This window comes from Chroicocephalus ridibundus, chromosome 2 (assembly GCF_963924245.1).
Source record: "Chroicocephalus ridibundus chromosome 2, bChrRid1.1, whole genome shotgun sequence".
NCBI classification, from domain to species: domain Eukaryota; kingdom Metazoa; phylum Chordata; class Aves; order Charadriiformes; family Laridae; genus Chroicocephalus; species Chroicocephalus ridibundus.
The window spans coordinates 42,009,178-42,252,970 of NC_086285.1; the positions used below are offsets into that span (position 1 = coordinate 42,009,178).

A 243,793-nucleotide genomic window follows, 5' to 3' on the forward strand; every position below is an offset into this window, starting at 1 on the left:
TAACTCCTCTTGTATCCGCAAACTACAATCTGAATTAGTTTTCTCCTTTAACAAAAACTCCTGCTGTGTTGGAGAATCTCTTAATTACTTTTCAAGCTTCTCCTGTTATTGTGGAACTCTATGAAAATCTGATTACAGTGCTAATAAAATGAGTGAATAACATTTTTTTTCCGTTTCATCTGAAGGCTTCAAAATACAGAGATACGCAAAATCACAAAGCAAGATTGCATTAATATAAATATATGAATAGTGCCAAATGAGAACCTTATGTCACGAAAATGTAACTGTGGGAACTATTCAATCACATCCGATAACGTGAAGTACTAAGGAACAAAATTTGACAATTTAGGTGTTCAGAATTCTTTATCAAGATAGTTTATAAGACTGAAGTTTTGCTCCCTCTGAGAGGCAAGAAAATACAGTGCACTTCCCACAACCTTTAGCCAAAAAAAAAAAGGGGAGGTGGGGAGAAATCTTAGGTCCAAGAACCCCCAACCAGTTTGAATTTCTACAGCTGATAGTGGTGCTTCAAAGGCCACCAGCGGCTTCCAGTCTGCCACCAGACATAAAGATTCTGAACACACAGTCAGTGTTGCTTCAGCGGGAGCTGCTGTCTTTTTGATAGCAAATACAGACCTAAAACTCTGCCCAGCCAAAATTATATAGTACAAGGCCGAAAAGGAAAACAGAGCTCTACGGCAGGGAATTGCAAATCTGTTATGGTTTAGCGGGTGCTCAAATAAATCTTCATCTCTTCGGTATTAGACATCTTTATTCCAAGCTAAAAATTTCTATATCGCATACCCATGGCAAAGAAATTCACAAGCCTCCAAACCACAGCCAAGGTAACCTGACTTGAACACAGTGGGCCAGGACAGAAGTGTTTCTTTTTTTAAAGACACTGATATGTCTGGGTGGGGGGGGTTGAAGAAAGCTCCTGCAGGAGCAGCCCCAGATGACGAGACCCATCATCACCCCACCGGTTTTCTCTGTGAGGAAGCTCCTTCTCCATTACTTTCTTTTCAAATTCTGCCTCCTCAAGCCATTTTGCTATGTGCATTCCTCCAACATTTCTTCCTTCCACGATAATTTATTCTTTGTGGTGAGTAGCTGGATATACAGGAAGACTTATGCTAGACAATATTGGAAATCAGTGAGGAAAGTACAGAAAGTCTCACCTGAAAAATATGATGTGCCCAATCATCATAAAATGTGTAAAAGCGAAAGGGTGGTGTACCAGATTTTGAAATCGATGATGCTGACATAAAACTAGAAAAACGTGGCTGAATTCCATAGGGTTTTCACTTCATTTTTAGAGAAAGTAAAGTAAAGGGATGGAGCTTCAACAGGGCTAGGGTTCTGGACCTACATGGTGACTGTCAGACGAGGCTGCTCTGCATCGCCTGCAGGAATTCAGCAGGAGCTGAAGCCATTGCCTTGTTGGGAGCAGCTGATCAGCTGCATCCTGCCTCCGGGCTGAGCTCCTGCAGGCACTTTTTCAGAAGCCGGACGTCTGTCTTCAAAGATGGCACTTTGGTGTTATTCAAAATTAAGCAATGAAGACAAGGCGTACCCCTTTCTTCAGGCGTTGGGCATCTGCACAGATATGATGCCTGCAGCCTCACACTAGTCCCATGAGTTTGATGCCAGCATTCAGTCACTGCTCCCCTGGTATTGAGAGACATCTAGGTGCAGAGGCTGCTACATGCAAATTATTACTGCTTGGAGGAGCAGTACCTTCCTGTGCCTCCCCATGGAGACCTGGGCAGCTTTTCAGGGGCACTATACTGACTTTGGCTTCACGGAGCCCTTCTCTGCTCGTAAGCCCCAGGTACAAGGAGCCATTGTTGTCACACAGTGTCACATCATACCCCTCTCTCCTGCCACATGGCACTCTTTTATATAAAAGTGACTTGTGATCTGGCTCTGCCGTCCTCAGCACACAAGCCAAGGCAGCAAGGGGCTCCCGGTTATTGTTGTTTAGTTCTGAAGATGAAGTGGAAAACACGTGTAAACACTAGTGTTTTGTTAACATTTAAATCTGTCTGCTAAAGCTAATGTGCCAGAGGAGGGGAAAAAAAACAAAAACAGTAAGACAAAGGCTGGTTGCTGTGCTGGCTGTTTGTCCTCAGGAGACTGATTTCCTGACGTCACCGGCACCAGCATGGGCAGAGCCCAGCCTTCCTCTTTTGGTTCTTTTGCTGCCGCTCAGATCGGCAGTTCACTGCTCGAGACCCTGCTGCAACAAATGGGAGGCAGAGTGCTTTTTTTATTTTTTTTTTCCTCCTGCAAATTCAGAGTAAATTAGATTTGGTGCTCCGCCAAGAACAAAATACTGTCTACTATTGTAAGGATTGTTATGGGCCAGATCTTCAAATCTTTACTACTGGCAAAGCGTGTTTGTCCAACTATTGAGTTAGTAAAGATATCTGATTTGGCCCAGTATCTTTTACATCTATGCCTTTAACTCTCTTTCCTCCCAGAACATGCAAGTGAATGCACTCGAGAAAAAAATGGGTCCACTTAAATAAGCAGTTCAGGATTCCCTGCTATAACTATACCTGCCCTGGCTGATTAGTGATCTTTGTTTTAAACAGTGCAATTAATTTCTATAGTATACAAGTATGAGCTCTGATGATCCCAACATTATTTGCATGGGTAGAATAAAACAAATCCAATGTGAGCACCCAAGAGGGGATGGAGGTCTAAATAATGCAGTATCTAGCAGCCACAATAATAACCGCCTTGTGGAAAGTTGGAAATGACTTCTGTTTTCCTTGCTGCTTTTTCTAATGCTTGTAATTTTTCGGCTCCAAAGGATTGTAGAATCAGAATAACAGAACAGTTATGACAGTTGTTAAAACTTCAAAGTGGATCTGTCCACAACTCTTTCATATTGGCTTTCTGTAAACACCGTGCGTTTCTAGCCAAAATCTCCCCTTTCACACTTCACAAAGGGGATAGAGCAGACAGCTTCATCTAATCCCAAAAGTGCAAATTTCAGACTAATTTATTTTTTGATGAGTCTCACAAAGAATTTTTTATAATTCCAAAATAGCTTATACATGTGTGATATATGTCCAGACTTTAAAATCCAACAAGAAGCATTCAGTAAACAAAAGTTTCATTATAATTGATTTGCCTATCTCTGTCTCGCAAAATTTTCCCAGCATTGTCTGGATGCAATGATGGCTGCTGTCATGAATACGAATTACATGGTTTAATATCTTCTCTTTGCTGTGAAAAAGTGATTAAAATAGAATTTTAAATGGAATTGGTTTATAAAAAGGTTACAAGTTATTAAAGAAAATGTATTTTTACTGTAGAATTATTTTTAAATGACAGGACATGGGATGGAGAGGCATTCTAGAAGTACCAGAGAGTAGTGGAGGAATTCCATTGTTTTCATGTGAAAAACCCGGTACTTTAGTAATAGTCTTCTTTGATAATGAGATCTGGTTTAATTAATAGTCTGTTTAACATGTGCATTCCATTACCAGGAATTATTGTGCTTCAGAGACCTCTCAGTGGAAGTAAAGACACAGTGGAGAGTGGTGTAAAGATGTTTGAGGTAGAGGGAGCCACACTGGTTCTGCAGCTGGGAGGAACAGATTCATATTATCATGGTGCTGTGAACGGCGACTTCTGCCAGGGAGCGGTTTAGCTTGGAGGTACGAGTCTCTACACCAGTGGGATCACCCATGCCAGGCAAACATTACCCACCATAAGATATGGAGAAACCCATTTTCTACTAGAATAGAAAATAGTTTGGAATCATGTTGCACAGTAATATAGACAACCAAATACACCATGGCCACATCAAACTGGGTAGCAGTTAAGAGTAAAAGGTTGTTGAATTGTTTCTTTGTATAAAAGGGATAGAAAATAAATATTACTCTCTACTTTTTCATACCCTTTCCACTCTTACTGCTTCCGTAACTGACCTCACAAAATAGTCAGACCAGACACTAGTTTGCAGCCATTTCTGATGTCTTAATATGTTCTCAAGAGACTTGAGATAAGAAAAGGGCAAAAAAGCTAAGACTTAACCTACATGAAGGAATAAATATTGGTAACTGATGCCCACTGGAAGTGAAGCTGAGTGCTTCACCCTGGCAGAGGATACGCCAAAATCACTCTGCTATTTTCTTTACTGAGAGTACCATCCTGGTGTTAATTATGATGACGGGTATCTCAAGGAGTCAGCTAAATTAATCTGGATTTCCACTGGTGTAATCAATTGCTATATTCTGCTAGCCTTGCTGATGCTGAGATGTGTATTACTTTCCCAGGCCCAGATGCCCCCAGCAAAAGCGTTTAAGATGTGTCCTTGTCCCCACTTTGTACTACTGTTAATTACAGGGGTATGAACTGTCCCTGAGTGATCATGCTAATTTCCTTCAGTAAGTGGATGTAGAGGAGTGCTCAGCCTACTGAAGGTAATGTCAATCCCATCTGAGTTTACTGAGTTTATGTGTTAAATCACTTTGTGACTGCAGAGTATTGACTATAAAAAGATTGAGACTCTTCTGGGTGCTCACCATCTGGGATTGCTGATCTGAGACAAGGGTGTGAAAGCATGCAGTCTGCGTGAATTGTCTGTATCCTCCCAGTTGCTGCTGCTCTGCGTCATTCTTTGAAGTATTCCCCGAGGAATGGCATACTACCCAGCTGAATCAAGCATGGTTAAGGCTTGCCATAATATCACATTTCCAAAATTGGTCTATTATAGCTTGAAATGAGTTACATGCCCTTTGTTTGTATATTCCATTTCTAAGCCTAAATATATTTCTTTTACAGAACAGAAAGAAACCCCCCGTGAAAGTGTGCTGAAGGAGATGTGATAAATCAATTAGCAATAAGATACTTAGGGCTAGCCTGTTCAAACAATTCTCCTCTTGACCTATGCTTGCTCTGTGAGTCTTGCTGAAATTTAATTAAAGAATATTCCAAAACACTGATTCTGGAAATATGTTTGGGGTTTTGTGTTTAATCAAACAGATTGGTTTTGTTCTGCCTGTAAACTGACTTTAAGAAATCACTTTATTATGGCTCTAAGTTAAAAGAAACTCTTTCTCAGTATTTCACAATGTCTTCCTCCTTAGTAAGACTGATTTATCAAAGCGTCCCAGTTCAGCACTTAAACAGTGTCTTGGACCAAAGCATTTGTGCTAAACTGTAAAATTACAGCCTGGGTCATGGCAGAACACACAGGTATTGCTCAAAGAGCAGCAGAGAAAAAGACCCAGAGAGCCAAGTGTCCTCATTATTTTCACTGCTCTAATACTGCTGACCTGTTCAGTTTGCTGACCAGGACATTGAAGGCAGTAGAGAGTCTCCTAAGAGCTGAGACTCTTCTTGTCTTGGGCAATGCCCAATAAAGTAATGAGAAGGTAAGGCAGTTACCTTTGCTTTGGCCCTTCAGATCCACACAGCTCCGATTTAATGTATATTTTATGTCAGGCCCATTAACCATATAACCCCATAATTAGTTACAAAAGATCCTCTTCTGACAGTACTACTCCTATTTTAATCAAACTCTCCCCCTTAGACTACTTCTAATACCTTTGGGAGTTGCTGCTAATCTAGTAATGTTTTCCACTTCTGAAATCAGTCATTAATGAGACTGCTACTACTGTACATTAGAATCCCACCTATAGATTTCCAGATATGTTAAAACTATGAACCGAGGCCACCATGAGGTCTTCACACTAAAAAGGAAGACCGCCTAGTCATAAATGCCATATTTTGGAGGGGAGGGGGGGTTTATATCACAAGATTCTTATATGCCCCAATATAGAGAGGGCTGCAATTTCAACTACTGCTTTGGATTTTTAGGAACTGTGGCTTTCAGTGTGGATGGCATCTTAGCAGAGTTCATGCAGGGAGAATAAATATCTGCTCTTACTCGCAACTCCATAGCCCTGTACCCTCATGATGTTATAACAACATCTAGTTATGCAGGAAATAAACTAGATAGGTATTGGATGTGCTTTGTCTTTGAAAGTAGTTTTGATGCTCAATATCTGGAAAACAACAGTTCTGTCTGATTAACAGCCTCCCAATTCGTCATCAACCAGCGGTCTGTGAGTTACAGTTTGTGAAGTGAGGGACTAAGGCACTTACACATCTGGAAGGAAAAAATGCACAACAGATTGGATTGGGGGAGGGAAGATCATCCAGGGACAAAGTCAAGAAAAAGAATGTGTGCAAAGAGACGATGGGGGAAAATAGAGTGGCTGGAAAAGGAAGACGGGAGGGAGAAAAATAAAAGGCGGTTCAGGTACATAAGTCGTATTCAAAGAAAAACAGGGAAAAAGTAGAAGGTAAAAGTGACAAAAAGGGTGAAATGAAAGCAAAGAAAAAGGGAACAGAAATGTGTGACAAGACAATGGGAGGCTTGCTCAAACAGAATTAGACTATGAGATGCCCTAATTACTCACCATAGCTTTTTTCTCCCTAGTACAACTCTTCTCCACTTGCTGTAGGGGCCTTTTTTTTTTTTTTTTGCTTTAGTTTTGTGGGGTTTTAAAGCTTAAAATACTCAGCTCCATCAGTTTTCTCAAGGTAGTTAATGAAAGAGAACTTCCAGATGCCAAAATCTGTTTGCTACTAAATAAATAAATGAATAAGGCCATAAGCTGACAGACAAGTCAAATTTATAATACATTATCATCTGTTCACTGAAGGGATAGAAGGGATAAAATAGCTTATTCGTGCAAAGACACATTTTGCCTTGGCTCACAACCTTTTAAAGCAACACCATGTGGAAAGCAGGCATTACACCAAGCTGCCATAACAGTCACATTGCCTGCAGGTGGCCAGCTACGAAAGCAATCCCTGTCTTCAAGCAATGAAGTGCGAAGCGTCGCAAGGAAGCACAGGGGAGTGAAACAGGGCTCTGGCTTTGCTACTGGGGTAACTATGTGGAGAGTCCTCTGAAGCAGGCGACAGGCTACCTGGTGCTTTGTGTACCTGGAAAATCTAAAAGAGACTGTGAGCAAAGGAAGAGGAAGGTTTTGCAAAGGCATGTGCCCTCCCAGGGTGCTCTTGGTACCGGGAGGCTCTACAATAGCATGCGGCTTTAGAACATGAACTGTAGCAAAAGTGAGGTTTGGACGCAGAGAATTTCAAGAACCATTGTATTGATACAAAAGAGTGGCAATCAAAAGAAAACAGAAATAAGCTTCATCTGAAACACCGAGGTATTCATGAAGGACAAAGGTGACAGATGTGTACATGGGATCTGACAGGCACTCATGCAGAAGGGCAGTATCTCACAAGCGAAACGTGTTTGCAGACTGATTATTGTTTTGAAAAACATCTTTTCTATAATCATTTTTTCCATCAGGAAATAGTAAAGTTGGTTGGTTGGTGATTAATTCCACCTTTGCCCCTGAGATTCAAAGCCACATGCTGATCTAAACTGAGACCCCCTGGGATCACACATCGGGGCATGCAGCCATAAATCTTTGCTATGACCAGCGGGGAACACAGGTCCTAATCTTGATCCCACCTAAAGGGCTATGATAGCTAAAGATCTAGAGCTTGTGGTAAATAGTGGGAAACTAAACTGAAGGGACTGAAGTGTTGGCTGCTCTTCTCTTAGGAATCCTTACAGAGGTTACCAGACTTCTCCCAGAGGTTGCCACCTCCTAACAAGGGGGAGCTGAACAGCTTGCGAATCAGCTCTAAACCACCACAGCTTACAGCGTGGCCTATTAAGGTAAACCAACATTGATTTTGGTTTATGCTAAACTGTAAGGTTCAGGAGTTGATTCACGAGCCATTCAGCCACCCCTGCCACAGGGCAGATGCCTCTGGAAGACAGCAGGGTTGGGGGCATTAATTGCTTCGGCCACTGCATTTTAAACTGCCATTAGCTGTGTGCCAATATGTTTATGGGGAGTTCCCTGTGGAGAAGACCACAAAAAAACCCAGCGAAACAGAAAGTTACAGCTTAGGCTGAAACTGTGATAATAATCATTTGTAGCTTACTTGGGATCCCTGTCTTCTCATACCATTTTTAAAACTGTACATTATTTTTGCTACCAAGAATACAGCTGCAATCTGAGATCTCGGATGTATGTTTCCTTCTATTCCTGGCATGAAAAATGGTATCACAATTCACCTTTACAGCTAAGCTGTGGAAAATGAAAGCTCTTGCAGTATTCACTGATGCTTTCAAGAGTTATATTAATATTTTGCATCTCCACCTGAAGGACTCATAAATCTATACAAATATCAGGGGGTCCAAGCTTTTTGACATCCATGTGACTATTATATATATTTTGTGAAAGGGAAACTGAGGAAAAGTTACTCAGTTTGTGTAGCTACACAAGTCATCTTAGCTTTTCTCACCTTAGATCCTAATTTTTACCAGAAAAGACCACCCTTCCTCCGAGACACTCCTATCAAAATCTGAAATCACATGAAACTAGGCTAATTTAGAGTTTCAGTGTAAGTTTAAAACTTAGTCCATTTTTAGAAAAAGCCTTACTAAAACATTCATGAACTTTTGAATTAATCTAGATACTGTTTTGAGCAAACTCGTCTATAGATCTGGTTTGGTGACCAAACTATGTAAAGCACATGAAACCAGATCACCCAAGCTTTGATGCTTCTTAGTCACTTTTGGTTTGCATTTTCAGTTTCAGACCAAAGCCGTAGTTAAGGGAAAGAACTGTTATGAATCAGAATAAAGAAAATACTTATGTCAGGTTCTCCCTAAAGAAACCCACAGACTTATGCACAGTTCTCTATTTTCCCTATGAAATTAAACAGTGCTTTAAGCCTTCCCTCAGAAATAAAGTAAAACTAAATTCTCCTGTCAGAGGGGTTACCCTTGTTAGAGTTCCAAAAAAGATATCCATTTTAAGGAGCACGCTCCCTATGGTACATTCAGGACCGCTTTATTAAAATACATACATGGCAAATAATGTATGGCATCAATAAAAAGGTTTTATAGTGGCAATTAGGATTTGATCCAAAGTCCATTAATGTCAATGGGAATGTTTCCATCGATTTCAAAGGAGTTTGAGGTAGGTTCCACATGAAAAAAGATGAACAACCACTTCTAGGCCTATCCTAGCCTACCCAGGTGAGAGGAAACCCGTGTATCTTTCACATGTCTCCTTTACCTTCTGGGCTCTCACCAATGGATTTTTAATTACCAGTAATGGCCAGACCATTATATTTCAATTGCCAGCTAATTTCTGGTCCATTGTTTCAGATCTGTGGGCTCTGCAAGCAGATGCCGAGGCAGCTGTGTCGCCCGCAGCCTCCGTGGCATCTCACCCCACGGGAGATGCAGCACAGCGAAACATTTAGCTGGCGTCCCCCGCAACCAGGAGCTCCAGTCCGGCAACACAGTGCAATCCAAGCTGCCGGAGCACAGGAGCGAAAAAGCTATCGTTGAAACTCTTCCAAAACCAAATTATATCTTCCATTGTCTCAAAGGAATAATAAAGCCTGGCTGGCTGATTGTGGAATATAATAATCATCTAGCTGAATTAGTGGGCATTCCTGGGAGTGACTGATTTCTGCTTTTCCCAAACAGCTTTTTTTTCCCAAGGTAATAGATCTTCTTACCTGAGAAATAGGATTTCTCTATACATAACTATATGAAAAATAGAGTTAAGGAATTTAGAAACGGTGATATTCAGAATTATACTCCTTGTGTTCACAGCCAAAATAAAACGCTCTTTAGCAAAAATATATGGCTGTTGAAAGTGGTTTCTAGTGATATAGTGTCAGGGCCCTGAGGGCGCTCCCCAGCCCGGCTCTCCCTGTCCGGTCTGGGGATCCCCTGGGGATTCCCCTACCCTGCCCAGGGCCCCGGGCTCCATGTCAGCCCCTGCCCCAGCCAGGCCACAGCAGGGCCTGTGTCCAGCTCCCTGCAGCCATGCCATGACATGCCAACCCACAGGCCCACAGCATTGTCCTGTCCCCATCCCCAGGGAGGGCCTGAACCCCAGGGCAGGGCAGCACAAGGTACTGCAAGAGCTTCTGAGCAAAGATCTCTTCTCTGAGGCTGATCATTCAACTGCCATGTCAGGTCTCAGTCCCGCTCTGAGAGGGACGCTTGAAAATCTCAGTACTGCATCAGCACACAGTCGCACAGCCTGCTTGAATCTGTAACATGTGTTTTGTTACTTTAATGTGTTTTTCCAGGTAATGGTGAATTGTGGTGTTTTCTGTTTTTAAGTCGTGTCTTTGATCTTGATGGCATCGAGCAATTTAACACCTATTTGTGATCCTGACAATGATGATTCACAAGCTAAGGATCCTGCTCTCGCGCCTGTGGATGTTGTTGGCCTGGCAGAGCAAGCACTCCCACCTTCACCAAAGCAGAAGCACTTCATGGAAATGTCAAGCAATTAGACCTTTCACCAAGGATGTCAGAGACATGGGCACAAACCACCTGTTTTCCTGAAGCGACATGTTATCTTGGGTTGCTGCCTGGAAAACAGGCAATGGCACGGGAAGGAGACAGGGGACTTCTTAATCTCTCTTGCTAATGCTGTTCCATTTTGAATGGGATCATTAAATATTAAAACAGCGAGAGATCAAAAGATAGAGAATGACTTTTAGCCTGTTTGTTAGGCCTCTCACGTTTGCAGTTCCAATCCAGTGTAGATGTAGGTATTTTTTAGAGAGAGGAGATGCAATGAGGGAGAACAAATAAGCCAAGCTCCAAAATGCTGTAGTGGTTAGGACACGCTTCTGGGAGTTAGCAACTGTCTGGTTTTGTCCTTTCACTCAGCAGACAGAATTAGATTTCCATTTCCCACATTCTCAGTGATGCCTCCATCACCAGAAGATTGAACAGGCAAGGGTCTTCTGCTAGATCCAGGAGATGGACCTAGGAACCCCGTAGCTAGAAGCCCCAACCAGAGATAGGTACTTATATTTGTGGAAGACACTGTGCCAACATTCTCTCTCTCCTTGCCACTTCCTAATAACTAGATTAACTGGCTCACTACTCAGCCAAATATTTGTGGATGTCCACTGTCTAAATATCTACCTCTGCTAAGACACTTCAACGTGAAATGTATGGCCTTCCCTGAGAATTGTGAACTTCACTAGCCAATATAGCATTAATAGCTAGAAATTACAAGAGAGATACCAAATTGTCTTTGTGGGCTTAGTCCTCAGCTATGCCATGGGCTGCAGTATGAAGAACTCTGCCAAACACAGGAAATTGAGACAAACATTTCAAAGAGAAACTGTGCGCTGGATTCTCTAATTTCCACTTTTCCAAATTAACTGTAAAAGGCAAAAAACATCTACTTTGCAGAGGCAGAAATGGCTATGCAAGATGCAAAGCTGATCAAAATAAGGGTCTACCTGGATTAAAACACAGTAATAAATACAGCTAGGTAGGCTTTGAACTTAGTTACAAGGTTAAGAACAGTTCCTTAAAACACTCATTATGGCAAGATTAAGATGTCCAAGAGCCCACTTGTGCTGCTCAGGGCTCTGAACTCTGGCAAGGATACTCAGGAAAAAAGTCTGCTTGCTTAGGAAGTAGACGTGTTCCTGTGTTGTGCCTTGCAGCTTTTTTAAATGAAGTGCGTGCCTCACCTGTGTCCTTCCCACTGCCTCCCGATGACTTTGCAGCCTCAGGAATGGTTCCAGTGTGATTAAGAGTGCCTGTCCCTTCCCTGAAGTTGCTGCTTCCACTGCTTGCCTGCTTCATTTTGGGTAGGTAAAGAAGATGAGCGCTAGCTGTGCTGTTTCCTGCACCCTGAGGTTCTGCAGAAGGAGCTTAGAGAAGAGCAGACAGGAGTTTGTCAGGCTCTGCCTCGACCTATAGGCAAAAGATGTCATTTATTTCCTACAACAGTTACCACCAAGGACGAGACAAAAGACATTTGGGGTTTTTTCTGCCTCCGTTTGTCCTTGGACTTAGCCACTGGCAGCTGCTGTATTGGCACTAGTTGGGTATAAGATTCCATAAAAGCAGAAGGGATAATTTAGGTTTATCAACCTGCAGACATTCCCCTTTATCCCTTCCAAGTACAGCTCAAATCAGGCTCTTTGGCCAGGATCTTCAGGAAAGAAGTGCAAAACATGACTAGTCTGACTTATTCCTGCAGGGGACTTCCATTTCACTGGGGGAATCCCCTGCAGAGAGCATGTGGGTAATTTCCACTTTGCACAAGGCAGACAATCTGCTTCAGACTGACTGTGGTCCCTTGGGTTCCTGAAATATATTTGGTCATTCATATTGAAAGGACTGAACGAGCCTGCTGTATGGGGTTTGGTTTGCTGCGGTGGGTGCACCAGCCTACTCCTTAAGCATGCATTAATCATGCATTAACCATAGAGGACATTAGCCCACATTTTTCTGGAACCTTAACATTATTAAAAGGGAACATGAGTGCCCACGGCTTCTCTTTCTGTGTAAAGATGTAACTTTCCCTACACAACCACAAGAGATCCTCAGAATTTTACCCATCTTTAATCAGAAAAAGCAAGCTCTGATCCTGTGAATTAAGATGTTATGAAACCAACAGAAAATAATAGGAATGCGGAGGTGCTGAAGAGCGTGTGGAAATAACACCTAAAAAACCCCAATTTTCTTTTCTAACCTATCTTCACTTTTCAACATTCTCTCCCACGTATGGTGATGAATTAAGACAGGCAATGCAGGGAAGGGAATTCTTCCAGTTACAGGTCACTGCATTACAATAGCTTTGGAAATAAAGATTTTTCCCACCAGTACATACAAGATGAGATTTTTAAAGCAGTGGCTTAGTCTAGGATTCAGTCGTTAACGATTTCTGTCTAGAAACTATCAGAGAATTATCCTGTGCAATTATCTTAAGTTGGGCTCTAAACCAGCAGATAGCAACAAACCTCTATTCCGGACACTAAGCAGCGATTTATTCCCTATCTTAAAGAAAAAGCCAGGCTTTCATTAAGGACACGGAAGCAAGTTATTACCTCGCTCCCACCCATCCCTAATATGTTTTATCTTTATTCTTTACAATCCTGGACAGCAAAAGCGGCTGAGAGCCATCGGGATCTCTGATGCCACATGGTTATTGTTCCAGTTGTTTCTTCTGGTTCCAGCTGAATGATAGTGGGAGCTGTTCTGCTTCTGAGCAAAGGGGAGGAGGAGGATCTGCAAATTCTTAGGTTTTTTTAGGTTAGAGTGAGCGATCTTAAAAGTTGTTTGCCTCACAACTTATAACTCTCTTCATATTTAATGGCTTGAAAAGATTAGGGTGAATAAATTCTAATGATCTGGGGGTTTACACTCTTGTAGAGCAAATAAAGAAGTCAGGCTAGTAATAACTTGTCTCTGTGCCCACACAATGATTTTTTTCAAAATGCCATGAAAATACTTTAAACAGATTTCTGTCAAGACACTTACCTGTGTTCAGGATAATAGGCTTAGCTGGTATTCAGGATTCAATCATGTTTTCCTTGATATAGGATGTCATTTTTTAAGGGATAAGGACATACACAATTAACTGAAAACTTGCTACTCCACTTTGTTCTACATGCTGATAGCAGGAAAACAAAATGAACGTGAAGAATCCTGATCTCTGAATCACTCAAATGCTGTCTTTTCAGACACAGCTGGTGCTTCAGAGATCAGGGTACCTGTGAATTTCAGTTTACATTTGCCAACATACAGTGTGGGATTAATCCAAGCGGCAACAAAAGCAAAGCAAGATTGTAGGAAAAAAAAAAAACTAGATGCAGTGTGAGAATAAACCATCTACAAATGGGAGCAAGAGAATTATCGGAGAGGGAAAAAGAATAGAAAACAGGCCAGATCCTCTGGATTATCCTTATGGCTTTGTGCCATCACAGCAGAATAAGGAAAGCCAGCTACGGGAGGGGAATCCCATAACAGCATAAAGCTACCACAGGGACTCATGCCATTCTGTGCCTGTGCCTCAGCTCAGGGCGGAGGACAAGACTGGGAAAGAGAGGGCCTGCTGCTGAGAGCTGCCTGCTATCTGCTCTCCAAACAGCCCCACACAGGGCCCGAGACTCATCAAATACACCCAGCAGCAGGGAAGAAATGGGGGGAGTGACACAGGCTGGGATAACTCCCACAGAGCTGAAAAGTGGAATCAGGTAAAGAATGAATAAAGGCAACTTTGTCCCCATTCCTCCAATCCTTGGCTAATAATAGTTCAGATGATGGATTAAATGATCTGGTTCATTAGGATTTGGTTGAATGGGACTGACAGTACAACAGGGCACACTATGGTGTGTATGTGTGTATGTGACAACTGAATATTTCCATCTCACTCTTTAAAATAAAATATTAAAGTTTTGAAAGTGAGATACGCTATCACAAGACACATACTGTTATGTTTTCAGCTGTATCACAGTTGAGAATTCCTCGTCTTTTCTCTACCTCAGAAAACCAATCACTTTTTATCAGGGATAAATTATGAACACAACAGTCATTTAACAACTTAAATAGCAATATTAAAATGACATGTCCTTTTAAAAGGGGATGAACAATAATTCATAAATAGAAATGCAGAAGAAATCTCAAAGTTGCATTTTCCTAGTTCTTATTTTGATGTGTAACAATAACTTAATTTCCCCGTTTTTTTAGATGAACAGAAATGGATAAAACTTGCCAGAAATGACATCTCAGTACAGCTAAGTAAGTCTAAACATCTAAATTGGTCCAATACTTCTTTAAATGACACACTTTTAAATGGAAACTTGGCTCAAGTTTCTCCAACTTCATGAATTTTGATTGGCATATCTGTCCTTAGACACTCTAAATCAAGAGGCCTTAACAGAAGTGTCCTTAACTGTAACAGTCTTAAAGTGTGACTGTCTGTAACAGGTGAGCTGAACTCTGGTGTGTCTCTCTGAGGAAGCTGCGAGCTTCTGTGAGAGTAAAGAACTCAGGTTGTTTTGGAGGCATCCGCTGTTGTAAATAGCGTCAGCTTTTAGAAACCACATTAAACTAAGCAGGAAGAAGAAAAGGAAAAAAAAGTGTAATGTGTGCCTTAGCACTCCAGCATGGGTGAAATCTAACACTGGAGTATTGCTACTCACTTCAAAAGGGCCAGGATTTCAGCCTATATGATCCAAACTTACAAAAGTCTTCCAAAGGATTTTGAATTATACAATATTATGCAACCTTTAACATCCGAGGGCCAAACATGTTATTTTGAAAGGTCAAAAGGACAAAACTGGGAGCAGTTGACTACCCTGCCCTATTCTCTTTACACTGCGTAGGTAGGGCTCATTCAAAACGTCCACTTTTAAAATCACAGGGCACACCTCAGTGTGCATGTTCTATTCATGAAGCAGTACAAACCTTCTCCCTAGTTTAGTCTTCCTTAATTTAAGCCCTACCACTTAGGGCTTTGGGCCAGAGGTTACACACCAAAAGAAAAATCACGGCCTGCCTCTTGATGACTCAAACCCTTCACTTGGTGCTGGAACACTTCAGCGCTCTCTTGATTTTTTTGGCACCGGGAATTTATGACCCAGATTCTGGGACACTGTATGGCCCCATCCTACCCCTGTCTGAATTAGGCCATTCACTGAGCTTCTCTCCCTGTGCTTCCTGTGGATCCTAGGAGAAAAGGAGGACTATAATGAAGCACACCGGATTGTCACTGAAGTGAAATTCTGACACGGGCTGTGGAGTTTCAATAGACAGGGTATTAGAACAGGAAAATTTATGCCTCCGTTAAGGCACCTTTAAGCAATCAGAGCAACATTAAGGAAATACGGTAGAAGACTCATTTAGAAGTGAATTTTATCACTTCCTGGATGGTTTTCAGGAGGTTTGTTTTGGGATGACTGAAAGGAGAAGGCATGACTTAAGTGATTTCAGAAAAGGGGACCCTGATGTCAAGAGTGTGCAATGCAGCCAGCAGGCTTTCAGCACCAAGAGAAGCATTACTTGCAGAAGATCTGCATTCTTTAAAGGATTTTAACGCATCCTATTCTGTTAATTACAAAGTAATTAGTCCTTGTGAGAAGTCAATGCATGCTAGCACATAGCTGACATTAGGAGCTTTTCTCCATGAGTTCACCAGAAGCAGGACGATATCTTGTACACGAAATAGGAAGAACTAGCTGACTGCAATATTTTTAAGTTTAGGTGAAAATGTCACTGGGATTATTTAACACAGAAATAGGAAGAGACAATAAACCAAGTAATTTCAAAACAATTACTCAACAAAGAAAAAGATTCATTGTATGTACAGGGAAACTGAAAAAAAATCACTTCTGTTGTCTGGATATAACACGAGAGCAGTTGCCAATAATTCTTCTAATCCTTAAATATCTCAGCAGTGCTTCAAGTTCTCAATTTCTGTATGTTTGGTGGCACGGACTCCACCTACACCGTAACCATGAGTCAGAAAAAGTACAATACTTCACAGCTCAAGCAGGGAGAAACTTTTCCTTGTGCATGTGGAATGGTGAAAATAAAATTTTTAAACTCCTTTTCGTTGTTAAAAGGGGGAAAATATTTTGACTTCCCATTACTCCTTTACCCTTGGCTGGTGTTATTTCCCTGTTAGACGAAGGCAAGTTTGAGGTGGTAAAAGTTTACGTAACGTAGCTAAGCATAAACTGCACGTTATGTAAAGATGAAAGCAGCAGGATCAGCGCAGGGACACAAGTCTCCCAGTTAGGCCAGCGCAGCCGGTTACCTGACAGCCAGCTCTGTCAGAGGTTTGGTTTGTTCCAGGTTAATGTCATCCGTGCTAAACACGCAACGTTTCAGCGTAGCTCTGCCTCGGCCTCTCCCGTTCCTCATTGCGATGCTTGCCACGGAGGGAACGCCGACTCGCGTGGGAGGCCAGACCCATTTACCCGCCTGCCATCACGCTACAGCACCCATCTCCAACTGGGATGCTGCACGTCACCATCCCATCTCGTTAGCGGCCGGGGAGGGGGAAGGGGGGGGCTGTTTGTCCCGCCACCCCCTGCTATCGCGACGCGGTGGCCCTTGCGGCCCAAACTGCCACGACAAACACCCAAGTCCGACAAACACGAAGCGCCGGCCCCGGCCCCTCTTTCCGTGCTGGGGGAAGCGCCGTGTGCCCCCCGCACCGACCCTTCACCAGGTATCTCCTCCTTCCCCCCCTCAACCTCCCCGCCCGGACCCTTCGCTCCCCGGGGGGGCACCGGCCCTGCCCCCGGCTGCTCCCTCAGGCTGGGAGACGCGGTGGCTGCGCGGAGACAAAGGCGGCGGGGAGGTGCGGGCCGGCGGGGGGGAACAAAGAACCCGAAAAAGACGAGAAGAGCCAAGAAAGTTGATACCGGCCCCCGCGCCCCCCTGCCCGGTCTCGGCCTGCCCGGCCGCCCCCTCCCGGGGACCTTCGCGGCGAGGGCGGGGGGAACCCGCGGTGACCCGTCCGCGGGAGGGGAGCGGGCCGGGTACCCTGACCCCCACCATCCCCTCACGCCTCCTTCCTGCTCGGCCCCGTTCACCCTGCCCAGCGCCCCCCCCCGGGGCTTCCCTTTAACGCGCGCTCCCGACGGCGGCTCTTCTCTTCCCCCCACCCCACCCCCCCCCCCGGCCCGGCGGCGCGCGGCCTCCAACGGCCCCCGCGGGCGCGCGCCCCATCCCCGCCCGCCTGTCACTTTCCCCCTCCCTGTCTCCTCCCCCCTCCGCCCGCCCCCTCGCCGAAAGCGCGCGCGCGCCCCCGCCCACTCACCCCCCCCCCCCCCCCCGTGCCCCTCCCTCGGAGGACCAGCGAGCGCCCGGGCTAATTGGCTGGCGGCGGGGACGCGCGCGCGCGCGGCGCTGGCCGGGCGGGCGGGGGCGCGCGCGCGGCGGAGGCGGGGGCGCGCGTGCGCGCGCGTCGGCGGCGGCTTCACTTCTCTTCGGGCAGTGGGGGCAGCGAGTGGCGGCGGCGGGAGGAGCAGCGGCCGCCGCTGCTGCTGAGCCGGGAGGGGAAGGAAGGAGCGGGCGAGGAGCGGAGCGGGCTGATGACTCAGTGAGCGGCTGCAGCTCCTTCTCAGCCCCGCGCCTGGCCAGAGTCGGGGCGACCCGCGGCGGATCGTCCCGCAGCCTGTGCCCGGCACCAGCGAGAGAGAGAGAGACAGACCGACCTGCGCTCGCCTGCAGGTAGCAGCGGTGTCCCCGTGTCCCCCCCCTCCGCCCGCCCCGTCCCTCCCGAGGAGCACCTCTGCCCCCCCCTCCTGTCTGCCTCCCTTTTCCCCCGCCCCCCCCCGTCCCTCGCCATCCCTCCCTCACGGTAGCCACCCCCTGTCGTCCCTCCGCTCCCCCTCCCCCCCCCGTTTAACCCTCGCTCTCTATCTTTATCCTTCATCTCCCTTCCACCCCCCGCACCCCCCCGGCGCTGCCTGGTACCCCCTCCCCCTTCCCGCCCCCCTACCTTGTCATCCCCGGCCGTGCCCTTTCTTAACAACAGTCCCGGCCGCCCCCCGCCACCTCGGCATCTCTGCCGCCGATTCATCACCCCCCTCCCACCCCCCCCCCACCCCCCCCGGCTCCATCCATCCATCCGCTCATCGCTCCAGCCTCCATTGCTCCTCAGCACCCCCACACCCCTTCGACAACTCTTCCGTGTCCATTTGTCCTGCTTGCCCCGCTGCGGGCGGCAGCAGCGGCCACCCCCGCTTCTCCCCGCCTCTACCCCTCCCCGGACGATCGCCCGGTCCCCGCGGCACTCACTGCGCCCTTAGGTCGCCCCCTCGCTGGGGTACCCCCTGTCGGCCCCCCCGGGGTGCACCATCCCCATACCCCCCACCCGCCGGAGCGGTGGGCGTCCCGTCCCGGAGCCCCTCGGGGGGTTTTCCCCCTTCCCCCCCGCCACCTCCCCGAGCGCCCCGGGGAGCCCCGCAGCCCAGCCCCCTCCCTTCCCTCATGTGCCCCCGACGTCTTCCTCTCGCAGTCTCCTCTTCCTCCTCCTCCTCCCCCCGGCTGGCTCCTACTTCTCACCCCGGCCCGGTTAGGGGGGTGCGTGTAGTGTTTGTGGGTGCCCATGTGTCCCCCCCGGTACGGCCCGATGCCGCACGCCGGGTCTTCACGACAGGCGGGTCGCCTGTGTGCCCACCCGCGGCGGCAGGGCCGTGGGAGCCCGGGGGTGCCCTCCCCTCCCTCCGGGTGCCCCTCGCAGAGGCGGACCCTTCCCGGCTCCTCCTGCATCTCCTCCGGTGATGTTTTGGTCCTTTTGCCCTTTACGGTTTCTAATGAAGATGAAGTAAGGCGGCTGCTGCTGTTGCTGCTCTTCGTGGACCCTGCAGAAATATTCAATTTATCTTGGCTTATAGGAAATTAAGACCGCTTTAGAAAGACATCATCGCTAGCTCTGCCGCCCTTGGGACCCGTCTGCACGTTGCCAGGATCTCTCTGTCCCTGACTGCTGGATTTTTTTATTTTTTTGGGGGTAGTGGTGTTTGGTTTTTTTTGTCGTGGTTTGGGTTTTTTTCCTTTTGAGGAGGGAGGGGAAGGTGCCAGTGGATATATACGACAGAAGCAAGATCTTTTGAACACTCTTCACTTAGAATTGATAGTTGTAGTTACACTTGTAATCTGTGTCTCTGCTGAATCATCTCACGTTAAGGGAGAGACTTTTAAGTCTCCTTTTGCTCCCTCCCTTGTCCCCTCTGCTCATTTTTCTCAGCAGAACGGCAGGGAGGTTAGCAGCCCTCGTCTGAATGTAGAATAGCCTGGCAGCCAGGGACCTGGACATCGTGTGTCTTTCCTCTCACTCCGTGTGACAGTTGCAAACACACTCATGGCTGTCCAGTTTCAAGGAGTATCTTGTATTTCTTTCTCTGTGTTTGTGGCAGTGAAATGTTTTCCTGACAGTGTCATCTCCTCAATTCATTATTTTTTTTTCTTCCATTCTCTTATTTGTTCGTGTGTTTGTTTGTCTTTTAAGTTTGGCCACGTTTGAAGTGTCTGACTTCAGGCCCTTTAAAACACACTTTTACTGCAATATTGAGCACCCCTTGAACTATGCAAAATTCCTAAAATTGCAGGTATCTTGAGGAGAGGGCAGGGAAAAAAACTGCCTGCATGTCAGAAAGGGGAGCAGAGAAAGAATCGGAGAGGAAAAAAACCCAAGAAACTAGCCAGACATCAAATGACAGATTTAAGCATTTTCCTGTTGTAAATGCTGGCGTTACATGTTACAGTAATTATATGCTCTGGGCTACTGTTACAGTGTTTGTCTGCTGGATAGTAACCTGAACTTATGAAGTGAATACTGTTGTTTTTGGATAATAGTAATATTTATAGCCAAGATTATTCACAGCAGATGTCCTATGCGCATAGCTTTATTAAATATGCTTTTAACTTTCTGGCTTGCAGTATTAAAGCCTATGGTCATTGTGAAAAGAATTTTTCTCTTTAAAATTAGATGTATTAAGCAAAGATCAGAACTAAAATCTAAATAAAGGCCATCAAAAGTGTTATAAAAAAAGATTAGATTGTATTCTAGCTATATGTAGAAGCAAAGAAAATGTCTTTTATAAAAGACTTATAAAATAGTCAAAAAATTATCAAAATAGCATTATAGTTATTAAATACATATTTTGACTTGTCAGAATACAATACTTCCGTGTTTCAATACCTCTAAATCTTCTGTTGCTTTTATCTTAACATCTGACAACCAGATGTAAACATCTAAACATTAACCTGTGTAAATATATGGATTATGTTAAATATAATGTTGCAGCTGTTCCGTAGGAAAAATTGTTCTCTAAGAATGAACAATTTTTGTACTTTAATTTTGGGATGCAAACTACACGTTATTTCAATTACTTCAATGAGCAGGCTAGGTGTTGTGTTTTTATATAAATTTATATATTCTTTTCCATAATAAAATCCGAAATGTAGCTTAAGCCGATTAAGGTAAACCTAGTCACATATCCATCACCTGCTATTACTTGCTATTTCTTTATTTCTTTTGGCATTTAAACATTTTGAAGCGATGCCATACTTCCGGATTTCTCTTTCAGTGTAGCTTCACAAATTAGACAGAAAAGATCTAATTCCTCCTGAAGTTAGCTGCATTGTATCAATAATGCCTGAAAAGATTAGCTCTTCCATTCCACGGTATGTACTATTTGGTAGAATTAGATCTTGGTAAGGCTTTTGCAGAAGAGGACTAAATTTATTTTCTTACATGCAGCTGTAATTAAAACACAGCCTTTTTAAAAAGCATCCTTTTTGACATAACTGACATAACCCTGTTGGCATTGATGTTATTTTACTTTTCCTTTGCTGTCTCTTTCCATAAATACGTGCAGGGAGATGAACTTCGTTTAATCCACTGAATGAGCGTGGTTGAATCTGAGCCTGCAATCTCAGTATTCCCCCCTGTGAGAGTAATAAGACATATAATAGTCAAGGTGAATAGTTTTGTTCTTAATTGTGATGGTGTCTGTACGTAGGTAAGGGGAAAAGCAAGTCAAAGTTCAGAGCAATTTAAAACTCTTTGTGTATGAAAGAGAAATTCTTGATTCAGACAGATTCGATCAGAAAACCACCCAGATATATGGGGATTGCGTGGGTGTAAGCAAGTAACGTTTGGGCCTGTGTGCTTTGAAGGTCGTTCTTTTATTAAAATCTCTAGAGGAGGATATCTAAAATATGTATATAAACTACAGGTTTGGAGTTAAAGGAAAAAAACCTTCTGGGTTTTGTTGTTGTGGGTTTTTTTTGTAAAATTTTCTAACAGTCATTGCCACCACATATGCTAATTCAGTAAGAGTTTTTCATGGACATCTGCCCTTCATTAGAACAGTTTGAGAAGTCATGACAGCTGTAGCAGTGGGCTTGTAATTCCTCATCTGTCGGCATATTGTTATACTATTTAAAATGAAGGAAGAAATGAAAATAGCTAACTAGTATCAGAAGTGGGCAAATAAAGCATTAACTTGACTTCTGAAACATACTGAGATTTCTTGTGGCTTGTGTTCTCTGACAGCTTTGTTGCCTCATGTTGCCTGAAGAGAATTTGTTGGGGAAAAAACTTCCTTATATCCTCTTGGTAACTTACCGCTCAAGAATCGTACCGTTTTAGTAAATACAAACAGTCCTGTGTTTAGTGCCTTTTGGTCCTGTGAGTGTTTCCATCGAGCATGCCAAGATGTGGATTTTGTAATGTGGAAACCCACATTATAGACTTGGAATGAGCCCACAGATTTATTTCGTATGGGATAACAGTTTTTAACGAACTATGCTAGATTTGAACCAGTGGCATAGTGATGAGATAGCGAACTCATGATATTGCCAAGTGGTTAAAAAATACCATTCACAGGGAATGGTATTATACTTGCAGAATTACGTTTCCTGCTTAGCTACAATAACATGCTTTACATATATATAAGGGTTTATTATTTATTTGGTGTGGGGTTTAAAATGACCAACTCCTGTATTATTGTTAAGATGCTTATGGCAAAACTCCTCAGTACTAAGATTACTGAAGTACTGTAACACAGGCATTATGTGTTAAGATGAAGACGTGAATCTCGTGTGTTATTTCCTTAAGGCATGTAAGAAATACGATTGGACAGTTTCTTCCGAAAAAGCTAACTTTTGTTGTTTTGTTTTTTATTCAGTGCATCATCTGCCATGTCTACAGAGGGGCAGAGAGTTGATGATAGTCCGAGCACTAGCGGAGGCAGCTCTGATGGAGATCAGCGTGAAGGTGTTCAGCAGGAACAAGAAAGGGAGCAAGTTCAACCCAAGAAAAAAGAGGGCAAAATATCAAGCAAAACGGCTGCTAAGCTGTCAACTAGTGCTAAAAGGTACGGTGTTCTTTCTGGCTGTTTATTTTCCTTTCTCTTTTTTTCAGCTGGCCATCAGATGTATGTATTGACTGAGTGTATTAATTTTCTTATTGTTTTATTATAACACTACTATGTCAGTGTAATAGCCTTTTGAGACTGGTCACAATAATGAGACCTGTATACTTTTTTCCTTTCTTTGACAGATTGGTTCTTTCACATGGTTTTAATAGTAGCTTGCATGATAAAAGCTGACATTTTTTTATTGCTAGTAAAACTCAGACAGTTTTGTAGCCTTATAAAATATATCTCTGTATGTGTATATATGACTGATGTTGAAACTTGTCAGTGTAACTTACAGTTAATTAACCATAAACATTTCAGACAGTTCAGTAACTCAGCATGTTAGGACTACCGTAATACCTATTGCTGTAAAGTACTGCGTTTCCTTTTCCCAGATGGTCAGGTCAGAAATATTTGAGTGAACAACAAATACATGCTGGTTTCATTACTTTAAACGGTGGTCTGGTTTAATACCCATTTCTTTTCCTTCTCTTTTTGTGCTTGAGAGGAAAGGTGGGTTTGTAGAATAGCTATTTAAATTATTCTATGCTATCATGTCAATCTCCACATAACGATTGTCTTGCTTGGACCTGACAACAGGAATTTACAGCTTAGTGTTGCTCCATTAGTACACGTAGGGGTGTTAGTCTAGGCAACAGAATTCAAATAGGATTATAGTGATTGAAGTTAAAAAACACTTCTAAAATAATCTGACAAGAGACCAATTCTGCAGGCTGTCTTGATGCAGAATTACCAAATCCTGTTTCTTTGCTAATTCAAGGCCATGCAAAGTACAAGAAAAAACATTAGAGTTGTGCCACTATGGTGCGGTGGTAAAGGAGAAGCATCAAGGCCCTATTGCCATAATTTATAACATATGCATGTAGTAGTAGTCCCTAGATACCAGTATATAAACCTGTGTGTACATCTCTTCAGGATCCAAGTCTTTTTCTTGGCTTAATCTGTCCCTTACCATTTACATACTTTTCTGAACTGAAGTCTATTATGTCTTTCCAGTGAGGTATTGTCATGTTTTTCTTCTGCCATAGACACCTTCCTTACAGCTAGCCTGCCTTCCTTTTTGTTTCTTCCCCGGTGAAATGTTGTGAATTGTGAAGACCCATTCCTACTATGACGCTATTAGGAGATTACCGAGTCATATCATTTACAGGATGGTCAGCAAAGCCTGTCCATGTTTTCTTTTATGACTAAAAGGAAAAAAATAAATAGCTTTCATTTCAGACCATGATGTTATTCATGTAGTTAATCCTCACAGCCGTTATGGTTTCTGGCCTTCTTCTCTTTTGTCTCCTTCCTGCTATTGTTCTTTTTTAAATATTAGGAATATGGGACTAGCTGTGACTTCTAAGGTCATAAAAACCTAGTTTTTAACATCTTTAGAAAAGAGTCTGTGTGTCCTGAACTTTGTACTATGCCTAATGTAATGATGCCACAATTCTGACAAGGGCCTGCGGACGCTATCCAATTAAAAAATTAATAACGATATGTCAGAAATTGGTCTATTAATCTTAGCTTTGTATCTTCAAAGCTTAGAGCTTTTATCAACATGCGTTTCACAGTGATAAAAATTACTTCAACCTTTTAAAGTTTAATCATGTCTGCTTATGGTTCTGCTGAAACTAATTATGCCAGTTGCTGACATCAGTACGTTTGCCAGTTAGACTCTAAAGCCAGTTTCACATGTGTACTAATATTGAAGGAAAGCCTTTGATTATGCATTTTAAAAGCTGAGATGATTTATAAGAGTTCTGTAGATATGTGCACAATAAGTAATTTTTTTGGAAAAAAGATGTATTTTAGGAGTGCTGATTGTCATAGCACTTTGTGGAAGGATCACAACAACAGTTTTTATAGTAAGAGTATTTTAATAGTATCATGTTTTTTTTAATTCTTTTTTTTTTTTGTATTCAGTATTTTGTCACTGGGATTACATTTCTACAAACATTCTTAATCTGGCCAGGTTTTCATATTACAGGTTTTGTTTCTTTGCTTTTTAATTAAAATTAAGAAATTTTAAAAATTTAATCAAAATCAGCAATGCCTCAAGAAAGGAAAATCAGAAATTAAAGTAGAGGGGGGAAAAAAAGGAAAGCAGTAACATGAAGGCAGGAAAATGGCAGAGTCCTCAATACGTGATAAGTATTACAGAAACTGTCTGCATAAAGTATCGTCATAGTAATATTATTATTTTTGTTCTTTACAAGTGAAAAATAGTGCAGGAATAAGGCTATACTCCTTCAGGGGTAAATTTATTCTTGACCATGTTAAAAAAATGATCTTTTAAAAATTGAAATAAATTGAAGTAATTTAGCTGTCCTGGCGAAAAAAGACTGAATATATGCTTAGCAACTCTTTCATTTTCTAGCTTTTGAATTCTGTGGGTTTGTGTGGCATTACTCTAAAGTCACAATAATCTTCACTTAAGTGTTTCACTATGCGATTCCCTCTAACAACTCCATTATAGTTAAAGGATTTAACTCTGCTAAAATCAGTAAAAACCCCAAACAACGGAGTGCACCATAGTTGCGGCTTTGGTCACGATTCCTTAATTCCTGTTTAAAGCCGAGAACACCAGCAAGTTAACGTAGCACTGAAGCTGAAGCCGCAGACTGCAGACTTGATTCTAACCTGAGTTTGGAAGTCATGTTTTCTCACTTGGAAAGCTTTTTCATGCATATGGAATTGTAGTCACAGTACTTTTGGATTACATTATGATACCTATGGTATATCTTGGATTAGAATGAAGATTTGTGTATCTGTATTTGGAATACTTCTGGTTTTTATTTGTATGTTTATGTAGTCAATTAGATTTAAAGAATTTTCAGTAGCATTAGGTTTTATATAAAACAAGATTTAGCAGTATGCTGACTTCTGCTTGTGTAAAAGTAAACTGCTACCATGTCTTATGTATGCATATATTACTACTGCTTTCTGAAACGATCTGATTATGGAGGCTATATGAAACCGCTTGAATTCATATTTGAGTAAGATTTTTAAGATAGGGAGTTTCTTCTGTTAGCATTGCATGAAGAAGGCAGAATGCCATCACACGCTGTCCTTCTCTGTTAATACTTTTAGGACTAGCTGCTATACAGGGGTAATAGCTTACAGCATATGTCATACAGTGCACTGGTCCTTCAGTTTTTTTTCACCCGGAGGGCATCACCTTAAATAGCAACCTTTCTTACCTAACATGTCAAGATTGAGAAACTCACTGCATATCACAATTACAGTTCAGACACGGAATTGAATTGCTGTCCTTGAAAACAGCAGGCATCTTGTTACCTCTTAAGTAGCAAATCTTAGCATGACCTTTGAATTGAGAGAAGTGTAACCATTCTTGGCTGACAGTAGCTCAACAAATAAATGTATTGTTTTGCTTGGCTCCTGAAGTTGATAGTTGAAAATCTGTCAACGTCTGTGTCCAGTCTTGGATTTTTTTTTTATAACTATCTGTGCCTACAATGAATTGTGAACTTTAAAACTTTAGTTGTAACCTTTGCCTTTCTTTATTGAAAGAAGTTACAACCTTAAGGAGTAGCAAATAGGTAATGGATTAAATTTATTGTAAATTCAACAAAATAAAAATTAGCTTTTTTCCCCCCTTCTCTTTTTCTCAGAGAAGTTTATCACAGCACTATTTTCAAGGAATCTGGGAATTATATTCAGCATGTTGAATATGACGGCAAAATATGGAGTGCTGCTTCTTATAAGAAATATCCTTGTCATTTATTGTGCATCTAGCATGGAGGCGAGAATATTTCTTTTCCTCCAACATGAATCTAAACATCTTTAGATCAGTTTCCTGCTCAGTCACAGTTTATATAAGATTGAAATACATAACAGTGGTTGCATTTCTTAGTATTTTCTAAATAGCATATTCTTCAGAATGGTCTATTTGTTCACCAGGCTTTTATGGGTAAAGAGGCATGTATTTTAGAAAAGTAGACATGATAAAAATACCTCATTGTCATATAGTCCTTTATTTTGCCTCTTTTCCTATTAATCATATTGGGAAATTCTCTGACATGTTCAGTTCTCTCTTAGCTTTAGAGAACTTTTAACTGTTTCATGAAGGAAACAACACTCAGTCCCCCTAGGCTTGGAACAGTAGTAAATATGTGTCTGTGAGAATTAATAATATTTGAAATCCACAATGTACTTTCATGCTTCTGAATTTATGGGTAGATTAACCTTTGCACTATAACTGGAAGGCAGCTATGTTTGTTCTTTTCTGTTAGTAAAATGGAGGGGTAAAATATTTTTATGTGTTTGTGTATATATATATATGAGAGACAGAGAGGTCAAATGACTTCTCTGAGACCAAACAAAGATTATCAGATCTGACATTGCAAATTAAACGTCCTATGTGTACAGCCCAGGGCTTTGATTACTAGCAAGGGCTTTTCCCCCTGCCATCACCCCACTCCCCACTATATAGTAAACCGGTATGTCATTAGTTTAAATATAAACCAGATATATATAATGATTTTAATTTGGCCTCTCTGACATAGCTAAACATAACTAGTGGGGCAGAAGATCCAAAGAAAGAGATGCCAGAAAGGACCCTGCAAAAAATGTTTTGTTGCCAGAGGCCACATGTTCTTGCGGTGAACCCTCTGTGGTCAGTGAAGGAAATGAGGCACATCCTCTCCTATGCCAGATTCTGAGGGCAACTCAATGGAGATATGAAACAAGTGCCAGGGCAGTGGAATAACTCGTGCAGACAAAGGCCAGCTTGCACATTGGAGGTCTCTATCAGTGCAAGGCGCTCTGGGACGTTGTCTGACGATTTAATTGTAACTTTGAATGCTGTGCCATGTGAACAAGCTATGGCGTCTCAGCTGCTCTACAGAAGCTGGTTATGAACGTGCTCTCAGCATGAATGCAAGGTAAATTAAGGTTGCAACAAAAGGGGTGTAAGGTATACATTAATTTTAGTTTGGGATGCCACAGAGCAGGAGGATAAACACAGACAACTTGCTGCAGAACAACTGATGGACAGTATCGTATTGGTATGTTGTATCTTGTATGTATAAAAATAATCATGAATGAAACATCTCTTTATCTTAGATGCTTGCAAAAGCAATTAGGACTTTTGAACATAAATAGAAAGTACCATCTGATCAATTTTTATCGCTCAAAGTTGAAAGGTATTTTGTTCTTCTTTGCTCAATCACAGAAAAGCTTGAAAAAGGACCATTTTAGTGCTCTCGGCATTGGAAGGTAGAAATTTTGGGTTGAACTAGAATAGAAGGGGAGAAGGAGAGAGCTCTGTACACCCTTTTGTTTTCAGAATGGAAGGGACATGGGCTAGGATTTAGGAGGAAGAATATAAGGTTTTTGATCTAGGACTTAAGCTGCACTTGTCAATCCATTCTTGATGCGTCTCGGACTCATCGTAGTGCAGTGAAATATTAGCTGCTCTTACTGATATTTGTAAAGCAAAGGAGTAATCTCTGTCTCTATAGAAGTTCAATGCCATCATTCTGTAACTTCCCAAAAGGCAGAAAAAGCAAAACAACACATTAAACATGAAATTGAAGATTCCATGCTATGTAGGTTTTCTATTATTCGAATTTGTGATAGAATACTTTTCAAAAACACAGTAGAAATTTGTCATATACAGAAGAAATATTTTAAGCAGCTCCCACACTTGCAAGATCTCCCTTCTAAAAGGTGTGAACTGTTAGGCTTTTTTAAATGGAGTAACTTTTTAAAAGCAACATGTTCATTGTGTTTAGGCTTCACCGATTGGATTTTCCCTTTTAAAAAATGTGGTGGATTTTCAGCGTTACTACAATGACTTGCTGCAAATATTGATTAAGCAGCCCGTGCCTGTATTTTTAAAAGAAAGGAATGATATTTATTGGGGAAATTGGATGTACTGGAGATGCAAATATTTCAATGAGTAGAAAAAGCAAATAAACATTGAATTTCTCCCCCTCTACAGAAGTAACTAGTGTGTGTGTGTATGTATGGAGTGCATAGAGGTTAAAAGAAAAGCTAAGCATCTGAAAGAGTGTTTTTATCTTTTCAGTGATGTCGGTGGTCTAATAAATGATTATTACCTCTACCTATAAATCTTGCCCACGTGTGTCCTAATTATTTCAGACTGTGAATGATAAAGGATTAGGGTTTCTCTACTTCCTTTGGTTCATTTATTCATTATAGCCATAAAATCAACTCATAGTGGCATAAGGGGAATTTTGATAGTGGCTGTGAGACTCCTTAGCATTTAAGATTGTGTTTGGATCTTAACATATAGAGAATCAGACTGCTCATTTTTATGTTATATATGCCAATGTAACTGAATGTTTATTTTGATAAACCATTTTCTTTGCTTGTGTGCAAAATGGGTGGCAGTCATTTTTAACAAGATATGTGTGTACTTCAGGTCAGGCCTGAAATTTTGGGTTGTGGCTTTAGCATGCATCTCAGGAATTTCAGTGGTATTATTGTGCAGGTTTTCTTTCTTAGTGTACGGAATAACAGGAATAGCAGTTTGCTCCTGTACGTGAAATCCCATGAAGGAGATGGGAAGAAGAAAATACTGAGGGTACATTTAACTGTTTTTCTTTTCCTTCCTCCTTCTAAATGTTAATGTTTTTGCACTGAAGTAGACTTTGGAAAAGCCCTGGGTATAGTTCATAGGTAAGGTGGCCATTGCAGTCCTGCTTATGGCATCATACTCTGGCAAGTCTTTGGGAACTGTAACCTCCTACAAGTTCCTTTGGGAACTCTGTAAACTCCTACTCTGCATGTTTAAATTTCTTCAGAGGCAGATATACTGGTTCTCATGTAGACACTGGTATAACGGAAAAGAGCCTGTATTGCCAGATGTGGCATAGATCAGGAAATCAAGTACTTGGCATGGGATCATCAGCCTGGGAATACCCAGAAATCCTTAACAACAAAATTGCTCTGCCTGGAAGAAGACCTCCAGCAGGATGCCTGTAACGAGTTCAGTACTGCTGGGATCTGTGCTGGAGACCTGCCCAGCTTCACGTCTTCATCGGTGACCTGGAGGATATGGCAGAGCGCGCTCTCAAGTTTGCAGATGACAGCAAGTTGGGGGGGAGCAGTTGGTACACACAGGGGCAGGGCCACTGCTTGGAGAGACCTCCAAGCAAGAGTTGAAAGGGAACTTGTGAAATTCAACAAGGAGAAACGTAACATCATGCATGTGGGAAGGACTAATCCCACATAATGATGCAGGCTGGGGGGCAGCTCTGCCGAGAAGGACGTGGGGGCCCTGGCAGATAGCAACCTCGAGGTGAGGCAGCGACGAAGACTGACTGCCTTCTGGGCTGTATTAACAGGAGCATAGTCAGTAGGTAACGTGATTTATCTCCCTTTGCTCAGCCCTCATTAGATTGCATCTGGAATAATGTGTACCCGATTTTGGGCCCCCCAGTGCAAAGATGACACATGTTGGAGCAGGTCCAGCGGCAGGTCCCCAGCCTGACCAGGGAGCTGGAACAATTCCCTTTGAGGACAGGCTTTGGAGGGACGTGTTAGCAGCCCCTCGATACTCAGGAGGAGGTTATGGAGAAGACTGGGATGGGCTATTTCCAGGAAGCTGAGACAACTATTCTCTGAAGCTGGCTTTTTTGCCCTGCCAGTACAGAATACCTTAAGAAGTTAAGTATTCTGGTGAGCAAGAGCTATGAGGATGTCGTATTTAACCTTAGCTGGCAACTAAACACCACGCAGCCGCTCGCTCACTCCCCCCAGTTGCAATGGGGGAGAGAATCAGAACAGTAAAAGTGAGGAAAAACTTGTGGGTTGAGTTAAAGACAGTTTAATAGGTAAAGCAAAAGCTGTGCATGCAAGCAAAGCAAAACAAGGCATGCATTCACTACTGCCCGCTGGCAGGCAGGTGTTCAGCCATCTCCAGGATATCAGGGCTGCATCACATGTAATGGTTACTTGGGAAGAGGAACACCATAACTCTGAACGTTCCCCCTTCCTTCTTCCCCCAGCTTTCTATACTAAGCATGACATCATATGGTATGGAATAGCCCTTTGGTCAGTTGGGGTCAGCTGTCCCAGCTGTGTCTCCTCCCAACTTCTTGTGCATCCCCAGCCTACTCGCGGGTGGGGCGGTGAGAGGAGCAGAAAAGGCCTTGATTTTGTGTAAGCACAACACAAATACCTCTGCATTATTAATACTGTTTCCAGCACAAATCCAAAACATAGCCCTATACTAGGTACTATGAAGAAAATTAACTCTCCTGCAGCCAAAACCAGCACAGAGGCGTGGAGGCAGAGGGGAAATAGAGAAGGAGGGTATATGAGACATTTAATTGTTGTGTGAGCAAAGGCACTGAGAGCCCCGACTTACAGAAAAGTGGGATTTTTGATTTGCCTGCTCATGGTGTAATTTGTCCCAAATTGGAGGCTTGTTTTTCAGAAGAGATTTGATTTTTAGTTCAATGTTTTCTTGAGCAGTTTCATGAAACCTTATAGCATCAGCTTTCCATCATAAATGGTAAGAATTATATTTTATTATTATTGATTGCTATAGAAATGTTCATAAAGTTGAAAGAAATATATTGCAAAAAAGTTCTGATAATATTTTTTTTTCTCTTAAGAATTCAGAAAGAACTTGCAGAAATTACATTAGACCCTCCTCCAAACTGTAGGTAAGTTCACCTGGATTTTATTAATTTGGAATATGGAAATGGAATATATAGAATTATGGAAATTGCATAGGGGACTGGAGTAAATTTTATCTATTCCTTTGTGCTGATTACTTAGTAATTTTGGAATAAAAGCTGATAGAGTTTGCTTACATACAAGGAATTGATATGACATTCTTCCTGGTAACAAAAATAATGGTAAAAACTGATGAACTCTATGATGTGTTAATAGATACAGGGTAAAAATCAAATCACCCTTCATTTGAGGTATTAAATCAATAGCATTTTGTTTGATTCTGTAAAATGTAATCTTGGTGGCAGTTGCTGGTATGTTTGATTCCTTTTTCTTGCAAATTGTTAACAGACTGTGAATATAATGGAGAAGGAAAAATGTTATAGGCATGAACTATTGTTAATCTTCCGACTGTGTTTCTGGTGATCGATTACGATATTCAGTGGAAACTTCCTGAAATAGAGTATATTGTCGCATAGCCTTTCTAACAATGACTTTGTGCTTGTGTTTTGGTGCTTTTTTTTTTTTTTTGGTCAGGTATGGTTTACTTTCGGTGTGTTTAAAATTGGCTTTGAAATGAGTAATGAGGTAGGCCTAGAAACCCTGGCTCTGCCTGGTGGCCGGGGCCGGTATATAGTTGTTTTCAGATGGCTGTCTCCGGCTTCTTATCTGTCAGCTTGACATATGGGCAGTGCTGGAGCTGGGCCAGGGCTGCACAGCGCTGCTTAAAGGAGCCCCTGCCACCCCATCTCTCGCGCCGAGAGGTCGGGCTCGGTGCAGAGGAATCGCTTCCATCCAGTCCTGCCAACCCCTTTCAACTGATGTGGTTAGTAGGATTCATTCTATTAGTGCAGTAAAAAAGAAAGATTGATAGAAATGGCTGATTGCATGCAGCTTTTATAATGAATCCCAGTACGTTTCAGTATCGAATTAACTAAGCAACTGGTAGTAAAAATGACAGTCAGCTTTATTGTTTTGGTCTCTTGACAAAAGTATGTGTGAGAAAATATTCTAACAAGATTTGATGTGGTTGCGCAGGATCTCAAGATATAAGTCAAGTGGCTATGTACTAAAGCGCTGCGTGGTGAAGTAGCCTTGCAATAATAGCGTTCAAAGAGTATTTCAGTCAATTAGGATGAACAGTTCTTTGCTAGATAAAACATTTTAATAGCTAAGCTGTTCTGTCATACTTACGACTGTGTGCGAGTGTTCCATCACATCAAAGCTGTTTCAAATGGCAGATCTTTACTTAGGTGTTGATGACTGATGCCTATTAGTGGATTGATTTGCTGGGATGAATATAAAACTTCAGTCTGTTGTAGAAGAATGCATAAGTCTTTGAACTGAGTCTAAAAGGCTTATAGTTTTTACAGCAGTGTCATTTGTTCTAGTTTTCTGAATCCTTCCCTTTGTAACAAAGCAGTTGTTTCAGTATACAAGATAGTGTTATTTGATTTTCTTTTGCTAGCAAGTGTAAAGTGAGCATTGGCTGTCTTAGTGGAAAGCCCATTGGTGACTTGCAATTTTGAAAAAAAACCAAAAACCAACCGAAAGTGTACTGGAGATTTCCTGTTTGTGTGTGTGTGTTTGTTTGTTTTTTTAATTATTTACACTAATGGTAAAATAGCAATAATGTGCACTGCATGATGATGTCTTGCAAAATCAAAAAATTACATCTAACTTGGTGTGTCTGCTGCTTTAACACAGTTCTTAAGATTCAGAATTATTTCATGTTGTGATCTTGATAGATAACCATTAGTAGCTTTACTATTAGCAAATATGTTTTTATAGTCAATACGGAATCACTTCATTTAGTTTTATGCTCTGTTGACATAGTCTAAACAGTGTTTTCATTTGAACTTCATCTATTTTCTATTATAGTTAAACATTACAAAATAAATACATCAGCCAGACATGACTCTTCAGCATAATGAGGAAAGACAAGCTATAGTACAGTATTTCTTACCCTAAAGTATTCATATGTCCTTTCTTGGTGTTAGTGAAATTTACATCATTGTTATAACGGGTGTTAGATTTTCTATTTAAAAAGCATATTTCATAAAGATAAGTTCCTTACAGACGTAGGCTACTTGAAATGGTTGTGATTCCAGATAATCTTCACTATGTGTCCTCTTTTATACATAAAATAAATCATGATCGGGCAATAGGAATGTGATAAATCTCAAAACTACATGTCACAGAAGACATGAAGGAAAGCTGTATTATTCGAGAATACTCTCTAAGTAGTTATTTAGGAAACTTCTGATAGGCAGGATATTGAGCTGAATTGGAACTTAGGTGGAATATTGCAAGGTATGTTGCAGGACTTTCCGTTAACTACAGCAGGCCAAAGCTTCAGGTTTGTCTCATTCAGGAAAAAACCCCAAATGGAACAGTATCTGTAGTACAGTAGCATCCCTTGATGGCATGCTAGGCTACACAGTCGGTACAAGCTCCGAGGGAGTTGCAGCCTCCACTTCTGCAGCAGCTGCAATCTTAACGCTTCCCCTGCCTCATCCCCATGAAGAGAATAGGCTGTATAATCTTCTTGTTTGTCTGGAAGACAAAAAAAGTCTTGCTCACACGTGTGCCTTGTAATTGGCAGATTATCGCTGCTGCGACTTGCAGCATCTTTCCAAAACTGTGGTAAGCTGTGGATTTCAGAGTTCCTATAAAATCTGTCACATTTGGTTTTAAAAGAAGTTTTAATGTTAAAAGAAATCTGAGTCGCCTCCCTCCAAATATTCTGTAGTTTGGGTTCTGGGCAATGGAAAGTCCTCTCGACTCCCCAAACTTTGGATCATTCCTTAGGACTGAGAATGTATAGTGTTCTAAGTGTCAAAAAGTTAAGCCGGGGGACGTGTGGGAGTTAAGCAGTGGAGTCATTGCTATTTTTGGAGGAAGGCATGTCATAAAAAAGCCTGTTATACTTCATATTTAACAGAAAGAACTGGATGTTTTTTGGTATGTGTTGTGTCCCATCCCTCCCCCTCCCCCTTTACTTTTGTAAAGAGCTGTATTTACTGTCAGAGTCCTGAATGCTAAGCAGGTACATTTGTGTTTTAAATCTGCAGCATTGTGAAATTTTAGTTTGTCAGGAGACAGTATACCTCAATTGTAGACGTTTGCCATGCTTCTCTTCTTTTTCCTCCTCATTGAAACACTGAATCTTGATTGCTAGAAATGTTGCATGTATTGTACCTCTCAGTAGTGCAGAATATACCTTTTCTCATGGGCGATAAAGCGCTCATCTTTAAGTATCATTTTCATACATTGCCTTACTGGAAGAGGAACATCGTGGGGAATTCTTTTAGCTAAAATACCGCCTTTTCAGACTTTCCCATATTTTGGACTGCATCTTGTCTAAGACAATAGATTTCATAGAATACAACTTCTATTGTCAGCATTGTATACTATTTCCCTTCTCACTGGCAAGAGAACAACATCTCTGTGGCAACTTATACCAATTGCTTACATGGGAAAATAATATTTGGAAAGTATTTAATGTATTTTTAGCTTCTTTCAATGTGAACTTAGCAGCTGGAAACAACGAGAGCCAGCACAAAGCGAATAGCAGCTCTCTGTGGACACCACTTGGAGCAATCAAAATTTTCCTATTAAGTCACTGTTGTTCCCCATCTTCCTTCTTCGTGTTTTCTTTTGATGTTCTCTAGCATATTTGTCACCATTCTTCTCTTTTTTGTGTATTTACTCAAAATTCCTTTTATGTGTATGCATTTTACTTCTTTTTCCCCTGTAGAAATGTGTGTGATGCTTGAGGCTCAGAAATATAAAGGACTGTGCAGCTTAGTGGGCAAATTGTCTGGTTCCCATTGCAAAACAATCAATTGAAAACCCTGCATGTAGTCTTATCTCTTCCATTAGTTTGGAATCATTGCATTAATTCCTGCTTTCCTTTCTGCAAAATCGAGAAACAACCAACATATCTGATCCTAGTATTTTGCGAGTGAAACTAATCACATTGAAAAGACTTAAAACACGTTTTTGCAGGGGCGGGGGGTGATGCAGAGAAGAGCCAAGTGTAATGGCAAATTACTCATCTTGGCTTGGGGAGAGAGGTCAGTGTGCCTCATGGATGTCTCTTGTGCTGTTAATGACTGTATGGAGTCCGACGTTCCTGTTCAATATTGCTCTGGCTCGGTTTTTGCTGAAATGGTGGGGTCGTGATCTTTACAGCTCTAAAGGATTATGTGAATTCCATCAATTTAAGTTATTGTTCTTGGGGCCATTTGTTTAAACTCTTGTCTAGTGCTGCTTTAAAGCTAAGGAGATGGCAAAAGCATCAGGAGCAGAAAAAAGATGTTAGCACAATTTCATGGGAAGACCGTGAGGGAGAAGATTGTCAGCCTTGCTCTAAGATGGAGAGAGATAGAGGTGTAGGGACTGAGAGCAGCCGGTACAGCAAGTATCTGTTGTGTTGCCCTGGCCTGCTCGAGTCTCCTTCCCTCTCACTCGAGGAATGTGTTAAGGGAATCTTCCCCTCTTCCCTATGTGTGTGTGCGCACACACACAAGCACGCGGGGCACTCACATAGCTTTCCAACGTGAGCAAAGAGATGCTTTACAGTTTTTCAGACTGTACGCTCACAATGCCAGTTTTACTTGGGGGGGTGTGTGTCTGAATAATCCTGGTTATATATGTTTCTTTAAAATATTTGAATAAATGTGAAAACATTTGGAGAAAGCAGAATAATACTTTTTCCAAATGCAGAATGCAAAACTGATTCCTCTTGGGTGCTGGAATGATTCTGTTTTTAACACAATTTGCTTAACCTAAATTTGCTTCTCATTGGTTAGTCTCCTTAGGCTTGCACAGAGAGTTTACTTAATGATTTTAGTAGCATTAAGTACTTGCTCAGTAACACTGCATCTGCTTAGGTAGGGTCCACTACCTGTTTCACTACCATTAGATTGCCTGTTGAGCTCTTTTTAACTCTTGTGCAGACTGCACAGGCTACTTCAGTGAGGTGCCTCTTTGCTCTGTAACAAAAGAAGAAATTTTAGGGTAGCATAGGCACAGAACAGTGTGGCTTTATTTGCTGGTTCCTTCATAAAACTCTGGAAGCACAAAGGGTGATCAGCACCATATGCATGGTTGTCATATCGCTTAGAAGGAGTATGGGAGTATAGTGGCTCCTCTGGCTAAGGAAAGGCTTAATCCTGTTTCTTCTGATGGGGGTTTCCCCGAAGGAGGACGTAGGCACAAAATTCAAGTGGAAAAAACCCCTAAGATCTAGCAGTTTAGATTTTTATTTTAAAAGGAACTGTAATCAGTGATTTTGATTGTTTGAGTTAGGGATGCATCGGTCTGTTGCCATAGGCACATGACTGCCATGCATGTGATGCTAATGTGCGAGCGGGATGAAAACCAGAATACAGAATGCTTCCTTTGAATGTTTTACCTTGCAAACATTTCCAGCCTCCTTGGTATGAATCTCATGTCTCTTCCTGTTCGTTACATTACGTTACCCATGAAGTTTACCTTCTACCTGTATAGGTTTACTTTGATGTGCTGCTAGTTTTCTATAACCTTCCGGAGAAAATGTGACACAGAAAATTGTATATGACTTTGCATGGCTAGGCTTCTTAAGAATTTACACCAAATAGCAAAACTTAATCAAAAAGATATGCATAGAAGCAGTTGATATTAAAGTGCAGAATCCTGTTGTTTTTAAATCTATGATGTATCAACATTCATTTGAGGATAAGAATTAATGTAAAATGTATTTGAGTGCTCATTGCAACTGCTTTATTTTTTAATTTTTATTCCCTTTCTGCTTCAAAAGCAACAAGAAACATGTCCCAAAAACATGCGAGTTAACGATCGCACTGGGATTATATTTTATAATAGCAACTACACTATATTTTATCACTTGAGTTAGCTTGCCTGTTTTTTATAACTGGTGGGTTTTTAAAATTTATTACCTTGGTACCTTGAAGTACCTCAGATAAAAAGTGTCAGGTTACTTTTTAATATGTAATCTTTTAATTCCTTCAGCTGTTTTCTTTTAAGACAGTGCAGGACAATGTCACTTGTGCTTTAAGGTCTGAAGCATGTAACTATACTAAACCATTTTTAAAAAATATCTGTTTGTTTTCACTCTAAAAGTGACTCTAGACCTTTCAATGTCATGTTGTTCACAAAGCATCTGTTTTTAAAAAATAACACACAGATGTTTCTTTTCATGGGTCTTCCATGTGTCAAGATGCAGTGCACTTGGAAGGCTATGTAAAACATAGCTGATGTTTCTTTAGTGATCTGATATCTTCGCGAATGTATGTTTGATATGAAAAATTATTAGACAGCACTGAGCTTGCTTTTTTTTTTATCGAATAAACTGAATTATGAATATCTACTTGATTCCTTTTCTGCTTGTGGTTGTGGGCTGATATTAGGATTGATTAGATGCAGCACTCAAAAGCTTTAGGATGCATTGCGGGCATTGGTGGCCACAAACCTTGGGTACTTTCATGAAGATGGGAGGGGAAAAAGAATAAAAAAAAAAAAAAGGGCAAAAAAAAAAAGCAGTAAAAGGAGCCTGCCTCTGGCTGCTTGCCACAACCGGCAGCTTCACTCACTGATGATGACGTAAGGAACTGGCTGACAACACCCATTAATACCCCCTAGCACAACGATACTTCCCCGTGATTTCTGCCAGTTCTCCCAGTTGTCAAATGATGACAGCTCCTCTCTCTGGAGGACTAGAAAAGAGAAAATAGTATTAGAGAAGTATAAGACCACTTCAGTGAGCACTGCGTGTGTGCAGATTTGGAAGGTCGAAGGATGCCAGAGAGCATCCCCAAGGGGCAGCTGAAGCAGAGAAATGTGTGGAGATCGGGGCGTAAGGAGGGGTTGTGATGATCATTTGCCCCTTTCTTGAAGCAGGAAAGGGCAGAAAAGTGCCCAAAAAGGAGCCTGTGATGGACACGGAAGGGATATTTGCAGTCTGCTTAGTGTAGAACATTAGTAAAGCTCCAGTTTAAATTGCAAGTGTGGGGAAGGTGGAGTGGAGGATTGTAACAAGGGTAAAGAGAAACCCTTTGATGCTTTTAGCATGGGGAATTCTGAAGAAAGACATTTTCTTCCAGTGTTTTCACATCGAGTTGCAGCTGGTCTTTGTAAGTCAGTCTCCTAGGAAGTACAAGGGCAGTCCCCAATGCTTTCAGCTCCAGAATTTTTCAGACTACCTTCCATAGACATTTCTTTTGCCCTCTCCTACATAGCTACACAAAATTGTTGGCTTGTTTTTTTTTTTTCCCCTCCTAGGAGCCTGAATTTGGTTTATAACATTAAACTGATATTATATATGCATGTTTTTGTAATCGCCTCAATACAGTCCTCATAAAACACCAAACCAACCCCCCACCATCACCCCCCCCCCCCCCCCGAAACCCTAAAAGAAGTGTGTTAAATAAACAGTGATTGCCCGCAAGGGAGACAAAACCACGTTGGCCGAGGCTTTGCATCATTTTTAAGAGACTTTGCAAAGAAATATCTAAATGTGTTGCTTTCAAATTTAGTTAGCTATTTCTGTGGGGCTTGTTCCCGATTTTTTTTTTCTTTTTTTTCCCGAAATGTAGACTAATGTCTTGTGTAAAAACTACATAAGGATAAATTTCTTTACAGAAATTGATAGAGCAGAGTTATTTGAAATTGTGACTGTAGTAGGTACTACTGCACCGAACAAGCAGTCACTGCCATTTCATGGTAATCATGTAAGAAACATGCTTTTATTAGCAACTCATTACCCTTTAGTAAATTACTCATTATTGAATAAATGGGGGAAATGGAAGGTACTTTGTCTGTTGGTTGGGATTGACGGTATTACTGATAATGAAGTATTTGTTTCCTTAAATAAATGGCGCAATCTCAGAAGTGCCTAATGCTGTTGTCTTCAGTACATCCACAGTTGATGAGAATTTAAACTCTGATCTTCCATGTAATACTTAAAAATCGTTTCCTTTTTAAGAAAACTTTTAAAAAGCATCTGACAAATTCATGTTATTTCCTGAATTCTATGTGTACCTCTTATTCCTTCCAAAGAAAAAATAGTGTTTTCCTCTCTGCTTGGAAATCTATTAAAAAAAAATAAAAAGATCAATCTTTCCAAGTTCCAATACCATAATTCTACAGCTTTTTAACAGCTGTTAACTTACACACTTTATTATTTTGGGTTTTTTTTTTGTTTTGTTTTGGCTTTTTTATTGTTGCTGTTTTTGTTTTGTTGCTACATAGGCATGACAGTTTAAGGCAATGCTGTAATTTATCTTTTATTCTTGGTATCCACACAATGTGTACAGATTTACAATTAATAGTCTGAATTTAATGAAATTGTTTTCCAAAATCTCCTGGCAGAAAAGCTGCAGTTTAAGACTAAAAGCCCATGAACTAGTAACAGAGCATACTTTACAGTGTTTCGGAAACAAACTATGAAATTGATCTGGGTGCTGTTTTCTTGTTGTGCAATAAAACTTATTTATGCTGTAGTTACACATTTGCAGCTTTGTTACAAGCTTTTTGGGGTATCTAATTGGCTGCAGCTTTGAATCATATCATAACACATGCCAAATGTTGCTAATTACAATTAAGTTATCTACTTGAAATAATCTTTGTTTTCATTTTCACTGACAATTTATTTTTTTCACTTATTTACATGCCTTTAATTTTTCATTTTAACAGTTCTTGCAGCACTTTAATTTATTTTTGTTTCAAAGCTGTGGAATTGGATTAAACAGGGTTTTTTAAACACTTCCATGTTGCTTGGAAAGAAGCCAGTTACTGTGTGTCGGCTTAATAGAAACCATGCTTAGCAGTGCCTCACATATGGCAGCTCGTGTTTGTGTGGTAAGGCATTATGTATTTTAAATATTACCTTTTATACGATAGTCAAATTTATGCCAGAATCTGAAGTTTCCTCTGATTAATGTTAACAAAAATAGCAAAGAGCCAACTGTTTCTGTTTTTTAGGGAGAAATATGTAATTAAATACATAAATTACTGTCTGCTCTGCACAAAAGCCATATTTATGTGGCCTTTATTAACTTGAGATGCATACTGTGCCCAGAGAAGGCTGTAGGTGAGTGATAATATGCTTTCTTGACACTTTAGCCTTTTAATGTTGTAAATATTGTGGAGGCCAAGATGGTGACTCTGTAGCTAAGACTGGAATATAAGGGTTTGCACTTAATTTAGGAGATTGAGTTACATTTGAAGAGTAAGTGGTACACAGTTACAGCAATTACTCTTTCAGTAACACTTGACACAGCTGACAACTTAAAGCTTAAATTTCTCAAGTTTTTTTTTGGATTTGGATGTTGTTTGTTGGTTGGTTTTTTATTTTATTTAAAAGTTAGTATAACCTTAATGAAGTTTGGAGCCTTTAAAAGCGTTTGTTCTGGATTGTCTATAGACATTTCATAATGAAAATTCTTTATCAGAAAATACTATTTTCAGTGGAGAAATAGTGAATAATTTTATTCTTTCAAAATGATTGTCTCATTTTCAGTACAGGTTGTTTTTCTGGGGAGAAGGGCTTTTTATTTCTGCAAGATTTGCTGAAGTTCAGTTTAACTTCTGTTTGGTAGGAAATGACAGTAATGACAACTGAAAATATACATCATCAATCTAGTAGAGATTATTATCTTTCTTATTATAACTTTAAAATTGCCAAAGTAAATTCTTTTCTTTCTATGACACCAGTGCAGTATCTTCTGCATCAATCATAATTATATGGGTAATGCATATAAACCTGTAGTAACAAATTGGATTTATTTTACATTTTAAGGTGTTCTAATTCTAAAATGACAAATAAGTGTTTTATTACACTAATTTATTAGTCTGTTTACACATAAGAAGGTAGCACTTAGGACTTCATACTGAAGCTAAATAGAAAAAAAAATTTTTTTTGAGATAAATACAATATGCTTAGAATAACTATATGGTATCGACTGTAAGGTCATAGGTGTTATCCAGAGAATTTTAAAATTCTGTATACTCTCGCTATTTGATATCTTAGGTAGCCTAAATAGGATAAATATATATATTAACTCTAAAATTAGGCATGTTGTAACCCTTCAGAAGAAGATGGTTGTAACGCATTTAATTTTCAGAGGAGTTTATGATTGAAAAATTAATTGTCTGCCTAGCCTGCAATTTCAGATTTCTTGATATAAATAATTGATTGCTAAGCTCATAGCTGTGGCATTTTGACTAGGGTTGCAGACTGCGGGGGGAAGTTTCAAACATGGGGCTTGCAGCCAGGGTGGGTTCACAGGAAGCTGGTTTCAGAACCGCTATGGTCAATGCAGTGCTACCTTTTGCAGTACCATAAAGTAACCGTGGATGGGATTCGTTAAGTGTTCTGGGTTAAACTGTTGGCTGGAGTTAACTGGGCTTGAACGTTGCACAGGAATTTTGACTGAGTTTCTAGAGTGAAAATGAACCCTTCCCCTTATTTCGGATTTTGTTGGATAGCTTAAAAAGAATGGCATTCTTGACTGGATTTATTATGGGAGAGTGTCTGGCTTTTGATTACTGGGTAAGTGTTAGTCTTAATCCATGTTATACTGGAGTAAGTTCATTTTTCTGCACCAGGCATCATAGAAAACAGTCTGGTTTGCTAATTCAGAACACTTTGTGGGTGTGCACTTTTTGGCACGGCACCTCTTCCATCCCGGAGGACTGATTTTGCTGTCTGGGTGAGATGCACAGCAGTGGCTTCTTGTGTCTCCTGCATACAATCTGCCACGTTGCCTGCCGAAAACAATCCTCTGGAGTCACTTTGTGCTTAGGGTACAGAGAGCAGGTTCTTCATCTTGCCGCTCCCTCTCCTGAGGTACTTGTGTAAGATCTGCTGTAGTCTGGCTCAGAGAAAGTAGCCAGCTCTAGTGATGGGGAGAAACATCAACACCCAATGCGTCCCTCTGTAATTAGCTGTTTGTCTTATTTGTGTTCTGTTACAGATAAGATAAGATCCATCAGTCTATAAAAATATTTCTGAAAGAGGGCTTGCTTTGCTGCCGTGTCCTACTCGCAGCAATGTCCTGTCGGTAGCAGCAACAACAGTAAAGCACTTTGACACACAGTGTGTACATTACAAAAATGAAGTGTCATATCAAAACCAGCTGTAAACATTTTCACAGTCACTTGTCATTGCACGTTTGAAGGTGGGAAGTTTTTAGAGACGACGACTCAATTTTCTTCCTTCCCTCCACAGCTGGGCTGCCTAGAAGGGAAGAAGCATCTAGTTAATATGGCATTTTGATGGGCTGTTGTGGGCACTACTACTAGAATCCTGTTTGTCCGAGTATGTTCCTCAACAGTCCATCATCACAGTGATTAGGCATCAGTGCAAGAGGACTATTTTGAATTTTGATCCAGTGTTAACTGAATTGTCATTTTGGGTTTTTTGTTTGTTTTTGGTTTGTGTTTGTTTGTTGTTTTTTTTTAATTAGTAAACTGTAGTCCTTGAAGAATAATATCAGGTGACCACAAATATCATTGGGTCTGTCTAGCTGATAGGCATCACATAATCAACTCAAAAATCTCATTTGAGCCTGGAATTACTGTAGCGTAAATCAGATTTAAATTCAAGATTCAAGTATAATGACCTCCTCCATTACAAACATCCCTGAGAGATATTTAATTAATAATGTATATTAACTGTGAGTGTTTTGGCATATATGTGTGGCATACATTTTTAGGTAGCCACAAATACAGCCTCAGAAGCCCATAATGTGATGGCTGTAGGATGACGCATTTTTAAGATGTTCTGCAACAACCTGCTTTGCTCCTTCCTGAATACAAATAGCTGAGGGATGACAGCCATCTCGGTTTCAGTAGAATCTTTATGATTTATATGATAATGATAATTTTATTCTGATGCCAGTACAGAGCACTTTGCAGACTGATATCAAGGTTAATTGTCACTTTGAGAAGAAGTGAAGCACAGTCTGCCAACCTGATGCTCTGCTCAGCTGAGAGATAATTGTTATTCAAGTAGTATTTAAATGAGCCCAAATGCTGATAAATACACAACCAAAATATTTTTTTTTAATTCTCGTGTTCATTCACTGTGCTAGAGAATGAGGTCATCACTGTGTATAAATATCACTGATGGACGCTGTAGTAAAAACATGCTGAGTATTTACAGAACTACAAGGAACGGGTTTCCCCCAGTGTGGGTTGTGGGGAAATACTTTAAACTTGAGTTCCTCTTGTCAACACATCCTAATTCTTTTATGTCTGTGGTTGCTTTTAGCAGTTGTGCTGTTACCTTACATGTGACTCCTTATGCACTGTGACCCGACCTTGTGCATCTGAGACGTTTACAATTTGTACGATGCTTTGCAAGTTCTTGGAGTTACTCCACGCTCCACGTATCTCACATTGATTCTAAAGATAACTTTCATTTTTTTCCCTCTAGATTTGGTGAATTGTAAGCAGGCCCGTGGCCAGAAAAATAATGCACAAGCACGCAAATATTACTATAAATCAGTAGGTTGGGGGGTTTTCTTGTATCCCTGGTAGCTGAGCAGCTTTTTAAGGGAGCTGGTCAGCTGTATGCAATAGCGTAGTCCTATATCGCAGAGAGCCACGAGCCTGTCCCAAAATCTGGGACTGGCTTTGTTTAATTTACAATCCCCCTTTCAATTTAGAGTCTTCAAAATTAGGATTTTACTGTGTAGCTTTTCCTCTTTTTGAAATATTTTAATTGAATAGAATCCATGTACTTTTTTCTACCTGCCGCTCCCCTAGAGGATTTTTGTTTTCTTGTGCTGTTTAAAAATTATTAGCTACAGGGGTCTTTTAGCCTTGAGAATTGTTAATTTATTTTGGTGCAGCAGTAGCTGTATCTACATACTTGTACTGCTGTTCTTTTCTGTGCTGCCATACTGACTTTTTCCTTATTCACATGAAAACTTCAGGGTTTATGTTCAGTGATTTGTTTGTTGCTAATATTTCAGTGAAGTGGGTTCTGTTTGTTTGGTGGTTTTTTTTTTATTTTATTTAGAATGTTAATTTGATGCACTTTTTGGACTAAATTAATAACTGATGTAACTCTACTAGACAGATTATGTTGTAAATATGTCTCAACTTTGCACAAAGCACAGTAAAATTATAGAATAGTTACTTTCAAGGCTTCAAGAAGTAAAGATAAAATAAACTTACCTTAGTTTTTTATGTAAAGGGAATGGTTTTTGCCATGACCATCCATAAATTCCTGGCTAAGGTATTTGCATATTGCTTTTGTAGGAGGACGGTTCATTACTTACTGGTAAGAGACCACTTTCCTGTTAATTCTGTTATTTAATATGCATTATAGTCCCGTGGCTAAGAAACATAAATTCTTAAATGGATTGTTTTCACTCCTAAACACTTCCATACGTTTTTGTAACGTTTTTAGATTCTGTATGGCTTAGTAGCTTTCCAGATGACTAATGAAGATTTTAACAAACAAAATGGAAGAGGGCCAACTTGTAATTGTTAGTGCAGTAGCATAATCAGCCATACACGGTTTGTTTGTTATAGCTCAGCAACAGAACAATGTTTCAAAGAGAAAACATGCAGAGATGATTAGTAAGTACCACAGTGATGTGAGACTGTCCAACTACAGCAGCAGTCTAGCTGGGTTATTCATACGAATACTTCGAGTGTATGCTTACATTTTTCTTATCATGAGGGGCACCGATAATGTCTAATTTTAGCAACCATTTGTACGGAGTTACTAAGAAAAAATAGAGGAAAGATGTTTTTTTTTGTTTTTTCTTCTTGGTTAAATGCATGTGTTGTAGAAGCACAGCAAGTGCCACATGTTGTACAAACTACCAAACCAATTACAGCTTACTTTATGCAAATATGAAAAGGTGAAAAATACCTGGCAGGAAGACCGTTACTTTTAAAGAATAAAATGTTTATCAGATGTTTATCAAAGGTATAGATAAGTAACTTCAGGATTTATATTGTAGTAATTAAAAAGGCTACAAAATGAGCATCATTTCAGACTCTATTGATTGAAATGAAGAAATGGAATCGGAAATATAATGCAGTGTGATAAGTAATGGAGAGACGACTCGATTGCATGATAGTTGTTGTTACTGCTTTTCAATCTATTTTGCTGAATTTGTTGCAAGCAAGCTTTAAAAGAAAAAAGCAAAACCTAAAACACGGCCAGGAAGAAAAAAACAAAGCAAACCCCCAAACTGTTACTGAGTTTACACAAGAATCTGAAGATATTTGATTCATAAAGCTATGCTGTTGCTTGGTCAGTTGAATAAATACAAAACTTCTCATATTTCATATTCAAAATTTTCATTGTGCCTGACTATTTCAGATATCATTCTGTGTCCTTCTGTGGCAAGTTTGAAGATGATAGCATTCCACTGTGAATTTTTCTTGGCATCATCTCAGTCCTAGAAAGTGGTCATTCTCTTGAGAATTCAGTACCGAATACAGAATGGTTGTATAGTGAATAGAAAAGGTTAAATTTGTTGCTTATCTGTGGAGAGACAATATATTAGTGTCTATTTCTGAAGAGTAAATGCCACTCGGTCCTAAAATATCCATTGAGTTTACAGATTAATTTTGCTCACCATTTCACTCGCCCTTTAGCAAAACAATTGGCTTACAAGCCTTATGCTGTTTTCTTCCAGCTTCTGCTATGTCTTCTTTCATCCCCTTGATACAGTGACTTGAATCATCAGCTTTATCTAAATATGCAGGCTACAAAAGCTGATGAATTGGTTGAATTAGTTTTAAACAGATTTTAATTAAAAAGTGTCCAGATAAATTTTTGAATTCTTTAGTTTCTGTCTTATTTAGGGTTATATTGTCTATTGATTTTAAACTGAATCAATGTAAACCTTGTTTCTAAATGTTCCTGCAGCTTTTTGACTGGTTTAGCTAAAAATAGTCTTAAATCAGGTGTTTTTCTTGAGCAGTGCAAGTTTTAAGCATAGGCAAGCCTTCAGCTAGGGGTCCATTTTGCTTCTTTCTTCTTTAGTTCTTCCTGAAGAAAAAACAGAGTCCAGGAACTAAGTGGTGTATTTGGAGAAATGTCAACTAACCGTCATTAACTTCTTTAGCTTTGCAAATTTTATTGGTTTCAATTATTTTACTTGGTAGGAGCCTTATTATTAAGCCATCCAGAGGGACCTGGACAAGCTTGAGAAGTAGGCCCATGTGAACCTCATGAGGTTCAACAAGGCCATGTGCAGGGTCCAGCACCTGGGTTGGAGCAACTTCTGATATCGATACAGTCTGGGAGATGAAAGGATTGAGAGCAGCCCTGCCGAGAAGGACTTGGGGGTATTGGTGGACGGTACAGCTGCATCCTGGGCTGCATCAAAAGAAGTGCGGCCAACAGGTCAAAGGAGGTGATTCTACCCCTCTACTCTGCTCTGGTGAGACCCCACCTGGAGCACTGCATCCAGCTCTGGAGTCCTCAGCACAGGAAAGGCATGGACCTGTCAGAGCGGCTCCGGAGGAGGGCCACAAAAATGATCAGAAGGCTAGAACACCATTGCTGTGAAGACAGGCTGAGAGAGTTGGGGTTGTTCAGCCTGGAGAAGAGAAGGCTCTGGAGAGACCTCATTGCAGCCTTCCAGTACTTCAAGGGGGCGTACAGGAAAGATAAGGACAAACATTTTTAGCAGGACTTGTTGTGATAGGGCAAGGGGTAATGGTTTCAAGCTAAAAGAGGGTAGATTTAGACTAGATATTAGAAAGAAATTCTTTACAACGAGGGTGGTGAAACACTGGAACGGGCCGTTCAGAGAGGCGGCAGCTGCCCCATTCCTTGAAACGTTCAAGACCAGGTTGGATGAGGCTCTGAGCAACCTGATCAGGTTGAAGATGTCCCTGCTTATTGCGTGGGGGTTGGACTAGATGACCTTTAAAGGTCCCTTCCAGCCCAAACTATTCTATGATTCTATAATTAATTCGACACAAAAGATACTTCTTGGAGGCAGGGTCAACGTATGTCATACAACATCATTTTGCTGTACAGTTTCTGATAAAATGAAATTCTATAGGGAAGAGAAGGCTCAGAGGTATCTCATCAAAGTATATAAATACCTAGAGGGTGTAAAGAAGGTGGAGCCAGGCTCGTTTCAGTGGTGCCCAGTGTCAGGACAAGAGGCAATGGGCGCAAACCGCAACACAGGAGGCTCCATATCTGAACATCAGAAAACACTTTTTCACTGGGCAGGTGACAGAGCACTGACACAGGTTTCCCAGGGAGGTTGTGGAGTCTCTATCCTTGGAGATATTCAAAAGCCGTACGGACACAGTCCTGTGCAACCAGCTGTAGGTGGTCCTGCTTGAGCATGGCAGTTGGACCAGATATCTCCAGAGGTCCTTACCAACCTAAGCTGTTATGTGATTCTGTGATAATTACAATGTTCAGGTTTTTTCTTGGTGAAAAGCTTGAATATTCCAGCATTTTTGAGTTGACAGGTCATTAAAAACCTAAGGGTCAGTTTATATACTTTTGTTTTTACTGAAACAGTGATGGTGAGATGCAGTTTAAAAATAGACCGTGTGTGGTGGTTGGCTCACATTCTGCGAGTTTAGCTTTATTTCATATATAAACATGTTCATTGCCTTTGTTGTACTGCAAGAAATCATGGGCAGTGTTTCTTGTTAGAGCTGAGTGTAGCTTGTGTTTGCAGATAACGGATTGAAACTAAAGGATGAACTTAGAGGAGGCATGGCGTGGATGTGTGAAACTTTTGCCCTTTTTGAATTGACTGTTAATTTTTGTCCTGACATTTAAATTCACTAATTAAATCTTTGATTGAAAATTTAGCAGAACTATTCTGTTTGAGCAACATGCAACTACTTTGCTCACCAGGATTGTACTACTTTATATTTAGACTTCTAATAAATTAAAATGGCTGACTGTTGTCTTTTAACAGTGAAGTTTAATGCTGCTAAGTGCTTTCACTTGCTTATTTCAGTGAAGTATATATATACAACCATAAAGAACTCTGTTCTTTATCCTGAACAATTTTTTTTTTTCCCCACACTTGAAATTTACTGGACTCCTTCGCATTTATTGCATTTCCTTTTGAATCAAAAACAAAGAGCCAGCCAATTCCTAAAGGCTTTCTGAATCCACGCGGCTGAAATCCCTCTTAAACATGTAACCCGTTTCATGTACTCAGACACATCTAACCCCAGACACAGGAAGAGAGCAATCAAAGACTAGCCTCAGAGCAATCCTGCAGAATTGCCAACCCCCTGTTACCAGTAGTGGTGTGGCTCCTGGCCTGCATCATGGGGGATCCCTGCCTGCCCCAGCACTCTCTCCCACGCCAGAGTGGTAGTAAGTGGTTTAAAAAAACCCCACCCATATTACTCAAAATGCTCTTTTATATCAGAGCAGTAAATATTCTAGTCCTTTTATTTGCTTCTAAAAGCAGTGACTAAATTGCTCAGCAAAAAGGGAGGGAATGATATGCTTAAACTTTAATTGCCTTACAGTGGTATTCAATCAGCAAAAAAAGGCCTTGCTGATGAGACATTGCGCATCTTGTAGGTTAGATGAAGAACTGGCATTGAATAAGCAAATAAAAAGTCTAGACCTGTACTGGCTCTGTACAGAGTCATGTCACATGCCACTGTACTAAGTTTCTGAAGATGATTCTTAAGAGGCAGGAGTGTCATTCCTGAGATAGAGAAAAGAAGCATCTTCCCCCAAAGATGGGGAAGGAGAAATGATGTGAGGGGTGTGTGGAACACTACTGATTTTATAGGGAGAGATTCACCTTCTAAAAAGGCTGGGAGACACTACTTTAGCGTACAGACTACATTTAAAAAATGTAGTTATGCAATGATTTTTTGACAAATAATATGCATACATAGACTGTTTCAAATGAATATGATATACATGTAATTTGGCGTTGAAATTAATGTGGAAGTTTACAAAGTTTAAGAATAAAGTTTAAAAAATTACAGACACCTATTTTTTCAAAAACAATGTTTCTTCTGTTTAAGCACTTTTTATTTAAAAAAAACACAGACAACTCCAAACTCAAACCCCAAATCTTTTCAAGAGTCCCTTTGAAGGGCTGGACATAAGGCTAGGTACATTGATCAATCTGGAATGCAGTTTTTGTATCATTTTGGCGTTGTGTTTTGTTTTTTTTTTTTCTTCCTTCAATTTAATTTAACCAAATGAAATAAAAAAAATCAGTTGTTCCTTGCAGTCCATTAACTTTATAAACCACTTGGATTTAATTTGTGGACAACTTGGTCCAGTCTTGTTACTGCAAAGCTTTGGTTCTCTAATTTTCAAGGCTTATCACTTAGTGCTTGTGATCGTCATGCTCCCAGTAATTTTTTTATTAAAGTTGAAATTTTATTATTTAATTACAGTTTACTGGAGAGCAGACAGAGTAACTTCAACATTATTTTAGGTAAGGGTAACACTGGGAGAGGGATGTCCTGTTGCCAGCAGTCTTAAGTACTGCTTAAATACTTTCCTGAGCTAACCCTGGCTAAAGAGCCACATGATTCCTCACGTAAGAAGTAAAAATTCCTTTAAAAGCTTTTGAAAATAGCTTTTAAATTGCTATCCAATTTGAAGTAACCGATCCAGAGGATAAATTTAACAAGCGTACCTTTGCTGCCAATTTATTCTTATATAAGCATTCATATTGTAAATAGTCATATGTTTAAGCAAGAACTCTATTTAGACCTTGTGGTTAGTGAACCTGTTCATCATTAAAAATGCCAGTAATAGAGCATGTGACATAGCAGTGGCCTTTTTGTACCACAGAAACTAAAAGAAACAATATTAACCAAGTAATGTTGAAATTAGGGGGAAAACTGAATGTATTCATTGGGACATCACTGGGTACTATAAAAATGACAAGAATTTATATCTAGATCAACCGCTGAATAGTGGTTGCCTTTAGAATGTAGATCGTCTGCAGCAGATTTGGGGAAAAAAACCTCCTTGCAATGGTAATTCCCTAAAATACCAATGGCATTAAGACAAATAAAAAATATCTTGGCTTCCTGAAGCTGAGAGCATCTTTCTTACTCTGATAGTTTCCCTTCTTCCTAAGTACTTGGAAAACTAGCTATTTAATGCTTTTGGTAACAAAGTGTCCATCCCTTGTGGCGTATTAGGATTTATCCTAGCCACTTCAGTTACCTCCCTTTGTTTACTTATTTATGTTCTGCTACTTCTTGTTACAAAGGGGAGATGAGCCCTCTGGCCTTGCCACTTAGGTCTATGTGGGTAAAATGAACAATACCAGAGTTCCTTCTTGGACTGTAAAACTCAGTTGTTTATATTACTTAGTTATTAGAACAATCTGGCAAAGCTTTAGATAGCATCAGCCAGTATTCCCTTGAACAAATCCTGAGCATGGCTAGGGAGAAGGAAGGCTGAAAGACCTTCCCGTCTGGCAGTGGCATACTTTGAAGGGTGAGGGAGTACGGATGCGGGCTGTTCTGTGCCAGCTGGCCTTAGTGCCAGCAGACACTCCTGGCATGTTTAATTTACTGTTATAGGCACAGTCTTTGTCTTATACACCATCACAAACAGAAACCATGCGAATCTGGGCACCTTTCCATGCTGAGGGCATATATATGAGGGGTTATATATCATTTGTCTATTAGATTGCTTCCAGGTTTCCCCCTTACTGCTGGGTGCTGTTGAAAGAGTAACTTTCATAGCTGTGATTGGACTGTATTTACTCAGGGCCAGGGCCACCAGGTGACACTGGGAAATACCTTGGTAACCCGTGGTTTTGCATAATTGTCTAGACAGGATGTTTTGGGAATGTAACCTTCTCTTCTGAATGCAATGTTGTGTTAATATTTTGGTATTGCTATGCAGCAATAATATAGTTATTCATGTCTCTTAACACGTGAACCTAGTAACACTGATGTTAAAAGGTGATAGAAGTTTCATGAAAATCGTCTGTGAATTAAAAAGGATCCCATGTGCCGAAAGAGAACAAGGCAACTGCGTGCCTGGCTTGTACTGAGGTCAGAAGTTTGGCGTGTGAGTCCAGCTGGCTGCCAAGAAATATCACCCATACCTTACTTCATTATTTGGGGCTGTTGGCATTGATGATGGTCACTGTTGCTGGCCTTGCAATATGGAAAGACTGTTCAAAGGCTGCCACTCTAGATACGTCTCTGTAGGCTTTTCAGATTATGTCAAAAGATGATGTGGGGGGTGGGGGGGAGAGTATTGTTATCACACTTTCAGCTTTTGTTGGCCAGAAATATGAGACTCCGCTTTGCAGTGGCGGAAAATTATGCTTTTGCAAGTTTAACTTCTCAGATGTAAAATGTCTGAGAAGAGCTTCCAGTCTCTCCCAAAGCGGAGCGGTTGTTAACCTGGTCAGAAGTTACCAAAATGTGCATTCTAATTCTTTAAATGGCTGCTCAGTGACTTTTTACATGGGAGCGTAATTGATGGTGTCAGTTTTAATAAATAATTCAGTAGTTCTTTCTCTTTGATTGTATAGCAGGATTTGTGGATAATAGAGGTCTGAGGACTAAGTGTGACTGATGAGAATAGATGGCATATTGCTATCAGTCTTGTCACTTTTTACCACATGTAAAAATTGAATTTGAGTTATTGACCATCCCACACCATATTTGTCCTCTCACTGTGTGTGGACCAAAAACATGCTCAGAAGGTGATTATTAAACTTTGTGTGCCTGAAATAACCAATGCTAGTTACATAGCTCCAATGTTGGCTTTGCTGATTTTATTTATTTTTTAATTTGATACATGGAGAATGTGAAACTCACTTGTTTAATTCTGAATTTCATTGAGTTTAATTTCCTTGTAGTTTAGCTTTTTTTTTTTTTACACTTGTATTTACCATTCTGAGGTCAAACTGTATTTAACCAATGTGTTGAAAAAGAGCTTATTTGACTGATAATTATGATGAATACTTTGTAGTAAAATGACACGGTCAATAAATTAAGTTGTTATAGCAGCATTTGTTCTGTGTGTCTTTGCTTGACATAAGGATAACTATGGCTAAATTTGGCTGAATCTCCCTGCCTTTTTTTTTTTCCTTTCTCTGTTTTTTGCCTGAGTTGTAGTTCATGATTCATTAGCTTGGAGTCTCTTCTGCTCCCTGTCCATCTTCAGTCTTAATAGGAATTCTGATTGGCTGTCCTTGATTCCTAGACATACCTTTGTCTATGGCTCCAGCAAGCAGAATATTGTTGGATGTTTCTTTATTTCGGTGTGTGCAAGAAGAGCAAGAGACCATTTCTATCCACTGTATTTCTTCTTTGTTTTTCTTCTGAGATTTTTTTTTTTGTTTGTATCACTTTCCTTTCAGGGTTCACTGAGCCCTGAATATGGTTGGAGCATGGTGAATATTATCTCTGCCCTACTAGCCTTTCCCCTAACCTAAAATAGATCAGTCAATGATAATATCATGTAATTGCAAGTTGAACAACCTTTTTCTCCTTTGAGAGAGAGAATATATTATTACCACTTTTGGGAACTGATTTGATCAGGGTGTATAGCAGAAGCTTAACATCCTTTTAGGTATTTTCCTAGAAAGAAAAGAGAAGCTATGCCTGAAGATGTGGACTGGAAAGCTTTGCTTCTTCCACATTCCAAATGGAAATGGAATGGATTGCCCCCCAACCCCCGTCTCCTCTTCCTGTATCAATTCTATTCAGTCCAAAAGTTCTCCCTCAAAATAAACCTGAACTCTTCCCTACACCAGTTATTCCACTGTGCTGTCTGCCTGTAGCCCAAGGGATAGTGCTAGGAACGCTCCAGAGCATGCAGCTCTGTGCTTTGAGCCCCAAGCTTCAGTCTAACTCCTAAATCTTGCTCCCAGATCTCTCCCAGCCCTTCCTCTGTTGTCGATACTTTTAGGAGCCATGGGGACTAGTTCCCCCCAAATGCTCCCTGGGATACTACACAGATGCCAAGTCAGGTCTGCTACTTTGGTGCCTAGAAGGCTGGTCACCATATGGTCTTCCCTGGATCATTGAACTAGCTGTGTGTTTGATAATTAACCCCCTGTCCGCTTTCCTTTCCACTGCAGGACCTTTTTTCTCCTGAGCATCAGCAATAGGCAATAATACCCTGGACATCAGTTGCTCTGTGCTGTCCCTGTAACCCTCTTGTTGATGTATCTCTCTCTGTGTCTTTGTGTGTTTGGTTTTGGGGAGGTTTGGGGTTTTGGTTTGGGTTTTGTTTGTTTGTTTGTTTGGTGGTTTTTTTTCCATGTGGCCAAACTGTCTTCGAAGGATAGTATTTTTATCCCTGGCATCTATAAGCTGCCTGCAACAGGTGCATAGATGTTATACATGTTACGCATCATACATTAACTGAGAAATCTTCAATTGCCAAGTTGGCCTTAAATGATTGTATAATGCCACAGCATGCTTCAGAACTTATTCCTGTTCATAGCTTTAAACTTGTTGTGCTTATGCGTGTTCCAGCAGAGGCCAGAAGGTTAGTGCTCAGGTAGTACATAAATTTTTGTAGTCTGAATGGGTCGATGGCTTGATTACCTCCCTTCACCGTGAAGGACGCAAAGTACTAGGGCATATTGCAAAACTTCTGTAAAGCCAAAATAAGCTCGACTTTAGGATTTGGCTTTGGTTTTTATTATTGAGAAATCTGTGGAGTTGAACTTCACCTTTTGATGGGGAGCAGGGTGGGAAGGCATTTTGGTAGACAATTGAAGGTCCATTAAAATAATTAAGAACACTGGCACAGATGAGTAGACAAGAGGAAATGGCCTCAAATTGCGGCAGGGGAGGTTTAGATTAGATATTAGGAAAAAATTTTACACTGAAAGGGTTATTAAGCATTGGAACAGGCTGCCCAGGGAAGTGGTGGAATCATCATCCCTGGACGTATTTAAAAGATGGGTAGACGTAATGCTTAGCAATATGGCTTAGTGATGGGTTTTGTCAGTGTTAGGTTGATGGTTGGACTAGATGATCTGAAAGGTCCCTTCCAACCTAGGCAATTCTATGATTCTATGAATATTGTTGACTGTTACATGATGAAACTTTTTCAACTAAATTAAATGCCAAGCGTGTGCTGTTTGCATCAGTGGGTAAGGAACTGTGTCCTGTTTAAAACAAACAACCTCCCCCCTGACCTGTCTGTACTCATTCAGCTTTGTCTACAATCCCGATTTACAGTTTATATCCTCTCCAGACTGAGTATCAATAAAGCATAAATATCTCGAATAGATGTAGTCATAATACATTTGAAATAGATTCATTTCTAATGTGACTATCTGGAGTCTAGAAGCATTTCATCAGGTATAGACCTCAATACTGTATTATTTTACTTGATGTATTATTTCATTCACAAAACAGCATTTGTATTATTTGAAGACATCCTAGCATAATATTGGGTTTCTCAAAATAGCTAAATAGCAAATAAGATTATGTTTTTGTATGTCGGTCATATATACTCTGTACTATTCTGTGGAAGGATAATGGAATACTACTCTGTGGCTTAAACTGGCTTAGCTTCTGAACTCTATTTTAAACCTTCATGTCAGTAAGCTTGTATGCTGTAATATATGCTCATTTCTGTAATGCTAAGTTTACAGTTATTAAAGCTCCAGCTTCCAGTAAATATCCCTGTTTGTGAAAGCATCTCCTATAACTTCTCCTTCTTGCCTTTCTGAAGAACAGAAATATAGTTTTTATGTTCTTTTTGTTTACTTTTTAATCTGTTTTTCAATGCAAAAGATTATACAATCAGAGTGTTGTTTCCGAAGTTTTTGGAGAGGAAGCTCAGTGGCTAATTTCAACCAATTTGACAGGAAAGTAGGAGTCTAAAAAATGCTAAATTCCTACAATAAGCCTACACACCATATGGCCCAGAGCCCACATGTAATCCTTGCAGCTATTGCTTTCCTGTGCCAGTGGCCAGGGGGCAACATGTTCCCTTTCGTCACATATTCAACAGATCGTCTGGAAAACAAGAGAGCTGATTTCTTCCAACAGCTCAAAGAAGCTCAGAAGCAACACAAAGGGTCGAAATGCGCTTCTTGACTTTCTGTGGATAGGCAGAAGTTCCTGTTTAGGGACGTGTTTAATATTAAGAGGGAACTGGGTTTTGGAAATACTTCCATCTGTGCTCACCACGCATAATATTAAGAGGGATCTGCTGTTCTGGAGAGAGTTTAGAGCAGACAGTTTTCCCGGTACCTTCTCTCTCTTTCTCTGTGCCTCAGGCTGCCAAATACCAGGTATTGTGGGAGGACAGTGAGCTGACTGGCATTCCTTTGGTGTTACGAAGTCCTTCTTTGAACTTCAGCCTTCAGAGGTATGATAGTGCTGTTATTATGCAGGCAATAATTTTAAGAAAAGGTGTTCTTTTGCAAGGGACTGTAGTCTCCAGGCTGGTTTCTGCTCAGGCACTTGTCTGTCAGTGAAATGCCTGATTCAGGTGAGATTCATGATTCCTTTGGTCAAAAAGGATGGGAAGATATTTAATCCTGCAGAACTGTCATCATTCTGTAAGTTCTATAACTATTTTTTTGACAAAAAGACTTTACACTCTCTTTCTGGATATACCTTTTGGTATGCTGTAGACCATGAGGTAGAGGTGCCCTTCATCACAATTTTCATACTTCCCCAAAAGCTTGATTGGCGTTAATAGCGTACTCTCCCTGTATTTGAGTGTATGTCCAAAGCCACATCTGTTACTAATTTATCTGTCAAGTGTGGGGAATGAATATTCACCTTCCAAGTCACACAGCTATATCACTTTAGCATAGACCACCTTTAATGGTAGAACAGAGAATCAAAAAAAAAAATTGTACTATGTTGTAGTGGTTGGTGCATTCTGGAGAAGGAAGAAGAGCCAGCAAGATGCTTGTTATTATTAAGGAAATTGGAATTTCAGAATATGCTTCCTAGTTAGTCTATCTACTGTGAGTGGAACAGTTTTATTGCTGTTAAACTAAGGAAGCCCTAAATTCTGGTTTTCTCTTCTTACCTTTGGTGTGTATAGAGGTGTGAATTTTTAATGTCTTGCTCAGATGACGTGATTTTGGGTAAGTGTTCTTGTGAAATGCAACTTATGCACTTAGTTTGCCTACATATCCCTGTCAATCCTGTCAGCTGCTCCTTTCTTCTCAGCACTGTCCCCTCCCCCACTCACTGGCCAAATTTCAACCAAAGTTGACAGAGGGAAAGAGGTTTCAGGTATATTAAATTCGTATGAGATTCCTGAAAACAAGGTGACTGATAAAGAAGAGACTTTTGCCTTGTGGGATTATCAATATGCAAATACAACCCATATTAGACATCAGAGAATCTGCATGGGGACTCAGCCCTGAGGCACAAACCCATGATAAACTGTTGCTTACTGGCACTATCTTGCTTATTTCCTATTTTCACCAGTTGACCTCCAGTTTGTATTTTTTGTGAGGGCAGGGGAGAAAAATAAGGAAAAGAGGATGCTCTGCAAAAATAAAAAAGGGTTTCACTTCTGTTTCTTTTAAAATTGTAGCAAGTTTTGAAAATGTTGTTGCTGTTCTTTAAAGAACTGTTGTTGGCTAAATCTGCCTTTTCTTCTGAAAGGTAGTATGATATGGATTGGATGTCCATGATTAAACATAGGTTGCGATATTTTCTTTGAAAAATCTTATGCTTTAACCTTTATCTGACAGTTGTAACTGGAAATACCTGTTGCATCTCAGTTCTTGAACTAGAGTTAATTCGGCAGTTAAGCAGCATTGTGATTTCTCTTTTATTCTTAAACGGGGGAAGAAACCCTAAAAATACTCCATTTAAAGTGCAGCTGAATATTAGGAAACAAACATGGGGCAAAAAAGTCTTCTTAAAGAGAAATGGTGGAAAAAGAAATATTATGCTGCTGAATTTTGTTTGTGATTTGCAGTTATGTAAAGTGCTGGTTATATCTGTATAAACATATGGATCTATTTCAGACGGTAATGATTATTTTGCCCTGCACCAAAACTGGGAGCTTCTTCCTAGTCAAGGCATTGACTTATGCAGGGATCTTGAATCTGCCAAAGACACATACCACTGTATGTACATTACACAGCACTATTTAAATCACTTCTGCTTCTAGAGGAGCATAGAAAGATGCTGTATAAAATTTCTACCAAACCATATATACTCCGTCTTCAAGACTGATGCAATAGTCGGTTCCCTGTCCCCCTCCCCCCAAAAAATAACAATTTAGACAGCCTGTTTCTTGACTAGAAGATCTAGGTCTGGCCTACATTTATGATTCTCAGGTGTAGGTGTCCTGCAAACTACTGAACATTTAACTCTGGATTGAACATTGATAGGGGATATCAATAAAATAGATAGCCATATTAAAGGGCTAATTGATGTTACAGTGCTGAAACAAGTCAGGAACAGCTGAATAAATTTCATTACAGGTTATTATCCGGGACTCTAGCACTTCATCTGGATACCCAGTAAATTGTCTATAGGTAGAACAGGGATTAGCCTCCAACTTTTCTTGGATCGTCAGTCACTACAGGAATTGCCTTTCCACCAGTTCCAGGAGATGACTTTGTCTCAACCTGTGTTTTATGCTAGATATCATTACTGAATCCTTAAAGTTGCAACTTGTGTTTCATTGGCCATTTTTTTTTGCCCTTATTTCCCCCCACACTCCCTTTGCATGTATGCTGTCTGTTGTTCTGAAATAACACGGTGTGTCCTTCTGTCTTCTGCAATTTTTCACACATTTTGCAAAGGAACTATATCGGGTCAGGTGTTAGAAAGCCTTCGTCTGTTGAGGAGCTGATTATCATTAGAGCTAATGATATTTTTGCTGATAGTGCTGAAATCCAAAGACTAAATGCAGCTCAGTGTAAATAGATATGACTTTGCTTTTTAATATAACATAAACAGAAAAGAAGCAGCTCCCTTTGAAAATGCAAATTATTTCAGTATTAGGATGTATTAGTGAAACGGTAGCGTAGAAGCAATGTCTGATGACTTCTGAGTAGGTCAAGTAGTATATAAGTGTTTTGAAGACCTGTGTTTTTTGAGTATGACTCAAACTGAGACAGCTTCTGTAAAAAGAAATTATTCTAAACCAAAAAATCTTTCTTATTTAGAAACAAGTTTGCATTGATTGGAATGTTGTAAAGTGTTCTTAAGCTGCACTTTGTTGTTCTAAAATTTTAAATTCTTTTGTTTTTTCCCAAACACCTAAGATAAATGAAGGTATCTTGTATTAAATAGCTGTATTTTAGCAGGCATTAGCATATAAATGTTTGAGACTGAAAGTTTATAATGCCTTTTATCCTTTTTATGCTTATCTATTTTAAGTAGCTTCAGTGCTCTGTGAAGACAAAGGCACTGGTGTACATGCCACTGATAATAGACAGTGTGACCGTATCATGTATGCTTCCTTAATAATGTCTGACATTATCAGATTGATTAACTCGGCAGGGGGCCTTAATCAGATTTAACTACTGTTGGCAGCTGTACACTGGCAGAATAGTAATACATCAGGGAGTAATATTGAACTTCTTTTATAAGCTGTATTAAACATGAAACTCAAAAATGTACCATAAAAATTATCATTATTTCTAGTACTAATGTAATGAGGAGTGAAACTTGCACATTGCTCACACAATCTCAGATCTCTTTTGGATTGTGCTTTCCCAAATTTTCTGTTGTCATCAGTTCCAAATACTGATCTGCTTCAGATTCTCCTTTGGTAGTTAATGGGAGTGTATTTTAAATATAGCTATTTCTTTTAAGATTCAAAGACCAATAAATCATTTGGGACTCAATGACTTAAACAGAAAAATAATAAAAACATTTTGTAGCTGCAGATTTAAGCATGTGTGTATGTGACAAAGTAATGGCAGTTGGGTTTTCTGCTTTGTCCTTTTCAAGTCAAATGCCATATTGTGATACATTGCTTTAGTTTCATTTGATGCAGAATACTCACAGTATTAATAAATAAAATGCAGGCCTCAAAGATGTTAATGTAACATTCATTCATAGATCAATAGGTCAGGAGGGACAACTGTGATCATCAAGTGTGACCTTCTGCCTATCGTGTGACATTAATACTTTTCTGAGTTCATTCTTGTTTGAACTAAAACATATCTTCTTGAAAAGATTGACTCTTGGTTGAAACAAATTAATGAGGGGGGCAACCCCACTCCTTTTGTCTCAGTGATCAGTTATCCTTTAGGTAAATTGCAGTGTGGATTTGTTTAACTTCCAGATACTACATTTCATTCTATCTTCCTATTGGAGTTAAAATACAGTAGAAATATGCTACTGTTATTTTACAGTTAATTTAAAGGTTTTTTTTTTAATAGTTTAATTATAGTTAAATGCTGATTCTGCTGTTGGTACTTAGTGTTTTCCATTAATGTTCCATGCTTTGTGTTTCTGCATTAACGTTCTCTTTGAAAGTAAAATAATTCAAGTTCCTCGAGGGTTCTTGTTCTCAAGTAAGCATTTTAGTTTTTAACTATTATCATGTAAGGTGCTTGTGTTCAGCTAGTGGTTATGGCACATTTAGGAGTCTTCCTTCCCAAATCAGATTTTCTTGTTATTCTGAAAGTATAGCCTGCATTTTTGTATCTTCCATGTAAGACTGTGTTTCTTCGTATCCCGAGTCCTGCTATTTGCTTGTACTTATCTTATCAAGAAGTTCAGGTTGCTTTACCTAGGCAATTCAGTGTTTTCCATTTCCTCCATCTCTGTTGAAACTGTAATTGTTATCAGTGATGATTTAGTTTACTTCAGGTCATGAATATAAATGTGAAACCGCAGAGCACCAAGACCTGATCTTACCAGTTGCTCCTAGACGGTTTCAATTCCTCCTTTTCTGCCTGAGCAAAAAGCCCTGCCATCTTATTTTCTGCATTTCTTGTGTTGCAAGAGGATTCGAAGAGTATGGCCTTCTCTCTCTTCCTTCCTCTCCTCATAACATCATCCAGATTGCAGGTCTAGATTATTGACATCCCCTAGCTGATACACCAGACTGAGCTGCCCTTAAAGAATCATTTCCTCGTTAGAATCTTTTTTCCAAATTTTGTGGAGAATTATTTATAAGTAGCCTTCATGTTGCTAAATACATAATTGGAAGAATAAGTTAGTCTCTGATTTGTGGAGTCTTTAGCGTCCTGTCTGTTTTTTTGTTTCTGTCTCAGATTCTATGTAATAGGTGCTCCACGAGTGAGCCTTACAGAAGAAGGAATGAGGCAGTTGACTGTTGACTGGACAAATCCTTATTTATGTTTCCATGGTCTGGCAGATCTTCAAATTCAGAGAGGTTCATGTCTACCTATACTATCATTGCTGAAACAAAACAAAATCATTGGCTTTAAGTTAGGAGAGGAAATTATTAAAAGTGCTCATAAATAACAAAATTGTAATGAAATATGTGAATTACTTTAGAGAAATCTAATTTAGTTTTTTTTTCCAGAATACTGAACTTCTTGCTCCAAATGGTAGTGATGATTGCTGAAGTGATATTACAACTATTGCAATGACACTGAGGCTTTGCTAGTTTCATAATTGAAGCGTCTCAGGCAATGACAACTGCGTGTCCTTCATTATATATCACAGAGAAATTCCATTTATATAGTGTAAGCAAGCAAAGAGAAATTGTTTTGAATATATTTGTAATTACACAGGAAAGCGCTGTCAGAGACCTATGAAATGGATGAGCATTGATCACTATAACAGAGGTAAAGGAGAATCGATATTAACATACGTTCAAACAAATCAAACTTGCATTTGAGCCATTCAAAAATATTGTCATTTCAATAAGATGCAGAAAGAACCATCAAAAGTTCTGATAGTTCTCCAGTATTTCTGCATAGTTGAGGTGGAGGGAGGTGGGAGAGGTAGTAAGTTGATGAGTATGTCAGGTACAAAGAGGAAATGCTTCTGAGAACAAGCAAACGCTTAAGCAGAATGTTACTAACATTGCAGTAGACGTTGGCATCTGTCAGTCAGGTAATTTATGACAATGTATATTTAAGTAGTAATTGCCCAGGAAGGCAACAGAATATAAAAACATGCATAAACTTTTTTTTACTATTATTATTATTCTTTTTGTGCTTTTGTTGTTATGGGTTTTTTCATTTCACATCCATCCTTGTTTGCCAGTTTAGTACCTCTGGGGCTGCATTGCAGATCATGAAGGTGTCTTGAAACTGCTTTTGGATGACATCGTTTTATGGATTACTTTCCTTGCATGTGACAGAAAAATATAGTTCCATGGCACTCTTATGATAGATAAAATTGTTACCAATCTGATGTTCTGGGAGCCATATGGTGAGTGCTTATATGTATTTACTGTGAACTAGAGAAAGTGTATTATTTACAATTCTCATTTGTTGTTTCATGTCTTAATTCTCTGTTTTACTTAATGCCTAATTAAATTGGTTTGTGGATCAAACTGAGTCCCCAAATTAGAAAAAAAAAGGTAATACAAATAGCAGTGGCGACTCACACAAACCTTTTACAGACGTACATTTCACATAGTGTTATGTGATTGCTATACCTAAATCGGTATTTCCAGTTTTTGTAGTTACTATTTTGACTTGTTCAGGATAGACTTGAATAGCCCTGATTGTTTAGGGTCTCTTCAGTAGTTTCTGTATGGTAGTTTTATCACGTTGAATTTACTTAATTTGGCACAGGAAGCTACATTGAAGGGGTTCAGATAATGCAATGTGGTGTAGCGTGGATTCAGGGTTCGTCAGTAAGGCAGAAGAAAGAATAGATTCTGTTGAAGGATAGAGAAGATTAACTCGCTACTTCATAAAGTAAAGTATGGGATGCAAATATTGATTAGTCAACTCTGCTTGCTAGTAGGTGTTTAGCACCATGTCCCCATGAATATCACCTGCTCTGGAGAGAATAAAATAAATTGCATTACCAGGATAAATTAAAAAACCAAGTCAGTAATAAAACAGCAAATACAGTTATTGCAAAAAGAACTTTATGTATGCATCAGACCAGACAAATAACTAACCAGCCTACTTAAAATTACTAAAAGATAATGTATAATCTGTAGTAATAAGAGATTTTAGGGAAATGCCTGGTTAGAGACTTTCTCACTGCTTAGATTGTTCTAAAGGATTTTTGCCTTTCGTATCAGTCTCTGAATACAAAGTATCTTATGAATTTGAAGGTCCACTTGCCTCTAGCAGCTGGAAGGAACAGGCTGTCCAAAGTATTTTGGAGCCTGTGAGGCTGAATGCTGGGATTAGATCGTTTGCTTCTTTTGCAGCCTGCCTGCTGTTGCTTTAAAAGGGGATTTTTAAAGTCTTTCACACAGTTCCCCAGGGTTATCTGGGTTATCCTGAGTTATCTCTCTTTCCAATGAGTCATTGCAACTGCTCATGATAAGTTGTGTGGGCTTTTTTCATTGGTAGAGTGCAATTCACATACTTATTGCTAGTTTGATTTTGGCATATGACTGAAGAAAAGAATCACTAAAAAAAAAAAAAAAAAGGAAAGTTCATTTTCATTCTTCTGTGTGCAGCCAGATAGAATTTTCTTTAGGCTTGGGAATACAGCCTTACTGGTTTACAGTTGGTTATTAAGTTCATAATTGGAAAATTACATTTTTACCCTAGAAAGAGAGGAAGCTATTTTTGCTGCAAAATGTAATTATTTTTCATAAAAACAATTATTGAGTTAGATGACAAAGTGGTTATAAACCATTTTCCACTTGTCACTACTATTCAGAAGAGTGGGTTTTTACAGCCCTGTTGCCATGGACCATCAAATTTTGTTCTAGGCAGTTGAGTTGGGACTCAAAGATAGGGCAAATAAATCCTGGAAATGTAATCCCTAATAAAAGATCATACACTTTCTAGTAGGATGAAGGGCTCAATTTATTTAGTGTCTTAAAAATAGCAGAACTTTATATCTGATGACAAAGCTTGTAATTGTCAGGGAAAGCAACACTAGTCTCTTGTACAAGATCCGGGGAAAAAATAACTGAATATGAAAGGACAAAGAATGAGAGCAAACAGCTCTCATCAATAGATGTGTTATAGTGAACTCAGCATGCTGGTAGATGTGAAGAATAGATCATCGTTCCTCTAAAGAAAGTGGCATTTTCATTCCAATATTGAAGCGAATACAATAAGAGATACATTGACAATCTACTTCTTGTGGGAGTAGGTCTTGCGTCAAAAGAAAAGATTTTCCTCTTGCTATGAACTATATCTCTAAAATAACTGGAAATAATTGTAATAGTTTGGGTCAGATCATTGCAGTGGAATTATTAATTTTGACATTATTTTAGAAATAATTTAATTCATATTGAAGTTGTGAAAGAATGGAGCAACCGTTACTGTGTCAAACGTTGTTCCTTAAGTTTGGTCATTGAACAAAAGTGAAAACAGTTTCTGCTGTTTGGAGGGGGAGGGGATTACTTTTATTTTAGTAGTGTGGCAGTCTTGAAGCTAAAATGCTAATTTTTATTTGGAATAAGGAAGCTGTTAATTGGTTTGTAGAATACCATTGAAAATCCATTAATGTGTGGGAGTGCAAAATCGATTATGCATCTGTGCACATGTTTACTGATCCTTGGGAAGAATGTCACCACACATTAGAAGATTTCTGTCGTGGGATCTAAAAAAATCTGTATTCTTCAAGCTTTATTAAAAAAAGGAGAGAGAAAATGGCTTGCAGTGTCAGTCAAGGCACACTATATCCATTAACTTTGCAAGAAGGACATTGGAATTATGTTGTATTATTATATTGCTCCTCTCTTGGGAAAACATATCAAGAATTTGGTGGCATTTTACCTCAACTAAATAATTGATTCCTCCCTTCAGTGGCTAGGAAGCTTACTCGTTTAGCTGGCTCTAAGCGATGGTAAGCTGATCTGATCTCAGCATTGTACAGAATTATGTGTTTGAAAGATTGCAACTGTGGCATAATAAACAGCTAATGCGAGAACTGTGTGGGCGAGAAGATGATTGCAAATGCTTAGGGAGACAGGTAGACATTGAGGACTTCTCTTTACGTGTTTTTATTAACAGTTTGGACTTTTTGAGAGTTCTCATAGAACTAAAAACTGTGTCCATCCAGGACACAGTCACCATTTTAATGTAAAATGATGGAGCTAGACAAGGATTCAGAGAGAGGTAGGCATGGGTTGCTGATTACCACATTGATATCAGTTGCTCCAAATTTACGCGAATAAAAATGCTTTAAGAGAATGAAAACCATAGTATGAAATGAAAACTGCAGTAGCATGTCTAATACGTGCCTCACTTCTTGTTGGTTTGTTTTGGTTTTTTTTGTGTATCCCTTTTTAATTAAAATCTCGGCTGGCTTCCCTGCAGCTCTGAGAACTTTCAGGTCAGAGTTCTAGAATTCTTGATTGGGATTGTATGTTAATCAGCCATTTATCTTAAATGAGGGTATTCAATCATAGACAATTCTAAGTCGCTTACTATATGTAACATAGCTATTATGCAATTTTTATATTGCAGCGATATATTTAACTTTCAAAGCTACAGTGCTTGGCTTTTATATGCTGTTATTTTAAATACTGAAGAAAATAAAGATTTAAATAATCATCTGAAAATGTTAATAAATAGAGTTTTTTCATACACTGAAAGACACGCTAATAAAACCAAAAAGTAACATCTACAGATGCAGGTCAAAGTAGCTTAAACAGTTTCAAGTATTTACAGCTCTTAAAAATACATTGTAGCCAAATTCATGTAATTCTTCCAATTAAACATTCTGAGTACCGATACTGTATTGTTTGAGGCTTTGAACATTAAGTCTCTTATCAATCACATCATTACTCTTTTTTTTTTTTTAAACTCAAATCATTGGCGGTATAGAGGGTTGCCAAGACGCCTTTTGGGACAAATTCATGTTTCATTGACACCACTTTATTTACAAGTCTTGTAAATAAGCATCTCAATAATAAGGAGGACATTTTCAATCATCACAAGTTTCTCTCTATTTAATTCTTTTCCACAGAGTTGTTCTTTGACTTTCTAGGCTAATGTGCCAATCCTAAAAATTGTTATTCTGCTCAGTACCGAGGATTGCCCAGGTCGCTCTGGGTCAACATGAAAATTCACGAACAGATTCATTAAGAGGGCAGGTTGCATCCCCTGCTGCATTTAGCCTCTCTGTTCAGATAAAAACTGCAGGACAGTGTCAGGATAAATTTTTGTGATGAATACTGTTACTAAGCTTTGGGGGAGGGTGGAGCTGCTTCAGTTGAGTTTTTAAACTTTGATCCTGTTTCAGATGGAATATCAGTGGACAAAAGGATGTCAATTATCTTGTACAAATCAACTTTTCAAGGTTCATCCCCAGGGAGAAGTAACAAAAGCCAGTATTGATTGCTCAGTTAGGCTAGTCAGGGGACTCAGCTACGAAAATAGATCTTGGAAGAAACAGGAGGCAGAAAAAGCATGGACAAAAGAAAGGAACAAATAGGAATGTTTTCTTTGCAGATGAGTGCTTGTAATTGCATAACAAATCACAACAAAAACTGGCAGCCGAGAAGAGAGGGGGAGAGAAAAAGCGATGTGTATAGACTGGGATCCTGTTTTCTGAACCTTAAAATTATTCAATTAGGAAATAGTGAAACCTGCAGGGAAGTGGTGAAGTGGGTGTTTCAGTGCTTTGTCTGGAGCTGTGCGTATCCTGTACAGCTTAAAATCCAGGCAGAATGATTTCCAGAGGGCTCCATATAGTGCCCAAAATGTCCATTTGCTTAACTTTTGCGTGTGAGCATCTCAAGAGAGATGAGCTATAAATGCAGTGTCCACAAGGATGAAGCTCTGGGAAAGTGTGATTAGACTGCTGAAGCATCTGTGAGCCAGCACCTAAGGTTGGCTTTTCTTGAAGGATTCTCAGGTGGAGCTTGTGTCTCCAGGAAGCTTGCCAGAGAGGATGAATCAATACTGTAGGCTAGAGCGCACAGTCCCACCTGCAGGCAAAGAAGTTTGATCAGGGCTATGGGAAGCACACTATTTATGCTTTTCTCAGAGTATCCTTAGCACCCCTACATTTTTCTGCCAACGACCACAATATCAGAGGAATGTCAAACCATGCCTGGATCCCTAAGGTAACATTCAACCTCCAGCAAAAGCCTGCACAGCTCCTCCTCTAGTCAGCTTTTTACAGGCTGTGGTTGAGCCAGTGGTTCATATTGTTCTTGAATGGCTCACTTTGAGAAGCTTAATTATCTCTTACATTTACTCCAGATAAAGAGAGTATGCTGTATGCCTTGTGCACCAGCTCATACAAGATTTTACCCAATTTTCACCATACCAGGATGTCTTGAGAGTATAATAATTAACATAGGCATTATAGTTGAAGGCAACAAATTAATCTATTTGTCTAGTGATGCAGCAGTGCCTTCAGATGGAAGAAGTTCCTCCTTACTGCATTAACTTCTCTTTCATACACTAGGCACACTAAAATCAGTTGTTTCAGAAATGAAATGTTAAGTTTGATCTTAGTGCAAGTCATACTGCTGATGATTCAACTGCATTTCAAGACAGCAAAACAGCAATGGCATTGTAGTTATTGCGCTAAACATGCCATTTTAAAAAGCTGTGTTCTTGCAATCAATAATTGGAGTTATTCCATTGAGTATATAATTTCTCACTTCTTCTTAAGCTTAGACTCAGGTAGGGGTTTAAGCACCCTTGTAAAGTAGCATTCATTTTATGACTCCATCTTGAATTAAGTGTATCGCAAAAATAAAATGAGGTATAGAGGACAAATGTAGATATTAAAATTACAGTGCCAGTTTTGCAAAGGATTGTTCAAACTCTGAATATGCAGTTACATGTTGTCAAAAGTAGCATTTATGCACTTAGTTTCAAAATTGATGCAGCAATTGCATGTTTTGTGTTGCAGTCTTTATGCCTGAACTCAACCTATACGTATGTATATTCTCTAAAGGAATGGATTGAGAAACGACTGCCTAAACAAACAGGGGTTACAGAATTAGTGCTTTTGAGAGAAGTGATGTAGCCAAAGGACTGAAGCCCCCGCTCCCATACTTGGGTAACTGGATTCAGTCATACTTTGTGAGACACTATAACAAGCATAACTGACTACTTATAATAGCACTTAGATTTCATTTGGTAAGAACTGATTCAGAGCAGCAGGAATGTAATTTCGAAATACCCAGTAGTACTACATGTTACTACTATATAACAAAAATGGAAAAATATATGTAGGTATGGGCTGCATCAAAAGAAGCGTGACCAGCAGGTTGAGGGAGGTGATTTTGCCCCTCTACTCTGCTCTGGTGAGACCCCACCTGGAGCACTGCCTCTAGCTCTGGAGCCCTCAGAATGGGAAAGATATGGACCTCTTGGAGCAGGTCCAGAGGAGGACCATGAAGATGATCAGAGGGATGGAACACCATTGCTGTGAAGACAGGCTGAGAGAGTTGGGGTTGTTCAGCCTGGGGAAGAGAAGGCTTCAGAAGACCTTATTATGGCCCTCCAGTGCTTAAAGGAGGCTCATAAAAAAGATGAGGACAAACGTTTTTGCAGGGCCTGTTGTGATAGGACAAGGGTGTCGTGAGGCTCTGGAACAGGCTGCCCAGAGAAGCTGTGGATGCCCCATCCCTGGAGGTGTTCAAGGCCAGGCTGGATGGGGCTTTGAACAACCCGGTCTAGTGGGAGGTGTCCCTGCCCAGGGCAGAGGGGCTGGAACTAGATGATCTTTAAGGTCCCTTCCAACTGTAATCATCCTATGATTCTATAAAAGAGAGTAGGTTTAGACTAGACAGAAGAAAGAAATTCTTTACAATAAGGGCGGTGAAACACTGGACAGGTTGCCCAGAGAGGTGGTAGATGCCCCATCCCTGGAAACATTCAAGGTCAGGTTGGACAGGTCCTGAGCAACCTGATGGAGTTGAAGAAGTCCCTGCTCATTGCAGGGGGGTTGGACTAGCTAACCTTTAAAGGTCCCTTCCAACCCAATCTATTCTATGATTTTATATAGGTGGATTTTTTTTTTTTAATCTCCGACAGAACCCACATTCCTTAAATCTACCATGTTGATCAAATCTTATCATATTTATTTTTAAAATAGTAACTAATACATAGTATTGTACACTTTTACTGCATTTTCACACTGGCTTGCAGTTCAGCTGTTCACCTTGCTTCAGGCTGGGTTAAAAATGCATAAATCCTTCTTTAATTTTGGTTTTTTTTTTTGGTACTGTGATTAAAAAGCATACATGATATTTTATATATTGATATTGTGAATCTACCCTGTTTAGTATCTCCAGGAAAGTAACACAGAAAAGAAATATCCTATTTTCAAAAATGACTCTGCAAATTCTCTCTAAGGACTTTTTGTAACAAAATTACTTACCGTATTCCAAGAGTTTAAAAAAGGCTTTGGTATTGTATAAATAAAGTATATAGTTAGAGTAAACAAACAAGGTTAGCTGTGGTTAACTGGCCCAATAAAACACCTTTCATGAACTCTAAACAAGTATTTACGGGGCCTTTTATTCTTCTTTTGTAAATAAAAACTGAAAAATTGAACACAACTAGTGTGAATTAAGAATAAACTTTTAAACACTGCTTATTTCCAGTCTGCATGAATATTTTCCTCAAAGTACTTTGCCCTGTGAGAGGAAATAGGAATTGTGTCTTTCACGCATGGATTTCATGGGCAAACACTTGGATCTGTAATATCACCCATTCTCCTGGAGAGTATTTTGGCTTTATACTGCTAACTGTGATGTCGTGGACTTGCCTAACACCTGGGAGGAAGCCCATTAGCAGCCTTCAAGCATAGAAGATGGGAAGCATCAGCTCCTTGTGGTGGGTTTTCCCTCCTTGTGGAGCAGGTACAGCAATGGCTGCTGTCACGAAAATTCACAACTGGGCGGTGCCAACCGAGGAGAGAGGTTAGGGCACAAAGTAGAAAAATTTAAGGGTAGATATTTATTCATGTGCATGAGGTGTCCCAGTCAAACTGGGGCACCCCAAATGTGGTTTTACACATCTGAATGTTGAGGTAAAACACGATTTGACTAAGCTCTAGCACTCACACTAGTGATTACTAAGTAAAACTTTGCAAAGCAACTCTATTTCTGCAGCATTCTTGCTGTTTGTCTATGGATTCAGACATCCCGGGTGTCAGTCTTGGTGGAGTTACTTATCTATGACGCCAGATGATGCTTGGAGGGTTTCAAAGATATGTTAGGGGGGCTGGGATGGTGGCATTATCTTGGTTGTATCCTTTATCCTTCATGGACAGCTCTAAGCTTCCAAGAAGCAAAGTCCTCATTTCCAGGACCAGGCTTAGTTTGTTTCACTTTAGCGTGAACAATACCAAAGCCTCCAGTAAAATTCCACTACTTCATTACACGACAGTGTATAATATGAATTAGTATATATATTAACAAAGTTAATACACTTTCATACTACAAAGACTCCTTGATATAACAGGAAAGGGAATTTTCCTATCACTAGTGTGAAGTAGTTCTCCTTTCTTACCTGAAGGAAGCTTGCATGCGCAAGAGCATCCTGAGTCCGGTGGCAGCTTGTGTCACCCCTTCTCACAGAGCCTACGGCTTTCACAAGACCAGGCTGAAATGTGGAAGCAGTTGATCTAAATGAAGGCCAGCAAAGCAGAGGAGTACCGCAGTCCAGGAGAGCCTCCAGCAGCGCATCCAGCCTGCTGTTGTAGTTGTCTGTGCTCTCTCCCTCATTCCCTCATGAAACTGTCTAGCTCTCCGGAGTGACTATTTGGATAGTTATCTCTCTTCTGAATTTGTTGCAATTTTTTGGCTTATTGCACCTCTCAAGATGATTAAGCAGGCCTTTCCAACTTCACCTGTACTTCACAAGCAAAATTGGAGTTGGATTGGACTGTAAATATAAAAGAGATGGCTCACCTGATAAAACATGTGTTCTCTCAGTTTCTGTGTGACACTGTTTGGTATTCCAGGCTGCTGGCCTTTTGCTTAACTAAGCTGTAATGATTTTACTTTTTTTAATACCAGTCACAAATGTCAGATAATGCACCGAATTTTGACTCTGATTTGAATCACTTCTCAAGTAACAAACAACAAATGACTGCACATGAAGTTATGTTTGCATAATTTCTCAGTACAGGCAACTCCACCACTACTATTTCTACTATACTGATATATATGCATAGTTCTGCAGTAGTGTGTCTGTATAAGTCTGGGTTTGTAGCCATTCTTCAATCCCAAAAGTAATGAATTAAAAAAAAACAAACAAAACTGTGCCTTTTGCTTTAAGCCTTCAAATACACTTTACACATTCTACACTGGAGCTTTCTTGGTTTTATCATTTTCCAGTCCTGACATTTATTTTTCTTCCTATTAAGTTTTGGGGTTTTTTTTTTAATAATTTAAGGCAAGATTATTGCCTCTGACAGACAAGGCAGACTGGTTTGTTTTGGCTGGCTGCAAATTCTGCCTACCCCGTTAGAGGAAGAAAACTTCATATCAACTATAAAGCTGCTCCCCGACCCTATGGTCCCTGTGGTGGAAATGTATCTATAGGGCTTTTGACCTCTGATTTTAGCTGCCTGGTACAAAAAGAAGGGTGGGAAGAAATGGGTAGGGGCTTGTCAGAAGAGTTTGCAGGCATGTTTTTTGGTCTGGAGAGATGTAGAATAAAGAAGGTACTGCTCCAATCTGTGTGCTACTACTCTGCTACCCTGAGCAGGTGCATTAGAGAGCCTGTACGCTGGTGAATGCCATCAGTCCTGGGTGGTATTAAAGGCATTAATCGGAGTAAGGATCCAGGAATCACAAGCTCCCTTTCAGTCATCCATTCTGGTGATAACTGCATGCATGTGTATATGTGTACACATATGCACGTGTATCTCAGCAGCTTGTTTGCGGATGTATTTGTTGTAAATAGGTAATAAAAGCATTAGCTACAGTTAGTATATTAGTTAACTCTCGCTTTGCTAATTCACCTCTGCATTAATCCACTCTGTTGCAAGTTTCAGGCTTATTTTGTTTGGCTTTGTGTTACAAAATTGTAGTTGGCAGCTTTATTAAATCAACCAACCTAATTTCTTATCAGTTGTCAAGTATTTGTTCAGTTACCTGCTCTGCGCAATCATCTTTGAAGATGCTATTTGTACAGTAGGCGCCCTTTGGCAAATAAAAACACAACCATGTGAAGTGGTGTAATTTAGAAATGATGTATTTTTGCCAGACCTGTGACCAGTTATTCATTCTCTTCCTCCTGTTTGTCATGAAGGCATTAGGGCTACAAAACCAGGGAACCTTTTTGTTTATGTATCAAGTTGGGCTAGTGAAACACACTTCCTGAATCTCTAATGTGTAAATTCAAGTGATTCAAGGGTATGGATTTACAGGGTAAATGGTTTCAAAAAAAGACAGCTAGAGTAGAAGTAATTTATTTTCTCTTCTGTTTATCTTTGCTTACGTAGGTATAACCAGAATAGAGCTTGTGAATGTTCTTTATAATTTAAAGCGTGCTTTACAAAATTTGCATTTAAAATGCTGTAATATTAATTTACTGTTCTATTTGTGATAAGAAAGCAAATCTATCCTACTTGCCCAGTAGCGTGATAAACGATCATTCTGAATCTGAAGTGGACATCCTCTGATTTCTGACAATAAATCTGCTATAATCCCTTTGCTTTTCTCAGAGAATTCTTAACAGGTGTTGATTTAAAAAAAATTAATGCATGCAATCCATCAGAAGAAGAGACCATTTATGGAGATTTCGACTTTAGTTCCTCTGAAATATTCACACCTTTACACTACATTTTCATAAATCTGTGTTCAAGGGACTTTGAGATGGTGTTTTAGACAGTTTGGTGGAGTGTTAGAAGGTGGTGGTAGGTGTTTGCAGGCTGATCCTGTTCACTCTGTGCTCCTCGGGCAGCTCTGGTCCGGCTGCCTGCCCCACTGCCTGCTCTGCTGCCTGCGCCTCTGCCTGCGCCTCTGCCTGCGCTTCTGCCTGCCCCTGGGTTTGTCCCCCTTCCCCGGCTGCTGCCCCTGCTGCTCCGGAGCACTGTGGCAGCGACGGGGAGGAGGTACCCTGCTGCTGGGCCGCAGGCTGCTGCCGGCTGGTCCCCTAAAACAAGCTCTGCTTCATGAAAAGTAATTAAAATAGTTCTGAGGGAAGAGATGAGTGACCTATTATGTATTGCATTAGTTTACCTTTTCTATTTTAGCAGTGGAGGTAGAAAGCTGTCTGAGAGAAGCCCTTTTACTGGGACCGAATCTTTAACTTTTGCTTTTAGTTACAACTGATGTTGAAAGCCAAGAGGTTGAGGGGGGGAAAACAGCCTTGAAAAGGATGCTGCATCCCTCAGGCCCATGGAATTGTACATATCTCATCTGACCCCCATCTGGAGAGACGATAGCAGCTTCCCACTGCCTCCGGACTCTGAGAAATGAGTTGTCGCAGATTGTAGTGCAACAGCTTAAGGTGTTACCATCCCCAGATGCTTCTGATCTCTCTGCTGGCACTTACTACCTGGGAGAGGGCTGCCCTTTGATAAAAATGATTTTTTCGCCATGATGCCGTGCTGTAAAATGCAGGAGTCAGTATGTAGACACATGCCCTGTTTTCCTCTGGAATTGGTAGGCGCGCAGAGGGCTGTGGATGAGCTTGTCTCAAACTCTTCCTGCTAAATATACCCAGGCTCATTTGTTAACAGATATGCAGCTAGACCTTCACTAGGAATTTACCTTTGGTCTTCTCTTAGAAGTGGGCACTTACTTGACAGCCCTCCTGACCTATCTAATTTTCTGGCATTTAGACATTTTGTATCATTAGTCCAAAGTCCAAACTTTGTATTTGCAGAAAAATAAATATAAGTTAGGAAATGCATGCGTCTTTGCTGGAATACTGACTTTTTCCAAGAACAGAAAATATATTCAAGTAAAGAGAATATCCGTATCCCTCAGAGATGATAGAAGCGTTCTGGTTCACAATAAGCGTGGCAGAAGGTTGCTAATCAAAGTAGGAAAAAGAAGGAAGTGGATAGATTGCATAGTTCCAGTCATTTCATTTGCTCTGAAAATTTTGCTGTCGTATCGTGGCATTGATGTATGTCCAGGCATACATTTTCTCAACTTCATTACTCCTGGTTGGCTGCATCATAGCACTGACCCTTCATCTATAATGATGAACACGCAACCAAATTTGGGAAACTACTAATGCAAGGCTAGTATGGTTCAGGCAGCCCTACTACTGCTTTATAGGCAACTGGCTTTCTCATTTTTCCCCTGATGGGGAAGTGCCTCATTTCTCTCCTACGTTCAGTTCTTGTTCCCTTGCTACACTTGATAGGGTGCTTGCAGCCAAGCCAACATGTCATCAGATCATCTGCTGTCATAAAGTGCTATTAGTTTTTTTTAATAAAACTTAATTCACAATTGATTGCTTTAATACATAAGATACTCCAGTAGAGTAGTATTTAGTAGATATGCTAGTATTTTTTTTCTAATATACATACTCTTCTGCATATGTGAGTAAGTGTCTAGAAGACAGAGGCTGTTGTGGAGTGTACAGCAAGAAAATACATGAACATTTCAAAGCCTAGTTTCAAGAAAGGCACTTTTGAGTTGGAACTACTGCTTATCATGTTAAAGTATAAATGGTATTATTAAAATAAGCGCAGAACATTATACTTAACTTTGTAGCGGTTTCCCCCCAACACAGACAGGATGAAAAGATAAACTGAAGTGATTAATGCTTCATCTGCAGCCTCTTCTGTTTTTCTGTTGCATAATTGCCAAGAAGGTTGCTGTTGATCACCTTTACAGCAATGGCACATTAAGGTCTACTGAATTAGCCAATTAAGCAATTTATATTTATGTAAAGAATGCAAGTGGATATATAAAATATAATCAACTGATGTGTGCTGCTTGTCTCTTTGCTTTCTTAATAATTAGGCAACATCCATGCTTTCAGTGCAAAGTGAATAAATAATTGAATAAGGTAAATAGTGAAGCCATTATGCTATTACTCACGGTTTGGGTATATTCTCATTTTTTCACAAGACTAGTCACCTGCTGGCTTCTGTCTACACTATTATTAACCCAATATATTCTTTTTTTATGTCAGTCTACAGATTTAAAACTTTGCTTCATGTTTTTCATATTCATCAGACAGAGAAATATATCTGGTTTACTGTGTATTTTGAGAAGTTTTCAAGATTTTAGTTTGTCTTGGGTTATAGCTTGCATGAAAAAAATTTCATCAAAGTGCTACTCATTTTTAACAGATCCACATGACTCAAGAGAAGCGAAATGATTTGTTTATATTAATATTTGGGTTTGTAAGGCCATTTGAAGTGGGTTTCATAATTGGGACTGTGGTTAGAACTGAAAAAGCTTGTTATCCTCTGTCCTCCAGAATTAATTTAAAGAGACAGGCTGCCACACTAACTTGTGAAATAGCAACAATAACTATTGTATTTGATTTTATTGTTGGTGCAAGAATAATGAAACTGAAAGAAATAATGAAAGTATCATTTAGCTTCAGTTCTGTTTCATACACCAAGAAAATTAACACCCCCTTACTCACCATTTTTTGTGTAGTACAGAATTATATTTTAATCATGTTAAGAGATTTCTGTGATGCCACGTCCAATAACTTGCATTGCTATGAATAACCCTCACCCATTTTGGAGTTCAGTTTAATTTCTTTGGCACTAATACAAATTTGACTTGATTCTTTGGAGGATTTAAGAGATTCAAAATTTTGAACATACCAACTGTTAAAATACGTCTTTTAACTATTACTTTAAACTTCATGTTTCTAGCTGTGCAGATACTAAAGTGAATATGTGCTGTCATGTTTATGCATTAAGGTTAGATTCCTAAGTTCTCCTAATGTATTCTGGAAAAGTACAGAACAGTTCCCCCCAATTAAACAAAACCTAATAAGTGTGAAATAAGGACTACCAAAGAGCTGATATGTGTAAAATCACACGTTTCATAAGGAGGTAGTAGTTCTCCCCATTTTCAGATACGGGGATTAACAAGCATCAAATTAAATTAGCTGCTGATTCATTTATGGGTGGTTTCACCGAATACCTATTTAAGCTAGGGAGGGCCTTTCTGACAGTTGCTGTGGATGCTAAAACTTCACATGGAATCGAGGAGAGACTGCAACAGTGCCCAGAAGAGAAATTCTTGCTACGTCCATGGTGCACATAGAAGCCGCATTTGCCTCAGCTGTAGAAGGTGCCTCGATTGCAGAGCCGGAAGCACTGGACAATGTATTTTATATAGTGACCCTGCTGTGATCTCTTCTGTGCACATCCCTGTTGGCCACTGTCAGAGACAAGATCCTGACGTAGGCTGGTTGCATTTATGCTCATAGGTAGAGATGAGAGTATATTCAATATTGCTTTGCTCACATTAACACCAGTGGAAGTTCTGTGGATTAACTGGGAAATAAAGGACACTACTGACCACAGTAGTATCTACAACTTGAGAGCCATGTTCCATTTTTTAATGCATTTGGTAGATTGCTTTTTGCTAGAAAATACTAACTTTGGTGGATGAAACCAAACCCATAGTTCTGGGGTTTTTTTGATTCACTTTTTTGGGGTAGGAAGTTTTTAAGCTTATCCTCTAAGGTTTCTAACAACATGGCAAACCTTTATTGTGTTATCTTGCACAGCGGCATGTCATCTGTCATTTAACGTGGAACAAATTGTTAACTTAGGAGATGTAGTTAAAATGGGAGTTGTAGAAAGTATTTGCTTAATTGAGGCCTAAGTCTTGCCTTCTGTTGGCACAAGTGGGAGTAGAGCAAAATCCTGACAGTCCTCGCGAAGTATCCTATTTAAATCCCAGTGACACACCAAGTGCTAAAATTGACCAGGAGGCATTATGTGCATAGCGTGTTTAGACTGTCTCATACAGCACTTAACGTTGGAGTTTTCCTTCTCTTTGCCTTATTTCTGGAGGTTTGCAAACTCCCTTTTTAAGCGCCTGCAAACAGCCACGGCAGCTGAAGCAGGTTTGCATCATCCAAGTGGAATGACCTGGTGCTGTGCAGAGCTCTTCACAACTGCGGTTACCAATAGTGCCAGCTTCCAGACATGTGTATGGATACCCCAGAGGGGTATCTTTTTAGTCTTGCTTTTCATTATTTTTGAGAAGCGAGCTTGGTTTAACTGCCAAAAGAAAGAATATTCTGTAAGGAAGTTAGTGTAGAAAAATTGACAAAAGAAAGGGTAAGTAAAACACAGAAAGTAGCTCATACCTTAAGCTTGCTTTGACCATTTGAATTACTTTTCTATTATAATTTATTGCCATCAAATTTTGAATGTTTTAATGTAACGTCTTGGATTAGTGGCACAAAGCACAGCATAGTCCGCAAACTCTCAAAAAGCCTAGTGGCAAAGTTAACGTCAGGTTGATAGCAGTAATAAAATTTAACATCAAGCACACTTAGGAGGATTAATTTAAAATCTGCTGTCATGAAATATCAGAGTACAGAGAGGTACTTGATAGCCTGCCTGAGCTACTGATAGGGTGTGCAAACATTTTCCCTTAACCACAAAAAATAACCACTGAGGAAGTCCAACTCCACCACCTCTAGTATCAGCAACCACTATTATTTGATGCATTCTAGGAAGACCAGCTTTATTTTGGTGATAATCATCGCAAGTTATTCCATAGTATTATCATTCACAAAGCTTAGCATGTGATTTTATATTAATTCATTGTTTGGCTTCACTTTTGTGGTATCTTGCCTGGTTTCTAGTATCTATTTTTACTTGTTCTGTTTTTAAATAAGCACAGAATTTGGCTAGGTTTACAGAATCTGTTGCAAAAATGAAAAGTAGATGATTTTGCAATTTTTGAAAGTTAAATTCTTCTTTTGATGTGTTGCTTTTTTTTGCCTTCCTTTTCCTCTCTACCCCCACCTTCTCAAAAGAAAAGCTTTACTGAAATTAGAGCAGGCAACAGTAATCAGAAGGGAGAAAATTTTCTGAGAGTTCGGAGTTTTCATCTTGCCCCCTGCTTTCTGCTTCTCAGTTACATTAGATTACATTAGCACCAGAACACCACCTTCTACATATACCATAGATTTTTATCTTCTCCTCTGCTCTGTAAGGCAACATTTCTTTTTCACATGACGTGTCTCTCCACTTGCCACTTTACATTTACTTTAGGTGGAGTTTTGTATTTAAAGAACACCAAGAATTTCCAACGAAATGCAGTTTTAACAGTGTATGTTCCCAATTAAATTCATCTTGGTGATATGATATTTTCACAGTCAGGGGAAAAATGTTTGCATGTATGGATCTGGTATGATTTTGGCAGAGAAAAGGCCACCAAACATGAGAAGTCTGAATGAAGAGAAGGGTTCGCTGTCTGAAGTGAATCATTTTTTGGTTTTCAAAAGGAGCAGAGAAAGTGCTTCAGCAATACCACGGGAACAATTCTAGACTTGCCACAGTGACAGCATTATAAGCTGTTTTGTGTCATTCACCTTGAAAACTGTTCAGTTTTGGGCCCCTCGCTACAAAAAAAGACATTGAGGTGCTGGAGCTTATCCAGAGAAGGGCAACAAAACTGGTGAAGGATCTAGAGCTCAAGTTTTATGAGGAGTGGCTGAGGGAACTGGGGATGTTTAGCCTGGAGAAAAGGAGGCTGAGGGGAGACCTTATTGCTCTCTACAACTGCCTGAAAGGAGGTTGTAGCGAGGTGGGAGTTGGTCTCATCTCCCACGTAAAAAGCAATAGGATAAGAGGAAACGGCCTCAGTTTGCACAAGGGGAGGTTTAGATTGTATATAGGGAAAAATTTCTTCACGGAAAGGGTTGTCAAGCATGGAACAGGCTGCCCAGGGGAGTGGTTGAGTCACCATCCCTGGAGGTATTTAAAAGACATGTAGATGCGGTGCTGAGGGACATGGTTTAGTGGTGGACTTGGCAGTTAGGTTAGCAGTTGGACTTGATGATCTTAAAGGTCTCTTCCAACCTAAATGATTCTGTGATTTAAAAAAAACCATCAGAGTGTCAGCAAGCAATCATCAGCATTGGTGAGGCCACACCTTGAGTATTGTGTCCAGTTTTGGGCACCTCAATATGAGAGAGATATTGAGGTGCTGGAGCAAGTGCAGAGGAGGGCAACGAAGCTGGTGAAGAGCCTGCAGAATAAATCTTATGAGGAGCGACTGAAGGAGCTGGGACTGTTTAGTTTGAGGAAGAGGAGGCTGAGGGGAGACCTCATCACTCTCTACAACTACCTGAAAGGACATTGTAGAGACACTGGTGCTGGTCTCTTCTCACAGGTGATAGAACAAGAGGGAATGGCTTCAAGCTGCAACAGGGTAGGTTTAGACTGGACATTAGGAAAAAATTCTTCACAGAAAGAGGGGTCAGACACTGGAATAGGCTGTCCAGGGAGGTGGTGGAGTCACCATTCCTGAATGTGTTTAAGAGTCGTTTAGATGTGGTGTTAGGGGATATGGTGTAGGGGAGAACTTTGTAGAATGGGGTTGGTGGTTGGACTCAGTGATCCCAAGGGTCTTTTCCAACCTAAATGATTCTATGATTCTACGATTACCAGAGTCTCTCTCATTCCATCTTGTGAAATGAGTTGCTTTGGCCTGGACCTTTCTTTTGAGGGCTTCGTTTCTTCTTCCAGCCAAGCTGCCTTGGCTCCTGCCTCCCATGGGATGCAGAGGGCCTCCTTTGCAAGGCCACTTAATGCATCGAAAGCCGGGCTCTGGAACAGGTACTTCCAAAACTGTAAATATAAATGGTAGTGTACCAGGCCACAAAAAGTCGTGTTTTCTTCTCCCACATTTATTCTGTATTCTGTTTGTAGATACCATAACTGGCTCGATTTTCCATTTACTGGCATTTATAACTAGCAGATGCTTATTCCAAGGTCTATGTTGCCTTTTCCGAGGAAATTCCAAATCTTTCCTACTTTTTGTCTTTTTGTCTCTCCTGTCTCATCAGTTTATTCCCTGTGTTGTTCTTTATTATATGTATTTTATATATGTATATGCATTTTTTATATATATATACACGTATATATATGTATGTATGTATTATGTATTATATATACTTTCTACTTCTGTTGCCAAAATCCCACTCTGAACTGGATCTTGCTCTCAACAAACGCTTTCTTCAGGACTTTCAGTTTCCTCCAGGGCTCCAGGGAGACCTTTGAGTACTTAAAGGGGGCCTGCAGGAAAGGTGGGGAGGGACTTTTTATCAGGGAGTGTAGCGATAGGACAAGGGGTAATGGTTTTAAACTGAAAGAGGGGAGATTTAGATTAGATATTAGGAAGAAATTCTTTGCTGTGACGGTGGTGAGGCACGGGAACAGGTTGCCCAGAGAAGTTGTGGATACCCCATCCCTGAAAGTGTTCAAGGCCAGGTTGGATGGGGCTTTGATCAACGTAGTCTAGTGGTAGATGTCCCTGCCCATGGCAGGGGGATTGGAGCTAGTAGATCTTCAGGGTCCCTTCCAACCCAAACAATTCTGTGATTCTATGATATAGGAGAACAATGCTTATCTCATAGTCGGGAGAATTGTAGGTACTCCACTACCAAGCTCCGCTGGCATACGGCTTGTCAGGTGGAAAAAAAGAAGACTAGAAAATGAAAGAAGATGCACAGGGCTATGGTGTTATCTTATTGCTGTTATGGCCATTCTACATTGTTGCAGAATGAATGCCTATCAATAGTCTTCATCAAAGAAATATTTTTATTTAAAAAATTAGTGTAATGGAAATGTAGTTAGCCAATATGATTATATTATTTATGATGTATATCAAGGAAAGAGGGGAAAAAAAAGGTCAAGTTGATTCTAACAGACACAAAATTATTTGGTGAGGCTTGAAATTACTGACGCGTGGAACCTGTAGTGAATAATCTATAGAAAATATTCATGCAGTCTCTAATCTAGTGCAACTTCTGTACTGTAAATGTGTTTATCATGACAAATAGAAAGGGAATATTGCATCAAATGCAGATGAGTTTTCTTCAGCTCATTGATACAAGGAAAGCTTTATAGATCCTGATATTATTTCCCATTTTTCATAGAAGAGAAGAGAGATTAAGTACCATATTAAAAGGCACACATAGCTGAAAAAGGACTGTAATTATGTGTAATTTCTTAAGAAAATATTTTTACAAATCCTGTATTTCATATTTTATGCTCATCCTAATTAGTTCAATAGAGAAATATTAAATACTAATTTTGCCATGCCTGCCAAGATACCTGAAGGGTTATTTTAAAATATATTATTAATGGGACTGGATACAATGTGTGTGGTTCCTTAATGATAATTAATTCACTCAGGAGACAGTCCTAATAAGCAGATGTGAAACCAGAATTTGAGACAAAAACATTCTGTTTGGTTGTAAAGTTCACCTGCTTTCTAGTGTAAGTTTGCTTGGTAGATAAGTAATTCCAATCAAACTGCTTTGTGTACCTATCAAAAAGTGGTTTATTGGTATGCCTTGAACCGTAGGTGAAATTTTATCATGAAAAATTACACATATACTTCATAAATATTCCCAAGATTAAAGCTAATTTTGCTAGGCCTGCTGGTATGATCACAGTTCATTTACTTTGATTGCACTTATTTTTTGTTGCTTTGCACCCAACTATTTCACTGTTACGTCAGGTAGGTAATATTGATTTCTCACTGCAACAGTACTTAAAAGCTTTTGTGAAAATTAAATGAGTTTTTATACACAGCTGCCAATTTCATTTAGACTATTTTTAAGTGTCTACTAGAGTAATAGGAGATAACTTTTATTTCACTGAAAATGTTAATTTGGTTTTATTAAAGTTTAGCAGTTCGACAAAAAAGAAGCCCAGAGAGTATTGCGTTAAATATTAATAGGTTTTTCTGCCAGGGTATTGAGGGGTTTGTTTTGTTTTTAAGAAATACCAGATCTGTTTAGACTGCTAAATCATTCTTATGACGCTGTTATTTTGTTCTCAGTTGAAGTATAAATTGAAAGTATCTGTTCTCATTGGCTGATGTTACATGATTTCAATAATGATTTCTTTTGTACTTCTGTTTTACCTCCAAAGAAAAGTGTAGGTATACAAAATAAAAATAACTGTTTCTGAAAAACAGGCCTATTAAATAACAATAGCGTTAAATATGTATTTACTGAAAAATATTTACAGTAATTTTTTTAATGGTTTATAAAAGGGGTAAAAAAGCTCAGTCATACTTGCTGCACTTGTTATGCCCCAAATTGTAAAGCTGAGAAATCTCTGATTCATTCTGTAGAGAGCTGCCAGCTTCTCCTACTTAAGAAAAGGCAGGAAATTATCCTTGTTTGCTGTAGCACTGTTAAATCAGCTAGGTGCATCCAAGTCTTAGTCTGAAATAAGGTCATACATGAGTTGTCTTTTAGAGCATCTCAGCTGTCATGTGCTCTCTTGTTTATGCCCAAATACGCTATTAACTCCCCTGCCCCTGACAAAAACAACAAAAGGATGTGAACAGAAATGATTAATCCACGTGGTATTCTTTGGCTATGGGATAAATAAGTATCTTGATTAAAATTTTTGCCCTCGTTTTTAATGAAAACAAACACAGATTTCTGAGTCAGGCAAAATCGGCCCTGGTGAAGAAGATAAAATCTTGCGGTGATGATTTCAGAGCTGCTGGCCCTGGAGCCCATAGCAGCTTCTCTTCCACCATGATAGCTGTTTGCCAGCAGGCAGCATCAAATCCCTTAAAGTACCTTCTGGGCTGCTTTCATACTGCGGTTTAAGTAGTTTTGGAATACCAGCAGGTTTTCTCATGGAATGGTGCTTTTTCCCAATTCTGAATGTCTTTTTGATGTATTTTTTGTAAGTAAAAGTTAAATAGGGTTCTCTTTTGTATAATTTCTTCATAATGTTAGGAAAGCTGTAGCCTGAGGAGCAATTTTCTGTTATGTTTTAAAACTAATGAGGCATTTTTAATCTGGTTCGATTTGCAAGTTTATTCCAGACTCCCTCCACTGTGGATGTCTTCACTTCTGTCCCATGTTTTGTGCCAGTTTTCTTAGTTGTATTTGCTGGAAAAGACACATGCTTTGTTCTTATAGAAGTAAATATCTTTGTAGGTAGTGTCAGGTCCACTGAAGGCTTTGAAAGTAAGGACACTTGGACTGTGATTTGGCAAATGAAAACCAGTAGCGTCTAATGGAAGATACATAGTTCTGGATTGTTATAAAGAAAGATGGTCTGGAAAAGTGCTCGTATTTGGAACTCAGTATTCACTCTTAAATAAGGTGAATATTTCACAGAATCACAGGCTTGCTGAGTTTGGATGGCACCTCTAGAGATCATCTAGCCCACCCTTTCTGCTCAAAGCAGGATCAGCTAGAGCAGGTTGCCCAGCACTGTGTCCAGTTAGATGAATGTCTCCAGCGATGGAGACTCTACAACATCTCTGTACAACTTGTTGCAGTGTTTGACCACCCTCAGAGTAAAGCAAGTGTTTTCTTGTGTTCAGATGGAATGAAGGTGAGGCTGACCTGCTTGTAGTTCCCTAGATCCTCCTTCCTGCCCTTCTTGAAGATAGGAGTGCGGTTTGCTTTCTTCCAGTTGTCAGGATCCTCTCCCAATTGCTGTAACCTTTTAAAGAAAACTTTAAGAGTGGCCTTGCAGCGACACCAGCCAGCCCCCTCAGCACTCTTTGTTGCATCCTATCTGGTCCCATGGACTTGTGCGTGTCTGGTTTAAGTGTTCCTAAAACCAGTCATTCTCCACTGAGAGAAAGTCTTCACTGATCCACACTTTCCCCCTGGTTGCAGGAGCTTCAGATTACTGACGGCAGGTCTTACCTTCTTTACTGAGGCAAAGAAATCACTGAGTACCTCAGCCTTTTCCATATCCTTTTTGATCAGGGCCTGCCTGTGTCCATTCAGCCAGCAGGCCCACATTCTCCCTCGTCTTCCTTTATGCAAAGATGTAAGTTTGAGTAGGGATTATAAAGGAGAAAGTAAGTTAAGATTGAAAGAAGAAGGGATTTTGAAATATTGCTGCAGGCAGTGGAGTATGTTATGAAAATCTTTAAAAATATTTCAAAATAATTGAGTACAGATACACTGACAGTTGTAAACATAACCCTTTAGAAGGTTATAGAGTGTTATGTACGAGATTTAAAAGTGGTTTAAAATATTTGCTGTGATTTATAGTGTGACTTTCAAATTCTTAAGTGAAAATAGCTTATCTTTATTTCAGTTGAAAAGGCTTCATAACAAAAGCAACCAGTGTTGAGGTGGGTGAATGGGTAAGATATACTGAACCCACCCTCAGGTAAGCGCAGGCTGGCACCTAACCAAATACAGCACACCTGCCTATGATGCAAAAGAAAATGGGAAGGTTTAGATGATCCGTCATGATTGCCAACAGTGGTTGGAATACCAGATTTAAAAAAGAAGAGTAGGGCATATTTGCCAGGAAATGGGCAAGGAACAGTCAATTTGACTTTTGGTTTTTATTAGGTTGAGATTTATTCTACTACATCTGCATTGCAATCCTCAATGAATGCCATAGAATTAACATTATTAATTTTACCACAGTACTGGGTCAGTGTAAGCATGGACCAGCACCCTAGACAACAGCATGTAGGAATTTTACAAGTGAATGACGGAGGGAAGTAATATTGGCCAGCTGGAGGTAAGAGCTGATAAAATGAGAGGTGGTCAAGTGGAAAGAGGGCATGAAGTGAAGACAAATAGTTGGTATTTAGTAAGACGGAGGAGCAGGTATTAGTGGGAGGAACTTGTAAAGAGGGTTACATGGTGATTCAAAGAGCTTAGGAAATCGATCCTTGCAGGTGCGCTCTGGGCAGTTTTGAATGTGGTAAACTGTATTTGCTAAAGAAATGAGAAAGATAAAGGCCAGAGAAATAGAAGGTGCAATGAAGAAATGTGACATAATCAGATCCCAAATGGGAATATGCTTGGTGAAGGGCGGAAAAATGTAAATCATGGGTCAGTGACAAAGAAAGCATTTAGATGTGATCCGAATACAAAGAACTAGGAGACCCAAATAAAAAAAATCAGCTTGCTTATTAGCGGTATGAGGATAGTGCTTGGTGAGATGAAGGCAGGAGACAAGGCTGGTGGCTAGATATGAGCTGGCATAGAGATGGAGGTATATTTTGATTTGGTCAAGAGAAGGCAGGGTGTAATGGCAGATGTCTGAGTGGTCTTTGAGAAGCGGTAGTTGAGTTTGGTGATGGCTTTATCTGGAGATAATGTGCAGAGAGTGAAGGAAATTAATTAGAAAGGATGTGTAGAAGGTGTCCTCCTTACCTGAAGGGAGGCTTCGGTTTTTGAGTCCAGATGAAGAAGCTCTTCCTAAGGACATGCTTGAACAATTGATTAGAGAAGTAGGAAATCAGGAGATGTGACAGCTTATGTCATGTGTCACCTACACTATTGGGCTGTGATCTCATTTTACATCAGTTCAAAGGACCAAAATGGAAAAGGAGATGAAAGTATTAATATTTCAACAGCCAATCAATCATTTTTGACACTGGTGGAGTCTTGAGGTGATGAAAGGCAGAAGGCAAATCTAGACTGTAAGAGGGGCAGGAAGATTCCTTACTTGTAAAACTCGTCATTTGTCAGTCTATCATTGTGGAGGAGAGTATTCTGAGGGACAAGTGGATGTGGAAAGGTAAGTTTCTTTCTGTACTACTTAATGAAAAATGCATGACATTTATTTTGTAAGAGAAACAAAGATTAGAAGATGGAGAGAGAGACTGGGAGGGTGTAGAAAAGGAGGAAAGTGTGAAAGGGTGGATATACACTTTCTTCATACTCATCTGTCCATCTTCCCCATCCCTGTTATCTCGAAAACCTTTCTTTTCACCATAAATTGGTCTGATAGAGAAAATGGTGAGGTACCAGGAAGATGTAAGTGTATAATTGTCCATGTGTATAAAATAAATGAGAAGGCTGAAGAAGAAAGAGATTGTATTTGAGAGTATATTTTACATAAAAAGAACAGGACCGTGAAGTATTTCATTAGTAATTGTCAGGAAAATCAGCAGCTAAAAGAAATATGCAATCCTTTTAAATGGATTTCTCTAGCTTTCTCCTCTTCCCTTCCCCAGCTACAATAAAAAATGATGCATAGGGAGAATGTTATCACATATATCAGTGAAGCATATATTACAGTGATGCTCATGGTTTGCAGCCTGAGAGTTGAACAGACTCCTCTTACTGAAAGGCTTAGAGACCACAAAGTGTATTTTGACATACTGTCTCTACCGTGTTTTGTCTTACTTTTTTTGTATAAAATATAAAAGGAGTGCGAGTTACACCGAAGACGCCAGCAAGGGTAGCTAACCCAGCAGTGTGGAGCCAACACTGCTGAAACCCAGAAGCAGGCAGAACCCTGGGTGCTGTGGGAGGAGGACGTCTCTGTTTTTATCCACAGCTCTCTGATGATCTAAGGTAGAATAATTTCTTCTGTGGCCTGCCTGGGAGGGAAGAGGGAGCGATGCTTTTTGCTTCCCAGATTCTGCACTGGCCTTCTGCTAGGCTGGCTATGTGGGTGAAGTAAGAAACAACTCATTGCAGGGAAGCACGTGCGAAAGTGAGGAGTGATTTCCAGCAGCGGTCCAGGCGCTCTGGGAGGCAGTGGAGCAGCTGGGCTCCTTCGCTCCGCTGTTGAGAACCTGTTGAGCAGATGCCTTCAGGACAAGGCAGCAGTGCTCAGATGGGTCAGCCCAGACCCACTGCATTGTGTACAACATAAGACATCTTTGATGCAAGTAATTCTACTTTAGGTAGTGATTTTACATTGCTTCCAGCTGTAGAGCTGAGTTTAAATTATGAGAAATACTCCGGTGCATTTGAAACTTGACGTTTTGTCCTAAATATTTAGGCATAGCAACTAATTTTGGATAATAAAGTTCACATTCTTTGGGCTTACTTTAGATAAACTACTCAGAAGATGTGACATAAGGTATTGAGCTTTACAATGTCATCAAACAAAATTGACAGCGTTCTGAGTCATCGGATTCTCAGCTGATGGTATCACTAGCTCAGGCATTCGGAAAACATATCATTGTTTAGGAGTTTGTTGTTCTAACAAACCAAGACATAGTTACTATTTTTGTACTGGTTCAAAACTTTGTCATCTGTTGTAATCAACAAAAGCTTAAAACTGAACTATTTCCCTGTTTTTCTTCTTCCCCTATATTGCCTATATAAGGATTTGTTGCATCTAGATCAAGCATGAGAGTTTGGCTGCTGATGTATTGGTATTTCTTTTAGAGAAAACAGTTGAAATATTTTACATTAAGAAACAAGGAAAAAACCATGAACACGGTCTTTTTCAGATGGATACACTCTAAGGAGGGAAAGTAATAAAATGATGGTGAATTTATCTTATTTTTCTTCAGTGCTACAAAACATAAATCGCCAGCATGCACAGCCCATAAAAATAAGGACAACTTAAATCAATTAATGAGTTTCTAAGAATTTGGAAATTTTAAGAAAGAATTAAAATAATCTAAGTCATTTAGGTTTCTTTTGAGCTTACGGGGGGTGTGTGTGTGGTGTGTGTATGTTACTAGGTGACAGAGCTCTGTAAATGACAGAATTTCCAAAACCGGGTGATTTACTGAGGAAAATCTGCAGGTTAATCCCTGCTACCTGGCATTGCCGCATCCTAAAAAAACTCTTCAGAATGCAATGGGCTTGTAGTACTTTCTCTAAATCGCTCCATTTTCTTTGTAACACTGAGATTATAGTTTGGACTTTTTCTGTTAGGTGCAAATTAAGCATTTGATGTGGTTAAATAACTCTGAACTAAGTTTTTGAAGTTTTGTATAAATCCTATGTCACTGAATTAAAATGGGAGTCTCTTGCTTTGTTCAGAATCCAAGGCAGCAGAACATCAGTGGTAGGATTTTTAGGTCCTTCTTTTTTCTTACTACTGCTTGGCAATAACTTGGTCTGATGATAGAGAAAAGCCATAGAAAACATAGTGGAAAGGGAGGACAGTGAGTGAATGAGAGTATACTCCTCAAATTGCATTTTCTCCCAGCTTTTATGATCAGGCTCTGGCCTACTTCCATCGTTATATGGATCCCTTAGGCTTATTTCCCTATGGAATGAGTGTATGCAGGTTAAATTCAAGGTATATGGTGAGCTACTCTCCCACTGCTGCTTCACAGCGCAATGAAGGTTGTCCAGCATCATCCTTTGGATAAGTTTGCCCTGTCACATTTTGTAAATGTAATAAATACACAGCCAAAGATTTCTTCTTTTCTTCAGAATTCTAGTGCTCTTAGCTGGATAAGGTAATCATATAGAGAAATGAAAAAATAATATTTTGAGGATAGTTAGATGTGAAATTATCTTTTCATTTTGGGAGTATTAGAGTCATTTAGTGATATTTCAGAGCAGGACATCCCACAGAGCTCTGCTTCTTTGGTTGTCTGAATTCTAAAGGACTTGGAGCCACCAGCTGCTGCACAGGAAACACGGGTTTTGACCAGAGTAACTTACAGGTACAGTACCTCCAGTAGGGCATAAAATACTAATCAAAAATTACCACTAATATAATGCAGAGTTCAAAATATTTTTTAACCAAACAAACCAAAAAGCAGCATAGGGAATGATCTGTGTTGGATTTGTAGGTCTTCATTGTAAACAAAAAAGATAAATAGATAGATCCATCGTCATGGTCTCTGTTGGGGCTCAGTGACCTTTTCAGGCTGAGCATTCTGTGTCTCCCTCTACTCTGAAGTTTGTAGAAAGGCTTGATTATCTTTTTGTCATTCAGTCCTGATCAGCAGTTACACTAGCATCTGTTAGTGCCCATCCTATAACACCTCTGATGCTCATGGCCATCGTTTCCTTCTGAAGAAACACCATTGTTTTTCTAAAGCAGCAGCAACTTGTAGGATCCCATCTTGTGCTGGTATTTTTGCTTTGCCTTTTCTGTGGTGTGTTTATTTGCAACCTTTCAGTGACTGGAACATCCATTTCTAATTTAGAATTAATTAATTGTTGTTTTCAGTTTTTGAGAATAAAACAGCAGCAGGTGACAATCTGTACTTCATTGCTGCCACTCCATATTTTAACAGCATTGGATTTGCATCAGAGCTGGCCTTTTTTCAGTGAGCTCTTTGTTCTTTTGACACTTCTTGCCATTTACTATTTTAGGGAGAATAGGAAATAGCAGCAACAGTTTTGAACCCAAATTTCATGGCAAACTGTCTAAAACTTATGCACACTGGATCTGTGGATATTTCTTTTCCTTAGTCTTCATTTATGGATTTAGACAGATAAACAAATAGGGAACACAAGTTGATCTGTTCGCATATGTGCTGTTAACCAGTGGCAAAAGCAAGGTCTTTTGAGATAATGAAATACGAGTAAACTGATTTGAATTATCTCAATTTTTCTCAAAGTATGGATTGGAGAGAAAAAAAAAATTGAAATTTTGGTTGGGATACAAGTTTGTTTGTTTTCAAAATTAGTTGTTTTCTTTAAAGACTGTAATTATAAATATTTAGATTATTTTTTTACAAGGAGAACATATGGTTCCTTCTCTAAATCGTACTAATTTATATTATTTTCAGCTTTTAAGCTAAGTGAATATAATACTGCTGATATAGAAATACAATCTCAGTTGATTAAAATAGCCATGCTTTCTTCTAAATAGATAGTGGAAGTTCCGTGTGAATGATAACTTACTTTACCTGGGACCATCTGGATTCTTGCCAGGAATGCAAGACTGTTGTCAAGAGCTTTCTTCCAATTATTTGGTATAAAATTAATCTAGGATTAAACTGTCTCTTTTAGCAGCACCTAACTGTGATATCAGGAGAATTGGTTCAGCCATTCACGCTGTTAGATTCTGTAATTTTGCCCACTTGACAGTAAGCCTCTTTGTATGCTTCCTACTCTTTAGCATCTGTTAAACTAGGTATATTTGGAGTTTCAAAGGTCATAATTTTAATTCGTGTTTTCTTGAGAGCTCAGTTACTGATAACTTATTTATGATTTAATAATCAAATCCATCTTCCTTCTGGTTGATGGGATATGCGTGTAGGGAACCCTCGTGGTCTACTCCATCCCCAGTGAATTTGCTGAGACAGTTTTTTCTGACAATGATTCAGGAGAGTTCTCAGGTTCTGTTTCCACAATGTGCCACAAATGTATCTTTATATATTTTTTCCTTAATCTCTTTAGCCTTGATCTGGAGAGTTTTAAAATGTTATGTGTATTTTTATGTTGTACTACCCATAGCTTATACTCAGATCACTGGGAGTGGGGGTGGGGATAGGAGGGGTAGGAGGTGGATGTTACCACATGTTTGGGCAGTTATACCAGAGCCTTAAGTCTTCACCAAGCAGGTAAAAAAGGAGCCCTGGGACTGCGGGGATGAAGTACGGATAGGTGGTAGAATGAGAAAATCTCCAGATGTTAAAAAGACCTGTTATATTTGTGTTAGTGACCACAAAGGTGCTGTAAATTTAATCCGGTTGCAATGCAATAAGTTTAATTTCGTTACTGTTCTTGTGTGTTCACATACAAGACTGGTGTAATTAAGACCATTAATGCCAGTGTGCCAGGAATAAATATTTTTTGTTAATAGTTGTGGCAGAAGTTGCATGAAAGGGGTTTCAAATTGCAGTAAAGATATCAGAGCCTGACTGCTTGCTGTTGATGAGAAGTGTTGCCAGTCTACGGGTCAATTTTATGCTAAGGTCCAGTAGAGACTCCCACTTTATGAATTTGAAATTCTTTCCCAAGTATGAATAAATTAATTCTCACAGTATCTGGAAAAGTAAACAAATATTACCCCATTTAAATTGTGGGAAAAGCAATTTAGGCAGATGAAATGATTTGTCACATAAAGAAAAGCTGTATCAGAGCCAGAAATCGAAGCCAGATTTCCTTATGGCATGTCCTGCTTTATTAAACTTCCCTCCCATGGCTGACATATGTCACCACATGCTATTGTCCCTCAGTATTTCCACTTTGGATGTTATGAACATTGAAATAAGTTATCGGAATACAATGTCTCCCTGAAGGTGACCCTTCAGTCCACCCACTCTAATGCTCGAGCTAAAGGAGTGAAACCACAAAGTACAGAAGTGAATTATCAACTATCAGATCAGCCGCAGAAGTAGGACACAACACACTCTTTGCCAGTGTCTTATTTACTTTTCAAAACAGTTGTTTTCATAAACAGTTTGTGATGCTTGTGTATACAGAATAAAAGAGTTCTTTTCAAAGAGTGGATGTATTAAAAATTCATTTATTCAGAATTCATATTTACCTACTTTAATGTATTTGTACAGCGGGGAACCCTTTGTACCTTTTTAATTGTTATTTTCTCTAGATGTTTAAGTCAATTACTGCTGAGCAGTTACACTCTGGTAGCTTTTGTTAAGTTTGGAAAGGAAGAATTATGGAACTCAAAGTAAAGCAAGCAGCTTGATCCCTCAGAATTAAACTCCCTTTTCTTATGATGACAGAAGAATGTTCTGATGTCAAAGCTGATCACTTTAAAAATAACTGTTTAAAAATAAACCCTTAAATGATTTTTCTTTTTAAAGCTTTTTTTGGTTGTTATTTCTGAATAGATGAGCATTTATTTTTGGATGCTGATGCTTAACATTTAAAGCTTGTTTACAAAGCTCTCACTACTTCTCCATAAAAGCAAGGAGCTGTAAAAGTCAAGTTCTTAGCTGATGTGGTGTTGGGTTCTGTTAGACACTGTCTCATCCGCTGTCGTCAGAATTCAGAAAGAGAGGTGCTTTCACGAGACAGGGTGTCAAAGATTATAACATAGCTACAATATTTCAAGTCAGGTATAGAAAAATAAAATTCAAGTGAAAAAAAAAGAATTGTTTATCTTACTTTATTGCTGGAGTCATGGTTTTCTATATGGCTACTGCTGATATTGAATTTCCTTTGAAACAATAATAATGGCCAGACTATTTCATTGAGAGTTATCGTTATTATAACACTGACTGTGGTAGTTGTAGAATCAGCAATATCTACGCTTTAAAAGTGAACTGATAAATATAGATTTCTTTTTTTCTTTTCTGATTTTAGACTAGGGACAAGTCCAAGTTATGTGCTTCTAAAAATTGAATTAATAGTATTGTTACGCTTAAAATAAAAGGACAACACACAGCGTGAAAACCTCTTTTCTATTCATACATATAAAGTTGGTTCTTCTGGCCATCACATGCTGCATCACCAGCAGCTTGACTCCTTACTCATTTTGAATTGGAATTACTCCACTTTGAATTGGCCTCTGACTGATTTTGTTATAGAAATTATAGCTCTTTTACAGCATGATGCTGATGGACTCCTCCAACTTTAAATTTTCCTGAGTAGCTTCCAAACCCACAAGGGCCACCAGAGTAGTTACAGATACCAATGATTCTGAGTTATTCTCTGGTCCTCCCATGAATCATAGTACCATGTGCCCGTGTGTATTTGTCCCCAAAACACAGTGTTGTTATTTGTTAGTTATAAAACAACAATAAGATGTTAAGTTGTTACAGCAAATATATTGACTAGTAGAAAAAACCACCTAAAACATTTGGAATGCAAAAGGTACCTAAAAAGGTACATATCCTAAATACCAATCTACAACCACCTATAATATTTGCACATAGTGAATCAGTTTTTCAATGAAATCTGCATCTCCTCAGTTATAACTTGTTCTTGCATTTTATCATCAGTTTCCCTGTGAGTGTTTTTAAAACTAAACTAAACTAAATATTTCCTGAACAGATTATATTTTCACCTTCTTAAATGCTTCTGAATGTTAAAAGGACTGAATTATCCACTTCTATTAACTTTTGATTTATACAACTACACTGAAATTCTAAAGCAGATTCTATCGTCCTTTTTATATAGATATGTTAAGGTGCAGGTTTTGGAAATACCGCTCTATGGTGAAAAATACATTAATGGTATACTTGGACCTGCCTGTTTTGGGATTCAGTTTGCATGTTTGTAGCCACCTAAGCCAGGGCTATTTGTTGTAGGCTAAACCCTAGTGTGCAAAATAGGACTCGCTCCAGCTTGTGTCGCACAGTCTCAGTGGGGGCTAAATTTTACAGGTGCGAACTGCCTGCTCCTCTTTCCCAAACCTTATCATATAATGGTTGCAGGTAGCGAACACTGAAGCAGATGCATTTGAAGTTCAAATTATTAATTAAGCTCTGAGAGTATAACTACAAATTACCTAGTCATTGTCACCAATGCTTTTTAAGTATACTTCTCTAATTATAATTCATCACCTGTGCTGATCAAGCAGTAGGTTCTGCAAATTCTCACTTTTAATTATTGGTATTGGAGCATAGAATCACTAATATAGTCTGGGATTTCATATGCTCTTGTGACAGATTTTCATACTTGGGTTCTACTTGTGCTTCCGTATGAGAAAGTTAAGATATCCATAATCCACTCCGATAGCTTCTGGTAACCTTTGCAAAAGAAACTTGTGTACAGCCTCACCATTAGACAGGAGTGTCCATATCAGAGAAAATATCCTATGCCCAGCACTGTTGGAATATCTGCCAGTAATTGTTGGAATATCTTTCATATTCAAGAATTGGAATAATTTTTTAATTCATTTTTTGCATAAATGTTGTTTTAGTCCTTTTTGTTACTTAAACTATTTTCAAAAGCATTTATTCATTGTTTCCTTAATTATTGAGGATGTTTATTGGGATTCAGTGCTACCTTTTGTTTTTTAATATGCAAGACTAAGTGCATGGTTAGCAAGGTACAGCAGAAAATCCTATTGCAGATTTTTATGAACTGTTAAAATATTCAGTGACATTTCCTAAATATTCCATATTATTTAGACGGTATTTTTACTGTACTATACTGTATTTTTTGCCAATGCATTGAGAGGAAATTGCTTAAAAGCATTCCTAGTGAAATTTAAATCTATGACAAAAATATTTTGCACAAAATATTTTTAGAAGGCTAACAAAAAACCTCCCTCTGGCATGTGTCTTGGCTAAATACATTTAACTATGCTCTGCCTGACTTTAAAAGTCTGGTGTGAATTTGCAGAAAGAAACTGTTGGTTAGGTCTCTTTAATTAGATTTAATAGTTGCACCCCTAAACTTTATCCATATATTTTATTGACTAATTTCTTTACAATAGAGGAGTTATCCATTGGAACAGCATGATACTTAATGAATATACATTTCAGTTATTTAAAGAGATTTGGTAGCTTATTCTAGAATAATTTCATTTTCAGGCTTAATATATCCATCCAGGGATAATCCTATATTTAGCAACTCTAGGTAGACTTAATGTGTTGTATATAGGCAACAAAATAATAAACATGTTTTACTGTCATAATTAAGGTAAACCAACAAAAGGATCTCCGTAGAATTTGTGTTATTTTTCATAGCACAACTAAGATACGCTCTGCTTTACAAAAAAACCCAAGCATTTTATTTTTGCAAATTAAAATTGAGGCAACGAATGCTAGCAATTGTGTTCATTTCCAGACTGCTGAAGAAAAAGGTATTTAATATTAAACCTATACTACTTTGCTTCAGAATAAATCCTGATCTTTTAAATTTGCGTGTTTGCAAGTCACAGCCATGCCGTGCAGGTTTCTCAACAAGTACGCCTGCTGCACAGCCCAGTGACTGGGAGACGTGTTGCATTTGACACTGGGGTATTTAGGACTGGTAGCTTTTATTGCTCTTTTGTTGATTTTAATCAAATAATACTTAGTGCTTCATCTTAATCACACAAAGTGTCAACCAGCATTTTATGTCTGGGTAATAAAAAACACTGTTGAAATTCAAATTTCACACCAATTATTAATTGTAACACATCCTCGGGGCTTCAGCAAACATGGCATCTGAGGGTTAATAAAAATGATTTTCTAAGAATGCCGTGCAGAAGCTCGCCTCTATAAATAGCCTTTGTGAGTTACAGTACATACATTAGCAGCTCTGGAAAGTGTTAAGAAACTACAAACTTAATTCTCTTGTTTGTTTTTTGTTAAAGTATTTATAAAATAAGTTATAGGCACATTGATCTTACACTCTTGCTTGTGATGGTGAATGTGTAGAATAATTGACTTTCTGTCCCATTTATAAAGTATTCTGTCATTATCCAAGTGAATAATGTAATACTGATGTTTAAAGGGCTTTCACAGGAGGAAAAAGTGGCGTGGCTCAGTTTACTGCATTGCCTGTCAGCATTTTATTTGTCTACAGAAGCATATGCCACAGCATTTCAGTTTTACTAAAGAAGCACTGTGTGTTCTTCAGCTATGAGGAAAGCTATAATAGGAAGTAGGTCAGTGTTTGAATGCAAGTCTCCCTCGTTGTTCCTGGAGCTTTGCTGATATTTTGAGTCTGCGAACAGTTTTCCTCCTGAAGATGTTGCTTTATTTAAAAGAAAAGAGAAACCAAGCATGTTTTCCACCTTGTCTGTTAAGCTTTTGGGGGGTAAAATGAAAATACCAAAGTTTTGCACTCAAGGTCTGGTCAGCAAAGGAGTGTAGATGAACTGTGAATATTAATCAACATCTTTACTAAATTGCAACCTAGTTATTCCAACAGACCAAAAGGTCCATTAAGCTGACTCTAAGGTGTGTGTCTATATGAAAAGAGATGTCCTGTATCATTGTTGCATCTTCTAAAAATTCTGAGGGAAGGGGGACCAGTGAAAATGCTGGAGGAAGGGGGATGCTGTGTCCATTGTTGCATTCACTTGCTCTGGTCAGAAACTCAGTTTCTCATACATCGCTTCAAATGTGGTTTTCGTAGTAACTGAGTATTTTTCCAGTATGTTTCTACCTGACAAGAGGGGCAGAGGGGCAGCACGTGCTAAGATGCAATGGCTGTTGCCCCTGTTCTAGCAGAGATGAGATGCACCTTTCTAGCAAACAAGTTATGGAATCCAAGAATTCCTTGATCCAGCACTGATGCAGAAATGCCTCTTACAAAAATGTTATGCCTAAGCAGTTTTACAGATAAGCACAACTGTCCTGCATGTGTTATGAAAAGAAATGGTTTTAGGAATAAGTAAGTGTGGTGATTATGTTTGCATTTGGCTTGTGCACTTTTTTCTCTTCAATAGATCTTTCTGTTGCACTTTACCATGATTCAAAGTAAACCTTCAGATTTGTAATGCTTATAATCCCACTCATGCAGAGCTTCTTAAAAAGTCTTTTTTATTCATTTGTTCTTCAGCAAAATGCCAGCTTTGTTCTTTTGGCTTTTGTCTTTAGTGAAGCAATAGCTTCATATTCATAAACCTCAAAAAAAGTTTCCCTCTTTTGCTATAAATTTGCGATCCACAGAAGACCTTCCATGGTATTGGAAATGCAAGGCATGATACTCAGTCTTGGAGCTAACTAATGGGAACAGATACCTTCATGTGTGACACATACACGTGGGGGAATAGCCGGGTAGTGATGTTACTAAAAGAAAGGCCGTAGTGCTACTCTGCTGCCTTGTCGTTGTGGATATCCAGTTTACCATTTTCCTTTCTGAACCCATGCACTGAATCTGCTGGATTAGCAAATTACGCATCTGTATGTCTCCTGTTCTCAAGAGGGGAAAAAAATGCAGTTCTACCCATAAAAACGTGGGGTTCAAAGCATTAGCATTAGGAAGCGTCCATCTGATCTTTTTGTCCTGCTATCCATTCTTATGACAGGGGAGTGCTCACTGGGCCCACGATGGACTAATAAGTCTAAGGTCCAATCAGAAGCAAAAGAACAGTCCTTATATTAAAAAGCTTTAAAGTATGAAGAAACAGAGGCAAAGAGACGAAATTGTTCAGTCTGGCAGTGTCAGTACGCTGACACTAGTGAGCTTCATATACATATCACGACAAAGTCTTCATGCCTCCGAAGAATGAACTTCAGGTCTGTGGATGCAGCCGAAACTGGAATTCCTTCTCTGGTTTCTGTTGCTGAGTCTTGCCTGGCAGCTGCTGCGTGGTAGAGGGTACGAAGAGAAGGCAGAAGAATCTGCGCAACAAATTGCAATACTCTGAGGGTCACAACTGATCTCTTCTGTCCTCTTTGTCCTCTCTTCTGTAAAATGCAAAGTAGGAGGTTGAAGGATGGGACAAAAGGGAATGAAAGGTTTGTGTGCAATTTTAAGAACTAAAAATGTAGGTTGCCACAGCAGCTGTCTGGCAGTTGATGTCTTTTCTGTGGTGCCCTGTTCTGAACATCTAACCATGTTCTGCAGTTTCTGCATGAGCAGCAGGGGGAAATTCAAGTCAACATTTATGAAGGATTTTGTGTTGAAAGGCTGTGTCCATGGCTCCTCTTTTTCATCAGTCTGCATGTGTCTTTCTCCAGGCAAATTGCAGATCTGGGTTCTTGCTCTATAATCTCTGAATTATAGTTTTATTTAGAATAAGGCATCAAATACCAAAAAAGAAGGTATATAAATTCTGTCTTGCAAAGTACCCGTGTCACACCGCTACAGCTCTTTATCCTGCTTTTCTTTAAATTGCAAGCACTCTTGGTCAGAAAATCAGATAACCCAGTAATTTCAGTCTCAAAGGGTGGTTCTGAAAAGGTTTTCATAATAAGCCAGGAACTCTTAGGATGAAGTATGAAATGCTGTTTATTTTTGTTCCCTAACTTGCTGCATTCATACTTGACTTCTCTAATTGCAAAACCTTGTGGAAACTAGATTTCAGACAGGGCCTGTTGCCCAACTCTCTTAAGAAAAACAGGCAAACTACAGTTTCCATGGTTTCAGACACTGCTGCTCATCCTCTCAAGGCTGTTCTACTCTTGGTCGGAGAAATTCAAGCAGTGAGAATGTGTGAAAGGCTAAAAGTGAGATTGTTTGTTTCGGGGTTATTTTTTTTTTTATTTCATCTTGTGCTTACTGTAACAGCTAAAGTTTTCCCAGATTGTTGAAGCTGAAGAAATATTTTTCCCGACCCAAGAAAGATTTCTTAATGATGTTATGAGTTCTCTTTCTCAAACAAGGCTGTCTGATGAAGTTTTTCTGAAAATGTTAGATATTTCAGTGTTCACATTAGGAGTGTTTCTCTTGGTTTCGGGGATGGGACATCAGTAGGCAGTTGTTTATTTATCTGTAAATATGGTTATTTCAACCAAAATGGCTTGGGTTCATTAGCCATAGGCTTCTGTTTCTAAAGGAGTAGTCTCCAGTTCTGGTAGATTATCCCAGTTATTTAAAGGAAATTGCATTTCCTGGGAAAGGGGAGAGGGAGAGGGAGAACACAGGAGAGGAGGGGAAGGGAGGGCAGAGAGAGCGCTTGTCTCTCTTTTTTGCCTGCCATTCTTTGCCTTTTCCAACACAAAACCAGTTAAATGGTTTTCAAATGTTTAGTCACCTCTGAAATGGATGAATGTAGTTCTCAAGGAATGACCATTGCTTGCAAACTAACCTCCCACTCTTTTCTTTTCTTTTTTTTTTTTTTAAATTAATTATTTGTATGACTCCCTGGTAAGAATCTGTGAGGGAGAGGATTTCTTGATTTTCAAAACTTTTAATGTAGTACGAAACCCACTTGTGCTTTGCTTAAGCTCCCTTGTGTGAAATGAGATCATAGGGGACTGAACAGTTCCAGTTGGCAACTGGGTCCTCCTGACGGTTGTAGAAGGAAGGAACTTGAGGTATCAGAAGTCCTGGCCCTCCTTGGGAGCTGTTGCACATGTAGCTGGCTTGCAGGGGTCTACGCACAGCCAGAAGTGGTAGGTCAGCTAAAGAGGACCCAGTCTGAGTCTCATTATCTAGGGTGAGCTTTCCTGGCTCAGCTATCTACATCAGATTTGCTTGGTTAGTGTAATTGAAAAAACTCTATGCTACTTTAGATTTTATCCTTGACATTTTTTGAGAAGATAATAAGTGAAAACAGTCAGTATAGAATAAAACTGATCTTTCTCCCCTCCCAGTCCTTCTGGGTCTAGAAGAGAAACTGCTCAGAAGAGACATACGTAACCACTAGTCTGTAAGACAGGCTGTGAAAGCAGCCACTTCTAGTGAAAAATCTTATTCTTAAACCATTGGTGCTGATTAATTAATAGTGAAACTAATGCAGTATTTGGCGCATCACTTAGTTCAGTGTTCTGGTATGTTATTTGCCTTCCATGAGAGTAGAAGCCCTTTGGCTTTTCAAGGCAGGAGATGACAACAATGCTCATGAGAAAAGGGACTCCTCCCTGCAGACTCTTAAACACTACTGTGCTAAATGTAAAAATAATAAAGCTGAGGAATACATACTGTTTTTTTCTCCTATTAGTTTGCATGTAATTTTATTACCTAAAACCTAATAACTGTGTGAAAAAACATGTTTTTCCAAAATCTCTCTCTCCTTTTCATTAAATATTAGACTGGGCTTTGTTATGAGAAAACTGCATTGCTGGCACATAAATTATGTAAAAGTAAACTCCTACTTAGAAGAAAAGTGTTCAGTGGCCCACAAATTTGAAAAAAACTTCCTGTGCTTTAGCAGAACCTTAGTGTTATTGTAATACTGCTTTGATCCAGTTGCCTATTATTTACGCAAAGGCAAATTAATTCCTTTAAGTATCTTATTGTACTTTTCCTTCTCAGCTTGTCACCAAATGTCATCTCCCCCGAACCTCTATTTAACTGCCACTTCCCAGCACCATCCCATGAGCTGTTAGAAGGAGTGAACAGCTGCTTTCCCCCCTGCCAAGTGCCACTACTTGGATAGTTAGTAAAAGATGCTGATTTATGAAGTGATCGGTTTCCTCTGTCCCAGTGGCTGGATGAGTCACTCTGGAAGGAGCCTTGTGCTCATTGTCTCTGCATCTGAGCTCATACTTCCCCTGCCTTCATGTTTCCCACTGCTAGTACAATGAGCCGTTCCCCAGGGAACTCCTTTGCAGGGGGCAACCGTACCCTTTCCAGCACAGCTTAAGAGCCTAAACTGAGAATTTTCTCCTACGCTTCTCTGCTGACGGCACTGCTCACCTCTTCAGAGTTCCCCAACTACGATTCATTCCCCATTCGCCACTAACCCTTTGAAGGGTCTTTATCATTTACAGATGCAAATAAAGTTTTCTGGGGTATATCAGCTCTATGGCAAGAAGAAAAGGAAAATAAACCCACTTTGGAGATTGGGGGATGCTTGCGCTGGAAATGACTGAAAAGAAAGCAAATTGAGGAAGGATTGTGGTACAGGGGAGGGAGACCCAGAACTAACAAGCAGAAGGGTGGCAAGTCTGGCTATTTTAATTAATTTCAAGAGGCAGTTGCCACTTTGAATTGATAACTGAGCAGTTTTCTGCGTTTGATTTTGACTTATTTATTATTGTTGGGGCGGGGGGGGGTGAGTCTGCGTAGGAAGCAGTGGGGGAGGGAGCACGCAGGCATTGGAAAGTGTGTCAGTGCTCTGACTCAACCTGGTAAAGTGTTTCCATTCGCTTTGCTGAAAAGTAATAGTCATCGTCTTTGTTCCTCTTTCACCAGTCTCTGTCCTGACAGGCAGATCTTCTCGGGTTAGGGACTTTCCCCTCATGAGTGCATCCATCTCATGTGGCAGGGACGTGAAGCTGAACAGCAAAAGTGAAGTGTGGTACAAAGTGAAAATGTTTTTTCTCGCTGTTTCTCTACCACAACCACTTTCACTAGGCTTTTTAATACTAATGTTCCTCCTCTGAACATTCCCGACCTCAACTAAATGACATTTTCTCTGTGTAAGAAGTATGTGTCACTGATCTGCTTATTTACCCTGTAGAACCTCAATAAAATACAGAGGTACTTAACTTTTTTTCCTGGCATCAGGATCAGCATCAACTGTAACTCATTTACCTCCCCCAAATACACCAAAAGGTTTTGCTTAGTGCTTTCATCCGTAGCAGTGCAGCTCTTCAGAGGGCGAATGTCACAGAAGGCAAAAGTCCTTCTGCTCTGGGTTTTTAACTCTTGAGAGACTACTGCCTCATTTTCTGTGCCATCACGTGAAAAGCAGTAAATGAGCATGGAAGTCTGAAAGACAGAATTATGGAATAACAAGGAGTTAATCAGGTCATCACACCAATCTGCAGCCATGTGATGAAATGAATACCTACACAGGAGAACTGGTGAAAATGAACCCCCTGAATTATCCCCAAATGTTGAACTGACCAGAGAACCCCCGGTTTGGGGAGTATGAGAATCATGGTGCCTTCTCTGGAAACAACAGTGCTACCAGCCTTATCCTAAACCTGAACTTTGAGTGAATGTTCATGCTGCACTAGGAACCTGCACTTGAGTTTGGGCTCGAAGTGCTCAGACGGTGTTATCTGTAGTGTCTTTGTGCCTTTAGTTATTAGATACCAGCCCATATTTTAGGTATGTTAGATAAATGCTGCTATTACCATATGTTCTGAAAAATCCATTGCTCCCCCTCTCAGAAGAACTTTGGTTTTAGAGCTTTCCAAGACTAAACACTTTAAAACAATAGAAATTTGGTATTTTAACAACTGTTTATTAGTGAGAAGCAGTGGTTTCATATTTAGAACTGTTTAGAATATGTTGAAAGCTGATTTAGTGGACAACAAGAAATACAAGTAATTTGTTACTGGTTTTCTGCTGCTAATTAGCCGAGATGCATTGTGATCTGATTTGTGATGAGATTATAATTTTCCAGTATTTTGACTGTCTCATTAGCTTAATGCTTAAGCTTCAGATAATGTATTTAATGTTTCAGTGTTTATTTCTGTTCAAATATATGAAGGAAATAATTTTTCTATGTGTTCATTAGGTGCTGTGATGATATATTGAAAATTATTACTATAAACATATAAACAGCCAAACCTTTCAGTCTGATGAAAATGTGAATGTATATTCAGAGGCCCCTTGTAAGTTTTCACAAATCTATAGTTATTAAATTAGATGGATTTTACTCCAGAGCTGTGCAACAAGCTGCTTGATACTCATTCCATTATCTGAGAAGAATTTAGTTACATAGTTTAGAGATTGCTTCTGCAAACCTTTTTTTCAGGTAAATGGTTTATACTTAAGTTTGTCCTTCTTAGTGGAAGCAGAGACTACTTAGTACAAAATGGGGTTGAAAGATTTACAATATCAATTTAAAGTTGTAACAGTTTGTTTTCTTCCAAATGACCTTTTTTTTTAAAAAAAAAAAAAAAAAAAAAAAAGGAATTGTTTTATTTAAGTTGGGGGCAGTCACGCTTGAGTTTCATGTAGGAACTCCAGGACTGCTTGGGCATCTCAGATTCTGCCCAGGCAAACCAGAGAGATGTGGAATCACATCTGGATTAGCCTTTGTTTCTGTATTTGCCAGTAAAATACTGATTTCAGATTTGTACTCATTTTGATATGGCTCATTTGTAATTATATGGTTTTTTACTAGTAGGTAGAACAGTTTGTGCAAAAATGCATCATTTTCTTTATAGCAGAAATAGGCGAGGTTTTGTTGCAACCCTGTAAAGCAAACAAGTTCAAAGTCACTTAGCCGAGTCTCTTAATTTTTTTTCAGACTTAGAGAGTTTGGGGTTGGACAGGGCTGGATGCATCTACGATGCAGATGGGAAATTGCCTCGAGCACATGGGCTGTACTGTACTCCCCTCAGCCTCCCCGTCAAATCTGCCCTTGTTTGGAGGACAACCCTTGATGTTTAATTCTGAAGGAAAGCATTAATTTGTGAACAGATAGCCTTTATCATCCTGCACACAACGGCATTTTCTTAATAGAATTCTTTACTTCAAAATATGAAATGATTGCTGTTGATTAGTTATAAATTGAACAAATGAGACTATTGCTGTTATCAAACAGGAACTTACAGTATTATTACAAGAATATGGAATGATTGTCAGTTTTTCTCTCCACAAAGCAATCCGCTTATACTGTTAATGGTAAATAGCCTGGGAATTTCTGTTTTGATGAGCTAATAATAATTAGCTGAAATAATATTCAGTTGTCGCTCTGTCTCTCTCTGTCTTTAAAAAAAATATTTCTCATGTTTATGGTGTGATAAAGAGGAACATCACAGACATCACATTATAGTGAATCTAATCTGGTGAAGGCCAAAACTGAGCTTGTAGTAACCCTTTAGTCCTTAGAAATAAGCAAACCACACTTAATGTAGTAATAAAGTTCTGATCCTACAAAAACTTAGGCACCTGGTTAACTTTACCAGCTCTCCTTAGTCCTCTTCTCTTTTCACAGTGTATACAAGTTTTCAAAACCAGAGTCTAATACCAACTTGTAGTGTGAAGAGTATCTTCTCTCAGTCCTTACACCATTCGCAACAAGTACCAAGCTCTCTGATGGGAACTATTCTAGCTTTTTATACCCATTTCAACATTGCTGTAAATAAAGTATGAAGGAACAGCAGAAGGACATAGTCAGATTGAGTAGCAGGAACTCAAGGTATTACAGGATAGATGGTGCAATATGGGAGACATAATTTTGCTAAAATTCAACTTTTGTTGTTCCCTGTTTTGATCCCTCAAATTAAAAAACAATCCGTCTTTTTTAATTGTATAAAGTTAAATATAATGCTGTCGTTATTTCTGTTAGAACATAATTATAAAATAGTCTTTCCAGAATTTTTTACTCCATGGTTAATAATTTTATTAGGACTTCCTGTATGGAAGGAAAGAGATGCTCAGAAAATAAATAAATAGCAACCAGGGCAGGAGGGAAGGGAAAAGAGGAGAGGAGCTGAGAGAATTTATTTTTAACGGAAACATTTCTTTCCCATTAGTCTGAAGTGGTGTTTTCAGATACATTTGGTTGAAAACATCAGGCAGTGGTAAGTTGGTTCTTTTTTAGTCTAGTGTTACTAACGATCTTTTTGCACTCTTAAGTCTTAAAAAAAATGTTTAGTCATCATTCTTTTTGTTCAGGAAGACATACAATTTAGTGAAGTTGTAATGCTTTGAAGACATTTTGGAGCATAACTGTAATAACCAGAAGATCCTTTCAATATTAATAGGTAGCTGAAAGCAGCACTTTGACCTGCTTTTTAAATTAAATAAACTGAAATGGTGGCTTAGATTCATTCAGCCAGTCTAAGTCTAGCCAAATATAACTTTACATCTAGTATATCCTCTTTTCCATGAAAAGACTCTGAATGAAGGAGGACAATCTGCTCACATTCATTATAATCATATCCTTGTAAGTATTTTCTTTATCTTCTGTTTAACACAACTAGGCCTAATTATTTTTCCTGTGCAGAGGAGTTTCTAGATAATGTGTGTTTTGCATACAAGGCTGATTTGAAGGCAGTCTTAAGTTTCTTCAAGGTGTTACCTTACTATTCTACAGATTTGTTCAAGAACCTGCACCTGGGTCCTCTCTTCCATGTCCTGGGTGCAACCAAGGCATAAGTGGGAATTGTACACGTCAGAATGCGGAGAATTAAAATACAGCGTAGGGACAGTACTTGCCTTGGGTTGCTTCCAACATGAATCTTGATTTAGAAACCATATTCGTAAAGGCAGGGAAATAAGATTCAGGACTGAGCATTAACAAGGTTGACAAAGAAAATGCATTGTATTCACTTTAAATGAGTAACTGCACATGTGAGTTTTGGTCAGTTGAAGTTGCTCCACATTAGCAAACTTCTAATGTTAATGCCTTAGGAGCGTTCTGCAAGTTCACGGACAGGGAGACCAGTCAGCCTAGAACTGAAACTCTTGAAGCCAGACCTTAGAGGTGTTTCTGCTTCCATGGGAAGCTGTTGTTCTCCCTCTTTCCCCTTTACTCCTCCTCCATCTTCTTTCTGTCCTCCCTCTACAAACAATTCCCTGCACCATTTTGGCAAATGCAGCATCAAAAATTAGTTTGATAGCAACGACCAAAATCTTGTCGTGTCTTCCGTGTGTGAGGCATGATGTAAGCTCCTGAAGAAATGGGGGAACTAGTTCATAATTGAAAGCCAACATTCAGAAGTCTTTAGTCCAGCAAGCTCTTATTTAGGAAAAAGTCCCCCTTTTTTTAGTTTAGCTGAAATCCAATATTTACTCTTGTCTGTAAGCAATATTTAACGTTAACAAAAATTACTGATGTGATTATAGCCTGTCCTTGACAGCATTCCTAGGTGTAGTAATGGAAAGGCTGATGTAGGTCTCCATTGATACAGAAATAAAGGAGAGAGGTGTAACATACACCAATCAATATTTGTTTAACTGCATATCCATCATTATTAGATTAAAACTTTGGCTGATGAAAGCTAATATTGTTACTATAAGATATACAGAATTCTGTAAGGCTTGACACAGTACTGTCTAACATTTTTATTTAAAATAATGATACAAGATCAATCTGGCATTCTAACTGGTTTAGAAATTGGCAAACGAAGGGATGTCAATACACCGTTTTCTGCTGGGATCTTGCTGGAATCGGTTCTTCATTCTGTATTGTGTAACATTTTAGTCAATAGGCTGGTAGAAATAAAACTACTTGCACTGTTTGATTCACACAAGTGATTGGGGGAGTGGTGATGAACAACATGGCTTATTCTTACAAAACAACATAGATAACTGGTAAACTGGATGTGAGCAAGTGAAATATTTACATACAGTGCGTCATTTTTGAGGAAAAGCAAAGGACATCATCTGAACTTGAACTCCCAATTCAATCATTTAGAAACGCTAACATCCTCATTTTGATTATTATATGGTCAGTTTGTAAGTTTGATTCACAGTTGAGATAGTTTTGGTTGGCCTTACTTGTAGGTTTGGGTAATTGTTGGGGATGGGTTAAGTTGGTGGGGAGAAATCGTTGAAGAACTGTTAAATCTCAAAAACACATCAGGAATACATTCTGTGTGAGAGATGATTCCTACAGTTGAACCTTTTAATATACTCTTCAGTTAGGCTGGTTGCTATTTATCTCCAGAAAAAGAAGCAATTAGGCTTGTATGATGTGAGTGCTAGTGTGTGATTTGGAAGACAAAAGTTCAGTTCAACATTCTTTCATAACATGGCATGTTTCTTAGTCCGGGTTTGTTTTAATTGCCTATGTGCAAAATGGGAATAATGAGTTTTCCTATCTTGCAGGGTGGTTGTAAAGATAAATTTCCTGAAATTTTTCATACGCAGTGATGCTAGAACATTGGAAGCCATATAAATGCATTATCTTCCAATAATATTTCATATTAAAACCATTTTCAAATACTCCTCATCTGCTTTTTAAAGCTTAGATAACAATTATACCCTCACAGATTTGAGGTTTTTTGTTTGCTGCTTTTAAGAAGAAAGTTGCCAAGCAAACAAAACAGCAACTGAAATATTTTATAAGAATACTTAACAGCAGACTTCAGCGGTCACTACTACATGCAATGTGCAGAAAAATTCCACTACAACTGAAATATGCGCTCAATAGAATTCAGTTTCAATTAAAATAATTTAATAGGCTGATGTAATGCAAAATATAGAAAAAGGATTTTGAAATTTTGAAGGTGTTGGGGCTGAAAAATCAAATGCAATGGTAGGAACTTAAAATGACTGAGAAAGCTTTTTTCCCTTGTTTCTCACTTTTCTTCTTGTGCATCTGTTTTGCTGTGATCTTGTGTGTAGGACACATCTGAAAAGGAACATTCATATTATGTAACTGAATGACAAAAGTGTCTTGAACATATGAGAGCCTAATTAGTACAAGCAACTCCTCACTGTGGAAAGCTGTGTTCCCTATTTAAACCACATGTACTTAATAACCATATCTGAGCTGACGTAAACTTTGTCAAGAGAGCAGCGATGTAACTGTATGCTGTGTGCCCACGTACGTTACAGAGCTAAACATGCTGAACTCTAAGGTTAAACCATACTTGTTATCTGGCCCAACTTTATCTTGTGTTCTTAGCGCCCAGAAAATCTGTAAATACCCTGGTTTATTGTGAAACTAAATTAAAGTCATTGGTTATTTAACCCTTTGGTAGCGCAGTGAGGAACTTGCAAAACATTTTAACTGAGTTCCTGGCAGATGTATTTGATGGAATAATGCAAGATAGAACAACCTGAAGCACTGAATCATAGAATGGTTTAGGTTGGAAGGGACCTTGAAGATCATCTAGTTCCAACCCCCCTACCATGGGCAGGGACACCTCCCACTACACCAGGCTGCTCAAAGCCCCATCCAGCCTGGCCTTGGACACTTCCAGGGATGGGGCATCCACAACCTCCCTGGGCAACCGGTTCTGATGGAATTTTAAAACTTAAAGGAAAAGGTAAGAAATGAAACTAGAATTAAGAAGCGCCAATTATCCAATGTTTGCTGAAGTAATATGATTTAAATATATGCCTCAAGAAGGAATGTATGCTAGCTGATGCAAAACATGCTCATTACTAACACAGTGGTAAACGCTATAGACTTGTGCTTCTAAGCGCATGAGGCTTGACTCACCAAGGCCTGAAGCTACTCCAGGAAAGACATAAGCAAACCCAGTGCTCTTTTCCCTCAAGATTCATCAAAGGGTGAGTCATCTGTTAAAAACAGAGTAATCATCAGGCTATTCTGCTTTTCTGCTGACTATTACTATTAGAACAAAGCCTTCAAGCAAGAAAAAAAAAAAGAGAGAGAGAAAAAAAAAAAGACGTGGCTTTGATCTCATTCACAGGACTCAGTCGGGTTTATGCTTTCAAGTTCTGCCATCATGACCGTTTCAGCCATAAGGTGGAAAATACTCTGCCACCACCAGGCATAGCTCCAGTGGCAAAACCTCTTGGTTGAGATGCAGTTAAGACTGTGTGAAAGCAGCTCCCTCTCTGATGAAGTGCTGTATCCCGTCCAAGGCACTGGTGTAAGCTCCAGGGCAAGGAAACACTTTCCTTTCTCTCCTTACAGCTTTCTCTCCTTAAAGCCGTAGTCTCTCAAGCATGGATATACTTTATTTCAGATGGGGGCTTTAATAAAGCGATAAACAGTGAAATAATTAGATTATACTTGGACAATACCCAAGCCAAAGCGTGCGAGAAGTGGGGATGAAGACCCTCTGCCAACGCAGTTTCCATCCGAAATAAACATGCCTGAGTAATTACATGAAGCCAGAGTCTAAACAGCCTTAGGAAACTTATGCAAAACTTTCTTGTCAAAAAAGCTTCATTTCACAGAAAAGGCAGTGTTCTTAACAGGGGTCCCCCCCACCTCAGACCCTTATCCACAAGAAATACTCCTGTCTGTCTAACAGGCAAAGGAGGGAATTCATAAGAACAGTTTTCGGTTAGTATTTCTGTTACAAAAAGGAGAGAAATGTGAGGTAAAGTTTTGTGAAGTCCGCTAAGGATTTTTAACACGAGGTATTTCATGACATCAGATACTAAAACTAAGTAATACCATCAAGTTTTCAAATAAAAATTCCATCATTATGAATGAAGATATTTCACACAACTCTCATTGAATAGGGCTTAGAAAGTCTTTTATGATTGCTGGTGATTTTTCAAATCCTATAAGCAATTTGATAACCCAGATTAGTATTTCTTTGTGTATACACTTACAAGGGCTTTGGCATTGTGCATAATCCATTTACATTTAAATTTGAAGCATAGATTTCAAAAATAGAAATAGGTGAATGTAACACAGTGAATGTACTTCTGAAAATGGTATTTATTTAGGTGCTATACCTTAATTGTTGTTTAATGCTTTATTCCTAGTATCTGTATCTGGTATTATAGACATTGAGATTACCCTCAGTTTTACAAAAATAAACCTTGCAGAAAATGGTAATATACCAGACCATTTTCCCATCTGGTTTCTGAGTGACAGCCGTAGGCTGCCTCTTTGTTAAGTTATAATTTCTCCAACAAGCTTGTCTCTTTTTCCCTTCGTATTATAATCTTTTGGGTACAAGGAGAGAGAGCTAAAATTGTTGTGTTGATCCTGTGCTCTGCTGTTCTAGGTGGGATGGCAGGACTACCATTGCCATAGAGTGGTAAATTCGAGTGCCATCTCCCTAAGCCTGTGTGCTGCCTTTCATCAAATGAACAAGTGCTCCCTTCCTTCTAAAAAGTATTTTTATTATGTTTAGCACAGTTGATTTTACTGCCTTCTTATTATGTTCTTTGCTATGGGAATGTAGAATTTGACATGTCATTTAGAGTCAAAACTGTCTGCTTTGGGGGAAGATAGAAGATATCTTAAAGTGGGAAACATAAGATAAATTTCCCTTAGTGACATCACATACAAATTTGTAACAAATTATCGGTTACATAGGCAGTTAACAAAGTACGTAATGTGATTTCTTTCTTTTATATACGGTACAGGTTATCATCAAAGCCTGTACCAATAATGTAAACTAAGTATACAGTGATACAAAACTTCACATACAGGTAAAGCAGCACTGTAGTGGCCTGAAGCTTGGCTTTCTCCCCAAAGAGCAACTTTAATTGAAGCTTAATTGTGAAATGAAAATTAAATTCATGTCCGAAATACTTTCTTATTATTCAGTCTTCTCAGCTGTTATCTTGGCAGCACAATTTATTCCAGCCCTTGAAATGCTATACGCGGAAGGATGCCAACTCTGCAAGTTCCAAAGCTGTTCTCATTTTAATCTAACCTAGCGAGCATATAAAATAGCCGATCGAGTTGTATAGTTTAGCAGATTAGTTAGTCAGTGGATGTTCATTGAGGCAGGAAGGAAGGTGAAAAGTCCATGGAAGCATTGTAATGTCTCTTTCTTTGTACTGAGCGCAATCGAGAGTCATCACCAGTCTTGCACTTGGGCAGCATTAGCCCCTGAGCTGCTGGGGGACCAGGACTCACGTTTCAATACTCTCTCCTGAGAAAATGCACTTGTTTGCACCTGCTTTAATTCTTATTTGCACTTTGCCTCACAAACAAGATGGTTTCACAATAGAAGTATTTATTTGACTGAAGGTGTATTTTGCTAAAAATGGTGCAAATTTCAAAATAGCTTTTACCAAATGAAACTCTTCCTTTTATTCGGTTCCTGATAACAGTAAGGGAGGAAAAGAGAAAATGTTTGTCCTTTGGAGTTACTTATGATGAGACGGGATTTCACAGTGTTTCTGTATTTGGGAAAAAGAAGGGTTACAAGAAAAATTCAGTTACCATGTGTCTATTAAAACAGAATTAATGTAGGCCTAATTGTTTAGCAGAACACTAATTATTTATGTATATGTCTATCCACCTGTCTATCTCTAGGCAGTTTTGTTGGCTTTTTCCAGCTTGGCTCTAGATTCCTAATTTATTCTTTAGATGAAATGTGGAAAATGCAATATATTTCTTGGGATTTAAAACAACAAACCACTTTTTTTCATCTTGTATCTAGATATCGTAAAGGTGGGAAACCTTCCAGTGCCAAAATCTAGTCTAGTTATTTTCCTGAGGTCAAGGACTTTATAGTATTCAATGTTCACTGTATGTTTTCAGAAATAAACACAGGCATATATTCAGCCTCTGCTTATGATGGTTTTAATAGAGTCAATTATTTGTTTTAGTGGATGTTTGTTTGTTTTAATAGATGAATTGTCTTACTATAGCAAAAAAAAAAAAATAAAAAAAATAATCAGTATTCCAGCTATTAATAATGCCAGGAAAGCGTAAGGATTTCTGAAATTTTTCAGGCACTACGGTAATATTTAACTGCATGGCTAATAGAGTGTTACACCAGAAGATACTGAGAGCTAGCTAGCATTCTGCACATGAAAATTATGTTGGTCCTATTAAAAACCATTTTTATCTCATTTTCATTTAAAATGTTCTGCCTAGGTTTAAAATAAGCCAACGCTTCAAAATTTTAAATGTGATGTAACACATTAGTCTTCACTAAAACTTCAGTCATTGGTATTTGAATAGTTGTTTAGTTCTTGTTCTACAGAGTTGAATTTTTGCTGCTTACTGTAGAGCAGGATCTGCACCATGATTGTACATTCCTAAAGTAAACTGGTATTTTCTTACTAATTAGAATAAAAGTGAACTCATTATTTCACTGAGACACACCATTTTGTATAAGAATGCCAGGGATTTGTATTTTTATCAGTAACTGTTCTGTCAATATAGATTTAATTTTTGATTTAAAAACAGGCCATCATGAGCCAATTTATATGGGCAATATCTTTTCTGGTTTTATGCCTTGCCATTCAAGTATCTGATTAACAGGTACAATATAAAGGAACATCTCAATATGCATTAGCTAACAGAGTGGTTTCTCTGCTGTTTCATGGTAATTTATAAGCATATATTTGTCAGCTGTTTCACAGTAGTTGATGTTGTTCAAAGGCCTGCCCACCATCAGAATGTTAAGGAATGCCTCCTAGATTTCAGATTTACATCAAAAAAAAAGCAAGGTTAATTTAGAATAGAGTAGATTCAGTTATGTTAAGGAAAGAAGGCATTAGACCATTTGTGTAACATCTGCGCTAAGAAGTCTTTTGGGTTTGTTTTTAATCATGGATTGAAGTTTATTTAAACCTGCACATGAGGGGTTGTAATTGCTTCTTGAAATTGTTTCTTCCTTTTAGCCTTCAGCATTAAACAAGACAGATACATTATTTTTTTTACAGCAAAAATGCAATGGTTTATATTACATCACTGTTGGGAAATAGATCTTACACGTTTACTCTCCTTCTGTCCCCAGTTCAGGAGTCCTTTCTCAAAAAGGGTCCTACGCAGTTGTTCAGGTCCCTGTTCACAGCACACCAGATGAATTTAAGAGTTTTTCCTAAACTGGGAGGGAAGACAATTGTGAATTCTCCTCAGATAGATAGCCTATTGCTTATCTTCCATGTAATATATACAATTAATAGTGTTTGGTTGTTTTTTTTTAAAAAAGGCTTAGTATTTTGGCTCTCTAGTGTTGTCCTTTTTCTTTGCAGAATTCAATGGCAGTTCTCTGGAGTAATGGCATCGGAATGCCTAAGAATCTATGAAATTATCTATGATATTTTTATAGGTACAAATGCTGTTATTTTAAAACTGTGAGACGTAAAATCTACAAAAGCCCTTGTTCAGAAAAGATGAAAATCACCCATTTATTAAGCTCCCGAGCTGCATTTTGAAGTCAGGATACTTCAGGGGGGTATTAAACATTTATTCAGTTGTCTAGTTTCAGGCGTGCGGACTGTGATAATGGGAACCTTGTAGGTAGTGGAATGCTCCTGCGTTTCGTGCCAGAGAGCTCAAGCCTCAGTCCACGTTATCATACCTGGTGCTTCTGGTACTGGGGCAAGCACAGGTCCCTGCCTGCGGGACTGGCGTGTGCACTATGACAAGTTTTGAGAGAGAAATCTTGAAAGCTTTGAAAGTATTCTCCCCTTTTTATAAAAAAATCCGTGTCTGCAGAAAAAACAAAATGAAACGGTGTTCATGCTCCAGGCTGGCTATTATAAATGCACACTTCACTAATTAGCAGCACTATACATGCAAGGTGAAAACAAAATTTGGTATTTAACTGATCCTTAGATAGATAGTTGCATTATTCTCCATCTCCACCTTGTCTCTTCTCCACCTCATTGCCTCAGCTGCACAAGGACTTTCCCTAATTGTTTTCCTTCTAAAGACACAGGCAAATACTAAGTGGCATTGAAGTGTGAAGCTATAGCATTGTAAGTTTGAATGTAAGTTAGGACAACTAAACAAATGTGGGTTAGCTGCTATATAGATTATCATGAAATATTGCAATTTTTCTTTTTTTATTATTCATCTGTCATTATTCATCCACAAAGGGGTGGCATGGAGACTTTCACTGCCAATTTCCTTTTTGTGTTTACAGGTGGCTCTTGAAAACATCATAGTTTCATACAATTTCTGCTAAGTTACAGGTACTCAGATATTCTGATGATGCTGAACCGCCAAATGACGCAGCAAAGGGGAGGTCGTGGCATATTCCTTTAAATACATATGTATTAAGGGCTTGCAAGCAGATCTCAGGCGTTTGTATTTGTCAGTCCCATCCTAACCACAGAGAGTGCTCTATCTGAGGCACAAGGGTAGGGTGAAGAGAATTGTGGTGAAGGTGATAAAGAAAACAGCTTTTTTATCGCCCCTCTAGTCAGAGGGGGTCATAATGTAATCATGCCCAGGACAGAGATAGGAGCGTCCCTTCTGCAGGGACTAGCACCTGAGCACACCGGTGTGGGGCACCAGAGGTCTGTACGAACTGCTGGTGACTTATTCCAAAGCTGCTGGCACTGCAGGTACCTAAACTGTGGAGTCCTAAGAGACACAGCCCGTTAGCTTCAGTGAGGCACCAAGCTGATGTTCCCTGTGCTGCCCCTTGATCTAAGTTGGGGTCTGTTGTACTTGGCAGACCCTCGCTAGGTCAAAGGAGTGTCTGAATGTCCTGTGTGAACATTCCTCGTTGGTTTAGTACTATATCTTGTGGATCTCTTCACCACATCTCATTGTCTGAAGCAGACAGGCTTATCTCTCAATTGAACTCTGTGAACATAAATCAGTGTTGGCATTTCATTTCCCTTACCCCTTACTACAATAAAAACCCACCACCAAACCACATTTGCTTACATGGCTCCTCATATGGGAGGCATTAATTTAGCCCAGGGTAAGCAGTGGTGTTCCTGATGTTTCCCACCCAACAATCTGAAAGCCTGTAAAAGCAGCCACCAAGACGATGAAGAAAGGGAGTAGCGCTGAACTGAGAAAACCGAGTTGACAAGTTACAGAAATAATGCTGCCTGAGGTTGAGCCATTAATGAGCAAAAGAAAACAAACCTCATCTAGAAGACCGCCTGTCACTTTGAATGTTATGCTATGAATATTTAAATGAAAACACAAAAAGAGACACACCGTTTTTCGCTTCTGAAAATCAGAAACTAATAAATTGTGCTGTATATAAACTATGTAAAAATGTGCCATGGTTTTAGAGAAGGTGATGTGTCGCTAATCTGAAGGAAAGAAGGACCAAGTGTAGTTGGTACAGAACTTTGGGGATGGCGCAGGAACCCTGGGACAATGAGAAGAACAGCAGTCTCACAGACTTAATTTTTATTCTTTTCCATAAAGTTGGAGAAGAAAGAAGTGTTGTTGCTGGCTGCTCTAGGGAAGCTTTTCTTGCCCCAATTTTTCCCCCTTTATATGTCTCGCTAGAAATTAATTAACATTAGACGGCCGTCTCTGTCTCTCACAAAATAAAAAATGAAAACATAAAACAAAGACATCTCTGACAATGTGCTGAACAATTTTGGCAGCTGAAGCTGTGTTTAATCTATAAACAGGTTAGTAATATTTAATACTTCAATTTGTATGCTGTGAGATTTTCTTTTGTTCCTGACAATTCTATATTTAAGATTACCAGGGCTTCAGGCAGAACTGTTTGGGTAGTAAAGTGATAAACTGACACCAGAATACTGAGCAGAAAAAAACCCATTACGCTAACAGCAGCCAACAGCAGTTAATGGTTTTCAGCTGTTGCAGATCTAATTGATCTTGTTGCTATAACAGAAAGCAGTTCTCTGTGATTCATATGCTTTCTTACTGGAACATATTCTACTCCCTTGCTGTTTTTAAGCCTCACTAACTCTGGTTTTTCCCTTTTCTTAAATGCCATTGCTAACAACACGTTCTATTTAAAGTTAATATTAGTCAAATAAAAATTCTGTTAGTTTGCTGAGCCTTAAATTTTCTCTCTTCATTAAAAAGAAAGGCCAAACTACTTAAATTCAGTTGTGCATTTCTTGTACTTATTAATCCCCTTCTTTGTAGCGTCACACCCAGCACTCATTATCCTTGATTTATACCTACCTTGAAATCCGTCTTTGCCATGAGTGTATCATATGTGACTAAAATGACGTAAACATTTGCCATCAGCTGCAGTCTGATGCCAAAATCTCTTCTCAGTTCTTCATGTGGAGCTTCCGTTGATGTCAGTAGCATCCAATGTGTTTTCTTCAGGACTTGGTTTGACTAGTACAACTGATAATGCTCCCTGTACCATTTGGATTCTGCATACAAGTGCTTTGCTTTTTTTTGCTTTTATATTTTTTTCTTCACAGCATTCAGAAACTCCTGATGTATTATTTAATTTTTACAGAAGGATTAATTTGAATTATTTCACTGGGATTTTAGTGTTAGTCATTATATTGGGGGGTGTTGTCTTGATGAGATTTAATTTTTTGTCAAAAAGAAACTGGAAAAAATAGGAATTGTGTGAAAATCAATAGAAACGTCCATTCATAGTTGTAATTCTAACTCATCAAAGAAGAGAGTTTGTTTTCTTATTATAAATATGAGTGCATATCAAAGAGGAATTTCCAGTAAAAGCATTAGGAATCTCAATGGAAATGCACACTCTCTATTTTGATATTGTTCAGATTTCATCTTCACTTCGAGAACTGCCTATATGCGTAAGCGGGCAGACTGCTCCACAGAATCACTTTACCTGCCAGTTTTATGTGAAAAGGCTCTTGGCTCTCAGCATGTGCTGTAGCTGCATTGCTCCCTGTATTATTTAAGTTAAATACCATGCATTAAGAAACTTGAATCATCTTTCTCTGGGAAAAAAAAATAATTTGTAACTGTTTAAGTGTTGGAAAGTCCGATTATACCTCCTGTTCATTTCCTTTTGTTCTTGTAAGGGCATCCATTGCTGCAGTAGAAGATAAAGTAACATTTGCAGACAGGAAAGAAATGGGGAATTTTTCCTTTTTTCCTTTCTTGTTTCTGTTGCTGCGTTGTTCTGATTTGGTTTTTTAAAGGTTGACACAGAGCCCCCTGAGAATTTTTAACATGTGAGAGTAGATAACCTTGTTCTTTTGTTCACTCATCCCTGCCCTGTTCTGATTGCCTGGGGCTGTTTTCTGAATATTCCATTTCATATCCGTTTAACGCTTTCTCCATTCTTCTTTCTGCCTTCATTCATCAGTTCAGAATAATGTTACATCCAATGTATCAGGAGGAAGCATAACAAAGACCTTCAGACATAATCTCATCATTGCCTCATTGAAGGAAGAGTCGCTAAGAACAAACCAAGGTTGTATAAACGCAGAGAAGCCCATTGCAGGAAAATGCGCGGATTCGAATTTAGCATTTCCTTTAGTCCTTCTGCTTATCAGAGGCTTGACACTTCTTAAGAGATTCTGCTGCTTTCACCTATGATGAGAAGCTCTTAACTCCACATGCTGCCCTCTCTGGTGTCCAACACATTTCTCGCAGAACCAGAAATCATCCTGCGGGGAAGTATGGCAACATACAGCTCACAGTAAATCCTGGGCTATAAAAAGGCTGCGAAACTCTAATACGCACAGATCAGCATCAGAAAGAGTCTTCCGCTTACTTACACAGCCATCTCCCTTTTTGACCAAAAGAACAGCAGCATCTTGTCATCATGGTTAAAAAGAAGAACTTTTAATGAAAAGCTTATAAAGGAACATCTTGGCTTATGTGAAGAATGAGCAAAGCCTCAGAAAATTAATTGGCACAAATTTCTGAAGTCGCTCCTAACTGTGGAATAAGCGCAGGCTTAAGAAACACCTTTTTCTGAAGAGAATATTTAATTTTTCCTTTCAAATACTTCCACAAAGGGGTGTGAATTCAATGGTTACAGTGTGAGGCAGGGCAGGGCAGAGTACCGAGGAAAAGCAATGCAAGCATGTAAATGAAAATGCCCCATTTTCGTGAAAAATACACATATAGGATTAGGAAAGGCATGTACACTTTAAAAATCAGGCTACTTTTAGAGTCACATTTTAGACACGAGCTTAGGAAAGTAACATATTACATTTTAACTTTCAATATTAAAACTTTATTGGTAGCGTAAAATTCTTCTGTTTCTGAGAGGGAAAACCGAAGTACTTACAAGAAATTAACAGTAAAATAAAATAATACACAAATTCATCTTCTTTACATTTTAGAAAGAGACCAGAAGACAATAATAAAATATGAGTTTCAGGAGACATGAAACTTTAACTAAAAACGGTAAAACTTACCCTGCAAATGACACAACGGCAAATAGAGTGTACACTAGAAACCAAAGCCATCTGGCATATTAAGTGAAAATTAATGATTAAAGAAAATCTCATTGTGTTTGTAGTGTATTTTCATCCATCTGTGCCCAATTATAAAAGAGTTGTCAAAGAAAGCAAGCCACCGGTGGTTAATTCCAAACTAATCCAGAAAGCCTGAAAACGTCCATCAATGCTTTTCTTACACTTTCTAATCTCTGCAGGTTTCTGATAAGAGCAGCATTAAACTATGGTGTCATGAATCTTGGCTCTCACGTTTGAAACTAACAGAGATGTACTACCTGTGATCATTTTAGATTAAGGAAATACCATCTTTCAAAAGCACACTACAGCTAGAATTTATAAAAGGAAAAAATCTATGTTCCGATCCATTTCTGTCATGCTCAGCAATTGTGGTTAACGATATCTAGACTCTAAAACCGTCAGCTGTGACCCAAGTAGATAGGGCTGAAGTGCTGTGTGACTCTGACGGAGCAGGCGGTGTTGGAGAAACGATGCGCCTTGCCCCAGCTCCGTGGCACGTTGGGTTCACGGGGCTGTGGGGCCCAGGAACAGCAGTTGAGGTTGTCAATTTGCAAATTTCCTGACACTTCCCATCCTACTGTGCTGCCATTTCACACCTTTAGCTCATTGCACAACCACCCATATGGACTTGCTCGGCGTCCTACACTTCACAGAACAGCCATACATTGTTCTCTCGGCAGAGAAGAGGCTGTTTTCTATTTGAAGGGGAAGGAGCCTGTGATTCCTTTACTGTTAGTTTGGGCCCCAAGATTATTTGGAAGTGCTGTGACTGCTGAGCTGTTGGGACTTCTGACTACACTTGCTCCATAATGGAGTGCATGGTGATACGGTGATGGGTAGAACCAGTGGATAGCCTTCCTTGGGTAGGTTGGCCTTTGGTCTTTCTCTAAAGTGAGCAAAGAGATATATCCAAAAGGCAATTTGTGAGAGATGGTGCCCAAATTAGTTGTTCTCTTGAGGACCTTAACCACTAATTGAAAAGGGAAACTAGTCTCCATACGCTAAAGTTAACCTTTATGGAACTCCTCCATAATGCAATTTAGACCCAACAGTAGGTGCACACCAGAAGAATTAGTGAGGAACAAGCATGGAGAAGAGCAAGTAATTCCCTTTGTGTTCTGTATTTCCAGATGAGGATTTGATGTCAGAGAAGTGAGTGAAAGACATCAGGTAGCAACATTAACCAACTCTCTTCTTTGTGTGGATTCTTTAGTAACTGGCAGTAGGGCATGAGCTTGTTTTCGTGCTTTTTTTGAGTTAGTTTAGTAAAGGGTCACTTTTCTACCCTGGTTTCTTTCCCACAAAAGATGTAGGAGAGCAGTTTGGAGCTGTGACCAAGAAAAAAAGGCCAAAAGCATTGGGAGAAGTGTTATGCTTCTCCAGTGCTACACTGTTCACTGTCAGCCTCCTACTATTGTCTCTGAAGGCTGGTCATTTTATTCATTCTTAAAGTCTTTGTACAAGTCCTTGCTGCTGGGGTTCTTCTGGCATATATTAGAACTCAGCCAGACTTGAAAAGTTCATTTATATGAAACATTTACAGCTGTAAAACTTCCAAAACCCAGTGACGTCTGCTTTCTCAAATGGGCCCATACGAAGCTGTTGTGCCCACCCCCTTTAAATAATACACTTGAATTAACCCCTTACACACTTGTGACAGCAGACAACATAAATCAGTATTATCAGCTAGCTATGTAATCATAACATTTACAGACCTCTCAACATCCTTTACATCTAGTACATTAAAATTGTCTGCTCAAACGTAGACCATAGTTTGACATGTAATTGGTTTTGGCTGCAGTTCAGGTTTATACAGCCCTTGTAGCTCCTTGGTTGTGTTGGTAGAAGTATTTGTGCAGCCATGCAGTGAACCAGATCAGGGACCTGAGCCAAGTTACAGGGAAAAAAAAAAAAAAAGGAAAAAAAAAAGAATAATAAAAAAAAGAAGAAAAAAAAAAAAGGTTATTTTTGAGCTAGATCAGTTCCCTGTACTGGCAAACTGGAGGCAGCAACAAAATAGCAGGGGAAAAATGGGAACGAATGCCAGCATACCATTGGAACGGAGGCATGTCAGGCCATGTTTTCAATGTAAACTTCCAGTGCAGTGTAAAAGATTGCACCACCTAAATATCAACATTAAATGGTAATTCAGGAAAGCTATTTGTTATTGTTAAAGTAGAAATTGCCATCTTGACAAATTGATCTAGAATGCAAAACCCATTTTTTAAACTTGGACTGTCTAATTCTTTGGTAAACATTATTTTTGGATTAAGGGGTGGTAAATTTATTGTTATGTTTCATAAATGACTGATAATGCTATTTTAATGCTGCAAAATAGATTCTGCTTCAAATGAAAAACCTAAACATAGCTACAGGGGGCTAGATTATGCCTCAGTTGTACCTGTATATTCCCATTTACTTCAATGATGCTGACTAAAAAGTAATTTAGGGCAAAATTTTGTCCAAAAAGTTTGTTTAGTCCATACATAAAAAGCATTCATTATTGCCTATCTTTTAATATAATCTGCCCCATCTATGGCTTCGTGTATGTACTTTATTTTCAAGCCCTATAGGGATTTGTGTTCCGCATCATCACATCCAGTATTTCCATAACATATGCGGTAGTAAAAGAGGAAATCCTGATATGGTGGTTTAGAAGTTCTGATATATGATTTCCTTTCCACTTTTTTTCTCTTACGTAGAAGAGAAAAGAGCTTCTGTAGACCAGCCCGTTTTGAATGTCGTAGTGAGTTTTGTGTGCAGCATATGTGCACACAAAAATTACCCAGTTACAACTCATACAACATCATATACATGAAGTGAAACTTGATTTTGCCTCAAAAAATTAGGAAGTACTAATATTAGACTTACCCACTGTGCCATAATATTTTGCCTGTCTTGTCTGAAGGTTCAGCAAACAGCACGTGGCATTTTGTTGGGATGAAGCATTCACAGTGCTGGGGAAATATTGTGGGATTTTAATAATCAGCCTGTAGTAAGCCCTGCTCAGACAAACGCTTGGTCAGAAGCTGCAGCTCTAAAATGATTTAAAGTTGAGGGCAGTTTAGATTGGAGGCCCTGGAGTCAGCGAGGTGTCTTCTACAAATTCATTTTTCTTTTTCCAATTGAGAATCTTAATAGTGTTAGAGCTCTTAAGAAAACCCCGTTTTGGTAAAATAGGGAAAATATTTCAATGATGGCTTAAATATTCCTTAAAGACAAGCTTTTCTAAAATAAAGTAATTCTGTCAGGTTTGGCATGGTAGTTTCCCGTTAGCACACTCTCGGTTTCCAACTTGATGTTGCTAGCCTCAGAAAGTAGAGAGCTGCAGCATTTCCAAAATAATGCTCACCGATATGATGTTACAAAGAGTGTTGCCTGGTGGAAATGCATCTCTTCTCAAAGATGTTCCTTCCAAACCTGTGTGGTGGAAAGGGCTACCAAACACTATTTCATAATGAAATTACCATCCTTTTAAGACTTGTTTTGAAAATGAGGAAAAATGTTTAAAGTTTTGGGTTTCTGTAAAAATGATACAGATATGAAAAAGCTAATGTTCTGTGAAGAAACCCAACACCTGGAAACAGCAGCAACACTTGGCATGGATTCTTTGTGTCATCTCCTTAGTTCATTGATACAGAAATACAAGTGTATATATATTCTGTTGATTGTAGGATTATATATTTTTATGTATATACACACACACACATATATACATGTGAAGAGGTTTATCTTGCATTTCTTTTTCTTTTCGGAGGGAGGGGAAGCTAGAACAGACTAGTGCTTCCTGAAAAATAAAATAAATAAGAAATTGCTAAAGCAGTCACGGTAAAATCAAGCCACAGGCAAACTTGTATCTTGTACAGTAACACGATATTCTGGTTGTATGCCTATTTAATATCTTTTAAGCCACCCTTGGGCAGGACCCCACTATAAACAAGCTGTCGCGTTTGACTTGGAACATCCTTTTAAAAATAACACTAATAAATAAACATTCTGTCTTCACACATTTTGCTGCCAGGGATTCTCCATTTCTGAACTTCTGAGTGTAATGATTTGTAAAGGTTTTGCGTATTAACTGCAATTTTCTTTTTTTTCGTTAACACGAATTCTTCATTTTCCATTTGTTTAATGTTTTAGAATTAAAACTTCAATTTTATTTTATAATTATATACTGTCATTTTAATAAAAGCTTCTATTGAAATCAGCTCCGTGTGTTAAATTCTCTGCCTGGCAGTGCATATATAAATCAATAATAGTAATATTAGGTAATAATAGGAGAGGAATATGAGTCTCAGATTATTAAGAGCTGAAGTTAAAAGCCGCACAGAGGAAATCACTTGCTGTGTACAGCAAGATCCATTGATTCAACCAAAGCCAGTGAGACGCGTAGCCTTGAATTCCTTCTGTTATACTTTATCTGTGAGCCATTTATCTAAATATATCCTTTAGCTCTTCTCTTTGCTACTCTGATCCCCTTGTAGCTGCTCACTCTTCCCTGCACACTTTCACTTGCTCCAGCATTTGCTGTCCCAAATGGGGCTGTGCAGGAGGTTTGGGATCCCTCCGGATTCCTTGCAGTCTCGTGAAGAGGAATCTGCAATAAAGAGGTCAAAAATAAAAGGCTTTTGGAGCTGATGAGTGGCACTCCTTGTTCCCCTGAAAGGGCAAATGGAGTGTCCCACGTTGTGTTTTCACCAGTGGCCACATCTTGCCTCCGCTCACGGGTGCTTCCATGCAAACAGAGCTCTGTCTGGGCTCCTTCCGTTTTTGTGAGCTCCATGCGCAGCTGAAACAGGAATTCTGAATGGGATATTTCACCAGAGCTGACTCTGAATTAAAAACATATTTTCTCATCAGCAAGTCCAAAGAGTGTGTTCAATTAGATGAATTTGTGAACAACCTGAAACTCTGTTGCCGCAGCGTTTGAGAGGAAGCACAGTTTGCTAGACTTCAGAAGTGACAACATTTCACTCCACGTTATTTGACACTTACATTGTTATTGAGTTCATGTTGTTTGCTACAACCCCTCACCTTTTTCTTTTTCTTTTTTTTAACTTTCTTTTTAAGCTCTGCTACTATTTCGCTGCATTATATGCTTTCCCTTGGGAGGGGATGTATGCGTGTATGCACAATATTGACAAATCTTTCCATTTCATTGGGACTCTCATACATCTTGTGCGTGTGCATGCACGTGCAGTGCTTTAGGAGATTTGTAGGCACATTAAAAACTCAACCTTTATTTAAGAAGAATAAGATGTCTAATTCTTACGGTTGTGGAGAAAACCAAAAGAATGTCTGGCTTAAAGTAGAGTAATGAAGTTAAGTAAGAGGAATTTTGAATAAAGGTTATAATTTTATCATTTTTGCCAACTTGGAGTTGGCAGTGCTGGGCTGAACATTGTTTGTGTGTTTAAGACTTCTACAAAGTGAGAATAAATGTATTTTAAAAACCACGGAACAACTAGCTATGTCTTTCTCACAGTAGCATAGATGACGCTGCTGTCAAAATCAATGAAAACTGCGGAAGAATTCAGTGAGTTCTGTGTTGCTGTCACTTCACATAAGTATTACTAGCTCCATAATGCTGTTATTTCTTACCAGGTCACAAAAGACCATGGTAGCATGTAAGATACTCTGCGTATGAATGGTACAATGACTACAGAGTAGTTTCATTGAAAGACCTTTCAGTCCTGCTGCTGGAACTTTAAAAGAATTTCGTTAGTAGTAGCTGGAGGTTCTTCAATGAACACTGTTTCCAAGCTTTCACTGGTTCATTTTGAAAGATACAAAAATAGTTTTTCAGAATTAATGTTCTCTGCTGTGTTTCTCTGCGTGTTGGATGCAAATGCCAACTCAGCGTTGAGTATTACGGTGTTTCTGAAGGATACTCAGCACATGGGATGTGCTTTGTGCATACATTGTATGTTTGACAGTGGGATTTTTGTGACAGGCTGTGGAACCATGAGATGAATTTTATTTACGATGTGTGTTTGACTGCCTCACCTTCATTCTCATCAATTTTCATTTTGATTTGGACTCGGTGTTACGCGAAAGTATCACCCTGTAAAATAGAAACATTTATTTTCCCCTGCACCATATGCATTTTGAAAAAAAAATCTAAAATGCTTTTGTGTTATTTTGCCTTACTCAGTGATCTGAGAGCCAGTATTTTGTGAGCCATTAAAAGCTTAATCAATAGATCTGAAAATTCTGTTTTCTGGTATCGCAAGACATTCTTTTCAATTCTTGGTAGGTTCTGAGTTATCGGATGTTAAAACCGTAGTACCATGACTTACAGGGAATATATTTTAATAATTTTCATAGGTTATTGAAATATATTCATTATCATTTTATTCTCCCTTTAAGGCCTATAAAGTTGAACTCATGATAATAAAATCAAGTGGCTTTACATGTAGATAGATAAGAAATATTATCAATAAAAAAGTAGATCTCTCTAACACAGGTCTAAAATAGATTGTCTGCAAAATATGTGTTACAACTATGATAAATGGTGGTGCAAAACAGAAGTATTATGAGCACTCTCTTAGGATGATCCACATTAAAATAAGGCAGTATCTCTGGGCTCACAGATGGTAACATCTTAGCTGTACAATTCATTGAGGGGAGCGTAACAATTTATAGCCACGAGGGTGTGTTACAGTCACATATGTGTAACTAACTTTTGTTGTGTAACAGACAGACTTCGTTTTCATTCAAGATCTGTTCTATCTTTAGTCTTCACCACAGCTGCATCAAGCATATTAAGCATTTGTTTTACTTTGTTTCTGGCGAAAATCACAGGTGTTGCAACAATTTCGTGTTGTTTGGATATAAAATTTGATGTCCGGTTTGAATTGAGTTACTGTTTTTTGAAGAATCGTTGTGCCCTTAGTTCAGTTGTTTAATCTTTGCTCAAGCTGTGTTCAGTTGCTTAAAGGCACTCCATTGGAATTTGACATTAACAACAGTCGGGTGGTAGTGATGTCATAAGAAACTCGTGTGCATCACATTTGACTTCTAGGTAATTGCTTGAAGATTTTGATTTTCGTATTCTGAAGCGCCATTTCCACCTCCTTACCTCGGCTTCTGCATTTTACATAAAGTCTGACTTCAGTCCTTAGAATATTAAAAGTATGTATTAATAAACCATGCACCTTTGAAAAGAGTTACAGAATATATTCCCTGAGGGTCGGTGATAACCTTGTGGTTCATGGTCCGCAGATTATTTAAATCCCTCAAGTTTAATAGGTGCTTTCATTCAAAGAGTTAGGTAGCCAGGCTTCTGAATTCATACATAGCTGCCTAAACAAGTGGTTACACCTCCATTTTTCTCCTCCATGGTGTAATTTATGTATGTTCCTGGATCCACTAGTGGGAATGGGTAGCTTTGTGGCTTTGTAGCTTTATGGCTGCTTCATTCTAGAGATTCATGGACCGTTTTTATGTTGTTTTTTATAGGGAGGAAGGGAATTCATGTATGTCCATCCAGATGAAAGATGTTAGAAAAAGTTAAAAGGCAGGAAAAGAAAGTAACAGAGAATGAATGGCTGGGTTTTGAAGAAGGCTGGTTCAGATGGAGGCTGAATATGGAAAATCCTCAATAGCATGGAAGGTACAAGTGCTGATCAAAACTAAGCTCGAGGAGGAAGAGAGAAGCAGAAATGAAAGACTTCACAAATGGAGAGAAGTCTCACAGAAAAACTAAGTTTCCTAAAGCACTCGATAGCTCACGCTCTGTAAGTAGGAGTGGAAACAGAGAAACCTGATGGCTGAGCTCAAGCTGAAGAGGCAGACATAGAAGTAGAAAAGGAACCCCAGCACTCTGGGGTAAAGGGAGAGAACAAGTTGACAGTATAGACTGCAGAAAAGACAAAAGAGTGTAGATGGAGTGAAAAGGCAAGCAGAATTAAAGCTTTAATTTGGAGACAGCAGCCATAAGAGTCTCAGAATAGGTAATGATACAGAGTTTTGCAAGATTGAGGCGATAGTGCTGCATCAGATAAGGTAAATTGAGTAGAGAAGAGGATGGAGGTGGAGAAAAAGACATATAGTGGAGTGCCCATCTAGAGAAGATGTGAAAATTCAAAGCCTGCCTCTTTCCTCAGGTGTAAAGGCATGGAAAAGAAAACATGAAAGAAGAGAAAACAGCACTTTTGTCAAGTTCAAGGGATGCTGAGACGTCACCAAAGTTTGGGTTTGTTGCTCTAAGGAAGCGTAGCATTAATCTGTACATGAGACCACTTCTTACAGCGGTAAGAACAGGACATCCAGGTAGTTCTGCTTCACCAGGGGAGAATGGGAAATCTGGGTTATGGACCTTGCTGACTTAATGATGAATGCTTTTACTAAAACTATTCGATTCAAACCAGTTTCCCACTGTATTCATTGTTCCATCTACATATGCTTTAATATTAACGGGTAATAAAAACTTACTCAAGTAACAAATAAAGTACGCAAGTCACCGCAATTAATTAATTAGCTGGTTTGTTTGTGGTTTTTGCTTATTTGCCCAATGGTTTAAATAGGCATCCTTAGTTTAGTGAGCACACTAAATACACGGGTACAGAGTAGAAAAGTGAAAACAAGCTTCAGTAAGAAAACAAAATTTACTTTATGATTTAACACTAATCAACCATTGCTAATGTGCTATAAAATACTACTTAAGGTAGATACTGATTTCCATTATTAAAGTTAATGGTCTTAGTTGCCTCATCTGCCTTATTCCAATATATTAAGCATGCAGACCCTATAATTTAATTATCACCTGTTAATATTGGTTCTAAATTCATTTTTGTGCTTTTGGGCTGAAGCTGCAATGATGAGCCAATTAAAAACCATTATCTGACTGCTCAAAGCATCACATTTGTAGTTATGCTCAATAGTACATGATTCTGCAGGGACTTTCAAGATGGAACATGCTGCCCTAATGCCTTTAGGGATTAGCTAAACAAAAGAAAAAATGTAAAGGAAATTTTAAATATTTTCTCTCCTGCAGGATTTTAATTTTCAGATCTCTTCCTTTGCTGTACATCACAGTTTTCCTTGAAGCTAATTTGCATAGCTGTAAAAATGTAGCGTGTAGCTGAATTACAAGAGAGACTCAAATGAGACCCTGGGTTTTCTTTGAATCCCAGAGGAGGAATTTGGTTCAAGAATGTACATAAGGTACTAATTGCAAGGATCGTGTTAGATAGCTACTATTTGAATGAGCCTGCTGAACTAATAAAATACAGCATATCATAACCTCAGAGATTTGATAATGAAAAAAGGAGCATTTAATTTATGTAGATGTTCTCAAAGCAACTTGAAAGGACAATAGCCACACATTGTATCAGTTACATTACATTGTTTATTAACACGAAAGACTCCTTTCCTCTTATGTTATCAGCTTGCTGCTGACAGGGAATTTCAAGTGCAGGTGTTTCAACTTGATCTAAATTTGTGCTTTTCTAATGGCTGACTGAGAAATGGCTGATGTAGACGATGCACTGTAAAATTTGTTACCAGAATAGATGCATTTCACATGGAAACACGTATCTGCGTTTTGTTCGTCAGTCTGTAATACTGCAATATAAACTTCCCAGCTCTTTGTGTGTTGTAGATGTATAGTAATCGAGTGGCAGAATGTAGGAACTAGATGATTTGATCTACTGTAGCTATATGGTACTACATAAACACAGCAGAGAATCCTCTCTTCTAGAGCACAGCTGACCTAGAAGCTCTTTTAGGGGCCTGTTTGGCTGGGGTATAATGGGGGAGTGAGTATCCCTTAGCCTCTTTTCATTTCTTTGGGGCACCACAGTGTTGGGGACTTGAACTTGATTCTTCTGGGACCAGTTCCTCAAGTGAATCAAAAGTCGTGCCTTGAGCCGATGCAGAGATGCCAGGCATCTGTACGGAGACATCCTGTTATTAGCCACTTAAAACTAACAGAAAGTGGAATTACTGCTGAATTCCACTAACAGAAAGTGGAATTACTCAGCCAGGATTTAAATGAGGTTGGAGCTTTTCAGGGGAAGAGAAAGCTGCCAAAGAAAAAGCTAGCAGCAGCTGAAGTCGATGAGAATTCCCCAGCTGATACGTGTGCGTGTTTGGGTGCTGGTTTGCTTTGGTTTGGTTGCTTTCTGCTTATAATTTTTTCACTATTGTATTATGGGCATGTGTTCTTTTGTCAGTGAAAGCTATCAGGAACAGAGCAGGAACCCTGCTGTGCCTTAAAATTAAAACAGGGAAAAAAAGCTCAAGCATGAGAAGAAAAAAATGAGCACAGAGAAGAAATAAATGTAAATTAAGTTATCGAGGTTAAGTAATTTTGACCACAAACGGCAATATAAATACTGCATACCGTTCTTAGTAAATCTTCTTTGAGTTGGTATGGACAATTTTAAATCGTATAGTTTATTTTTCTTATTAAATGAAATGCACACTATTTTCCTGCCTCTCTCTACTTTCATTTGTCTCTTTTACAAGTTTCATCAGAAGCAACAGTTCAGCAGAGCTGCTGAGGAGCTTTTCTCACCACTTCTCCCCCCATTCTTCTGCCTGGGGAAGGTCTGCGGCATAAACTTGAGAAATTCAAGTTAATTTGGCCCACATGCAATATTGAGCCAATCTGCGCACATGCAGATACTCCTGCGCAAAATTATTTGGAAGAAAATGGAAAAAAGCTGACAAGTGTAAGCTGGGTGGGTTGAGGAGGAGTGGGGAGATCCTGACAGTATTGTATTGAAGCAGAGAGCAGTTGTGAAGGACACCTGGCAGGACATTAGAGTATTGTGGCAACAGTTTTGGAGGATGTAAGAGATATCAGGAAGGGGCAAGTTTTCTTTATATCTTCTGTTCACATAATAACTCGGTTTTTTGGTAGTCTTTATATTTAAAGGGATCCCTTAATGTAAATTGTCAACTGTAAAATAACATTGTGCTAACTCAGTTTCATAAAATTCAACTTGCCTGAAGTGCGAGAGTAATTATTTTTTTTATAAATAAGCAGAATACCGTTAGTATTTTCATCAGTCATTGACAAGTGAATGTATTTTATGTCTTTATTAGTAAGTTGCCAAGACAGTTTGGCAAAACTGTAATGATCATAGAGGTAGCACTCAACCCTTGTAATTGCAAAGTAATTTGGAGTTTAGGGTGAACCTCTGCTACTGTCAGCTCATGGTTTAATTCTATATAGACAAGCATGTATTTGATGTGATCCCTAACTTCAAATCTAGTGAAGTTAATTGTACTTTTTCCAATGTAACAATTTGATCTCATTATTTAAAAGTAAACCCGATTCTTCAGAATCACAGCCATCTACACATCCCTGTGTGTATTATGAAGTTTCACCATAAATACAGATTTTTTAATATATAAAAATGTTTGTCTTGGGCACTAGGTTGTGTACAAAAATTAGCTGATATGATTTGTCTCCTTTTTTAAGAGACACATGCCCTTAGTTCAGATAGTCCTTGAAGACTTAGTCTATCAATAAATTATATATTATTTAACTATATTTTTAATGTTGGTTTAGCAGTTTAGTATTTTAAAATGTTTTACTGTGTTCTGATGTATGGAAACATTAGCCTCCCCAATAAGACACTCACAGACTGTGTATACACAGTTCTGGTTTAGGTAGAGCTCCAAATGTGCCTTCAAAGCATATTCCGAAGCTGTGTGACGTGACTTTGCATTCTGGAGGTACCGACTGGCTTTGACTGAATAGCTTTACTTTAAACTTAGAACAGAATCAGTGCTGTATGAAAAATGCTGTATCTTCTTCTAACAAAGAGGAATTACTCTTTGAGTAGAAAAGAATTTTGCTGAAAATTTACATCTGGATTAATATTAGGAACTCTAGCTTTTGTGTCATTATTCAATTTATTCTGGCAGGCCTTAATAATGGGATGACAAGCTCTTTCCACGAGTTAAAATCAGAGTGTTTCCAACGAGCTATTTTAGAAGGAATTATATTGTTGTTGAACTAAATTATTGAGTGCTTATCTTCTCCCGTCGTGTTTATGTAAGTGTTGTACAGACAGCACAACAGTTCAAACAACTCTTTAGTAGAGCCCTGCGTCTTGAGAAATTACTTAGGTTGCCATGAGTTTTCTTCTACCTGAGGAGGGAGTTCTCCAATGGCCTCTGGATTTGAACACTGACTAATGTTCAAATGACTGATGCCTTTAAAACATTGTGATATTAACTGATCACATCTTTAAATACTTAGAAGGTTCAGTCAACATTATGGAAATGCTCATTTAGAAATCTTAATATTACAGGAGGTGGTGAAGTTTCTTTCTCCCATATTATAACTCATAACTGAGCAAATGACTCCATCTAACAGTTGTGTGAAAATATTTCTATCTTATCTTGAGATATCATATTTTATCTGGAAGAGCTTTTATATAGCAGAAACATAGAAAATCACATGTTGGTGAGACAAAAAAGGAGTAGTACTGGAAATTGGCATTCATCAAATTTTAGTTACGTATAGATTGCTTAGCTTGGATTATGAGAGCCTGTAAGCACACCTGCTGTAATTGGTTAAGCAAGAGGAGATTGATGATAATTATTTACTGTGGAATTCTTGTTAATTGTATATCATGCTTGTGAGAGTTTCTTTTTTCTCTCACTTTTGGTTTATTTAGAAGCTTTATTTAGTAAACAGTTTATTAAATAGAGAATAAATACCCAGAAGTCATTATCCTAGCTATTAGCATTCTCCCTTTTACAGGTTAAGATGACTTCTCTTTTATGGTCTTAATTTTTCCTGAAATGGGCTGGCTGCTTCAAACAAGATATCAGATTTAAAAGCCAAACATACTGCCTAGATGCAGAGCGCTTCCAACTTGTGCGCTTTAGGTGTAGATAGCTTGTGATGCTGAGTCTGATCTGGAACTGCATGACCGTGATGCTGCTGGGGGTACTAAAAGTATGACTGAGCAATTGTGCCTCATTAAGGTTTTACAAATGGCTATTTTGAATAGTTCAGAATGAAAAAGGCTGTTTAAAATAAATTTATTCACTGTTTGGGCTGTGGTGGCTGTGGTGCTTGTATCTGCAAACAGCGCTTTAGAGACATGAGGGCTTTCAGCTAAGCCAATAGAAACAGTGGATTTTAAGGGAGTCTAGACGTCACCAAATCTAGTCCACTGCCATGGCATGCAACATTATACGGTCTTCTTCACAAACTGGTTAGGTTCCACCTATTAGATTTTCCTTCCCCAGTCACTCCTTTTGGAAGGTTGTTGTAGGATCACACTCCTGTAATGATGATTGCAAGCCTTCTTCCAGTTGCTGTCCTTAATTTATTCCTTACCAGTTTCTACCCATTTGTTCTAACGCCAGCATTCTCTCATTGATTTAACAAATCTTTTGCCCCCGGTGCATTTGCTGCAAGCAATCATCTTTCTTCCTGGACTTCATTTTTCAGCATAAAAAAACCAAGTCCCTTCAGTCTCCTCCCATAAGATAGGTTTATGTTCGATCTCTGTAATAGTCCTGTTCAGCGCCTGTTCAAATTTGAATTAATCTTTTTTTTTTAACATGTGTAACTGGAATTATACAAAATACTTCAGATGAGGTCTTGGTACAGGCTATATAATCTTTTTTTTTTAACATGTGTAACTGGAATTATACAAAATACTTCAGATGAGGTCTTGGTACAGGCTATACAATGGTATGAATACTCCCCCTTCTTTATGAAAATACCTTGCCTTGCCCTTCTCATGGTCAGATTCAATTAAGTGGCTCATAGTCATCCTATGACTGACTAAAATAGGCTGCTATTTCCAACTAATGAGCTCCCCATATATATCAGGAATTCTTGTTATTAGTCCCATGTGCCCTTGGGACTATTACATTCAACCCAGTTCTGTTTCTGGGGTCTTCAAGATCATGCGTTTCCCGCCACAGGACAATCAAATCCTCCTCCTCTAGGAAGGCTCTACCTCCTGACTTTGTTTGCTCAACAAAATGCATTAGTGAATCTTTATTTTCATCCCAAGGTCATTAACTAAAGTATGAAATAAAATGGGTCCAAAACTACAAACCCAGTATTTTTGGAAGAGATTAACCACCTTCATGAGGTAATGATAATAATGGCTCCTAAATGACCAATGAGATTATTTTTTTTAATATCATATGCATCACTGTGAATTGATTTTACACGTTCCCTCAGAGTTCAGTATTTTATACCCAGATATTCAGTACTTGAAATTTAAACCCGATGTTGCAGAAATTGCAAGGTCACGTCTGAATACAAAGGCAGTCTTCTCTAAGGGCGTAGCAATCTGTCCAGATTTTCACCAAACACCATGCAGGTTAGATAAATGGGCCTCTGTGGATGCAGCATTTGGCAGATTAGATGCCTGTTATCTGTTCTCTCCACCCGCTAACATATTGCTAATTAGGTTTGAGAGTGAGGTGAAATGATTCATTTTAGCAGAACTCTGAGTGTCTTTAGTAAATCCTTACTCCAGTTCCAATCCACTTGAGAGAGAAAAGAAAATAGAAAGTGAGAGAAATGCTTCTGAGATTGTGCATGTATTTTTTACATTTGTTTCTTTCCTATCCTTATCTCTGAAAGTCCTTAGATTATCATTAAATTGGTGAATATGAGACAGTCATGTCAATTAGTAGTAAATGCAGAATAAATTCAGTGGAACCGATAACCGTACACTGAAAACGTGAACAAAGTACTTGAGGTAATTCTTCTGTGTGTTTGTGTAAACAAAGTGGCAAGATGGGTGGGTTATCTTTGTGTAGGACAGAAGGCGACTGCACAATGAGTAGAAAAAACATGCACGCAGACAACCATAAATCTGACATTCTCAAACTTTCAAGTATTTAACTTTTTAACTGAAATAGGATTCTTTGAGCACTGGGTGTTCTTTTTTGTTTACTTTTGCCTACATATGATACTGTATGACTGAGTTCTTTCTGTAGCATCTCCTGTGACTGTTCCTCTTCCCTCATTTTCTTCTCAGCCATTATGGTGATGAGTATGTCGTATCTAATGATCTGCAGTACTCCAGCTCCTTTCCCCCGGGATAATCTGGCAGATGATCTTCCCATACATGTCCTGCAGTTTATGTTAAGAATGGTTCCCCCAACTATGCTATATGTACCTGTTCCAAGGCTGGTGTTTATAAATGCCTATACAATACCATTCATTGTATGTGATACCATTCTGCTATAAGACACTGCAGAGCAAAATTGACAAAGTAAGTAATTACAATATTTGTCTGAAATATGAATGGTTGGATTATACAGATGCTATGTTTATATTCAACCAGGAGAAGAGTGAGATTGATATATTGTTCCTCACTTGCATAATACAGTATGTGCTATAACATTTAAAAACACTCTGTAATTGCTTTAGTCCTTTGTTTATATATAAATGGCATATTTGTATGCATCTTTGTAAATGCCTCATAGAATTTAACAAGTTGAAGAAATGCATGACTAAACGAGCAACGTGAATCTTTGCACGGAAAAAAGTCTGTCTGCTGTGGGGATGTATAACCTCTGATATTTATTGTTGCAGAGGATAAGTAGTTAGATAAGTGTCCCTTGATCTGAAGCTTCACTGGTTAAGTATTTTCTGAATATTAACCTGCCAGGTTGTGGTTGTCTCTTGTTGAGAAAAACAGCAATGTTCTTGCTGTCAGCAGTGGGTTTGAGCTGTGTGGATCCAGCTGATGATTTTTCTTCATTCAGCTCTGTCCAAGGAGGAGAAGATGTATCTCACTCTCCTCTGGTTTGATAAGGCGAGGAGGAGAGGTCTGTGAGCTTTTTCTTATTTGAGCAACTATTGCAGAGACTGGGGAGAGGGAAGGTGATTCTCTCCATGCTTTGTGTCCTTGCAACACAAAGAGAGAGCTGCTTCAGAGGTTGAGAGTGGTTCCTCCTGAAATTGCACTTTGCTGTGGGAATTTCAGTCCAGCAATACTGAGACGGTTGGCATCACAAGACCGAGTGACGGGTATCTCCGTGAAGCTACTTAGATTAATTTGAGGAGAGTGACACTACCAGCTGCCACCTTTTCAAAGAGACTTCTGAAGGTGCGGAAGGGGATTGGAAGAGCTTTCTCAGATCTTTTGGATCACAAAGGTAAAGGAAGCGGTGAGGGGAATCGGGGTTAATTAAGGCAGCCTTAAGACCAGCCGTAGCTTCATGGCTCTGTTAATCGTGCGAGAGCCGCTGTGAGACTTGATGTCGAAGGCAGGGGCAGTGGGGAGGGATGTCTTTGCATCTGATAGACCAATAGTCTGCTCTCCTTGGAAAAAGCACATTTCCTTAAGCAGGTACGTCTGCAAAGGAAACCCTCTGAATGCTAACTTAGCAGTTGAAATGTATCTCCAGCGATAGGTAGTAGGTTTTTTTGTACTTAATCTCCTGGCACGTGTACGGCCCCCAGCTTGTGCTCTAGCGGGATTCCCTAGAGCATTGATTGGGCTTTGGAATTAACATCCAGAAAGCTGTCATCTTGGACTTTTTGTAGATTGTGTGAATGTAAATGCATGAAGTACAGCTTCCTTGGAAATGAGAGCCAAAATCGGTCATTTAAATGAAAAATAAAGTTCTAAACTTCAACTCTAAAGCCGTGAGCCTTTGGATGAGGCTTATCGTGTTTGTGCTCTGCTCTGACGTGCAGGGAATGCAACTACTCAAAAATGTTTGATACAAAAGTTAGTATAGTGGTAAATCTCGTTGGGATTCTGTAATTTCACACTTGAACCAAAATATGAGCGTGAGAGAGAGTTTGGGAAGCCAGAGAGGGAGAAACTTGAAATTAAAGTTTTCAGATTCTTTAGGTTGTCTTTTGATTTCCTTTCATTTTTTTCTTTAAAAAGAAATTCAAATATTTTCAAAACTGCCCTTATGAATTTGTAAGAAAAACAAAAAATGAAGGATTATATGTATAAAAGTGGAAGAAAGAGAACTGATGTTATCTCCACCCCTTAAGAGGGAGAAATGCATCCAGATGCAGGGAAGCCTTGCACAGTTTCCTTTATGGCCTGAGTAGACTTGAATCTGCACTTTCCTTTTCCTGTGAAGATGTCTGTGGCATATTCCAGGGAGGTGCACTCTTGCTGTATCCCCGGGGTGCTGCTTGGAATTATGTAAATAATCACGCCTTGACTGGAGCAGGAAACGGTGCTTGGGCATTTCTTTGATTTTGTGTGTGTGTGAATTGACCTGGGGGGGAAGAACAGTTGTTCTCTCCCTCTTTCCTCTATCAGACACCAGAAACTTTATAACCTCAGAGGAATTTCTGTTTCTTCATTCTCATTGCCATACAGGGAGCTCAAGAAGAAGATTCTGGGAAGTCAGATTATAACCTGAATACGGGTCTCGGTTAACGGTTCATCACAAATTTACGGCGGTTCATAGAATCGCTGTCCAAATCTTTGTCACAGCACCGTGTTGATAAAGAAAGTAGAAATTCTCAAATAATAAATACAAAACATATGAAAGATGTTATTAGCCGTTTAGCACATTATGTTAATCTCCTGCTAGCTAATATTATGATCAAGGCTATGTCTGGAGAGAGCAATAGCAAGGATCTTACGAATAGAAATAATGTCTTTTTAACATCCAAAAGAGGATTCAGAGAGCTAGTTGATTGTTATGAAAACTACTACTCTTAGTGAGCATATTAAATTGGCAGAGTATTAATCTGATGAGATGTAAGACGATGTCCCTTAAGAATGTAATTTACAATGTAGAAAGATCAATTAAATATATTTTAAAAAGCCATGAAAATGGGCAGCATTTTTACAGATTAATTATTCCAGTGCATTTGATAGTAAAATTTAATATCTATAAATACATCATGTTATACACTGAATTTGTGAAGTATGAAAGTAACATTTAAATTATAAAATCCAGTACATCTGTATTTATTAGGCTTAAAGTATCAGATATTAATTATGATTCTATATTATTTTTCAAATCTTTTAAATAGTATGTTTTATCTCTTCATGGTAAAAAAAGGTAGAAATTCTGCAGAAAGTAGTCCTGGTTAACAACAGGACTCCAAAGCCTGAATCCTGTAAAGCTGTAGAAACATCCTTAAATACTTTTAAAAGCTTCAGGTTATGTTATCGTCTGTTATCGTCTTCCTTTCTGTGCAGTTCTGTGCAGCATTTTCTATTTTTTCCTTCCTGAACAAAACCTAACGTTAATGTGCCTTCTCCCGTCTGCTGCTTGGTGTCCACAAGATGTTGGTTAATGGACTAGAAATTTTGAAAATCTTTCTGTTATTAAAGGAATGACAGAGTCAGCAGTGGGAGGGTATAAAATGGACGTGCACTTCTTAGGGGTTAATTGCCGCTTTGTTCCCCTTCTACAAATTCTCTCCAAGGTCAAGCTTAGTTTTATCTGATGTTTTCATGGAGAGGATAAGAAATTTTTCAGGACATCTCTGTTTAAATGGATGGAGAAACCTAAAACTTAGGGAGTTAGATATAAATGTAATGCTGGCGTAACAATACTGATTTCACTTGACTTAATCAGAGACTTAGTTGGCCTTGGTGGTTTTACAGAAAGCTGTTTGTTAACCACACTGTATGTAGTACATGCACTGCAGCTTGTCGGCAGTTTGCTTCATCTGTTTGTGTGGTCGGGGGTGCTTAAAACAGCACTTGAAGGACGACGTGCTTAAAAATTAGTATTCAGCAGTTTTGCAGAGAGGCACCGTGAGCATAGCAAGGTCAGGTGCATAAGCAAAGCAGGATTTCCAGTTGCCACTTTGTAAATTAAAACATCAAATTCGCCCTTGGTTGGTTTTGTTTATATAATGTTGTGCGACTAAAAACATCAACACGTTCACATGGAGATTAATTTTAAGTATCGTTAATGACCTGCTTCGTAGTGATAGATGCCCCCAAATTCAAAGTATAGCCTGGAACCATCTTTTAATTCCCTGAAATCCATGTGGTTTTAAGGGATCTTATGATAGTTCCAAGCCTCAACATCCTAAATTCTTGTTTTCTGTTATTTGAACCAAACCCTTATGGGTATTTTACAGCATTTTTCTGGTGCTTTGTGGTTGTTATTTAAGTTCTACTGACATACTTAACCGTATATTTATACTGCATGTGTTTTAAGTAACATATCAGTTGTAAAACATATCTGTCGCATGACTTATATGTATGCGACTCATGGAGATGAGTCCTAATTCAGCAAAAATTGCCCGTGTAACATTTCAGAGGTCAGAGATCCTTCCGATTTTGACTTTAATGTAGTAGGAGCCAGTAATGGGGTTATACTCAGAACCTTCAAGTTTACAAGCCAAGACATTAGATGCCTTTGTTTGCTGCTGTCTTGCAAATACTTGTGTACACCTGGAGCCTGTGATTTAGCCTTGGCTGGTGCACAAGTCACTGTTGCAGATGTTCTCCCACTATGACCGTACTTACCCAGGTCTTTCTTCAACAGCAGCTCCAGCCTGTATCTACTAATTTCACCTTTAATGTCATTGCCATTATTGTTCCTTACTGTTTTGTAGCTGTATCAGCTCATCATATAGCTCTATCAGGCAGTTACACTGGCATAGATAAGGAGACTACCAAACCCGGGGCTGTAGAGGGTGAGGAATGCTGCCTCTGAAAGTGTAACCAAGGCTTGATTTTTCCCAAATCGGCAGAGAAAGAGGAGGTATGTGATTCGGATAGGAACTTTCGGACTGAAATACTCTGGGTGGTCCACATGAAGGGTGGAAAAGAGAGTGCGGAGTGTGTGGAGTTGCTGTAAGGAGCTTGGAGCAATGATTGAGTTTAGATTTGGGAATATTTTATTTGAAAGGGCTTTGTATTTAATATTGGTATATGCTCTACTTCTACATTTTATCCGCATTTGGTTAATGGGAGCGGTTTCTTTACGAGTACACGCCAGGTTGAAAGAAGCAGGCGGGAGATTGTGTCTAAGTGCAGGTCAAGCTGCAGATCCTGTCCAAGTGTCAGCAGGGTCTGTCCACGTTAGACCCCAGTGTCTTTTCCGAAAGCCCCAGCTCCCCTCTCAGGTAGTGCTTGCAATAGGCTGGGTACCCTAAAACACTGATAATTACGTACCCAGCCTCTGAGCATCAGTCTGACTCTTTCACAGACCAGCCTTTCACAGCCTGTGTACAAGGTGAGCCTAATCCCTGATTATTTCTGACTTCACAAAACCTGCTCCTAACCTGCGTATTATTCCTGGTAAACACAATCACTTTAAGTATGTTCATAGTGTCTAATTCAATGGGCTTGTCACCTTGTCTGGGTATAGTTGAAACCCTGCATCAAACAGACACATTTTGAAAAAACTTCCAGAAAAGTACAGTCCAAAGATAAGTAACACAATTCCTTTGGGTTTTTTTTAACAATCTTTTCAACTCATTTGTGATTCTTGAACTTTCTTACTTCTCCATACAGAAGTATTGGGCATGAATGCAATACACATAAAAAGATACTTATAATTCTTAAGAGCATCAGTATTAGTATTATTACTTTAAGTAACAGCTACCTTCTATGCGGTTAAGTCAACTTCTTTTTGAAGGATAAAAATATGTCACGTAAAAAGATCTTAACTTCTGGAATATTTTTTTGACCCAGCTACTTGTATATATTCACTCATGCTTCAAACTTATTTTTGAATAGCTGATCTTTGATGATTTTTTTTATTCAATTTTATCTTCCGAAATCCCACAAAAGTAATGGTTTCTACTCACGTTTCCATTTTTTGTACTTCAGGAAGACAGCTCTGGGAGCGGATAGTCTCATGATTCTGATCTTGTTAAGAATCACACTATTAAAAATAAAAAGAGCTCGATATATCAAGAGATTTTTACATATGTGTAGAACAGAAGTTTGTGCTTTGGTGCGTATACTTAATGTGGTCAGTTTTTAAGAACTGAGAATAAACTTCATGAAAAAGTTGCCTAATGGAAGACGACATTGAAAATCCCCAAAAGTATTTAAAAATTTTAAGCATTGCAACTTTTCTCTGCATTTCTCAGGCGTTACTGCTCTTTTCTTCCAGACTCCCCAGAGCATATCCCACACAATTTATTTTGTGAAGTACTGGGTGACTTGAAGCAATGAGGAAGATACGTTTTTAGATCGTTATATAATTTAGAAACAAATTCTCGCCACGTTTGGCAAGAATCAACGGCTGTGCAGCTGTCTGTTGAAGGAGTAGGTGGGTACTCAGTGGGGAAGGTCAGAGGAGGTGGTGGGCTGCCCGAAGGGGGACAAGGATTACGTGAGGGCACGCGTCTTCCAGTCAGATGGACAGTCCTAAACAAAGAAACAGATGACCAGAGCCTACAATAAAGATGGAATTATTTTAATTACCATGCTGAGGTCAGCCCGCTCCCTTGAAGCATATGAGAAATCTGTCTATAACTTCTGTTTGATGGTCAGTGTAAGGCACTATACACATGAGGAAACAGATTCAAAACTGTAGCGCAATTATAGCTGGAGTTTGTGGCTCCCAAGGGCATCCTGCTCAGAGTTAACTAAAAATAATGAAAGCAAAACAGTTTATAGTAAAAGATCAGTTACCAAGATGTATTTGCACAGGCAGCGTAAAGTGATGCAATTTTTTTCACATAGCTACAGTTGTTTATTACAGAAGTTTTACCAAAGTTATGGATAGTTAGTGTTCACATACTCCATAGGTATCCCCCCACCTTTTCCTCTCTAATAGTATTTATGCACATAAAAAGAACAATGTAAAAAGAGGATCATTCCCAGAAAGGTAGAGAATTTTTACAGGAATTCATGAAGAGACAGATTTGGTGTTTTGATGCAGCATGTACCAGGGGGATCTCAGGCTCTGCTGTATATTATCTGCAGAAATTGTTTAGTTGTGTGTAATGTTTTCTAAGGACTTGTACAACATTCATTTCAAAAGAGTTGTAATTACAGATATGTCTTTTGAGAGAATTTCTTTTCCTCAAAGCCAAGCGTTTCTTCAGGTAGTAAATGTAATCACAGCATTACTGCTCAGGTCATACTTTTATGCATGTGTTAAGCAATTATTTTCTGTTATCGTTTTTCATATTTCATCTTGAAAGATTTTTCCTATGATTTGTAGCTACACAAATAAGTCTCCGAGGATAAAGGAGGATGAGTTTTTGTGCCATTTACAGTCTGAGGAATTTCAGTTCCAAATTTCCAGTTTCATCTCAAGACAGTTTACTCTTATTTGTGAAGCTTTCCATTTCTTGTATTCAGACTGTGCAAAAAAGACTGCAGGAGTCATTTGAAGGTTAGAATAAAGGAGCCGAATAAATCAAACTCAGAGATCTTAGTTACATCTAGAAAGTGGAAAGCCCTCTTATCACAGTTATCCCTAATAAAAAAGATTTTTATTAAGAAAACTTCCCTTTGAATGAGACCTTCACTTGCTTAAAAAACAAAACACACACAAAACAAAACAATTTCTTACAGCAGGTGCACCCTTGTCTGCATTTTGTCACATCTCGGATGAAGTCGTCCCTTTGATCCCCAGTTTGAACCTCTCCTTTCTGCCAGCCTGCGTAAGCCTGAGAAGCGCAGAGCCAGTCCCTGTGCCTGTGCTATGCCATTTGAGTACTGCAGGCTTAAAAAGGATATAATTTTCTTTTCATTACTGTGTTTCTCTGACTTTGGTAGGCGTAGTAAATTAATGCAGACTTTGATAGAGCTTCACCTACTCTGAAACAGCCAGTGAGGAAAGAGTCCAACAAGGTTCAAAAGTTCCAGCAGCAGAACCTAATCTAGCCCATTATTTAGGATTTATTTTGTTTTTCTCGGTTTTCAGTGTTACTTACACTGACTTTAATTGCTCAAATGTGTTCATGGCAATGAAGCTCACTTTCCGTAGTGGCATAGACAAAAGGGTTCATTGTAGCTGCCCTTGCAGATGAGTTAAAGCAATCTGAAATGGGTGTTGGAAGGTGGGCTGGAGTAGCACACAACCTGAGAGCACGGGAGGAGGCAAGAAGAGAGATGGGATGGGTTTTTCTTTTCTTAAACTGGTCGGTTACGTGACCCTAGAGAAGGCAGAGCACCCTGTACTGCTTTGGTTGCCCTCTGCATAACAGTAAGGCACCTCTCAAAAAGCATGGGATCCTTGTTTAAAAAAATATGGAAAACATTACTTGATGAAGAATGGCAGAGACCCAGATCTTTGTTGTCCTTGCTGTTCCAGCTGTGCTCTTACTGATTAGGCTAGCACTCGAATTTTATTTGTATGCCAACTGGATTCTATTTTTAATTCTTAAGACATCTTTAAAGATTTTTAAATGCTTGGGGTTTTCCCATCCCATTTTAGCCATCGTCCACAGCATAGCATACTTTATTTCATGCAACTCGTTTGTTTTGTTTGAAGGAAAAATAGATATTATTTTGGTTTAGGCAGTGACTATTTTGACACCTTTTTCTTGCAGTCATTCCTCAAATCACAGAGTAACACTTTCTTTGTACACGCACAAACATATTACAAAGGAAAAAATAAAAGACTGGTTATTCCATTACTATTGGATTTTTTCACTGTAGATGTTACTTGCTCACCTACTGTTTAAATTAAGCCACTGTAAAATTGATAAAAATATGGTGTGAAATTGCCCTAATGTACATTCAGTTTGAGTTTTCTCTATGCCATTTACGAAAAATAAACAAAGCTACTTCAGTATTCAAAAATACTAACTGCTATTCTTGAATGTTTTTGAAGCAAAGGATGCGTATTAAATTTACCTGAAATGTTTAAATAAAAAAAATTATACAGTCAACTTCATAGGAAGGTTCATTTTAATCTTCAAGTTGAACTTGGTTAGGCATAAAAGATTTGTATGCTTTGAGAAGTCCAAACTTTCAAAAAATGCTCTCTTTTTTTTATATATGGGGGTTTGATTTTTTTTCCTTGAAATCTGGAACACTTTGTTTTAATCAAGAGATCAATTACTGTGCTGAAAATGCAGCTTGACATATTAGCCAGCTTGTAGAGAATGGAAACTTAAACTATCTTCTCTCCCACCATCAGCCAGATGTTCAGATCTTCACCTTTTGATCCCCTGGGCAAGGGTTCAGGAATCCTGAGCTCTCTGCCAAACTGCAGTGCAGTGTGCTGACTCGGTAGTAGTAATTTATATGTACTCTTAGTATGGCTATACTGTAGCTGTCTTTAGACCCTTCTGTTAATACCCTCATCTTTACTTTTTAAATTTTTAAATAGAAATTAATCTCTTCAGGATATTGCCTTTTATTTATATGGAAAGATAATTCTCCAAAACTCTCATTTATGTATACCATTACTTCAAAACATAATAATACTAAAATACTAGAAAGAAAATATCCTCAAGTTTTTTCTTCCCTTTATAATACTTCTCCGTCCCTGTGCACAGGGATCAGTGCCCATCCTCAGGCTCACTGCAAGGGATTCTTGCTCCGCAAATTTAAAGATGACAGAACAGAGCAACTGGTTGTGCTCCTCAGCCCGGTCCCTTTTTTCCTCCATTGCCAAAGGGGGAGAGAGCAGTACAAATGCATGCAGTTCTGTGGAGGTGCCTGGAATTTGGATCTCTCTGCCACCCCCAGGCAGGGGGAGTCTTGAGCCTGATGCATAAATTAAGTCTATAGTTGTTCAACATATGGTTGAGGACCTGCTTATCTGCAAGCATATGTTGTGAGTACCTTGCTGAAGGGGCACCTACTCTAAGTAAAACGATCCACAGTCCCAGTGTGAACGTGCTCTGTGCCCAGTCTGCTTGTTCTGAGGCACAGTTACATGTAAGAACAGAATTACTTTTATAAAATTTACAAAACTAGAATGGTGGAGCATTTAATTGAGTGAGATAACTCTGAACAGTGCTGCTTTATCTCTTCACTGCAAAATGTGTATGTGAGTTATTTGGCTCTGTGGTTCCAGGGTAGCCTGCTTAGGTCTTATGTCGAGTCTGACTTAAACTAGCAATGTACTTAGTATGTCCATAATAAATATATATATAAACTTACAACCAAAAGAACCCATGTAGGAAAAGCCATTCCCAGTTCTGTGGGTAAGAAACTGTAACTTGCAGATGGTTGCAACATATATGTAAAATAGGAGACAGAAAGAACCTTGCTGAAGAAACACGATGCAACTAGACCACGCCGCCACCACCATGAGACACACTACACCAGTGAATGGCACTGGGGCTTTTGATGTATCCTTAGCACCCCTGTTATCCGTGTCCACTGACATCTTTCATCCCATTGAAATTGCACAGTTAGAAAAACTTTTGGCTTTAAGGTGCGCAGGTTGTATGGTTTGGAATAAAAATCTTCTGCAGCCCTGCCTGCTCTGCACGGAGCAGTTATCTGGAACACCTGGTCTCATGTGTGCGTGTAATGCCAAGCTGGAGAGCCTGTGGCTCAGGACTTGTATGAAGTTGAGAGCTTGGGAATAATTAAAAGGCTAGGACGAAGGGATGGTGTTACAAGTTATATTAATCTCTTGCTGTTTTCCTTGCAAAAGGATTTGTGCGTAGTGAAGAGGTATGATTTGCCATGTGTTAATGTTACTGCACTTTGGTTTAAGTTTGATACCTGTCAAAATTCCTTATTTTTACAGTTTTTGTCTGTATTTTCCTTAAGAGACCAGAACTCTTTGAAAGTGTGAGAAATACAGTTAAGTGTGTCATGAAGGGACTGAAGGGAAATCCTAAAGCAGTTCTGTTTCATCAAAATGCTTTCACGTATTATTTCTACAAAAGCCTCTGAATCAGTGCTGTTTCAAGTACTCAAATTGAATCCTAGAAATATAACTCTCAGGGGTGCAATATTTTTGTAAACATTAATATATAATAGAAGGAGAAATAGGATCAAATTTGTCTAAGTAGAAAAATGCAATATTGAAGACGTTGGTAAAGCTACTGAAACTAAATATATTTCGCAGTATGGGATATAAAATTAAAACATTCATGAAATAAAATGTCAGTTACAAAACAACATTATTTATATTTAGAGATTTTTAATCTTATTGCTCAAATGTTTTGCCTTCTAAGTGGTCCATTGCATTGGTGTAATACTATGGACACTGTTTAAATTCTTTTCTCACTTTTTTGTTAAAAATTTGAAATTATAATGAAGTTTATTATTTTCAGAGTAAATATCCACATAGCATATTATAATATCCAGAAATTCAGTGTTCTCTTAGTTTATGAAACCTTCCTGGCTGGCACTTGACTTGAGAATCATATTCTTTACTACTACACAGCGGAACAATTTTAATTGCTCCCTTGAACATTACAATACTTCCAAGCATGAAGAAATGGCATAACTGCTATGAGAGTAAGTCTGCGCTATTTTAGTCACTTTTCCCATTTGACAGTGAAAATCAGATGTTTAAAAAAAGAGAAGCTGCAGTCATGTAAAAATAATTTTTAAAAGCTACTGCTGACGTATTATGGAATGGAAGTAAAGGAATTCCTGTGAGGATATGATCTACTTTGTACTGCAGAAAGAGAAAAATACTAGGCAAAACATCTCAATTAGGAAATCATCCAATAAACTTTTAAAACCTATCCCTTGAATATCAGGGAGTGCATCAGTTACACCAAGTACCAAAGTATATTCAATAGAACAGGCAGAGTGTTATCATCAAAATCACCTAAATGACAATTAAACAATGCATTGTATTCTGATTAAGAGTGTTTTAGGACAAAAATACACAATAAAATTAAGGAAGATAATAAAAAGAAATAAATCCTAAACTGTTGAGGATAATTTAAGATTAGGATTAGGATAATTTAGGATTTAGGTAAATAGTTGTTTTTACATTGTCTATTACTCCTGCTGGAAATAAGAACATTGAAGAAGGGCCTGTCTTGTCCTAATATTGATTCTTAATAAAAAAGTCACAGCTTTCCTATTCCTCTTTATTGCAATGATACATTTCTTGATGAAATGAGTGTTCTTTTAATGCCTGGGTGCAGGAGCTAAATGGTGAGTGTCCTTTAAGGTACAAATATTGACTTCTCAGTCTGAAGCACGTAGAGAGAGGTATTTCTCCAGCAACTTTGTGCCCCAGAGAAGTTATCCAGGAAAGTGAGGCACAGTTTCTCAATGAACAGAGATTCTCACTACATTCCTTTTCTAAGACTGAAAAAAAACTAAAATGAAATTAACAATATATTGCTTAGCAATACACAGAGAACTGCAGCAGTGGCAGATTCAAGTTCATTATGTTGTGTAGATCTCCAAGCTGTTACAAACTAATAGTCCTTGAAGTCATTCTTTGTGCATGTATAGACATCAAGAAGGCATATGTTACTAAAAAGCAGTCTTAATATCTCTTACTCAATGTCTTGACCATTCATCCAAATAGAGAAGCTTCAAAGAGCGAAGAATGAAACATGTGCCTGATAATATACCTGTCTGTTTCCTTCTCATAGAGATAAGCACCTTATCAGCCCTCTTCCTGCTAATGCCCCATCTACTCCCCAAATACTGTATTCCATTCATTTTGGGTGCTCTGACTGATCAATAGAATAAATGGGGTTGGAAGGGACCTTTGAAGGTCATCTAGTCCAACCCTCCTGCAATGAGCAGGGACAATCTTCAACTAGATCAGGTTGCTCAGAGCCCCATCCAACCTGACCTTGAATGTTTCCAGAGATTACGTGTCTACCACCTCTCTGGGCATCAGTTCCAGTGTTTCACCACCAATATGTCGAGTTAGAATAGCTGTCCCTAACGTGTATTTCATTTTGAAGATGGCTGCTTCTAATTCAGAACTGAAAAAGGCGCTAAGTGACTGGAAACTTGTCTTTTTTCTCCAGATACATCAGTTGATCTAATAAAAGACAGTATCTGTCTTCATTGACCTTCCACTTTGCATGGCTGAAAAAGAAAAACATTTAGAGGAATCTCATGAATCAACTCTTAAATGTTAATTTCATGTATTTTACGCCAGGGTGATGGTGGTGTGTGTGGCAAGGTTGTATATGCTTAAATCTGGTTATCGCGATGGGGTCCTGATGTTGATGACTACACGTGGAAATTCTTTCTCGATTCCTCTATGGACGTGTTTCACCCAGATGAGGGCCTGAAAGTCCAGTTTAAAGCTGCTTTACCTAAAAATAATGCAAGTTCCTGCTCTTCCTTTGTCACTCAGAAAATTGTTGTGGTTGAAGGTGCATGACTGACTGTACCTGACACTGTAAAAGACACATGCCGTGTTTTGGCCATCACTGGTGAATGCTGGACTCCAAATGAAACAAAGAATCAGCAATGCCAGTATTCTCTCTGCTTGGTTTTTCAGTAACTTTTTAGGAGGTTTTTGGGCAGTGAGGAGTGCCAGGCTTTTGGTCATGACTCCGTAGGCTGGATTCAAAGTTCATTGTACTCAACAGGAAAGAGTCTGATGAACTTCAGTGAGCTTTAGATCTGTGTTAGGAAAGTCACTTGAAAATATGGATGTACTATCTAAGCGAAAGACTTGGCCCCAAATCTGTTGAAGTCAGTCCATTTTTTTCCTTTACAAAAGCACTTTAATGGAAGAAGTTATTCAGTGTTATGCTAGTCAGAAAATAATCCACATGAGTTTCATAAACGTGTTGTGGGTTTTTTTCTTTTTAAAAAGTTAAATTTATTTTTTAAGTCCTGAAGTGAGTATGAAAATCCATCCCTCTTCCAATAAAAAAGTAACGTGTAAATTTTTGGCATGTTATTCTGCTGCTTTCGGTTACAGATAAAGTGCTTTTAGGAGAACATCAACATTTCTGATATGCAAATCAGAGTGCATACCTTTAGGGTGAGGTACATGCACTGATCATCTCACTGTGAATATAAGTATAATTATAATGGCTGTTCCAGCAGCTCAGTACAGAGCTTAATGTCCTTGTGGGAAGAAATGAAACCGTTGTTTCGGTACAGCTCTCAGTTCCACCTACTGCTTTGTCTGGCCGATGGTGTCACGGTGCAGTGGCAGCCCCAGTACCCTCCACTGGCTTGGTCAAAATGGCATCCTGCATCTGAAGACCACTGTGCAGTGATATCTCTCCTGCTAATCGGTATGGAAGAACAGTGGTAAAACTGATGGTCAAAAAAGACACGCATGAGATGATGACTTTACAAGACTCATTAATGTGACCGAATTTCTAATGATCATTTACTTGGTACAGGCATATGGAACAACACTAGTCATTAGATACAAATCAGAAGAATATTTTTCTAAAAAGGCCTTTCTATAATGTGATATCCACAACAACTTTATCTGAGGTGGCAAACAGACAGGCCTTTCACACAGCGTGCCTAAATAGCACTCTTAATCATATTTCATTTCCTCTCTCACCTCCCGTGTGACATTGCCTACAGATTTTCCGTGTAATTACTGACCTCTGGCTATCAGTGGAAAAAATATCTCACTGCTGTATCTGCCCATTCTTCCTTTCTCTCATTGTGAGTACTTGTTTACCAGTTCTTAGGCAACCTTCACAATGTTATACACCACTCTGAAATAATTCCCTGGCTCAGTGACCAGTTTGAAGTCATGTTCTTTTTCCTGATCTTGGAAGCAAATTCTGTATATGGTAGTTTCACTGCATCAATGATAGGTCTCAAAATCCTCTGAATTTGCCTCCAGTTACCTAAAAACATCAGCCCTAAGTTTCATATCTCTTCCCATTTTATCAGACTTTACAATTGTTTGTAGAATGTATTCTCAGTGAAAACACAGAAGCCAGCTTGTTACTTTTAGAAGCTGTAGTTACCAATTTTAGAGCCGAACTTCATTTTCTTTTTGTGAGCCTGTTCTATTGATCGATTTCTCTCCAGAGGGAAAATGGGATTGATACCTTAAACTATAACTATTAAATGAAAGGATACAGGAGAATTTTATGCTGTTGTTACCTGCTTTTCACTTTTTTAGATTCACAGGGTTTAGTACAGAGGAGACTAAGGGCCAGGTTAACCTCCTATTTATCACAATGAAGACAGATTATATAAAAACACGGTAAAAAAAAATTTACCTTTGTCACAGGATTGATTTCACACTTGGTCCTTCAGAAAGAGATCTTCTCATGGTTGGAAGACATCAAAAGAACCTGCGGTTTCCCTTGTCAGTTTATTCCAGTCAATTATCACTTTCACTACTAAAAATTCATGTTTTATTTCCAGTTTGAATTAATCTGGCTTCAGCTTTCGCATACATATTGCACTTCGTTTTGCTAAATAAGCTTTCTTTGGAGTCCAGTATTCAGCAGTTTATCTTTCACAATAAGGCATTTTTTTTCAGACCTTGACTATGTTTCTTTTCCTTACGCTCACCAGATTTTCCAGTATCTCTTGAAAATACGAATGCTATGTGGTATTCCAACACCGTCTATATAAGTAAAGTTATTTCTCTATTGACTGTATGTCCTTTTTGCCACTGCACAGCACTGAATATTGATGCGACATTGCTTATCCAGTGTGATTTTTTTGGAACCACGACTTCACAGTTCCCTGTTTTGAAGACCTGGTCTGCACAATGTGTCCCTAAAATGTTGTAAAACACACTTTGCGTGATAGGGTTCTGTTTATGATACAAACTACATTGTTCTGCAGTCATTTCTACACCAGACATCCAGATACTGTGTCTGCATTAGACAACCCCAAGCTGGAGTCCCCATGAGCCACCTCAATCTAAAAGCTGCATTGCTGAGTCAACATCAGCGTATTATGCCACCCCAAGATCTGAGCTGTTGAGTCCTCACCCCACTGCAATCATGGAATCATAGAATCACAGAACGGTTCGCGTTGGAAGGAACCTTAACGATCATCTCGTTCCAACCCCCCTGCCCTGGGCAGGGACACCTCCCGCTAGACCAGGCTGCTCAATGTGCTAGGAGTATTTACCGATTCCCCTTAAGTTTTCCTGAGCTTTGGGTTCCTCTCTCACTGTCACTGCACCTTGTGGACAAGCCCTGCACGACTGCAATTTCCTCTTACCATTTCACTTTTCACCAATCTTTGTGGGACTCTCTGGTTTTATGAGAAAACGTCATTCAGATCGCTGATGAAAATGATTGAATAGTCTGGATTCTACTACGGATTCCTGAAAAAGGGTACGAGAAGCATCATGAGCTATTTCTCATTCGTGGCCATTATGTGAACACAGAACCTTCAGTGGATGTTTTGGGATGCAGTTAAATTAACAACTGAACCAGAAGTTTACACAGACGTAGGACTCTACCTTTAGCTCATTTATTCAAGTGTTCTGTTTCAGTGCACTTTCCCGTCAATTCCACCCCAAGCCTTGTCTATTGATGATCTAGAAACTGTCTTGTGCCTTTTGGGGGAGTAAATCTCCTTTTCTCATAAAGGTTTATGAATGTATGATTTATTCTGGTTTTGCAAACTGCTGTCCCTGAAGTTCTCCACAGAATTTGTAACAGTTTGTACAGAATGCAACTGTATCCAATATCGGTTTGAATATACACATTTTTAAATGGTTCTTACAGGTATTAACTACTTAAACCAAAAATAAGGCATAGTATTTCATTAGACTGTTAAAGTTCGGAACAAGTTTCTACTACACGCAGACCATTTTCATTATCAGTTCTGTGGGGCAGTGCTTTGGGCATGTAAATTGTATATAGTAAATCACAGAAGGAGAAATAAACTGAAAATGTGAAAATACATACAAGTTACAAGTAAACTGAAAATGTGAAAATAATGGCAGGAGGATGTTATTGCCAGCAGATGATACGAAAAATTCTAAAACAATCTCTATTGATAAGTAGAACGAGTATTATTTCTGTGTTCTGGATTGCAGACATTGTGTGGTGTATATTGCAATTTCTCTGATGGAAGAAGCGGTTTATAATGAAATATTAATGCTTGTGACATTTTGCCGTGCTGAGGGGAGGAGAATGTCATTTGAAAGCAGCCTGCATTAACACAAACACCAGTATTTTTTAAAAATATTGACTTTGACATTCTTGCAATAAATTAAGATTCAGTGCCAGGATTATGAGCTTCTTCCTTCTTACGGTTTCTGCTATATGATACCCATTTATCAAACTTAAGTGGCCAAATCAATAGAGTGTTTCCGTAGCAGGTAGTAATTGCTTTAGACTTATTACCTGTACTAACAGACTTTGAGTTCTCACCATCATTCTTCACTGGGCATCCCAAGTTGCCTTTTACGAAAAGGGCTGGGATACCACCCAGGATTTTTTTTTTTTCCCCCGTAATACTTGTTAAGTATGTAAGATGGCTCTAGAAGAACTGATGAACTGGTGGGTTCTTTAAACCAACTGTTCCACAATGTATGTACGTATGCGGTAGCTGCAGTCTCCAGTTTTTTATGTTCAGTCAATACTGTGATCTCTGTTGCAGTTAATTTTACATTTTTGTTCATTAGAAGAAAAATTGTGCTAGATAATACTTTTGTTGTGCTTACCTTTAACAAGCACTGCGCATTTTCAGGTTAACTGAAAAGTTTATTGGTGCTAGTATTGTACAAATTTAGCTTTTATGGCCAGTAAAATGTGTCTTTTTCTCTCCTGAGATAATGACTTGTACACCTGGCACTTTTATGGCATACAATGGATTTTATTTTTAAAGAGCTTTAATTAAGCTTCTGATATCACACGACACAAGCAAGCAATGGGTTTTTTTTCCTTGTCTCACAAATCAACATATTAGAACGGATTAATTAATAGGTAACTATGGCCTTGAGATCTTATTAGTAGACTAAATATTTCATAGTTAGCAATTGGATTATAGGATGCTGTAAACGGCAGATATTACAGCACCTTTAAGTACATTGAGTTCAGCTGATGCTTTCACGGGTCTTTGGCTAACTTTTTTTTTACAGCTATATACATAAATTGCCCTTTCGTTTACAGGCGTATGCCTCATAGACGTGTTTTTGATTGGTGCTGCTGCAGGAAAGCAAAGAGGAAGATCCATCCTGCCGGGGTAGGCAGGTCATCTGAAAACCAAAAAGCTGGATGGCTGCTTTACTGACATGTTCCTTATTCCTCTCACTTCCTTATTGCTGTCACTTTGCAGAGGGAGAAATCCCAGGGTGACCTTGTCTGAACTGTACTGTACAGCAACAGCAACAAAATGTTGGGGGGGGCGGTTTGTTTTGCTTTTTTTTTGAGAAAGTCTTACTCTGCTCAACAAAAGTAGTATTATTCATTCCCAGCTTCCTATCCAAATTTATTTAAGATCATCTGCCACAAGGGACAGAGGGAAATATAAGTGAAGGAAAGAAAATCACATGTAGATATGCAATATTCATAAGGACTACCAGAACATAATGCTTTGTGCCCAAACTGTTGGGAGAAAATGTGTATAGTTCTTAACCCTGAGGATAAAAGCTAAAGCCTTAAAAGTCCAATCAAGTAATAAACAAAATGTTTAAATAATATAGCAATGACAGTAAATATTACGGAGGAATGTTTTCATTTTCGTAGCTGTTGAAATTTTAATGCCTATTTCATTTGAGCTGCTACTTTTTTCATCAGGAGCAGAAAGGCCATCCATTAATGTCAGATTGCAACCATAAACTCCCTGGAAGAGGAAGCAATTCATCCTGTCTGTGTGCAGAGCATCTGCCACAGTGGATTTCCAAGTCAATCTGCAGATATTATCCCGTAGTGAAAAACTGAGTGAAAATAATGCAGATTCGTGAACTTGGGGAGCCCCTTGCTATCACAGTAGTATTTAAAATCTTTAAGGGCACTTAATTCTGGCTATCTAATCCTGCTGCATATTTAGAACGCTTATAAGCAGCCATACTGAGAGGCCAGTGCTTTGCATTGAAAGATGCTTGAAAAAAGGCACAAGAAGACAAACAAAGACAAATAAGATTTCCCTTCCTCTCTATGCATCTACTTTTTTAAGCTTGTGAAGCATTAGACTTCCATGATCTCTGAAAAACTGAGCTCTGTAAGTTAATTCTTGTGTAAAAAATAAATGTGTCATTTATCTACCATTTTTTATGTTGTCATTTCTCATTAAATTGAGTGTTCTTATGTTATTTATAGAACTTCAGCTTTAAAAGCTTAACGTGCAGCCTGAACAGTTGCCAGATTTACGCTACCAGTCTGTCTCAGTGACGGCCAAAAGAGAGAGAAAGACATCTGAAGATAGCCTAATAAAATAAAGTTTGAAAAGGCAGGAAAGGGGGAGCGTATGTGTATTGTCATCCTAGTTAGCATTTAAAAGCAGACCACTGACCTGTCAGCATATTAGATTGGGAGTCCAAGGAGGAGAAAAACTGATGAAAAATACTGCAAATGAAATTTAAGATACCTTTAGAAAATGAATAAACATGAATGGAAATAGTTTAGTATTGTTTAGTCTGCTCCGAATTACCCACGGTCAATTTAATAGAAGTGGCATATTTTGAAAAGTACTACCAAAAAAGCTGAGCGATCTCTTTCCACAAAACATTTATTAATAGTGTGAAAAAAAACACCAAAAAAAGCCGTGACATTCTGTGAGTATGTCAGTTTTGCAGCGGTGGTTGTAAATGTAAAAAAAACACTCTTCTAAAAATTCAGAATGACCAACTTTTACTTATTTAGGAAATAGCGTAGTCAGTTGATAGACAAAAAAGCTATTCTTATATTTTACTACACCCTTCCTGTGGAGATTCTCATTTCATCTTAAGCGCTTCTGTGGGATGTAGCCGAGAAGATAATAACACTTAAAAGCACTCTCCTCACCTTCATGTTTCCTAGTTCAAAGACATATTGGGGGATGGTTGCCACCTACTTGTTAAAATGTGAGGTGATAATAGTTACTGCTCCCTGTCTCTCACGCCTGTGCTGATGCTGCAGTACCAGTGAATACAGCGCCGTAAAAAGATTGTAGTTTTGCTGCAAAACTCAACAGATTGTGAACTCCTTCAGAGAGTAAATCTGCTGAGAAAAAATATTGCTCTTTTTACTTAGTCATCTTTCCAGCCACAGTTGTATCTGAACAGCTATCTTCTTTTTGCTGGTTAACAGTTGCTTCATTAAGCAGGTTGAGAAATACTTTCATAGCTTCGTAGTCTCATAAAAACATGACTTGCGATACGTGTTTGTGTCTAATCAAACTCCACCAACATGGTTATGGGAAATCACAAAAAGTTCAATTTCTTTAAAATTTGGGAAAGAAAAGGGCCGACGCCTATGATCCTGAATTTCAGTTATATATTAGGAAAAGGAAATCATAATTATATCAGATGTGATAGTTTCAATTAAAGTAGCAAATGAACACTCTGGTGTTTCATCTGTTCGCCAAGATCTGTCGCCTCTTTACCCAAGGAAAGAAATTATCATAATGAGAGCCTTCGAGGCACTGGAGTAACTATTGTTCATGAGGAATACAATATGGTCAGAATAAACTAGTCCCTTTGATATGTGTATCATTGTGTTTCCTCTACGGATGTTGTGTGTAGTGGATATGACCTCTTAAAGATTGTCAGAGCAGACCTGTAACCTCTTAATGTGCCACCTCTTTCGTTTTAATGGGCATGTGTAAGACAGTGCTTGAAATGCATTTGATATAGATTCTGTAATCAAAAACCAACTTCATTGGCCTGAAATGTGCTCTGCCCTGAGCAACTGAATGGCAGCCCTGTGCAGAAGGAGAGCTCTGAGCTCTCATGGTCACCCGCTTTCCCCACTGGCTGACTTCCTACGCTGCCCTGCTCCATCTGTCCGGACTCTGTAGAGCAGATCCCTGATAAATTACGATTGCCTTGCCCTGTGGTGAGTGTGTGTGTGTGTGTGTAGATTAAAGAAGAGCGTGTCTGTCTAAAAGCACGCTTTTTCTCTCCACCTGCATCAGTTGATCAAATGAAAGAAACTCGTTCTTCCTTGAAAATGTGTTTGCCTATGTGTACACTGGCTTCTTTGAATTAGTTTACATTAAGATTTCTTCAGATTAGTATGATTCACTACTCCTTTCTCCTTTGTTTAGAAAAATACTGTGTTACCTTTTTGGTCTGGGACCGTGTTTTCATTAAATGCAATGACTGTATTACCTAAAGGGACCTTTGATTTGGACCTCTTGTCATTGCTATATGAAAAATAATAAGCAGCTCTTGTGGATTTGGTGAGATCAGTGTGTTTAGCCCTAGTTACTGGACAGATGAGGTACTAAACCTATTTGACTACCCTGTGATAAGTCGGTGTTAGCAAAAGGATATATGTCGTCTAAATATTTAGAGCTAGAATTGCGAAGATGTCAGTCAAGTCTACTTAGTAGGATGCTTAAGAAAAAAAACATTCTCAGTAGCATAGGTTTGGAAACTGAGGTGATCTAAGCTTCTGGCTACATAATAACTATAAAGACATCGCCTATCTCTGTAGCTTTGTGTGCTTACCCACAGTATGCAAGCAAATTACATAACCAAATAGCGATTACTACTTCCATAATATCTGCGTTAATTAAGAATTATTAAAAAAAAAAAGAAAATTATCAAGGGGACAGGGAAGCATAGGCACTGAATCAAGGCATCTTAAACACAATTCTTTCCTCCAATGTATGTGCATGCAGGAGTTTTCTTCTCTGTCTTGTTTTGTTGCGGATAGACAATTTCTTAGCCGTATCGTCTGAACTGTTTTTTTCAGATATTGTAATCCCTTCTCTGAAGTAAGCCATCATGTTTTTAAAGTATTTAGTCCTGCTTTTTTTGAGCCGTGCTAACTTTTAACACAGAATTTTAGCAGTGAAGGTTTGTGACGTTCAGTGAGGTTAGGCTTGTGTCATTTTTTACATCTTTTTCATTTCTGCATGTGTCATTTTTGAAAACAGAACTTTGTTACTGAAATTATCTTGGCCATCAATGCCTGAATATCTTTAAAAATCCAGACCTAAGAACCCTCTTGCTTTCATAGCCTGAAAACTGAGCTCTGCAGGCTCTGCTTCAATTGCAACTGCTATTAAAAGCTTTAGGAAGCTATTGGCTTCATCGGTAGAATGTGAACTATCTAAATCTCACAGAGTTTAAGTTTCTGGCAAAATGGTACCTTGAAGCAATTTCTTTTAATAAAGCTCCTTTTTGCAGGAAAATTTTCAGTATAGCTGTTTACGCTTACTCATGAGAATCACTATGTGAAGAAGTTTCTGAGTATCAGGAGAGTAAAGAAGATGTGTTTACAGGATCAAGCAGGAAATACGTAGAGAATGTCTGAAATAAATCATTTTACAAGAGAATAAACTGATATTGAGCTCTGCATTTCTGACCTGTTTAATCAAATGTGTTTACCCATTAGTGCTTAATGCAATAAGAAACATATACCTAGAACTCTGTATTTTGTTCTTTGGACAGTCACTCCTTTGGTTTCTCACTCCAGAAGTATTTCAGTTGTCGCAGTAAGATATTACATAAAAAAATGTAAATTTCTTAAATGTATTTATTTACTCTGTTTGATGTTTCTCATCATTACAGAGAAAGATAAAGACCATTTCCCAAGATATTTAATAAAATCCAGTCTTCAAAATTACTGCCCAATTAAGTTCAAACAAAATAAAAGTTAATATGGCTTTGACTTCAGCTGTCAATAATTTTGACATATTTCAATCTTTATGTTGATTTAATATTTTGAAGACTGTAACTGCCATTTGGGGAAACACTCTGAATATCTTTAGCGTAACATTGCGTGGGTTAAATATTCAGCTTTGTTATTTATGTTTTGAGTTCTTTGACCGTGTCTGACAGAGATGTAGTCAAGGACCTACCCAGGGACGGTGCACGCTTAGGTACTGACTGATGCACTAAGAAAGGCTTTCTGAGCACTGGATCATTTAGTCCCCGCTATAGTGAAGATCAAGCTTCTGCTAATGTAGGGTTTCTATGAATTTTTAAAGCAAACAAGAGCTTGTACGATATTATAATGACTGTGTTAATGTCTCCAAGTGCCGAATTTGGCCATATTCAAATCAATACTTGGCATTACTTTACAAACAATACTTTAATTCTTAAAATACGTTTAGCAATATACAAGCGAGATTAAAGAGTTAGCACCTGTCTAAACGCAGATCTTCACTTTAAAATACCTGTATTGTTCAGGCCTTGATACCGTGAGTTAATAAACCGTGTGCTTGCAAAAACAGGGGTTCGTGTAACCTTAATGTTTCATTACGAAAATTTACCTTCAATGGCATGTTTCATTTTTCAGATTACAAAACATTTTGATGATTTATGATCATTAAGGAAATTAAGGTACTACTCTTCATGCCTACTTTACTTTATGACTGGATGTAAAATTAGCATACCTAATAAAGAGCTACCTTTTTTTAATGAAAATTACAGTCTTTTGTGAAATAATGTTGAGATCCTCCAGTTGATACAGACACTGTACTTTAATATCAGCATCGCTATTTCTTGATGCCTTGGGAAAAATAGGCAAACGAATATATAATATCAGTTTACTTGAAAATCCAGTTCTATACATACAGACTGAAAATGCCGTGATCGATATAGTTATGATTGTTACCATTTCAATTATATAAATTCAGAAGAAGAAAAAGAGAAAAAATACAAACATTTCGTACCAAGTCATACAGAGTCATCAAAAGTAAGTAGTGTCAATAGTTCAAGACTGACCACAACGGATTTGGTAACTTGGCATTACAAGAAAAGAAGAAAAGCACAGTTACAATAATACAGAAGTCGGCTGCTTTTCATTTTTATAATACCACTGAAATAACCACAAAGGAAATTTAAATAGCTACCTTTAAAAGAGTTGTAAGGTTGTGCCACAAATGAAAAGGAGCACAAGAATTTTAAATTATTGCTTTTTTAAAACAACTTCAAAGTATTTAGGAGAAAAAGTGCAGGATATCATAGAAGGTACAAATAAATAATTTAGTCCTTTAAGGATAGATGATATCAGGCAGCAGAATATTTCATTTAGTCTGATATCCATGCTACTACATGAAAAGCATCTTCATGCAACAAGAAGTGGGGCAGATCGGGGGGGGCGGGTTATGGTAAACTAGTTGAAGAAAGAAGCTAAAGCTGATTCATTCAAGAAAGTGCCACTGTGTAACTTAAATCTGGAGTACAATTTTGTTTTGTGCAAAAATCATTTCATTCCTGAAAAGCTTGTGTATTCAGACGAGAAATGCTAAAAGGAAGAGATACAGATCAAATGGTTGATGGCTGTTGCGTGAAACGGGGCCAAGCGGTTTTGGCAGAAGATAAACCCCCTTGCGTTCTAACACTCCTCACCGAGGTGGGAGGCTAGGTGCGGCTAGGTTTAAATTCTGAGTGATGCCCAATTCAGCACTATCAGTCCAATCGCGTTTAATGTGTATTAAACTATTACGATTTGGATACACTAATAGTGGACTGCACCTTCAGTCTAGTCGTACTCCTGAACTAGCACGGCCTCTCTCAAGTTTTGGTCGCGTTCAGTGAGAAAGCGAAACGGCTAGCTACTTAAACAGTGCAGTTTATTTAAACAACAGATATACAGGTTCTTTTGGATTGCCGGTGATAAATACACTGTCTGCAAAGCACGTGCAAATAAAGATATTGCTAAGTATACAAACGCGCGACAAAATTATAAACGATACAGCCTGGCTATAAATGTAGGGTAGAGATTCTCTAGAGAAATTTCTAAGTCCCCGAGAAAGCGCTCGGTGTAATCGAAGTCTTACCCAAAGGCGTCCCTATGGGGGGGAAGAGAGGCTCAGCCCGTCGACTGATCCCGGAAATCAGCGGTGGAATTCTTCGCGATGGTGTCTTCCCTGACATCCCCTCTCTCTTGGGCTATTTTTATATTATTTTTTTATCTTCAAAGTGGAGTTTGAGTGACTTTAGTCATACGTACTTTTATTATGATTAATGTATTCAAGGAGGAGTGTTCACGCCTCGGGGGCGGATAGCCTCCGGGATGGAGGTGTGTTTTGGTACATTGTGGTGAGCAAAGTTCGCACAAAAGGACAGCATTTCATCAACATTTGACGAAATGTTGGCTCGGGTAGCGTGTAGGCCACTTATCAGTTCCGTAGTACCATCTCGTCCCCATATCTGCTATTCGTCACAAGGGAAGGCCACGGAACAAGCGTGTTCCGTTCCATCCCTCGTGTAGTTTCGCAAACAACCTTGTACAGGGAATCACAGATGTTGCATTCTTCATGTGCTAGCTGCGGCTGTATTCTACCTCAGAAGCCTCTCGATTTTATGACTTTCCTTAATGTGTGAACAATGCTGTATTTTTGTATTCTTGGCCAATTTAGTAATTATTCCACAATGGCAAAGAGCAGTCTTCAGCCAAACTTGAGCAGTGGGCCTCTTGCTGCATACGATTTGTTGCGTGCTTGGAGTTCCCCAGAACTGAGATGAAGATGGGTCAAAAACTTAAAAAATGTGTTTCTTTTTGGCCATGTAGTTTTCTTTTGTTTGTTTGTTTATTCCTGGACTGTTTTAAAATATTTTAGGGAGAAAGAAAGGCTATAGGCTTGAAAAAATGCTTAAAAAATCGACTGAAAGGCAGAGAGAAAAAAATGAGGTGTAAATAGGACACTTTCTAGGTACAGTTTTTAATTACCTTGTTTACTCCAACGAATTATCATTCTACATTACTATAATCAGGAGAAACAGCAGACAAATGCATAAAAGCTTATTTAAAAATTATATAAAACATATACAATTTGTTATAAATCAGTGGTTTGGGCTTAGGAATGTTTATTTAATTTTACACACTTTTCAGTTGAAAGAGTCTAGAGCCTTACCGTTGAAATTTCTATTTCACAGACAAGTAAACTGCTATCTTTGCCCTTTAGCTCAGCGGGTTTTGTTTGCTGATTGCTGAATCCAGGTATGTTTGAGCCTCGTATGATCCAAACAGAACACATTCACATTCATGAGCATAATGCCTCATCGTTAGAAAACAGTAAGCAACTAGTTCTGCCCCCCACTCCCAATGCTCTCAGGGTACATCACTTCTAGGGGCTTGCTTTGAGATCCTCTTATTTCCCGTTTTGTACATTGATACGTGTAATGTTACAGGACTCTATTAAAAATATCGTCATGCTGAACGAACTCCAGAAAATTTAACCAAATTGAAAACAGGACCCCAGACTGCTAATGATGAAATGCTTGCAGTGTTCCAAATGGACATCACCACTCATGAGCAGCTGGCTTTGATCCCTACTGACATGCATTGAAAGATGATTAAAAATACATATACGCTTCCCGAAGACATTGTGTATTTTCCAAAAGCTGCACGTGGGCGTTGTGCAGCTCAGCAGGTGAGGACACAGGCTGGTTCCCACTGATGCAAGATGCAGGCTTTCCTCGCTGCAGTGTTTTTGGCTAGAGGAGGTCCGTTTTACAGATGATTTTGAGAAGTTCCTATTAAGATTCTTTCAGAGCAACAGCTGTCCTCATTGGGTTTACCTTGCCCTTCCTCCCTCTTCCCGTACCTGTGTCCTGGCCCCATTCAGTGACTGCAGACCCCCACTCAGTAACCTAACATGAGCTAGAGCTCCACGTTCTTCTGCCTTCACAGCCCATCTCCGGTGTGATACAGACTTCTCAGGAGTATTTTCGGTACTTGCCTCATGGTTATAACTCAGTCCAAGACACACAAATAATACCGTTTCTGTTATACTTTAAATCCCAGGGCTTTCGTTGTTTTCGGAGGATTTTTATAAATAGGAAGTTTGGGTTGATTACGCTGAGTATCATCTGTTCTCCAGGAAAAATGGAGGTGATAAAAAAAGATAGTAATTTGTTTTCATTGAGATAAATACATATAAAAATGTGTAATAGTGGAAATCTGGGGTCTGGTATTTAGATTAAGACAGTCTTAATCTGGTTTCTACTAACTGGACTAATTTTTGTAACCTTGTGTTATCATTACCACAAGTTCCTTAGCCCAAGGCAGTGTTTTATTTAAAACTACAGGAGCAAAGTAAATGAACTAAAGCACTGTAGGTTTTTCTAAGCTGTGAAAAAACAGAACTAAGATATCATAGTCCTCCACGGAGGAAAGACACTGTAACAACTGTCTCATGTAACTAGCTGGAAGGATTTGGGGAGATTTCTGAAGATAATCAGTTTAATTCTAAATATTATGATAAAATCCTTGTTGCCTTAGCAAATTCTAAGAAATGGGGTTTATGCAGGTGACCTACTTGGAGTTGGTGGGAATAGACTTACATCTGATGAGTCTCTGCACGGTTTGAGATGTTACCGGAGCCATGGCTCAGGTGTGAGAAAATAAGTTGTATTTACCTGACATCTGTGCCATTGGGACGTTATATAAATTTTATTGTTGTCAGATTAGCAGTTTGTATTATGATTGCATTGGATCTAGTACAATTCTTAAATTCACAAATAAGTCATATAGATAAATAGAGTGTATGGTATGCTAAAGCCATATAATGCGTGTATATAAAATAATAAAATAAATTTAATGCTTTACAGGTCATTAAAAACTAATAAATAATTAAAGATTCCAAACCGCGATAGCTAAGAGCAAGTTCTTAGATAATTGTCTGATCGTTATAGTTTTGCAAGAGGTATAAAGCCAGACTGTTGATAATTTTTAATGAGGAGAACAATACATAATAATACCACTTTACTCTAGTATTTTTGTCATTATATGGGATAAAGACATTTAGGTCCAAAACTGATCTACTCTTAGACAAATTGTTCTCCCACTTGGTAGAGCTGTCTGGGGCTTTTTAAAAAAATACTGTATTTATGTTCAGGAGGTCTCAGTTTTGTTTGTTTATTTTTTTCACATAACACATGTAATCCATGGAGTTAATAGTTTAAGTGGATTGGGAATCTGCCTGTGATTTGTCCAGGGTAAATCTTACCGATAATCTCATGCCTCATAATGTAGAGACAAGGAAACAAATCTGAATGCAGGATGTTAGACTTCCTAGATCTATGAATAAAAGATGAGGGGTTTTCCATATGTTTTTATAACAAATCAGGTTAGTCATTATTTATTCTTTCACTTAACTAGAGTGGGGGTTTTGTTTCAGTTAATTTTTTTTGTTAATTTGATGGGAATTGTTTTATTTTACTGAATCACTATAGATGGCAAGAATCCCTATTTCAATTTCCAAAGGCTTAAATAAAACATTTGAGTAGCATTTTTTTATTTTTTTTAACTGTACTGAACTACATTTCTAAAGTTTCACCTTATTATTCTTTTGGAAATACAGAACTAAGTTCAGTCACATATCTTGTCTAACTCCTAGTTCACTTGTCTAGACCCAGGAATATCACTACCAGATGTGTGCAAATAAAAAAGTGTTTTCTTCTTTTGAAGATAGTTAATAATAATCTATCACCAAATAAACTGGTAGACAGTCAGCATGGAAAAGAGTCTAATTTCATTTTTTGGAAAGGGGAGAGTGAAAAAACCCTGGCAACATGAAACCATCTTTGGGAGTGTTGAAAATAGTTCATGAATAGTCTGAAATCTGGCAGTGTTAAATAGGATGAGGAACTTTTTATAGGGACAGTTTCATTAGCTTTGCTAGTTTGTGTTGGTTTCTGTGGAACGGGGAAATTTTAATCCAGTTTTTAAATACCTGTTTCAGATTAGTACACCTCTTCCAAATTTGTGTTAGCCTTACGTATGGTGCCAAAGTTTTATGAGTCCAAACCCCTAAAAAAAACCCACAAAACCGTAATACTTCTTTTTCTTTAATCAAGGTACTTAAGGCCTTCTTTTAAAACTGAAATTTTCAATGAGAATACTCCGCATTTAATCCAGAGCTAGCTAAAATAAGAATCTGTTTTATTACTTATAGTTGTAGAGGAAGGAGAATTAATAACATATTGGAATTAAAAACAAGATGTGCGTAGTTCAAATTATCTATATCCTCGAAGACGTTTTGGCAAGACATTCTGATTCACCATTTCAATTGTATGTTTAAGTGATTTGGAATATTTTATAAAAAGCCAGCAACTGATATAAAAACTAGCAGAAGCTTCACTGAGTTGATTGCTGAACATTATTAAAATCTTTGTTATATTTTCCTGTGTGTATTTTATTGGCGTTAACTAACAGAAATTTCTACCTGTATAATGAATATTCACAGACCCCATCCACAGAAGCTTTTGAATGTGGAGAGAGAGATATTTTATTTCACTTTCTCTTTTTAGACTTTATTTTCCACAGTTTATAAATGTGTATTTTGCATTATCGGATCCTGCAACATCAGAAGTATTAACGTGGTTCTGATTGCCTTTATAACTGAAGCTGCATTTTTTTTAAATAGCAATGTGATTGAAGGGTAGGATAATATAGCAAATCATAAGACAGTCCTACGGCCTAGAGAAAACTCAGTAGGATAGAAGGAAGAGACCCAATTATCATCTATAAATACTTTCGGAGTAACTGTGTAGATGAAGGAAGGAATTATTCCCAGTCTGGGAAGATATCAAGACAAAGAATAATGGCACAAAGCTGTTAGAAGCAGTTTTTAACAATGGGCTACAATTGTCAGCTGATACAGACAGTAAATCCCTGCTGAAGTCAAACTGAGGAGCTCTTGGTCGGTGCAATCACTGGAACCAGTTGTTCCCAGTTTGCTGAGTCTGTCAGTTTTGCAGAGAAGTCTTAGCTCACTTATTTGAGAGTGAGGTTTTCCCTCGTTTAAATAGAATTGGCTGGGTGGATATCTGATGTCTTTCTCCCACGCTTTTTCTGGCCTGCTGCCTTCCTCCACATTAGTCCTGGTGGTCTCTGTGTTTTTTCTTAATCTTCCCACATCCACTCTTAACTACCAAGCCACTTCAGCCTGGGCCCAGTTGGATAACTGGCATCAGTGGAGCCTTCATCAGCAAGGTCCTCACCTCACTCAGGGAAATCATAGAATCACAGAATGGTCAGAGTTGGAAGGGACATTAAAGATCATCTAGTTCCAACCCCCTGCCCTGGTCAGGGACACCTCCCACTAGACCAGGCTGCTCAAAGCCCCATCCAGCCTGGCCTTGAACACTTCCAGGGATGGGGCATGCACAACTTCTCTGGGCAACCTGTTCCAGTGCCTCACCACCCTCACAGTAAAGAATTTCTTCCTAATATCTACTCTGAGAATGAGAAAATCAGATCAGAGTGAAGCAAATTAAACTTCACCTCAGATCTACAGGCCATTCACAGTTTTCTTATTGAGTATTGCCATTTTTTGCGATTGAAAGACCAACACGGGGAGAACTCCTCAGGGGACGGCTTGCCTAGACCACGCGCCAGGACCGAGCTCGAAATCAGCAGCCCCAGGGATGCCCTGGACTACCTGCCAGGCTCGGCAGAGTTCAGCCAAATAAATGACTGCATGTTGATTAAGACAAGTTAGAGCACATCACCGACGGTTTAGGCCCAAAGCAGTGATGCACGTCCACTTCTGTCTTCACTCCGGTGGTACTGTGGGTGGCTGGGGCGGGAGGTGTGGGGCACCACCATGCCTTGCAGTGGGGCAGGCAGCACCCAGCTCGCCATGGGCAGGTGGTGCCACGTTCGCCATGGAGGTGAGCAGGAGCGCTGCTGGAGGAGATGGGAGGCATGAAGGCTGGTATTTGGAGGAGAAGGGGAAGAGAAACAAAGGTGTTGGATATTTGGAGGAGAAAGGGAAAAGCCATTGTGTAAGGATGTGCAAGGTGTATGGAGAGCTGATCTGACGCTCACCTGTCTGGTCCCTGCGGTGACCAAATCAGTCAAAATAGAAGAAACTCATTCTCAAATGAAAGATGCGGTGATATTCTTCCCACACCGCATGGCACTACGGATTCTTGCCGAGAAATAAAGTTGCCACCTGTTGAATTGCCAATACCTTCTGAAGTGCCTCCATCCTTTCTACAGGTCTTCCCTCCTCTTCTAGAATCAGCTGTGTTTACTCAGCCAGATAGGAAAATCGCAGCTTTAACAGTTTGGAGTATGTGTTATTTTGCAGGGGTGCAGAAACATAAAGCAAGTTCACACAGGGAGTGGAAACCTGGACAAAAATGCATGAGGTTTGCAGATGGATTACCAGAACACAGAAAAAATTTAGTGGGATGGTGTGCACTGAAGAACTGTAGTTATGTGTGGTGTTTTATATTATTTTTTGCTACATAAATACAGTTTAATCAGTCACATGGCATATGGTGAATAAAGGTAAGAGACGGAGTTAGTCCTGCCATCTGCTGCTGCAGAGATCATTGCCAGCGTATTACAACTCCCTTTCTGCAAGGCTCTCATACAGCTTCAAATCTCAGGCTTTCAGTTTCTGAAAGAATCGTGGTCTGGTTTATAAGCCTGTAGGTTGTTTTTTAATAAAAAAAAAAAAAGGGTTTAAAGATTTATGGAATGATTGTGTGAAAAAGCTACAAGTTGTTTTGTTTTATCTTTTTATCATTTTATTAAATCCTTCAATGCATTCAGCTATTTCATCTCATGTCAGTTTCTCCTCTAAAACATTATCCCTAGTTTTGTATTCCAAAATGTGGAAACACTAGGAGGAACAGAACCGCTGTCATCTGTTCAACTTCTCAGAAACAAAATGAGTAAAGCAAATTACTAATTTTTACCAAAATATCAGAGAAGTTGCTTTCATTTTAGAAGTCAGATACTCATGAGCGTGCTTTTGGTAGAATTAATTGAATAGATTATTTGTAAATCCTTTCGACCACTACGCAGTCCATTTTAAGGCTATTAGGTGAAGAAAGGAAAAAAATAAGAATTTTTAAAATAAGATTGAGGTTTTCAAAGAATACTCACATTTTCGCATTCTGCTAATCAGGCTGGTTGATTTCAAACATTTTTAATTATTTCAGTTTTAAAGAAAATGTCTTAAACTTGTCATCCCAACTTTACCTGAATTTTCTGCACTCCTGCGGTGTCCTAAACACCACTTGAGCTCTAGTTCTTGTGTTGCTGTTTATCAGCCTGGCTGCTGTTTATAGGAGGAATTTTTTTATTTTGGTAAGACATCTGGGGCACTGTGTAGTTTTTTTCCCCTTGGAAAACCACCTATGTTATGGAAGCATATTATTTCCATTAGGACGAACAGTTATTTTGGTGATGATCAGGGATTTGAAGCTCATTGTTTGCTGGCTCTAATTGGCCTGTTCTTCTGGTGGCTCTTACTGTAACAGGATAAAAGTTAAATGGCAGCTTTGTTAGGACTGAAATAATTCTTTCCTGATTTTTGAAGTTGGAAGAATAGTGCCTGCAGGGCAGAGTTACCTGACTATCTATGATGTTAAAGTGAGGAAAAAGCTAACGAGTAGTATTTTCTGTATTTTGATTTGGGATTTTCTGAAAAGGAAGTAAGAGCATCATAACAAAAAGAGGAGGTAATAGTTATTCCAAGGGGGACGCATCCTGGCTTTACACCAAAGTATGCTTCCCCAAAAGAAAGGAAAATCCTCAGTAGCTTCGCTAGAAGATGAGTTTTAAAACATTTTTGTGTTACTGTTGTTGAAAAGTTGTTATTTGAGCATAGTGACAGTTTGACACCAGAAAGGGGATGTGGCAGGGCTGACACCTGCTATGTGACAGCGTGTCCTCCTGCGTGACAGCGCACCCCTGCAGCTCAGTCCAAACCTAAAACCACAGCCACGTGTGAAGCAGAACTTGCTGGGCGCCAGATGACAGTCATCATCTGAGAACACCTAAAATTAAGACACAGTTTGCCAGTATTTACCACTTTAGTCATATTTTTACTTTCTGTCACATAGCAGTACCTCAGGACAAAACATAGTTGTCTTTAATACTCCTGCTTCCTGCTAACAGAAGATGCTATGAAAACAGCATTTTTCCCATGTCAGGTAGAGCCCAGTACAACACCTAGTAAAATAAGAAGGGCTTGTTCTCTCCTCCCTTCCCTCCCTCCCTCTCTCCTGCCCCTCAATTTTCTTTTTTTTTTTCCCCCCCTTAACTTCAGAGAGTTTTGAATAGCCCCATAAGGAGAAGAAATATCCTTTAAGGAAAGATGCACGTAGGTCTCCAGAGCACAATAAGAGCATAAAATGTGTCTCAGAGGCTTAATTAGGTTTGCAATTAATTAATATTTGCAAACCACTTTGAGAATCTGGGTGCAAATTATTATTATTTTCATGATGTCGCTGCTGAGACAGATGAACAGGAAGTAGAAACAAAAGGATAATCAGTAGATTCGTGAAGGGCTTCCACTGCCACATTAGGATAATTAACAATTGCTTCTTCTTATGTATCATTTTTATCCAATATTAGTTTTCCCACTCCAGTGAAGGGAAAAGTACAAGAGCTCAAAATTTCTGAAGTCTCACCAGCTAATGAGACAGAAAATACAATAAAAAGTGAGAGGTGGAGAAAAAAAGATATTTTTTTTCAATGATTTTGAATATCAGGTGGGGAACAGGGAAGAGTCATTTGTACGACTAGTATGTAATTTCATAATTTTTTATTATTATTATTATTTGTTTACACCTAGTAAAATCTTAAGTGCTGTCCCTACACAATTTCCTAATTCTGTGAAACAATTTTGTTTTAATACATATGGGCATAAAGGCTTTAGATAGTCCCCAACTGATTTTCACTGTCTGATAATAATATATTGGACAAAATAGCACTGCTATTTGTGTGGGAGTTAATGCTTTTGAAAACAGCAAATACACTTAACTACAGTGTATTAACAGTGGGCGTTCTGCTTATTTTTATTGCAAGCTTTAGCACTGTGCAATTTTCCTGCAACATGTTAACAATAATCCACTTCATGCTGGCACTTAAGTATTTATTGAGCATTACAGTAAAAAAGTTATGGGAAAAAATGGATATTAAAAAAAAAAAAAAAAACAAATTACATCTTGGTATGGCATGGTGTCCCTAATGAAAACAGTGATGAGGATGTTTGGTGCAGTTGGTTTTAAGATTAGTAAAGGCTACTCCAAAAAAGTATTACATAGATATGGTATGGGTTTTACGCTACCTTTACAAAAGAAAGAATGCTCTGAGTAAGAAATGTAGTCCACGAATTCACGCCAAAAGTTTCATTGCAACCCCTGATTAGTACCAAGCTGAACATCATCGAGAAAGCCATAAAAAATCTCAGGAGAGCAGAAGAGACCATCGCAAGTGCTAACACATGGCCCTGCACTAACCTGCTCACGCGGTACGGTGTCTCCCCGGGCTCCCGTAGACCGGGTCCACCTCCTTGGCCATATGGAGGATGAAGGGTCGTGGCACATTCGCCCCTTCCCCATCCTAGGCCCGGTGAGGGTGATGGCTATACTTGGCACCATGGGGAGGGAGAGATCGTCATGGATTGTAGGTGTCGTTGTGTAGTTAAGTATTTGTGCCCACATGTGCCAGTGGGGCTGGTCCTGATACGCTACAGGACGAAGCTCGTTGCCAACACCTTCATGCAAAGGGGTGATAATGGCCACAGCAATATCTAAATTCTTAATTCTTAAAGAGTTGTTTTGAAAAATGTGTTTTTAAGAAGTTAATACCCTTACAAGTTCCAGGAAGGAATGAATCCTTAGAGTTGGAAAAAGCTCTGCATGTAGCTTCTGAGTACAAAATTACACGGCTTGGCTGTAGTTTCGGAAGTGTGCACAGAAAGTAGTGGGAAGCAGCAGCACAAAGGGGTGTCCTCCATAAAGAGCCTCCCGATTGGCGTAGCAGCCGCTCACACTAGCCTGCAAAAGACAGTCTACAAGAAGGCGGCAGTGCAAATCGGCAAGACTGCATAAAACCACACGAGCATGGTAAGAGAAGGGGGAAGCAGTGCTCAGAAAGCAAATGTCATACAGAACAGCTAAACACGAGGAAGCCTAGGAAATGCTTGTTTCATTTTGAGTAACACCATAGAGCCCAGATACATGGGGGCAGCGCTCTGCATAATAAGATCCTGTGTCACTACCCCTGGATGTTCAAGGAGCTCCATCCAGCTCCTCGGGTAGATCCACCTAAATGGTGTGGAATAAGTAGGTTAGATTTTAACTGCACATTTGATAGCACAGCTCTGTAAAGGAGAACATCCTACAGCTATCAGCCATAATTTAAGCTTTCGAAACAGCTGAATTCACTAGGAAAGCCATACTAATTTATCTGTAAACTTGACTGATTATCAGTGTGTTTGCTTATGCAGGTATTCCAGCCATCGGGCATTCCTCCTAGTGTCCTTGTTGGGTGGTAAAACAGGACTGTAAAACACCTCTCCATAATCAGCTTCTTCCTTGTCTTCTGCAGATTTCTTAGACGCTGATTGTTTTTCTCTTTCAGTAGGTTGGAATTGTCTGTGCAGCATCTTCAGGCATTGTTACTGGGCAGGGCTCTGTTTTCATCTCCACACAGTTAACTTAATTTTTACAGGGAGCGTCAAAAGTCTGAATGTTCACCTGGGCTGCTTGATTCTTTCATGTGGCGTAAAGAAATTTGGAGCCTTTGTACAAAATTTCTTTTGGAAGGCGATTAAGTAACCATGCAACTTGTTGTTTTCATTTAAGTAAAGCAGGAAAACTGGCTTACACTTGTCACTCATTTTTCATGTGATAGAAAAAACTCCTCCTTGTAATAATAACACAATATTTTGGTCTCACAAATCTTTCCTTTGTGCTTCACTTAGTTTTATTCAAATGAGGATGCCTCCACAAGTAAGACCCTGATAAATCTCGGTGCCCCCTACTTTCCAGGGTTCCTTGAAAGATTTATGGCAGGTGTTTACAGTTAAACATCTGCATTGTCCTTCATTGGATTTTGTCTAATGATTTATATGCATCAGTAGTCCCTTTGATACATGACAAAAATTATAAACATCAGAGAACAGAAAAACTAAAAGCCTTTTTACCAATTAAGACTCTCCTAAAGAAAACCTCACAAAAGATGATCCTTAGAGGGATAACTGCACAAACCTGGAGAGAAATCGTTATCAAACACGGTATTACATTGCTTCCTCCTGCATTCCGTGGCTTCTTTCAGTGTGTTAAATAACTTCTGGAAAAAACAATACTTTCACTTGAAAATGTAGCAAAATGGCTGTGCCACAGTCCCTGGTCCCCATATGCGCATGTGTGGAGTGATTTATGCAACCTGGAGTCCAGCCTCTCGGCGTATCCCACTTTGAAAAGCAGGCACAAGCCTACAGTCCCATGAGCCCATCCCTTATGACATCTCGGTGTACAATAGCTGTTTAAAATGTTCCTTGAACACATTTGACATATTTAAACATACGTTTCATCTCATCTGCCTTCAAAGAACACTTAAGTAACACAATACATATAATCAAACATATTTTTTTTCTGGGTGATTGATTGATTATCATATGCTTTAAGTGCAAGTTTCTTTTAATCTCATCTTTTTCCTGGTCCAAATTAAGGCTTACATTTGAAAGGTATGGAAATGTATACTGTTTATATGGTAATCATCATCTGCTGTCACCGTTTCAAGTCACCTTCCAGACAAAAGAGATATTAGCTGCTGAATGATCTGCTGGCTCCATAATTAACACAGGAGTGATCACTCTTCCCCTGTTGCCTACATTAAAAGGCTGCAATGTCCAGCCTGGTTACTTCTCACACACACACACATAACACCACAATTTCTGTCCTCCCACCAGATCCTTTTCAGGTTTTGGTGTAACCGGGTATATCCCTGTAACACATGCCAAAACCAAGCCAGCTTCTCTTTCTGCACCTGCTGAGGCTTCTTGAAAGAGCAAACAAATCCTGCTGGCACCCAGTTTGTGTGGCAGACCTGGTCCCCAGACTCTGAGCATCTTGAAAGTGTAAGAAGGACCACCTGAAGTCACTGCAGAAGAAAAACTTTGTCCCAATTCTGCGTGTGGGATGGTGGCTGGGAAGTACAATCCGGGGGTGTTATTAGCTATAACTGTTAGGGATAGAGAGATCATCTGTATCTTCTTCTTCATAATTGTCACAGATTGAGCTCCGTGGTTTCTCTTTATGGCTTTTAGAAGAATTATAATTTTATCTTTTATAAAAATGTTATATTGGTGAAGTGAAACTGGAAATTTATGCAAAAATGGTTAGTAATGATTCAATCACAATTCATATTATTCATACTCATGCCATAATTGATGCTGATAAGAAAGCGGAAGCCTTTTGTTCAGTCTCTCAATGCTTAGAACAATGCAATCATGCATTTTATTTTAAACTTTGTAAATTATCTATTTTCTGAAATTGCAAATGGTCCATTTCTAAACATAAGCATTCTGTGTTGTAATCCCTTGATTTTATTTTAACGTGAACAATGCCATTCACTGGCTCCAAGCATATAACTAAAGATTTTAAATTTTAACAATGAATATATTCTGTGTTTAATACTTACAAAGATATTCAATTATATACAGTTATTTATTAAGTGGAGAACTAATTGAATGTCACTGCTAAGCAGCGTGTCCCTGGAATTTAAATAGAAGTGTGAAGAATCCCAAGAGACTGTGACACACCAAGGGAATAAGAGTACGAGAGTAGTGGGTAATATAATCTAAAAAGCAATAGACTTGACTTTTGTGCAAAAAAGCAAGAGACTACTGTAAACTGCCTTTTGCCTTAACTAAGTAAATTGCCTTCATTGCAGTACTGGCACAATTTAGGCAGAAGGGGGCCGGTGACCCCTTCCTCTCTCCCACCCCTGGTTTTTCCCCAGCACGATGGTGTTGGAACACTCTGCTGGGAAGTGAGAAGAGCAGGTTTGGATGATGTCAGGCTGAGGCAGGAATTAAACCAGGGCTCCCCGCGTCCTCTGTGTCCTGACCCTGCAACAGCATTTTAAGAGTAGGCACCTATGGCGTTCTGGTTGTGAAAGGAGGAAGCGAGGCACCTGAACAAGTTCGGGTGGATTTGGGGCTTTGAAACCCTATCTGACATAGGCACTGCCTTGCAGGCCTTAAAAAAGATACCTAAGCTGCAAAAGGAGAAGAATTTGAGGCACACCCTTCCCTCAGTGTTTCTCTTGGCTAGTTTCGACAGCTCCCCGCTCAGCCTTACTGTCTGCTCTGCTGAATTCCTTTCCGGGGCGTCCAATTCTGCCACGGGCAGGGACCTCAGGCACCTAACCTGGTCCGAAGCAGATCGGTCTGGATGCCAGGCCTTTAGGATGAGAAATAATGACCCTCAGCATTGCCGGACCCAAATCCCTTCGCACATTTAACAACAAACACAAACTAATCTCCTGCTGCTGCAGAAAACACCCCCAGTCGCTCAGTAATAAACTGGCTACAAGCTGTATGCAGCACTAGGTATATCAGTAAGAAGAAAAACAGGCAAGAAAGGTGTTAGCCCATCCAGTGGAAATGGGTATTGTGTTCTTTTGATAATCTCATAGACTTTGTAGATGTGTGGTGTTAAAGATGTAAACAAAGCTACAGTAGTCGTGCCTTGAAAAGGCTTTAAAAGGTCGTGCCTTTAAAAGGGTGTGATATATAGATTGCAAACGGTGGGCTCTGATTGACGTGAAACAATTTTAGAGAATACTGCTTTCACAAAGAGACTTCATGGGAGAGTAAGAAGAGGGAAGAATAAACTCCGATTGCTCTGTCATCTTGATTCTCCGTTGTAGACTTTAGCACTGAGCACTGAAAGTGCAATATTTGTATGAAGTGCTTCACTGTCAGGAAAAACAGAAGCACTTGTAATTGAAATAGCACATGGTTTTACTGCCTGTTTTTACTATTTTTGTTACAGCGTAAATTATGGCTGGTTATCACTGATTGTTTTTGCATTATTTACATTATAAAATGTTATCACTTTAATTAAATCCATACATGCATTTAAAACAGTTGCCATCGTGTAGTTCACTTATACTGATACAGAGGTTCCTTACACGTGTGTATTGTTTTGCTTTAGCAAAGGAAATAACTACACTGCTACAGGTATCAATAAAGCCCTGTAGTTGTATACTCACTAAGCCTCTGCCAAGTAGAAATGTCTTGGTACCAAAATAATGCACACTTGAGTAAATTCATTGTTCGGGAAGAATCCTCCCAGGCTTACAAATGAATGATGCTAGCAAACTTTCTCAAAAATACCGAGCTCACATCCCGCGTTCTGAGTACCAGTAACAGATCAAGGGGTGCTCCTGGTGGTGCACGAGATGTGGCCAGGTGTCCCAGAGCTACTCATCTCAGTGTTCCACATGGTCCCACTCTTCCCTCGGAGTTGCCATCAGCCAGGCAGAGCCTGGGCTGCTCCCCCTTGTTCCGGTAGCTGCTCTGAAATAACCCTCAGCCGTTCCCTTCGCGTGGGTGTTCCAGCTCAAAATGCTCTTTTCCACCTGGCTCTGTACCTGCACTGTTTGGGAAATGTAAATTTTTTGGCACTCAGGGTTTTAGCTCTTGCATAAACCTTTTTTTATATCTCTATTATTGCTGGGAAAACCAAACATATTTGTCTCTTCCAGCTTAACAGTGTACCTGAGAACCAACTAAATATACAAGCTGAGTCTCCTTAGATTCCTATCTTCAAGTTATTATTGTGTTCAGTGAGTTTGTGGTTTGATATACTGATAGGTAAATGAAAAGATTACTGTCATTACTGGTAATTTACAGCTTCTGTGTTTGATCTGTCAAATGTTCTTTCAAAGATTAAACATGGTCTGTTAGTTGTACAATCACCTCAAACTTTTTAGGCTGCAAATTCAAAAAAAGAGGAGCTGCTATTTTCCTTGAAATTCCTCCCGGCCTGTGGTGCTGTGAGATGTTACCTTCTACCCTTGTAAAGGTGTTCCTCCTAATTCAGATAGCTGGAGGCACTGTAGAAGGTAATCTTACAGCTATGCTTTCTGTCTTTTATGAAAAGTAATAATTATCATATTTCTTGGATGTGTGTCTCAATCATCTCTCAGGCTGCATAGCGTGAATGGGAGCTCCACAGGCAAAATTAAAAAAGACTTCATTAGCAGGCCAAGATCTTTAGACATCTCTTTTTGCAGAGAGCTCGATTGGCAGTGTGGTGTTTTGTTCACATGGAGTAGGACTGCCTTTGAAAATATACCGCGTGCCTAATTCTTTGGTTTTTAACAAAAAGGTTTTTCATCGTACTATAAATTTAACAGCAAATGGTATAGTAAGTAATAAAAGGCGCACCAAAGTCTTACTGTCTGGCCTTTTTTGGTAGCCCGTTCAAGTATTTACAGTAGTAACATTAAAAATATTTTTTTTAAATTATTTTTATGTTAGGAGAATGAATTATGACTCTCAGAGGTGTTTACAAACACTAGTAGCTGAATCAAAACTGTTTTAAAAACTCAGTTTATTGATAGTTTAGATAGCAATAATGGGCTTTGTGGCAGCATTTGTTTGTGGGGTTTTTTTCAGGTAAAGAATTTAACCAGGTGAATTAGTATACTAAAAATGAGAAAAGTGTAGGTAGTATGTTAATTCAACTGTGTTCACTTCAGCCCTATTCCGATACTTATGATGCAGAGAGGTTGCGGCGGGGGGGGTCTTTTTTTTTAATATCCTTTGGTTTGCTATGTTTTAGAGCATAGTCTGCTCTTCCAGGTACCCTTAATTCCAGGGAAATTGCTTGTGGTCTGCCAGATTACCAGCCTGATTTATAGAAATGACTGCCTGACAAAAGCCATTCAAAGGCTCCCAAAACCTGCTGGCTGCTGCCGAGCACAGCCGTTAGAGATGCAGAGAGCGGAGGAGGCAAAGCTGAGCTGGCTGCCCGGTCACCGGCCACCAGCCCCAGGGCTACCGGGGCGGTTGTGTCGGGGAGAAAATCACAAGCACCAGATGAAAACTTATCATCCACCCTTAAGTCGCCAGGCGGCCGAGATGGCTGTCACAGAGCTGTCGCCACTGGAAGACCATCAATTTCGGGGTCACGGGAGCTGCCGGGGAAGTGTGGTGTAAGGAGGGTTTCTTGTCTGTCCATACCAGCTTCTGTAACTTGCCCCGAGTCCCTGAGCCGTAGGACGAGTTGCTGCATGAGGTCTAAGAAGAGCGCACAAGTTGTGGAGGGAGTCAGCTAATTTCCTTCCAATTACCGCCTGGCCCATGCGACCATTCTGCAACAGCACAAAATCTATTTCTGTTTCGTTTTGTGGAAGTGGGCATTCATTAAAGTGCTAGAAACAATAAGGTGGCAAGCATCTATTAGGTCTTTGTGCAAAGACTTCATGCCTTCATGTTTCACTTGAGATAATATTTTTTAAGAACTCTTAAAATAATAAAAATAAAATTAGTGTAGGGACAGTACTTAAAACAAGAGCCACAGCTCACTCAAGAGCACTGATTTGTAATGGAATAGGGAGGGATAGGGATGGAAAACATTGTTCAGATTCATGTTTAATCAGACCGAGTGCTTTTAATTAGCTGGAGAAGAAGATTGTGAATATTTCTATTTAAGTGTTACTGCTCAGAGAAATACTTTCATCATAAGAAAATGATCAGCTCACTTGGCATAAATGAAGAACTCATTATTGGTGTCTTTTAACATTGCATATTCAAAGTAATAACAAGGAAGATGAGGCACCTGATAACTTTAAGCTTTCTTCTTTCACTTTCTATATTTTTTCAAAGCTTGGGTAATAATTGAAGTATAATTAGAGAACTTTCCTAAGATCTGGATCTATTTAATTGATTTAAGCGTGACTACACAGAAGATTCATTTCATTTGTTGGTGTTTTTAAATCACATGAAGACATTGTTCTTACTGTGGTATTTTTAAGTTGCTCATAAAAGTACTAGAAATGTAATCAACACAAGACTGAAGTATCAATGTGGTATTGACATTAAAAATTAAAGTTGAGGATATTACTGAATTATGTTTTGACTTTCAATTAAACGATACTCTACTTTCTACAACAGTTCTGTTGCAAAATATTTTATAAATCTGCAAAGAATACGCAGCTAATGTCACTAAAGACCCTTTTTTAAAGTTCTCACCAGAGTCTGAGAAATAAAAGTTTTATCTAGGGCCAAACATTTCTTACCAAAATTGAATTTTAGGAATTCAATTTCAGTAATTTAGGATAATGAGATTATCCTAATGATGTTAGTATTTGTGTTAAAATCAATACTCTGTCAAAGACGCATATAAGGCAAAAATGTTAGGAGTGCTGTAATTGTAATACTTGGGATCCCTTGTAGGAATATTTGGATTGTTACTTTTAGAACGTTTCCTTATTTCCCTGGAAAAAAATATTTTCTATGGACTGAAAACATTTAATTTTTCTAATTAAATCAGTTTTATGATCATTTTTACTGCATTAATTTGAGTCAAGTAAATCTTTTCCTAACATTACGTGGAGATTTCAAATACTGAGTTGCCAGATATTTTCTGCCACGTGAAAATGCGTATTACCAAAAGGGACACAACACCAGCGCATGCGATGCTGTTGTGGTGGTTGGCTGTGGCCAGAATACGTCCCATGGCAAATGTAAATGCAATGTTGCATACTTCTGGTTTATTCCAGGCCAGATTGTCTTGAATAGCTTTGCATTTCCTCTGAATGCCCAGATAGTATCTGTGGGAAGTAACCTGTTAGTCTTCTGTCTGGACGAAGATGCTCTCCCCCACCAAAGATATAAAAGGATCCTCTGGCCGGTGGGGATAAGGCTGAGGAAGTGGTTTCAGGGTGGATTTAAGCCTATTTAAATCCCCGGGGTCACTGGAAGGGGTTGTCCTTCCCTCTGCTTTATCCTTCAGCCATTCATTGCTGCCCCTCTCTGTGTCAGCACAGGGCTTGTCAGTTCAGGGAGCTGCTTCAACTGAAAAAAAAAAAAAAAAAACCAACCGTTTTTTTTCTGTGGTCAGATTAATTTCGAGTCCGGCTGCACAGCTGCCCAAGCACTGATGCCAGCACAAACAAGGGAGCTGGAGCACACAATCACGGACAACGGGGAAGGCAGGACTGCTGCTCTCAGTAGCAGTAAATAAGGTGAAGTTACTCATGAAACTGCCGCCTGTGTGTGAGACAAAGTCTCAGTCAAGATCACAGATCTATTTTTTCAAAGCCTTGAACTTGTGGGTAATCCTCCATGAGCAGAACTGGGTGAAATGCGCATTTTGTTTTGTTTTTTTTTAACTAAAATATTTTTTCAATAAACCAGCTGATAGTTTTTCTGGAAAAAATATATATACTGCTTTATTTTGTTTCCTTTTATGAATTAAGAGCTTGGGTTTTTTTTCTGAAAGTGCACTAGCTTGGTGTTAGGAAAGCATTTCAGTTACTTATTCTCAAATATTTTCGTAGGTGATTGTTCCCTCTCTTCTCTCTCCCTCATACTGAAGTGAGACATAGTGAAATTAATTGACTCTTCTGTCCTGTTTGGTGAGGAGCCTGTGACAGCCTGGAACTGAACCCGCATCTCTCAGCTTTCAATCCAGGCTGGAGTGAATACAGTCGGGGACCCTAAAGCCAGAAAACATCCTTCGAAAAGATTACCCTCAGCTTTTTCCAGAAACTATCATCGCGTAAACTTTTTCCAGCAAACTGGCTGTGGTTCTCCCCATTGCTTTAGCTACAGCAGAGACAGATGTTCCTCCATTCAGCATTGACCCCAGAAGTTTGTTAGGCAGCAGCTCTCCTGGGCTCCAGCCATGCTTCTCCATAGTTTCCCTCACTTGGGAGAATTACGGCCTGTATTAGAAAAATTAATTAACGATTTGAGAGGAAATTTCAAATTTAGATGTTACCCACAGTGAGGAGAACAAAATTAACTCATTTAATGTCAGGCCTTTCATTAATTATATAATTAGCCTCCTGGCACTTGAAACGAATTTAATATGGATATACTTTTTAGGACCAGAAAATTGTGTGACCTTTTGCTGGGCGAAGTGGGGCCTTCTGCCTTTGTTTTTCATCCTCTCCTTCTGGGTAGCATGTGAGCCGCGAGGTGCAGTTTACTAGAGGCTGGAAGGTCTGTCTGAGAGTATTGCAATTACGAGAGATTAAAGGGAAAATGGAGCAACTGGAGAGATTAAGAGAGTCACTCAGGCAGGACTTGTGTCTGTTCAGCCTAGTGTGAGGAAATAAATAATTCTTTTCTTTACTGCAGCGTTGTCTCCTGTTTCTTTCTTTCTCTCTTTCTTTCTTCCTCTGCTTTCTCTGAGGATAAAGCAGACTTGAGTTTTATAAGCCTTTAGCTGGCTAATGGCTGTGCGGTGTATAACTGGGCAAAAACTCCATCCTTTGGGCAAAATTATTTCAAAGTATGTTGAATCACTGCGGTTGACAATTGTCCCGTGCGTGTGTGGCCTGTAAGAAGAACCACCTCTTGGGATTACCTTGGACATCATTAATGGAGATGAAAGAATGAACTAGGTAGCATAGGCACACTTTGTTTCTTTAACTGATAGATGCCTATATTACATGCATGAAATTGATGTACATAAACCCCACCACATTTACGTGCATAGGACAGATGTGCATAGTTGCCCATCTAATACTGGTTTTAGTCGTACAAATTGAGTGGCCACAATTGAGCTAGTGCTGTCCTGAGCTGCACCCCTTTAACTTCATTTGAAGCCGTGGGCTGTAAGACTCAATACTAGAATTTATTTCACTTTTACAGTATAGGGATAGCTTGACATATAGCATCAGGGTATTATGCCTTTTAAACATAAATTGCTCTGGTCTATAACGAAGCATTTTAACTTTCTAAGACATTGTAGCAGTGGTTTTTTATCTTAAACTACACCACAGTTGGAGTCTGAGAATGTATGGGTATTTGTCTGAAGTGTTAGAAAGCTTCTGCAGAGCTCAGAACTGACCAGGCATCCTTCTGGACACGCTCTGCGAGGCATTGCTTCACTTACTGGGCTGGAGCGAACTGAAAAAAGGTTTCCTGCGTTGGGTGCCGCTGTTTCCGGAGTCTGACTTTGAAGCTTAGAATAACACGTATGCATTTGGGTTAGTAATTAAGCAGCTATTAAAGCGCTTTCTTGAATCGTGACCTAATAGTCTAATTTTGGAAGTGCTGGGCAACCACACCTTGGCCTCAAAGGTATTTGTGAGGTCTTCACATAAAAATGTCTAATATAGTTACTCAAAACCCCAGGCCTCTTAAATGAGAGGGCGGTTTGGTAGTTTGAGCCTGAACTTGCTTGTTAATGACAGCTCGTATATTTGTCAACATTCTTGAAGCATTTTTTTGGAAATCTGAAAAATTTCCTTTTGCTAGTTACTATTGGTTTGATGGCAGCCAGGAATTCTGTGATAGAAAAACGCATCTTTTTGGCTGTCTTTGAGGTGTGCTCCATTTCTGGGAGGGAATTTTCTTCACCAGAATTTGCTGTTACCCATGGGGACATAGCAAAGTGTTGTACAACTGTTCCAGTTCAACTAGATTGGTCTCACATAATGGTATTAAGTTTTTTTACCCATCGTTTCTCAAGGAGAATACATCAACATCTTAATTTTGCTTTAATGCAGAAACTCATTGAATTACATGATGCTTGGGTTTATTCCTGGAGTTTTTAACATGCAAAATTTCTGTATTCAAAATAAGTAGGATATGAGATAAAATACTTAACAGAAGAGGTTTCAGTCTGAAATCAATTGAAGGTACTTGTGATTTTGTCTGTCTTTTGCTTGGCTTATATTAAACTGCTAGAAGCTTGAAATTAACATTTATTTTCCTACTGCTTTTTTCTTGTGCATTCCAGAAGCCCTTCTCCCCTTGCAGCTTCTCTTTCTAAAGGCATGTAAATTTGCTCAGTTTTCCTGTTTACCTCTTCTTCTTCATACTGTCCTCAGTTGTGTCAGCCCCTTCTGGGAAGAGAAAGAGTTGAGCTATACCCCCTCTACTGGCAAGCATGTATGTGCATTCAACTAAACAAAATACAAAACCGTATTTGCCAACAGCTTAATTTTTATCAAAATCAGTACAAAGTTCTTTCCGGTCTTGTTGAAAGCAGGATTGGGACAAATGATGAATGTTTTTAATCTCTGAGAGGAAAATCTCATTTCCAGAAGATGTTCCAAACATCATACTGTTTACCAGGAGCCTGTGCTGCCAACTTGCCATTACTCAACAGGAATAATATTCAACCAATTGCTGGCATAATAGGCCTTGTAAGAGAAATTTTGCCGCTATTTTTTTATCACCATAGCCCTGTGTTTCATATTGCAGCCTGTAACACAAGAGGAAGAGCTGGAGAACTTCTGCATACCAGAACTCTCTTCCCTTTCTTTTGCCCTTATTCTTCTCTCAGATCCAGACAGAAAGTCCTGGGAAGAGCTAACTGGAGCCGTAACCTCTGAAGCATAAGGTCTGAATAAGCCTTCCTCCATATGGGGAGAATTTGAGTCCACACTTACATAGAACGAGGAAATGAGCTGAATTTAAGTGTTCAAATGGTACATAATTAAAGGTTTCTCGTATTAGATGCTTCATTTTTTGTGTGTGTGCCTCTATTACTAGATACCTGATACACAGTGTCTGAGCACACAGATCAGTTTGTATCAGCACAGGAAAAAATGTCAAGCTCTTTCTAGAACTGTTTTTACAGGGGATGAGTTTCAAATAGGATGAAGGAAATTCACAGTTTGATGACTTTTGACACAGCAATTATCAATAGAATGAAACTGGTAACATGTAGAGTGTATTTCAGTGTCAAGCTCTGAGATGTTTTCTTTGATACACTTTGTCAGTTTGAAGGTAAAATCAGAGATCTTAGTTAAACATAATTGGAATACATATATAACATAGTTCCACAAGAGGATAGTGGTTTAAAAGTAGAACATACTTGGGAAGTCAAGTACTTGGCAGTGTTCCTTTCACAGAGTTAGGACTATGACACATACATACAAAAATCATGAAACTGCAAAGTCAGCGTTAATCATCTCTAACAACTGCATTTACCGATTTGATACGGCTTTGTGGATATGTGACAAACTTACTATATTTCAGATGCAAGTTTTTTGTGCTTTAAAGGTCAAATGTTTCAAATACATTGCATTCCTAATCAACATTGCATTTCATTTGCCAGCTGGAAATTTACTTTGACTTGGTATGTTAGAGAAGGGAAATGGGTGTGAGCTGGTTTTTGGCACACTACCATAGTTAGGAACAAGTAAAGTAAGGAAGAAGAATGAACTGAGTCATTTCTTGCTCCACAAAATTATTAAGTAAGGACAAGAAGATTGTATTTGTCAGCTCCTCTGTGTATGTGACAAATGCTAAACACGTTAAGTCAGCAAACACACACTTTCAGCAAATAGGTAATTCTAGCTGCTGATGCCTGGGTCATGTGTTTGCTTGTCAGCAAGCAGAAACCATTGAAGAGGCAATGTGAAATCTTAAATAAAAACAGGTGCATCTTCTTTTACAGCCTTTTATTTTTGCTTAAAACGGTAGCTGTCACAGCATCTGCTCGGTGGTCAGTCCTGCTCACTCTAGAAGTTGCATTAATGTCGTGGAGCCAAATGGCCGCGCTGATACTTATTAAAAGAAAACCATCAGGGTACAGAAAACCAACTTATCTGAAGAAGAGTCTGAGGTTACATCTGTTCTGAAGAGGTACTGCGTATAGAAGGTATAAAATAGCTCTGCTGATTTTAGAAACAATACGTGGAAGAAGCTCTCCCTCCATCGCCACAGGTCTGCCGTGTTTGCCTCACCGTCAGTGGATGTGCATGAAGGTCCGACGTAGAACAGGAGACAGTACAGTTGTATTTCTCAAATGCCCGGTTCAAAGGGGAGAGAGCCTCCAGAGTTTTAAACTGTAGAATTAAAAGTCTAAAAGATTTTTCTTCGAGATACCTATTTTTGAGAAAGTTAAACATGATTTAAAAATGAGTACATTCTGCCTAGTCCAAACATATAATCCTTCCATGGATCTTGCCAGCATGCGTACTTAGCCAAGAAGGAATAAACGCAAAATCTCATTTAGCCTAGTGAAAAAACACCTTATTTCCTATTCACATACCTTCTGTCAGAAGTTATTCTTGATGAATGTGAACGTGAAAATATACTACCAGGACAAATTCAGCTGCTCCTGTATGTTTAGACATTTTAGATGTTTCTGTGCCAATACAGCGCTATATTGCAACATTTTAGTGGTGATGTCTGGATAGCAAATGATTTGGGAAGCTGAATGAAACCTCCAGGTCATAAACAAGGTGTCATCTCCTCAAAACTTTTTAATAATACGACATTGCCAACCATTTTTTAGAAATCCTGCCTTGCCGTACTTTAGCTCTGCTCTTTCCAGAGCTGCAGAATAGCGACAATAGCAGCGCTCAGTAGTCACCATCTTCAGCTACATCAGGCAATTAGTCCAGAGTCGAAGTGACACCACTGTGACATACCAGTTGCTTAAATGAGGCTTCTTCCTCTTGACTTCGAGAAACTCCATAGCAATCACCCTTGTGGTAGGTGTATTTATTTATGTGAGAGCCGATAAATGGTGCCAAGTATCTGCTGAGCTGAATAGATCAGTACATAAGCCATTTCTTGCCAATTTATGAGGTCAGGAAAATCTTTTGCTTTCTGCAGATTGACAAAGTGCAGACCCGAGGTGTTTGCTGAGATATAAATAAGCGAGTTGACTGACTTTGATCAGCTGTGTCTTTTTCCTCATCTTGTAATGAAACATTTTCATTTTCTAACCTTGAATAATGTTTGGAGGTGCAGAGGTTTTACCTGCCACTTTTCATTCCCATCCATTCTGTTGCCTTCTGTGAAGAGAGGAAGCCTTTTACAATGTTTTCTCTAAGGGGAAAATGTCTTTTGCGTGGAACCTGTGAGAAATTGCTTTATTCTTGTTTCTCTGGTAGTGTATGTGTGTTTCTTTACATCAGATCACATTCTGACAATATTGGTCTTGGTACCCATACAGAGTTTTGTGCAATTATCTTTATCCTGCTATTTACATTTTTACTGCATTGTGATCTTGCACAATCCACTCCCGTGATTTAAAAAATTTATTTCTGTAGTCTTTTATTTTCCTAATGATCTTACTGAGCCAAGTTTAATCCTTAAGTAAGCTAGTACAACTCCACTGAAGTCAGTGAATTGTATCATGACAATGTTTGGCCCATTACTTTAATTTATGAGAGGTTTTTTACATATGCATATATTAGAAGCAGTTTTTTTTCATTCTGCTAGAAGCAACTCTAGTTGGTACTGGTAAACTCTTGAAACAGTATATATTCTGATAAAAGCACAATGGGGAACATAAAAGTAGGTGTTTATTCTACTGCAAATGAAATCTTGGAAATGTGTATATCCTCATAGAGTATGATATATTAGGATTGTACAGTTTATTTTTTGATATAAAGCAACATGCTAGAATCATAGAATCACAGAATGGTTTGGGTTGGAAGGGACCTTTAAAGATCGTCTCGTCCAACCCTTGGACTATGGGCCATGGGCAGGGACACCTCCCACTAGACCAGGTTGCTGAAAGCCCCATCCAGCCTGACCTTGAACACTTCCAGGGATGGGGCATCCACAGCTTCTCTGGGCAGCCTGTTCCAGTGTCTCACCACCTTCATAAAAAAAAAATTCTTCCTTGTATCCAATATACATCTCCCCTCTTTCAGTTTAAAACCATTACCCCTCGTCCTATCACTACACTCCCAGATAAAAAGTCCCTCTCCAGCTTTCTTGTAGGCCCCCTTCAGATACTGGAAGGCCATTATAAGATCTCTTCAGAGTCTTCTCTTCTCCAGGCTGAACAACCCCAACTCTCTCTGACTGTCCTCACAGGAGAGGTGCTCCAGCCCTCTGACCATCTTCGTGGCCTTTCTCTGGAGTCGCTCCAACAGGTCCATGTCTTTCCTGTACTGAGGGCTCCAGAGCTGGAGGCAGTATTCCAAGTTGGGCCTCACCAGAGTGGAGTAGTGGGGCAAAATCACCTCCCTCAACCTGCTGGCCGTGCTTCTTTTGATGCAGCCCACGATATAGTTGGCCTTCTGGGCTATGAGCGCACATTGCCAGCTCATGTCCAGCTTTTTATTTACTGGTACCCCCAGTCCTTCTCAGCAGGGCTCCCCTCAATCCCTTTATCCCCCAGCCTGTATTGATACCGGAGGCTGCCCCAACCCAGGTGCAGGACCTTGCACTTGGCCTTCTTGAACCTCATGAGGTTATCAAGCTTGTCCAGGTCCCTTTGGATAGCATCCTGTCCCTCAGGCATGTCAACCGCATCACTCAACTTGGTGTCATCTGCAGACTTGCTGAGGGTGCACTCTATCTGACTATCCATGTCATTGATGAAGATATTGAATAGTATCGGTCCCAGTACAGACAGTTGAGGGGTAGGTACTGGCCAACTTAAGTGGGAGGAGCAGAGAATATGAAAATGTTTTTAAAAGATAAAGAACTAAAACTTTCTTCAGTTGAGACTTTCTGGTTACTTTAAACTGTATAGTATAGCTACCAACAAAACTCACCAACACCCAGAGGTTTTCTGTGAGACTATGTTCCAGCTCCTGAATGCACCCAGTCAACTGGACTTCATTATTTCAGTTACCTTTTCCCTGGAGTAGATTAAATTTGTGCAGAACTCCTTCAGCCAACCCTTTGAAAGACAGCCTCAGTGACATTTTGGCATTGTCAATGTGTCTAGTCTGCAAGCCTCTGTGTAGCCTACCAAAAACATACGCAATTCCTTCTCTGTCGACTGAACCTCCTCACCATACCTTTATGCAGCAGAAACATTACAAGTGTAAACGCAGTTCCTAAATAGTCAGGTATCTTCTACTGTTCAAAAGAAGTTTTTTTATCAATCTAAGTGAAGTCACTCTTAATTCATATTTTATATTGCCGTCTCTTCTGAAGAAGAGATGTTGATTTTAAGTGTGTGGGTGTTTTACGTTACTTTCTCGCTCTGGTTGCATTCATGTGGTTATAGAAGACAAGTGTGATCCCTGTGATAATAGATATATTATTCTAAGCTCTGTTATTAAGAGAATTTATTCTGGGCATCAGTTTCCATATCTCAATACAGGGACAAAAAATCACAGAGCTGCAGAATCCTCATATGAAAGATGTTATATTATTCATTAAGGGAAAATTGCCAATTAAAGCATATTACAAATGGTTTCACTCCAAATAGTGTTTATTCTAGCCATTGACAGAGATTTTGCTCGGCCAGCTTAAAGTAAATACATTCCTTATAATCAGTGAATCTGACTAGATACGGGCTGAAGTATTCTACTCATTAGAGGTACCACAGTCTGTTTTCTCATTTTCCATTCCCTGCAGGATATATTGCAATGAGGCTGAACCTATTTCTATAGTTAAAAGAGTCAATTATGACAGCCAGCCACTAGCACACCAAGGTGTCGTGGTGAGGAGGTTAGATCCCTTCACCTCAAGCTCTACAACCTGTTTCCCACTGTCGTGCGGTGCGACAGATGCAGATGTTCGACACAGGACATCCCGGCTTTGAACTTTTGCTGAAGAGATGAAAACCTGGTGGTAACGTTCCCTTGAGCTGATAACAAGCCCTGTATTCTGTGCCTGCTGTGGGTACTGATCTCGTGCTCTATGCCCACAAAAAGAAACAACACCCCCTGAAAATCCAACGTGAAACTCTTAGGACTTGTTCTGAAATATTCCGTCCTCGGATAATTGAGTTTATTCATTGCCCAACAGAACTAAATAGGCCTTGCTTATTAGTGCCTCCTGGTAGTGTACTGGCTGAAAAATAGTGCTATAAAAGAAATGTGTTTCAATTCCTGGAATGCAACTTTTCACTTTGCTGTCAAAAGCAGCAAGCTGCAGCGTGGAAGTATGGGTCCTCAAGAGCTTGTGTCCTTAAATAGCTTTATGTGCACAAAACGTTGTTGTTCACATCCATATGTATTTTGGGTACTAGGGCCTAACATTTTGTAAGACCTGAAGATAATTAATGACTCCTCTTTATAGTACTGTGAATATTTTCATTGGCGTCAGCCGGTAGAAAGTATTTGCAGCAACATGTTATTAAGTTTTAAATATTGTAGAGCAATGGCTGCAAGCTGTGCTCCGTGTGACTGCGGAGAAGTAACTTTAAAACGATTCCCTAACACCCGGACTCCAGGTCTTCTCCTCGGCGGTGGTGGGAAGCCCACAGCAGAGGACTGGGTATTGCTCCTAGCCATACTCTTTTTTCTTCCGTGTGCCTGTAAAAGTAATGTTATTGATTGAATGAAGGACGTCTTAAGCATGGGTTGTCGAAGGGTTTGAAAATCTGTTCGGCAAGGGAAGGGCTGCCCGCCCCCACTTCCCAGTCAGGAGTTTCTGGTTCTGGGTCAGTCTCTGATGAGGAGGTCTGGCATGAAGTATTTTAACAAAGCGAAGTCTTTTGTTTAAAATGCTGGGAAAAAAAAAAAAAAAAACAAAACCAAAACATTTTGGATGTATATTTGGATATGCATTTTTTGGATGTTTATTTTTGGGCATCTGTGGTGGCTAGAATAACAGAAAAACCCCTAAAAAAGTAATGTCGATGGGCATGTAAATACATTTTCTGAAATTTGGAAGTAATTATAAACCACAGAGCAAGAATATTATGGTGAGTTTCACTTCAACTGCCTGAACATGGAGTAAGAGTTACAAGGCCATTTCTGCTCATGATGTGATTATGGGGGTAATAAGTTAAAGTGTCAGTTGAAGCCCCAAACCACTTGATTTTTATTTGATTCATTAGTAGTGTATTAAACTGAGAAATGTATTTTGGTATTGAAATGCACACTAGGTAGCTATAACAAGTATGCCGATGCCATATGTAATGAATAACTGTAATGTTTTATAGCCCACAAATGAAAAATACTTGCGGCTATTATAGGGAAACAGAGATGAAAAGGGATGAAAAAAGTATCTGATTTTTTGGACAAGAGATAAGTCAATACACAACTTTTAATTAACATTGTTGGGAAGTCCTAATTTGCCTAAATCGATAACCATAAACTGAAATTGTATTTGTGGTAATGCCATCTAACTTGTACTAAATCTGTCCCATCATTTTTTGGAAACACGTGAAAGTTCAGACATGACATTATTTATACAATAAGAAGTAGGGGCTTCTGAATATTACAGTATTTTAGATAAATTCTCCAAAGCTTGCAAAGGGAGAAAAAGTTGGGGTTTGCAGGCTTTCCTCAATTTGTGAAGTAAAATATATTTATCATTTTTATAAAGTTAAAACAAGAGGAATAAAATAAAATAGCAGTGTCAATATAAGAGTAGTAGCTGTTGATGTTGCTAATACTGCTTCATTTGCAAAAAACAAAAAAATATTTTTAAACCACTTTTACGTCCCACTGTTTATTCTGGTTTGTTTACCAAAAACCTCTGGATGATGGCAGACAGAATTTGAGAGACACCCTGTGTGTAATTTCTATTTGTAAATATTATGATACTGTATTTAAACGTCGTATTTACAGTCACATCCGAGGAGGCAGCTGGCTGCTCACATTTGTGAACACCTCTCATTCACACAATCGTGTTTTTGAGGAAGATAAATTTACCTCACCTGTCAGTTTGCCAGGACCTCAGCTTCCTGGTTTTCAACAAAAAGGGTATTTCTTTGCACTGGATTTTTCGGGAGGGAGTGGCCGGGGAGCAGGGATGAGTTCCTGAAAGGCGGTATGATTTTTAGCCATTGTTTCTGTTTGTGTAGTTTCTACTGTCATAGTGCAGCAACCTGGAGCACTGGATTGGCATACTGTTAGAAGTTCAAAAAAAATACGTATATACTACAATAAATAACAGGAAGTTAACCTCGAAGCCAGACGGATTATCTTTGTTTCAGTTTACTAATTCATTTTCTTATGTCTAGTGCTACTCAGTTTAACTTTTTATCTCTGCAGAGAAAATATTCATGTAAAAGTGTTCCAATTTTTTTAAATTGTAGCAAGATTTGAGTTCTAAACCCAACAATAATCCCTATTGGTGAAAAAATTACTTGAAAATAAGTGTTAAAATGCAAATGAAATTAGAAATATTCTTTAAATAGAGAATATTGGCCCATGAAGAAACGTATGCCAAAATACAATAAATGTAGTTTTGTCAAACAACTTAACAGACTTCCCAAATTACTGCGTTCTCTTATTTCACACAGGAACTGACATTTCACTTCTGAATGTCAGAGAATTGTATTTAAATTGTTCTGCACAATCTCAGACCCCCGCAGAAGTGATAGGGATGGAAGTCAACTGACAAGTTTGGTTCGTATTTTTGCATGATTCAGAAATATTGCTGTAACGGAAAAATCTTGATCAAAGCTTGGTGGTTGCGGGGACTGGACCACCATCCGCTGCTTTTTGATTTTGAAGGTTTGGGTGGGGTTTTTTTGATCATCTGAGGATGCAGTTTTAGAATATGTTTCCTAACATGATAAACTGAGAACAATTTAAAGTAGGTCAACCTAAATTTGAATGGACAATTGCACACACAAGACGGTTTTGGGTTTTTTTTGACAAGACTCACTAAAAATAGGAGATTTCAAAATTGCAAGCACAACTGCATGCACATTTTATGTGCTATAAGTGGCTCATAAGTGCTCTTTTTTTGTGCATCTCAATGTGTTGAAGTCAGTGGGAGTTTTATTACCGGCATCACTGAACACCGGATCAACTCTTGAGTGCACTGGGTTGAGCCCTTGCTTCCCAGGAAAGCTGACTGTCACTCCCAGCTTCTCTGAGTTGGGGTTGAATACACCTAGTCTGGTAAAGAAACATGTAAAGTGCTTTGGTATCTTTAGGAAAGGCTAAATAATGTATCCCAATATGGGAAATGGCGTTCATGTATTAAACACTGCTGAGTCGACTACTTCATTGTGTACGTTGTGTCTTGAGGTAGTTCAAGATCAGATATGAGCCCTGTGGTATCTCTGTTACACGAGAGTGTCTCCGGTCACGAGTTAAAACCTACAGGAAATTTCTGTGATCTGACATTTTCCCTGCCATATTTGCCACATTTTGTAGGGACGTCTGTTGGCATGCCTGAGTGCCTTCGGGTGGGTGGGTGGGGGGGTGCTCTCCAGAGCACAGCTCCAGTCCTCCATATGCTATACATTCAGCTTTAAATACAGCATTTATGTATTTCAAGGGAACTGCACTAACTTGATAGTGTTGCCTGGGGGAGAAAGAAATGCTTTCATGGGAAGATTGTCATGGGCCGTGAAGTGATAGCTGAAAGTAGCTGGCCTTATTAAGCAAAGTTCCTGGAGGTGTTTACATGTCTATGTGACTGTAAAATAGCCTTTCTTCAGTCACGTTTTTCCCCCCTTTCTCTCAGTTCTGTGCTTCAAGTTAAAATATATATTGTTATACGTGAGCTTCTGTCTAGAAAAAGATTACGAGCAAGGACTAAATCCCATTTGTGTTTCTCATGTGGTTAGTTCGGTTGCTTTCAGTATGTCTGCTTGAACAAGTAAAATAAAAACAGATTTAATTCCAAATCCTTTTACTAACTGGCAGGGAAGAGTACTCATTGACCATAATAATATCTTAGCTGAGTACTAGATGTCATCTATAAATGATACACATTTTTTAGTCATTAAGTCACATTAAGCAGTACTAAGTTTTGCCCTCAGCATAAGTAGTCTCTTGCAATTGCATCTGTCTCTTCAGTATGCAGAGAACATGAAAGGAAAATTGTGTTTTACCCTATTATCTAAGAAATTGCAAAGCTATGAAAAACAGATTACTATTAATAAACAAAATTTTCTTCAAAAGGCTATGCGTACAGTTGTGAGGAAACAGCTGCTCTCCCTTCCAGAATATACAATTGGCAAGTACATTAATTTTAAAAAAGATTATTTTGAAGGCATCAAAACCAGTAAAAGTGCAGAAACTGTGACAAGAATACACATGCACACTGTTGTGATTCAATATGATCTGACAGAGGAATGCTTTTTCCTCTTAATACATAAAGTGGTATATTTAAATCTTTCTCAGGCGGCTAGATTTCTGCTAAATTATCACAAGCAGTACAGGTGAACCGCTGCTGATTTTGATCATATCCCAGTTACTTAAGCAGTAACATGGCTTGAAATATCTCCACTGTGCCTCCTCTCTGCGTTAGGAAAAAAGCAGGACATTTTTCTGTTAAAACTATTGCACTAAATACGGTGTTTGTGAAGAGTACCCCACTGACCGCTACAGCGATTAGTACAGATACATTCCTAACTAACCTGTGAATAACCGGTAGAGACCGGCAGCTGTCTGGCGTGTGTTCCCACAGCATTCTCACTGCCTCAACCAAGAGCTAGCACATGCAGCCAAGGAGTATTTCCTCCTCCATCCAGCCAGCGTTGCCAGCAAGGCTGCAATCAGCAATGATATTCTTATGACTTGGGACATTTGTCCGCTAAGAAATGGATTTTTAAAAAATCCATCCGTTAGATGCAGGCCACCAAAGAGCCTCCAAGTACGAACAATTTGGACAAAAGCCATCTAAGCTAGCGCTGAACCAGAGACCGCGAGATGAACGTTTCTGTAGCTCGTAGCCATTTGCTCCAGCTGTTTGCTTTGAATACACAAGACTTAAACGAGTGTGATTAGGATAATAAAGATAAGCAGTAACGCATGATAAAGATAAGTAATATAACTTTTAATGTTCATAGGTTAAGCTACATGTTACTTCTGTGCTGTGAATTTCAGCATGACTAGTGTAGTGTTCTGTGGTTCTCCTTGCGGTGGGAGCTCTGACTCAAAGACTGGTCGTTTGTCACTTAATGCACACAACCAGCCATATTACGAGTGAATAAACAGTGATGAGAGAAGGTATCACTGGCAGCTGAACACGGGAGATGAGCTGGAACTGAAAATGGGAAAGAAAATAACACAAATGTAATTTTTATCACGCAAAAAACATCTGTGTGAGTAAGGGTTCCAAGTTGTTGTTTGCCAAGGAAATTATAATGGCAGTTTCAACTGTTGTTGATATTATATCTTGATGCAGGGAACATACGCTGTGGTTATAAAAAAAAAAACAGGTCCTATATATGTGAAGTTTAACTCTTCCATGACAGTTGTTGATTACGACTTGCAGATTAGAATGCTGGTTCTCCCTTACTAATTAGAAATGTTGATTCTTCATTAGACAAGGCATCCTTTCTAGAGTAGATCATGCGCGAGGCCTACAGCAGTGGAAGTGTCACTTGAAACCTTGAGAGGGATTTTACGGAGCTCCAAGTTCCCCAACTCCAGCTCTAAGGTGAAGACTGCTTTCACGAGCACGTACTGCACACCAGCTGTTTGCCTTCCCATCCTGAGAACAGAGGCTGAGGACTTCTCCTTCCAGCCATACACTTTCATTACGGCTTTCAAATAACAAGCAAGCGTCCTTCTTGTCTTGAACCAGTTTTGCCGGCATTCTTCCCAGGACCACTTTCCGTCTTTCCATCCTAATGCTTTTGAATAAAGCAAGAGATGAAACTAAGCCATTTATAGGGAAGGGTTTTCTAATCAGAAGTCCTGATCCTGGGAGAACAGTGGAGGTCTTTGTACTAAGAATGTAGCCTCAGATGTCCCAAATTAGCTCACCTTTACTGAAAAACACATTGGAACAACCCCGTTCCTATAGTGAAGTCTGTGGCATAATCAGAGTTTCTGGCACTGTTTTAGCAAGTTCACTTGGTAACTCTACATCTGACTTAGAGAGGATTTCCAGAAAGCTTAGTCCTACATAAGCCCCTTCGTAACCTCAGACCCAGAGACTCTCCCAAAAGATCTCAGGAGAAAATTACCCTGATTGATAGAAAAATGAGAGATTTCTGTATATATTTTATTTTCTGTTTACCCTGTCATGGATCCAGATAAGTCCCGGGCCCCAGAGAAGGAGTAGGTGAAAAAGTCTTAACAGTATTCTACTGAAGTAGAAGAAGCCACATTATGGGTCCAGGTCCCAGTGTCACGTAAACGCTCCCCAAGAATCTGCCAGATCCCCATTTATTTTAACTAGTCAGTCAAGTGTTGTAAATTGCTCAGTCCTCACAGACAGTGCAAACAAAATCGCATGTAAATGGTGTTTTCTTCTGATAAGTCAGAATGCGGCCTGCGATGGGGGAGATCAGTCTCAATCAAAAGCTGAGTCATTTTAAGGTTTCTTTCACCTTGGAGCTATGGCTGGTCTCCATATTTGAAGTAAGAGAATAATTTCAAATGAAGAACAAATGTTGTGAAAATCTGTCTGTTTGCCAGCAATTTCCAAGTGTGTTTTCTTCTGTTTACCAGGGATCTGGAGAAAAAAAAGACAGCCTCTTAACTAAATTGACTAAATAAAAGGAATCTGCTTTTGAAGTATATGGATTTCAGAATCAAATTTCCTTTTTCTGTGCCTGTTGGCTTTATAGGCTTGTTTACTCAGGAGGAAATGACTTGTTTTATAATGTGTTTAACATCATGTTAGTTAATCTGTGCCATAATGCAGAGTTGTTTCCCTGCGTAAGCAAGCATTTCACATGTAAGCATGTGTGAATCTCTCACTGGAATGAGGGGAGTCTGTATTCAAGCCTGTTGCTCTGTTTATGGGATGGACAGAGGAGCAGACTTGTTGGCTAGCAGCTGTATTGTATTTTTGAGATACCCATCTTTCTCTCTCTGTAAATACTAACTTCTTTCATTCTTCTTCTCGTTGCTTTCCCTCATTAATATTTTGGGAGGGTTTTTGGAGCAGCTTATATAAAGAAACGAGAGTCTCTAAAACATCGCAAAAGGAAATCTCAGAATCAGGCCACTTCAGAAAAAAAGCCACAAAATTATTCTTGCTGCATGAGGTTTCAAAATTTCAAGGTTCCTATTTAGACGACTGCCTGGAGATGGGATTATTAAAGATGACAGTCTTGAGCAAATCAAACCTCTTTATAGGCAGTTGAATAAATCATTTTCAAGTAGGGGAAAGCCACAATGACTAGTGGTTTTACAGAACTAGCTTTCTGAGGAACAGAGAATATACAGTCATTGAAAAATATACTGCCTTGCTTGTAGTATTCATAATAATCAGAAAATCTCTGTGTACATATATTAGAAATAATCCTGTATAAATCATTCTCCATTACTGAAACGGCTGACTACTGCAGAATATCTTTAATATTTCTCGAAGATAGACACGGTAGACATCTTTTATAGACAAAAGATAAGACAAAAAATCATGAAATCATCCGTCTATCTTCAGAAAGTGAGGAAGACGTTAGCAGAAGTTCAGCTGATCCGTTCATCGCAAATACATTGCGGATGTTGGTTTTTTTCTTTTTTCTTTTTTCATCATTTCTGATGAAGAGCAGGAGTTTGGAATGATTTTTTTTATAAGTGATCAAACCAACATATCAAATGGATTTCAAATCCAAAGCTTTCAGTATATTGCACCCGTTCATGACAAGTCTTTCTACTCCCTTTGAGCTGGTCTGCTTTAGCCCTGTCTGCCTCTCTGTCCTGCGTTGCCTCTAAGGTTTCCACAGAAACTAAACAGTCAACGCTGTTTTAAAGAATGCTTTCTTCCCTACTACACCTCTTAAATCTTCCGGCTGCTGTGGGGTTTCTCTGTTATCTGTCCGCACTCAGTCACCTCAGCCTTTTAAATTAGGTTTAGAATTTAAAAATATAGTGCCTGATGGTGCCACCCCACTGTTGTGTATATCAAGTTTTCTGCTTAGAAAGATAGAATGGTAAATTACAGCCGTTGTGGGTAAGGGGAAGTGTAGTGAAATTAAAATGTAGTTATGTTTTGAAAAATAAATTACAATCCTGGGTAAGAAAAAAACTCAAGGAAAAGCAAATTAGGAGTAACATGGAAATAATGTCACTTGGCAAGTTGCAAGGTTGGAGGTCATATTAGAAGGTCCCAGGACAGTCTATTAATTTTTTGTAGTGTTTTTCATTCCTAGTTACTTGTGTTTTCCTCTTTTGCTAAAATACAGTTACAGATCATGCTTGATATAATTTACCATAGAGGCAAATCAGGCTGATAAATATTTTATCTTAACTATGCAGTCCATTTCTGGTGGTACAAAAGAGCTGGAACTACCATTAGTGGTATTACTTTAAAAGAAAAAGAAAAGAAAGATGTGGCAAAAGGGAGTCGAGCCCATAGATGTGTAATAGGAGGCAAATGATTGTTTCTGGCCCTGAACAAGGAACGCCTTCTGTGACGGATTTTATGTAATTTTGTTCGGCTGAACAAAGTGGAGAATACTTAACAAAATTGCCATTTTTAAAATCTCATTGTGAATACTCAGCATGCTGTGATCATACACTGTGTAATGGTGTTTGCAATGAAGAAATTGCTGTAGATACTATAATATAAATAACTGTTTTGTGCATTAAGAAGCAGTTCTCTTCATGATGGTGTCTATCTCAGGAACGCTCTGAAGACACGACTTTAGGGAATAAAAGCATCAAAGTACTCTTTGAACAATACCAGCCTGCTAAAGTGCTAGAATACTTTTAATTCTTAGTGGTATTATTTAGAAGTGAATAATAAAATCAACTAAGTGATATACGCTTTGGTCTTAATCTATTTGTTATTTTTACTGTGGCCAAAACTTATCTATTTTAAATACAACACAGCTTCAGCAGCTTCAGCCAATAATTTTTAACGGCTCCAGTGACAGGAGGGCAGAGAAAGTTGGCTCGTACAGGCTTTTGGCACACTGACCTGGTGTGCTGCGGGTTGGCTGCAAGAAAGTGGAAGAAGCCCCAAATTTAAGCTGCATATCACTTTGGGTGATAAATGGACCTTCAGAAACACCTTGCTAAAACTAGAGAAGATTCACAGTGAAAAAATGCCGTATCATACTGAATTCCATCGTCCTCAATAACATAAGAAGCAATATCTTGTGTTGTCCTGTCATACGTTGCTGCTCCTTTGACAGCTCACTGGGATCAGTTTTCCTAGATATTCTTCCAATCGCATTTACCACAAACATATTGGTTCCAAAGTGTAGGTGAAAGTGGTAGCTGGCTTCAATAAAAAGCACGTGATAAAAGCAGGATATAACCACTTTGAAGGAATTGTAGTATGGGTTAGGAAAACGTCTTAATATCCTCCTCCTCTTACTGCTTGCCTAAAAGTACTTTTTTTTTTTTTTTTAAGTTTCTTAAGGAAAGATGGTCTCAATCAGAAAACTGGAAGAACTGGAGAAAAGTCTGATCCAAGTTTTTCAGCTGAACTCTCTCGCTGTAATGGAAACTAAGTGGTGTAAGGGATTTGTCTGAAGTTTCCCTTTCTGCCAAAGCCTTTCTGAATGACAAGTAGCCACATCACTTCACTCTTGGTTTCCATTATGAATAATTAAGTCTAATGAAAGATACCTACCCAAAAATAATGCTTATCTCATCTAATTATGTTCATATTCCAATATACGTAAGACATAAATCCCCAGTAATATTGCAGGGTGACCAAAAACACTGAATCTAGCACAGACCCAAATTTGAGTGTTAGATCATGGAAAGCCAAGCTTTTTCACTACATATAATGTCTAGTTAAAGTAAAATGAACAGCTCTTTAAAAATGCATATATATTGTTAATTTTCTTAGAGTAATTCAGATCTCTTGGGCCTCAAATTTAATGCTGAAAAATTTCTAGCTTAGGTCTAGATAATAACTACCTGTAAGAACCATGAGCATCTTCCAATATTTTGATAATGGCACTTTTCGTACCATCTACATGAAGGAATTGAGACGGAGATAAATTTAAAAACAAAACCAAACAAAAACAACCAACCAAAACAAAACAAAAAATAAAAGAAAAAGGAAAGAAGATTCTAGGGGTTTTCAGCAGATTTTCATGAAAAAAGAAATGAAGAAAAGGTTATGCATTCCAAAGGTGCAAATTTGGGGAGAGTTTATTTCTTGATGAGACCCTAAGTCATCAATATTATAGCCGAACTAAGGACTTATCTGATTCTGAAGGGGTTTATTTCTTTAATTGCTCTTTGATTTTACTGCTTGGAGACTAGCCTGCTAATTTTATTCATAGCAGAGGTGTTATTAACTATACAACTGTGCCCATTGCCACAGGCAGTCTCAGTGTTCGCTGCTATCTCTTTGTTTTTGTTTTGTGGAAATGTATTCCTTTGGCTGCTGTGGCAACTGTTTATTACATACATTTGTAAAAGCACCTACTGATCTCACTGTAGCATCTGGGTAGGCAGCTGTGACTCCCTTCCCTACGCCACTGTTGCTGCAGCACCCGCTCTGCTTGCTCTTCATTTTCTACGTCTCAGAGGAAGGGCAACAGGGAAAGGAAGAAACCAAATGAGTAACTAACTGCTGCACTGTAATAAAATCCCCCTGCACCATTTTCCACCCCCTCCTCCTTTCTGGAGAACGATGAAAAATAGCAGGATGTGTTGATGGCTCTTGATGAGAGAAAAAGAAAGGGGACTTCAGGGGGAGGGGGATCTGCACGTACCTGAAGGGAGGAAGGATCCACCATGATGAAGGAGCAATGAGTTACCACCATACAGAGGGAGAGGTGGGGGAGACACCAACTTCGAGCAGGAAATAGAAAATACAGGTTATACGAAGAAGAATTGGCAGTAGCAAGGGAAGAGAAGGGGTGAAGGATCCAGAGGTGGAGGATCAGGTGGGCTTCCAGAATGGAGAGGGGAGAGAACTGGGAGAAGAGCAGAAGAAATTAAACAGGTAGCCAGTGCTGCTGGCACTGTCTGCATCCGTTCCAAAGCCAAAGGCACAGAGCAGTGGCTCGGGGGCCTGTGAGGCCAATGCTTTTCAATGGCACTATTTTTACATTTTTCTAAACAGGGCTGGGCTGGGTGCGCTGGTGGGTCTGAGCCACCTGGTGACGTTAGCATCAGCATAGCTCATGCTGGTTTATTTCTTCCCAGATTGAGATTATACAGCAACTGCTTTGCCCGCACAGCCCCACTGCTGGTCTCATGGCTGTCCCCAAGCACGGGGACAGCCCCGAGCTGTGGAACAGACCAAAGCAACCCTTTCGCTTAGGACTGGTTTCAGTGTTGGCACCCAGGTAGGGCTATGTCCTGGGTTTCTTTTAATGAGGCTTCATCTGAGCTTCTCAAGAGACTTATCTCACTGAAAGCTGAATCTGCAGTCTGCTGTTTTGTCCCATCCATTCCCTTCCCTCACCAGCTGGGCTCTTAAATTATTTTGCCAATCTCCCAATACATTGGTAGCCACTTTGCCCCCTGGGCAAGTGGCTTCCCAGAAGCATTCACAGAAGGCAGCTAGAGGCAGGATCTGCTCCGGCATAACTGTTAGATGTGCAAGAAATGGGATTGCGAGAAACTGTGTTGTATGTCTTATAAATGGAGATAATTCTGTGGTGAGCTTCTCTCCTCAGAGGGAGATCTCTTAAATAGTAAAGTCAAGGCTCTGTGTAATAAAAGGAAAGGAAGAGGAAGATACTTGAGTGTATCCCTCTTTCTTCTGCTGTAATATGTTACTGGAGATAGTTGAGGCGGTCTGCATCCACCATGGACTGGATCTGGGGCAGGGGAACCCCCAGTTCTGATGTGTGCTTCTGTGCTAAGGCAATTCAGATTAAATAGAATCATAGAATCATAGAATTGTTGAGGTTGGAAGGGACCTTTAAGATCATCGAGTCCAACCTTTAGCCTACCCTGACAAGAGCCACTTCTAAACCATGTCCCTAAGTGCCCCATCTACCCTTTTTTTAAACACCTCCAGGGATGGTGAATCCACCACCTCCCTGGGCAGCCTATTCCAATGTTTAATAACCCTTTCAGTGAAGAAATGTTTCCTAATATCTAATCTAAACCTCCCCTGACGTAACTTGAACCCGTTTCCCCTCGTCCTATCACTTGTCACCAGGGAGAAGAGGTCAGCCCCCATCTCTCTACAACCTCCTTTCAGGTAGTTGTAGAGGGTGATAAGGTCTCCCCTCAGCCTCCTCTTCTCCAGGCTAAACAACCCCAGCTCCCTCAGTTGTTCTTCATAAGGTTTGTCCTCCAGACCCCTCACCAGCTTTGTAGCCCTTCTCTGGACACGCTAGTGCAGCAATAAGAACTAATTGCCATAAACAATGCCATGGAAAATGAGTTCATGGACGAAGTTGGTATAATATCCTGATCCTGCTTTATTCTGCCAAAGGATGAGGATGAAAATGAATTTAAACTCACCCAGTCCAGAAGAATCTTTACGTTTCTTTCTGAGTCCTGAGGAGTGGGAAGTCCTCCCAGCCATCTCGCTTTCCTGTTTTATTTGGCCTGACTGCTTCCCCACACACACCATTAGCGTGTCGGAACTAGAAGGCAATTTAAGTTACAATTCCTTTTCTTACTTCTTTGTTTTGTGCTAGGGGCTTGCCTTTCTCTTGTATTAAAGAGTACAGTTACACTTAAAAAGTGGCAAGATTCAGAGACCAAGAGTGGAAGGGAAGACATTGAACTACTGTCATTTTCCACATCACCAGAAACACACTCTGAGATTATGCTACCTCCAGTTAGAGATGCTGAGGAAGCATGTCATCCCTCCTCAAGAAATACAAGTTAGTTTAGAAAACAATAACATTATTTTGACTAATTTATTCCATATGACTACTTGATAAATGAGGGAGATGCCATTATTTTTTTGACCTTCCGTGTTTTCACTTTTTCGAGTTATTATCTGGAAATTGAGTAAATTTGTATACAAATCACAGATCTGATAAAAATAAAAATGAACTGTACTTTCATAACTTCTCCAGATATGTTTTCATCTGGTACGTTTTATAGATGCTGTTGTTTTCACACAGCTCTCCTAATCCGTCATTTTAAATTTAGTATTTTAGGATGTTCTAAATGCAGGGAAGGCTTGGTGTTTATAATGCGTTGTACATTGTACTGGACAAGCAGTTTTTAGCAGCACTACTTTCAAGTGGCTGCCTGCCTAGAACATGGTGAGGGAATAAAAAAGGCTCAGTGCATTAAGCATGTTTAAAGCAAAATGAATTCAGTTATAGTGGCATTTAAAGCATTTTGCTACTAAGTGTAACTGATGTGCATACATTTCACCTGCAAGTACGCACGTGGGAAGCGGTGGCAGAACTGAAGTATATAAGGAGAGGCAAAGGAGAGTGAAATACAGAGGAGACCATGTGAGATGTTTTGACTCCTTTGGCCTGAATTTCGTACACCCGTACTGATGTCATTCTGGAAGAGGAAGAAGGCTGGCTCCTTGTCCACCCACCCCGGCTCTTCCAGCGAGCAAAGCCTCCCCAGTGGGTAAAGCATGCAATATTCCATGCAGTGTCTCATCGGCTGTAGAGGAATAATGACAACCATATAATATATAATAGGCAGCTAGCTGTTGACGAACCATTGGTAACGTCAGGTCTCCAGGGCCTTTATGCTCATCTGCACCTCCTCGGTCCTCTGTTACAAATTCCACCTGGGAGAAAACGCTGGAAACTTGGGAGTGCCAGCTCCGGAGTCACACCGCGTGTTTCTCGCTGGGCTCCTCGATTGCCTCATCCTGCGGGTTCATTAGGGTTTCAGCACCAGGGCCCAAACTGGGCGGCTGTGCTGCTTGCTGCTCTGACAGCAGACCTGTCCTTCTCCTAACCACCTTATCCTCACAGTTCAGCCACTTCCACCCGGAGCTGCCGCAGCCGTCACTCTTTCTCCCATAAAGCTGACTGATGCAGCAGTAGGTTAGTGGCGGGCAGCGTGCGTACGCTCTGGCCCGGGGTCAGTCGAGTTCAAGGCAGATATAGTCTGCCCTTTGCCGAGCGGGTGCACATCTGAGTCTGTCCTTCCAAAGATAACAGAACTTCAGGCACTGAGATGTTTGGTTTGCTTTCTTTGAGATCTGTGGTTGGGTTGCCAGTAACATTAATAGAGCTGGAATATAAATCATACTGAATGTAAAACATTTGGGTTTCAGTGTGCCGGGCAGATATCCATGTGGAGAGAAGGGCAATTAAATCCTCTTGCATTATAAACCTTATAGAATAAGGCTCTGGCTGAGGTCTCGCACATATGGGAATTTTCTCTGGTGAAGCCTGATGAGTCTTCCTTCTGGTTGCCAATAATGTGGATAAATAGAGGCTTAACAGTTAGGAAAGAAGGAAAACAAAGATAGCACACCTGTCAAACTTTTTGTATTATTAATGTGCAAGTGAAAAAACGTTATGCTTGTGCATGCTGTTGCCCTTAATACCAGCTGCTGCCTGTGTACATGGATCGGTATTTTTACATCGGTTGAACAGCCTTGCTGCCAGCAAGCACTCCAACAGGCAGCGTCGATAACAGCAGTCTTCCCGCACTCCATACAATTCAAGCTATTCTTCAAATTAATAATAATACTTAATAAAGCTTCATCTCTCATTTGCAAAGAAAACCTTCAATTAATGTTAATCAGCGTCCTCAGAATGTGATCAGGCTGGGCTTGTAGCTGGACGTGCCGAAAACAGTTCAACTGGCAGATGGAGCATTTTCCAACTATTCTAATTAATGACTGCTCATTTCAAACGTTAATGCAATTAAATAAATAGTCAAAACAAATAAAAATAGTATACATTATGAAAATGCCACTATCAGAGAGAGTTCTGATCAGAAAAGTGAGCCTCGCTCAAAGCCAGAAAGGGCCCAGCCATCCCCTCCTGGCTAAATAAGGTCTAATAAAAGACAGGGTTTGCTTTTGTTTCCAACCATTTCTCTGGGACCCACATTTACATCGCTTCCATTTTAACCTGCTGGCATCAATCGAGTCATTGCTTCTCCAAGTATTAGGACGTTTTTCTACAGAAAATGGAAAAGGATTTCCTTCGCATATTATGGGCTTTTTTTCGTGTAGGATCTAGGCTGCCCCTGCTTCTTGCCTTTTCTATTTGAACTAATTGCCTGATTATTTTTTTTAAGGGTTTTACTTTCTGTGAACCTTGTATACCATAGCACTGATGTAGTCCCACATTCGTTTGGGCTTATAAAGAGTTCAATTAGCCCCTTAATGCCTAGTTCAGTCACAATTAAACCTTCCCTGTTGACTCGGGATTGGTCTTTCTAAAGGCAGTGGAGGTGTTTTTAATTATTCATTCTCTGGTTTGTTTCTTACAGCAGTCTCAGCTGTGCTTTATTATTCAAAGGTTAATGCAAACTGAGAACTGGGTAAATTAAATTTGTTTGGCAGCTAGCAACCTGATGTATTATAGACACTGTGAAATATGGATGGCAACACTTCTGCTATTGTGACACTTAAAAAGCCAGATTTTATCTTTAAAACAATGGCTAGTTTTGTTACTATGGCTGATAGAAAATGAATGTTCCATAATGTTATCGTCTCTGTAACCCGTTTTTGTTGAGAAAGCACGTAGTTTAGAAAGCCAAGAAGCATTAACAGCTATTATAGAAAATTGATGTAGGTACCATGACTAATGAAGTACACTGCGCAGCACCAAGTCACGCAGTTGTATGCAGGGAATCATGCAGTCAGAAGTTTTAATGAAGGGAGCCCAAGGAATTTCAGGTGAAAGAGGGTTTTATTAACTTCCAGTGAACAAAATGAATAGTTGAGCAGTGAACATGACATGATGTCGTGTAATAATTGTATGCCTTGGGTACACTGTGAGGCATGGAGCATAGCCAAGAGCTTTCATCTGTTCTACACACAGGGTTATTTCACAAACCCCTGCATGCTGTGGAAATCTTTATTGCAAACATTGCAGGAATTGTTTCAGAAGAAGTACCTTAAGACAATACCACGTCATTTATTTGAAATATCTACCAGCGCTGCCTTCCTCTGAAAAATATTAATCAGATATCTAGAAGTCACCATCCCAATTGATCCTAATTGAAATTCAGGTCTTGTATCAATGACTGGTATCAGCAGACTGTGAACCAAAAAGAAGTCTTCGTGTTCCTTAAGAGGCCACCCTGAGCGTAATGTGTATTTCTATGGACAAGTATTCTGTTGTATGACAGGATGCTGCGTTGGTTTTTGGAAGAGTCATGTCCAAGAACTTTGAGTAGTTATTACTTTGTCTTTATCAGGAATTGACCGTGGGGGTGAGAGATTTTTCTTGTTTCACGTACAGGATTATGGTTTGTACATTTTAAATATTGTTTCAGTACTGTGTTTTTAAACGCGGACTTTAAATTAACATAATCCAACAGTTTATAGTTTTTTTAAGACAGGGTGACAACTGCAGAGAAAAGCAGCCTTCTGTGCTAGTGACTGGAGGCCTTAGGTTAGGTGACTTAGAAAGTGCAGCTGCAAGGTCGTTTGTACCCTGCTCAGTCTTTAGTACAGTCTGTGCTGTATAATAATGCGTGTAATTACACTGCTACTGACTGATGAGGTAGGTGGATGAGGAGGTAGGTGAAAATTGGATGGCTTGTGAGGCAAGACAGTGACAAGACATCTCAGCAAAGTCTCTGTATCCTTGCACTGTAAATACTTCACGTCTGCCCACTAAAATATTTGAGATAAGACAGTCGGGAATTTTTCTGTGCTTATTTGAATAATTTATAATGTGATTTTAATACTGCTTCCTGGCTGAATATATCACTTCACTGACAGCGCTCAGGACGCCGGTTACATGTTTTATCCGGGACTAACTGAATGAATGTGATACACAATTTTAACTTGTAGTGTTATTGCAAAACCAGCAGTACTACTAGCAAATTATAACTGATGCAGTATATTCTTGATTGTCTGTGGTTATTACGTTTTGGTTTTTTTTTCTATTTTAGTGCTGGACCCAAAGGAGACAACATTTATGAATGGAGGTCAACTATACTGGGGCCTCCAGGGTCTGTATATGAAGGTGGAGTTTTCTTCCTTGACATTACCTTTTCACCGGACTATCCTTTTAAACCACCTAAGGTTAGTAGGAGGATATTAAAAGTCTGATGGGAGTCCTCTCCTTGTGATATTTTTTAATGTGTCTGTTGGTATATCGTTGTAGGATGAACTATAAAACTTCCAAGGCAATAATGAATATTTAAACTGAGTATTTTGATGGAAAGAATTTAAATAGCTGCCTAAAATTTGCCTGCATGTTCCCAGTATAGCTGGATGGATATGGATTTATTAGCATAATTTTCAGCAGTTATTTGTTTGATTTGAATTTGTTTCTAATATGAAAGCATTCATATTTGAGTTGTACCCTTCATAAGCAGCTGAAGATACTTAATCTTTCCTATTGACCCTTATCATTCACCAGGGGTCTGTGGCAGTCTGACAAAAATAGGCACCTTTTGCCCTACCCCATATAAATTACTTCTGTGTATGCAAGATACAGTGTTGTTCATGAAGTTGTAAGTAATTGCTTTACATCAATTTTCTGGAAGAACATGGGAATATGGCAGCAAAGGCAAGAAACTGGAGTTAAAGACAGAGATTTGCAGAATTTCTTACAGATTTGTTTTCTAATGCTGTCAATCATGACACTAACCACAAACATAGAACTGTACCAGTAACATGATGGTGGCTCAGAAAGTCATACAGAAAAAAAAGTAGTGATTATGAAGACTGAAAAAACAGAAATGGGATGATATGTGCTAGTGCAGAGTGTCATCGATAACTAGTAGTCATAATTGCTGAGGGAAGGTGTTTTGGGGCTTTATTGGGTGATCACAGGATTATTACAAACCACTCATCTAATACATCTATAAAAAAGGCAAATACACTCCTAAGATGCATCCTCTGGCATTGCCTGTAGAGGTAAGGAGTGACCAGTGTCATATACAAGACACTTGTAAGACTTTATCTGGAAGACTGAGTTAAATTCTTAACACACATGTTCACTAACAGGAACAGAAACTAGGAAAATTTAGCCCACAGGTCTGTTAATAGAATCAAATAAATTGATGGGCCTGTCTTTTATGAAACCAAGTGAAAAGGAGTGAATTGTTCACCTTGCCACTGTGAAGAGTGAGGGTCTGGAACAGCTTCCCAAAAGGAGCTATGGAAGCAAAAATACTTACCTTGTTTTTGAAAGGGTTGGTGTGCAAAACCTTGGTATGGTCTATAATGGAAGGGTATTGCATTAAAAGCGAGAGTAGTTGATTCCTGATTTGTTTACCATGAGTACACTATCGAAAGAGAAGTGTCTATAAATAGAATTTTAATGCCACAGTAGTAATGTTTACAGTAGTTAACATTGATATTATCGGGAAAAGTTTTAAAAAAGAATGAGAGATATGAATTCGAAGTACTTGTCACTCTGTAAATTGGACTTTCCCAGCCAGTGACCTAAAGGTGGGTCAGTATAGCAGTGTTAGAGATGGTCTAACTTTGTTTCCCACTTTTAGTGTTCCAGTTTAGGGAAGCTTTGAGGTCACTGACAAGTCTTACAGGGCTTGTACACCTTGCTGACTGCACAGTTTCAGATTCAGATACATGGGATTACACAGTGAAGGAAGAATTTTAAACTGTATAACTTCCCCATCAGTTAGTTAAAGCTCTGGGCACGCTGAGTTTGGGTGATGCCCTGTTCTTCCTGCCTTCCTCCCAGCCCAGGCCAGTCCAGACTTCTTACTTGTTATACAAGGTCCTTGACAGGCTCTTTTATTTGCTTCTTTGCTGGGCTTAGTCTGTTTGTAGTAGTTGTAATGGCAGGGTTGCATTCATTTCCCCAGCAAATTAAAATTATGCTATTATGGGGATACTGGCATATCCATCAAATGGATTTATTGAGTATAAAATAGAACTTGAAGTTCTCTCTCTGAGATCCAAACTTAATATGTGAAGAATTAGATCTGAAAGACAAGTTGGAGGGATATCGTTTGTCATTCTCTCTGTTGAATCTGTTGAGTCTTGAGACAATATATGCAATAGGCATCCTTTTAAAATAGAAGGTGAAGGTCCAGTTTGCTGTTTCACCACGAGGTAGAGACTTTTTCAATCCACACTCAGTTGTGTTTGGCAACTGTATTATTTTTAGACATCAATAATGCAGCTGTGCATTGCTTATTAATGAAATATCAAGCAAAGAGGTGGTTCTTGTTCTGCTTTGTAATAGATTTTTTTGTCTGCCTTTATCTTGATGCCAGTTTCATTGTAAGAAATGTGTGCATATAAATCATATGAAAATGTACTGCTTGATAAAAGATGAGAGAGTTGATGATGCCATATTGTATTACTAAAAGGCCAGTATTTATGATGAGGGAAATGATTATCTGTAAGAAAGTAATGAGTACATGCGCACAGGGGACTCATGTCAGATATAACTAATATGTCACTAGCGTATTTTGTACACAAGGATTCTTATTCCATTCACTTCAGCCACTTGTAAATGACCCCTGTTTTCAGTCCTGCTGTAGGATCTCTCATACTGTTGCTATTTCATTACACCTATTTTCCAGACCCTATGAAACTAATTCATAGGTAGAATAGTTTGGGAAATCCCTTGAATAAAGCAGTGTGGGAAGATGACTGCTTGTCATAAGGTAGCTGCTGCCAGTCAGTGTTGTTGGGAAATGATGGCTAAATATGTTCTTCACATGCCTATTTCTAGCAAAAGAAAGGTAGTGGGTACGTGGAACATAACATACAGCCTCACAGGATGGTGCTATCTGTGTCACTGGGTGTTGGCATCTCTTCTGCTTCACAAAATTTGTGATATTTGGTGCTGTTCTCAAAATCATGGGTCCTAGGGTTATGGGAATAGACCATTTTAGGGTTTTTTTCTTAGTCTCACTCCTTATGGATCTGTCATCTTAAAAAATCTAGAGATAAAGTGCAAGACCGTGGAATGTACTGAGAAAGACATAAAATGTATTCCTGAGTGTTGGCAAAATTACCTCCTGTAAGTACATAGCAGAAAGGGTCTAACTCACATTTCTCACTGTGATTGAATTCATACATTCCTCCTGAGATTTCTGTGGGCCATTTTCATCCCTCTTTTACTATGAAGTAAGGAAACATTTAAATGAGTACTGTCAAAATTGATCTTCCAAAACTGTGACCACAGAAGACCTGGGAAGAAACAGAAACTGTATTTCCCAGATGCAATTACTTGACCCAGACTAAGGTTCCAAAGGCAAATGCCCACGTCACATAATATAGTTACTGTTAAAGAGCCTAATCCAAAGCGTATTAAAATCTGCAGAAAGATTTCCACAATCCCTTTCCCTTATCTGTTCTCAGATGTTGCACACTCTATTGTCGTGCATGTGCATGTTGTGCATGGATGTTGGGAAAGGTGAAATAGGTTTTAAAATAGGAAAAATATATTGGAAGTGGATTCTGGAGAAACGTATTTTGTTTGTATTGTTATAATTAAAATATGTTTGTGGTATAACCATTGTTTGGTTTGTATTATACAAAGTTCTCAGTATTTTCTAAAAGAGCCAGATTCCTTCTATAAACACTGTTGGTGCCTATGCAGATCATTTGGCAACCTGCTACATATTGGAAAACATTAAATAAAACAAAATTAAACATCTGAGAACACATGCACTTGAAGAAAAGATGTTTGCCTATATTTTGGAGATTTTTTAACAAGTATATAAAGTAATTTTCATTTGTTCTTCTAGATAGTTAACCTGCTTTACCACCTTATCTTTATCATGTAAAAGAAACTGAATCACTCATTCATTCAGATTTTAATCAAAGAAAAAATATCTATCAAAACCTTTCATTTTTATGTATTTCTTCAGTTTTTACACCCATGTAGCCTTCAACATCACATCCTTTTAATATTTTAAAGTTTTACCTCTATTTTTTACATCTTCTAATTATACCATGTGCTCCAGTTCACGTTCCTAGTTCTGTATAGCCAAGCATCAGTGCCATCAAGTTTCCCTTCCAGTCTACACCAACCAGTCTTTCCCCTACAGGTGCATATTTTTATTATTGTCAGTCCTTACCTATCATTGTCTCTCTAAAGTTAAGCCATAAGCGTAATAGCAAATTAAGTTATTCTTTGCCAAAATAGAATATACCATGTGGTAAGTCAGAATATAATTTGCTCTCACAATATTCATTTTTTTTCCCCTTTGAAGTCAGTCTATTTTGGTCTTTCAACTTGGTCTCATGCCTGGAAACTGGACTCCAGATTTCCCGAGCCAGAGGTCACTGACCCTTTCAGCTTTGCTTTCCTTTTAAATCAGTGGCATTTTGCTTCACTCACAACCACAGCACACTCCTGCAGAGGAGGGAGTTGTTCTTCCCCAAAAAGTTTATCTGTGTGTGACTGATGCAACCCGAATAGGAGTAAGGGAGGGCCATCCCAGCCTAACTCCGATTTATCGCTACAACCAAGAGAACACGATTTTTAGAACAGCTCATCTGAGAACTGACAAATTAGCTCTGGCTTTCTGAGAGGCTCTAATCAATTAAAAACATTTCCTCGCCTCCACTGCAAGGAAGCTTCTGTAGCACTGCGGAAATTAGCTGAGCACCCAGTTGTCTGAGTCAGCAAGAAAGCAGGCAGCCTGCAGAATCGCCGTTCTCCTTTCAGCTGCATCCCAAGTATCACGTTGCTTTTATGAGATGCCGGGCAGGAGGCAGGTATGGAACAGACAAAGCGAGGCGGAGATGTGGACATGATCTCACCGTCAGCTAAAGGCCAGATGCTGCTGAGGTTTCAGTGTTGGTCACAAGGGTGAGGTTTCACTTCAGCCCCAAAATACAGCATCTCCCTTGTAGTGCAGTGGGCTGAAGACCAGAGAAAGCCGTGCCCTGTTCAGAGCGGTCACTTAAAGAAATGAACAAAAATACTTAGATGGCCTGCCAAGGACATAACCCTACATTTCTCCAGTGCCTTAATGACCCCTCAACCTTTTTTAGAAATACCTTTGAGATTTCTTTTTCCTGCCAACTATCTTCCTTTCATCCTTAATGGATTCAGACAGTTCTCCCCTTGGCTTTAACAAAGGAAAGCTCTCTCTCGCTCTGCCTCTTTCTTTGGTATATTGAATGGGGTATATAGCTATGCATAGATAGATGTCTCTAGTGTGGGGAGGCGTATATCTATGGGTATATGTGTGTGTGTGTATATATATCTGTATATGAATATGGCTTATCATATCTTTCCATCAGCCCAATCTGAGAGAAAGAATTTCAGCTAAATTTCTGTCCTTGGTCCACATCAGTGAATTCCCCAAGTATGCAAACTTTTGATCTGAGATCCTTTAAAGTTTAGCCGTTGCAACAAATTAACACTGCATCATTATGTACACTATAGTTATTGAAGGAAGGACAGTAATTTCATTATCCTGTATACTGTCCCTCCGGAGCAGGAAACCTTGACAAATCAAGAAGCCATATCAGGGTCTTTCATACAGGTGTTTGTAGAAAAATGAACACTCTTCAAGAGAACTCTCCCCCCAGGAATTGTCACTGCTGTGGTGTCTGCATTTTCATCAAGAATAATCTTTATTAATAACTTCTACTCTCATATTTGACTGCGTTCAGTCTATTACAGTGTCAATTCAATTTAACCGTAGCTGATACAATATGGATATATCTATCATTATCCTAGTACTCTGCTAGCTTTATTTTTGAATTTGAGTGATTTATAAAATCTCTTAATCCCAACTCTACAATTAATCTTGCTAGGGACTTTAATCTCAGCTGACTGAAAAATGGTTCACAGGACTTGAAAGCTGCAATATGCTAAATCACCTCTAAATCAAAATTAAAATAACAGAAAACTCCCATTTCCTCCTTGTAAATCTCATATGTCTATCGACTGCCTGAAAAATTGTTCTTAACATTTGAAAGCCTAGGCTGTTCTAAATCAACTGCTCAACTGCAAGGAGGGTCTTTTTCCTTTGTAAATATAATGCACAGTGTCTATAGAATCTGGTTTTAACGGCAATATGAAGCATTTTTACAATTTTTTAATGCAATTGTCATATAGCACTGATCTCTACGCACTAAATATCATTAGGCGGAATCCTTCTTCTGTGGCACGAACTTGCTACCTATTTCATAAATTCGGCTTCATGTACGAGGGACAGTTCTTTTTGTTCTTGGCTTTTACTCTACTTTTTCATACTTATTTTATATGTGATTGGCTATTAAGGACACTTTTCTCTGCAGTGTAGTAGAAAAACAGTGTTTGCAAGAGTAGATGAGAAAAAATAAGCAGTCCTTGTTATCACTAACCTCAATTGTTAAAATGAGCCTTACAAGGCAGACCCACACTTTAACTTGCGTACGTCACTATTAACGCAATTTACATTTGAAACTCTCTAACTCAGAATAACCTTAAGTACAGCCTATTTGATCATGGCTGTTTACCATCTCTGCAACCCTGGTGTAGGCAGGGCTTCAGTCAGCCTTCTCTTGCTCCCCCCAGATATTGCCATCCTATGACCAGCCTTCGAATGCGATGGTCTCCTGTCACCATTATCCCTTATGTTCGTTTGCCTCGTCATACTCCTCTCCTAGCTTCTGTCACATCACATTAGCTCTCGGTGCCGTGCTGTGCTGCTCACAACTTTTCTCAGCTGGCTCCTGCCCTCCCCGTCCTCCTCCTCCTCCTCCTCCTGATGGTCTGGTGGTCCCTCGCCTGGCGTATTCCCACACCGCTGCCTCCCCCAGCCCCTTTGCTGTGCCTCCGCACTCCCTTGTTCTTCACCCGGCCTTGCTATTTACATCTTCTTGCTGAGCGCAGCCCGTGGATCCTTCATCCATGACAATAAATGGAGTTGGCAGGCTTTCCTAGCGAGCCAAGACTTTGGGTGGCTGCAGGCAGAAATCAAATGCAGGGGAGTCTTTGAGAGGGAGAAATGGACAACCTACCACCAGCAGACCGTTGTCAGAGCTCACAGTATCAGCCTGCTCTTCTCGGAGCGGCTGTTCCCAGGCATGCGAACCACAGCGTACAGCTCCCACGCTTGCACCACTTGCAGTCAAACTCCCTTTGTTCCATAGGTCCCATATCTTCAGGTAACGCTGAACCTATAGGGCAGCGTGTAGTGGTATAGGGCTCAGGACAGGTCAAATCCAGGTAGCTCCTTAAAGAAGCTTTAATGTCTCTCAAAATGGCAGAATCACAGAGATGTAAAGTGGAGGACAGAGATGCAAGCAGAAATACTGACATATTTCTGAGGCTGAGGAAAAGATCAATAGCTACATTTTATTGCAAATAAATGCGAAAGTCACTTTTGGTAGGGCAATACCATGTAAATCTCTGAGATTTCCTTTGAATTCAGTTATCTGATAATTCTTCTAGTAATTGCCAAATTGAATTGCCATTTCTTCTAATGAATAGCCTTCTTTTTCAATCTGTTTTTAATATACTAATTCATATCAGTAGTTTGTATTGATTTATTTAGACTTGATGAAAATGTCCCTATCAAACTAAACTCTTCCTGTTTTCCATCCCACAAACTTAGGTGGTTAATCATTTCTTTCTGTTTCCTATAAATACCTCATAAACTAAGCTCCCCAAAAGGGCCTGTAGAGGCATCTTATGGGGAATACCTTCTGCCTCACAGCAGTGGTTTGCATACTGCTTGTAAAATATGTTTTCAAAAGAGGACTCATGATGTCTATTGGATGTTTCAGAAACTACGTAATGCTGCCATATCACACACGTTTTACTACTGCATAAAAGCCACACATAATCTAAAAATACATCATATCTCAATGTTCTTTCTTGTCCTCTTTACCTCACACACACATATATATACACGGATGTGAGAGAATTTTTTGTACATTATGACTATAGAATAAGAGTAGATGAACTGATTAGGACAGAAAACTATGGTTTTGAGGTCAATCTGCCTAGAACTTCTCATGTAGGGAGCACTCCATTGCAGGCATGGAATCATATAACCATAGAATGGTTTGGGTTGGAAGGGACCTTAAAGTTCATCTAGTTCCAACCCCCCTGCCATGGGCAGGGACATCTCCCACTAGACCAGGCTGCTCAAAGCCCCATCCAGCCTGGCCTTGAACACTTCCAGGGATGGGGCATCCACAACCTCCCTGGGCAGCCTGTTCCAGTGTCTCACCACCCTCACAGTAAAGAATTTCTTCTTAGTATCTAGATTAAATCTCCCTTCTTTCAGTTTAAAACCGTTACCCCTCGTCCTATTGCTATACTCCCTGATAAAGAGTTCCTCCCCATCTTTCCTGTAGCCCCCTTCAGGTACTGGAAGGCTGCTATAAGATCTCCCCGGAGCCTTCTCTTCTCCAGGCTGAACAACCCCAACTCTCTCAGCTTGTCCTCACAGGAGAGGTGCTCCAGCCCTCTGACCATCTTTGTGGTCCTCCTCTGGACCTGCTCCAACAGGCTGTTAAAACTGGGCACGTAAAAAGAAGCCCGGGTTTCTTAGAACAAACTTTTAGGCCTTGAAATGCCTGCTGCAGCCCTGTGCCCACAGCCCCATGATGGCAACACCTGCCTCTGCCTCCATCCCGGAGCTCCCTCCTTACAGAAGCATAGCAGAATTAGGAAGAGCAGTGAAATGCCAGCTACTGCCTGTCATGTGGTGATATGCGATTTTTCTCATGTAAAATAAAAATGTTGCTATGTGCTAGGCTAGCTCACATTTAGGTGAGAAGAGTTGGATTGCGTTAAAGCAAACATGGAGGAGTACTTTGGGGTGCTCAGAGAGGCGGCGCATGTAGGACAGTACGGCCTGCATGCTTTACACTGCAAAAGGGAGGATTTATTTTATAAAAGTTAAATGGCCGGTAAATCTTTAAAAATTTTAGTCTCTAGAAAAGGACTTTATTGCTGACTTTCCATACGGCATTACTAATTGTAAGAAATATTACGCTGATTAAATGAAAATCATTTTATAAAAGCTCGTATTGACTTTGTCACAGAAAGCTTTTGATGCTTTGCATCTTACTATATTGCTTCTATTCTCAATGTCCCTAACTGGAACAGTAATCCATTTCCCTTATTCTCTCCTGCTCTTTTATTTCCAGAAAGCTTTGTACAGTTTAGGATGATTTTTTTTTATTTGCCCTCACAGGTACATCAAAGATCATCAAGGTTCCTTTTTACTTTTTCTGATATTAACTCTGTGCACAAAATGAGTACATTTATATAACGTAGACATTTAGTATTGCTGTACTTAGTCAATACTAAGGGGATTTTTTTTCCCCTGCAACAGTCCATTAAAGACAGTGTGAGTTGTTACTCAGCTTTATAATTACCATGAATATAATGAATAATTACTCATATTGCATACTGTTTCATTTTCAGTAATTTTAAAGGTTAACTCATGTGGATGCTATTATATCCCTTTTAAATTGTTATCACTTTTGGCTAGCTATGTCTTGCATGGTGCATTTTGCCACAGAAACCCAGAGTAGTTTGCACATCAGATTTTTCTGTAGGTCAAGCAAAAGTAATTACAATTTATTATTTCCTGCTATTGCAGATGACATATATTTTCCCTCAATAAAATAAACTACAGCTATTCTTAACCAACTAAAATTAGGTGTGAGCAAGTTTTTTAAGAACTGGCTGAAGTTCGCTTCTTGGCATATATTTAAATCGTGCTCTTTAATAGTGAGCATCGTGTGGTCAGTCATTTATTATGCACTTTGTGTGATAATCCATTAAGTATCTCAACAATTCTTCGTGTGCATGCTAGAAATCCATAGTTAGAAACCAGAGAAACCCTGTCTTAGAAAGGCAGCCTCAGTGCTGGGTATAGATAAAATGAAGTGCACTCCGTAAGAAATTTAAGGATGTTAATTAGTGTGAGGGCTATCGCATGAACATTGTGTCACTCATAACTGTAAGTATTTTTCATTTAGGTTGTTTTATAGTATTTTTCTAATATGACTAAAGAGTGTAGGCCTGATCTTGTTTTTATTATTCTTTCTATTCGAGCAGACAAATCTATTGCTCATAAAGTCTGACAAACTGAGATGGGAACTACTTACTCCCTCCTGAGCTCCATGAACATCATCATAAAGGGCATCATATTTTTTAATATATATATAACCTTTTCTGTATGCAGTACAACTTCTTCCACTTCAGGTAGTGCCACCGCAGTTTTATTAAAACGGAACTCCAGGGGAATATTTGAGGAAGACAGAAGTTTCATCTCAGGCAGGCATGCAGAATTGCACCCTTGTAAGAAATGAAAGAGCTTGAAAGGAACTTTCCAAAACTGCCGGAATGAGAGCCCTGGGATCTCAGTCCTGCGTCCGGTGTTGGCGGAGCAGAAGGGGGTTGGTTTTGTTTATTTTCCTGTTGACTCTGGGAATCTTTCACCTCTCCCTGCACAGTTACCAGGCTTCAGTGGGAGGAATGAGGAAGAGGAGGTGGGGGTTTGAACACAAACAGGCTGAAGAAAGCAATTCCTGAGTGCACGCTCTAACCCCTTGTCTGCTAATATGCAAAAGCGGAGAATCACTTCTTCCTCCTGATAAGTTTTTGAAGAGAATTACGACGGGATTCAGTGGAGTCTGAAAGCGCATGAGATGTGTCTGTGGGACTGGCCCTTTCAGAGCTGCCGTGCCTTTACGTGCCTGTCTCTGAATCTCACAGCGAAGGTTAAACAAGTCACACACGTAGATGCCAATGCCCCAGTGGCTGCTTGGGTTTAGACCTAACATAGGGAACATTTCGGTGCAAAAGAGAGACAAAGAGTGATTTTAGGACTACATTATTATGCAAAACTGGTGTTCAAAATCACTCTGAGATCCAGAAGTGATTTATCTGGCCTACAACCAGTTGCCTCCAATCACTCAACTGAAATCCATCTTAATTCACTCTTCCCAGGTTTTTTAAAGTCTTTCTTCAGTCCTAAAACTTATTCAGTGAACAGCCAGCCATAGCTTTACATGTACCTCTTTTCTCTCTAATCATTTTTTCTCTCCCTTTGGAATAAATAACTTCATTTTCTTCTTAGACACTATATAAAGCATTTTTTTATTTGTTTAATTCTGTTTTACAGTATTCAGAAGGGTTTGGCATTCAGCAGTAGATAAACAGATGAGTTTATTATTGTTTACTTCCAAAACTGATTGCATATAAATTCCTTATCATTACCTTTAAAAAGCTTGTTTATAGTACTCTTAACGTTTTTCAGAAGATAGTCCCTTTTTTTCACTATTTCCTGTAATTTGCATTTTTCTGACCTGCACTTTTATTCAACAAAAATGAGATACCCTCTTAAAATTGCAGAATGAAAGAGAGTAAATCCATAAAGGGCACTTATCGTTCAAAAAAAGGATAAATTACTCCTCTACCATTCAATTGTCTGAGGATAGCTTCTATACACCCACACACTCCCTTGAGCCCCTGCATGGGATTGTTTAGGTGTTTTCATTAGGGGATAAATAGAAAGAGAGTGCACTGTTTATAGGAACCATTTAAGTGGCATCAAAGGTAAAAATATGACCATAATAAAGAAAATGTAGTTCCCCTGGAATGGTATTATAACTTGGTTTCTCTCTACACATATAATAGGAACGACCCTGCATAACTTTAAAATGTGGGTATGGTAAACACAACATCCAGGAAGTTACATGTCAGCATTTCCCACATTAGCTGCAATTTGAGGCAATACCTGGATAAGGAAAGCAATGTGTCATCCCACTTGTACTCTGTGATGCTTTGGGAGAACACTGTTACCTGCCACCATCACTCCACAGCTCCCAGCGTATTAAGGCTGTCATTGATACAACTTCTTTTGAAATTCTGAAAAACTTTGATTTTTTTGTCATTAAAATGTCTCTGTCTACTTGGGCAGGCATTTTAAAGCGCAGTGGCATGTTTGTCAAGTCAGTGACATATTTGTCAGTGATAAGCAGCACGCCTTATCTTGTGAGTGGGCGCCTTCCTCAACGTCACGGGTTTAAGATGTGCTCATACTGAAAAAATGCTACGTTTCAGGTCTAAGTGTTTGCTAGAAGTAGCCTTCTGACTACAAATGGGTGTAGTCCCACGTGCATTTATCCACCAGGTATAGCCTAAGATGGCAATGGAGCGTTGAACAGTTTAGGAAAGACATGAACTACTTCCGTTCATCCCAGTGGCTCTCTGAATCCCACCAAATTCGCAGTGTCTCTGCTTCAATGCTTCAAAAGCAACTGAGGCAGGGGAACGTGTGGCAACGTGTCTGTCCTCTCAGATGACGGCAAGATGGTTACACGTTAAAATCCAGGCTCAAATTGATGGCCTTCTCTTAAGCAGGTTACAAGCTCAAACTGACCTGTCTATAAATAATTTAGAGGGTATAATTTAATCTGTGCAATGGATTCAGTGTGTTTCCCCTGCATTCGGTGAGACCACATATATCCTATTACTCGATGTATTCAGGTATCACTGAATAATGTCCTCAAATTTTTCATGATAGACGCATAGGAGAGCACCTTTGTTCAGGAAAAATAATTAAGCAAAACCTTTATTCCAACAATGTACTAGATGTCATCTACCTTGACTTCAGCAAGGCTTTTGACGCTGTCTCTCGTAACATCCTCCTTAGGAAACTCAGGAAGTGTGGACTAGACGAGGGGACAGCGAGGTGGATTGAGAGCTGTCTGTGACAGGACTCAGAAGGTTGTGATTAATGGAGCAGGGTCGAGTTGGAGGCCTGTAATCAGTGGTGTCCCCCAGCGGTCAATACTTGGACCAGTATTGTTTAACATATTCATCAACGACCCGGACGAGGGGACGGAGTGTATGCTCAGCAAGTTCGCTGATGATACCAAACTGGGTGGGGTGGCTGACACCCCAGAGGGCCGTGCTGCCGTCCAGCGTGACCTAGACAGGCTGGAGAGCTGGGCTGAGAAGAACTTAATGAGGTTCAACAAGGACAAGGGCAGGGTCCTGCACCTGGGGAGGAAGAATGTCAGGCAGCAGTATAGGTTAGGGATGGACCTGCTGGAAAGCAGCTCTGAAGAAAAGGATCTGGGGGTCTTGGTAGACAGTAAATTATCCATGAGCCAGCAGTGTGCCCTTGTCGCCAAGAAGGCCAACAGAATTCTGGGCTGCACAGGGAAGAGTGTGGCCAGCAGGTCAAGGGAGGTCATTCTCCCCCTCTGCTGTGCCCTGGTGAGGCCACAACTGGAATACTGTGTCCAGCTCTGGGCTCCCCAGTTCAAGAGGGACAGGGAACTACTGGAGCGGGTCCAGCGTAGGGCAACACAGATGATTGAGGGACTGGAGCATCTCTAGCCTGGAGAAGAGAAGGCTGAGGGGAGACCTTATTAACGTTTACAAGTATCTAAAGGGTGGGTTTAAGGAGGATGGTGCCAGACTCTTTTCATTGGTTCCCAGTAACAGGACGAGGGGTAACGGGCGCAAGCTGGAACACAGGAAGTTCCGATCAAATATGAGAAAAAACTTTTTTACGGTGAGGGTGACAGAGCACTGGAACAGGCTGCCCAGGGAGGTTGTGGAGTCCCCTTCTCTGGAGACTTTCAAGACCCTCCTGGATGCAGTCCTGAGTAATGTGCTCTGGGCAATCCTGCTTTAGCAGGGGAGTTGGACTAGATGATCTCTAGAGGTCCCTTCCAACTCTGAAAAATTCCATGATTCAGTGATTCCGTACTGAGAAGTAAGCATGCAATACTTAAAATTGAGCAGGTGCTAAAGTTTGCGGGAGTCATGGGACATCCTGCTAGGAAACCTTCCCTGGTTCACTTATATCTCAAGTGTAAGAATGCCTGGAGCTAATCTGTCTGGGGACTTCATGAACCTACAATTCACAGGATGCTCCTCCACACCAGCTCCCTTTGTGGACACTTTTGACATGCAGTTTGTGTAAGGTGGTTTACAGCTTTTGTGTATTTGTAACCTTCCTTTGTAGGCAAACATTTAATTTTATCACTAAATGCTTTTTTCTTGATCTTGCAGAAGATTTCCTTCACTCCAAATGCTGAATGTGCTTGGACTCCTAATGAGGGGGAAAAAATAGATCATCTAGCTATAGTGTTCGGATGAATTGATCTCATTGTGCCAGAAATATTTTAAATTCTCATAGAAGTCCCAGAAGTGAAGCACTTAGTCTGGAAAACAATAAGCAAAACCACAACTGTAGGGGGAAAAAAAGAAAGAACCTACAAATACATAGGTTATGGAGTGACAAACTATTAAATTATCCTATCAATTGGCAATACAGTTAGACATCGATGTGTTTAAAAACTGGTGAACGTGCTTTGTCGAGATCTTTGTTACAGAACTCACTGGTCCATGACACTGGGCCCAAAAGTGTTTTCCCAGATTTATGTGGAGAAGTACTTAAAAGAAAAAGTATTTATTGTTGAATGCAGTGTTTTAGTATTTTAATAGCAGCAATGTACTACCTTTTCTTTCCATTATTCTGTCACAGCTGCTTGATTTAATCCAAAGGAGCAGAATTTTTCAGCATGTTAGAGAATGATTTTTTTTTTAATAGAAGTAAACCAGTTACCATGTTATTTCACTTGTATCCTCTCTTCTGTTTACTGACAAGCGGCCTAATCTCAATCCCGCTGAAATCGCTGAGATTTCTGATTTTATTCAAAAATAGGACCATGCCTGTCATCAGTCTCCATTACACTCCAGAAGCAGGTTTATCTGTGTGGTAGAGCAGGGATAGGTGCCTCAGCATTCACAGTTATTAGCAGTGTCCAATTCTGGTGAAGAGCACAGCTTTCTTAAATGGGGGTGTGCTTCGCCTCCTGTTGTCTCCTGCCTAATCAGCCCCTCTGTTGGCGGGGTTATTGCTGATGAGGTAGGCCACTGAAATTGTACATTTTAATTTTAGATGTTATGAACACGTCATTAAAACCATCTGGTTTGGCTTGTCTTTTGGGTAAAACTGATGGAGAAATTAGTTCTCAATGGAGGCCCCCAAGGGGTAGTTTTCTATATTGTTCCTTCTTAACCGGTAGCTCCAGTATTCATTCCAAACTACGATATGGACTTTTGTAGCTGAACTTCTTTTAAAATAAAAGGCCCATATCTTCGACTTGAAGCAGAAGCACATCATTCTAGGGTAAAAGAAGTAATCTTCTCCTTGTTTTTTTACATGTAGGATGACCTGGGAGACAGTATAAAATGCATACAGAAATCCTCAAAATCAACCACACAAAAAAAAAAAAAAAACCCAGAAGGGTTTTGTGAGCAATTCTTCTGATTCAACTGAAACTTAAAATTTGGAAATAAAAGCATTTTATTTGAGCAGCCTTTCTCAAAGATATTTCACTTTACTTTTTCCAGGAGCTACTGATGTGATGCCTCCACATTTTTTTTCCAGCTTAATCTATTGAGTCAAATGGTGAACAGATGAAGACAGCAGAAGAATCTGTCTTCTGCCTCTCTTCAAAGCGTGAAGCAGCTGTGGGCCTGAGTTATGAACGGTGTCCAGATCAGTGGCTGGAATAACTTTTTTTGGCCCCATACAAAAATAATGAGATCAGTGAGACCAAGGCAAGGGGAAACTTGGGAGACGTGTCCCAGTCTCACCTTTCACAAACCGGTTCCACTGCTGGCCATAGGTGGAAGAGGCAGACTTCATTTTCTTTATGTTCTTATGAATATCCCTATCTTGCCAGGTCTTTAAATTGACAGTAGCAGAGTACTGTCATTTCAACCAGGAAAGCAGAATGTTAGTTTGTAGAGTTTTTTAATTGCTTAATAATCACATAATTACTGGCTTGAACACCATTGTACTTAGACACGCTGTCTTTTTTAGGTAACATTTCGGACAAGAATCTACCACTGTAATATTAACAGCCAAGGCGTCATCTGCCTGGACATTTTAAAAGACAACTGGAGCCCGGCGTTAACCATTTCTAAAGTTCTCCTCTCCATCTGCTCCCTCCTCACAGACTGCAACCCAGGTAAGGCAAATTAACTTTCACATTCGCATTCATTCACGGTTCATATTCAGTCAGCTATTAGGACGTGGTCCGTGCGCTGTTTTACTGCTACCTACTGAAAAAACGACAAAAAGGTAACTTTTCAATGCCTTTCATTTAAATTAAGGCATAGTATAGAAAGAAAGCACAATTTCAGGAGCTCAAGTGTGTTTTTAGTACTTGAGAATAAAAATCTTTTAATTCAAAAAGTCTAATCAGTAGAAAATACCTTGTAGTAGGCACTAATTTGGATATTACAACCAGGATATTAGTACCAAGAAATATTAATGAGTTAATAAATATTGAAAAGGAAAGCTTTCATTTAAATATGCTGATAATATGGTCTCTGAAAAGAATATTAATAGTACTGACAATGATAGATGTCTAACACAGACTCTACAAATAATGAAAATTAATTTAAATGAGGTTTATTCAATATCCTGGACAGCCAGTATGAGTATTCAAAGCAAGCTGTCATTCTTATTAACTAGCATAGCACTTAACCTCTTCCCTCAGCTCTTTTAGATTCGTTTTCCGCCATTGACCACTAGATCTGTAATTTCCACTTTCTCTTACCCTATTTACCAATGAATGATTCTGACTGTAGCCTTGGAAAATCGTAGTGTATAGAAATTATGAAAGAATGGTTAAAGAAAAAGTAAGTGAGCTGAGGGTTATTGCTGGTTTATTTTTTATTGTACGCTTCCATTTTTATTTTTTTTTTAATTTGCCATCTAGTTTTTAAACCTCTAGGTTTCCTGTTTTTGAACTTTTCTCCCCAACCAAGGGGCTATAAATTGCTTTGCAAAGGGCAGAATGCGAGATTCTTGTTTAATCAAGGGATGAGTCAAAAGCTGTAACAGAAGACTGAATTATTTCCAATTGACTATTTCATTTTCATGTGGGTTTGTTACTGTATATAGTGTTAAAACTTATGGCATTCCTTCCAGCTGGAGTGGTAGAGGAGCCCAGTGTTACCATTTCAGGCACATTTATTTCAGGTGTGTTGGATGCTCGCTCCTTATGTCTCTGAAAGATGCATTTCTGCTAGTGTCTACCGCAAAATATGCAGAAGTGCCTGTAGGAATTCAGGCAGATGGGTGACAGAAGTATAAAGAAAAGCAAACGAGTATTTGCTCGTGTCTTAGAGATGAGGTAGGGAGCTAGAGACAGTGCAAAGCTGTGTTGGGAGTGAGAAACTGGCAATAAGTGTGTGCTCATTTGTGGTTACTTCTCTTTGGAGGGATACAGCCAACTTGAAAGCCGGCCACTTTCAAGTAGTGATTTGAAATTTAGAAATTTCAAACTAAACTCTGCCCTCTCCATCATTTTCTTTCCCTTAGACTATTTTACAGATGCTGACAAACAACAGTTTTAGCTGACCAGGTGTGTAAGAGCAACACTGAAAACACTTACCCATAATATATTATCATATGCCATAAGTTCATATACAAAAAACGGGAGGTTATTCTTCCCTTCAGTTTCTTTCAGTTAGTAAGCATAAGCATTCTCATGACCATAGTAAATAAAACCATTTTTATGGCATTTCATTTTCAAACGTTCTCTTCAATTACAAAGTAGTTTTGGATTTTGTTACTACTTCATGTTAAAATTTTCCTATGATCTTTCGAGGAATTAATGCAATTTCTTAATTCGTGTTGCAAATTCCCCTCATGTGAGGCACCAATGGCAGGTAGCTGTGAACTGCTGAGTCATTTTTGCCTTCGTTTGAGATTGCCTGTTTCATGTTAGATATACCTTTTTTATTGAAAAGTGAACTTTGAATGTTAGTTATGTACAACAGAGGGCTTGCAAAAACTTACAAGTTCTGACTTTTCAGCATATTGCCTAATATGCTACAGCTTGTTCTGGTTGTACTGCCTGTCCTGTTATTTTTTAATGACATTTTATCACCAACATGATTGGTTCCTTGCCATCCAGATTAAATTGGATGGATGGATGGATGGATGGATGGATGGATGGATGGAGATAGAGAGAGAGAGAGAGATACATCACCGATATATATATCACTGATATACCTATCACTGAGATATATCATGTACATGTGTACATATATAGATACAGAAGCATGCAGATATATGTATTTTCCTCTCTGTCAGCTGGGAGTAATTTTCTAATCCCTCGGTCCTCTCCTCATCTAACCAGTCTGCCCCTTTCTAAAGGCAGAAACCCAACAGGGGACTCGATTTGATAAGCAACTTTGAACTCTTTGTTCACCGTTCATCAGACAGAAGCAGATCAGGTCAAATGGAAAGGCAACACTGAATCTCCCACAAACATAAACACTTGGGATGGGCGAGTTTTCCACCCCCAGCCTCTCTGAAGGGAAAAATCAAGTATCAGTTACCCCCTAGTCCTACGTTTATGCAAATCTTCATTAGAACAACAAATAGCAGTAAGAATGGCAGCTAATTAACCCTCAGTCATACACAGTGATTAAACGGAGCTGGAGCACAGCTGCAGCTTCATTGGCAAGCGCTGCTATTCTTCTCCAGCAGGCTGAGCAAATGAAAAGAGGTATTTGCTCCTGCCGCTCCTGTCATTCACACAGTAATCTACAAAAGCCACGGAGAGAGTCTCTTTCCTCCCCGGTTATACATCACCGCCCTTTGTTCCCTATCACTCCAGGCAGGAGCGAGTTTGTCCTTTTTAAACAACTAATACAATCCTTTACTCATAAGCTGTCTCAGACCCTTCAGCCCTGATTATTATTAATTGTCTCTATTTTGCTTGGCAGTATCAGCTGGTAAACTGTGTTAATGAAATGTCTGAATTTTGTAACAGCTGGCTGAGTTTTTTTCGTGGGGGGAAGGGGTGCCGTAGGGTTTGTGTATGAGTGAACATGTGTGAATTATCTGGGAGCGCGGGAGAGCCAACTGGAATGGTATCAGAGAGATGGGAGAGATGACGGGATACACTAGCATTCAGTCTGGGGATTCGTATTTTTCTTTAAGGTGGTACTCTGGGGCACGGCACACATCTTTTGCTACAAAGCAGGGCCCCAGTCCTGTAAATATTTTGGCATGTGCATGAGCAACCCTACAAAACCCGATAGATACATTCATCTGCGTGAAACCGAGTATGTGAGTAAGTGCTCAGAGGCTATTTCAGTGCTTGAGCACTGAAAATATTTAATTCCAGTGTTAGCTGCTAGGGCTTGCCTACGTGGGCAGTAAGTTATTGCAGAGTAACTCCATGTGTGGACACTCCCCTCTGAAAATTTATTAAGTCAAGTCACGAAAAACTGTCTTACTTGGAGTATAAGTCAACTGTACTTTAAGTATTCAAGCAGAGCCGCAGGAGTGTGAATTCCCACACTGCCTTAATCCAAAGGAGCTTTCAAGTGTGGATGGCCCCTGAGGTTTTGTATTTTTACTGAGCTTCCAGTATGAAAACAAATTAATTATTTTTATATTTGGAGAGCTGGTGATGCTGATCTGGGTTGAAATGCTTACTGTTCTTAGTTGGTCATTGCCACCTCAGCTCTGCCAAAGGTTCTTGGGCGCCAGGAAAATTCTCATTTGCAAATGCTTCAGAGAAAATAAATTGAAACACAGACGAGACTGCGCTGCAACTTTTTTCTTCGCGTGGCCTCCTTCTTCACACCTTCAAAGTCTGAACTTGGCTGGCCTGATTATCCCCGATGTCTGAACACTCCAACGCTGAATCCTGTCTGCTTAATAACACGCAGCTAAGCCTTGATAAGGACATCAGAACAAAACCTGCTACATCTCCCTCACACCAGCCTTTTTGCTCCTGGTGTCACCCTCCGCCTCTAGCTCCTTACTATTTTTCCCACGCGCAAGTTCCACGGCCAGTGGGGATTTTATCCCTCGATTGTACCATTGATGTTCCCGAACCAAATGCTTCGGCGCTGCTCTTGCCCCTGTTCCCCGTGCGTCAGGCGGTGGCCGGCTGCGCGCTCCTGCGATGGGGATGTGGACAGTGGTCAGAGAGAGGATGATGGGGGGCAGCCTGAGACGGGGAGCAGCTGCGGCATTGCTTTCCCACAAATGTGCTGGGTCAGGCTGAACACTTGGCTGCTGCTGGAACCAAAAAAACTGCGGAGGGGCTCTACAGAGCCTCGCTTGCTTTGCTCTTTAGAAACCACTGCCTGATTTCTAGCCTGAACTGACTCACAGGAATTTTATACCCACTTGTTTTTAAGCAAATCTTATTGTATAGCTTAAATGACTGTTTTCCTGGTTTTCATTCCCGATGTACTAATGGAGAACCGTCCTCTTTCCTCCTGGTCTTTATTTTCTCCACGCTAACCAGACCTGTGTCTGTTAACCTCCTTCTGTAAGAGTGGCTTTCCATTCCCCTGCTCGTCCTCACAGCCCCCTCCTTGCCCCTCCATCGCACTGCAGTCATCGTTCCTCAACGTGCCTGGCTCGTGTGGAGTTCATCAGGGCATGAGGCACGGCTAGACAGGCTAACCCGCTCATCATCACCGTCATCCGGGTTGAAATATTTACTGCTCCCCGCTGGATGTCCCTATCTCACTGGCAGCCCTGTCAAAGGTTATTTCTCCCTTAGCCCTGTCATTTTCACTGTTTCTCTGCTTTCTAACCCAATTTAGTGAAATGGTGGAGAAAGGAAAAGGAAAAGGGAAAGGGAAAAAAGGAAAAGGAAGAGAGAGCAAAAGAAAGAAAAAGCTTTTGCTAGAAAAGGGCATTAACCTCTGTCAAAGGCAATGCACAGACAACTGACAGCAGTACCCACTTCACCTGAGTCAGCAGTGGCCAGGTTAGTTGGTCTGATTCTGCTCTCAGATCCTTCAGTGGCATATTATATTAGCAGTGTAAAGCTGCTTGTCCCTTGTTATCCTTCAAACCCAACAGAAAGTGCGAGACAGTTTGTGCAGCGTTACACGTAAAGTTTGCTGTCAGTGGAGTTTGAGATTGAAGCGTATGCGTCCTCGCAGTCAATGTCCTTATAAGAGTAAGTGAGTTGGACAGATACTGCTGCATTACTTTGATGTGAGCCCCATCAATTTTTATAGAAGCTGCAGTTGCTGAGCACATCTGAAAAGTAGACTACTTATGTTAAAAAACGCATATTGTGGTTTTCAAGTATAATGTGCCTTGGTTAGAAGTATGTGTGCTGGTGTTTTACAAGTACTGCCATGAATCATGAATTTACTAGATGGTTTCATACTTTATTAACCCACATTAAGTGACGTGGCTGTGCGTTTTAATGACTTACATTTATCTAAGCATAGATAAACAAAGTCAAACAAGATCCTAAGATTATAGGGATCTTTACTTGTCTCACTAAGGGACACAAGACATACTTTCAAGCTTTCTTTACATGAGTCATCCTTATGTTTTGCCTTTATCTTCCCCAGAAACTGCATTGTTTTCATCACAGAGTAGGTATAACTGGCAATTTTGGATAAATACTATTGTTGTTTTTCTCTTGCAATTACAAGTTATCCATGTGGTTTGGCATGATTTAGGTTTGCCTAAATTTTCTGCCAAAGAAATATTAACCCTCTTACTTGCACCTGTATGAGGGTGCTGGTATTTAGGAAACTTTAAGAGGTGGGATGCAGTTATTACAATATTATTTTTCCTTTTTTTCTTTTTTTCCCCTTGTTATTTTCCTAAAGGTTTGTAAGGTTCTGTACTCATACTGCTGAGAATGTAAATCCAGTTCTGTCATCCTTTGCAGAAAAGGATTCAACACTGTAATTTAATACATATCTTTGATCCTCAGTGGGATCTGAAACAGCACTTTGGAGAGTCACTTTTCAACATAAGCATAAAAGCCCTAAAAGCCTGAACGGTATTTGCCCTGCTACAAAGCTGCTAGAATTGCAGCTGTCTGTTTCCAGGACTTTTGCAAAACAGGAGTAGGTGGGGAGATTTAAGTCTGAAAACATGCGAGGGGAAGAGTTGAATTAGCATGCTGTCTCGATTTCTCAGCCCCTTTCCCTTTCAGCCAGAAGTGTATGCTCTCGGAGGGAAGTTGGTATCCTTCTGCAATGCCACCACCCCATCCCTCGGCAGGTTTGCCTTCAGCAGCCTTCCCTGAAGCTCGCTGTTGGAACCTCTCTGGCCAAGGTACACACCTGCATCCTAGCAGGAGGCCCCAGGGTACGGGCGCAAGTGCAACATGGGTAGATCTCGTGTTTAGAAAGTTTGAGCACCTCCACATTTTGAATTTGTGTTCATATTTGGGAAATTTAAGCTTCATCCAAATGCTCGTTTGTAGCAATTCATAGAATCATAGAATGGTTTGGGTTGGAAGGGACCTTAAATATCATCTCGTGCCAACCCCCTCTGCCATGGGCAAGTACACCTTCCGCTAGACCAGGTTGCCCAAAGCCCCATCCAGCCTGGCCTTGAACACTTCTAGGGATGGGGCATCCACAGCTTCTCTGGGCAACCAGTTCCATTGCGTCACCACCCTCATAGTGAAAAATTTTGTCTTGATATCCAATCTAAATCTACCCTCTTCCAGTTTAAAACCATTACCCCTTGTCCTATCACTACACACCCTTGTAAAATGTCCTTCTCCAGCTTTCTTGTAGGCCCCCTTCAGATACTGGAAGGCCATTATATGTTCTCTCTGGAGCATTCTCTTCTCCAGGCTGAACATCCCCAACTCTCTCAGCCTGTCTTCATAGCAGAGGTGCTCCAGCCCTCTGATCATCTTCATGGCGCTCCTCTGGACTCACTCCAACAGGTCCATGTCCTTCTTATGTTGGAGGCTCCAAATCTCAACGAGTGCTGTAGGTGGGGTCTCACGAGAGCTGAGTAGTGGGGCAGCATCACCTCCCTCAACTTGCTGGCCATGCTTCTTTTGATGCAGCCCAGTATGCGGTTGGCCTTCTGGCCTGCAAGTGCGCGTTGCCAGGTCATGTTGAGCTTCTCATCAACCAACACCCCCAAGTCCTTCTCCTCAGGGCTTCCCTCAATCCGTACTTAATCCATTTCCATTTAATTCTCAATCCATTAATTCCTTAATCGCTACCACTTTGCGTAAGGTATTGACAGGTAAATCTAGATAGGCTGGTTAAGGAAGTCCCTTGCTGCACTGCCAGGAGCTCCTGCCCCCTGCACTGACCGAGGGATTGTTTTCTGCACACCCCAGGCAAAGGGAAGTAGATTAATTTGAACCGTCTCAGGAAAACCCATCTCCCACTGGGAGTTGGAGTGAGGCTGCCAGCCTTCAACGTGACACCCGCTGACACGCTCCGTTCCTCTGACTCTGCTTTGGAATGATCATCTCTGGTGCAGTGACATTAACACCCAAAATTGCCACGGCCACTTGCAAAGCGAGCGTGTGTCAGCACGTTAGGTTCCACGGGAGTAGCTCTCTTTTTTGAGCCGATAAGCTCCAGCCGTACCAGCATGCATTTTAATACTCTAATAGATGTCCACTGTATCAATAAAAAAAGATCTATTTTCAGAATTACTGTGAGATCTGAAAGCGCTAGCCTGTCCAAAAAAAAAAAAAAAAAGTTTAAAAATAAATCTAAGGCAGCTTAATAAAGGAAAATGTAACATAGCTGTAAAAATAAAATCTGTTCCATGCTGGAGCCGTTTGGCTCCAAGTGAGGATTTGGCTGACTCGTGGTCACAGCTCTGCTGTTTGGCTTCCATGTTCGAACTTTAAAATAGCTACCCAGCCCCGGGTAATGAAGAACAGGTCCATGCCCCTCGCCACTCAGCAGACTGGATGTATCTTTTTTCTCTCTGTTCTCCTATGTATCTCGATCTAACAGGAAGCATGTATGATGTTTCTCCTCATCTGGTGCTTCTCCATAGCAGAGGCTGCTTTCTGTCAGTGCCGGTTCACGTCAGATGTTCCTTCTGCAATTTTTTAGACTTCCCAATTATCATTCCTTCTTTTCCCCTCACCCCCGGTTGTGAAGTGAATTTAGAAACTCCGGATGACAGCAAGTTCAAGGGATGAGCCACTTCTCATTTTCCTCATTCTTGTAATTTTTTTCCTTAGAGCCATAATCTGCACATTTTGCTACTATCAAAAAACTTTGCTTCAGAATCCGATCTGATTTTTTTCCTTCCCATTTAGCAGTTTAACAGCTTTGTTCAGTTTATCAGAAAGGGCTCCTAGTCTTTCCTGTGCCAAAATATATTCTGTACTGGTTTGTAGTGAAATTTTGTTTCCTTTTAGAACATTTTTGTCAAGACATATAGAAAGCAGAGGAAAAACATAAATACTCCTTCTGTAATAATCCAGAACATATTTGAGTAGATTTGTCAAATATGATGAATATTCTGGAAAATTACTGAAATACTTAGAAGCTGGCAAACCAGTTTTTAATTTGTCCAATTTTATAAAGCTGGCTAAACCCTGCTACTTTGATTCTTCCCTGGCACCCACAGGCTACCAGGTGCAATGTCACAGCACGGTACTATCAGACATACAACAAAATAATCTCGTTTTGCCATATATCCTTTTTGTAAGCAGCGGAGGGCTGTGTAAACAATGAAATTGCTCTGTTGTCTGAGATTATTTATATTCTCTAGCTTGGAGCTGTTTTTCCCTTTTCTTCAGAGTTTGTATACTGTGCTCTGTCAGGAAACGGGCAGGTTTCTGGGCTCTTTAAGCACAATGGAAAATGCTCTTTTTGTATCTGGAGCAGGAAAATACGCCGTGTCACTCAAGCGTGGCAACAAGTAAGAGATGGTAAACAAAAGTTAGAGCGGCAAGCAATCAATTCACGTAGTAATGATTTTTGGTTTGTTCTAAGTTGCAACATAACCTTTCTGTCCCTTTTTAAATCTCTGCCTTGGGTTGTCTCCAAATGAAATGAGCTCACTCCGGAGGCTTTTGCTTAGCAAATACAAAATGTAGTGTGTGGTTGCTCTGCTGTCTTGGTGCTGCTGGGCTGGGAGCAGAGCGGATGGGGGTTTTACAAAAAGGCCACCCTAATAAGTTACCCTAACGGAGCATGAAAGGAAGATGCAGCATAAAACCGACGGGGTTTGTTCTGCTCTCAGTGGGTGCAGAACAACAACGTCAAAGGTGGGGTTGCTTTGGGAAAAACCCATCACCATCAACTTCATTCACATGAGCAAAACGATCCCGTCAATTGCGACAAAGTCCTTTTTGCCAGAAACTACCTATTTATCTTTAAATACTGTATGTTCCCCTGCCTGTTCTGCAGAACCTGCTTGTATTTATTGAAATAATATGTACATATTTGGACTGATCCTATCATATATTCTAGAGCTGATATTTATAAATTCTTGATAGTCTATCAGTGGTTTCTCTTTCCATTCCTTTTAAAAGATACTGTAGTATACTACCTGTACTATAGTATTTATACAATACTAATTGCTATTCTATAGTTTGAATCATTTACAGTTTCTCGTATTATGAGCTGGACACAGTACCAATATGTTAAAGGCATTTAGGCATCTAAAGTTGCTGGCAGACAGCCGGCAGGGTTTTCAGTACTTCCCGTGGGATTTAGGCATCCGAAGTCCCACTAGGAGTCTCTGCACTGCCAGGAAGAGACTTTCTGTACATCTGGTCTTTAAGTATTTGCAGACACATACACCTATGTGTGTTAAACTCTGCGGATGTGACTTATAAACATGAAATTAAACATATGTAAACGCAAGCAATGCAGCAGCACATTATGAAAATTATTAATAGATAAGCATTGAAAGAGAACTAATTTGTTTTGCCGTAAAGAGCTGATGAAAATGTTACAAGATTTTGTTCTTATCAACTGACTAAGTCCCCTCAACAAGAACCCATGACTGTGGGGATTATTATAACAGCAGGAAAAACATTTGTGAACTGTCATCCCTTTAGTAGTTCTCAGGAAAATATGTCTTGGAATATCTCCTAATTATGTGTGCAGGGGGAGGAGGCTTGGATCAGGATTACTATTTATGTTGGCCCAAATCTTTGCTCTTTTCAGTTGCACATTGACAACACCTTATGGTGTGGTGGGTTGACCCTGGCTGGATGCCAGCTGCCCACCAAAGCCGCTCCATCACCCCCCTCCTCAGCTGGACACGGGGAGAGAAAATACAACGAAAGGCTCATAGGTCGAGAAAAGGACAAGGAGAGATCATTCAGCAATTACCGTCATGGGCAAAACAGACCTGACTTGGGGAAAGTTAATTTAATTTATTACCAATCAAAATCAGAGTAGGGTAACGAGTAATAAAATCAAATCTTAAAAACACCTTCCCCCCACCCCTCCCTTCTTTTCAGGCTCAACTTCACTCCCGATTTCTCTGCCTCCTCCCTCCAGTGGCGCAGGGGGACAGGGAATTAGGGTTGTGGTCAGTTCATCACACGTTATCTCTGCAGCTCCTAACTCACACTCTTTCCCTGCTCCAGCGTGGGGTCCCTCCCACAGGAGACAGTCCTCCACAAATTTCTCCAATGTGAGTCCTTCCCACAGGCTGTAGTTCTTCACAAACTGCTCCAGCATGGGTCCCTTCCACAGGGTGCAGTCCTTCAGGAACAGACTGCTCCAGCATGGGTCCCTCATAGGGTCATGAGTCCCACCAGCAAACCTGCTCCAGCCTGGGCTCTTCTCTCCACAGATCCTGCCAGGAGCCTGCTCCAGCACAGGCTTCCCACTGTGTCACAGCCTCCTTTGGGCATCCCTCTGCACCAGCGTGGGGTCCTCTATGGGCTGCAGGTGGATCTCTGCTCCAGCCTTAACCTCCATGGGCTGCAGGGAGACAGCGCACCTCACCATGGTCATCACCATGGGCTGCAGGGAGACAGCCCACCTCACCATGGTCATCGCCATGGGCTGCAGGGGAATCTCTGCTCCAGCACCTGGAGCACCTTCTCCCCCTCCTTCCTCACTGACCTTGGTGTTTGCAGAGTTGTTTCTCTCACATGTTCTCACTCCTCTCTCCCAGCTGCAATTGCACATTTGGGTCATCGTCTCCCCCCGCCCCTGCTTCTTAAATATGCTATCCCAGAGGCGCTACCACCATCGCTGATGGGCTTAGCCTTGGCCAGCGGCGGGCCCATCTTGGATCCGGCTGGCATTGGCTCTGTCGGGCATGGGGGAAGTTTCTGACATCTCACAGAAGCCACCCCTGTAGCTCCCCCCGCTACCAAAACCTTGACATACAGACCCAATCCATACAGGTAGAAGAGGGTTGTTCGTGAGCATAGAGGCATTTCATGTGTTTAGATTTAGGCTATTCAAAGCTCACAAGACGTAATTTAAAAGATTAACACAACTTTAGAAGTAAAGTTGTTTAGAAATACATAGTTTTAAAACCCCCATTATGGTTTCAGAAGTCTACAGTCTGTATAAATAATTTTTTCTCTGAAAAGTGTCTGGAGCTATTTACATAAAAATATTGGTCGGTTTATGTAATTTAGAAAGTGAATGGTAGAGAACACTTTTTAAAAATAAAAAGTGCAATCTGGATTTTATGCCTTGTGGTATCCAAGGCATAAAGCAGTCATTAGCTGTAGCTCCAGGTATCCGTCACACAGGCACTTACCCTATTCTTTTTTTATCTGATGTAACTCTAATAATCACTAGAAGGAGGATTGTAGTCATTCTCTAGCAGAAAACCAGTACTGCTTGGTTCAGTCAGGTATGTTGCCTGTAACTGCTCGTTGCTCAGTGGTTCAGTAAAACGTGTAAAATTCCCTCAAAGCACTTTACTCTTACGGTAATATACTGGAGAGGAAATTCCCTCCTGCCCACGGATAACGACCAGATGATGTGTTGAAGCAGGAGCAGTAATAGCCTTTGCAATGGTAACTTAGGTGGTGCCATGACTAGTGTGTTTTCTAATTCTTTTATAATTTTCCTAAATTACCTTCTGATATTCCTACACTGTATTTGTGGATGTGTTTAACTCTTTGGTGTATGAAGCATCTACTTACTTTTAACTTCTGCTAAATGTGTTGGGGTTTTGTTCTTTTGTTGTTCTTTTTTTGTTTGTGTTCTTTTCTTACTATGGAAAAGATAAGCAAGAGCACTTTTTTTTATAATCATCTTTACAAAATTACCTGTCACACCTTATTTTTTCTTTTTTTTTCCCCCCAAAGATATAAGTATAGATTTCAACTGTTCCTTAAATGAGAAAGGTTTGACCATGCTGCTAATGATTTCTTGTCCTTTTCAATAAGTTTTCTATTCCTATGCTGTTTTTATTTAAGATGAGGTGAGAAAAATTGAGTTTCGGACGTAATAATACCCAACCATTAGTTTATTAAAAGGCATTTGATGAAATCAGAGATTGAGTAAAATCCAAACCAGTAAAAAGGCTTTGTACATCTGTGTCAAGAAATAAATGTAAAGGGATGTAATTGGCACTCAGGAGAGAAAAGAGTCTTGTCATTACCCTTAACACTTCCTATTTTTTATTATTCCTCAAAAGGGGCTTCTAGAACATGAAAAATTCATTCTTATCACAAAACGGAAGTAAAGGTAGAAAAAAATACACCTGGCATTTCTATTGTTTTTAAAGCTTATAAAAGCTGCATGATAATACAGAGTTTTTAAAAGTTTGTGCACTTCTACTCGAGAAACACAGGCTTTCTATGAGCTTTACCTTAATTGTCATTAAATTAAAAGTACTTGAGAAAATGCATGAGTGATGGATGCTACAAATACAAAAGGTTACAATCCATTTTCCTTCCAATAAACATGTGTAATTTAAAATAGTACCAGTGGAGGTTTCCTAGGCCCATTACCTCAGAGAGAAGACAGGTAATTTAGTGCATACACATAATAAATCTTTGTGTGAGCTGAGACCAAAATAAGTCATCAATGTTAAATGTTTAACAATGTGCAGTATTTAAATAAAGCTATTAGTTATTCTTCATATATAAAATATAGAGTCCTAGTTTAATTTGAATGAGTTCCAAGATAGAAAGTAAGCTGCCTTTTACTTTCAAAATACGCTCAAATGATTTGCAGTCATTACATGTGTTTTCTTTGTTTCATGCGGGATTTGTCCAGCCAATACAGACATGTCCTTAATTACACCGGAATCTTTTGAATAAAGTAGACTCAACACTTGTGGGCTTAACCAATTCTACTGGATATATTTTCTGTCTAATAGAACTGCATATATTAAAGGGAAAAATAATTAAAACTAGAAAATCAATAAATTCAGACATCACATTTACCTGTATTCCTACACTTAATTCTCTAATCTCATAATAATTTAATCTAATATTCGTTATTCATAGTTAGTACCAGTAGCTCAAATCTCAGATGGAATAAACCAGCATCAGTCCTGCTAAATTTTTGTACTCCAGATTTTTCATTTAGACTTTGTTCCATTTTACTAAGTGGGGATTTTGGTTTTGGTTGGGTTTTTTTCTTCCCTCTGTACTTTTTTTAATGTAAAAGCAAGGACAGATTTTTGAAATTTCTTGCCATATGTTTCTAACTGCCTATGAACCACCTTTAGGACCCTGATTAGCACAACTATTTTTAAGGCTACTTCTTCCTGTTCTTAAAATACACTTATTCTTGGTTCACGGTAGAAATCACACCGTTCCACATTCTTTAAGTTCCTGCAAAGATGCTTGCTACATTTGGCTCTCTAGCAGAGTCACAACAAGAATGTAGAGTCAGTCCTGAAAAGCAAAATTTATAACCCTGGCTATAAGTTAGCTATTAAATCATTTAGAGTCTCACTTTCTTCAGTAAGTTTTCAGAAATCAGTATTCCTGAGTTGTTCAGATTCTGCCTTCAGAGATGATTTACACTACTGCAAGACATGTCTCTTTTATTTTGCACGGCTAATTTTCTACATTATTCAGCAGAGGAGGAGGAAACAGTTGTTTGGTTTTTACAGTTTTGCAGATCTATCAAAGGCAACAAATAAAACAAATTATATGCAGCGTGTGTTTCAGAATCCCTATTTTCACAGCAAATTAAGTTCAGGTGCGTTAACGGGAGTAGCAGACAGTTACTTAAATAGCAAAATGTATGGTGTAATTGTCCCAAATTTAAGGATGGGCTGTACTGTAAGATTCACATTCAGATGGGATACAGAAATAGAGCTCTGATTAGTAAATTGTTTGTAGTATTTTCCATCTGTACAAGGCGTAGGAAAAAAGGCCCTTCTATGGAATGGAGCATTTGCAACTTCAAGATCAATTAGATTTCAGAAAATTCTCAAGGGATGGAATCCTCATCGCTTGGGTCTTTATAATACCGGTTAGATAAAGTGGCATGAAAGTAGAAGTTACTGTAAGACACAATATTGTACTAGCAGAAGGAATGCCTTCATGACCTTCCATGTCTTTTCCATCTCTACCTTGTATAGTTTTTTTCTACAGCTCAGTCTTAGGACTTCTTATGTCAATGCCTGAAATCATTTGACAAAGTGATTATCATTTAGTCTAGAATGACAATGGAGGCAATATGACCCCTCACACAGGAAAGATAGTATTTCCAAATAAAGTTATTTTACCTCATATTAAATATGAAATTATCCCTGCAAATATCATAAATTCAATCTTTATTCAGCGTTGCCGTGTAACTTTATTGCGACTAATCCTGGAGCTAAACCTGCCTGCGTGATGAATGCTAATTATTTTGTGTAGCCTGTTTTTCCTTCTAGTCCTATTAGAACCTGTTCGTAATTAAGCCTGATTATATTCATGTTCTGAAGCTAATTTAGAAGTGGATAGTCCATTTGGTTACTGAAATGAGGTTATTTTCTTCCTCACCTGCTGATTCCTCAGTCATTGCGAGAGCTAGCACCACCCTGCCTGCAGTCCAGAAAAGCCCCAAGAAGCCAGAACCATCAAAGAGAGCATCTGGGCCATACCAACAAAAAGCCAAAAAAATTAGTTTCCAGGCATTTTCCTTCCACTGTCTCTTGATGCAGATATAAACTTAGACATGTCTGAGTCAGATACAGCCCGCAACTTCCTTCCATGCATTCCCTGGAAGAAAGGGATCTATAGAGAGGGAATGGAGAGGCCTGACTATATTTTAAGTTATTATTGGGTAACAGTAAGAGGTGTGTTAACCCAAGGCACACCAAAATTCCTACTCCTGTTCCAAGGGATGTTCAACTTGACAAGGGATTTCAGGGCCTGGCCTATGAAAAAGGGTCCTGTTGGCCTTTAGTAGGGATAAAGTGCTTCACCAGCTCCCCCGCTTTTGTAAATAAAAACCTCTTGTATTCTTTTGACACTTTGTGTGGGATTCCTAATAACAGTTATGGATTTAACTGTGTCAAATTAGTAACGAGATTTAATAGGACAAGAAGGAGAAAATCAGACTTAACCAAAATAAGGAGCATTCACAACATATGTAGGCTTTTCTAGTTACTCCAATGATTAATTGCAATAAAGGAACGAAGAGATAGATTCAAGAGCAGGATTCAGATGACCCCTGCATCTGACCTAAAATGATCCTGATGTGTTTAAGTTGAAGATTTTGGTATCGCTCACATTCAAACCCTTCTCTGAAAAGTGAAGATGCCTTTAGGACTTGTTTTCCTCTCAGTGTCTAAATGCCACCGAAGACCAGACCATGCAGTAACACTTCCTCCCCTCCCTCTCTCCTGGGAATCCACATGGTACGCAGATCCTGTCGGACCTCTTGGTTTTCTTACAGAGTAATCTACCTTTGGTATGTGTGATCGTAGGATGTCTAACACTGCACAAAGCATGGCCATAGAGAATGCCTTTACACCCAGTTGTTTAGGGATTAAACTGTTCATTTGGGATGTGTAAGGTCACTTCTTTGCCTAGAGACAGTGATTAGTGGGAAGTGAGAAGACACGAATCCAGAAGAAAACTGGTTCTTTTTTCTTTAAATGAAAGAAATGCTAAACACACTGGAATTCCTATAGAATAGCTATCCCTCCCTTAGTAAATCCTCAGACAAAAAAAAACCATCCACAGTATTTTTCTGAAAATACAGCTATGACCCTGTGGGTACGCACCAGTTACATTATGGATCTTAGCATTTTGGTTGCTTGACAGCATTTTGAGATCCAAGTGCTGTGATTTCCTTATTATCCACTCAGTCATCTTCCACAAGGTGAATGCATATTGCTGTAACTTTTTCTGCAAATTTTATCAAGCCACCTGCCATGTAATGTCTTTCATATCAAGTTCTTATTTACTAACACCCTTTTATTAATTTTTTTGTAATAACAATGACTGTTTCTCAATTGGGTTCAGTATTATGAACAGATACATCGCTAATGTATCTGTGCTTTTAATTTTGAGACGCATCCAAGCATCAAAGTGAAGTGTGTTATTTCAGAACTTTAATTGTTCCAGCATGCTGGCACTTCTAATAGGTGCATGTTCTTCCTTAATTAAAGACAACTCTTCAAGATCAGTACACTGTGCCTCGTTGATCCATGATTGCCTCAGCTAACTCCCAGTCAGCCAGCGAAGTTTATAGAAATCCTGCTAAAAACTGAAGACTAAAAAAAAAACCTTACTCTTTAAACAAGAATGATTTCCCTTGGCAAGATACAGAGATGAATCACTGCCAACGCTTTCCTTTAAGAGCCATGTTAATAAAATGGGGCCAGACAATACTCCTTATTTCTGAAACATCTTTTTCTTAGGCAGCCTCATATTTCACACAGATCTGTGGTAGGTAGCCGGACAGCAATCAAATGCAAGTCTAGAGAGAGGAATTAATTTCTCCTTAGATGTATCCACAATGGGTATTTTTGTAAATGGGTTTTCTAAACTGGATCTGTAGAGCTCTCTTATTTTTGAAGATAGGTAACATTTTTCTCCAGACAGCAGTTTGGACATTGGAATCAAGTCACACATGCCTTAATATTTGTGTAACTTCAATCATTGTACGAACTAACAGAAGTCAAATGTGTTTCTGACAGTTCTACAGAGCCCAAAATTTAGAGTCAAGTCATGGATATCAGTCTCTTTACAATACACGTCTGTACAGCAACATTTACCACACTATCCAGATACCTTGTAATTTTTAGCATATTTATACTCGGAATATCCCGGGCAATGGAGAAGCATTAGTCCAGTTTTTTAGGTGGGAAGCTAAGGCACCGCTGTAAGACCACTTAAATTTCTTGGAGTCGTCATGACTACTTGCAAACCGTGAAGACCAAGAAGCATTCCGGAGTTTCACCTCTTGTGAGCAGGATGACATGAGCACTTCCCTGCTTACCTGCCCCTGGCTACACCTTGGCTGTACCAAGACCTCAGGATCTTCCATGCTTTTTCTCATCTTCTCTTTCTGCTCCTGCACCTGCTCTGATTCCTCCCAGGAAAAGGACTGTAGGTGTATAGCTAGAGAGGTAACCGAGGGCTGGATGATTGAGTGACCAGGACTATGGGATGTACTGGTGAACACAACTTCATAGGAAGTCCAGTGCACAACTGTGAGTCTCCTTTAGCCCTGTGTTAGCACAGTGACCGCTAGGTCGGCTTTCTTATGTGGGAACAAAAAAATTTAGGCAAACTTTTGGCTATAAAATTGCACAGCCTCCAAGCTACAGTATCTATCACAGTTTTTACTTGGCTCTCCAGATGCAGAGGTGGTTAGTGTAAACATTCAGATGCCTTTCCAAAGATTGTCTCTCAAGATCTCGTGCATCTATCCTGTATTTCCATATTTGCCATGCTATACCTGGAAAGACAATCCTGGGTTATACCTGAAACTGAGAAGTGACATAACAAAGTCAGCCTTTGTTTCTTCTGACTCCAACATATTCAGTCACCTTGTATCTAAGAATGCTGTGTCAAAGGATATCTTACTGCATCCCTTGTTATTTTACTTTGGTGGGAACAACGCTTTAAGGTCATATGGTTGTCCACTTTGTCCAACCCATGTCAACCATAATAGTCAGCCTAATGAGGTACATGAGCTCTAAGGCAATTTCAGCAGGCATATTTTGATGTTTTCGCACACTGGTGTAGCCTATGTATATTAGAATTTTTCCACTGAGTATTAAGATGTGACCAACAAAATCTGCAAAACTGGTTCCTGAAACAAGTTCAGGAGAGAGTTCATTATACTCCGTATCATATGATTTCTGCTGTAAACTGTAATTGCTGAAATGGATATTAACTTCGCCGACTTCTTTCCTAGTAGACATTAGACCTTTCTAGAATTTGTTCCTTTCCCCTCTAAGGATTACCTTTTTTCTTTACTAAAACAGTTCATTTTATTTATTCTCCTTTTTTTATACAGTTCTGTTGATCACTGTATCATTCTGTACTGTTTTCAAAGCATCTTACCGATGGACAAATACATTCTATATGGATAGTTGAACTGTGATTTTATGAAAGTCAGAAATACATTGTAGTTCAGCTTGTAGGGTGTGTAAAGCAATTCAGAGCCCTGCTACCGCCCTTTGTTCTGACTTGAATCCCTCTGTTGTTCCAGTTCGTACGCGTGTGTTGATCAGACTTCCAACTGCGAGACTAGTTTTATTGCCGCACAAACAGGGATTAGTGCTGCGCTGCGCTCGTTTTCGCTTGTGCCCTGAATTCGAGCACTCTTTTCAAAGGTGAAAGGTTAGTGGGAGTAACTCAGGGTGCCACTTCACCTGCCTCTGCCTCCAAAGAATTACTTAGTCTGTGCATTATTGTTAATGACAGCAAAAGAGACCAACACCGCTGCTGTAACATCACTGAAGGATACTATGATGCATTGCACATACCTCATTTTCCACATCAAGACTCACAGTACCCTTGACATGGTCTTCTAGGAGTTCATTAAGTTTAAAAGAGGCGACGTGGCAAACTATGGAAACTTCCTGAGGCAAAGTGACACTATAAATAAAATTACTCACAAACAATTCATCTTTTCTTAATCCTTTCCTCTTGGGGTATTAAATTGTTCTATGACATATTTTGTATAGCTTATCTGACACTGCTTTTGTCTGCAGTTTCCACTGACCTGTCTTCTTGTAACACTAGCCCGGATGCCACTGAGAGCAACGTAAGAAAATACAATTAGATATTAAATAAATTTTTTAAATTAAGTTTAAGGATGTTTTTGGTGTGCATCAAGCTGTCAGCATTTGCTTTTATGAAGACCGGTATTTCAGTGAATTATTAGTTTCTGCTTTTTCCCCAATCTTAGGGTTTTTTTAGTTTGCCTTTTGGGACCTATTTTTTAAAGGTTGGTACAATATTAAAACCCAGAAAAATTGGATTCAGAAAACTTGGCTTTCACTGCAAGCCAATATGGGAATATATTCTGTCCTGCACTGCTATTTGCACTGAAATCACCAAACAAAATATAGTTATTGAAAATATGAGCTTTTATTTTGGGGAGGTTTAATTTCAGGGTAACCAGTCCTACCTGTGTGGCTTTATAAAGGTGATTCCAAGGCAGCTATCATATGGGCACCATACAGAGCACCTGGACTTTTCTTAAAAAAAAAAAAAATGCTAAAAAACCCAAGCATTCCCAATTTTTTACTTCAAAATGCAATACAGCAGAATATTTGGAAAGAGAGGCAGGCCTAAAAAAATAACAATTAGTATTCCATAAAGCAAAAACTCTTCTAAATGTATAACTGAAGTCCAAATAAATAACTAAAAAATTATTCAGTTGCTTTCTTCTGCATTTCACACGGCCTTTCTAAAGAAAGGAAAGTGGATTTAATTTTTGGCAACTGATGTTTCAGAACAGGTAGCTCCATCGAGCCTGTCAGTGGGATGCCTCTCATAGCTATGACAAAGGAGTCATTTGTAGCTCAGGAGAGAGAATAAGACCTTTCAAATTGCATCTAATCTTTGGAAGTTCTTCCAGGTTAATTCTGCTTCTTCAGCTGGAGGCCAGCTATTCCAAATTCCCCCTGATACAGAGCTGAATCTAAACTTGGAGAAAAAAAAAGTACACTGTAAATATTTGGCTGAAGTAACAGATTTTTATAGAGCCATGGCTTTTTCTAGTTTTTAAGATGCTCCAGAAATCTTTCTGAGAACCCATTTGTGATGGTATAATAACTGGCTCCATCAGCTGTTCTCTATTAAAACTATAAAATACTGCAATAGAAATATAATTCCACTTTATAAATGCTCATAAAATATATATATAATGCATACAAACACCCGTAATGTACATTTTAAGTCTAAATGTGTGTCTTTTTAACCATGTTGGCACTACCAATTGGAATTTCATTGCATATCATGTGGCTGATGGGGAAGGCACATTGAAATCAAGCTGTTAAATACACCATCTCCATTTTTTATTTCACTAGAGTATGTTTGCTGTATTTTTAAAAGAGCATTGAAAAGCCTAGGAGATAAATTCTGCTCTGAAATTGCTCTTTGCTGACATAGAAATAGCTGTAAAAATACAAGCGGAGAAAAATACAGTATAGCAATATATTTTCATTTATTTGGGGGAAAAGTAGTTTTAAAGAAGAGTTATAGTCTGCCTTCTGAATGATAAAGCAGTATAACTAGCATTAAACACAGCTGAAATTTTGTAATGACCAAACCTCAGCTCATCCAAATCCCCAATAGCATTAACTCCCTCGAATTGGGCTGTAAATTTGATTAGCCTTACAACAGACATGAGACACAAATGTTCTTCCTTATACAGCCATATTAAGTGGCTGCAAGAGAAGATGACAAGTCATTGTAGAGCAGCACACCCGACCTTTGTAAGCTAGGCAGGAGCTCCAGCTCACCCAGCTTTTAAACGCAGGGTAATTTCTTGAATTCTGGTAGAACATGAGGATTACATATGGTGAGGTGAGAGGGGATTTAGCAGATGCAGTCTTCCTATAAATCATCCAGAAGCTTTGCTTCATATTTTAGTTCTCTTGATTGACATTTTCCATGCAAGCTACATCGCTGAACCTTAGCTTCTGTCCATGCCTGGTTTATTTGGTGCTTTTTTTATATATTTTCATTACTCTTCCGCTGTCCTTTAACGTGAAATTTGACGCTGTAACTCCGGGTGTCCTCCAGTTTTACATGGAACTAATCCAAGTATTGGATCATATTTTTTCTTTAAAAGAGCTAAAGGTTATAGAGATGTCCTAGGGCGGATTTCTGTAAGTGATAGTCAGGGACTAGAAGATACAGTAAATTATGAGACCTTAAAGGTTCCTAGGTCCACAGAGTTGCGGCAGCTTCTCAGGTGAGCTGATGGTGGGCGCCACGGCACGACTCCCCACATTCCCCACGCATGGATGTCGCTGCCAGCACCACCCATAAGGCTGCTCCCAGATTTCGGTGCTGCTGAGTGCCACACACCATCACTCTACCTCGGCCCAGCTTCTCTGGCCACTGGATCCCTGAGGGATGAGGTACCTGTGGCTCTCAAGCCAGGCACCATGCATCTGGTGATCCGAGAGGTTCCAAAGTCCGCACGTCCTGCCAGGCCAGGAGTTGCAGAGTTTTGCTGTTATTAACTTACTGTGGGTTTATTTTCACTTCTTTCACTAGGTTGTTCTGATAACACATTTCTGGCGTAGCTTTATATTCCAATCTCTTGGTTTTCGTTGTCATTTGGACACAGTCCCACTTGGAGTGAATTTCTGAAATGAACCCTGATTCACTGATGAATCACGCTACTTCTAAAACAAAAATAAATGAAAAAGCTAGAGCGGTTTACTAGTTATGGAAACAAATTTCTCACATTGAGAATAAAACCACAGATATATACAAATGTAAAATAAGAAACAGTTTTATGGTAATGAGAAGTGGAAAGATGGGAAAAGTAATGTTATGAATTGTGAGATCCACTATTCCTTTTTATCTCTTAATTAGGCAGTTTACATAGCAGTTGTTTTATAAATACATATTTGGCCCCTTCTTATGGAGATTTCACAATACTCCTTAAATAGTGCAGCCCAGCTGAGAAACAGGTGGTGCTCACCCATGTGCTACTTAGTTTAGGGGCTAAATGGGAACTATTGTTTCTTCCTCATATTTGGTATTTTGTAGGACTTGGACACTATAACCAAGGCTCACGCACGTTGGGAACTAAATCTTTTAATTGCTTTAATTAAGGTGCTTCAATTTGTCTTGTAATCTCCATTTTGTGGCCCGTCCGTGAACTGCATAGCAATGGTGACTCATGACTCATTAAGTGTTGAGAGATCTGTCTCCTTGGGCCTGCTGGCCGGCTCCCTCCTCCACCAGGGACAATGTGGCTTGGGCCTGAAGCTGCCTGGCTTCGTGCAGGTGCAGAAAGAGTCTATTCGCATTTCTGGAGTTCACACACCATCCTAATGTCCTCCGGCACAAACGCAGTGGCCTGCGTCAAATTGACCAGTGTTGCCACTGGTTGGGTGGCTCTGACCTGAAGTTAAAATTTCCCCCCCAAGAGCTGTCCCGACTTCCCAAACAAAGCTGTTGTGCCTCCTGATGGTTTTACAGCTTCACAGGAACTACTAAAATAAGCTAGCTCTTCAAACACCTGTTGAAGAGTCGTTACTAAAGTCCTCATAAATAACCACATATAGTGACGACACACCTCCAGACCCTCTGACAGGGACGTGAAATAGCTGGGCCTCTCTGGCAATAACCATTTTTCTGTTTCTTCAGTTTGGGGTCTCAAACAAGCAAGTGGCTTTGCCAAACTGTGGGTTTGTTCTTTTATTCAATATTGTCATAACCAATAAAATGTGCAGCCAAACTGCAAAGAGCAACGTTATTACTGTTATTACGACGAGCACCTTTTAGTAGCATCCGCTCAGCAGCTGGTGGTGGGTGCAGCTGGTCCTGCTCACGCTACAGCAGGCAAGGACCTCTCTTCGCTTCAGCAGTCCTGCTTTGCACAGGCAGGCACCGATGGAGGGAGGCACTGACGCGAGGGAAGCACCCGAGATGATAGCTGATTCACAGGTCGCTCTCTCCGTGGGAATTTACACACTTTACACGTCAAAAGCTCTGTAGACCTCAGACATCCTGCAGGCCATCACCTCCTCTCTTTCCCCAGCTGCCCAACGGAACACTGCAAAGACAAAGGCTTGAACACGTGGATAAAAAAACAAACAGCCCCGTTCTCTACATTACTGGGCTTCAACAGATTTCCCCACTTTCTTATCAAGAACTCCTCTCACTGATTCCCCCATCCCAAAAGAAAGTAGACACCCTCCCTGTGCAGAGGGTGAGAGGAAGAACCTGACCTTCCAAACCCTTCCAAAGATGTATGTTGTTGAAACACTTCCTTGCTCCCAAAAGTAGATATGGATGGAAACACACACTAGGAAGCCAAACATTGTAATCTATCATCCAGGATTGGGGATGATGATACGATCCTCAGTACCCTTTCAGTATATCAAGGAAATTGATTTACAGCTCTCAATGTGAAAGACACGCTTTCATATATACATTGATCCGGCACATAAAAGAATTTCAGATTTGAACTGGGTAAACCTTTACTGCAGCACGTGACTTTTCACTGACTCACAGAAGGTTTTATAAAGGTCTTCACGGCAGCACTTTAAATATGCACTAAACCTCATTAAGGACTTTCTGCATTCCAGATGATAATGCCATGATATTTTTGCAACCCATCACAGCCAGATGCCTCAGAGGCCAAACCCCTCCTTCCCCAACCGCATGAAAACCAGCACATTCATTGAATTTTGCTCCACGGATTCCTTCCAAGTTCAACCCTTAAGCTCCATTTCTCCATGGGTCTGTGAAAATGCTTCTTCGCACAGTGGTGTCACATCTGAGGAGGGTGTGGGAATTCGCTGCAGTGCTGTCAGGCTCATCCCCGAGCTATGTTATACTATGACAAGGTTTCTCTGTGGCTGCTCCCTAAATTTTTTACTGAGAGAGATTTTGTCCTTTCCCATTGCCCAAGATCCCCATTTGCCCTGCAGCGCTTCTCAAACCTCATTCCAGCCATGAACAACTTTGCACTCCTTAAGTACCTACAGACTATTAGCCTCCTATTTGCGCAGAACAAAATCCTTCCAGTAATCTCCTATATAGTTCTCCTACTTGGCTGAGGAGTTAAAGGTGATATACTTTCTAGTCCAAAACTTTTAAAAGGGATGTTAGATCAGATATTCTGCTTTGACACTCATGCATGTAAAAATAGCAAAGTCCAGGCCTCAGTGACCTCCTCTGGATATATTAAGATATTAAAGGTAAGCATATGCAGGACTGAGACTACAGAGACTTAGTACACCATGGTCACAGTGATAACTTGCCTTACTAATTTAGTAGGTGCAAACTTAAGATTCAAATCATGGGCTCTTCCTGAAAGTAACACAAGATTTTTTCATTAGATATTGTTCAGCGATATTCAGTCAGCCAACCAATTGATTTTGGGTTAAACCAACACATTTCTCCTATCATAAACTCTTAACAAGCAGACAAAAAGGCCCAGATTTACTCTGCTTTGCAGAAGGCCTGACATCTAGTCCCAGGAGTTTAAGTGGTTAATAATGCAAATGCCACACTCTGATTATGACTGTCCTGGGGAAGCCCAGAGTCATATTGTTCAGTGGCACCATCTTCAGTCAACTACAAAGCCGATTATTCACTGGCTTTAAGAAGATGTTCATCTGTCCTAAGTCCGGAAAAAAACATGGTATCAGTGCTTCTGGACTCGCGTGGTGTGATGGTACAATCTCAGGAAATTTACTGTTGCAGTAGAAATACCAAGAGTATGGTCTCCCAAAAAAAGGGAAAATCTCTATATATTTTATCTGCTTTAAACTGAGAAGAGAAAAATGGTGATGACATACAGTAACTTCTGGGAAAGTCTTGTCTTGTTTTATTTTTCTTAGAAGGATGATTGGTTTTTTTAGTTATTTGTAAAGTAATCTAGATACAGATTAATGTAAAAATACTTTTTCAGGTTGTTTCTTCATTTTGTAAATACAGAAATAGCTTGAGAAGATAAAACCTTGCAGCATTCTGGCCGTATAAATGCTCATAAAGATCCCATAAAATAAATACCAATTCCCAAAGTTTGGAATTAACTTCTGCTGCTTTGAAAATAATACTTACTGCCCTAATTCCTGATCTATCTTCATGCTTCAAAACTAAAAGTATACAAAAAAGCATTTAACCTGATAATTGAAATAGAGCCCATCTTCTTAGGTGATAGTATTGTAGATATTTGTGGAAGTCTAATACCATAAATAAATCACAGAATCACAGAATGGTAGGGGTTGGAAGGGACCTTTGGAGATCATCTAGTCCAACCCCCCTGCCAGAGCAGGGTCACCCAGAGCAGGTTGCACAGGAACGCGTCCAGGCGGGTTTCGAATGTCTCCAGAGACGGAGACTCCACCACCTCTCTGGGCAGCCTGTTCCAGGGCTCTGCCACCCGCAAAGTAAAGAAGTTCCTCCTCATGTTTAGGTGGAACTTCCTATGCTCAAGTTTGTGCCCACTACCTCTTGTCCTGTCCCAGGCACCACTGAAAAAAGCCTGGTCCCATCCTCCTGACACCCACCCTTTAAGTATTTATAAGCATTGATAAGATCCCCCCTCAGCCATCTTTTTTCCAGACTGAAGAGACCCAAATCCCTCAGTCTTTCTTCATAAGAGAGGTGTTCGAGTCCCCTCAGCATCTTGGTAGCCCTTTGCTGTACCCTCTCCAGCAGTTCCCTGTCCTTCTTGACCCGGGGAGCCCAGAACTGGGCACAGTACTCCAGGTGCGGCCTCACCAGGGCAGAGATGATGTAGTAGGTTTATTCTTACCACCTAAAAGAGACTTTTAGCTCAAAATGAAATTATTGGAACACTTGTTTGTGAGGCAGAATTTTAGACAATGGTTTTAATTATAAGTTTGCTAGAAATGTATAGCTAATTGCCAGCCAGCTCCTCCCCGTCTTCTTCCTTTCTTCCTGTATGCACCAGTGCTTTCAAAACGGGACTAGTATATGTAGGCACCTTGTTCTGACAGTGAAACCTAAGCGAATCGAATGAGTCTGGATCTAAGAATAGCTTTTGCATCCTTCCAAGGCTGACAAGTATTTCACGGTTTGTGTTTCCTTTTCAGCTGACCCCCTGGTTGGAAGTATTGCCACTCAGTATATGACTAACAGAGCAGAGCACGACAGAATGGCCAGACAGTGGACCAAGCGATACGCCACATAGGAACCTACCCTAGGATTTGCTGGACCTGTGCAAGCACATTCACTAAGTGCATCAATAGCCCTTCCCTTCATTCTTATTTTTTATTAAATTTTGAACCATTTTGTGACAAAAGGTCGTCCTTACTTTCTTTTTTGGGTTTATTTTTATTTTTATTTGTTTTGGGGTTTTTTGTTCTGTTAACTTGAAAGCTGTTTCCCTCAAATGTAGACAGGGAATTTTGGTTATCAGTGCAAAGAATGTTGGATCTGTAATAGTATAGAGCTTTGTCACAAAGCTTTGTATTAATGTGTGGTTTGTTTTTTTTTTCTTTCATGTGGTTTTCGGGAAAACAAACAAAATTCAGAATTATATCTCGTTTCTACTTAAATGTAGTGTTTAGGGTTATTTTTTTGTACTGAAGTCTTTAATGGTGGGTGCATGCTACTGGGAACAAGTTTTGTATAAAAGCTTAAAATCAAGAATCACTGTGCATTACTAAGACTGTGTTTATCACTAGCCTTCTGTTTCCCACACAAAAGGCTATTGCGTTGAACAAATTAATATGTATTTTGATTTACTTAAAAAAGAAAAAAGTGCTTGTAAATTTCTTAGGGACCTGCCACTTTTGACTGTGGATCAGTTGATGTACACTTGTATTATTAAAGCACTCAATAAAACACTGTGGCTGATAAATGCACTTCTTGCAAGACGGTGCTTTTGCGTTTGTGCTGTGTAGGTTGCAGAGTCCTCACTTAATACAACTGCAGGTTAAGCAACTATTTTTAGACCTAAACTATTCATTTCTTCTCAACAATGCATTTCTTAACTTTGAATTCTTCATTGTGTATATGTTTCATATACAAACGTCTTCCAAATTTTAAGGCTTTTCTTCCACCCGCCACTGCTCAGCTCGGCTATTCAGAAGTCTCTTGCTGCATCTTTTATGCTATGGCTTCACTATATCCATCTTATATCCATTCAAAATAGTTGGCTATAAAAATAGCCTTGCAGTGAAAGCAGAATATTGATGATGATTTTATACAGCAGGCCTCATTTTGCCTTTCTCCAAGCTCTTTAATTGTAAAAGAAACTGTGATTTAAAAAAATAAATTAAGGTTTTCGATGGGAAAATTGAGCCCATTGCACCGATCATTCCCAGCACGTTCAATGGCAAGGGTATTTCTATTCAGATTTGACCTTCAGGCTAATTTTAGATATGCAGCCATAGAAGGAAAACTTCTACTTGGCTAAGGAAATGTGTGGGTGTTATGATTTAGAAAATATATGCTGTGATGCTGATATCTATATGTTCTTTGTGTTGCAAGGCATATTGGAAAATCCCTGTCTCTTATAAATAAATGTTACAGATGCTATATACACTGCTTGCCTGCCCTCTCCCCTCTCTCCTTGCCTCTTATGTTTAAAGAAGATCCTATCTTAAAGAAGATACATTACAATAGGGACAGTATAAAGATACAGGGACACCCAATCCAATTACACTCCAACCCAATCCAACCCTCCTGAAAACTAAAGCAGTCAAGGTGACACCATAGAGCCTCTACGCCAACCACTGCGCTGCTCAGTATTGCCATTTCTTTTTCTCTCAGTTATTTGCTAATAACTGAACAGATGTACAGCTTGAATCTACTGGCAAGTTGTCCTCTGCGTGAAGAGAAGCTGAACGTTGACTTTGTTGTAGGTAGTATGTTGCTAACAGTGACTTTGTTGTAGGTAGTATATAACTACCGCCCTAAGAACCACAGGGATCTCAAAGAAATTATCTGTCTCTTTTGATCAAAGCAAACGGAGAGTCTTCTAGTGTCTGCAGAAGCCAACTGTTTACAAGCCCAGCCGTACAACATTTTGAGGCCAACAGATCCTAAATACAGATGTGAAAGAACAATAACAGTTCAAAAATAAAACAA

The 243,793-nt window shown here is 39.5% G+C and overlaps 1 protein-coding gene across 1 annotated transcript; it reads left to right on the top strand.

Moving 5' to 3' along the window:
- Positions 1–17,799: 17,799 nt before the first annotated feature.
- On the top strand, positions 17,800–243,209 carry LOC134511359 (ubiquitin-conjugating enzyme E2 E2). Its single transcript, XM_063325176.1, has 6 exons — positions 17,800–18,088; positions 22,558–22,746; positions 31,407–31,457; positions 199,843–199,975; positions 215,707–215,854; positions 241,792–243,209. Exons 2-6 carry the CDS (start codon positions 22,571–22,573, stop codon positions 241,887–241,889), a joined length of 606 nt encoding a protein of 201 aa, XP_063181246.1. The 5' UTR covers positions 17,800–18,088; positions 22,558–22,570; the 3' UTR covers positions 241,890–243,209.
- The last annotated feature ends 584 nt before the right edge of the window (positions 243,210–243,793 follow it).

Coding starts and splice junctions, on each gene's coding strand:
- LOC134511359 (XM_063325176.1), top strand. CDS start 22,571: ATGTCTACAGAGGGGCAGAGAGTTGATGATAGTCCGAGCACTAGCGGA. Junction 22,747..31,406: donor CTGTCAACTAGTGCTAAAAG/GTACGGTGTTCT, acceptor TTTTCTCTTAAG/AATTCAGAAAGAACTTGCAG. Junction 31,458..199,842: donor GACCCTCCTCCAAACTGTAG/GTAAGTTCACCT, acceptor TTTCTATTTTAG/TGCTGGACCCAAAGGAGACA.